This window comes from Ictidomys tridecemlineatus, chromosome X (genome assembly GCF_052094955.1).
Source record: "Ictidomys tridecemlineatus isolate mIctTri1 chromosome X, mIctTri1.hap1, whole genome shotgun sequence".
In the NCBI taxonomy this organism is placed as follows: Eukaryota; Metazoa; Chordata; class Mammalia; order Rodentia; family Sciuridae; genus Ictidomys; species Ictidomys tridecemlineatus.
The window spans coordinates 33,825,418-34,093,421 of record NC_135493.1 but is presented as its reverse complement, the minus strand read 5'-3'; the positions used below and the strand labels follow the sequence as shown (position 1 = coordinate 34,093,421).

Below are 268,004 nucleotides of genomic sequence, written 5' to 3'. Positions count from 1 at the left end.
GAGATATACACACACACCCACACCCACACACATATATATGTATATACTGGTTATATATTGGTTAAGTGATACACACACACACACACACACACACACACACACACACACACACACATACACACACACACACATATATATCACTTAACCAATATTTGAGGTGCAAAGAAGACCAGTTGTACTACAGTATTAAATAAGGACAATGTGGTTCCAAAAGTGCTGGTGCACAAAGTCATACAGAAGAAACCTTACGGTCACTAGGTCTTGCTGCTACACTCAAATCACCATGGACAGATTAGACTCGCCTATTTATGAACCTCTCTAGAGGAAAAGATTCCACAACTTTCCTCAAGAACCATTTCCAATATTTCGCAATCAAGATTCCTCTTCAAGTGTAACCAAAATCTTTCATGGCCCTTCTTAAGTCCATTTAATCATCTAAGAATAATGAAAATATTTATTGACCCTCTCTTGCATCTGAGTCATTGGTACATTTTAGGACAAGAATTAAAGTGTAACTCAGGCTTCTCTTCTGGGTCAATGAATACAGTTCCTTTACTGTTCCCCTCAGAAGGCATCTCTTATATTCTGTGTCTGTTTCTTTAGATAAATGTCTTACTTCAGGATTCTGGTGAGATCTGCCTGCATTTGATTTTCTCTTCCTGTGTTTTGTACTCTAAACTTGGTATTTATAATTTTGATGGAGTCTACAGTTTCTGCTCCTTCCTTAACATTATCTTTTAGAATAGTATAAAGAAATATTGCTCAGATTTATCCAAAATATAGTTCATTACCACAGTGTAAAAACAATACAAATTAAAAAGTCCTGGCTCCCACTCACAAAAGAAAACAAGGGCAATGCAGTTTTAGTTTGTGGTATCCTGTCTGGAGGCCAAGAAATTATTCAAGTGGTATTTCTCAGGAAACAAATGTTTAGACTCCTGGGAGGAAGCCAGAAAGCTGGAGTGGTGATGCGGTTCTTGGCTCTCCAAGTCTTATGTCACCAGAGAAATATTTTGGCTCAGCACTAGATCCTCGTCCTCATTTCCAATCCACTTCAGCTTGTAAAGTTAAGTTCTTTGGAGAATTGCTAGGACATTCCAAGGTGTATTTTTATGGCTTCCTTGTCATATGTTATAAATTTGAAATTTGAACTTTTGGAATTTATGAAGGTACAAAGACTGTCTTTATAACATACTGCTCACTAACACAAGATCTAATGACTCTCTAGGGCTTCTGTCTTCCATTGCTGAATGACATTCTCACAAGGAAAGGAAATGGTGCTGGCTGAATTTAATGCTGACATGGGGACTAACCATAACATGGACAGAATAGATATCACTATTGTAATGAGCTTGAAGAGTCTGTAAAAGATCAGTTTAGAGGCCAGTTTCAGTGGTACACACACCTGCAATCCCAGTGATTTGGGAAGGCTGAGGCAGGAGGATTTTAAGTTCAAGGCCAGCTTCAGCAAGTTAGTGAGACTGTCACAAAATAGGGTTGGGGATGTAGCTCAGTGTTACATAAAGCACTCCTGGGTTCAATCCCCAGTACAAAAAAAGAAAGAAAGAAGTTCATCTAAATCAGGATCTCACTTGCTCCTTTAGGTTCTCAATTATCTCTTCAAAAGATCTACCTTGTTGCCACTCTATTTAGAATTGCAATCTGTACCACCCTCATTCCCGGCAGTACACCTACTATTCTTTTTGATTGAGTGAGTGAGTGAGTGAATTTTTGTGTGTGGTGCTGGGGATTGAACCTAGGGCCTTGTGCATGTAAGGCAAGCACTCTACCAACTGAGCTATATCCCCAGCCCTGTATTTTTTATTTTTATATTTTGGTACTAGGGGTTGAACCCAGGGGCCTTTTACCACTGGGATACACCTCAGCCCTATTTATTTTTATTTTTAAAATTTTGAGACAGGGTCTTGCTCAGTTGCTTAGGGCCTCTCTACATTGCTAAGGCTGGCTTTGAACTTACGATATCCCTGCCTCGCTTCTTGAATCCCTGGAATTACAGACCTGCGTCATGGTGCCTGGCTATTCTTTTTAATTTAATTTAACCAATAAAATGGTAAGATTTTTGGCAGGGAGAGTTCCAGGTATTGAATTCAGGGGCACTCGACCACTGAGCCACATCCCCAGCCCTACTTTCTATTTTATTTAGAGACAGGGTCTCATTGAGTTGCTTAGCACCCTACCTTTGCCGAGGTTGGCTTTGAACTCATGATCCTGCTCTCTCAGCCTCCCAAGCTGCTGGGATTACAGACATGCACCACTGAGCCTAGCAAAATGGTAAATATTTATTGTGTATAAATTATTGCATATTTATATACTCTTCTGAATGCATATGCATTATGTATTGGTTAAATTGAGCTAATTAGCATGTACTATCTCACGTACTTATCAATTTTCTAACTGAAAATTTGTATACTCTGGCCAACATCTCACTACCTTCTGATAACCACCATTTTACTCTGCTTCTAAGAGTTCAAGTTTTTAAAATTTCACATATAAGTGAGAACATGTAGTACTCTTCTTTCTATGCCTGGCTTATTTCACTCAGCATGATATCCTCTAGTTCTACGCGTGTTGTTGCAAATGACAGATGTTCCTTTTTTTTAATATTGAGCAGTTTTCCATTGTGTATTATGTACCACATTCTCTTTATACATTCATCAGTTGATGGACACTTACTTAGGTTGTTTTATTTCTTCACTACTGTGAATAGTGCTGCAGTAAACATGGACATGCAGATGCCTCTTCAAAATACTGATTTAATTTCCTTTAAATATATGACCATTAGTGATATAGCTGGATCAAATGGAAGTTCTAGATCAAATGGTAGTTTTCCATAATGGCTGTCCTAATTTACTTTTCTACCCTTTTCTCCACATCCTCACCAGCAATTGTTATCTTTCATCTTTTTGTTACTAGCCATTTAAAAAAAACATGTACTATTTCTATTTTTTCAAAGCACATGTTTCCTTCTAATATCCAATATTAATTTATTTGCTTGTTTATCATTTATTACCTCACTCTTCTAGATTTTAAGCTCTATGAGGCTGATATTTGGGGTTATTTTGTTCACTGGTGAATCTTAAGTACCTAAAACAGTGCCATAGATATAAGTGTTCAATAAATATGTTCTAAATGAATGAATGAATTGAATAATCACTATGAAAGAATACTTGTTTTTTTGTGTGTTTTTTTTTTTTTTTGTACTAGAGATTGAACCAATGGGCATTTTGCCACTGAGCCATATCCCCAGGCCTTTTGATTATTTTTTAAATTTATTTTTTAGTTCTAATCAGTCATACATGACAGCAAAAAGCTTTTTGATTTATTGTACACAAATGGAACACAACTTTTCATTTCTCTGGTTGTACACAATGTAGAGTCACACAATATGTGCAGTCATACATAAGGTAATGATGTCCATCTCATTCCACCATCTTTCCTACCCTCATTTCCCCTTCCCCACCCCTTCCCTACCCTTTGTCCAATCAAATTTCCTCCATTCTCCCCACTTCCCCCATCCCAATTATGGATCAGCATCCACTTATCAGACAGAACATTTGGCCTTTGTTTTTTGAGACTGGCTACTTTGTTTAATGTAATATTCTCCAACTCATCCATTTACCTGCAAATGCTATGATTTTATTCTCTTTTAATGCTGAGTAATCTTTCATTGTGTATATATACCACATTTTTTTATCCATTCATCCACTGAAGGGCATCTAGGTTGCTTCCACAGTTTAGCTATTGTGAATTGTGCAGCTATAAACATTGATGTGACCAGCCCTTTTTATTTTGAGACAGGGTATCACTAAGTTGCTTAGGATCTGGCTAAATTGCTGAGACTGGCCTTAAACTTGTGATCCTCCTGTATCAGCCTCGAAAGTCACTGGGATTAAGGTGTGCACCACCCTGTCTGGTTCTTTTTTTTTTTATTAGTACATAAAAATTACACAGAATAGTGAGTTTCATTGGACATGTTCTATTTTGATAAACTAGTGAAGCCAGCAATCATCAATTAAATCATTAAGTGGAAAACAGAAATAGCAAGTATAATTAATTTAATTACAAGTTCTTATCAGATGTAGCTTTCATTTATTCAGAAATGTTGCCCAGCCGGGCACGGTGGCACATGCCTATAATCCCAGCAGCTCTGGAGGCTGAAGCAGGAGGATCATAAATTCAAAGCCAGGCTCAGCAACTCAGTGAGGACCTAAGCAATTCAGTGAGACCCTGTCTCTAAATAAAAAATAAAAAGGGCTGGGAATGTGGCTTAGTGGTTAAGCACACCTGGGTTCAATTTCCTGTAACAAAAAAAAAAAAAAAGTTGCCAAAACATCGATTCAGTGCTTATGAGCTATACTTGATTATCATTTACATGGATTTGTATATATTGATATAGATGTCTACATATGTATTTATAAACACTTAAACAAGGGTACACATGCAAGAAGCACAGGAGGGGAGCTGGGGTTGTGGCTCAGTGGTAGAGCTCTTGCCTAGCATGTGTGAGGCACTGGGTTCAATCCTCAGCACCACATAAAAATAAGTAAATAAAAATAAAGATCCACCAAAGTCTGAAAAAATATACATATTTTTTTTTTAAAAAAAGCAATAGAGGGTGAAAAAAGAGTATAGTAGAAAGAAAGTGAGAATAAAATGGGCTGTTTTGTGAAGTGGTAGGAGAGCAGGTGGTTCATGGAGAACTGAAGGGACAATACAAAAATGTTCAGGAAAAGAAATGAGAGGTTAATATTAGGGCATAATCAGAAAATATCTCACCTGGGTCTCTCATGAACCTTAAATTTGATCAGGTAGGCTAGGTCAGCCTCTCTTCACATAAACCTCATTCCTGTTCTTAAGATTCTCCATCTACTAAAACCTGAAGTTTGAATACCAATCCCCTTCCCCCCTCAGCACCACATCTTTCTGGCTTTGTTTGGCTTGATTAAACTGCTAGAGTGCATTCCTGAAACTAAAAGGAAAAACAGGTAGTCATTTACTTTACTTAAAATAGAAATGAAGTATTAGATTTGAACTGCCCTGTGACCATATGCTTCCACATTTTCAGGAAATGAGGTCTCACACAGAACAGAGTAGCTGCCCCTCTGATTTCCCCTTTGTGTTTTCCACTTTAATTCTTATCTCTAAATGAGTTCTTTTAAAGTAGAATGCACTAAAACAAGAACAAAGAGAATGCTGACACCACTTGAACTCACAGAGGCATTTGGAAATTTCTACATCTCCCTTTAAAAAAAAAAAATTCTGTGACCTTTATGGTATATTCATTCTAACAATTTATTTGCTCAAACAATTGGAGGAAAGTGTCAGCAATTCTAAAGGTAACCATGCCAAAAGACATTTATTTTAATGTCCAGTTCTTATCACTGTCTTTTTTTTTTCTTCGTTTTTCATGATATTAAGTTTCAAGAGTAGTTTACATTTGAAAAATAATACAAATGAATCAGAGCTATACATGGCTTTAAATTTTATATTTATATTTATTTTTTTACGCAAGAAGCCACTGGATTAACTAGAGCAGGAACTGTTTACCGCTTTTTCTAGATGAGAAAAATAAAAGTGCATTTTTCAAGAACATATAACCCAAAATTGTCCCCTTTGTAATAGAATTCAGGATATCTTATTTCTTGCTGACTTGAATTTGTATTTTCACTTAGCATATATTAACTGAGTAACAACCACTACAAACCCCAAAGCTATGTTCTTTAGGTACAAACATAAGGGCAGTTTCTCTGCCCTCAAGGAAATTAGTGTCTACTACAGAGGAGGGACATATAAATAAATATATATTATAATATTGTAGGATAAAGGGTTATGTTAAGATAGTGGTCTCCAAAGTTTATCATTGATACACCCCACTGGGTTTTCTTATTTTGAACATTTCCCCTCAATAGATGTATGTTGATTTAGAAATTACATACATGCAGGCTCATAATGAGCTAATATCTTAAGGCATAAAATATCTAGGTTGAAGCTTACTGTTATTATACAGGATACAAATTTTATATGTGACGATCTTCTTGTTAATTTTTAAATTAAAAAAAAATTGGTTTTAGTTATACATGGACACAAAATATTTATTTTGTTTATTTTATTTTCATATGGTGCTGAAGTTTGAACCCAGTGCCTCACATGTGCGAGGCATACACTCTGCCACTGAGCCACAACCTCTGCCCTTAATTTTTAAATTTGAAGATGTTTTTATAAGAATAATTGGATCATCATGGTTTGGATTTGTTTTGTATTTATCCTAATGATGTGTCTGACCAAGAATGCTGTCAATTTGTTGTCCACTTGTGCTTACTACTAGTAGTACCTTCAGTATTTTTTGCATGAATTTTTTAGAACCATTTTTTTTTTTTAAAAGAGAGAGTGAGAGAGAGAGGGGGACAGAGAGAGAGAGAGAGAGAGAGAGAGAGAGAGAGAATTAACATTTATTTATTTTTTCTTAGTTCTTGGCGGACACAACATCTTTGTTGGTATGTGGTGCTACTGAGGATCGAACCCAGGCCGCACGCATGCTAGGCGAGCGCGCTACCGCTTGAGCCACATCCCCAGCCCCCTAGAACCATTTTCTGATTGTTAGTTTATTTGTAACTAGATAATGCGACAGGGAAATCTAACTGGGAACATGTAAACTGCAATATCTTGCAATAAGGTGAACATAAACTAATAAATGTGTCCTTGTACTTTCCTCTAGATTTTGGGGAGAGGTTTACCACTGAGCCATATCCTCAACCCTTTTTATTTTATTTTATTTTTTTTAAATTTTGAGGCAAAGTCTTGCTAAGTTGCTTAGGTCCTCACTAAATTGCTGAGGCTGACCTCAAACTTGTGATCCTCCCAGCCTAAGCCTCCAGAATCTCTGAGATTACAGTCTGTAGTGTACAGTTTCCTCTAGACTTTTGCCCTAAGATACTCCAGAAAAATTATATGACTTTCCAGGTGACCCTGTACCATCAAACAGGTCATGTGATGGTAACTTTGTTTATATATAATATAAATGTGTTTGTGCCTGTGTAGTTGTTTATATAATTTTTGTTATTATGTGTAGTAAAACATAGATACATTATTTTTATAAAAGTAATATAAATAGGCATTCTTATATTTCTACTCACAACCTCAACGCCAATCTAAAACAACCCCTAGAGTACATATTTCTAGTTTTGAATATCACTACACCAGTCTCTTCTTTTGTCAGAATATAAATTTCTAAATTTCGAAAGATTTCCCTAAAAAGTAAGGACTGGACTGAGAGTGTAGCTTAGTGGTAGAGTATCTGCTTAGCAGGTGTAAGGCCCTGGGTTCCATCCCTAGCACCAAAACAAACAAGAAAAAGAAGAACAAGAAGAGGAGGAGGAGAAGTGGAGGAGAGGAAGAAAGAGGAATGGAAGGAAAGGAGGAAGGAAGGTAGGGAGGGAGAAAAGAAGGGAGGGAAAGAAAAAAAAGTACAAAACTTGTTTCCATTGCTTTCTCATCCCTAACCGGAACATCATCTAATATGATGTCTCAAATTCAATCCCCAAGACTTCTAGCTAAGCTTTACTCTATTTACTCATTTTTAGAGATGACTTAGAGTATAAGAGAAGGTCATAAGTTGATGATTAGACAAATGAAATGCTTCTAATAGTTGACTAAGGTTACATAGCTTATGTGTGACTTTACTGGGGGATTTACTGAGTTCCAAGTAATTACACTTCACTATGAATCACAAAAGATTACAAATGTAAACAAGCATGATATGTTAAATCAAATATATCTTAAAAGAGGCATTCTGGGGGGGCTGGGGTTGTGGCTCAGTGGTACAATGCTCTCCTAGCATGCATGAGGCACTGAGTTCAATACTCAACACCACATAAAAATAAAACAAAGATATTGTGTCCACCTACAAATAAAAAATAAATATTAAGAAAAAAGGCATTCTGTATCAGAAAATGTTAAAGTTGGGGCTGGTGTTGTGGCTCAGTGGTAGAGCGCTTGCCTCGCATGCATGAGGCACTGGGTTCAATCCCCGGCATCACATAAAAAAACTAAATGAACAAAATAACGGAATTGTGAGCATCTACAACAAAAAAATAAAAGAAGGTGTTAAGGGGCTGGGATTGTGGCTTAGTGGTTGAATGTTTGCCTTGCATGCATGAGGCACTGGGTTCGATTCTCAGCACCACATAAAAATAAAATAAAGGGCTGGTGTTGTGGCTCAGTGGTAGAGCGCTTGCCTTGCATGCATGAGGCACTGGGTTCGATTCTCAGCACCATATGAAAATAAATAAAATAAAGTCCATCAACAACTAAAAAAATATTTAAAAAATAAAATAAAAATATTGTGTCCACCTATAACTAAAAAATAAATATTAAAAAAAGAAAGCGTCAAAGTCAGACAGGCTTGAATTTGAATCCTATTTGAATTTGAATCCTGATCCAGCTATTTAGAAACTGTGTGGTCTTAGGAAGGTGGCTTAACTCTCTGAGCTTCAGTTTCTCTTATGTGTTAACTGGAAGTAATATAATCTACCTTATCAGAATTTATTTTTGTAAAAACACGGCAGTCTAGATGTTTGGTACATGAATATTAATTAAAATTTTAAATGAAGCAGAGCATGGTGGCTTTCACCTGTAATCCCAGTTACCCAGGAGCCTGAGGCAGGAGGATTATAACTTTGAGGTCAGCCTCCTCAACTCAGCAAGACCCTGTCTCAAAATTTTAAAAATAAAATAAAAAGGGCTGGGATGTAGCTCAGTGGTAGAGGACTCCTGGGTTCATACCACACAAAAAAGTAAATGAATAAAAATATGTGTAAATAGAGACATTCTATAGTTTAGCATTCCACAGAAATTTTACGTTCTAGGAGCTCTTCCATGAATGAGAAAGTGGAATGGCTCATTAATTAACTATTTTTGAGCACCTATTCTATGCTAAGCATTTTGCTAAATATTATGGGGGGTATAGTGCTTTCAAGGAATGTGGTAGTATAGACTAAACTTCCTTAACTCATAAACCTCAACATGTAGTGGTTCAGATAAAACAGAAGGTTAGTTCTATTAGCAGTCCACATGAGTATTGTGATCATTGATAACCATTATGGTTTTGAGTTTTTTTTAAAAAAAATTTGTAGTTGCAAATGAACAGCATGCTTTTATTTTATTTGCTTATTTTTGTATGAAGTGCTTAGGATGGAACCCAATGCCTCACATGTGCTAGACAAATGCTCTGCCCTTTAGACCCAGCCCTAGCCCTGCTATTCTGTTGGGGTTTTTTGTTTGTTTGTTTGCTTGCTTGCCTGCTTGCTTGCTTGGGTTTTGTTTTTTTTATTTTTATTTATTTATTTATTTTTAGTTGTAGTGAACACAATACCTTTATTTTATTTTTATATGATACTGAGAATCGAACCCTGCACCTCACACGTGCTAGGCAAACACTCTACCAGTGAGCCACAACCTCAGCCCCCACTATTCTGTTTTTATTTTATTTTTTAATATTTATTTTTAGTTATAGGTGGACACAATATCTTTATTTTATTTATGTGGTGCTGAGGATCGAACCCAGTGCCTCACGCATGATAGGCAAGTGCTCTACCTCTGAGCCACCGCCATAGCCACAGCACCCCCACCATTCTATTTTTAACATGTAGTTTCCAACCTTGCTTTGGTTGTCAGCACTCCTTCCCATGGGGCAGCAAATGAAGTCTGGAAGTGTATGTGTAGAGGTTCTATGGGCACGTCCTGGAATTAACACATGTAACTTCTGGTATCACATCATTGGAAGGAACTTAGTCAAATGGCCTAACCTAAATACAAGGGAACTGGGAAATGTAGTCTAACTGTATGCCAAGGAAAAGGGGAGAACAGAGATTGGTAGGTAGTCATCAGTCTGCACTTGATTTTTGGAAAAGAAACACAGAGAGCCCACTATGTCTGTGTGTGTACTGAACCGATTTATAAAAAGGCTGGGGGATATACTCATACTTCTGCTATTGGAGAGAAGTCTCACAACACAAATCATTGTGCTTGCATATCTTCCAATTTATTATAGACACATCTGCATTTTCATTCATTCAAATTGTTCTTTTCCAAAGGGATCACAGAATAACCTCATGCTAAAGCAGATGATTTTCTCATGGTCTGAAAAGGTCTGTACTTATCTCTAAGACTCTCCCTTTTCTCCAGAACATCTTTAAGATGAGGGTGTCCTTAAAAAGAATTAAGCCTCTATGTGTTCTCCTCCCATATTTTCCAAAGGCATCTTGGCGGCTTCTTGTAATTCTTTAAAGCAATAAAGCAGAAGTATCTGCCCCTGAAATAAACACTGTTCCCTTGCAATAGCAGAGAAAAGCCAATTCAAAGGGAATATACGTAGAGTAAGATAAAGACGTTCGCTGAACAGTCAGTTTTTGCGTAACTAAAAAAGCTAATTTTCAAGCCTGTATCACATATCTGATAATCATATTTCACTGGAAAAGAATCTGGGAATAAGCTAGCAATTAGGTGATCATGGATACAAAAAGAATTTCCTTAAATAGACTAAAATCCTCCTTTCCTGAATGCAGTGGTAAAGCAGCTGTCCCTTCTAAGAAGGGTTTTATGTTGTTTGTATTGATTGGAAGTCTTCATTCCTCTGAGATTGAAATTATAGTTCTCAAAAAATTTTGCACACCTATCCCTGAATCTGTACATGTGTGGGTGTACACTTAGATATTACACCTCTCCCCATATGTCCACCACACTTCACTTTGACTATCCTGCTGAAAGTGCTAATATCTTCTGAGAAACGACCATCAACAAAGTCAGGTCAGACTGGGGTAGCTGGCAGAGGAGGTTTGGAAGGAAGGCAGACATAAAAATAAGAAGTATTAAGTGGGGCACAAAGAACGCCCTTGTAGAAATGATGATGCAAATTCCATTAAGCCATTAGGAATTCATTCTTTGGGCCTACAAAGCTTGCAGTAAAATACAAATGCCTGTGGACCCAGGCTGATAGTACATGCCAGTAATCCAAGCAGCTTGGGAGGCTGAGGCAGAAGGATTGTGAATTCAAAGCCAGCCTCAGCATGTTGGTGAGGCCCTGAGCAACTTAGTGAGACCCTGTCTCAAAATAAAAAATTAAAAGGGCTGGGAATGTGACTCTGTGGTTTAGTATCCCTGGATTCAATCCCCAGTACAAACAAACAAAAACCATCGAAGGGCAAGGTCCTATAAGAAGAAAGATCAGGCTGGCATAAAGGGGAGGAAAGAGCAATGGTAGGATGGTGGAGATGGAAATAGGCTCAACAAGAATATAAGGTATAAATAGAAAAATTTGTTTGCTGAAATTTGATTGGATCATCTCCAGGTCTTCTGGTTCCCTATTGGTTTTTCTTTTTCTGCATCTTCCTATGCTATTCTTGCTATTTGGGTGATCTCTGTTCTATTACTCCTAATCCAGATCCAGGGTTGATCCAGCAGATTGAAGGATCTATCACACTAAAAGACATAGACCCAGCGTGACATTTCTCAGCACAAACAGAAGAAGGAAACCAGCACAGAAAACCAAGTTATAAGGAAGGGAAATATGAAGAATAGGCACATAGCTATTATGTCTATCTTTTTCCCATTAGAGTGCTTCAATCTCAGTTTGTTTTCTCATTTTAAGTAATATTCAGAATCAAAATTACACTAGTCAAGCTCTAGAATAGGAGAAATCAAGCTGAGTACAGTGGCACATGCCTGTAATCAGAGCGGTATAGGAGGCTGAGGCAGGAGGATCTCAAATTCGAAGCCAGCCTCAGCAATTTAGCAAGGCCCTGAGCAACTTAGCTAGACCCTGCCTCTAAATAAAATACAAAGTAGGGCTGGAGATGTGACTCAGTGGTTAAGCACCCCTGATTTTAATCTCTGGTACCCTCTCCTCCTGGAGGGGGGGGTGAAGAATAAGAGAAACCAGGGGATAGTTCAGGGAGAGAATCTTTTAAAAAAGAATAGCATCTAGGAAGACTGATTATAAACCCTTCCCTTGATATAAACAAAGAAATTGACAGTGGAGTTTCTAAAAGAAGGAACTTGTTTTGGATTGTGGGGTGGGGAATACCCGTGCCTTGAAACTGGCAAAAATACCCTAGAACTCTGAAAGTTTTATTTCATAAATCCAAAAACTTTTTTCAAATTTATAAAAAATAATCAACACTTTGTAGCTTCAAGATTTCTTATCCCACTTTCCTAGGAACATTTAAGATACACATCATTGTTTACAAGTCATGACTTAAAAAACTCTGATGAAAATAGAGATCTTGTTACAAATATCTTCTCTACTGTTGTTGAAATACTGCATATACTATATTATTCTTGGAAGGCACAGATCATGACTATAATTAAGGAAATGTTCTTAAGAACCCAGAGTTTTCTTGGGTGTTATTAGTATATAGCCAGCTGTGCAGTGCGTGCTGCTCAATGTCATATCATAGGCTTATTTTCTCCCTTTGTTCATTATTTTTCCTTCTCTAGGGGATTTATTTTTAGAATCCATTGAAATTAAAGAGTTCAGTGGAATTTGGTATAATAAATAAAAACAGCTTTGACATAAAAAACTAAGAAATTTGAGAAAAAAGAAAATAATTGATTTGTCTTTGCTGGGACTAATATAACAAACCCAAGGCTTCCAAGGAAAGAGAAACATTTTATCTAATTAACCCTTCAAATCCTTAACATTTAAGAGTCTGTGCTTGAGTATTCTTATTTGACTGAGAAATTAAAGGCTCAAGTCAGTTCCTAAAAAATATCAAAGAGTAGGTGCACAAATCCATCAGGAACAGGTCTTCCCTGGAATTTTAATTCATGTCTGCTCATCAATGTGTAGCCCTGGAAATGAGTGAATACTGGTTATCACTAGGTTAAAATAGTTTGCTGTCATGCTCTTCTGGAACTTGTGTATTGTTTATATCCATATTCTAGTAGGAATATATGATAAAATGGGACCTCATGGAAAATGGGGGGAAATATCAAATGAAACTGTGGTGCACACCTGTAATCCCAGAGATTCAGGAGACTGAGGGAGAAGGATTGAAACTTCAAGGCCAGTTTCCAAAATTCAGTGAGACCCCTGTCTCAAATGAAAAATAAAAAGGACTAGGGATTAAGCTCACTGGTGGAGTGCTACTAGGTTTGATTCCTAGCACACAGACCCCGACCCACATACAAAAATTAAATTAAATTACAATACACAATTGTACTCTTTAGGCAATGCAAATTCACTTTCAAATCTGAATCTACTACTAATTTCCTTATATAATTAATGGCATCACCGTCAATATGGTTCAAGTCAAAAAAGCCCAGAATATTCTTGACTTCTCTTCCAATGCCAACATATAGCCAGCCATTCATCAAGTTCTGTTGGTTTCACCTGTGAAGAAGTCTCTCACCTCCACCCCTTCCTCTCCTGCCCCAGGGCCAAACTTCTTACTCTCCCAGATTTCCTCTTTGCCTCTTTCCTCTTAACCTATCTGCCACACTGCCATCTGCCCATCTCTCTAAAAAATTCAATCTAAGAGAACCAAGATGGCAGGCCAGTCAGAGTAGGTCTCCCAACTACTCGCCCACACAAGACTACCGGGTATCCAAGTGAGACCATCGGTGAGGGCAGCAGCACCCACAAAGAACTTTTGGCTACCCACCTGAGAAGAAATCAGGGATGCTGCTCCCATGGAGGATACCCAGCAGCTTCCCATGAATAGGAAATCTGGCCGCCACCATCTACCAATGTAGGGCTCCCCTGGCTGCCGCCATCTTGGGACTCTGGAGCAGTGGACTTAGCCCCCTACGCAGGAGCTGAGGGAACTTCACACAGGCTCTGGTAGCACTCCACCAGAGCCGACACTTCACCATTGAAAGCAGGAGCCTCCATCTTGCACCACCTTCATCACCATCTTCCAGGAGTTTCTAACTCCCCACTCTCCCCAGCAGCCGCTAACCCAGCACAGTGACACCCTGGTTATCTTCACCATCCTGAAGGCACAGATACCAACCAACAACAGACGACCCCACCTATTGGATGAGAAGGGAGGCAGGAAAGATACTAATATCCAACCAAAATAAGCCCTGTGTCTTCCTTCAAGATGTTGTTGTTGTTGTTGTTGTTGTTGTTCTTCTTCTTCTTCTTCTTCTCTCTCTCTCTCTTTCTCTCTTCTCTCCCTCTCCTTTCTTTTTCTTTTTTTTCAACCAATTTCTACTATTTAAACATTTTTAAAAATTTTTTTCTTGATGTGTGTGTGTATGTGTGTTTTATGTACTCTACTGTCTTCCCACTTACTTGTCTACCCAAATTTACTTCCTCTCCTTTCTCCTGCTACTAATCTTTCTCTTTGGATTTCTCTTTCACACTTCCCAAGATATAATAACTCTATATCCTCACCTCTTACCTCCTCAGCATATCATTCTACTCCTCACCCCTGGTTCTTTGTCCACCATCAAAAACTGTAAACCCTTTTACAAACCTGCTGAGTATATTGTAGATAATAATTGATTTCACCATCTCTGAACATTGTGACCAAACTATAAATGTCTTATTAGCAAACATTTGATTTTAGGGTGTATATTGTTTATGCTGGGATCTGATAACATTGTCCTTCACCTCAAAGGAGAGGTATTGGAACCCTACAGGGGCACTAAAAGCCTATAGGGTAAAAATAGTAAAGCCTAGGATCCACAGCTCTAGAAAGGAAGACACATGAGCAACATGAAAGACAAGGGAAGAAAGTGCCCCAAACAAATCAAGATACCACATTATTAGAATCCATGGCTAGCACAGCAGATGAAATGTCAGAGAAGGAGTTCAGGATGTAAATAATTAAAATGTTTTGTGAATTTAGGGATAATATGAGAGCAAATATAGGTAGCAAAAGATCATTTTGACAAAGAGCTACATAAACAAATACAGGAAGTAAAGATTACTTCAATAGGAAGATAGAAGTTAAAAAAAATAAAATAAAAACCAAACAGAACTCCTTGAAATGAAATAAAGAATAAACCAAATTAAAAGTTCAATTGAAAGCATCACCAACAGATTAGACCACTTGGAAGACAGGACCTTAGACAATGAAGACAAAATATATAATCTTAAAAAGAATGTAGACAACACAGTGAAAATGGTAAGAAACCATGAGCAGAACATTCAAGTAATATGGGATAGCATTAAACAAAACAAATTTAAGAGTTATTGGGATAGAGGAAGGAATAGAGTTCCAAACCAAGGAATGAGCAATCTAGTCAATGAAATAATATCAAAAAATTTTCCAAATTCAAGATGCCAAATATACAAAATCACAATAGAACCACACCAAGGCACATTATAATAAAAATGCCTAACATATAGAATAAGTAGTGAATATTAAAAGCCACAAGAGAAAGGAATCAGATTAATATAGGGGGAAACCGATTAGAATATGTGCAAAGTTTTCAACCCAGGCCCTGAAAGCTAGAAGGTCCTGGAACAACATATATCAAGCTCTGAAAGAAAATGGATTCCAGCAAAATTAAGCTTTAGATTTGATGATGTAATTAAAACCTTCCATAATAAACAGAAGCTAAAAGATACAACTCAAGAGCCTGCACTATAGAAAAGGAGGTATTACACTAAGTGAAAAATGAATCAAAGGAGAAACCAAGTCAAGTTAAATACCAAAAAATAAACAAAAATGGCTGGAAATACAAATCATGTCTCAATAATAACCCTGAATAGTCTAAACTCACCAATCAAAAGACATAGACTGGCAGATTGGATTTAAAAAAAGACCCAACAATATGCTGCCTCCAACAGACTCATCTCATAGGATGAGTGACAGGTTGGGAAAAATCATACCACTCACATGGACTGTAGAAGCAAGCAGGGGTTTCCATCTTCATATCAAATAAAGTAGACTTCAAGCTAAAGTTAATCAAAGGGATAAAGAAGGATATTTCATAGCGCTTAAGGGAACAATTCATCAACAAAACATAGCAATTATAAATTTGTATGCCCTGAACAATGGAGTGTCTATGTTCATCAAACACACCCTTCTCAAGTTCAGGAGTCAAAAAGGTCACAACACAATAATTCTGGATGACTTTAACACACCTCTTTCACTACTGGATAGATCATTCAAACAAAAGTTGAACAAAGAAACTATGGATCTCAATAATACAATCAATAAATTAGACTTAACTGACATCTATTGAATATTTCATCCTTCAATGAACAAATACACTTTCTTCTCAGCAACACATTGATCCTTCTCTAAAATAGACCATATATTATGCCACAAAGCAACTCTTAGCAAATACAAAAAAGTAGAGATACTACCCTGCATTCTATAAGATCATAATGGAATGAAAGTAGAAATAAATGATAAAATAAAATATAAAAGCTACTATAACACCTGGAGACTAAATAATATGGTACTGAATGAACAATGGGTTGCAAAAAACACCAAGGAGGAGAATAAAAAATTCTTAGAGGTAAATGAGAACACTGATACAAGGTATTGAAATCTCTGGGACACAATGAAGGAAGTATTAAGAGAAAAGTTCATTACATGGAGTTCATTCCTTAAAAGAAGAAAATGTTGGACTGAGGTTGTGGCTCAGAAGTAGAGTGCTTACTTGGCACGTGCAAGGCCCTGGGTTCTATCCTCAGCACCACATAAAAATAAATAAATAAAATAAAGGTATTGTGTCCAACTACAACTAAAAAATAAATATTTTTAAAAAGAAAAAGAAAAAGTCAACAAATAAATGACTTAACATTACATCTCAAAGTCCTAGAAAAAGAAAAACAAATCAACACCAAAAACAGTAGAAGTCAGGAAATAATTAAAATCAGAGCTGAAACCAATGAAATTGAAACAAAAGAAACAATTGAAAAAAAATTGACAAAACAAAAAGTTGGTTCTTTGAAAAAATAAATAACATTGACAGACCCTTAGCCACGCTAACAAATAGAAGGAGAGAGAAAACTCAAATTACTAAGATACATGACAAAAAAGGAAATATCACAACAGACACTACAGAAATACAGAAGATAATTAGAAATTATTTTGAAAACTTATACTTCAATAAAATAGAAAATATTGAAGGCATTGTCAAATTTCTAGAGTCATATGATTTGCCCAAGTTGAATCAGGATAATATACACAATTTAAATAGATCAATTTCAAGTGATAAAATAAAAGATGCCATCAGAAGCCTATCAACCAAGAAAAGCCCAGGACCAGATGGATACACAGCCAAATTCTATAAGACCTTTAAAGAAGAACTAATACTAATACTCTTCAATTTATTTCACAAAATAGTAAAAGAGGGAGCATTCCCAAACTCATTCTATGAGGCCAATGTCACCCTGATTCCAAAGGAGGCAAAGACACATCAAAGAAAGAAAACTTCAGACCAATATCTGTAATGAACATAGATGCAAAAATTCTCAATAAAATTTTGGTAAATTGAATACAAAAACATATCAAAAAGATAGTGTGCCATGATTAAGTGGAGTTCATTCCAGGGATGCAATGTTAGTTCAATATTCAGAAATCAATAAATGTAATTCATCACATCAATAGACTTAAATATAAGAACCATATGATCATCTCAGTAGATGCAGAAAAAGCATTAAACAAAATACATGTTCAAAACACTAGAAAAACTAGGGATAATTGGAACATATCTCAACATTGTAAAACCTATCTATGCTAAGGTCTAGGCCAACATCATCCTAAATGGAGAAAAATTGAAAGGATTCCCTCTAAAAAACTGGAACAAGACAGGGTTGCCCTCTTTCACCACTTCTATTTAACATAGTTATTGAGACACTGGCCAGAGCACTTACATGAAAGAAATTAAAGGGATACAGATAGGAAAAGAAGAATTCAAATTAGCACTAATTGCCAATGATATGATTCTATACACAGAAGACCAAAAAAACTCCACCAGAAAATTTCTAGAACTAGTAAATGAATTCAGCAAAGTAGCAGCATACAAAATCAATACCCATAAATCAAAGGAATTTCTGTATATCAGTGACAAATCCTCTGAGAGGGAAACAAAACAAGGAAAACTACCCCATTTACAATAGCCTCAAAAAAAAAAATTGGGAATCAATCTAACAAAAGAGGTCAAAGACCTCTATAATGAAAACTACAGAACACTAAAGAAAGAAATTAAAAGATGGAAAGATCTCCCTAGTTCTTGGATAGGCAGACTGAATATTGTCAAAATGACCATACATACTACCAAAAGCACTATACAGATTTATTGAAATTCTAACCAAAATCCCAAAGACATTTCTCATAGAAATAGAAAAAGCAGTCATGAAATTCATCTGGAAAAATAAGAGACCCAAAATAACTAAAGCTATCCTTAGTAAGAAGAGTGAAGCAGGTGGCATCACTATACCAGACCTTAAACTATACTATAGAGCAATAGTGTCAAAAACAGCATGATGTTAGCACCAAAACAGACTGGTAAACCAATGGTACAGGATAGAGGACACAGAGACAAACCCACATAATTACAGTTATCTTATATAAGACAAAGGCTCCAAAAACATACATTGGAGAAAAGATAGCCTACTCAGCAAATGGTGCTGGGAAAACTTGAAATCCATGTGCAACAAAATGAAAACCCCTATCACTCACCATGCACAAAACTCAACTCAAAGTGGATCAAGGACCTAAGAATTAAACCAGAGACTCTGCCTCTAATAGAAGAAAAAGTAGGCCCTAATCTTCATCATGTGGGATTAGGCCCCAACTTCCTTAATAAGACTCCTATAGCACAAAAATTAAAACCAAGAATCAATAAATGGGATGGACTCAAACTAAAAAGCTTCTCATCAGCAAAATAAACAATCTGTGAGGTGAATAGAGAGCCTACATCTTGGGAGCAAATTTTTACCCCTCACACATCAGATACAGCACTAATCTCTAGGGTACATAAAGAACTCAAAAAGCTAAATACCAAAATAACAAATAACCCAATCAATAAATGAGCCAAGGAACTGAACAGACACTTCTCAGAAGGTGATATACACTCAATCAACAAATATATGAAAAAATGTTCAATATCACTAGCTATTAGAGAAATGCAAATCAAAACTACTCTTAAGATTTCATCTCACTCCAGTCAGAATGGCAGCTATCAAGAATACAAACCACAATAAGTGAGAATGTGGGGGAAAAGGCACACTCATACACTGCTGGTGGGACTGCAAAATGGTGCAGCCAATATGGAAAGCAGTATGGAGATTCCTTGGAAAACTTGGAATGGAATCACCATTTGACTCAGCTATCCCACTCCTTAGTCTCTACGCAAAGGACTTAAAAACAGCATACTACAGGACACAGCCATATCAATGTTCATTGCAGCACAATTCACAATATATAAACTGTGGAACCAACCTATATGCCCTTCAGTGGATGAATGGATAAAGAAACTGTGAGATATATATATATATATATATATATATATATATATATATATATATACACACACACACACACACACAAAGGTATTGTTGGCCATTTTGTCTTTTCTGTTCATTTGCCCATTTATTGAAGGTGTTACTCATTGTTTTGGAGTTTTGTTGTTGTTGTTGTTTTGTGATATAGGTTATCAAACCCAGGAGGGCTCTACCACTGAGCTACATCCCCAGCCCTTTTTATTTTTTTATTTTGAGTTAGGGTCTCACTGAATCCTCCTGCCTTGGCTTCTAGAGTTGCTAGGATTGCAGATGTGCACCACCACACCTGGCTGGTGTTGAGTATTTTTTGAGTTCTTTATGTATTCTGGATATTTATCCTCTTTCAGAAGACTAGCGGTTACTTAACTCTATTTCACACAATTGAAAAGTCAATAAACACATGAGAATTTTACAGAATTTAATGAAGAACATTTGATCTGTGAATTTATAAATTGGAGCCATCTGTGATTCATGATTAATGATCTAAATATAGTTCCCAGGGTTTAATATTTCTACACAGTCTTTATTATCATACTATCTTAAAAACTGGAATAGGCAGGAATGATTTTATGGCTAGCATTTCTAAGAAACTTGATATAGTTCTAGACTTTTTATATACCATTCAGTGATTGAATAAATTCATACTAGGTAAGTAATTTTATTTATTTATTTATTTGTTGAGGGGTGGGTACCAGGGATTGAACTCAGAGGCAGTCAACCACCGACCACATTGCCAGACTCATTTTATATTTTATAGAGACAGAGTCTCACTGAGTTGCTTAGTTTCTCAATTTTGCTGAGGCTGGGTTTGAACTTGAGATCCTCCTGCCTCAGCCCCGCAAGCTGCTGGGATTATAGACATGTACCACCATGCCTGACTGTAGGTAAGTCATTTTAAAACCAGTGCAGGACTTCATGTATGTATAATTTGTTGAAATACATTCTACTGTCAAGTATAACTAAAAAGAACAAATAAAAAAATAAATATAAATAAATAAAATAAAACCAGTGCACAAGAATGTGTTAAAGGGAGCTCACATTAGTTTGTATTATGGCAGGGCGTAAGGAGGTGGGGAGAAGGGTCTTGGCAAAGGATGCCCTGAGAAACCTTCTGCATGAATGATGAATTTGTATTTGCCAAGCAGGGAGAAGAGATTTTGGGAATCATTTCTTTTTGAGATCTGGGAATATTAATTAAATGTACTTACTCAAAGCTCAAATTTCTATTGAGCTTTAACTAGGTACTAGACACTGTGTTACTTGCTAAAAACATAATAATATAAACTGCTGTGTTACAGAATACTAGGGGAGAATTTTAGAGGACACTTTACAGCCAAATCATAAAAAAGCTATCCATGGGAGATTTGCATTTCAGGCATTGTACAAAAGTTCTGATACATTGATGAGGCTACTGAAAAGAAATGAGGCCCACATGGTTAGAGCATGGTTAATTGAGAGAAGAAAGAGAGTAAAGTTGACATTGGAAAAGTAAGTCAGCATTTATTAAAAGTGAGATGTTCTAAGCAAGGGGATGACATGATAATTTGTCTTCAATACACTACTTGAATTTTCCATTTGGAGTATGAATTGGAGAAACAGATGTGGAAGTGAGGTCAGTTAGGAGGCTTTGTAGCCATTATAACGATGGAGATGTAGAAAACAAGATATAAATTCAGATAAATTCTAGAAATAAAACTGACAAGTCTTACTAATGACTAGAGTATGGAAAATTAGGTTAGAACAAAAGATGACTCTCTGTTTCCTGTCATGGGCCATTTACTTCTATGGGTCTGAATGTGTTCAAGGACAGGGTACAGAATCAATAGTTCTTTACCAGTTATTTTAGGTTTGAGATGTCTGAGATACTGCAAGGAGATAACAAGTAGGAAATTGGATACAGAGATTTAAAACTATGAAGAAAAGGTTGAGCTGAAGATAAAAGTTATAAGGATATAGTTCAGTCGTTCTCACCCCTGACTGAAAATGGGAATAGTCTGAGAAGCTTTTAAAAAATACTAAAGTTCTTCTTCAATCCCTAGTGTTTGTGATTTAATTGGTCTGAAATGGGCATTAACATTTTTCCAAAGCTCCCTAGATGATTCTATATGTAGTCAGGGTTGAGAAACATTGACATAGATAGCAATGGATGGGACTACCAAAGGAAAAGGTATAGATAGAGGAGATGCACAGGAATGAAGCTTAAAGATGAAAGTTACTCAAAAGTGAAATTCATGAGCAGCTACAGCACAATCTTTTTTCGTCCCCCAGTACCACCCAGATGTGCTCTCTACCACTGAGTTAAGTCCCCAGCCCTTTTAATTTTTATTTTTTATTTTGAGACAGGGTCTCACTAAATTGCCTGTACTGGCCTCAAACTTGCATAACTCCTATCTCAGCCTCCCAAGTCACTGGGATTATAGGTGTGTATCACCATGGCCAGCACAAACCATAATCTTTTGGAGTACTGATTAAATATACAGATTGCTAGGCTTCATCCAGAGCTATTACATTAGAACATCTGAAAATGTAGGCCTACAAATCTGCATTTTAACAAGTTGTACAGTAATTTTAATGTGCAGTAATGTTTGAGAAGTACTCATTTAGAAGCAGAGTAAGAGTAGCCAGGGGGATAAGGAGACAAACTAGAAGACCATTGTATCTCAAAAAAAAAAAAAAAAAAAAAAAAAAAACAGAGAGGAGAATGTTTCAAACAGTGACGGGTTAACCATGATGAAACTGCTGAGAGATCAAAAGTGTTGAAAACGAACAAATGGTTATCTGGCAATATGGAGGTCATGGTGGTTTTGATAAGTAAAGCAATAATGTAGGAAACTAAAATAGAGTGCTTTTACAAGAGAAAGGGATGATGGGCATGGTGGCACACACCTGTGATCCCAGTGACCCGGGAGGCTGAGGCAAGAGGATCACAAATTCAAAGCTGGCCTCAGCAACTTAATGAGGCCCTAAAAATTTAGTTGAGACCCTGTCTCAGTCTCAAAAATAAAAGAGCCAGGTATGTGGCTCATTGGTTAGGTGACCCTGGGTTCAATCCATGATATCAAAATAAATACAAAAAAAAAAAAGGGTGGGGGACGGGGAGTCAGGCATGGTGGAACGCATCTGTAGTCCCAGAAACTTGGAAGGTTGATGGGGTAGATGGGGTAGAGAGAGAAGATGGGAGGGAAGGGGAGGGGGGATAGTAGGGGATGGAAAGGTAGCAGAATACAACAATTACTAATTGGGCATTATGTAAAATTGTGGATGTGTAACCGACGTGATTCTGCAATCTGCATTTGGGGTAAAATTGGGAGTTCATAACCCACTTCAATCTAATGTATGAAATATGATATGTCAAGAGCTTTGTAATGTTGTGAACGACCAATAAAAAAATAAAATGGAAAAAAAAAACGAGAGAAATAAGACATTATAAAAAAAAAAAAGAAACTTGGAAGGTTGAGGCAAAAGTATCATAAAACTGCAGCCAGCCACAGAAATATAACAAGACTCTGTCTTAGGAAAAAAAAATGAATGAGTGGTATTATGGTTTGGATGTGTGGTGTCCCCCAAAAGCTTGTGTGTGAAACAACATAAGAACATTCAGAGGTAAAATGTGGTTTAGATTATGAGAGCTTTTACCCAATCAGTGAATTAATTCTCTGGTAGGGATTGAGTGGTAACTGAAGGCAGATTAGGTGTGGCTAAAAGAGGTATGCCATTGGGGGAATGCCTCTGGGGTATATATTGGTGAGCTGAACTTAGTCTCTCTCTGCTTCCCGATCACCATGTGACCCGTTTCCCTCTACCACACTCTTCCACCATGCTGTTCTGCCTCATTTCAAGCCCCAAGGAATGGAGTTGGCTGTCTGTGGAATGTGACCTCTGAAACCCTGAGCCCCTAAATAAAATTTTCCTCCTCTAAAATTGTGTTTGTCAGGACTTTTAGTCACAGCAGCAAAAAATCTGACTGAAACAGATGGTGATGGAGTACTCTTTTAAGAGATTTGGATCTGAGGGCAAGGAGAAAAATGAGCAAATTTCTTGGTGCCATGCAGGAATTTATGGTTCTTTCAAGGGGAAGTACTAGCATAAGCTTTTTTAATGCTGAAAGTATCAATCTAGGTAGAGAGGGAGAAATCAAAGATTTAGGAACAATAATTTTTAAAAGAGAGAAATACTTAGAGGTTATTTAGGCTTTTGATAAGTACATCTTCTATTAAATTAGTGTTGAACAATCCAATTTATGTAAGGATAGTTTTTGAGTGGAAAGATTAAAAAGTTCCCAGTTAATGATTCCTCAAAGAAGCATAAGGCAAATTTATCAACTGAGAGAATGGGGGATGAATTTGAAGGGTATAAATTCTTTTGGGGCTGGCATGGTGGCACCCACAAGTAATCCCAGCTATTGGGGAGGGTGAGGCAGAAGGATCATAAGTTTGAGGCCAGCCTCAACAATTTAGCAAGATCCTGTATCCAAATAAAATATAAAAAAGGGCTGAGGATGTGCTCAGTGGTATAGTGCCCCTGGGTACACTCCCCAGTGCCACACACACACACAAAAATTACTTCCTACCAGGTTAACATTCCCACTAAACCATCAAGTGTTCCATAGGAATTATGTTGAAGCTATTTTTTAAATTTATTTTTTGGTTGTAGATGGACACAATAACTTTATTTATTTTTACATGGTGCTGAGGATCAAACCCAGGGCCCTGGACATGCTAGGCAAGTGAGCACTTCACCCCTGAGCCACAACCCCAGCCCTTAAAGCTATTTTTTAAGGTGCATAATTAGTGCCTTCTGGCTTAAAGTCATCTCTTTTGCATTATAAGGAAAATCTGGAATTTCTACTGAGCAACAGTTGGACTTTTAAACAGATAACAATGTTCATAAAGAAATTTGGATACCTATATTCAAGTAGTCCTGTGGCTGGACAATATAAGGTTTCTATCTGAAATAGGACTTAATTTTCACAACAATTATCTCTGGTCACATATGTTTAATATATCCAAATGGAGAAAAACCTACTTTGCATGAGGTGGTAAGCTAGGCAATTTACACAATTTCCAATTCATCTACTCAATCCTGTGTGATATTAGTCATACATACAGCAAGTAAAGTTTGATAGATGGTAAGGAAATTAGGCTTTAAAGACTCCAATCTACTCAAAACCTGTGCTCTCTGCACAGTGTAAGAAGTTATTGTACTCAAGGCTCAACAGTGGGTTTTTTTGTTTGTTTGTTTTGTGTTTTTGGTACCAGAAATTGAGCCCAGCAAGGCTTAACCACTGAGCCACATTCCCAGCCCTTTTTATTTTGAGACAGTGTCTCACTAAATTGCTTAAGGCCTCACTAAATTACTGAGGCTGGCTTTGAACTTGTGATCCTCCTGCCTCAGCCTCCCAAGCAGCTGAGATTGCAGGATACACCCGGCTAAGTGCAACATTGAATTATCTTACAATCAACCATCAACCATCTTGGCTCATAATATGTGTACCTTCTCTGCAAGGAGGCTCAGGGATAACTTCTGTTGCAGTAATTCACTTGCAGGTCAGCATGAGAAAAGAAAGAAGAAGCAGAGCAAGCAAAGCAGTAGAAAAAAAAGTGCTTTATTGTGTACAAGCAATCTTTTTATAGTATTGTGAACAAAGAAGGCAGCCTTCCAACATCAATAAATCAGGTCTTTCAGCTAATTAAACATAGCACACAGAAGTTTTACTTTCTAATCAGGAGTGACCCCCTTCTCATGGCTAATCTACTCTCAGCCTGGAGTATGTTGAGCTCTGCTCTTTGTTAAGAACAGATAATAAAATTTTTCTCAGCGCCCTCCTAGCCCACTTGGCAGAACATCCCATTTGCACGCAAGTCCTCCCAAGGACAGCAGACACCTCGTTTTCAAGCATGTCCGTTGTTACCTATCTATACCTTGACAGAATATCCCGTTTGCAGGCAGACTCCATCAAGGACAGTAATAGTTATGCAGTCACATCTGATTCTCTACATCTCCCTCCTTTTGTTTTTGTAAATGAGCCATAGCAGAAGTGATAAGAGAGGTTTCATGTTTCAGTTGCCTTCGCTTTTTCCAGCGTTGGAAGACAATATACAAAACAAAACAAAAATTATTACAGTGTTCCCTAAAGAAGCTGACAACAAGGTAGAGAAATGACTTAAAGGATTTAAATTAGCAATACTTGAAGACAACTTTTGTAAAATGTCAGATCCTGTTAGTTCAGGTAATGTCTTACTAAAGGTGTCCATCATAGTTTTTTCCAAATTCATAATTTCTAAAGTTAAATTTTGATGTCCATTTAACCGTCTTTTAACAGTTTCCCAGGAATCACTGGTATTATATGGCACAGGAGTCACACAAATATGAGAAGAATTCCAGTCACACTTTAGAACACTTCTGGTAGCCAAGATAGTCTACTTGATTGCCAAGCCAGGAAACAGTATGTTGTAAATTGATCACATCTGTAGCCAATTGAGAGTCTAAGTCCTTTTGTTGTTGCCATAATAAATGAGCATCTTGATGCCATGTTCTCATGAAATCCACGGTTTGAATGCCTTGATGTAAAGCAACACCAGCTACTGCAGCAGTGGCAGTTACAGAAGCAATTGCAAGGATTGAAGCTATAACTATTCCTATTAATCGTCGAGAGTGATGTAACAAAACTTGAACAGCATTGTACAAATGAGTAACAGACAAAGAATCAGACCAAGGATGAGTCAAATTAACAGGCACCCACAATTCTGTACGAGCTTTAACAATAACTAAAGAATAATATTTAATTTCTATTAATTCCCAATTAGTTCTATTTACACATTGAGTAAGGTAACAGTCTATACAGGATATTGTTCCCCAAGTTACATTCCATTCCCAGTTTCCAATCGTAAGAGAATAAGAGAATTTAACACATGCGGAAGCAAAATAAGTCAGATTATTATGTAGATGTACTTCAAAAGGAGAGGAACGGGATACATCTAACATGAAATTTGCAGTCCATACTGTGAGTTTCCCAGATACTGCCCATAATTTCCATATATCCCCTTGAATATTGGAAAACTTTATATGCTGTAACATTGGAGGGACCAAAGCATAATGTTTCATTTTAATTGTCTCATTACCCCAAGCATTTATTGTCCAATTATGTCGATGCCATCTTAAAATACAATTTGGCCAACTTTCTATAAATTCAGAATTATCAGGACTCCAATCAACTATAGTGATATTTTGATATTTGACCACTGTTTTAGGGTGATGATCACGACATTTTTCCCACTATAAATGAGTTAAAAAGGTTTCAAAATATTCAGCTAAACATAAAGAAAGATGAGTTCTGACAAAACGTTCTTCAGATGATAGCGATGATTGATTAACATACATACTAGAGGTATTAAATCCTCGGGAAGATATCATGACAGTAAAAACAACAGTAGAATAACTACGATAATTAACTCCCCAAGTATTATAGGAATGAGAGTCATTATGTGCTATAAGAGGCAAACAGAAAGAATGAGCCCCTACACACAATGGGACTCCTTCAACAGCTACAGTTATATTAGAAATATTATACAGATTTTTATGGAATGGAATATCTTCAATTCCCCCACATACAGGAGGGGGGAAAAATTGATATTATTAGTACACACACGAACTTCAAGTTCTCCCCAGGAAACACTGGGTACCAAAGGAGGATTAGGAACATAGGCCCAGTAAGCAAAAGGATGAGCAGAAACTATACTTACCTGGCAATTAATAACTGCAAGCATAGCTAAAAAAAAGATTAACAGGATTTAAAGGCTGATTTGCCTTTTGAAGGGTTTTTTCAGCTTCTTGAGTCAACTTTTTCATCTGTCCCCATGTTGGGGGGTCCGATGTTCTCGTTGCCATCATAGAAGTTCTCTGCATTGCCAGCTACTGAAATTGTCTGACAAATGGGTTGCTCATTCTGCAATTTGATAAGTCTTGAAGGTACCCAGAAAGGTGTTTTACCTGTAGAAATAAGAGCAAACCCCCTTCCCATGTGGTGCAACAACCTAGAAATCCATTCTTAATTTTCATCCCTGTACCACATAGGTATTTCCAATTTTAGAAATAATGGCTGAGATTTAAATGTAGAGAAATGTTGCTGAGGTGCTGCAGGAACCTCGGAAGCTGACCAGACATTTAAAAAATGTAAAGTTTTATGAAGTATATTTTGAGGTGTATAAGCCATAGCCATATTCCCCCTTTTTATTTTTAGTATATATATATTCTCTTAACATATGATTTGCCCTTTCTATAATAGCTTGACCCTGACTATTATAAGGTATGCCAAATGTATGTGTAATGTCATATTTTTGTAAAAATGAATGTAATTTTTGTGAGGTATATGCAGGTGCATTGTCAGTTTTAAGTTTTCTAGGAATTCCCATGATAGCAAAATAAGATAATAAATGAGAAATGACTGCATTAGCTTTTTCTGAAGATAATGCTGTGGCCCATTGAAAATGAGTATGAATGTCAATAGTATGATGTACATATCTTAGTCTTCCAAATGACTGAATTATAACAACATCCATTTGCCAAAGGACATTAGGATGGAGTCCCCGTGGATTAACACCAGGAGGACAGTAAGGAATATTAAAAGGAGCACATAATAAACAGTTAGCTACAATTTCACGTGCTTGTTTTTGAGTTATTTTGTATTTTTTGTAAAGACCTTTAGTGTTTGTATGATGTAAAGCATGTTCTAGATGAGCCTTTTGTAAGAGGAATAATAGCTTATCAATATTTTGATTTCCTCTAGATAATGGTTCTGGCAGTGTAGAATTTGCTCTAATATGAGTAAAATATACTGAAATAGTTCTCTGTAACGATAATCTTTGTGTAAAAGCAAATAGTTTTTCAATAACAGTTTTTGGATTAATAGGAAGGCTAACTGAAGGTAAATGTGTGCACACCAAAACTGCATACTGAGAGTCAGAAACAATATTAAGAGGAACATTTGAAAAATCTAATAAAGCTAAGGTAATAGCCCATAATTCAGCAGGTTGAACAGAGGAAAAGTCATGAGGATATACTTTAGAAGCTATAGGAGTCCAATATCCTGCTGAAGTTTTGTTAGCATCAGTAAAAACAGCAACACTGGAAAGAGGAATCAAAGAAATAGGGTTTACTAATATCATAGAATGTTTTCTAAAAAATTCAAAAACTTTAGATTTAGGATATTGAGTAGTTAAAGCTCCAGAATAACCAGCTAGAGAAATTTGCCAATTATCATTTAATTGTAAATTGTAAGAAATTTGTTGCTGAGTTATTTGAGTAATTTGATTTGGCTACCACTCAATTGTTGTTGAGAGCCACAGCCGAAGGGGCCCCAGCAAACTTCCAGCTGCCAGCAAACTTCCAGCTGCCAGCTGATGATTGGCTTACAGCGGCCCCAGCAAACTTGTAGCTGCCAACTGATTGGCTCCTCTGCAGTGATGCTCATTGGGTTGTTTCCCTGCCCTTCCAGACCACGGAGCTGCTCATTGGGAGACTCTTTTGGCTCTGCCCACGAGACCCAGCCAATCAGCCTCAAGAGCAGGAGGAGTGGAGGAGGTTGAGAGGCTTGTGGGAAGCTGGTGGTGGCAGTTGGGTTCTGAAGGTTTTCCTGAAGAGCTGTGTCATTTGGCATGTGTCTTCTAAAAATAAATTTCATTTCTTTTGACAAGTGGCTCCTGAATTGTGCCCAGCCAGACTGCGGCATTTGATGGCCCGTACGGGGAACAAACCTGCGACCTTGGCGTTATCAGCAAAACTAGATATCAAAGGAGTAGAATACCGGGTATTTGCCCACAATGCCATAGCGGGAGACATTGGGCTAATGAATGCTGTTCTCAAACCACCCAAACCAGGGAAGAGTGGGAAAAGTTCAAAAGAAGGACAAGACACAGTAGAATCAGAGCTTTCCAGACTTTTTCTTAACAACAAATACAGGGGAATTCCAAAGTGATGTGGAATATTCAATATGTCCCTCCTGTAATTGTTCAGTAACTAATTGTTTTAATGCCTCCAGCTTTTCTTTTTTTTAAAGGCCACTGCTCAATCCATTTAGGAGTACTGGTTAACCAGATTAATGGCATAGCTCAAGGGGGCTGAACAGTGGCTACAAGTTTTTTGAAGAAATATTAATGTGTGCTCCAAGCTGAGATAAAATATCACGGCCCCAAATATTATTTGGAACATTGATTATGTAAAAGGCTGTTAAAAATCCAACATTTTCTAAGGTATGACATGATAAAGGGCCAGAACTGACCCACACATCTGTTATTGCCCATAATCCATTTAATATTATTTGACATTTTTGTTTAGGCCATTCTTGTGGCCATTGTCTTATAGAGATAACTGAGACATAAGCTCCAGTATCTATTAACCCTTCAAAATATTTTCCTTGAATAATTAGAGTTAAAGAGGGTCTCTGATCAGTAATTAAGGTTTCCCAAAATACATTTTTTTCTGTATTATTAAATCCTCCAGTCCTTGATTGATTTTTAGAAGGAAAGTGAAAAAAAAGGTAACAGCAAAATCTGCGCTATTTGTTCTCCACTGATCAAAGAAAGGGTTTGAGTAGAATATGCCATGATGAAAATTTCATCTGTAAAATCAGGATCACCAATGCCAGGAATAACATGAATGCTTCTTAAAGCAGAACTACTACATCCAACAATTAATCCAAAACTCTTAGAGGGAAGAGGTCCAAAAACACCAGTCTTTATTTTGTAAATTCCACCTCCAGGAGATATCAAGACATTGTCATTAATTGGTAAGTCAGCAGCAGCACTTTGTTGAGCAGCCACATAAAGATTATCAATAGCTAACTTAGTATTATCCTGGGGTTGTTTGGTGGGTGACCCAACTTGGGAGTCACAGATGCCCGAAACAAATGAGAAATGATCCCCAGTATTGTTTATGGGCCCCAGGGATGACGGCCCATTGAGTAGTTTCCCGATGGGGGCAAAGGGTTTCCATCTTTATCTGTCTTAAAATGACATTCATTTGTCTAATGTTTGCCTCATTTACATCATCCGCAAACTTCAATAGGTGTCCTTTTTGCACCGGGAGATAGACTATTGTTACTATTGTTACCTTTTTTCTTACAATCCTTTTTAAAATGACCTGCTTTTCCACAATTGAAACAAGTTCCTGATTTATTGGGTTTAAGGGCTCCAGCCATGGCTGCAGCAAAAACAGAAGTTTGATGTTCAATTCCTCCCACTCCAGCACAAGCTCTCACATATTCACTTAATGAGGCATTTTGCCCTTTTAATGGCCCCAAAATATGCTTACATTCAGGATTTGCATTTTCAAATGCTAATGTTTCCAATAATACCTTTGCTTTTTGATCTTGACCTACTGCCCTCATTACAGCAGTACGCAGTCTAGCAAGAAAATCAGTATAAGGTTCAGTAGCCCCTTGTACAGTTTTAGTAAAGGAAGGTTGTGCTTGCCCAGTGGGTATCACACATCTCCAAGCTCTTAAGAAAACCTGTGAAACTTATTGAAGATCTGGATCTGTATATTGAGCCTGCTCTCTAAAGATGCGGTAATTACCCTCCCCCATTAACTTGTCCTCCATAGGTCCCTGGGGATTTTGAGCCTCATTCTCTTGAGCTTGTTTTCGTGCCTCATCTTCCCACCAACTTCTCAGTTGTAACCACTGAGAACCCTCCAAAACTGTTTTGGCTAAAGCCTCCCAATCCAAAGGAATGAGTAGTTTAGAAGTTCCCAAATTTTCTAACATACCTAACACAAAAGGAGACTGAGGGCCATATTGAGAGACTGCAGCTTTTAAATCCTTAATAAACTTGTATTCCACTGCAGTATAGTGAACATCAATCATTGGGGGATTTTGAAGGTTTTGTTGTCTAGTTACAGGAAACAAATGTGGTGGATCAACAAAACCACCAGGGGGAGCTGCAAGATCATCATCATCATGTATCATAGTAAGAGGAAATGAAAAACGTTGTTGTTCTCTACCCACATCAACTCTATACTCTGTCGTTGGAAAGAGAGAAGCATTAGAAGGAGTAGTAGGTTTAAGAGAGGACCTTTGCTTTTTTAATTTCATTTTTTCCACAAAGGCCTCCATAATTTCTTTCATACTGGAGTCACTATCTGAACTTTCTGAATCTTCCTCATCACCCAGATCTGATTTAGGAGAGTCATCTATAGTATCACAAATATCTTCCTTGGGCTCCATTTTGTTAACCTTATTATCAGATTCTGATGTATTAACTTGGCTTTCACAAAGAGAGCCCTTTTCATTATTGCTTTCTAATAATTGTAATGCTTGAGTAATAGCATTACACAATGTCCAAATCTTCAAAGAAATAACATTTCCAGCCTGATGCTGCTTACGGAGTTCTTTCTGAACCAATTTCCATTCCCCTAAATTTAACTGAACCTTAGTTTGATACTGGAACCAGTGACAATGACATTCTATAATTTTAAATAACTCCTTGAGTCTCTTATGAGATGTTTTCACACCTATGGAATACAATAATCCTTGTAGTAACTCCACATATTGTTCCTTTAAAGACTGGGAGTTTCCCATGTTAGTTCTGAAAGTCCCCCTAAAGTTTCTTTCAACCCAGGGCGATACCCTTTCGATATTTTGTTAGTTCCGAAAGTCCCCCTTTCGTTTTCTTAACCCGGGGTGCTTACCCTTTCGGTGCTGGATCCTGCCAAATGTTGCAGTAATTCACTTGCAGGTCAGCATGAGAAAAGAAAGAAGAAGCAGAGCAAGCAAAGCAGCAGAAAAAAAGTCCTTTATTGTGTACAAGCAATCTTTTTATAGTATTGTGAACAAAGAAGGCAGCCTTCCAATATCAATAAATCAGGTCTTTCAGCTAATTAAACATAGCACACAGAAGTTTTACTTCCTAATCAGAAGTGACCCGCTTCTCATGGCTAATCTACTCTCGGCCTGGAGTATGTTGAGCTCTGCTCTTTGTTAAGAACAGATAATAAAATTTTTCTCAGCGCCCTCCTAGCCCACTTGGCAGAACATCCCATTTGCACGCAAGTCCTCCCAAGGACAGCAGACACCTCGTTTTCAAGCATGTCCACTGTTACCTATCTATACCTTGACAGAATATCCCGTTTGCAGGCAAACTCCATCAAGGACAGTAATAGTTATGCAGTCACATCTGATTCTCTACAACTTCTGATCAAAATTGTAGTAATTTACTTTAGTCTTTGTTTTCTGCTATTATTTTTCAATCCCATTCATTACTTAGCTCTTGTTTTTTTTTTTTTTTTTTTTTTACCAATTGGATATATAAAGCAGTGAGTTATTTGTTACTTTTAATGAAAACCATCATATTATGTACAAAAGTAGGTGATGCCAATAGCTGAATTATGGAATCAACCCAGGTGTCCATCAATAGATGGATGGACTAAGAAATTGTGGTATATATATAAAACCTATTATTTATACACACACACACACAAAAAAAATGGGTTTTACTCAGCCATAATAAGAGAATGAAATTATGGAACTTGCCAGAAAATGGATGAAAATAAAGAATATCAGGCTAAGTGAAATAAGCCAGACTCAGAAACTCAAAGGTTGAATGTTTTCTCTCATATGTAGAAGCCAGAGTAAAATAAAGGAAAGGAGGAAGGAAGGATAGGATAACATAAATGGAAGATCAGTAGTGTAGAAGAAGGAGATCAAGAGGCAGAGTGGAGGGCTGGGTTAGGGGAGGCAATGTGGAATGAATTCTTAAAAAAAAAAACTTTAAAAATCGTGTTATGTGCATATATAAATATACCACAGGGAATTTCATCTTTATGCATACATAAAAAGAATCAATCAAATATAAGTAAATAGAGGAGCCAAAGAAGTCTAGTGGAGTAGAGGAAGGAGAAGGAGAGAAGGAAAGAAAGATAGTAGGGAAAAAGAAGAAGGAAAAGTGGGGGTCGTGAACTGATATCAAATTCCATGTATGTTTGAGTTTGTTGAGATGAATCCAATTATTATGTATAATATAAAACTGATAAATAAAAATATGTGAAGTATAATTCAAATAATAACTATCAGTCTGTTTGGGCTGCTATAACAGAGCACCATAGACTGATGGCTTTAAAACAACAGAAATTTATTTCTCAAGGTTCTGGAGGGTGGAAAGTCCAAGATCAAGGTACTAGCAGAACTTAATGAATGGCGAGCCCACTTTCTGGTTCATAGACATTCATCTTCTCTGTGTCCTCACATGTCTGAAGGGAAAAAGGGAATTTTCTGAACTCTTTTTTGATATTAATCCTATTCATGAGGTTTCTGTCCTCATATCATAATAATCTCTCAAAAGCCTCACTTCTTTTTTTGTTGTTTAAATATGTTTTAGTTGTCAATGGACCTTTATTTTATTTATTTATATGTGGTGCTGAGAATTGAACCCAGTACCTCATACATGCTAGGAAAGCACTCTGCCACTGAGCCACAACCCCAGCCCTCATAAGCCTCACTTCTAAATAACAAAACAAATATGTAAATCAATGGAAGTGTAACTGATGTGATTCTGCAAGCTGTATACGGGGTAAAAATGGGAGTTCATAACCCACTTGAATCAAAGTGTGAAATATGATATATCAAGAACTATGTAATGTTTTGAACAACCAACAATAAAAAAAAATAAAAATTAAAAATAAATAAATAAATAACAAAACAATAAGGATTAGGATTTCAACAGATGAATTTGGGGAGGGGGACATAAATATTCAGTCTACAGCAATCTGCTCCTGACATACCCCTACCCCAATTCAAGTCCTTCTTATACCAAAATACATTAATTACATCCCAACAGTCCCCAAAGTCTTAACTCATTGAGAGAAGCCATTCATGAAATACATGAGGATCTTCTCTCATCATGGTAGCCAGGAAGAGATAGGCCTGGCATTGGGAACATTCCATGGCTCTCCCTTGGCAATAGATTGCCTAATGCACATGACCTTTCCCTCCACTCTGCTAGGAAGGTTCCTCATAGTAGCTTTCTAGAAAAATAGTTTCTCATAGTTTCTCTTCTAGGAACACCCTTACAGACACACATAGAAAGCTACTATGAGGGACTACTATGAGGAGATGGGAGTAACTGTTAGAAACTGAACAGCCCACTTTGACCCTTTTTGGAGAACATTCTATAGAAGGTCTTTGATGTCTCTAGATGTAAATAAAGCAGGCAGGAGTGCCATTTTGTCAGAAGCTTGAACTATTTGATCAGCTTAGCCATCCTGCCCCCAGTTTTGAAACTACTTTCTGTGTTCTGCAGTTTTTCTGCTGTTTTATTTCTCTTAGCTTTTATTTTTCAGCCAGCCCATTCCACCAAAGGGAACCCCATTTCCACCACCCATGCAGGATGTGGGTGGGGACTCATTCTAGCTAGCATCAATGTAAAAGTCTAAAGTCCAATGTCTCTAAATATCGTCTTAATTAGATAGGGGGTAAGACTAAAGGTATGATACTAAGAAAAATTCCCCACTAGTTGTGAACATGTGAAATCTAACACAAGAACAAATAGGATATGAGTGATTTATTTTGAGGGATTGGCTCACACAATTACAACAGCTGAGAAGTCCCATAATCTGCCATCTGCAAAGTGGAGGTCCAGGAAAGCTGGTGGTATACTTTAGTCCAAGCCCGAAGGCCTGACAACCAAGGGGACTAATAGTATAAGTCCCAATCCAAGTCCAAAGGTCCAAGAACAAGGGGTGTTGAGGGCAGGGGAAGACGGATATTCAAACTCAAGTAGAGATAGTGAATTTACCTTTACTCTATCAGTTTGTGTTCTCTGGGCCTATTACACATTGGATGGTGACCATTTGTATTAGCAAGGGTGAACTTCTTTGCTGAATCTACAGATTCAAATGCTAATTTCTTCTAGAAACACCCTTACAGACATACATAGAAATAACATGTTACCAGCTATCTGGGCATCCCCTAGTCTAGTCAAATTGCTACATAAAATTAAGAGTCACAGTAAGTAATAATCTCTGTAAAGTATTTACATTTTTAAGAGTCTGCTTAGAAAGTAGAATTCTTAAACAGGGAACTTTCTATGTAACAGTACAATAACTGGCAGTCCCTTGAACATAATAATATCTTATTAATCAGTACATACCTAGCCCTACACAGAGAGCTTGGTATGAAGTAGATACTTAGGTATTTTCTGAATGAATTATAAGTCAAGTGTTGAGACATGCAATGGTACATAATGTTTATTATTTCAAAGACATAATTTCACCAAATTTAGCAAGGTAAGAAAATTTTTAATATTAATAATGAAAATGAAAATATGTTTATGGGATGCTATCCTGTGGACATATACACAGAAAACAGATATATACATATGTCACAAAGCAAACATAGTTTAATTTACAAAAGTAAGCAACTATAACAATTCCTTAGAAGGAACACAGAACTTCATTTCTTATAGGTGATATAGTAGAATAAATATTCTTTGAAGTTTGAAAGACTTAGAATCCTAGATTTTCCCTGCTACAACATGGCTAAACTTGAATAGATTACATAACCTGTGGTCTAAGTTTTCTCATCTATAAAAGCAGGATGATGACAATACCCACCTCATAGGGTTATTCTGAGGATTTACATCAGATAATGCTTGAAAACATACAGCACAATGTTGCATACATATCTAAGAACTCAATAAATGTCTGGAATTATTTAGTAGTCCCACCTCATTCCTTTCTCAACAAAATATTATTTTATCAAGTCTGACTTAAAACACTTAAATTTAGGCCACAGTGCTAATAAAGATAATTTATGGTATTCCTGTTTTTCTTTAAGATGAATTATCAGGTTGAAAGTAGAGAAGCAATTTTAAAGAGACATATTGCTTTAATGAAAATATCTCAATGAAAGAAGAATGTTTCTCAGTTGCAGCTTTGCCATAGGAAGAAAGAAAAATAAACAACATATGTGTACCCAACATTAGAGCAACTAAATATATGAAGTGAATGTTAATTGAATTGAAAGGAGAAATAACAGCAACACAGAATATTAGGGGACTTCAATACCCCACTATCAACTATGAATATATCATCCTGACAGAAAATCAATAAGGAAACAGTGGGTTTGAACAACACTACAGACCAAATGGATTTCACAGACATACAAAGAACATTCCATCCATCTAACAGCAGCATAGTACATATTCATTTTAAGTGCACACAGAACATTGTGCAAAACAGGTCTTATGTTAGGACACAAAACAAGTCTTACCAAAACTGAGAAATTTGAAATCCCATCAAGTAGCTTTTTGGACCATATTGGTATGAAACTAGAAATCAATAACAAGAAGAAAACTGAAAATTTCACAAATATATGGATATTAAATACTACATTTTGAACCAATAGCTCAAAGAACAACCAACAAGATAAAACAAAAATTGAGAGAAACAAAAAGGAAAACACAACATACAAAACTTTGTATGAACAGCAAAAGCAGTTCTCAGAGAAGTTTAAATAAATAAGTGTTTACAGTTAGAAAAAGTAAGATCTCACACAAAGCACCTAACTTTACACCTCAAGGAGCTAGAAAGGGAACAAACTAAAATGAATGTTGGCAAAGAAAAACAAACAAACAAAAAGAAAATAATAAAGAGTAGAAATAAAGGATATAGAGACTAGGAAAACAATAGAAAATATCTATGAAACTAAGAAGTAATTTTTTTGAAAAAATAAAATTGACAAACCTTTAGTAAGATTAAGAATAAAAAGAGAAGACCCAAACAGATAAGTTATAATGAAAGAGGAGATATTACAATGGATATCACAGAAATACAAAGGATCACACTACTCTGAACAACTATACAACAACAAATTGGATCAACATGAAGAAATGGATAAACTCCTAAAAACATACTACCTTTCAAGAACGAATAATGAAGAAATAGAAAATCAAAACAGACCAATAACAAATAAAGAAACAGAATCAATAATCAAATAACTCTTCTTTTTATATATCAGGGATTGAACCCAGGGACACTTAACCACTGAGCCACATCTCTAGCCCTTTTTATATTTTTGTTAGAGACAGGGTCTCACTGAGTTTCTTAGGGGCCTTGCTAAGTTGCTGAGGCTGGCTTTGGGCTAAGATTCTCCTGTCTCAGCCTCCTGAACTTCTGGAATTACAGGTGTGTGCCACTCAAAGAACTCCAACAAAGAAAAATCCAGGGCCTGATGTTTTCACTGGCGAGTTCTACCAAATATTTAAGAAAGAATTACCACCAATCCTCTTCAAATTTTACAAAGTTCAAAAAGAAAGAAAACTTCAGTCTCATTTTATGAGAGGTCAGCATTACTCAGACACTAAAGTAAGACAAGAAGAGAATAAAAGAAAAAAATTACAGGTCAATACCCCTGATGAACATAGATTTTAAAATCCTTAATAAAATACTAGTGAAATAAATTCAATAGCACATTTAAAGATCATAAATCATGACCAAGTGTGGTTTATCCCTTAGATATAAGAATGGCTACTTACACAAATCAATAAATGTAATAACAAAAAATAAATAAAGGATAAAGATCATATGATTTTCCTTAAAGAGGCTGAGAAACCATTTGACAAAATTCAATACCATTTGTGGTAAGAACTGTGAACAAATTAGGTATATAAGAATTGTACCTCAATAAAATTAAGACCATATATGACAAGTCCACAATTAGCCTCATACTCCATAGTGAAAAGTTGAAAACTTTTCCTCTAAGGTCAGAAAGGGGAGTCTCTTCAATAACTGGTATTGGAAAAACTTGATATCATATGCAGAAATATGAAATTGCACCTTTATCTCACACTATATACAAAAATCAACTCAAAATGCATTAGAACTTAAAATCAAGACCTGGAATTTTAAAACCACTTGAAGAAAAAAATAGAGGAAAAGCTTTCCAACACTGCTCTGTGCAATGATTTCTTGGCTATGATCTCAAAGGCACAAGCAACAAAAGCAAAAAGGGACAAATAGAATTGATCAAACCAAAAAAAAAAAAAAGGAAATAAAAGCCTTCTGCACTCTGCACAACAAAGAAACAATTAACAGAGTAAAAAGATGATCTACATAATGACAGAAAATGCTTACAAGGTATACATTGGATAATTTGATAATATCAAAATATATCAAGTATTCAGAAAACTCAATAGCAAAAAATAAAAATAAATCCCCCAAATAGCTAAGTGTAGTGGCACTTGCCTATAATCTCAACAACTCAGGAAGCTAAAGCAGGAGGATTGCAAGTTTGAGGCCAGCCTTGATAATTTAGGAAGGCCCTCAGCAATTTAGCAAGATCCTGTCTCAAGAAATAAAAACGGCTGGGGACATAGCTTAGTGGTAGAGCGCCACTGGATTCAATTCCCAGTAACAAAACAACAAGAACAAAAAATCTGATTAAAAATGGGCATAGGATCTGAATAGATATTTCTCAAAAGAAGACATGAAAAAGGCCAGTAGATACATGAAAAATATTCAGCATTACTACTCATCAGAGATCAAAACCATAATGGTATATCATCTCACATGTGTTAGGACAGCTACCAAAAGATAAATGATTGTTGGTGAGGATGTGGAGAAAAGGGAACCAACCCTTGCACACTGTTGGTGAAAACATAAACTTACATAGTCATTTTGGAAAACAGTATGGAGGTTCATCAAAAAATTAAAAATAGGATTACATGGGATGTAGGAATTCCACTTCTGGATACATATTCCAGGCAAATGAAACTGTGTCTTTAAGAGATATCTGTACTCCCATGTTCACTGTATTGTTATTTATTACAGTCAAAAATGACATCAACCTAAATGTTCTTCAACAGACAAATGGATAAAGAAGAAAAGTGGTGTGTACACACACACACACACACACACACACACACACACACACACACACACACCCAGGGCAGGTGGAGGAGACTATTGGTCAAGAAAGACCGAGAGGCTAGGTTTGTAGCTCAGTGGTAGAGCACTTACCGAGCACATGTGAAGCCCTGGGTTCAATCCTCAGTACCACATAAAAATAAATAAAATAAAGGTATTGTGTAATCTATAACAAAATATTTTTTAAAAAAGATGGAAATTGTCATTTAGGACAATAGGGATGAACCTACAGAGCACTACACCAAGTGAAATAAACCAGGCATAGAAAGACAAATATACTAAGATTTTATTTGCAAATGGAAACTAAAACTATTGAACTAATATTAGAAGAGACTAGAATGACGATTGCTATATTCTGAATGTTCGTGTCTTCCCCACATCCATATGTTGAAACCTTATCCCCAGTGTGATGGTTTTAAGATGTGGGCCTTCTGGGAAATGATTGGGTTATGATGATGGAGCCCTCCTGAATGATATTAGTGCCTTACAAAAGAGGAGCAAACGAGCTTGTTACTTATGAATCAGAAAGTGGGCCATCAAAAGACATTGAATCTACCTCTTGATTTTGGACTTCCCAGCCTCCAGAATTATAAAAATTAAATTTCAAGTTTATGGCATTCTGCTATTGAACTAATATGGTTGTTACTAGGTTTGGGGGGTGGGAGAAATGTAGATATGTTGGTAAAGGGGTGCAAAGTTTTAGTTATGCAGGGTGAATAAATTCTAGAGATCTATGGTGACTATAGTTAATTGTATACTTGAAATATGGCAAGCTAAAGTAGATCTTAAATGTTGTCACCACAAAAAAAAGGTGCATCTGTGAGACAGTGGATATGTTAATTAGCTTGATAGTGGTTATCATTTCAAGATGTACATGTATGTTAAAACATTACCATGCCACCGGGCGCAGTGGTATGCACCTGTAATCCCAGAGACTTAGGAGGCTGAGACAGGAGGATCGTGAATTCAAAGCCAGCCTCAGCAAAAGCAAGGTGCTAGGCAACTCAAGGAGACCCTGTCTCTAAATAAAATACAAAATAGGGCTAGGATATGGCTCAGTGGTCGGGTGCTCCTGAGTTCAGTCCCTGGTATCCCTTCAGCCCTGCAAAACAACAAAACAAAACAAAACAAAACAAAACAAAAACCCACCATGTAGGAAGGAAGGAAGTCAAATTATCTGTTTGCAGACAACATGATTCTAAGAAAAACTTAAACACTCCACCAAAAGACTGTTAGAACTGATAAATGAATTTATTAAAGGTACAGGACAAACATCAGCATGCAAATATTGGTAGCATTTTACACACAAATAACGAATGGGTAACAAAGAAACTTCATTCATAATAGCTACCAAAAATATAAAATACATAGAAATAAAATGAAAACACAAAAAAACAGAAAGACTTCCCATATTTACTGATCGGAAGAATTAATACTGTTAAATACTCACACTACCCAAAGCAACTTACAAATTCAAAGCAATCTCCACCAAACTATCAATGGCTTTCCTCACATAAATTTTAAAAATAATAAAATTCGTATGATAGCACAAAAGACACAAAATAGCCAAAGCAATCTTGAGCATAAAGACAAATCTAGAGGTGTCACAATATCTGAACTCAAAACATACTACAGGATTTTATTAAACAAGACAGAATGGTACTGTCATAAAAACTAACCCATAGAAAAAAAACAGAACAGAAAACCCAGAAATAAATCCACATATCTATACCCAATTGATTCTTGACAAAGGCACCAAAACCTCGAAAAACAACAACCTTTACAATAAATGGTGCTAGGAAAACTGGATATCCATATTTGCATAGGAATCAAACTAGACCCCTTTTCCTCGCCATATAAAAAATAAACTCAAAATGTATCCAACTTAAATGTAAGCTCTGAAAATATGAAAGTAGTAGAAAAAAAACAAGAAATGCTTGAAGACATTGGTATAATCAATGATTGTTTGGGTGAGATCCTAAGCACAGGTAATAAAAGCAAAATTAGATAAATGGGATTATTAAAAAAAAAAAACTAAAAAGCCTTTGCACAGCAAAGGAAACAATCGATGGAGGAAAGCGACAACTTACAGAATGGGAGAAAATATTTGCAAACTATTCATCTGACAAAAGATTAATATCCAGAATATATAAAGAATTCAAAAACTAAATTCAAAACCTCCAGAATAATCTTACTAAAAATGAGCAAATAATCTGAATACACATTTCTCAAAAGAAGATATATAGGGCTGAGTATATAGCTCAGCTGGTAGAGTGCTTGCCTCGCATGCACTAGGCCCTAGGTTCAATCTCCAGCACCACAAAAAAAAAAAAAAAAAAAGATATACAAATTAACAATGCTCAATATCACTAGTCATCAGGGAAATGCAAATCAAAACCACAGTGAGAGATTGCCTCATTCGTAAGAAAAAAGAAAATAACAAATGCTGTGAACATACAAACATTCACTGTAAATGGCATAATACATTTATTATGGAGAACAGTAAGGAGGTTTGTCAAAACACTAAAAATAGATCTACCGTATGACCTAGCTATGCAGTGTCTGGATATCTATCCAAAGGAAATGAGATCAGTTTGTCAAAAAGACACCTGTATTCCCATGCTTATTGCAGCACTATTCACAAGAGCCAAGAGATGAAATTAACCAAAGTGTGTATCAACAGATAAATGGATAAAGAAAATGTGGTATACATACACAATGGAATATTATTTAGCCCTGTCATTCACACCAAAATTGATAAAACTGGAAGATATGACCTTAAGTGAAATAAACTGGATAAAGAAAGACAAATACCACCACATGTTCTCACTCATATGTGGAAACTGAAAAAGTTAATCTCAAAGAAGATTGGAATACTGGTTTCTGGCGACTAGGAAGGGTAGCATGTAGTGGGGACAGAGGCTGGTTGGATAAAGAATACCAAAATATAACTAAGATAAGAATGATAAGTCCTAGTGTTCTACAGCGTAGTAGGGCGACTACAGTTGAGAAGAAGCATATATTTTATGAAGAGCCTAAAGAGAAGAGTTCAAAGGCCCAAAATATAAAGAAATAATGAGATGGAAATGCTAATTACCCTGATTTGGCCATTCCACATTATATACATGTACTAAATTTCATACAGTATAATTATTCATGTGTCAAAAAGAAAAAAAGGAAAGAATAAATCATGTTGTTCACCTTAAATATCTAGAACATTCACTTTTCAACTATACTTCAATAAATCTAGGAAAAAGTGAAATGGGTGTATATATGTGTGTGTGTGTGTGTGTGTGTGTGTGTGTGTGTATGTGTGTGTATGATTGGTTTTAACTGTTGGAACCATCTAGCAGTAATGAATATTCAATTACAAAATTCATTACTGAGAAGTAAACAAAATTGCATGCAAAATATAAGAATGAAAACTAAATTTCAATGGTAGTATTTAATAGTATCAATGTTAATCATATATGTTTTAATACAACAGCCAAAACCCAGCAATCTTGTAAACCTCAAGACCTACAATACCAACAACTGGTATGATGTAAGTGCTCAAAAAGGTGTTTTAAATTAGCTAATTTATTTTTTTTTACCATATTGTGAATAAGTGGTCATAAAAGTTTTAAACTGAAGGACTTGGAAAAAACCAAAATCATATATCCAACCAAGTTTCAGTACAATGTGTAAACAATCCAGAGATTTGGCCAATTTGGTGCTTAAAAATTGTTCAAATCATAATTCTGAGCCTCAGCTTCTTAGCCTGAAAAAATGAAGAATGGTAATAACACAAATTATATATTTGGGATCTTTTGGGCTTCCATATGAATTTTATGATTTGTTATTGGTATTTTGTACAAATTGCTTTGAATAATATGGACATTTTAACAATAAAAAATTGTTTTATGGTGTTAAAAGTTTTTATGATTGGGGCTGGGGTTGTGGCTCAGTGGTAGGTAGAACACTTGCCTTGCACATGTGAGGCCCTGGGTTCTATCCTCAGCACCACGTAAAAATAAATAAGTGAAATAAAGGTGTCTCCTTCTACAATTAAAAAATTATTTAAAAAAAATTATGATTATACCTAGTAACATACCATGAATTCTTCTTTATCTAATCCACAGAAAAACTGGAAATTTTGATAATAAAAAGTACCAACAAATTATACTCATATTTTTTTAATATTTATTTTTTTTAGTTGTAGTTGGACATAATACCTTTATTTTTTTATGAATTTTTTAATATTTATTTTTCGGTGGACACAACATCTTAGTCTGTATGTGGTGCTGAGGATCGAACCCGGGCTGCACGCATGCCAGGTGAGCGCGCTACCGCTTGAGCCACATCCCCAGCCCTATTTATTTATTTTTATGTGGTGCTGAGGATTGAATCCAGGGCCCCGCATGTGCTAGGTGAGCACTCTATTGCAGAGCCACAATCCCATCCCATATACTCATATTTTAAAATATATATTTATGGGTATATTTAATTTACTAATCATCATCATCATCATATTCAAGTATGTGACATTTTATGAGTTACTGCATGACACAAATTTCTACTCAGGGGTTAATTTTACATGTTAAAGATTATGAATGAGAAGCTGGGCATGGTGGTACACGCCTGTAATCCCAGTAACTGGGAAGGCTGAGGCAGGAAGAGCGGGAGTTCAAAGCCAGCCTCAGAAGATTAGTGAGGCCCTAAGCGACTCAGCGAGACCCTGTCTCTAAAATAAAATATTAAAAAGGGGTGAGGATGTGGCTCAGTATTTAAGTACCCTGGGTTCAATCCCCAGTACCCCCCCCAAATAAAAAGATTATGAATGAGAGACAAACATAGGTACAGACATATAAATTGCATTATTTATAATTCAATTGAAAATCAAAGTAAATGAGAGCTGGAGTTGTGGCTCAGAGGTAGAGCACTCGTCTACCATGTGGGAAGCCCTGGGTTCAATCTGCTGCACCACATATAAATAAATAAAATAAAGATTTTTTAAAATCAAAGTAAATGAGTAGTATCTTGCCAAGAAAGACATTTGGCTGCTCTTGGTATTTCATACTGGCTTGAATTTTAATTTGTTTTTTAACTAGCAATTTATCAAGTACCTTTGTAAGGCTATTCAATTAAATAAAATGATTCCAAGTGTTTTAAATCAGAAAAATTATTTTACAAAAAAATACTCTTTCTCATTTGTTTTACAAGGGATAGAATATAATCTATATCAAAATTTAAGCTCTGATAATAGATCACAAATATTTAAAATTAAATATATTCATTTGTATACTTGTATATCATCTTCATATACAAAGTAACCTGAATAGATAATGTTGCTTTCAAATTAAAATTAAGGTAGATGTGCTGTCTAGCAAGAGAATGGAATGACTGACATTAAGATCATGAGAGAGGCTGGGGTTGTGGCTAAGTGGTAGAGCGCTTGCCTAGCATGTGTGAGGCCCTGGGTTCAATCCACAGCACCACATAAAAAATAAATAAAATAAAGGTATTGTGTCCAACTACATCTAAAAAAATAAATATTAAAAAAAGCTCATGAGAAATGAATGTAGTTTTCTAAGTATGACAAAAGAGGGAACTGTTATGCTTTAATATTGTTAATGTAACATGACATTAACTTGTCTAGATATATATGATCATTTTATAATTACATATTATTCAGGCAACTAACTTCCTTTACCCTGAAAATTCTATGGCCATGTATGTTTAAATTGTTTTTAGAGTCTGGTGTTTCAGCTCAGGGGTAGAGTGCTTGTGTAGCAAGTTCTAGTACCCGGGTTTCATTCCTAGAATCACACACACACACACACACATACACACAGACACACACACACACGAATGCGCATGCACGTTTTAAAAACAATATGAAACAGTACTAATCTCAACATAAAGTCTACCTTTTCCCATAAAGTCCTTAATACAGATCTATTAAAAATGTTAACTGTCTGTTGTAAAGATTCTAAAAGCATTAGTCAAAATACCAAACTACTATTGTATAGTAAATTGATATTACTATCACACTAGAAAATCTATGAGGCCTTATTACTATGGTTAGTCCCATTCTTGACCTGTTGAATCAATCTGTATTTGATTAACAAGATCTCCAGGTGATCCATACACACACACACACACACACACACACACACTAAAGTTTAAACATCACTGTCTTTTAAAGCATAATTTTCATTACTAGTTCATAAATTATACAATATTATTTTGTATTTATTTGCCTTAGAAATGACTTAGATCTGTCTGAATAAAGATTTAGAAAATTCAAATTGCTATTGAAAATTTATTTCTATTTATTTACATAAGTACAAAACCAATAAATTTCTCACCTCTTTTGGTAGATAATTGATACATCTCAATGGAACAGAGTAAAAATAATTTTTCCCTAACGTTATAAGGTGGAGTAATCAAAATAATTCATTTGAGAAACCAAGAAAATATTATATAAAAACTTAAATTTAAAAATAATCACATTTTAAAGCATTTTCCCTTTTCATTTTAGTAACTTTCAAATTGTTCAGTTAGTAGTTTTCTATCCTAAAACGCTTATGTCAGAATTCTGATGACTTATTTCTCATAGCTTATGTTTCATAAATTATGCTAAAATTCTCAAAATTACTTATGTCAGAGATAGTCATTCTAAACTTATTTTCTAATACAACAAGACTTTATTTTGCTAAAACAGAGACTTAATGTTAAACACACACACACACACACACACACACACACACACACCTGTGAAAATTCATGAGCATAAGAATGTTTTCATGTTTTATAACTCAGGAGTAGAAAATACCTTAAGAAACATATGGCTTTTGCTATTTTCAGTTCACCAATTCCAGAAGATATCTGGATACTTCCAAATTAATGTAATTTGCAACAATGCATCTTCTTTGGAGTGCTCTGGACATTGGGATAGATGCCTGAGGATTCTAGGACCATTTCATATAGAATATCAGAACTGTAGATTTACTAAAGCGGAAAACAAGCTTAGCTAAGGTGAATCAAAATTTTTGATAGAATAGTTTTCAAACATCTTCTGCTAAGTATTTACTCACTTTAGTTTTTCTTTAACTCTGAGAGTTTAGGGTGCAATATTATCTTTAATAACATTTACTTGAATGACTTTTTACTTCTGGAATCAATCATAATTACAAACAAATAATAGTTATTTAAGATATGTGAATTTTTTAAAAATTAGAACTACTTGAAAGTGGAAGATTATACTTCTTATCACAGGAGCTTATAAGCAATTCAGTCATATGACTAGCGCTTTGTGATAAAAAAAAAACACACACAATGTTTGACCTATTCTTTAATTTTATAGAGTTGTTGCTTAAATTTGTTATATAGAGTTTATCTTTTGGGTGGGCGGTTGTACTGGGGATTGAAATCAGGAGCACTCAACCACTGAGCCACATCCCCAGCCCTATTTAGTATTTTATTTAGAGACAGGGTCTCACTGAGTTGTAACCTCACTTTTGCTGAGGCTGGCTTTTAACTCGTAATCCTGGGATTACAGGCATGCACCACCGCACCCGGCAAGAGTATGTTATATAAAGATAACATTACTTTGTGAAAACATCCTAGAAAATTATTGCTTTTGAAGAAACTTTTATCTTCTGAAAATATAAATGATGTAAAGGGAATTTGGACTCTTAAAACAATCTATGTTATTTTGATATGGGGTATACCTATTTTGCCCAGGATGTCCTCGAATTTGTGGGCTCAAAATCATCCTGCCTCATCCTCCAAATTACAGATGTGTGCTATTGCACCCAACTGAAACAACCCACTTTGAATATCCTCTCAAAGTCTGATGGAATCCTTACAAAGTCTGTTTCTACACTTGGGAATAAACACTGGCTCTTTTGATTAAAAAAAAAAAAGGATGATGTGATGGGTAGAGAATTGATAATGAGAAAATAAACCCCATGCTAAATTTTTTTCATTCAACTTTATCCACAGTTTGCATCGGTAATATACATTTAGTGTTCCATTTACTTTTAAATGCATCAGAAAATCCATTATGATAGATCTGTGAGCAATACAAACTTTTCTGAATTCTTCAAAAAATTCAGTTATAAAAGTCATTAAACTAGCATTCTATAAAGATAATTATTAAACAAATGGCAATGCATTTTTACTCCTTATTTCAATTGTAACATATCCACCATCACTTCTTTCTTGTGCCATAGTCATAAAATTTAACAGAAAGAGCTATCTATTGAATTTTTAAGGGTCCAATAAAAATTTTAGTCTGATTAGTCAACCCTCATGAAATCACAACTCCATTCAAATAAAGATAATCATTCTTAATTCAATAACTGATGAAGTAAATATATAATAACAATAAAAACATTTAGGATAAATTTTATACATAAAACTACTAAAAGAAATACATCAGAACCTTGGTATACTGTTGTCCTCAGGGACTTGTGAAATTGCTTCAGAGGTGGTGTTGCCCTTTGACACAACACTAAATGAAATGTCATGGTATGAACCTCCGCTGGACCCATCTTAAGTGCAATTTGGATTTGCAAAAAGGATGCTACAATGAGGTTCTGGTGTATTTTCTCTTTAAAAGAATAATTAACTGACAAGGGAAATGCAATAAGGGAATGGCCTACGATTTCACTACTATTTTAATGATATGAAATAGGAAAATACTTGTAAAGTAACTAACACTACATTAATAATAAGAGGAAATCGATAGCATGATAACTATAAAAGAAGTGTGAATGATTGTTGCAGTTTTTAGTGATTACTTAACTTGTAACACTGTCAAACTTCTAAATTAGAAACTTATCAACTAAGGTACATACTGGCCATTTCTTGTATATTCCAAGTTTTCACTAGGGAGATCATGTCAATGAGGTTTGTTTTTTTGTGTTTTTTAAAAGACACAACTGAAAAGGAAAAATTAGCTCAAATATTTAAAGTAATAAATTACTAATAATTTAATTCTTATACCTTACAGTCATAAGAAGCTTTAATTCTTCAAAAGCTCCAATTTGACCCTTGGGGAGTGTAAAGAATATCTGTATTCTAAAGCCAAAATTTAATTATATGGCTTCATGCCAACTGATCAAAAATAGTAGAGTTGTTCCTAAGTCAACCCTTACTATACCATTTGGCACACTAGTTTTTACCTTTTATATATACCCTTCGAAATACCCAGGCCAACATTTTTAATAAGTTGCATCCATATTAAGAGGTAACAAGTGCAAATGATCACATACTTAAGATATGATGCTTGGCTACTACAAAAGTAATTAAGGTTCTTTTATAGGAAAATGAGTTATTCATTACAGTAATGTTTTTGAAAAATTCCTGCACTACTACCAACATAAATTTATCCATCTCTAAGTCAAACAAGAACTTTGTGTAACGTAATATCTCATGAAAATATTTTTGGAACAGTCTATGTTTAACTCAACATCAAGTTAATTGAGGAGCATCGGTGTACAAGATCCACAAATGGTCAGATTTTGAATAAAAACTTATTCCTCAATTGCTGCTCTCTGAATATAGCTAAAGGCAGCACTGATGTAATGTTCCTGAAAATCAAGATACAAATCCAAACTTTGGCAGTTTTATCAAAATGTCCTTCATAATTAGTACTTCACTAGTTCTCAAAAATCTTACTGCTTTGTGTAACATTTTCAATACAGAAATAAAATACTCTTCAAATAATACACTTTAAAAATGATTAAGTTTTGCAAAATTAAATAGCATAAATTAAGCATATTAACATTTTTGTTTTTGTTTTGTTTTGTTTTTTTACAACATGAAATAACCAATTTAAGGAAAACTGTAATGGACTAACTAAAAAACCACGATGTCACGATGTGAGGCACATTTAAATCCTCACATAGTATTGACCTTACAAAACCTACTAAAATAGTTTAAAGTTCTGTTGACTCTATTGATACAAAAAAGAAATTGCAAAAATGCTTAAGACTATATAAGATTCATCAATTACACAGGCACTTCACATGTAAACAATCTACAGTACAACTGAAAATAGTTTGGCACCAACCTATAATACTAAAAGAATTTAATAGAATGCCAGAGTTCGTTTTTTTCCTACTCATTTTTTTCTAGAAAACTAAGAACAAAGATGAAAGAAGTTGTGTATAAACTAGAATTAGAAGTGTATTAAATAACTCAAATATAGAATTGTTTTAAATGGCTAAAAAAAGATTACCATTTTCCAGATGTTTACTAGTATATTATGATGTAAAAAAATTAAACCTAATGTGATTATTAAATTGGATACATATTTTAAATTGAGTATCAATCTGCATTTTGAAAAATAACCAAGGTTATTAACTAATAGTAAAAAGAAAATTTGAATTCATCAAAAATTCTTATTAAATTAATCCAGTTTTCCCCCAAAAGAAGCTTGGGCAATTCAGTTTCAATTTGATGTTTTAATGTAATTTTTGTAAAAACCCTAAGGCTTGACCTAAGGCAAATGATTTTTGACTGGACATTTTTATTCATGAATTTGAGATATCTAAAATTGCTTCAAATAAATGAAACTACACACTTATAATTTTAAAAATGTTATCAAGCCATAGAAAGTTGAGATGCCTTGGTCGTAGGTAATTCAAGGAGGGCCTGAACCGTGACGCCAACTTTCACAAGACCTCGTTCTTCCAAAATATGATGAGGCAAACAGAGTCTTTCCTGGAAAAGAAAAAAAAAGATATTTGAACATTCAATATTTTGTGTGTGGTTAAACTTAAGTTGGAATCGGATTGTTTTTTCTTGTGTGTGTGTGTGTGCAGTGCTGGGGATGGAACCTGTGGCCTCACATATGTTGCCAAAGGCTCTACCACTGAGTTACATCCTCAACCCTCAGAATCAGATTTTTAAAGTATACTTTCTGTAAAACTTCAAGTAAAAAATGCACAATTCCGTTTTCTCTAGTAAATATTGTAATTTAATGTGTTTTGGTTCTTAACTTACACTAAGTAAAGGATTATAGAGGCTGGCCTTCTCTGAAATGCTATCACTTTACAACTAAACCTCTTTCTCTACACAGAAAATATCTGTAAAGGAAGAGGTCACCACTCCTGCATTTCCCATTCACTACTCAACCACTGCTATTTTACAGCTGCCTCTAAAGAATGTACCCACTAAAGTTACTCTAGTAAAAAAAAAAAAAAAAACAGCAATGTCTTCTTAAATGTTAAATGTTGCACATGGCTACTTGACTGCTATATCATTTTGAGCCTTTAATTAATGCCTTTCTTGAAACCTTACTTCTTCCTTATGTTGTATGACCTCATTCTTTTTATTTCTTCAACTTTTCTGACAGCAAATTGTGCAATAGCTTTCATTAGCTTTCATCGATCCTATTCTAATATCCTAAATGCTTCCAAGGATTCTGTTATCACTTTCTTCTCTTTTTACACGGTATCCATTCCTTGGTATTTTCATTTATTCTCTTAGTTTTAATTATCCCTCATAATGACTTCCAAATCTTCATTTCCTCCCCAAATCTCTCTATCAAGCAAATGCCAACTAAACAGCCAAACATGTGTCCAATAAACATATAAAAATCAATATGTCCACAAATAACTACTTCTACTAAATTAGTTTATCCTTCTGTATTTTATATCTTGGTCAGTAAAAAACTATTCAAATTCTACCAATATAAACATAGGAATCATAATAGCTTTCCCTGTCTTCCTTACTCCCTTAATCTATTCATCAAATACCACTGATGATATCTTTAAAGAGTTCTCAAAAACTATGCTGTGCACATAGGTACATGCCTGTAATCTCAGAGACTTGGAAGGCTGAGGCAGGAGAATTGCAAGTTCAAGGCCAGCTTCAGCATTGTAGCAAGACCCTATCTCAGAATAAAAAATAAAAAGCATTGGAGGTGGAGCTCAGTGGTAACATGCCCCTGGGTTCAATTCCCCTGTACTTCAAAACAAAAGAAATAAAAGAGTTCCCTAAAAACTATTTTCTCATCTCCATTTTTATTGCTCCATTTAGTGTTCTCATGGTATTTTACATACTTATTCAAATCACTATTGAAGAGTATAATGAGGAAAGGAGAAATGTTTCAAATCAGGGACTTTAGTACTTATCTTAGAAACTAGAAAAAGAGCAAATTAAATCAATGCCAAACAGAAAGAAGGAAACAATGAAGATGACAGAGAAAAATGCTAGAAAGAAAAAAAAAATCAATGAAACCACAATGTAGTTCATTGAGAAGAATTTAAAAAATTCATAAGCCTTTATTTAAGCCAATCAGGAAAAAGAGACTTAGCAATATCAGTAATAACAAAAGTGACATCACAAGATATTCTACAAATACAATGATAATAAGGAGATACTATAAACAATGTTATAAGATAAATTTGACAAATTAGAAGAAATGGATAAATTCTCTGAAAGATAAAATATACTGAAACTCACACAAGAATAGATAACCAGAATATATCTCTATCTGTAAAAGAAATTTAAACTGTAGTATAAAACATTTCCACAGGGGCTGGGAGTATAGCTCAGTTGGTAGAGTGCTTGCCTTGCATGCATAAGGCCCTGGCAGGGTTCAATGCCCAGCACCACAAAAAAAAAAAAAAAAAAAAAAAAAAAAAAAGTTCCACAAAGAAAATCCCTGGCCTAGACTAGACTATTCATAAATTTCATTAGATGAAAGAAATGATATCAATTCTGCCCAAATGTTTAAGAAAAATCAAGAGGAAAGGAATACACATTCCAGGAAGTTGGCACTACCTTAATACCAACAAAGACATTAAAAGAAAACTAAAAACCAGTATCCCTATAAACATACAAGCAAAAATCTAACAAAATTTTAACAAACTGATCCAATAATATAAAAAAGCAATAACAACATCAAGAACAAAACCAATCCCCTTACTATCCCCCCTCCCCTCCCCTCCCATCATCCCTCTCTACCTCATCTGCTGTTGTTCAATTAAAGGCAGCAGAATACAACAGTCACTAATATGCCATTATGTAAAAATGTAAGTGTGTAACCGATGTGATTCTGCAATTTGTATTTGGGGTAAAAATGGGAGTTCATAACTCAATTGAGTCAAATGTATGAAAGAAGATATATCATGAGCTTTGTAATGTTTTGAACAACCAATAAAAAAAAAAAACACCATGATCAAGTGGGGTTTAATCTAAGAACGCAGGATTGAACTAACATTTGAAAATCAACGAATGTGATTTATAATAGTAACAAACTAAAATGAAAATAACATGCTCACATCAGTTGATGAAGAAAAAGCATTTGATGAATTCATTTATTCAGGGACGGGGTAGGGAGTTAGCAATGCTGGTAGAATGTGATGGACATCATTATCCAAAGTACATGTATGAAGACACAAATTGGTGTAAACATGCTTTATATACAACCAGAGGTATGAAAAATTGTGCTCTTTATGTGTAATATGAATTGTAATGCATTCCTCTGACACTTATTTAAAAATAAAAGATAAAATAAAATAAAAAGCATTTGATGAAATCCAAGATCCATTTGGTAAGAACTTTAGGAAACTAGGAATGTAAGAGTACTTCCTAAACCTCATACAGATCATCTGTGAAAATCTCACAGCTAACATTGTACTTAAGGGTGAAAGACTGAAATTGTCCTAAAAGAATCAGAAGACAAGGATGTCCATGTTTGCCATTTGTATTCAACATTGTGCTAGGATATCTGGCCAGAGTAATCAGACAAGACAAGAAAAGACATTCAGATCAGAAAGAAAGAAGAAAAGCTGTTTCTATTCATAGAAAATATGAACAACCATATACAAAATTCTGTGAAATCTACAAAAAGCTACTAAAACTGATAGGTACGTTTAGCAAGATTGTAAGATATAGATTAATATATAAAGACTGATTATATTTGTATATATTAGAAACAAAGAGTGAGATATTAAATTACAACTGAACAATCACATACAACAGCATGTAAAATACGAAAGTATAAAATCCTTCAGGACAAATACACAAGATCTATACAGTAAAAACTACAAAACATGTTGAGGGAATTAAATAATACCTTAGTAAGGATATACTTGGTGTATGGAAAGACTCAATATTGTTATCATTCCGCCTATGTTGTTCTATATGTTAAACACAACTTCTATAATAATCTAATTTTTAAAAAATTTTTGTGTAGAAGTTGGCAAAATATTCTAGATTTATATGGAAATACAAAAGACCACAAATAGCCAAAATAGCTATAAAAATGAAGAAGAAAGTTAGAGTGCTAATACTATTTGATTTTAAAATGTGTAGTAAGCAAGATGTTGTTTTACCAATGTACATATAGGGAAAAAAATGTCAATGGAACAAAATAAAGAATCCAGAAACAGATTCACAGATAAGTGGACAAATGGTTTTTGATACAGAGGCAAATAATAGATTTTTAAACAAAAAGAGAAAAAATAGATTTTTAAACAAATTTTGCAGGAAAAACTGAATGCAGGGAAACTCCTCAAACTCATGAAAGGGCATCTACAAAAAAAAAGCACAGTTGATATCATACTAAAAGATGAGAGAGGGCTGGGGATGTGGCTCAAGCAATAGAGCTCTCGCCTGGCATGCGTGCGGCCCGGGTTCGATCCTCAGCACCACATACAAACAAAGATATTGTGTCCGCCGAAAACTAAAAAATAAATATTGAAAAGTTAAAAAAAAAAAAAAAAGATGAGAGATTAAATGCTTACAATCAAGAACAAAGTGGTGCATACCTGTAATCCCAGTGGCTCAAGAGGCTGAGGCAGGAGGATCACAAGTTCAAAGTCAGCCTCAGCAACTTACTGAGGGACTAAGCAACCTAGCGATCCCCTATGTCTAAATAAAATAGAAAAAAGGGCTGGGGATGTGGCTCAGTAGTTAAGTGCCTCTGGGTTAAATCCCTGGTACCAAATAAAAAAAAAAAAAAAAAAAAAAGAATGTCGATAGGAAATAAACAATTGAGAGTCCATACATTTATGGTCAACTAACTTCTGACAAGGGTACCAAGACAATTCAATGAGAGGAAGAAGAGTCTTATCAAAAAATGGTGCTAGGAAAATAAACATCTGCATCTAAAAGAATGAATTTGGAACACTACCTCACACCATGCACAATACTGTACTAAGAAAAGGATCATAAACCTAAATGTTAAGCACAAAACTATAAAACTTTTAGAAGAAAATATAGATACAAATCTTCATGACCTTAAATTAAGTAATGTCTTCTTAGCTATACTATCAAAATCACAAGAAACAGAAGAAAAATGAATAAACTGTATCTCAAAAAATAAAAAAACTTTTGTGCTGCAAATGATAACATTAAGAAAGTAAAAAGACAACCCACAGCATAGGAGAAAATAAATGCAAATCCTGTACCTCATAAGTGATTTGTATTTGGAATATATAAAGAATACCCATGACTCAATAACTATAAGATGAATAATCCAATTAATAAATGGATGCAGGTTTTGAATACAAATTTCTTTAATGAATATGCACAAATTATCAATAAGCATATGAAAAGATGTTCAACATCATTTACTATTAGAAAAATGCAAATTGAAAATATAATGAGCTATTACTTTGTACCTGCTACAATAGCTAGGTAGACAGTAACTATTGTTGGTAAGGATGAAGAGAAATTAGAACCCTAACTCATTGCTGGTGGGTATGTAAAATGGTGCAGCCACTTTGGAAAACATTTTGGCAGTTCTTCAAAAAGACGAACATAGTTACCTTGACCTAGTAATTCCACTCCTAGGTTTATAACCAGAACTGAAAAATAAGTGTCCAAATGAAAACTTGTTCTTAGATGTTCACAGCAACATTATTTATAATAAATGATGAGTGGTAACAACCCAAATGTCCACCAACTGACAAATGGACAAACAAAATGTGGTATCTGCATACAATGGAATACTACTCGGCATTAATAAGAAATGAAGTACTGTTTTATGCCACAACACAGAAACCCTGAAAACATTATACTAAGTGAAAAAAGTCATACACAAAAGGCTCCATAATGTATGATTTCATTATATGTAATGTTCAGAATAAGCAAATACAAGGAGGCAGAACAGGAAGGGATAGTCAATGCGTAAGGGGTTTCTCTCTAGGGTAACAAAAATATTCTACACTTAGATTATTATGAATGTTGCCCAATTCTGTGACTATACTAAAAACCATTTAATTGTATGTTTTAAATCAACGAATGCTATGTATGTTAATTATATTTCAGGAAAGATGTTAAAAGAACAATCAATGCATGAGCCCAATCCCAGGCTGAAAAAAGAACTTTAGCTTTGACAATATGCAAGAATTAACTCAAAATTGATCATATACACAAAACGTAAAACCTAAGATTATAAAACTTCTAGAAGTAAACAGGAGGAAATATTTGTTACTGTGGGTTATGCAAAGATTTCTTAGGTTTGAGAAAAAAAAGATAATCCACTAAAAAAAGAAAAAAAAAAAGACAAACTGTACTTCAAAACTTTAAAATGTCTGCTCTTTGAAAGACACAGACAATCCAAAAACTAGGATACAGCATCTGCGAGTCACAGGTCTTATGAAGAACTTGGTCCATAATTTATGAAGAACAACCCAATTTTAAAAATAGATAATTATTGGGCTGGGACGTAGCTCAGTGGCAAAGCACCTGCCTTGCATTCACAAAGCCCTGGGTTTGACCCCCCAGTTAAAAAAAAAAAAGACAAAAAAAAAGAGAGAGAAAAATACATAAAATATTTTAAAAATCTATATTAAAAGGCAAGTTATAGTAAGTAATAATAATAGATAAAAGGTTAGAAAATACACTTCCAAAAAGAAGATACACAGATGGCAACTAAGTACTTGAAAAGATGATCAATACTGTTAGTCTTCAGGGAAGTGCAAATTAAAATTGTAATGGGAGGCCAATAAATACTTATTTACAATGACTAAAAACTTAAAAAGGTCAGTCATCCAGAAGTGGTGAGGATATGGAGAAAATGAAATTTCATATACTGCTGATAATACTGTGAAATGGTACAACTGGTTTAGAAGAGAATTTTGTACTTAAAATGTTAAGCACCTACCTACTAAAGGCTGCAGGTATTCCACTGCCAGGTATTTACTAAAAATTAAAGAATACAAATATCCACACAAAGACTTATACACAACTGTACACAGCAGCTTTATTTTTATAACCCCTAAAACTGGAAACAATCCCAATATCTACCAACAGGCCAATGGATCAACAAATTGTGAAATTCTACTCAGAAACAAAACAGAATGGCCTATTTAAATATGCAACAATACTGACATGTCTTAAAATAATCATGCCAAGTAAAAGAAAAAAAAAATCAACACATTTTATTAGTGCATTAATATAAAAACTCTAGAAAAATGCAAACTAATATATTATGTTATAAAGCCAATTAGTGGTTGCCTAGAGAAGGAAGGATTGCAGAAGGAGAGGAGGAAACTTTTGAGGATAATGGATATGTTCATTACTTTGATGGTGATGATGATTTCATGGTGTATGTATATATCAAAATTTATTAGGGCTGAGGATGATAGAGTGCTTGCCCAGCATGTGTGAGGCCTTGGGTACAACATCCCAGCACCACATATCCCCAAAATGGATAAAATCATATACCTTATTTACATGTCCTTTATTTTACACCTATTATATCACAATAAGGATGTTAAAAACTAGAAAATATCCTAGAACAAAAAGAATTAAGTGAAAAAGATTGTATGTTACCACTTATGTGTTCATGGAAACAAAAATTCTTTCTTTTTTCTTTTTTTTTATTGGTTGTTCAAAATATTACAAAGGAAACAAAAATTCTTAAAATGAAAATGCAAAATAAGAAAATAAATGTAATGTAATAATAGCTGGAAAAAAAAACTGTCCTAAGTTTTCTATTTTCTCATTAAGAGTAAGGACACAAAAAAGAATTAACCAAGATCTTTAAGAATTAAAAATTTAAGGGCCTGGGTATAGCTTAGTTAGTACAGTGCTTGCCTCACATGCACAAGGCCCTGGGTTCAATCCCCAGCACCACATCATACACACACATAAATAAATAAATAAATAAATAAATAAATAAATAAATAAATAAATATTTAAAACATCATATGTTAAGCATAGAAAAAAGGTAATAATAATTCCTGCATTACATATACACTACATTTGCTCCCTTGAAGAAAGAGGCTAAAATGGAATCTAAAGACTAGATTATGATAACACTGTTCAAAAGACCTAACAAGCACAATTGTGTTCTGTTTACAGTGTGATTTCCCTCACCAGTCAGTCATGTTAAGGTTGGGTTTGTAAAACTTTTTGTTTTAAATGCAACATTTTTATTAAACATTTTTGTAAATTAGGGTCTAATTTCCAATTTCCAACCTTAATTTCCAATATATATTTATAATACTGCTTTTGCAACAGACCAACACTCTGGAAAGACATTTCACAGAATTGCTTTCACCTTCCTTCCCTAATCTTTTAGGGAGCCATCTTTTTTTTTTTTTTTTTTTAAGTTGTAGATGGACACAATATGTTTGTTTTACTTATTTCTTTATTTTTTTTTACTGTGGTGCTGAGAATCAAACCCATGCCTCACACATGTGAGGCAAGCGCTCAACCCCTGAGCTATACAAACTTTTACATGGTAGTCTAAACTCCTGAAAGAGGCCTCTGAAATGTTCCCTCTCTCCTCAGCTTCTAGGAATTGACTTGCAGAAAGGCAATGCAGCTGTCTGAAAGGAAAATGGCAGGTTGAAGCCAGGATTCCTTTCAATGAGGAGGAAAACAGGAGCCCAGGAAAGAAAGACCTGCCCATTGTCTCATGTGGCCTCCTTTTCCCCCATAAAAACTCTTCAGGCGGGCTGGGGATGTGGCTCAAGTGGTAGCCCTGGCATGTACGGGGTGCTGGGTTCGATCCTCAGCACCACATAAAAGTAAAATAAAGATGTTGTGTCCACCAAAAACTAAAAAATAAATATTAAAAAATTCTCTCTCAAAAAAAAAAAAAAAAAAAAAAACTCTTTATGCCCTTGAGCCCTCTAAGAGAGATTTCAAGGAGGAAGGAATCCTCTCTGTCTTCTTCGGGGCTGACTTTGAATAAACCCGTTTCCTTCCACTAATTTTGGTCTCCCTAGTCTTTGGATGAGCATCGAACAATAGAACCTTAAATTCGGATAAAAATTTAATCATTAATTTTATAACACTGTAATTATTATGTGAAACACAAGCTAATTTCCACAAATTTCAAAGTTTGCCCTTGCAGATATTATCATACTAGGCACTAACATTTTCAATATCATTTTAAATAAAGCTTAAAATGCTGTTACATTAATGCCAATCTTCCAGTCAGAGGTCTATCCATTGATTAATAGAGGAATCTAAATGTTCCCCAACAGGAAAAAAAAAAAAATGATAGTAGCATTGCCATTACAACCAAACTGTAATATGGCTACTTCGCATGGTTAGTTAACTTTTCCATAAGATAGCTGTTTTATAAATTGTTTTAAAAACAACTTGAAAACATTTTTTACGCAACTTCTGCAATTATCTACAGCAACATAGTAAAAAGAAGGTACAGTAACAGCTGCTCCTTTCAAACTGAAAAACTTATAACAATAGCTGAGTCAGCTATTACCATGATAACCTGGTTAAGCTATTTCTCCATCTCAACCGCCCAGAGGCAATCACCTCATGCTGATTAGGGAAGCTAAACAGAAACTGCCCGCTGGCACCAGGATGCCAAAAGAACCTGAAAAAACAGATTTGTAACTCCACATAGTCCGGTGTATATGCATATCTCTGAGCTCCCTGCTTTTGTTCTTTTTTCCTATTCAATACTAAACTTCTATGTGTTCAGGGAAGGCAAATTAGCTGTGATCCCAGTTTATAAATGAATTCATTTTTTATATCATTTTTCTCTTAATTGCAATATAGGTGGGCAACCAAATCCAGCCCATGGAACCCCCAGAGCCAAGCCTCTGGGTTGGGGGGGTGGGGATTAACACCAAGAGACAGTATCATTGTTCATATATTTTTTAAAATTTATTTATTTATTTATTTTTTTAGTTCTCCGTGGACACAACATCTTTGTTGGTATGTGGTGCTGAGGATCGAACCCGGGTCGCACGCGTGCCAGGCGAGCGCGCTACCGCTTGAGCCACATCCCCAGCCCTCATTGTTCATATTTTGAAAACATTATTAAATGCTATTTTGACTACTCTAATTTGAATGCAACAAATTAATATTTAAATAATCATTCTGTTGGATAAATAATTACCTGTGAGACACCCAACTTTTTACAAGCATCAAGAAAATTTTCTACATTTCTTCGACATTTTGCCATGCTCAGCTTGGGCTGTAAAGTAAGGTTGGGGGAAGAAAGGTTTATTTTCAAGCATTTTTATACAGAACTTAACCAAAACTAAAATTTTAATTTATTGAGGTATAGTCTATTATTTAAAGACCGTTATAGGAAGCTATGTTTTCCTGTGATAAATAGAAAGCCCAGTGGTCCATTTTTAGAATATAGTATTTAGCCTTAATTGGATCCAATTGTAGCCATATTAATTTTAGCCCTTCCCTTTTCCCATCCCAATTTTAAAATTAGCTAATCATGTAGATTAGAAGCCCCAGCTCCTCCAATCAAAAGCAAAAGGCAGCACTGCATTAAGGATAAAAACTGCCTGCCCAGGTGTGTATACTAGACAGGTTCTGGTAGCATGCCCTTCTGGTAGGAATAAAAGCCTTGTCCACCCACTTTTAAGCACTGGTGTTTGATTTCTTGTGGCACCTCAGTATTTCTAACATTCCTTTGGAGAACTATAGACAAAACTTACCACTGCTGGTGATGGTACATGAATACTAGCTACAGAGCGTGGCCTTATATGATTGGCTAAATGGCAAAGAACAACCCCATCCATCAGTGCAGCTCCAATGTCATCAGGCAAAATAACTTTTAACCTGGATTCAAGATTCTATAAAGAAATGGATACAAATCAGATATTTTACCTAAGCATATATTAAATATTTATATTACTAATTGTTATTTAATCAAAAAATTTTCAAGAACATTGAAAATAAACCCATATACCTCACTAATTTTTCTAAGTTAAACCCATTTCTATAAAGCAAGTCTTTTTTTTTTTTTTGTCTTTTTTGGAACTGGGGGTCAAACCCAGGGCTTTGCAAGTGCAAGGCAGACGCTTTGCCACTGAGCTACATCCCAGCCCTAAAGCAAGGCTTAAAGGTCAATCTGACTTACATTGCGAAGTTGTCTTATTTGCTCTCGTTCTTCCCTTAAGTGTTCCATCTTTCTTCTCATTGTAAATCCTGGATCTGCAGCCCCATATTCCTGGCGAGATGAGCGGCTAAAAGCTTTATAAAAACAGAAATTTACCAACTTATTTCAAAGCTAATTAAAGGAAAAACCACTGATGGAGAAAGAAGCATGACAAAAAGAATCAGTACAAAATTACATAAATCACTATGACTTATTAATACATTCAAAATATTTTCCAAGTGTATCTTTGAATACCACATATATAACTGAAAGCAACAGAGAACAAAAGTATAATGATTTCTATCACCGACACATGTTCTTACTTAAACATGTTATTAGAAACTTATGATCCAGGTTAAATATGAGAACTGAACATATGTCAACCTTTATCTTTAAAGAAAAAAAGGAAATTATTTTTGAAGGTCAATATAGTTATTCAGGAATAAAAACTATAATTCAATACCTTGCCAAATAACATGGATCCATTTTCTTTTGGGTTTGCCAAATGTGAAAAGATCCCTTTTTAAAAAATTATAATATAATGGAGTGTTATAATTTCAAACAGTGTTTGGTCTGCTGGCAGAGGGGGTCATTCTAACAGCAGTCACAGCATAGTAGAAATAAGACTGCAGTATATCTAAGCCAAAGAGCTGAGGTTTCAGGAGCTTGAAGGTAAAGAGGAAGAAAGAAATGAGAATGGGAATTGGAAAGACAAGTTTAAGAGAAAATCACTTTTAGGAGAGGGGAAAGAATCTATGGTATAATTAAAACTATGGATATTACAAATGGATATTATATGGATATTACAAAGCTGGGATATTACAACTTGAAACATAACCCATTAATTTGATTTAAAGAATATATATTTACCTGATCTAGGCTTTAAGCCAAAGGGACCATGTGAAAAGCCATCAGTTCTGTCATATTCCTAAAAACAGAAAACAAATAAAACCCCTTTTCTTTCAAATAATCAAGATGCTTATTCATATCCATTCCAATTTGAAGAATTACATATTTTTTTCCATGACAAGTGGAAAAGAGAAAGGCAACTTGCATTTCAATTTAAGCTGATTTTACTTTTAAAAGGTCAATAAATACTTGCTAGCTGACCAGCCTACATATGCCTTTAAATACTGTCTCACAGTATGAGGAAAAAGAAATTATTAACCAAAGTATATAAATAGATATTATTTTTTGAAAAAAGGAACCAGATTAAAGTCTCCAAAATAGTGAAGTATGCTTCAATGAAGAGATATGTGAATTTACCAACTCAGTATCTATGTGTTTTTTGTTTGTTTGTTTGTTTTTGTGATACTGGGGAGAGAACCCAGGGGCCCTATGCCACTGAGCTGCATCCTTAGCCCTTTTATTTTATTTTACTTTTTTTTTTTTTTTTTTTTTTTGGTACTGGGGCTCAAACTCAGAGCTTTGTGTAGGCAAGGAAAGCACTCTACCAACTGAGCTATATCTCCAGCACCTTATTCCACATTTTTTACTGGTGCATTATAGTTATGCACAATGGTGGGATTTGTTGTTATATATTCATACATGCATACGATATAAAATATAATTTGGCCACTATCTCTTCCCTGCACTTTCCTCCTTCCTCCCCTTCTCTCACCCCCTAGTTCCTTTCTTTTATTCTACTGATTTTATTTTTTTGTTTTGGGACAGGCTCTTGCTAAGCTGTGGAGGCTGGTCTTGTGATCCTCCTCCTCAGTCCCTGGGACCAATCTTCATATTTACATTAACAGGAGCTGCAGAATGATTGAGGATGATAAATTATTATCTGCTCTATTTGAATGCATTATTTCAAAGTGCTTCTATATACTGTGGTATGCTGGGACAATATATGTGTTATATTAAACAAATCTGTACTTTGGGTCAGAAAGCTCAGGCTCTGTCTTAAACACACTTAATTTTTCTGTGATTGATTTTTTATCTTTCAAATGAAATTTCTATGAAGAATAAATAAGGTAACTGTTAGGTAGAACTTGACATAGGCAACACCATTTTGAAACATACTCCATCTTAGAACAAGAGTCACCTCACAGTCACTGTGGCATGACCTTAAACTCCAGACATACTCCATCATCAGGAAAAGAAACCACAAACACTCTGTCATCATACAAAAGAAAATTGTTAGCTGAAATCCTGAAAACACCTGGTCTGACAAGGAGCAGTGACCACCTCAAAGAATGGAGGTGTCCACCATAAGGACCCTTCCCTACCCTTCCCTGGCCAACCCCTATCAACAGCCTAATCCCTTCACTCCTTCCCCTATATCCACCCCAGGCTGTAAGTAGAAGAGGGGTGGCAGCCTCCACTGGGCCACCCTCTGCGGGTTTATCCCAAACAAACCTGTATTACTGTTGAGCCACCTCTCATCTCTTTATTTCCTTTATTCCTTTTTTCCTTACAGCAAATACATGAAAGTACTTTGTAAATTTTGAAGGGATAAAATAATGTAATCTTATTACATTATTAGTGGCAACTTATTTAATTTGTACAACTCTGGGAAGTAGGCAGGGCCTAGGCTCTAATCACTATTTGGCCATTTATTGATCATGCTTTTTAGGAAAATTATCTGTCTCTTCAGCTATAAAATGATGAAGATGACACCTAGTCATGGGACTAATTTTAGGTTCAAACATATTAGTAACACTTTGCTAAAACACTACACTACTTAGTTTTACCATTTCCTTCCTTCTTTTTTCTTCTTCTTCCCCCACCCTCCTCCTCTACTGAGGATTGAACCCATGGACATTCTACCACTGAGCCACATCTCCAGCCCTTTTATTTTTTTATTTTGAGAAAGGGCCTTGCTAAATTGCTGAGGGTGGCCTTGAACCTGTGGTTCTCCAGCTTAAGCTTCTTGAATCACTGGGATTACAGGTATTTGCCACTGGGCCTAGCCTGCCATTTTCTTTTCACATAAAATTGAAACAATTGGAATTCTGTAGATTATTTGAATCTTCTGTCAATTAACATGATATGCAATTCATGTTGAATGTTAGTTGATCTACAAAAACACATGCTTATCACTCTATCCATCCATACTTACTGTTTGTCTTCATTTTTTGGTTAAATTGTTATGAATACCTTGCAAAAAATTCACTTATCTAAGTGCAGCAAAAATATATTATAAAAGCAATATAACTTATCTGAGAAAATTGGCACTAATAGTCTTCCCTGTGAGCACCGACCTTAAAATCATAAAGCAGCTAGGCAACAAGGACTAATCACTTACTCCTTATAAATGAAAAGATTTACAAAAGTATGTGACCAAGATTAATTCTAGAATATCCTAATTTAAAGTATTTTCTAAACACACATAAACCATTTTACCTTCCATACAAATAATTTAGAATTGTGTTTATAAAACTCATGCCCAGCAAGTCTATATAAAAGTTTTGTAATGCAAATCACCCAAAACAATAGATAGAGAATCCTGGCTCTCTACAACAGTAATGCCACGTATATAGAATGAAATACTTATTCAGTTAATTCAGACCATCCAAACATTTAGATAATATCTGAACTCACCAAATGAATGCATATTTTTCTATTTAATACTGCCAATACACTTTAGAACACTAAGGTAATCTGAATAGAAGAGATACTGTTTAGAATGTTTTAAATTTAAATCTGTGGTAAAGCATGAAGTTAAACTAATTTAGAAGAATCGATCATTCAAACCTCCAGAATATTTAGTTGAGATTTTACAAACTGTGGTTTTCATAGATGGGCTCTCCTTGGGATCCCCTGCCCCTTAAGGAAATGTGTAACCTTTTGTCGATAGGAACAACCCACCTCAGGGATGTTTCTCGTGGAAAAAGGAAGTTTCTCTTGCATTGCTTTCAGACCAATTGATTACAAAGAAAACCAATGGCCATTGCACAATGCTGTAGTGCCTTTTTCAAAGTAAAATTTTAAAGTTATTAAAATATGGATGAATCAGAAAGCACACATTTCATAGAAGTGCCTTATTTTCTATGATCTACAGATATTTTCCACAGAAAATCACAGATAAGTGATATTTACCATGAATATTTATTTTTAAAATATATTATAGACTAGAAATTTGTACATACTGACCTATCATAGATTTTAAAATAGAGGTGAATACTTTACTTCATGAAAAAAGAAGAAAAAGATGAAATTAAAGAGAAAGAGGCAAGGAAGAACCCCATGTAAAACACAGAAAACATATAAAAAACACATACAAACATTTAAAACATATAAAAACAGAACTTGTACCTCAGATGATACTGGAGATTGTGGTGACATATTAGCATTATCACTGTCTTGCTAAAATATAAAAATAAAAAGATGAAAGATGAAATTAAAATATAAAACAATGATTTAAACATATAAAAGGAAACCTGAAAATTGTTTTGCTCAACTGCTAAAGGAAGAGTCTAGATTATACCATCTAACATCTTGCAACTCAAAATGTGTTCTGTGAACCAACAGCATAGGCATTCTCTGAGAGTTTGTTGGAAATGCAGAATCTGAGGCCCCATCCAATACCAAATCAGAATCTACATAAAACTCCCAAGTAATTCATTAATTATTTTAAAGTTTGAGAAGTACTATCTACACACAAGAGTAATGATATGTTACAATTTGAGACATGTAAATGATGACATGCAAAAGTTCCATCACACCAAATTATGTGTATCAATATATTCCTAGAAATACTTAATTGAATAAATCATGAAATGGTCCATAATTTTTGAATAACTATTCTACTGCCGATCACATACAAAATCTTGACATTCAACCTGTAATGTGCACAACACATTGAACATTTACTCATTCAACAAATGATTATGATTAGCTACTGTCAGACACTGGAAGACACTGGGAGTATTGATTTTTTTTTTCCTTTTGGTACTGAGGACTGAACAGGGCCACTTTACCAATAAACCACATCCCCAGCCCTTTTTATTTTTATTTTTTAATTTTGAGACAGGATCTTACTAATTTGCTGTGGGTCTTGGTACGTTGCTGAGGCTGACCTTGAACCTATGGTCCTCCTGCCTCAGCCTCCAGAGCCTCTGGGATTACAGGCATGCACCAGTGCACCCAGTTACAGGTTTAGTAAAATATTATCTTTGAAGAATCTCTCAATGTAGAAGGAAAATAGATTTATGTGTGCAGATAATAGAACATGCTTAACTCTATGCATGGGATATTATGAGGCACAGATAAAAGGACTTTGGGGAAGAGCAGGGATGAAAGAAGGCTTAACCACTGAGTCACATCCCCATCCTATTTTAGTATTTCATTTAGAGACAGAGTGTCACTGAATTGCTTAGGGCCTCACTAAGTTGCTGAGGCTGGCTTTGAACTTGCAATCCTCCTGCCTTAGCCTCCTGAGCCGCTAGGATTACAGGCATGCACCACTGCCCTGGCAAAGTTGAATATTTCTTAGCAAGGGAATGGCCCACTTGTATTTGTGGTCTTTGAAACAATCATTCTGGTTGCAGTGAGGAAAATAGACTGGAGAATGGAAGAAGAGTAAGGAAGCTACTGCAGTAGCTTTCTTAAGAAGTGATGAGGGCTGTGTCAGGGCAGCAACAGTGAAAAGGAAGGTGGAGAAAATGTATACAAAATATTTCAGTTCCAAAAAATAAATAAATGAACAAAACAGTAGGTCTTGGTGACAAATAGTAAGGCAGATAGGATAAAAATGGGTATGAGGAGACAGGAAGAGTGGCTAAACTCAACCTCTAGCTCAGGGTCCAGAAAATGTTTTCTGTAAAAGATTAGAGAGTAAATATTTTAAGTTCTGTGGACCATATGATGCCTATAGCAATGGTTCAAATCTGCAATTATAATGCAAAAGCAGTCATAGGAAAATGAAGGGCCACATTAGGCCCTGGGCCATAGTCTTTTAATTTCTGCTTTAACTGCTGGGTAAATAGTGGATTCCACTCACTCAGTAGATCTCAACCTTAGCTACCCATTAAACTCACATGGGAAACTTTAAACACATCATTGTCCAGGCTACTCCACATTGTACCACGGGTCAATTAAATCCAAGTGTCTTGGGGTGAGACCCAGGCATAGGTATTCTTTAACGCTCACCAGGTGATTTCGATGTGTAGCCAAGGTTGAAAAATGCACCACTGAAAAACTGTGCTATGAAGCAAAGATGAAAAACAAAAATAAAAATAAAACCATGCTGAGTCCTAAGTATGATGGATATAAGATTATAAGGACCTGAACTATGGGCATGTGGCACATACCTGTAATTGATAGGAGACAGACAGACATGAAAGGTGGGAACACTAGGTTAAGGGAATAATTCTATAAACATGCTTTCTTTTCCAAGAAGCAATTTACCTGCAGTACTGCCTGGCTTAAGCCCATAGGATATGCTACATTCTTCAGAAAACAACCTGTTATCTGCAGGAGAAATGTAGGCCAGAGTGTAAGTTACCCTGAAGAGGGAGACTTTTGTAATTCTTACACAGACCGGATCCCAGAATTCAGGGAGATAAGGATAATTCTTCCTTACCATAAAATCTCTAAGAATTTATGTTTAAGAATCTTAATTAGAACCAGTCAGTCCAGGCCAAAGTGACCTAGAGTTGTCATGGCAGTGGAGACTTGAAAGTCTGATGTCACTCTGTTGTCAGTCAAAAATCAAGAAGTGGATCTTGGTGGAATTCTCTGGAAACTTCTCAGGATCCCCAATAAAACTAGAGTGCAGGAGAGCCATGCTGTTCCTCTCCAAGAGGACCTACTCTCTCCCTTCAGAGTGTCACCTTTCCCATCCCTTTTAATAAACTAATTTCTGCTACTCTGAGTGACATGTCTGAAATCTTTCTGACTTGATGAAAAGAACTGGGGTATGAAGTGGGAGTCTTTCATGCTGCCTCCGTTTTCTGGAAGGCCCCACCCCTGTAACATAATCACAGCAATTCAGGAGGCTGAGGCAGGAGAATTGCAAGTTCAAGGGCAGCCTCAACAACTTAACAAGACCCTGTCTCAAATTTTTTTAAAAATTGAATAATAAAAAGGGCTGGGTACCATGTAGCTTGGTGATAATGTGTCCCTAGGTTCACTCCCCAGTACCACTAAATAAATAAATAAGATTACAAGGGCAGGAGGCTCATGGGAGAAGTGGAAACTATAGAGACAAACCTGAGAAACTTTGAGAGCTGATAAAAGTACTCTAGAGACCATATAGTGGACTACGATCTGGGGAACAATAATATTTAAGGGACACACTGTGATCTTGCAGAACTACTGTAATGGAAAGAAAGGGGGCAGATATATAGCTTTTGGCATTACTATCTTTTATTCATCTCAGTAAATTCTACTGGAAAGGACATGGAGAGACATTGGTATTTGGTCTAGGAAAAAATAAATCGTCTAGCTCTATTATTTTGCTGTGTGTGTGTGTGTGTGTGTGTGTGTGTGTGTGTGTGTGTGTATGATGTTGTTGTTTTTGACACAGAGTCTCACTAAGTTGCTTAAGGCCCTCGCTAATTGCTGAGGCTGGATTTGAAGTTGTGATTCTCCTGCCCCAGCCTCCTGAGTCACTGGGATTACAGTTGCTGCCATCATGCCTAGCTGCCCTGTGTGATTTTATTTGCTAAAATAAAGGTGTTTTCAGAAGCCCTGCCAAGTAACCAACATCAAAATAACTACCAATTTCTCCAACCCAAAACTACACAAAACTTAGATATTTATGGTAATAAAAATGTAATATTTCAACATTGTTAGGCTGCTGCATTAGAAAATTTTGTGGCAATGTATAAACTGAAATATCCAACTTAAAATTCTAAATAGTGAACACAGTTTGTAGAAAGAGTTCCTAAAAAAATTTCAATTCACTACAATGCTGATTTAGAAAGATAAAAGATGGGAACAGGTAACAAAATAAAAATTCATGGATTATAGGGTTCAAGACAAATGATAACAAAATGATAATAAAATTCAAAACTATTAGAAACTGTTTTCTAAGGGACATACAGACATTACACAATTAAACTGATAATTATATAATGATGCTCTGAAGATTTTAGTATTGGAGAAAATCCATGCATTAAACTAATAAGAAAGACACTGAAAGATGGATTACATTAAACTCTAATTGAGCCAACTAAATATGAAAAGTAAACATTTCAAATAAGTATATTACCCTCTTTTCCTCACCTCATCATTTTCATTGCCACTTGAGCTCTTCCTCGCTGATTTATACTGAAAAACATTTAAAATACATTATTTTTCTTGAACATGTGAATTCTCTACTAATAAATTATATGTGAGATTTATTCATATTTTGGTACTTTATTAAATTACCTAATATTAACCTTAAGCATATAACCAGCTTAAACCATTCTACTGTTAACATAGATAATGCTTTCTATATGTAAGGCACTGTTCTAAGTACTTTAAATATAGCAAGTAACATTCCTTCCTAAGCCAATTGCACTTCCTATTCATTCAGGTTTAAGATCTGAGTATTGTCTTAGAATCTTCCTCTTTCTTATTTCACTATATTCAACTCATCATCAACTCAATTCATTTTGTGATCTCCCACTTACCTCTTCTGAACGTTTACAACTACCACACTATCCCAGATCCTCATAATCTCTCACCTGATCCATAATCTCACTATTCTAAGATGCCATCTCTTGTCAATAAATCTACTAATTTCAAGTTTAAAAAGAGAACCGAATTAAATGTATATAATGATTATACAGTAATAGTAATAATGACAATAGCTAACATACTAGTGCTTATTATATAGCAGTGCCGACTGAAGTACCTTATAATCTTCCCAAAAGTGCTATTTAATCTTCATAACAATCCTATATATCCCAAGTACTATTCTCCCTGTTTGATAGTGAGAAACAGAGATAACGTGCTCAATATATATATAAAAAAATGGTAATTCAGGTATGTACAAATGTTTTGCGTGCCATTACTTACCGTCCCCTTTATTTATGCAGCATTATCTTCCATGAGCCTTCGAAAAATAGATAACCTACCTGTTATCAACCACAAACTGGGGAGTGAGTTGTATTAGGAATTACAAATACAAAACATGCATTTCTATCCTGTCTCCTTTGACAACTATGACTAATTACTCTTACCAGCTGATCCTAGACACAGACTCAAAATATACTTTCAACCCAGTGTTCCAAAGAGCCACTGGATAAAATTAGCAAGTGTGAAAAAACCTATTTGCCAACCCATGGCAAGATGCTTTGATGGAGTCAATTATTTTTAGTTCTATTTTACTTCAAAGAGACAGTGATGTTTAAGTGAATAACAGATAATATTTGTTAAGTGATTACTCTGTGGCAAGAGCTGTTCTTATTTAAAAAATAAGTTGTTATAACAGTCCTGTGAAGAAATGTACAATCAGACTCATTTGTAGATGAAAAATAATAAATAACAAGACTACAAAACTTCCAAATTCACACAGTTAGTAGGTTGATTCTAAAAGCTCAGTCACTATGCTATACCCCCATTTTCAAATCCTGAATGATTACTAGCAATTTGCCAGGAATAAAGAGCTAATGGGCATTGTCAAAAGAGGGAAAGCACAAAGAAGTAAAAAGCACAGTCTATGTACAAGACAACAAGTAATACAGTGAGGCTACTGGGGAGAGTGAATTGTGGCAGGTCACCAAATGTAAAAAAGCAGGTAAGAAATGCCCCACGAAGATTTTGAGAAGTCCAAATTTTATCTAATTATAACACGGAGCCAATAAACAAATATACAAAAAGGCTGGGGATGTGGCTCAAGCGGTAGTGCGCTCGCCTGGCATTCGTGTGGCCTGGGTTCGATCCTCAGCACCACATACCAACAAAGATGTTGTGTCTGCCGAAAACTAAAAAATAAATATTAAAAATTCTCCAAAACATTAGAAAAACTAGGGATAACAGGAACTTTCCTCGACATTGTAAAAGCTATCTATGCTAAGCCTCAGGCTAGCATCATTCTGAATGGAGAAAAATTGAAGGCATTCCCTCTAAAATCTGGAACAAGACAGGGATGCACTCTATCACCACTTCTGTTCAACATAGTTCTCAAAACACTGGCCAGAACAATTAGACAGACGAAAGAAATTAAAGGCATAAAAATAGGAAAAGAAGAACTTAAATTATCACTATTTGCGGATGATATGATCCTATACCTAGCAGACCCAAAAGGGTCTACAAAGAAACTACTAGAACTAATAAATGAATTCAGTAAAGTGGCAGGATATAAAATCAACACGCATAAATCAAAGGCATTTCTGTATATCAGTGACAAAACTTCTGAAACGGAAATGAGGAAAAATACTCCATTCACAATATCCTCAAAAAAAATAAAATACTTGGGAATCAACCTAACAAAAGAGGTGAAAGATTTATACAATGAAAACTACAAAACCCTAAAGAAAGAAGTAGAAGAAGATCTTAGAAGATGGAAAAATATACCCTGTTCATGGATAGGCAGAACGAACATCATCAAAATGGCAATATTACCAAAAGCTCTCTATAGGTTTAATGCAATGCCAATCAAAATCCCAACAGCATTTCTTGTAGAAATAGATAAAGCAATCATGAAATTCATATGGAAAAATAAAAGACCCAGAATAGCAAAAGCAACTCTAAGCAGGAAGTGTGAATCAGGCGGTATAGCAATACCAGATTTCAAACTATATTACAGAGCAATAGTAACAAAAACAGCATGGTACTGGTACCAAAACAAGTGGGTGGACCAATGGTACAGAATAGAGGACACAGAGACTAATCCACAAAGCTACAACTATCTTATATTTGATAAAGGAGCTAAAAGCATGCAATGGAGGAAGGATAGCATCTTCAACAAATGATGTTGGGAAAACTGGAAATCCATATGCAACAAAATGAAACTGAATCCCCTCCTCTCGCCATGCACAAAAGTTAACTCAAAGTGGATCAAGGAGCTAGATATCAAATCAGAGACTTTGCATCTGATAGAAGAAAAAGTTGGCTTCAATCTACATATTGTGGGGTCGGCCTCTAAATTCCTTAATAGGACACCCATAGCACAAGAGTTAATAACAAGAATCAACAAATGGGACTTACTCAAACTAAAAAGTTTTTTATCAGCAAGAGAAACAATAAGAGAGGTAAATAGGGAGCCTACATCCTGGGAACAAATTTTTACTCCTCACACTTCAGATAGAGCCCTAATATCCAGAGTATACAAAGAACTCAAAAAATTAGACAATAAGATAACAAATCACCCAATCAACAAATGGGCCAAGGACCTGAACAGACACTTCTCAGAGGAGGACATACAATCAATCAACAAGTACATGAAAAAATGCTCACCATCTCTAGCAGTCAGAGAAATGCAAATCAAAACCACCCTAAGATACCATCTCACTCCAGTAAGATTGGCAGCCACTATGAAGTCAAACAACAATAAGTGTTGGCGGGGATGTGGGGAAAAGGGTACTCTTGTACACTGCTGGTGGGACTGCAAATTGGTGCAGCCAATTTGGAAAGCAGTATGGAGATTCCTGGGAAAGCTGGGAATGGAACCACCATTTGACCCTGCTATTGCCCTTCTCGGACTATTCCCTGAAGACCTTAAAAGAGCATACTAGAGGGATACTGCCACATCGATGTTCATAGCAGCACAATTCATAATAGCTAGACTGTGGAACCAACCCAGATGCCCTTCAATAGATGAATGGATAAAAAAAAAATGTGGCATTTATACACCATGGAGTATTACGCAGCACTAAAAAAATGACAAAATCATGGAATTTGCAGGGAAATGGATGGCACTAGAGCAGATTATGCTTAGTGAAGCTAGCCAATCCCTAAAAAACAAATACCAAATGTCTTCTTTGATATAATGAGAGCAACTAAGAACAGAGCAGGGAGGAAGAGCAGGAAGAAAAGATTAACATTAAACAGAGACATGAGGTGGGAGGGAAAGGGAGAGAAAAGGGAAATTGCATGGAAATGGAGGGAGACCCTCATTGTTATACAAAATTACATATAAGAGGTTGTGAGGGGAATGGGAAAATAAACAAGGAGAGAAATGAATGACAGTAGATGGGGTAGAGAGAGAAGATGGGAGGGGAGGGGAGGGGGGATAGTAGGGGATAGGAAAGGTAGCAGAATACAACAGTTACTAATATGGCATTATGTAAAAATGTGGATGTGTAATTGATGTGATTCTGCAATCTGCATTTGGGGTAAAAATTGGGAGTTCATAACCTACTTCAATCTAATGTATGAAATATGATATGTCAAGAGCTTTGTAATGTTGTGAACAACCAATAAAAAAAAAAAAAAGAAAATTTCTGGCAAAGAGAAAAAAAAAAACCAGAAATCCCAGCAGCGGTGTCCCTTAATCAATGTTTTTGCTGCAAACTCTGATATATTTATCCACTAGTAGTTGGGGTAGATTGGTGACATAATTTGTCCCTTGTTCTTGGTGTCTTTGCCTATAGACCTGGTTCTCTGTCTTTGCCCCAGGAAACTATCTAATATCCATTCTGTGAACTTTCAACTTTCATTAATAAATTCGCTTTTTGCTTAACCAAAAAAAAAAAAAAAGCATTTGGAAATTCATGTGTTATTCTTACAAGAAATCAAAGCTACTAATTTACATTAAACATTATCAACAAAGGATTAGATTTTCATACTGTTACGCATCTTCTTAAGATAATATTAATGAACTTCTGTAAAAGATGTTTAATAAAGTAATGTATTTCTGGGAATGCTTTTACTTTGAAAAATGCAGTGGTTTTATTTTGGCTACAAAGACACTAAGTTATACCTGCAAGAATAGTAATCTATTCAACAGTGGCCTGGGAATCATCTAAAAAGTACTAATTCATCTTCTGTTCACATAACATGGCCAATATGTTAAAACATTTTTCCCTTAGTCTTAGAGGCTAACCCAAAAAACACATTACCCTAAACTAATCTTGGCAACTAAGAAAAAAATGGAGAGCTGAATTTCATACACACATGCATGCACACACCCAAACATGTACACTTGTGTATGTATATACAAACACTGTCAAAAAATATAATTAGTAACAGCATCATGAATGATTTACCATTGGACAGATAGAAATCCTGTGGATTAGTTGATAAAGTAGGTTCAAATTGACATACGCCATTTTTGCAATGTTCTCACACTGACATCTTCTGACAACTCAGGAGAACTACATATCTCTTTAAAACATTTTGCAGCAACTGAATCTTATCTTTGAACCTACTTTATCAAGTAAGAAAGAAATGAACATATATTCAATGATGGTTATGCAATGGGGACTTCAAATATTATCCTATTTGCTCTAGCAACTTCATAACATAACCAATATTGTAAGCCATAAAAAGAAAATATTTATCAGCAAATTATGCTATTAAGCCAAAGAATCATCTGTTAAAGGAACACTGAGGCCTCTGTTAAGACTTTATTGAGAAGAGAACTTTACTGTAAAATATTTTTAAAAGCAGGGAACTGTATTAATTTTTGAAGTGTTTGTTCATTTGATACTAGGCTATCCAAAGTAGATAAAGAAGCAGCGTAACATAAGCTCTAAGTTCAAGGTAAGTGACCTAAGGCACACTGCTTAGCCTCCCTGTGTCTTAATTTCCCCATCTGTAAAATAGGAATGATAATAACTGTGCTTAACACAGTTGTTTAGGGTTGTTCAGAAGACTAAATTAGTTAAAGCACTTAAAACAGTGCCTGGCATTCAGTATTTTCTATGCAAATGTTTTGAAAAATTCAGAGTTGGTATGACTTTACTATATTAGGATAAAGAAGATCAAATAAATATATCAAATCTCTTTCATTACTTAGAAATACTAAAATTTCTCCCACATAATCAATTATCCATCCAGTTTTATGCATAAACGAATTTTATTCAGTGCCTTGGTTCAAGGTTTCATAAATTATAAATGGGAACTTTAAAATAAATGCCAGGGACTTGGAATGCCACTCATCAGTAGAGCACTTGCCTGGCATATGTGAGGCCCTGGGTTCAATCCCCAGCATAGATAGATAGATAGATAGATGCCAGAATGTAAATATAAGTGCAAATCTATAAAGGGTTGGGATAAATAGCCTTTCACGATTACTGACCAGGGTTCTGTTTAGAATGTTCTTCTCTTTTTTTCTCGTGTTTTTTATTTCTTCATTATCTCTCATACTGGCCAATTCACACAAGGCTCATTAAAAGAACTCAGTAATTATTTATTGAAAGCTTAAACTTGTCACAGATTTTCTAAGACATAATATTTTGTTTTGGTCATATGATAGAACTTGCAAATATATGTTAGACTCCTACATATGAAAACAGATCAGTTTTTTTTTAGAGACCTATTTCTACCAAATAGAAATATACAAAATAAATCCTATGTAATAGTGATATACACTGAATTCCCTACAGCATAGCTAAGTACTATGCATTCAAATAAAACTATCATTAGACTTGAATTATGCTTTGGGAAATAGAAAAGGTGCAAAGATAGCAAAATTTGCTATTCATGAAGCAGGACCAAGTCTGTGCTGCTCATTCAAGTCAAATGTCAAAAATGAATTTTGCTTAGTATGCAATTTATTCCAAATTCTGATGGTTGGCCTCTGCAAATATAGCAGACTTTAAAAACAAATAGATAACATTACAATATTTACAAGGGTATCCACATTAAAATTTTATAAAACCCAACTGCCTAGAAATTTGGGATAATTCGGATACTCTGGGGTTTTACTTCTGCTAAGATGAAAGACCCTCTTAAGAAAACTACTAAGATAACAAGAAGAAAAGAAAATGGATGAAACTCTTCTCAAACATGTTTAAAGCCACATGAATAGCATTCATTTACATAGAAACAGTTATATATTAATTGTAAACATGTCAACTATTTATTGACAAATCCAATAAGTCCTTTCCTGAACAATTATTTTCTTTACTTATTTATTTTATGGTACCAGAGATTGAACCCAGAGGTACTTAACTACTGAAATACAACTCCAGTTCTTTTTTTTTTTTTTTTTTTTTTCATATTTTGAGAGAGAGTCTCGCTAAGTTGCTGAGGGCCTCAATATGGTGCTGAGGCTGGCTTTGAATTTGTAATCCTCCTGCCTCAGCCTCCTGACCTGCTGAGATTATAGGTGTGAGCCATTGCACCTGGCTTGAACAATTCTTTTAAAATGTATATAAATTTCTACACTTACCAAATATTCATCTGTCTTATAAAGTATTTGGAAAATTATAATTCATACTGACACACTCTTAATTACTTTGAACTATTGAAATTTTATGGCTATAATTAGATAGTACATCTGTATCACCTACATATGGGAAATTAAAATAAACACATTTACTACATTTAACTAGAACATTATACCTTATTAACTTAAAAATTATAAAATCAAAAGTAAATTTAAAATTTTAATAAAGTACCTTGAAATATTCTTTTCTAATCTGTTTGCTTCGTCTTCTTTCTTCACTTTGCCAAATTATAGGTTGAGATTCTGGCCACTGTTGTTCATCTATTTGATCCTTCTGATTTTCTAAGGGCTATAATGAGACAATTTCTTTTATTTTTTTTATTTATTTTTTTTTAATTTTTTATTTTTTTATTGGTCGTTCACAACATTACAAAGCTCTTGACATATCATATTTCATACATTAGATTGAAGTGGGTTATGAACTCCCATTTTTACCCCATATACAGATTGCAGAATCACATTGGTTACACATCCACAATTTTACATAATGCCATACTAGTAACTGTTGTATTCTGCTACCTTTCCTATCCTCTACTATCCCCCCTCCCCTTCCCTCACATCTTCTCTCTCTACCCCATCTACTGTAATTCATTTCTCTCCTTGTTTATTTTCCCATTCCCCTCACAACCTCTTATATGTAATTTTGTATAGCAATGAGGGAGACAATTTCTTTTAAATAAACAAATAAGCACAAAATAATGCATATGTACATATATTTGCAAATTAATTTCTTCTTACCTGCCATGTAAGGGGTGATAATGGTGAATTGACTTCATCTGTTGAGACACTAAAAAAATTAAAGATGCTTTAATATCTCTTAAAATATTTAGAAAAATCTTCATTATGAACATTATAAAGTTGTCTTTTTAAAACCAGAATGTCAAGGCTTTATCCATGTATATGCTTTGAACTAATAACATAAAACTTAAAGTTGACAAAACATATTGTTCCTAATAACAATTGCTCCTCAGGAAATATCAAAATGGGCTTATTTTATATGAATCTTATGCATAAAGCTACTCCAAGGACTTTTTAGAGGCTGTTATAGTTTGGATCTGAGATATCTCCCAAAATGCTCATGTTTTGAAGACATGATCCCCAGAGCAAAAAGGTTCATAGGTATGGCTTTTAAGCAATGATTAAGGCTCATCAGTGGATTGATCCATTTGATGATCCATTGATAGCTGAATGGATGACTGGGTGGCAACTACAGATAGGTGGGGTGTGGCTGGAGGAAGGAGGTCACTGGGGGCTTGGCCTTGGGGACGATATATGTACCTGGTCTCTTCTTGTTTCTTTCTCTGTTTCCCTGCTTCCATGAGCTGAGAAGCTTTCTTTTGCCACAATATTCTGCCTAAATTAAGCCCCAGAGCAATGGAGCTGACTGACTATGGACTGAATCTCTAAAACCATGAGCACAAAATTAACATTTCCTGCTCTAATTTGTTTTTGTCTGGTATTTTGGTCTCAGCAACAAAAGATGAACTAACAAAGAGGCCAAATATCCAGAGACAATCAATCAAAGGAAAGATAGGGTATTTATTATATCAAAATAAATTACCAAAGACTAAAAAAAAAGGAGTTACTCTTTTTTGCCTACTGAATTTCTGATTGTGAGTTTCAACCCCGTCATTCTGATACAACAGGAGCTATAAAGGAAATTTTTTTTTTCATCTAGTTTTTCTTTGTTGTTGGAATGAGGTAAATTGTACAGCTTGTTGTTAGATGGCAGATTTGTGCATGAATTCCACTGGAAAAAATGTAAACAAAATGTCCACTAGAGCACTTGGTTACTTCTGTACAGTACAGTAAGAAAAACATATATAAAAATTAGGAAGAATCAAATTTCTAAAAATTTATAGGGCACAAGATTATTCAAGAGGAAAAATATCTAGTCTTACAATGTAATATGAAACTACAATTAAAGAAAAACATACAAAAGTTAATAGCTTTCTTTCACATCAACTATTATGACTTACAAAGTATATTTTAAAAATCCCATTCATAAAAGAAAGAAAAAGTATAAAATACCTAGTAAGAATCTTACTTACATATGTACAAGACCTACATGATAAAACTGCAAATGTTTAGTAAAATTCTTTTTATGGTACCAGAAAATGAACTCATGGGCACTTGACCACTGAACCACATCCCCAGCCCTATTTTGTACTTTCTAAGAGACAGAGTCTCACTGAGTTGCTTAGCACCTCGCTAAATTGCTGAGGCTGGCTCTGAACTCAGGATCATCCTGCCTCCACCTCCAAAGCAGCTGGGAATACAGGTGTGCGCCACTGAGCCTGGCCTCTAGTAAGAGTCTTGAATAATTTAAATGTTCTTGAAGGGAAACACTAAACATTATAGTTAAACTTCTTTTTCAAACCAATTAAGAACTGAAATGAACTGTAATTATAGGGTCTTGATTTAACATCTAAGCAGCCATCTTACTGTTAACCGCCATCTCATAAGTTTCACTTTCCTGTCCTCTTACCTGACTGAACCTTCCCCGCCCCTGTTGAGTGACCTACCCCCTGGTACCATAACCCTAAGCCAATTCCAGGAGGACAGGACCCCTGGACTCTGGAGAGCCCCATGGTGTCACCAACCTAAGCCAATCCCATGCTATTCCCACCCACCTAGCTCTGCCGCAAGCACCCCTAGCCTATCCCACAGAGTCACAGCTACAACTCCAAACCCCTACCTCACAAAAGCTCAGAACCCAAACATGTGGGAGCCTCTCTCCACTCTATAGAGGGATGGCCTTTATTTGTCAGCTTTGACAAATAAACCTTTGTGTGGATCTCTGCCTGGTCTCCATCTGTCCTTCATTTCTCTCTCGCCCATCTCTCACTTTCTCACTTTCCTTTCAGTAATAATTTTTTTAAGACCTGAGAAGTATTTTTTACTTATTTTACAAATTTGACAAAATAATTTCAAAGTTAATTCAATGATTAAGAAAAGAATCAATGATTAAGAAGAGAAAAGTTATATAATAAAGGGGTTAGCCCTACTAGGTAATAAAATGTATTATACAAAATTATAGTAATAATGGAGCTAGGGGTTAGCTCAGTGGGAGAGCACTTGCTCACCACATGCCAGGTCCTGGACTTGATCCCAAGCATTGCTAAAAAAGAAGAAGGAGGAGGAGGAGGAGGAGGAGGAGGAGAAGGAGAAAGAAAATAATTAAAAATTGAAATTACAGTAGTAAAATTAGTGCTGGCTCCAGAATCTATAGTTTTTCAATGAAATAAGATCACAGGACTACAAGAACTACAAATTTAGCAAATTATGATATAAATCACTGAAGAAATGATGGATTATGTAATAAATAGTTCAGAAATAACTGGCTGACTACTTGTAAAACATGCAGAAAGAAAGGAAAAAAAAACAAAAGAATAGTACATAAGAAAAGGAGGAAGAAAAGAAGGGAGGGAAAAAACCTAAATTCCTTACTTCATATCCAAAATCACACTTAATGAATTAAAAGATTTAAATACAAATAAACATGAAACTACAAAAGTACTTGAAAAATATGGGCAGTAGCTGGACACAGTGGCACTCATCTGTTGTCCAAGCTACTTGGGAGGCTGAGGCAAGAGGACTGCTTGAACCTGGAAGTTTGAGGCAAGCCTAGGCAACATAGCAACACTTCCATCACAGTAAAAAAGAGCAGTAATTTTTCATATGTTGGTATGAAGAGAGCCTATGGTAGAAACCATGAAAACCAAACACTGAGAGAGGTAAGTATATAAAAATATAAAAATTATGGGGCTGGGACTGTGGCTCAGTGGTAGAGCACTTGCCTAGCATGTGTGAGGCCCTGGGTTTGATTCTTAGCACCACCATATAAATAAATAAAGTCCATTGACAACTAAAGAAATATAAATATATTAGACTACCAGACTGCATGTATAACTCAGTGGTAGAGTACTTTCCTAGCATATGCAAGGCCCTAGGTTTGATTCCCCAGCACCAAAAAAAGACTTTACTTCTGGCCAAGATATAATAAGAGTGACCAAAACTAAAAGAACAAACAAAATATGGGGCTGGGGATGTGGCTCAAGCAGTAGTGTGTTCGCCTGGCATGCGTGCGGCCCGGGTTGGATCTTCAGCACCACATACAAACAAAGATGTTGTGTCCGCCGAGAACTAAAAAATAAATATAAAAATTCTCTCTCTCTCTCCCTCTCCCTCTCTCCCTCTCTCTCTCTCTCTCTCTCTCTCTCTCTCTCTCTCTCTCTCTCTCTCTCTCTCTCCCCCCCTCTCTTTAAAAAAAAAAGAACGAACAAAATATATAAAATTATGCTTTCTGAGACACATTGAATACCAGGTTTAAAAAAAAAAAGACATTATCCCTTAAGAGATGGGTAATAAACAAAATGAAAGGCTTGTTAAAGTTGCTACTTGGAGAGTGTTTCTGAGGCCACAGCCAAGACAGGGTAAATGAAGGTGAAGGCAGAGCACCGACACTTCCTGAATTTAGGAGAAAGAACAATAAGACAGAGTTCACAGAACACAGTAACAAAGCAAAGGACAATGCAGAGAGAGAGAGAAAGAACTTCCTTCATATTTTCAGCCAGGTCCTAATCAGTGACATATGTGAGGAATATACCTTAGTCAAAAGAATGAGATCACACCAGAAGAATAGAAAGAATAATTCCCAGATTCACAGAGGACCAGGAGTACTACCAGTTCCCACCAACCAGATTGGAAAATCTTCTAATTCATGAGGTATCAGGTGGAATATTAAGAAAGGTCTTGCCTTAATGGGAGCAGGGGAGCAAATTTAGCCCTAGACTAAATGTTGCACTAGTCCCACATAATAAATAATAAAGCCAGATCCCCAAAATATCAAACTGTTTCTAAGTAATTACCATATCCCAGAACAAAAGTTAAGAATATTTATGGTAATACTATAATATCCAAACCTAAGAAGGCAAAGTTCACAATGTTTGGTATTCAATAAAAGTTTCAATCTAGTGAGAGGGCAGCAGAATGATCAAACACTGAGAGCATCCTAATGTCCTATGAGCATGTGAAACTTAAACTCAATGACATGAAGAATATGTCAGAGATCTTCAAAGAGAACAAGAAAGGCACTGTCTACCTTACCCCTTACAGGGTCAACTTTCTGTCCAAGGGGAAGGAGGCCATGCAGTCCTTCATGATACCATTTTATCTCATGAAGGACTGTGAGATCAAGTAGCCTGTGTTGGTGCAAACTGCCAAGGGAACAGCAAAGGCTAAAATTGGAGGTGGCTGGGAAGGCTCTGCTACAGATAATTTGACCTTCACAACAGGGGGCACCATCAAGTTTAGTCAATGGATTCTCCAGATGGCATTTCAAGCCCCAGAAGTGAAGCCCTCAATGGAGCCTATGGGTACCCTTAATGCCTAGTGGGGCCTGTTTTTCCCCCACCAGTTGCCAATGGAATATACCACTGCCTTCCTACCTAACCCATACACTGCCCCCATCTCATTTCTATTCAGGACACCCTCTGAAGGATGGGGCCATGGGATATGTGAAGCTTCCGCTTCCACCTTATCCTAGACCCATGAAACCACAGTCAGCAGCCCTGATGTCCCCTCCACTACTGCGGCCATGGCCAAGCCCATAGAAGTAGCTACCAGTGCCTATTATAACCTGGGCAACCCACATAATGCCTCCATGCCCACAAGCTAGCCTCTTCCACCTCCCTATTATCTTCTGGAAGTTAAGACCCAGTAGGTTCCACCCACCTCCCTGCCCTCACCCTCAGGGGCCTTCCCCCATCTTTCCTTGCAGGGCAACATCTGTCCTGGAGGATGCCAGGGAGGGCCTTGTCCTTCCCTATGTCTGAATATAAAAAGTTAATAGGAACTAGCCAGGGATGGTGGCACAGCCCTATAATCCTAGCAGTTTGGGAGGCTGAGACAGGAGGATTAAGAGTTCAAAGCCAGTCTCAGTAACAGCAAGGCACAAAGCACCTCAGTGAGACCCTATCTCTAAATAAAATAGAAAACAGGGCTGGGGATGTGGCTCAGTGGTTGAGTGCCCGAGTTCAATCCCGTGTACCAAAAAAATTAAACAGTTACTGGGAATTAGGGTAGTAGGAAGGTAGGCCCCCTGGCCTCTGCTGAGGTGTTCTTGGAAGCATGGGTTATTCCTCTTTTGCTCTAGTAGCCCCATCCCACAGAGAAACTCTCTGGCCATCTCCTCTGCTGCAGTCCAGTCCCTCAGTCTGGGGGTCATTCTGCACTCAGTCTTGTGAGCTCCATCAGACCAGCCACATGTCTTCCCAAAGGAACAACAAGCCTTGCCAGGCCCAACTCACATTCCTTCCATGGTCTGTTCTTGACCCTGGAAGGCCACTGTCCCACCTGACTGTCAGGTCACATTCCATTCAGCAAGGCCTGGCCCAGTCACACCCACACTGCCTCCCCTGCCTTTGGTCATTCTTTTGCTACTTCTGACTTCAGGAGCTTTATTACTATAGCTTCCAGGGTTCGGTGGCTTCAGAGGAAGCCCACTGCAGCTAGGTAGGAAACCCCCTCTGTTTGCTTGCTAGTGTTTCTGGAATTTGTTGGCCTCTAATCTGTCTTCCCTCTATAAGGAGTTTCTCAACTGGAGCTGTAGTGTGCATGTTCATCCCATCATGCCTGTCATTCAGGGAATACATGGTGGGCAGAGAATGAGGACTCCCAACCCTGCATGCTGATCATAGCCTGCTGCTGGCCCCTCAGCCTGCCCCCTCCCTTTTAAGCATCACGTGCCCTGGGTGCACAGAGATTTGCTCTTATTTGTTCCTGGGCCAACTATAAAGTAAGAAGAAATGGTTATTTAAAAAGAATTCTCTATTATTTTACAAAAAACTCCAGTTAATATATTAATGTGAAATAAACCCTGTATGTAAAAAAAAACAAATCTATTAATATTCAGGAAGCTAAAGAAAAAGAATGAAAATGGTAAGTATAGACATGATCAAAGTTCAAGAGATAAAAAGTACATCTGAAATTAAAAGTAAACTAGGTGGGATTAACTACAAATTAGGCATTTTATAAGAAATGATTAGTGAACATGAAGACATAATAGAATAAGTAGCCCAAGTCAGAAAGATAAATATTCAAGAAGAATGAATAGAACATCAGTAATCTGCAAGAAACTTCAGATGGACTAATAATATACACGTAACTGGAGTTTCATAATAGAAGAGACCAAGTGATAAAACATATTTGAAGAAATAAGGGCCCCAAATTTTCTCATCAAAACAATAAACTCACAAATTCATAAAGTTCAATAAACACCAAGCTAAAGAAACATTAAAAACTACATTGAAATACATTGTAATCAAATTACTGAAGTCAAGTGAGATATATATATATCAGCCAAATGAAAAGAGGACACATTAGGTTCACTAAAACAAAAGTAAGAATGGAGGCAGACTGCTCATGAGAAACAACGCAATCCAGAGGATGGTGGAGAAGCCTCTTTAAGATACTGAAAGAAAAATGAAAAATTCTGTATACCCAGATGAATTAGAAAATACACTTCATTTATATATCAGGTGTCAAAATGCATTCTGCTGTCATATATAACTAATTAGAACAAATAAGAAAAATGGAAACTTAGAATTTTGCATGAGCATTTTTTTTTTTTTTCAAAAATGAGGGCGATGGTGGATTCAGCGCTGTATATCTGCTAGCCCAATGACTCAGGAGGCTGAGGCAAGAAATCAGCAAGTTCCAGGCCAGTCTCAGCAACTTAGGAAGATCCTGTCCCAAAATAAAATAAAAAGGGCTGGATAATGCAGCTCAGTGATAGAGCTCCTCTGGGTTCAATTCTCAGAACTAGAAAGAAAAAGTGAAATAATGATGGTTTAGAGATGCGAAAACTAAGAGCATTCAATACCAGTAGAACAGAAGTAAAAGTAATGTTAAAGTATCTCTTTTAGGTTGAAGGAAAATAATACACATGGAAATATGGATCTATACAAGGAAATAAAGAGCACTGGGGATGGTAACTAAGAGGATACACACATGAAAGTGTGGACACAGTGGTGCTCATCTGTTGAAAAGCTTATAGTAGAAACCATAAAAACCAAACGCTGAGAAATATAAGATTTAATATAAAAATTAGATGTTAGTGTATCTTCTCATACATAAAATACATTATTCTGGTTATTCAGATTTCTTCAAAAGATAATTGGGGCTGGAGATGGAGCTCAGTGATAGAGCACTTACCAAGCAAGCACAAGGCCCTGGGTTCAATTCCCAGTACCTCAGAGGAAAAGAAAAGGAAAGAAGGAAGGAAGGAATTGACAAAGTAAAAATAACTACATGCTATTGGGTATATAACATAGAAGTAAAATGTACAGCAAAAAACAATATGCCAGGAAAGGAGAAATATAAATAAATATATACTTATGAGGTTATTACATGTGAAAAGATATAATAGCATTTGAAGATAGACTGTGATAAGTTAAATATACTTTAAACTCTAGGGGATGGGTATATAACTCAGTAGTAGAGCATATACTTAGAATGAGCAAGGCTCTGGATTCAAATCTATAGCATCAAAACAAAAAAAAATTGAAAATAACCGCTAATACAACAAAACCAAAAGGTGTAATTAATTTAAGTCCACAATGGAAATGAACAAGAATTTTTTTTTATTTCTAAATATTTTATTACTGAGATGAAGTCACTAGGGCCTTGAGTAATTTATAAGGTACACAGATTCCTAGTGGTTTGTAAAATGGCTGAGTAATATTGTGTGTATTATACCACAATTTCTTTATCCATTCACCTGTTGAAGGGCACCTAGGTTGGTTCCATAGCATAGCTATTGTGAATTGAGCTGCTATAAACATTGATGTGGCTGTATTGCTGTAGCATCCCGATTTTAAGTCCTTTAGGTGTAAACCAAGTAGTGGGATAGTTGGGTCAAATGATGGTCCCATTCCAAGTTTTCTAAGAAATCTCCATACTGCTTTCCATAATGGTTACACCAATTTGCAGTCCCACCAGCAATGTATAAGTACACCTTTTTCCCTACATCCTTACCAACATTTATTGTTTGTATTCTTCATAATTGCCATTCTATCTGGAGTGAGATTGAATCTTTGCTTTGTTTTGATAGTGGGGATTAAACCCAGGGGCGCTTAACCACTGAGCCACATCCCCAGCCTCCTTTCCCCCCACCCCATGGGAGCATTGTTTTAATATGGTCTGTGCCAAGCAATATCAAAAATGTCCATAATCTCCTAGTTTGTCCTATTTTTGATAGCAATATTAAATTGTTTTAAAAAATATGCACTGATAAGGAGGCTAGCCACACCTCTGAGGAGATTTAAAAATTAGAATCCACATAAATTATCTTCCTTAATAAACAGCCATTTCAAAAGATTTTCTTTTGAAATATTTTCATGGACAAGTGAGCTAGCAATCACACATGCACCAATGTGTCTTTAGCAAGTGTACACCCTCCCCCCACCCCCACCAAGAAGACATGAGATAGAAGGAAAAAAAATCAGTAAAAGAATGGAATAAAACTTTGTGCTTGGTAATTTTCCTACATCTCAACAAAACAAAAACATTTTGGTGCAAATAGTTAATTTTTCCTCTTTTCCATTTAAGTCTGGTGGAGAAAAAAATACTTTTCTATAATAAAATATGTATTTTTTTTTTTTTACTTTTTAAACATAACTCTTTTTTTTTCTTTTTTGCAGAAAATAATTTTGTAAACTGTTACTTCACGGGCAGGGAGGTTCAAGGCCGTGTGGTCCCTGCTTGCTCCATAGGAGGCTGAGAGCTGAAACCAAACCCGGGCAGGAGATGAGGATAGCGGAGGTGCAGGGCGGTGTGCACACGGCATAGAGGACAAGGGGGCCAGCGCGGGTTAGAGATCACTCTCGCCATACAGTGGAGAAGGACACGAAGTCCAGAGTACCCAGAACAGAGTCAGGGCCATTGTAGGGCCGTTGTAGGCCATTCGTGCGATACAGTACTCGAAGTGGTCGGGCGGCAGCTCTCGGTGCAGTTGGTCAACCGTGATGTAGCTCTTTCTTGTCTCTGGCCAGGATCTTGAAGGAAGCCATGACCTGGTCTGCGGTATCCGTGTCAGCCCTCAGCCTTCTCTCAGGACCTGAAGTCATTGAAGGCCTGGAATGTCACTACCCCCAGGCAGTTGGGGTTGCTCATGATGCGGGCGAATTCTGCCTCTCCTTGGGGGTCGTTGCCAATGTCGTAGCCCATGCTGATGAGGCAGGCTTTGAACTCCTCAGGACCCAGTGTGCAGAACTTCTTCATCTGCTCCTGGCTGATGCCCTTGGCATCCCGTGTCAGGATCCAATTTTCCACCTAGTTAATGGTCCTGGAGATGGTGGTGAGCAGCTGCTCCCAGCCCACACGGATATGCTCCATGGTGTAGTTGGTGTACTTGTTGTCAAAGATGAGAGCCTCCTGGATCAGCTGGTGGTCACCTTCCACTGGTCAATCTTGGCTTGTAGTTGACAATGCTCTTCTCCTATTGTCGAAGGCGGCTGAGCAGGTCCTCCAGGGTCCCATGCATCTCAATGAAGATCCTCCCGATTTCCTCCATCTTGGTCTGGATCCAAAGCACAATGATGTTGGCCTGGGCCCCAAAATGCTTGCGTAGTCTCTGCAAGGGGGCATGCTCCTCTGTCAGAGCTTGGTTGCTCCATGGCATGAGCTGCGGCACATGGTCCCATTTGCTGTTGATCTCCTGAGGCATGATGGTTGTTTAGGGGTTGGTGCCTGCCATGTTGACATGGTACGTCTGGATGATCTTGGACCTCATTGTGGATTGCCCAGGATGGCCAGGCACTCCTTGTCAGTATCAGGGAAGGTGGCCTTGAACTGCTGTGGGCTATGGGTTAGTCCCTGAATCTCCTCGATGGTGTGCACGATGAAGGTGTCGTGCAGGTCCTCCATGGCACCCTCCATCCACTTGTTAAAGAGCGCAACCTGCTTGGCGTACTCCAGGTACAGCTGATCAGTGTCTCTAGTAGCTTCTCCGTCTGCTCTAGAGCTTCCGTTCGCTTCTGAGTTAGAGCCCCCAGATTGTCCCACTGGTCACAGATTTTTTGGCAGAGAGCATTGACACTGGGTGAGTCATAATAGTCCAGCTCATTGAGTTCCTGTATGATGGCCACTATCTGCTCCAAGTGGTTCTGGTGGGCAGCCAGGTTGCTCTCAAAGGCCTCGAGCTTCTTGAGCAAGGAGGGCCTTGACCTCAGACAGGGTGCCCATCTCATAATCCTTCTGCGGCAACATGGCCTCTTTGCCATCCGTCCAGGTCTGGTGGATAGAGGCCTTCTTCAGGAATTTCTCCGCCAGGTGGTCCATCCGCTCCAGCCTCTGGATCTCATTCAGGAGCCACTCCTCACAGCCCTTCTCTGCCTGCTTCAGGCAGCCTCATGCATTGTTGATGTCCGAGACCATCCTGCCCTCAGAGGGCATGAAGGCAGGCCGGTTGCTGATGCGCAGCTTGGTCTGCAGCATGTTGAAGTTGATCTCCAGCTGGCACTTCTGCACCTTGGGCAGTTTGTGCAGGCGCCTGTAGTCGCAGAAGTCCTCTGCTGCATGGCATGCATGGTGTTCTCCCAGTTCTCCAGCCAGGGGATGGTGCGGCGGATCCATTCCAGCAGTTCGCTGGCCAGCTTCTCGTAGTCTTCCATTAGCTGCTCATTCTCCTGGTTGAGAGCCAGTATCTTGCAGATGCCACTGGCAGCTGTCTCCGCCTTCTGGGGTCCAGAGAAGGCGTGGTAGAAGCTGGACACATCATGATGGCTTTCTCATCAGGCCGAACAGTTCCAATGATGTCTTCAGCATCGAGCATCATGGGGATGTCCAGATACTTCTCTGCCACATCGAAGGCCGGTTTGTGAGTGGATCATCCTTCCGCAGCTTCCTGTAGTGAATCAGCTCAGGCCGGTGTCGGTGGATCAAGGCACAGAAGCCAAGGCCGTCCTTCCAGCTGATGTGGAAGTTTTGGATGTTGATATTTTTGTAAGGGACCATCTTCCTTTGACACAACAGGAGCAGCCCTTCCTTGGCTGAGATCTCTTTCACAGAAATGTCCTGGATGGCAAAGCAGAAAATGATGGTCCAGATCATGCCCAGGGTCATTTTCACATTCCCATCCACGATTTCCTCAGCGCAAATGGACACCAGTTTGACCCCTTTGCTTGCTATGAAATCGAGGGCCTTGTTGACATTGGAGATCTTGTGGACCCACATCTTGCCTCTCTCCAGCTTGGCCAAGCGTTCACCTGAGATAACCTCCAGCAGCAGCATGAGCTTCAGGCCATCTCGGAAGTCCTCCTGGATGTTCTCGATCTGTGTTCCCACCTTCCAGAGGTGGGAATTGCACTATGCTGTGAATGTCTTTCTCTGCTGCTTCTCCCAGGCCAGATCCAGAAGCAGATCCCGGTCCCAGTCCTCTTTGTGGAGCACGCAGACATTGGTTTGCTGTGAATCATAATAGTCATTTGTGTGCGCGTGCTAGGGGCTGAAATTCTTCCTCCACCTTCTCTACAGGCAATGTTGGCAGTGGCTGCCCAGGTGTGGGGAGGGAGTCAGGCGGCTGGGCTGGGCAGGGCTAGCTCCCCTGCACTGGTTCTGCTGCCAGCACTGCACACTTCCCCAGCCCTTTTTAAATATTTTATTTAGAGACAGGGTCTTGCTGAGTTGCTTAGGGCTTCAGTAAGTTGCTGGGGCTGGCTTTGAACTCATGATCCTCCTGCCTCAGCCTTCCAAGCTGCTGGGATTACAGGAGTGCTCCACTGCATCCAGCTTCAGTGTAGTTTTGATTTGCATTTCTCTAATTACTAGATATTTGAACATCTTTTCATATACTTGTTGATTGTATTTCTTCTTCTGTGAAGTGTATCTTGGGTTCCTTAGCCCATTTATTGATTGGGTTATTTGTTTCTTTGGTGATAAAGTGTTGGTAAAGATCGCCCCCAGAGTGCTTCTCTTCAGGGAGTTCAACTCCATGTACTGAATGGCGGGAATTTTGAATGGGCCCAAACCATCACCTCTAATCCCTGTGAACAGCTTGAACTTTGAATGGCACACCTCCAATCCCTGAAGTGGCTGAACTCTAGGCCAATAAATAAGTAACAACCGGTACCCCCCCTCCCCCATTGAGCCCATAAATATCAACACCTTGTTTGTGCTTTCTCTCGCTGGACCCCCTTCTCTTCTGAAACCGGCAGCTATGGTGCCGCTAATAAAATCTCGGACAGGTAAATGGTTGTTTTGGCTTGTTGAATTATTGGAGCTTTTCCGCTGCTCCTTGCATGAAGTTTTTTGAGTTATTTATATATCTTGGAGATTATCACATGCACCTCAGAGCATTAAAGAGTTTTTTTCTGATCTAGGGAATGTAACTCCCAAATGAACAAGTGAATTACAATCCCCCCTACACGGAACACCAGGAAGGGAGTTTTAGAAGAGCTTCTTTAAAAGTACACTCCCTCCCTTCTCCTTTGCTAGCATAAGCACTAAAACCTTCTTTTCCCTTTTTCTCAAAACCATGTCCTGGTTATTGAACTGGCATTGGGGACAAGGACCGAGCTTTTGGTAATAGTATTAGTTGATAGTAGGCAACTATCATTGTTCATTTAGAAAGCTTGTTTGAATTCTGTTTGGAAAAAAGGATTATAGCATGGGCTATGTTTAAAAGTGTGCTCTGATTTATTGCAATCATTTTATATGACAATTGATTTAAAAATCTAAACTATAATGGCTACAGTGACATATTTATCTGCACAAGACAAAATTCCATTTTCTCTGAACATGATTCTTGCTTTGGCCGTCAGATATCATAACAGTGGTCCACTTTATACTTTGAATATAACCCTTACTGCTCTGCCACTAGGACTCATTTTTAAAAGGACTTGTTTTTTTCTCTTCCTCTTCTCCCCTCCTCTTCCCTAATCTCTCCCCTCTCTAATATCAGGGGAAACAGATTACCTTTCTCCCCATCCTGGCCAGAGTTATCTGTCCTTGAGTACACACCCAGCACAGGAGCAGAAGTAATTCAAACTTTGGTGATCATACCAGAGGAACTCCCAAATTCACTAGCTTCCAAATTAACAAGTGAATTACAACTAGAACACATGAAATGCAGCCTTTGAATGACCTTTTTAAAACACCCCCTGTTTCCCTCTGAACCGGCAGAATCATAGCCTCTATGACAGGAATCCCCTGTGTGTCTCCTTTGCTAGCAAAGCAATACAACTTTTTCCCTTTTCTCAAAACTGTGTCCTTATTAGATTGGCAGGGGGACAAGGATTGAGATTTTGGAGGAAAAAAAAAAACACAAAAGGACAAAATTCATTTATCTGTGATCACTTTATTTTTAATTCATATTACCGACCCCCGTGAATTCATTTTTGATTCTACATGCTTATATATTTTTGTTTTGTCTGATTAAAAGCTTTTGCTTTTCTCTTCTTTATCTGAGGTTTTTGCTTGTTTGTTAATCTGGTAAGAAAAACTGATTATTTAAGTTTTGCTTGTTTGAGTCTTTAAGATACAAATTTTCTACCTGCCCTCAAATCAAAAATGCAAATTCCATATTTACAGACCACTTAGGGTAATATTAGATCAACAGTCTGTATTTTAAAACTAGCAAGTGACAAATGTAAGCATTCAAATATTATCATGCATGCCTATATGTTTATATATTTACATATTATTTATTTGCATGCTACCAAATTGGTTTGTAGATAAGCAAGTACATACCCTTTTAACATTTGTTAAGTTCACCCAAATGTCTTTGAAGCCACATGACTTTAGTAAATCTGTGACAAATAAATTAATTTAAACTTATTGGCAATAAGGATGTCTTTAAAATTTGGTAATACATCTTTTTTTCTGGCCTGCTAACCAACTGAGGAGATATTTGTCTTTAGATGTTTAAGATAGAAAGTTCATGGCTTTCTATGTGCAGTAACTTTTTAGAATTCCTGCAAAGAAAAAACTTAAGATGTTAATTATGCTTGTATTTTTTTAACTTATAAATGACAGCTGTTACAATGACTAAGTTAGATATGTAAGATGGGCATTTATAAATGTTCCACAAGTTTTTATAAAAACATTCTTTGTTTTGCTATACAAGCCCACTACTAAAGTCTTTTTCTAAATAGAATTGATGGTAACCAAATACATTTGTTTATGTGGCCTAATGTAAACAGGAGAGGCTTACCTGCTTCTTTGTACTAGATGAGCTACTGCTATGTTTATCCTTTGCTTAGATTGGTGCTGCGGTCAGGCTGCAGCAAAATAACAGTGGGGGGGGGACGACAACTTGTGTACATTGATACAGCAGGAGTGGGAGTCGTTTATTGTAGGACAGGAGTGGTATATATTGGTATATATACATTCCACACAGCTTATCTTAATTAACATAAACTAGATACAGCAGTCAACCAATAAGGAATCTCCACACTTAATGGCTCCTTGGCATTACTTCACAAACCACTCCCTCTGGCAAAATGCCAGGTGCCATCTTGACTTGTTTAGAGACCCTAACAGATTGGAGTCTTTAAAATGTAATTTTTAATTTATTTTTGTAAGAAAATTCTGATTCAGAGCTAGAAATCTGAGGGTTTTCACACCTCAAATGTTTGATAAATTCATAATGCTATCTCTATATATGACATGCATGATTTATCTAAAGTATTAATTGTTCAGTATATTTGAAATTTCACGTGAGTCTAAGTATTAAAATGTCTAGACTTGAGTTTGTTCTAAATTATAAAAGGATTATGATTATATGTTATTTAAAATATACCATCAGATTCTTAGACTCAAGAAATTTAACTTTATTTGGTATTTCTTTCTTTGTTCCAGTCTTAAGATGAACCAGAAGAAATAACAAATGATTTAAAATGCTTCTACGCTATGTATGGTTTGTTTCCGAATGGCACCATTTCATAATGAGCTAAAAATTGTGGGTTGGTTGTTATTGTTGTTATAAACTGATCATAAATCCTATTAGTACTTTCAGAAATTCTGTCTACCATATTTCACTGAATAATTTTTGCCACTATAGTAACATATATTCATGAATATTCCATGCATCCTAATCTTGCACCAGTTTAGTAATAAATAATATTTAAGTAATATTTATTTTTAAAAAGTTTCACATAATGTTCTCACCCCACTTTTTTGAAGAAAACCTCATATTGATTATGAAGTGAGATATACCTTCATTCAGCAATTAAATATGGGTAGTCCAGAATTTCAATTTTTACATACTTTGTATTAAATATTTTAAAATTTGATGTTTGATAAACTTTTATTAGATGTTTTAGACTTTGAACAAACCTATTTGCCTAGCTAATTTGTCTCCCAGGTTTTTGTGGAGTGTGATGGGTGGGGTAAAGCCTCTGCTCCAACCTGTTGCCAAGGTAACCTGTCCCAGGAATTTCCCCTCCCTACAGGGAGCTATAAGATTGTTAAAGTGTCTTGGGCTGCTCCTTCCTACCCTTCCCCCTTCAGCCCACCTGTTGGTCCTCTGAGCATTCCTGGGTCTAGTCACTTACACAGGAAGGAGAAAGACAAGGTGGGGGAAGGCTGGAGAAAAAGGAAGCATAAGACATATAAAAAGGGCAGAACACCTCGCTTCTGGGGATACCATCTATGGCCCCCTTCTCCCTGGAGGGAGAAGTCTGTTGCCCCTTTTAAAATAAACCCTGCTTCATATGCTTGCCTCAGCGTGCTTCTCTAATGTTCAAACTTCAACATGTGGGGAAGCAGGACTCCTCACTGGTAACCAGTGGTTTTGATTAATGTTTGCTGAATGAATGATTTTATCATCAAGACAAACTATAGATATAAGCAAAAACATCAAACCAGCTTTTTGGTTTTGTTTTATCAAAAGTAAACTTGATTCATGATGTGACACATTTCCTCTTTAAATTATCTAGTTATACTAAATCCATATCATTTATTCAATTAAAGCCTAGGGCTGGGGATGTGGCTCAGTGGTTAAGCACCCCTGCACTCAATCCCCAGTACCAAAAGCAAGAAAAAAAAAAAGATAAATTAAAGCCTATATTTGGAAACAGTACTGTCAAAAAATCAAGTCTCATAAAATATTAAATATAAGACCAAGATATTTTTATACCTCTTCTCACATTCCACAGTTTGTTTCAGCTTGTTTCTCATGACAGAAGTTGAATGATTAAGAATCCTAGAAGTAAATTGACACATTAATTCTGAAAGACATTAAAGAGAATATTATACCAAAAAAAAAATCACCAAAACAAACTGCTTCTAGTCCATGAAGATCTTTACTAGAAAACAATAAATGTTTTTAAGATCAGATGCCTATAAATAATTTATGAAAGAATGAGGGTCACCCAATTCTTTCATGCATCTTCTTTTCTAAACCCCTTCTCAAAGTCTGGATGCCTTCTAGCCATACTAGTATCCCTCTATGTATACCTGACTTTGGGCTGAGACAGAAGATAAAAAGATATGAATTTTTTAAGATACTATGTATATAACAGAGCCTCTTTGAACTTGCATACCCTAAAATATTTTTCCCCAACTTCCTGATATTCTTTTCTCCATCTCAATGGAAACTGAGAAACTGTCCCCAAAACCAGGCTAGCAAAGGGTTAGGGTTATGTAAGTTGATAGTTTATGTTTCACTCTGTAATTAAGTTAAAATAAACATCAATTTTATAGAAATATGTACTCTAGATTATTAACACACTTCCCTAATCTGGTTCCTAGAATTTATTTTTAAGTAAAAGACTACACAGTTCATCTTCATCAACCTGGCCCATTAATAACTGAAGGCTTCCACCAACTCTGAATACCTCGACTCCCACTCTGATGCTCTCTGGTACTCTGGAAGTTTATCACTGAATGATGGTTTATGAATGGTCTCCATCTGTGTTCACATTTCACATATGGAAGATGGAGATTTGAGAAAGAAAAAGGTTTCCTCTATCTTCCTCAAAGCTGGTTTCAAATAAAATCTGTTTCTTTGCCTTGCCAACATGTCTCCTGAGTTTTAGTGTAATGGCAAAACTCTCTCTAGTTTCACAAGAAGTCATTAGTAAGGAAGTAGAAAAGAAAAAAATGGCTAGATTACAAGAGTTGAGAGAACTAAGTAGTAATAACAAAGATGTTAACACAATACTCAAATTCAAATGTTCATATGATCAGACAAAAATCATAAGAAACTGGTAATATGCATAATTTCTACAGTTCTGAAACAAAATAAATTTCTTAAAATCAAACTTCTTCGTCAAATTCTTTTTTTAAAATATTTATTTTTTAGTTGTAGTTGGACACAATGCCTTTATTTCTTTTTATGTGGTGCTGAGGATTGAACCCAGGGCCTCACACTTGCTAGGTGAGCACTCTACCGCTTAGCCACAACCCCAGCCCCCCAAATTCTTAATTACACTTCAATTATGTTTTCATGATTGCTTATTTGTTATTTAGTCACATAGTACTCAGAATCACACCCCCACAATTAAAAATTTTTTTTAAAAAAAACCTCAAGACACACCTAAAAGCAAATAAAATAATTATTATAAGGAAAGATGTGGGCAACCCCTATTGGGTCCCCTTTGGCACTGTAGGAGCTCTGTCTCTCTTCTCACTTGAATAAAATCCTACTCCTTTTTTTTTTTTTTTTTTTTTTTTAATCTCACTAAGTTGCTTGAAGCCTTGTTAAATGGCTGAGACTGGCCTCAAATTTGCAGTCTTCCTGCAGCACCAGGATAACAGGCATGCACTATTGCACCCAGAACTAAATTCTACTCTTTTAATGCTCACCAAAAAAAAAAAGGAAAGATGTAACAAAAATACTATGGAGCTGTGGAGTAAGTGAACAGAAATAAACATACAATGGGAATCAGTCAACTGAAGCTGTTTATTGCTAAAGTTCCATATATTTTAATACTTCCTTTAGGATATCAACCAAATTTTAAGATGTCAGCTAAACATCTGCTTATTAAGCCACATAAAATATTGGTATAGAAAAGAGTAGTAGCCATTGAAGAAAAGGTTGAGAACTTGCTCAATAATTTAGAGCAAAATTATTTTGTTTTTCAACAGAATTCCTTTTCTTTATTCTCAAGTTAATATTATTTTCAATTCCCAGCACCACACAATAAATTCTGAAATGATCATTTATTAGTTCCTTCCTTGACTCCCTCCACCTCATTCTATAAAAGCCTACTCTTTTTTTTTCAATTTTATTTTGTTATCGTAAGAACATTAAGTCCACTCTCCTAACAAATTTTTAAGTGTACAATACAGTATTGTTAACTGTGGGCATAATGATGTTCAGCAGATCTCTAGTGTTTATTCATCTTGCAACACTAATAATTTTAATACAGTCTGTCTTTGATGCAGAGGGACTTCATATACTCAGACACAAGTAGAAATAATGATCTGACATTTTCAGAGAGCGGATAAAAATTCAATAATGCAAAGTAGCTTAACCTTTCTTTCTTTTTCTTTTTTGGAGACAGGGATACAAGGATCTCAGTTTGGCCCAGGCTGACTTCCAATTTCTGGGCTCCCACCTCAGCCTCCTAAGTAATTGGGACTACAGTTGCATGCCACTCCTCACAACTCATCTCAATCAGACCAAGAGGGGGCTGTCTTCTAAATAACCAGGCTTCAGACTGAACCCATATGAGTTAGCTACTTGATGGTTTGTTTGCTGATCTCTTCCCCCACTGACCCTTTTTTGGTTATTAATTCTAAACACCGATGTCTTTACTGGAACAGTGTCACCTACCAATTAATTGTGTGAATTTTCTTAAAGAATCAAAAAAATTTTTAAAAAGTATGAACTAAATAATTAGCCAAACGGCTGTAAGAAAATTATCACTGAACTCAACATAAGTGATTTTTTAATTGCCTCTTGTTTTGGAGTACATACGTGGCTTCTTTTAACCTACAACTAATATGATGTATAGTCAAAGTAGGAATTCTCAATGGTATTTCCTAATATTTAAGGGTAATCTTGTTCCAGATAAATCATTTTTTAATCAACACTAACAACAAACATAAATTATAATGATTATGTTAAAACTTAAGGATTTATGTTAAATTTCTGGCCTGAAATTTTAAATAGCATTTCAGAGCCTTCATTTAATAAACTTGGAATATAAAACATAACAGCACAGCGTGAAAAGGGAAATCTACAACTAGAGAAGACATAAATTAGGTCAAATGCACTGCAGGATAGGATTACTCTTAGATTTGTTTGGTTTCATTCAAATTCGGGTATTGTGGGGCTAGGGATGTAGCTTGGTGGTGGAGTATTTGTCTGGCAAGTGCAAGGCCTGGGGTTCCATCACCAGCACCTCAAATAAAAAAGGTTCAAGTATTATGACAATAACCAAAAAGAAACTTTAATTATTATCAACGTATTTTAAAAGGAGGACAGGATCATTTATTGAAAAGAAATAGTAGATTTAGCATTATAAAATTCTGAGATACAGTTAAAGTTCAGTCATTAATAGAACTGGCTAGGGAGGTAATATAAAATAAAATTTAAAATAAAATGTGCTCTTTATGGCCAGATTATTTTTTTAATGTTTATTCATCTTTTATTTTATTTATTCATTTATATGCAGTGCTGAGGATCAAACCCAGGGCCTCACACATGCTAGGCAAGTTCTCTACCACTCAGCCACAACTCCAACCCTATGACCAGATTATTGTAAACATTTTATTTATTTATTTATTTATTTATTTATTTATTTATTTATTTATTTATTTTAGAAAAAGGAAAAATAAATTTTATTGCTTTGCTAGCAAAAGAGAGACACAGGGAACTCCTACCCCAGAGGTAGTGGTTCTCCGGTCAGGAGGAATAGAGGGTTTTTAAAGAGGTGATTCAAAAGCTACATTCCAGGTATACCCAGTCAGATTGTAACAATCATTTCTTAGATCTTCTGGCACTCTCCCTAAAGTGTGAATTATTTTGGTCCAGTTGTAGGTATGTGCTCAAGGACAGATAATCTTGGCCCTACAGTAGAGAAGAAGGGTAATCCTGTTTCCCCGAGGTTAGAGAGGAGTAGAGGTAGAAGAGGAAAACAAGACAAAAGAAACAAACAAAAAAAATGTCCATTTTAAAATAAGCCTGAGCTGCAGAGCAGCAAGGGCTGTATTCAAAGGATGAGGTAGACCACTGTTATATTTCCCCACTGTCAATTTCTATCTTCCTTTTCTGTGGATACATGGGCAACAAAATCTCTAGGCTGCTTCCTGTTGAGAGGGCGAAGTTGGGGGGAAGTGACCCGAAGTTGGGGGGGAGTGATTGTTCTCTATCAGGTGGGGCATGGACAGATAAGGGTATTTAGCATCAGGGCAGTCTCTAGAAGTCCATGGTGGAAGTTGGCAGGTGACTGGACAAGGCATACATAGGGCAGGGATCATGCTAGGACAACAATAAACGACAGAAAAGTATTATTTTTTAAAAAAATTAGCACAAAAGCAATTAGTATCCCAGCCAGTCTCTGAAAACCATGAAGTCAGTAACTCAAGTAAAGCTTAAGATGGGATCCAACATGCCACTAATTTGTGAGTGGAGGCCATTTAAGGCTTTAGAAACATTAGCAGAGTTGTTAGAAACGTGCACAACATTTTAGTTTTTTTAATGGCACAGGTGTCCCCTTGAGCTGTAGTTAAAATATCTTTCTCATTAGCATTAACTCTATATTTAGTAGATGAATCCCATTAACTGCCATTTAGGGTTCTCTTAGTAAAGCTAGTTAGGGCTTTTGTGTGACACATTGCATCTTTTAGGTCAATATAAGGGATAAATATCAGGGCTAGATAATCATACCAGTGAAAAACATATCAAGAGATTATTGTAAACATTATAAGGCCTTCAAAAATTAGATATTATTACAATATTAAAGTTACTGCATATTAATATATAATCTAAAAAGTTCTTATATTCATGTGCTAACATCTAAAATGGATGATGAAAAAGAGAACCAGATCAGACAAAGATCACTTTTGCATACAGCTTGAAAATCACTATTGCATACAGAAGTTATTTAGGGACAACATAAAATTTGTAATTAAATTAAATTAATAGCTCCTCCTAGCTCTAAATCTGATTTAATTTTCAAGGAATTGGCTAATCATTAACAGTAAAACTGAGTACATACTATGTGCAAGGCACAATGCTACATGCTATTTTGTATTAGTTAACAAAACTATCACAAAAACAAAACATATGAAACATAGCTACTCAGTCAATGTTGGTACCTAAGCTAAAAAGAATAATTTAAAGCACATGGATAGATGAAAAACTAACATGATAATAGTAGAAATGAAAAATATAGAAATATTATATATGGCGATGTTAAAATCAGAACACTATGAGAAAATTAGATACTAGTGCGGGTTCTTAAAATATCAAGGGGCTGGAGATGTAGCTCAGTGCTAGAGTATTTGCCTATAGTCTGTGCAAGGCCCTAGTTCTAATCCTCAGCACCACCATCAAATCAATAAATGAGCAAATGAGCAATATTTTCTTCTCATAATGATAAATTCAATTTCTGCACCTGCTACGTAGAGGAGACAAAAACTCAACTAATTTTTAAGTTTTACAGAGCAGGTGGAGCAAGCCTCATCAAATCTCTTAAACCACTTGGGTAGCCAGGCTTGGTGGTGCACACCTGTAATCCCAGCAACTCAAGAGGCTAAGGCAGGAGTATCACAAGTGAAGGTCAGCCTAGACAACTTTGTAAGATCTTGTCTCAAAATCAAAATTTAAAAAGGGCTGGGAATATGGCTCAGTGGTAAAGTGTCCCTGGGTTCAACGCTCAGTTAAAAAAAAAAAAAAAAAAAAGAAAGTTATGGGGCAAGAAAAATATAAACTGGGAATGAGGATTCATTAGATATAGATAAGGTAAAGATCAATGATATTTTCTAGTATGATATTTTAAATCTATAACATGCAGTAGCTATACAAAAATGATACTTAACTTGGTTTAATGGCTATTTATCTTATTGGCCATTATTCAGATTTCCCCTAAAAACCACATATTTGTCATTTGATAACTTTTAATGGTATTTTTCAAAGCATATTTAAACAAATACCAGTATATTTAAATGTGAAACTTCGAAACCAGAGTTATATTATCCATAAATATTTATTGTCTTGAACAAGTTGCATAAAATACTTATTATTATACAGGCTAAATGTATCAAAATTATCTTAATTTACTCAAAACAAAACAAAAAACTCAGATCTTTATTATTTCAAAATTATAAATGCAAGCTGGTCATGGTGGTGCATGCCTGTAATACCAGTGACTTCGGAGGCTGAGTCAGGAGGATTGCAAGTATGAGGCCAACCTCAGCAACTTAGAGAGACCCTAAGCAACTTAGTGAGATTCTGTCTCAAAATAAAAAAAAAAAAAATTAAGCCAGGTTTGGTGTCATAGCCTGTAATTCCAGCAGCTCCATAGGCTGAGGCAGGAAGATCTTGAATTCAAAGCCAGCCTCAGAAACTTAGCAAGGCCCTAAGCAACTCAGTGAGACCCTGACTCTTAAATAAAATACAAAATAGGGTTGGGGGTGTGGCTCCGTGGTCAAGCACCCCCTGAGTTCAATCCCCAGTACCAAAACAAAATAAAAATAAAAAGGGTGGGGTTATGGCTCAGTGGTTAAGCACCCCTGGGTTCAATCCCCAGTACCAAACAATTTAAATAAACAAACAAACAAACAAACAAATGTAATACTCTGAATAAATGAAAATGGTAAAAATAGCTGACCCTTACCAGCACATGAAACTTTTCCTGTATTAAAAATAAACTTGGTTTGATTTTATACTCATTCATACAATGTCCTCCTCACTGCCAACAACATGCATTTAGAGAAGGCCTACGTAGAAGGGAAAATAGTTGCTGAGCAAGAAGCAGACAAAAGTGAATTTGTGGCACTCAAATCATCACAGTGATTTCCTCAACCACTATATGATTTGGTTCAATTCTAAGGAGTTTATACATATCCCCCCCCCAAAAAAAGTGGCTTTTTTTTAATAATCATTTAAGAAAAAATGTTTACAATGTAAAAGTTAATGTGAGCTAAAATAAGTATAAAAAATAAATCAGTCATGATTCAGCACACAAAAATAAAAAATATATAAGCAATTATTAAACACAGTGACCACATGAGTATATTCTGTTAGTTGTACTATAATTTTACATTTTTCTCCTTAAGTATTTCCTATTGTCTTTTAATAGTTAGTCTCAAGATCTTGGAATAGATCTTACAAGGGTGTTATTGTTTACTTGAAACTTAATTTACTGTATTTTTTAATCTTTAAATGATCTGATTTAAAGATTATAAAATTTGACTATTTAAATTTCATTACTGTAAGGAATACCTGTTCTTCTGCTCTTGCTTCAATAACTGAGCAGCTATTTTCCTCAAATCAGTTACTTCCTTCAAATCATCATCTTCTTCTTCTTCTCCAAGTAATTGTTCCTTCTCAACTCTAAAAGATAACACAAACATGGTTATCCACAAAGTAAAGCAGTCTGTATCTTAGGTCAACTTCTAAAAATTGATAACATTTTTATTTTTAATACCATGTTAAAGCTAAAATCTTTATATTCTTTATTTTTAAAATACTAAAATAAGAAATAAAAGAATATATAATATCTAAGGAAAACAAATCTATGTTCTGTACTCATTATGAAATGTGGCATACTAGCTGTATTAATATAATTAATGACCAACAAATAATGAAATCTACAACCATTTTTAAATTTCTGAAATGTGTAATGGCCACAGAAATTTAACAATGCATATTGCTCAGTTTTGAGTGTAGTAACTGCAAAGCTCTACATGGTCTGCCTTTATAAATAAATATAAACTGTCATGAAAATTTCTCATTTTATTAAACCAGACTGCTTCTCTCAGTTTATTTTGGTTTTAAAAAATCTCCATGTAAAATGTTTAAAGGAAATGCAAAACAAGTTCAAATAAGATTTGCAAATTTACCAGAAAAATGCTAATTAAGATATATCATTTTTATCATTTAAAGAAAACAAAAAAATTTTAAATAAAGTTTTCTCTAAACTCTAGTTACTTTTATCTTAAAAGCATTTAATTTGGGGCTGGGGTTGTGGCTCAGCAGTAGAGTGCTTCCCTAGCATGGGCAAGGCCCTGGGTTCGATCCTCAGCACCACATAAAAGTAAACTAATTAATTAAAGATATTTTTTAAAAAGCATTTAATTTACTAAATCCTATCAGACCATGAGTTTTCTTAATCTTTACCACATCTTACATGATATGACACTGGTGACTCTCAAATTTAGGCAACTGTCCTTATTAGATAATGTAAGAAAGTAAAAGAAGAATGAAATCTTAAGGAAAAAAAAAGAAAGCAATGTACCTCCTTACAGGGCATTTGAGGGGATTAATAGCTGCTTAAAAAATTACCAGTGAGGGGCTCGGAATGTAGCAATGGTAGAGTATGTGCTTAGTATGAGTGAGGCCCTGGTTCCATCCTAAGCACTATGCCCATACCCCCAAAAGAAATTACTAATGAGGTCACTCAAAGGAAAACACAATGTAGAGAAAAAAGTATGGGGATCAGAGAAAGCTCAGTTCATGCCCTAACTACTAGTGGACATAAGAACTTTTAGGCACAAAACAAGACGCCTCTGAACTTCACCTTCCTCATCTGTAAAAATGGGATCAATATCTACCCTGCAGGATTTTACTGAAGAGTAAGTGGAAAATGTGTGAAAGCATATATAGTACTCATTCTGGTACATGGTAGGCATTCAACAAACATTCCTTCCTTTCTTCTTTCTTAATGTATTTGTTACCATGTGAGTAACCTGAAATAATGACTGAAAAAATGTGGTAGGTCATATTTCATAATTTCATAAAATGAAAGATAAAGATACAAACCACAATTTTTTTTAAAGAGAGAGAGAGAGAGAGAGAGAGAGAGAGAGAGAGAGAGAGAGAGAATTTCTTAATATTTATTTTTTAGTTTTCAGTGGATACAACATCTTTATTTTATTTTTATGTGGTGCTGAAGATCGAACCCAGTGCCCCGCGCATGTCAGGCGAGTGTGCTACCACTTGAGCCACATCCCCAGCCCCCACAATTATTTTAATAAAATATGAACATAAGTATCCTTAAAATTGCTATAACCAGTGTGACAAAATAGAAAGTAGATTAGATCAAAAGACATCACACTGGAGTTCCAAACTCAGTTTCCTTATTGGCAAAATAATGCCAATACCATCTATCTTTAAAAGGTGGAGAAAGAATTCAAATGAAGCAATGTATGTGAAGGTACAATTCTCATTAATAAAACAGAAAACACTATTATTACCCTTCAGGGGAGAAATGTAGTGTATATCTTACTTTCACCCTAAAGTTTTAGTATAATTTTAAGGAATCCAGATAGATGATATATTTGCAAATTAACAATCTAAACATAACAGATAAATGGGCCAAAAATTATTTTGAATGCTCTTTCAAGTAGGAATATGTAATGAATAGTTCAAGTACTTATAAATAACATATCATTTTGAGAATTTGTGTCCTTACCTTTTTTCATTTCCCAATTCTTCATTTTTCTGAGATTTTTCAAAGCATTTTTCTTTTCCCTTATATGAAAGAAAATTATCACTTTAAATTGTATGGTCCACTTTTGTAAGATGAAGGAGAACATGTAATCTATTCACAGTCTTATTTACCTTAAGCAAAGAGACAAATGATCCAATATGTGTATCTCCTTGTTCAGGAACTGCTACATCTTCTGTGTTGGGGTCAATAAAATCATACACCTCCTGGTCTAAGTATAGATTGATATTTATTTTAAAATATATACTAAATGCTCTAACACTATAGTGCTTAAAATAAAGTTTATTTTCTTAGTATAAGAGTTAGCTAAAGACATGATAAATTTTCAAAGTCCATTTTTAATAAAAGGCTCACTTTTAATAAGAGATATACACATGACATAAAATAGCAGACACCACATGAATTACCTTTCTGAGAATCAGGCTTGCTTCCTATTGTGTGATTCTCATTTCTTGATGTCTGCTCTCTATTTGATTCTGAAACTTGAGAGTGAAGGCTGATTGTATCATCATCTGATGGCTGAAAAGAAATGAGCACAAAATATAAAATGAGGCATTTGAGGGACTGAGGCTGTAGCTCAGTGGTAGAGTGCTTGCCTAGCATGTGTGAGGCACTGGCTTGATCCTCAGCACCACATACAAACAATTAATAAACAAAGATATTGTGTGTCCATCTACAACTAAATATATATACACACATATATATGTGTGTGTGTGTGTATTTATATATAGGCAGCCAGGCATGGTGATGCATGCTTGTAATCCTAGTGGCTTAGAAGGCTGAGACAGGAGCATCATGAGTTCAAAGCCAGCCTCAGCAATTTAGTGAGGTGCTAAGCAACTCAGTGAGACCCTGTCTCTAAATAAAATACAGAATAGGGCTGGGGATGTGGCTCAGTGGTCAAGTGCTCCCGAGTTCAATTCCCAGTACCCAAAACAAAAAGAAAAAAAGAGGCATTTGAAACACACGACAAAGGTTATATTGCTTTAATCAAGCATGCAAATTATAAAATAACCACTTTACTTCTCCAGTTTTCAGATAAAAAATAAGCTAAAGTTGACGTCTGCTTTAATAATCAGTATGTACGTTTTTTCATTTGAAGGTATAAAATAAAATAATGATCATCTTTTCAAACAAAGTCAAATGTGTGCAAATATCTCCATCTCAGAGTTCTAATAAAACTGTAAAACAAAACAGATCAGCGATGGAAAAGACTCACTTCTGTTGTAGATAACCGTTTCTCTCCATTATCACTTCCAATTCCAGAGTCAGGGCCATGATTTTTATTTGGATAAAAATCTTCCATACTATGAAAATAGAAATACTAAAGACAGTTAGGATTTTGTTCTCAAATAGATAATTTACACTTGATCTAAAACTTCCTTAGATAATACAAAATATATAATGATTGCTTATCTTGTGGTAGGAACTGGGCTAAGTATATAATACCTTTAATATTTCTTGTGGGGGGGCTGGGGTTGTGGCTAAGCGGCAGAGCACTCGCCTAGCACGTGCGAGACCCTGGGTTCGATCCTCAGCACCACATAAAAATAAATAAATAAAATAAAGATATTGTATCCAACTAAAAAATAAATATTAAAAAATATATTTCTTGTGAAAACTCGAGCAGATTATGGGGTTTTCTAATCTTATAAGTGAGGAAACTAAGGCTGGGGTAAAAATGGGGTAATTTACCCAAGGACACACAACTTGCAAACCATGTGTAAATCTGATCCCCAGATTACTTAGCACTAAAGTCTCTGATCTCAACTGGTACGCTTAAACTCCTCCTTTAATTTCAGTTTCATGCTTACAAAAACAAAAGTTTGTTTTTGTCTTTTCAGAAGTATATCAATAAACTTAGGGAAGCATCTACAAAGTATCAGGCACTGTGCTTAAAGTTTGAGATAAAATGAGATGAACAAAAAGTTTGCCTTCAAAGGGCTCTCAGCCCAGAAGGGAAATGAGTCTGTTTATATGTTAATGAAGCCTATGACGGAGGTAAATTAAAGTGCCAGGAGAAAAAAGAGAGATCAACTAATTCTCCTTGGTAAGGTTAGGAAAGGCTTTACCCAAGAAAGAGGCATTGACTTAGAAGACAGGGCGTAATTGCTAGCTAGCATTTGCTGAATGTCTACACTGTGTTAGGAACTGGGCGAGCTATACCTCATATTTCATACATAGTCCATATTTTTAAAGTTGCTTCTTTGTACAAATGAGAATAATAAAGCTTATAAAATTTAACTTCTAAAGGGGAAAACTCTAACATTTACTGATAATCATTTGTGGAACTGGTTGCAAAGTACACATTTAATTCACATAACCACCTTATGAAGTGGGTATGGTTAACATTTTAGATAAGGAAACAGGCTCAGAGATTTTAAATAAACTATACAAAGCCAGAGAAGATTTAAGATGTTAAACCATTATTAGAGCTGACTCTACAATATTAAATCCACGTACAAACATATACATGCATTTGTAATAGATGACAATGACAATATTTGAGAAAATATTATAAATAATGCATTGTGCTAAATACTCCATATACATTATTTAATTTAATCCCAATAGCATTTGTGTGATTATTTTATTTTTACATATTAAAAAACTAAGGACCAGAGACATTAAGACATACAGTTGTTAAGAGTCAAAAAAGACCTTTAAAGCTATCTTTATGTCTGATCCCAAAAGCTAATACTGCATATGTAACTATTGTAATGCCTATTCATGTAGAGCAAAGAGTTTACAAAATAGATAAGGCATGGGAAGGCATTTTAAGTAGTGAGAACCATATAGCCAGGAACCTGTATATGAAGGCACATATAATAATTTTCCAAATAGTTCAATACAGGCTGTTAGTGGGAGATTAACACACCTGACTGCTGGAAGCCATCCATGAACTGTGCATGAAACAAATCAACATGGAAGCCAGGTGGTAGGAAAGTCTGGTATCTGGGAACTCCCAGCGGCACTCCTGCTGGTTTGAGATCACCCAGTACTTGTGATATCCTACGTAGCTCTGCTAGGATCAGCACTGCACTAGAGTTGGGGTGACCAGCTGGAGTCACACAGCCACACAGCCTCTCAGAGATGGATATAACTTGTCAAGATGCCAATCAACCTGTTTGCAGCAAGACTACTTCCACTAAAACCTTACCCCTGCCTTTGATGTACTCTCCCTTAAATAAAGAACCAGAGCCACTTTCTAGTTGTTCAGTTCTAGCTTCCACCAGGACTGAAGGATCTATCAGGAGCTCTGCTTTCTCTTTAAATCTAATTTCTAGCTCTCTCTCGCTCTCTCTCTCTCTCTCTCTCTCTCTCTCTCTCTCTCTCTCTTTTTAGTTGTTGATAGACCTTTATTTTATTTATTTATATGTGGTACTGAGAATCGAATCCAGTGCCTCACACATGCCAGGCAAGTGCGCTATCACTGAGCCACAGCCCCAGACCCCTGTCTCCTTATTTCTTTACTATCTATTTCAGACTTTCATTTTCTCAGGTGGTTCACAACCTTCTGATCAGGAAACTACCCTGGCGGGGTGCTAGCCGACCCATGAGACCTGACAATCAACTCTATAGATCTGCACTGTCCAATATAGTAAGTGACTCCTAACCACATATGGGTATTTAGCACTTGATGTGTGGCTAGTCCAAATTGAGACACATGATAAATGTATACACCACATTTCAAAGATTTCATATAAAAATAAGCATGTAAAATAAGCATGTAATATACACTAATTTTGTATATTAATTAAAGATTTAAATGGTAGTATTTGATACACTGGGTTAAATAGAATATATTATTAAAATTAATCAGAGCTGGGGGTTGTGGCTCAGTGGTAGAGCACTCACCTACCACATGCGAGGCCCTGGGTTTGATCCTTACCACTACATAAAAATAAATAAATAAAATAAAAGTATCATGTCTATCTACAACTAAAAAAAAAAAAAACTCTAACAAATAAAAATAAAAAGATCTCTTGATCTCTGGGCAGTATTGCAACAATATAAACTGATTTTTGTGCTTCCACTTCTGCTCACTTCCAATCTATTCTTCTAAAAGTCAAATTAGTTGAAACAAATCAGATCAATTCTTTATACTGTTCAATGACTTCCCATTGTATTTTAAATAAAATTCAAACTTCTTGCCACAGACTACAAAGCCCCCACATGACCTGAGCCTGGACTATCTCTCCGTAATCAATTTTTACCACTCTACCTTTCAGTTACTCTACTAATCATTCTGGCTTCCTCTGAATACACTAAGTTCCTTCCCAACCTAAGGGAAGACACAGGTCATTCTTTTCTGAGTTGCTTTCCCCGTTACTCTTCACATGGCTGGATTTCTTCATTAGGATCTTGACTTAAAACTTCATCTTCCCAAAGAGACATTCCCTGACCACACTCTTGAAATATGGCCCTTTCCTTCATAGCACTATGATTTGAAAATTTATACATATGTACAGATGCTCCTTGATTAATGTTGGTATTAAGTTCCAATAAACACATCATAAGTTAAAATTTTTAATTTGAAAATGTACTTAACACACCAAACCTACTGAACATCATAGTTTAGCAACACAGCCCATGATAGTATATTGGTTGTCCACCCTCACAGTGAAGTGTCTGGGAGCTGTCATGCCCTTAATACCTTCTATTAGGCCCTGCCCCCAAACACTGTTGTATTGGAGATTAAGTTTTTAACACATGAACTTTGGGAAACATATTCAAACCAGAGCATATGGCATGCACTTATACAAATGGTCCTTGATTTATTATGGTTCATCTTACCATTGTTCAACTTTATGATAGTGCTTAAGTGATAGAAACCATACTTTACATTTACTCACTGATTCATTCTCTACAAGATTGTAGGCTCCATGAGATGCAAGACCAACATACAATGGCACTCAATAAAACATACCCTGAAATCTACCAGTAGGCATTCAAAAGGTATTTGTAATATAAATGACTAAATCAGTGAATGCCACTACTAAATTCATTTTAAAATAGTGCATATTAATAGAGATTAGAATAGGTATTAACTTTAATTTTCACAGAATTGTTTGGTCTAATATTGTTCATAATATTAGAATAGGTATTAACTTAATTTTTATAGACTTTTTTGGTCTAATATTGTTCATAATATTAAGCAAAATGATCTTTAGGCACTAAAAATTTTTTTTTTTTTTTTTGGCGGTGCTGGGAATTGAACCCAGGGCCTTATGCATGCGAGGCAAGCACTCTACCAACTGAGCTATATCCCCAGCCCCCTAAATCTAATGTTTAGATATTTAACACTACACAAGCAAGAGAAATAGTCAAGAAAAAAGTCCTATTTGGAATTTAAAAACTTGTACTGTTACCAATAGTATTTTGGATACTGCCATTCCAAGCAATCTAAACTTTTTTTGGCGGGGGAACTGGAGGTCAAACACAGGGCTTTGTGAATGCAAGGCAAACACTTTGCCACTGAGCTACATCCCAGCCCGAATTATATTTTCATAAAATCTTTCAGACAAACCTGCATCTTGAAAGGATGGATTATAAACAAATATAATTTACTATTTCAAAATCTCATAAGGAAATCATCAAAATCATAAGGAATGTCAATGACATATCATCTTTGATCAGTCCTAAAGAATATAACTAAGGGCATGAGGATGTAGCCCAGTAGTAGAGCACTTGCCTAGTATGCACAAGACCCTGAGTTCCATCCCCAGCATCATACACACACACACACAAAAGAATATGACAAAAAGAAAAAACATCATGCTCTTCCACCAAACTCGGTTTGAAGTAAAATTCTATTTGCTATTACAAATGTAGAATACAGAAATCACAAAAGTAAATTAACAGTTGTTATAGCTGAGAAATTGGTGATTCTGCAATATAATGTCAAATGGTTTACATTTTCACTGCTAAAATAATAATAATTATCTGAGAAAATCTCAGATTTATTCTAGTATCTTAGAAGTTCATTCTCTGATGGTGATATTTAGCTTCAGAAATACTGATTTTACCACTGGGCCAATCAGCCTAAATATACTCAGTACACTTAAGATTAATAAATATCTTTTTAAAAAAGAGAAAACAAAAAGAGACTATAAAAACATTATATTACCTGTCCGTGAGAGGCTGAGAGGGCATTCTTTTACTCAATGATGGAAGATCCAGGGAATCTGGTTTCTTATCCATTCTACAACACGCTTGGATATTTAAGTACTTAAATATGTGTACTTTACCCTTTAAACATATCTGTTAACAAATGAGATGTATTTATAGCTCAAAATATAAATGGCAATTATCAAGTTATTTATTTTAATAATGTCAAATTATGTTATGATATAATAATCTTAATTGATACTTTGCATATTCAAAGAGTTTGTACATCTAACATTACATGGAAAAATTGAACAATACTGACACCAATTAAATGCTATTGATATCTCTGTTCTTATCAGAAAAAGTTAATCTTTCTATAATTTACTCAAGCTTTCTCGTTAAAAGTAGAATGTACAAATGATATAAAAATTTACAACACATGAAAGTTGCCCTTATTAGAAAAAGAAATAAACTATTCACTGATTTGGTGATAACAGGGCAAAAAATATATATAATTTTTAAGGTAATATCATCAGAACCACAAAGATGTTTGGTATGAACACTGAAAGAAAACCAAAATAAAAATAATGTAAATAAAGAGAAAGTGAATTTGTTGAAAGGTATAATGATAGATTGATTAGAATAAAATTTTAAAAAAACATTGGTCAGTTCAACTGAAAAATTATTTTTTATTAGTTATGAAGGAAAGAAATAACAAGGGGTAAAAAACTATGTGAAAGAAGGTATTTTGTGTAAAACTGATGGAAAATGAGAAGCAAAGAAATTATAAGTAATCTTTACAAAGATTATTTATTTACAGTCATTATGAGTGACATCAAATAAATATTTCCTAAAATTTTTAATAAAAATATCTTGTTTGATGGGTTCACATAACCTTACCTCACATGCAAAAATAATCAACAAAGTGGTACACATACACAATGGAATATTACTCAGCCATAAGGAAGAATAAAATCTCATTTGCCAGTAAATGGATGGAACTGGCGACTATCATGCTAAGGGAAATAAGCCAATCCCAAAAAACCAAAGGCTGAATGTTCTCTCTAATATGAGGATGGTGACTCATAATAGTCAGAGGGGAGAGAGGAGTGGAGGTTCACTGAATTGGACAGGGAGGAATGGGAGGAAGGAAGAGGGATGGGAAAAACAGTAGAATAAATTAAACATAAATCTCCTATGTTCATATATAAATATATGACCATTGTAATTCCACATCATATACAACCACAAGAATGGGAAGTTATATTCCATGTATGTATGATATGCCAAAATACATCGTACTACTAAAAATAACAAATAAAAAAGAAAGAAATCAACAAAGACAACTATATAGCTGGGAGCAGTGGCACATGCCTGTAATCCCAGTGTTTGGGGAGACTTATGCAGGAGAATCACGAGTCCCAAGCCAGCCTCAGCAATTTAGTAAGGCTCTAAGCAACTTAATGAGACCCTATCTCAAAAAAATTCAAAATAAAAAGGGCTAGTGATGTGGTCCAGTGGTTAAGCACCCCTGGGTTCAATACCTGGTAACCAAAAAAATAAAAATAAAAATTATGCCAGGCATGGTGGCACATGCCTATAATCCCAGCAACTCAGGAGGCTGAGGGAGGAGGATCATTGAAAGGTTGAAGCCAGTCTGGGCAATTTAGCAAGACCCTGTCGCCAAATAAAAACAAAAAAGAGTGGGGGTTGTGGCTCACTGATAAAGCATCCAAGTTCAATTTCCAGTATCAAAAAGAAAAAAAAAAGTGGAGCATGGTGGTGCAAGCCTATAATCCCATCTGCTTGGGAGGCTGATGCAGGAGAATCACAAGTTCAAAGCCAGCCTCAGCAAAAAGCAGGGCACTAAGCAACTCAGAGAGGCCCTGTCTCTTAATAAAATACAAAATAGGGCTGGGGATGTGGCTCAGTGGTCCAGTGCCCCTGAGTTCAATCCCTGGTACCCCCCCCAAAAAGAAAGAAAATTATAATTCCAAGTAAAAGATGTTTTAGGTAATTCTCATAGATACTAGGTCTGATTCATTACTGAAAAATTTCATTTGAAAGGAAAATAAAAATGAGTTATTAGGATATAAATACATTACCAATTAAAGTGTGCAAAATAGTATCCCACTATCTGTCCAAACTAATTAAACATTTATTTTCTGTAAATTCTATAAATTTTAACTATTGTTTTTATCATGATAATTCATGTAAATAGTTTCAAAAAATCAAGCAGAATCACAAGCTGTTTAAAAAGTAATCTCCCATTATACTTTCAATCTCTAAGACCCAATCCTCACTTTGAACTTTTTCAGTTGGTATTTTGCTAGTTACCCTCATGAATAACATGCTTCTACTACTTTTTATTTTTCAATCATAGATTTTATTTATTGGGGTATCACTAAAGAAGATGAGAACTTAAATTTCTTGCACTACCACTATGACCACTGTCACCCCCACCACCTCTACTATACCCCCTCCACTCACATAATCATATTCCCTCTCTCTTCAGAAGCCTAACAGTGGTTAAAGAGCATGGACTCTTTAGTCACACAGTCTTGCTTTGAAAAATGAAGACAATGTTTTCTATGATTATTATAGCTATGTCACAATTTTTCATTAAATCAAAATCCAGTTTTTACATTATTTATGTAAAAATTTATGACCAAGAAAATATCCACAGATGAGCCCCATAGAAAGGTAGGATTATATTTATTTTCTCCTACAATATTTTTGTTTTCCCTAAAATCATGATTCCATTTCTCTTTTGTATGTTTTCTATATGTCTATTAATAATTTGTTCTTGAATCTATGACCAAATTGTAAAACCTCCCTCGGTGTGGACACGTCAAGTCACCTATCACTCCCCCTACCCAACTTTTTGTTATTGCTTTTTTTTTTTTTTTTTTTTTTTTTTTTTTTACACTAGGGATTGGACCCAGGGGCACCACCAAATTACATCCTTGGTCCTTATTATTTTTTGTTTTGAAACAGGATCTTACTAAATTGTTGAGGCTGGCCTAGACCTTGCAATCTTCTTGCCTCAAATCACTGGGATTAGAGGCATGTGCCCGGCCTTTCTTCCCATTTTTGTGGTGGTCAATTCCCCTTCTTCAAACTGACTGGCTGCTCTCTAGGTCTAAGACTGATACCTGTCAATCTTAGATGTGAGAAATTCCTGTTTTAGGTTACTCCCTCATTTTGGCATAGCACATCCTGCTACTTCCTAAGAATGGTTGCATGGGAATTAAAATTTCTGAGACTTTGCATGTTTGAAATATTTTTCTACCTAACATCTGATTGACAGTTTGTATGTAGAAAGTTGGAGTTATTCTCTCAGTCTTTGAAAACATAATTTTAATATCTCCTAGTTTTCTGAGCTGCTGCTAAGAAATTATTCTGATCACCACACCCATAAATGTTGAGAGCCACAGCTGAAGGGGCCCCAGCAAACTTCCAGCTGTCAGCTGATGATTGGCTCACAGCAGCCCCAGCAAACTTCTAGCTGCCAGCTGATTGGCTCCTCTGCAGTGATGCTCATTGGGTTGTTTCCCCGCCCTTTCAGACCACGGAGCTGCTCGTTGGGGGACTCTTTTGGCTCTGCCCACGTGACCCAGCCAATCGGCCTTATCCAATTTATGTTTCCTAATAACTTTTGAAAGTCATTAAATGATTTGAGTTGATCTACTAGTATTTGAATTTTTGGTGGATGGACCATGGTTGAAGATAATAGAACTCCTAAATAATTAATTGGAAAATTTAATTGTACTTTATCTATTGCTATCTCTAGATTATAATTTTTTAATAAGTTTGAAAGTGTGGCATAACATTCTAGCAATGTGTTTTTATCTTTGTGTGCTAATAATACATCATCCATATAGTGAAATATTTGTAGTTCAGGATTTTGATTCCTAAGTGGCTGGATTACTTTGTTAACATAAATTTGACACATAGTTGGGCTGTTAGCCATCCCTTGAGGGAGTAATTTCCATTCATGTCTCTGATCAGGACCTTCATGATTCAGTGCAGGGATAGTAAATGCAAAACCTGGACTATCCTCAGGATGAATTGGAATTGAAAAAAAAACAATCTTTAATATCTATAACTAAAACATACCAGGTTTTTGGCAAAGCAGACAATTGGGGAATCCCCAATTGAGCAGGTCCCATAATAACCATCTCATTATTAATGGCTCTTAAATCTTGCAATAATCTCCATTTACCAGATTTCTTTTTGATGACAAAAATGGGAGTATTATGGGGAGATACAGACTGTGGCACATGAATGTGTTCCAAATTTCCCTTCTTTATTGCCCCCACCCTGGTTTTACTGAAGTATGAATGACAAATAAAAACTTAATATATCTTAGTGCATAATGTGATGTTTTGATTTATGTAAACATTGTGAACTTACTGCAACAAAACTAACATACCCAACACCACACATAATTTTTTTTGCATATGAGAACACTTGAGGGCTACTCTCTCAGCAAATTAAAAGTTTATAATACAGCATTAATCATCAGATTACACATTAGGCCTATAGTACTTATTCATTTTTTTAAAGAGAGAGTGAGAGAGAGAGAGAGAGAGAGAGAGAGAGAGAGAGAGAGAGAGAATTTTTAATATTTATTTATTTTTTTTAGTTCTCGGCGTACACAACATCTTTGTTGGTATGTGGTGCTGAGGATCGAACCCGGGCTGCACGCATGCCAGGCAAGCACACTACCGCTTGAGCCACATCCCCAGCCCAATACTTATTCATTTTTAATTACTGAAGAATAGTATCACTTGATTCTTATCTCCCCTTTTCTCCATCTCCCAGCCCTTTGTAATCATTTTACTCTCTGACACTTTAAGTTCAACTTTGCTTTTTGATGATTCCTTATATAAGAAGGGTATCCAGTATTTGTCAATGTTTGGCTTATTTCACTTAGCATAATGTCCTCAAAATTCATCCATGTGGTTGCAAATGGCAGGTTTTCCTTCTTTTTGAAGGCAGAATCATATCCCTATCTTATCCCTATCATATCCATATCTTCACTATTATGAATAATGCTTCAATGAATATGGGGATATAAATAACTATTTCTTTTGAATATTGTGATTTATGAGAAATAGTTAGCCTTATTCCTATTTTATTTCCTTTTTTTGAGGTGGGGGTACCAGGGATTGAACTCAGGGGCACTTGAACACTGAGCCACATCCCCAGCCATTTTTTATTGTTTTATTTTGAGACAGGGTCTCTGAGTTGATTAGAGCCTCACTAAGTTGCTGAGACTGGCTTTGAACTTGTGACCCTCCTGCCTCAGCCTCCCAAGTCTCTGGGATTACAGGTGTGGACCACAATGCCTGGCCTTATTCCTATTTTGTGGCACACAGTTCCTAAAACCTTTACAGAATTTCTTAAGTGTCCTGTCCTATGGCATGAGAGAACCTTGGAGAGAATCATAGAATAAGGGGTTGGTAGCCAGGGGAAACAACCATGTGATTAGAGAGTTGGAATTTCCAGCCCCACCCCATCACCACCCATCACCAGCAAGGGGAGAGGGAGAAAAGAGAGGGGATTAAGGATGAGTTGATCACCAATGGCCAATGACTTAACCAATCATGACTACACATTTAAGCTTCCATAACAAATACAGGGTTCAGAAAGCTTCCAGAATGTTGAATATGTGGAGATATCTGGAGGGTCATCCATTCGGAGAGAACATGGAAGCTTCACATATACCTTGCCCTATGCACTTCTTCTCTCTCACTGTTCATTTGTATCCTTTGAATTTTTTTTATAATAAACCAGCAATAATAAGTAAAGTCTTTCCCTGAGTTCTATGAACCACTTTAAAAAATCAATCAAATCTGAGAAGGGGGTCATGGAAAATGGACTTATAACAAGTGGGTCAGAAGTATAGGTGCACAGTCGAGTGGGATTGAGACCAATGGGATCTAAAGCTATCTCCAGATAGATAGTATCAGAATTGAATTGAATTGAATTATAGGACATCCAGTCAGTATCTGTGGTGAGAAACGCCCCCCCTCCCCGAAATTTTGGTAAGCAGAAGTTAAATACTCTGCATTGGGAATTTGAATAAGAAAAATACTTTTTTTCTATCACTTGAAATTATATACCTAGAAATGGGGTTGCAAAATCACATGGTAGTTCTATTTTTAACTTTTTGAGGAAGCTCCATACTATTTTCAATAATAGCTGTATCATTTTATAATCTTACAATACTGTATAAGGATGCCCTTTTCATTATATCCTCACCAACATTTGCTATCTTTGGACTTTCAGTAAAAGCCATCCTAACAGGTGTAAGGCAATATCTCATTGTGGTGGCATTTCCTTGATGATTAATGATACTGAGAATCTTTTCATATAGTTCTTGTCCATTTGCATGTCTCCTTTAGAAAAAAAAAATCTATTCACGCCCTTTGCCCATTTTTAAATTTTTTTCCTCCTACTGTTACTTAAATTCCTTATATAATTTAGATATTAACCCCTCACAGGATATCTGGTTAACAAATATTTCTGGATATCTACAATGCAAAAAAATTTAAAAAGTCCTCATTTGCTTCAGTGGAAGGCTTTCAGTGTTTTGGTCTATCTTTCATCTTTGAAATCATTCCTGAAACATTTAGTGATCTTTGGCTATCTGTTCATTTTCAAGAGCAAAGCATTAAAAAGCCAACTGGAAGCTCCAGGTACATGGGGGAAATTTACTTGTAAGCTTCCATCTATCTGGTAATCAAACGGGGACTGGTCATTTCATCAGGTAACATTAAAAGATCAGTGTATAGATAAGTCTTTTCTCCTGGTTTAATCAGTTTATTACAGAAGAAATGTTTCAGTCCTGACTGAAATATACAAGACAGGCTCTGGGCATTCCAGGATCCAAGTAGTTGAAGTCTACTGTAGGGTCCTGACATTTAGCATGCAAGCATTCACTGTTCTTAGTATAGGATCTCACTTCTGCCTATAGCTGTACCTGTATGACTGAGTCTCCATAAAAAAAATTAGTAACTTTTTTTTTCACTTATAGGATTCTACCCTCCTTGGATCAAATTTTAAAAAGCCAAGTGGAGCACACACTTTCTTTCCTCTGGTCAATCTGACCAGACCCCCTATTCCCATTCCTGTAACTATCAATTGCTAACTTTGTTATCTTTGCTACAGAGAATAAAGGAAGGACGTCATAGTCTGATTTACAAACTTGATTTGCAGAAACATAGGTTGCTCAATAATCCACCAGATGTCCACCAGATGATCCACCAAGAAGTCTAAAAATTTTGGGCTGTGATTGTGGTAAAGTGCTTGCCTAGCATGTGCAAGGCACTGGGTTTGAGTCTCAGCACCATATATAAATAAATAAAGATCCATCAATAACTAATAAAAATATTTTTAAAAGAAGTCTAAAATTCTTGATTTTATTAAAAACTTCTAAAACTATCAACTTCTTCCCTGGGCTCCACCTTCTGTGTCCTTCTCCCTTAAATATCCCATAATCATGCTTGCTAGGGAAAAGAGGAATTTGAGGTCCTGTTCACCAACCTTTGGGTTTGTACCTTCTTGATTAAACTTTCTCTATTCCAAGCACTAAAATTCAATATTTGCTGCATATCAGGCACATAAATATGATTTTCGGGGTTGGTAAAACTTGATGCCGCTGACTCTGGTTTTCTTAATAGTTGTGCTATCCAATATGGTAGCTACTAGCCACATGTGGCTATTCAAATTTAAATAAAACTGAAATAAAACTAAAAATTCAGTTTTCTGTCACTGTATATACTTGCAAGTACTCAAGTGTCACGGTGGCTATCATATTGGACAGTACAAATACAGAACATTTCAATTACCATGAAAAGCAATAATGGGCAGCATTTTTCTAAATATTATATAAATTTCAGGCTTCTGCTGAGGGAAGGAGTGAATCATTTGGCCTCTGCACTAAGGAAAAATATCTAAGGATCTACCTGCTCAAGGTAAATTCTAGACTTCTGCTGCGGCAAGTAAGGGGTAGTCTTGTAGTTATGGGACTAAGGGCAAGAAGCTGAGGGTGTAAATTTTAGACCTGTGGTGTACAATATAGTAGCCACTAGCCACATGTAGCTAATGAAATTTCAACCAAATAAATCAAAATGAAATAAGTACAAATTTGGTTCCTTAGTGACGTTAGTCATATTCCAATCATTCAGTGTCAGAGTACATGCTTAGCACGTGCAAGGGCCTAAATCTAATACCAGCACCAAAAACAAAACATTTTTTAAAAATCCACTTGTAGCAAGTGGTTACAGTACTGGATAGCACAGATTACAGAACATTTCCATCATTCAGAAAGTTCTATTGGAGATCACTGCCTTAGACATTCAGTCCCTCATCCTATATTCAGAGGTACATGTTATAATCAATACTTGTACAACTTCCAGGTTTGCCCCATAAATCAACCTGCTTCTTGCTGATTTCCCTGACAGATGACACAAGTCACAGTTTTCCCCCACTTGCTAAGACAGCTACTACCAGGACCCCAGCTATTTGAATTAGAAAACATACGCCCTTTGGAATAAATGGAATATACCTCTGTAGGAAGAAAATTGCAAACCCTGAGTCAGGGCACATAGCTTGAAGATAGTGTGGGCTGTTCTTTCACTGCTATCTGCTCTGCAGACAGATACTCATGCAGCATTAAGAGGCGCTAGGCACCACTGTTCCATCTATTTTTCATTTTCCAAAACTCTGTTGACATCTCTTCTCCACTGTTCCCTTTCACACTCTTCATCCTTCTGGATTTATGACTTAGCTTTTTCTTTATCATTTTAGTGGACTCTACATGGACTTAATTTTCATTAAACTAAAGGCCAGAATTAATTTTTTCACTTGTATCTTGTTCTTTCTGTAACAATTTCATCTCTTGGTGCCAAGAATGTGCTACAATTCATCCCACAATAAATCCCAAGTAGATACATACCTGAGTATGAAATAGGAAGAGAGATTTCGAGGTCTATTTTGCAAAACAACATTAACAAACAGAATTAACAGTTTATAAGCAGAAAGCTGATGTCTGAGTTTTCCAAATGCTATTCTACAGCCTACACTAAAACTTAGAGAAAAAAAGTAGAAAAAAATATCATCTCAGAAAATCTCCTTTAGATAATAGTATCTAAACAACAAAATTGGCTCATTTTGGTGTTTTTTAAACTTAATAAGCAGATAAAAATTATGAACAAAATGAGAAGAAAACAAAAATGAGAAGAAACAAGTATCATATTTTTATTACAGACCTGTGCTGGTGGTACTTGCAATGGATTGTTATCCAAAATTATTACTTGTAAATGATGCAGCTTCCTGTAACAAACTGGAATTTCGGTCACTTTATTACAAGAGAAATCCAGCTTGACTAAGGGAAGATCTCCTAATTCTGTTCAGAAATGAAAATAATTAAGTTAAATTCTACACAGTTGTTCTCTAATTCATGTGAGTAAAAATAGTGAACATCTTACCATCTGGCAATACATGAAGATTATTTCTTCTTATATTTAGCTCTCTAAGGGAATGTAATTTTCCCATTTGTTGGGGAAGGACCTGAATCTCATTGCAGCTAATATCCTAAGGAAAACAAGAAGAAAAAATCATAATAAACTAATAAATACAGATAAATTCCAATTTTAAATTAAAGCATATGATTAATAGCTAGGAGAAGTTACTTCCAATGTCATTTCTCTAAAAATTAATTTATCTGGGAGATTTCTATTTATATTACACCATGAAGTCAACCTAGCATAGTCAACAAAAATTTTCTGTGTAAAAAAATCTGGCGCACACCTGTAATCCCAGCAGCTCCAGAGGCTGAGGCAGGAGGATCGCAAGTTCAAAACCAGCCTCAGAAACTTGGTGAGGGCCAAAGCAATTTAGTGAGACCCTATCTATACTAAATAAAATACCAAAAAAAAAAAAAAAAAAAAGGCTGGGATGTGGCTCAGTGGTAAGTGCCCCTGAGTTCAATCCTTGGTACCATAAACAACAACAACAAATCTTATTAACTACATTAAGTAGACTTCTCAAAAAATCTCAGCTGAAGACCAACCTTTGCCCACTAAAACCAGAAGTAAGGATGATCCAAGTGTTCTTCAGTCATAGAGGTAAAATAAAATACTAATAACTATCTCTCATTGCCACAGTCTGTCAATTATTATAGTTGATTTGAGATAGTCATATAAGTAAAGCTAAGAAAGTTAACAATCCAAGTTGGAGAACCCAAGATTATGGTCAGGATCAATTTAGCTAAATTTAGTTTTTTCAAAGGAATACGAAATATGAGGGGTTACAAGCTCAAATGGTTCCCAATGCAACTCAAAGATACTCTAGGAGATCAGAAAACTTGAAATTTAAATCAGTGTTAAATAAAAATGTGAGCCCTGATTTAAAGAAAAACATACCAAGTTTACATAATAAGAGAATAAGGAACAGTTTAACTATGCTCTCCTCTCCTGACTCTTTCTTATAATCATATTGAGGTAGGATAGAAGACATAAGAATAGGGAGAAAAAAGGCATGCAGGACAAAAAAGAGTGCCCGTGATTTAAAGTCCAGATTTAAAGTTCACTTTCACACAGATTAAAAGACCAGATTTAAAGGTGCCTTTCATATACCTTGATCAAAAACAGCATTAATAAATCAATTATTAGGCCTTGTCTACAGGTATACCAGCATAGTACTGTTTAAATTCACAAAGTAAAACACATCAAAAAACAAAGGTAGGAAAAGCCTGTTTCATTAATGGTCAACATGTCAATAAATGACCACCATCCCAGTAATGGTTAACATGTCAAGTCACCAAGACAAAAGAAAACTAAAAACACTCTCTTAGATGATGTCCCTGTTCTATTGACCTTATGTGTGTAAATATACCTAGCTAAGACGTAGCTAGCATGTTCTTCTCTCATGCCCACGTTCCACCATGTCTCTCAGGGGGTCTACTGCTTTCTTCCAATAAATTCAATCTGTGCCTCACTTTGATCCTTAAATTCCTTTTTGCAATGATGTCAAGGACCCTCAGGGCCTGAGTTAAGGTCTGTCTCTCTTTTCAGAAACCTCCTTAGGAGCCCTGTCCCAGCAACAACATAAACAAAAAGGGAAATGTGCAACATGATCTTAGACAGAAGCCATTCCTGACATACTGCAGATGAAATTCAAGTTCTACTACAATTACTCCCAATTCCCAGCTTTCACTGAAAATTATTTTAGCTTGGCAGGAGATGGGTGGCGTATACACTCAGTTTTATCAACTTTAAAAAGTTCAGGAATGTCAATTCCAAAGAATATTAAAGCCACATAAGGAAGAACCCAATAAAGCTCCTAATAATTAGGAAAACATATCCTACATACATTTTTCAAAAGATATCTAAGGCATCTTCATTCAACAAGTCTTAATCAAATATTATTTGTTAGGCACTATTCTAGAGCTGGGAACACAGAAGAAAAAGAACAAATTCAGCCCTCACAGTTCCTTATGGAGTTTTCTTTCTAACAAGGGAAGTAGATTATTTCATATGCTAGAAGATGATAAGTGCTATTAAAAATTTTTTAAAGCAGGGAAAGGAAAATGGCAGTGCTACTAATAATGGGAAGGGACATTAACATTTAAGATCATCTCACGGAGAAGGTGATATCTGAGGAGTATTAATATATGAAAAAGGAAAATTCCAGGCAAAATGATAAATGTAAAGGTCCTTAGGAAGAACACATCTGACATGTACAAGTAACAGCTAGAATTCTGGGGTAACTTGGGAGAAGTGGGTAAGGGAGAGAGTAGGGTGTGGGTAGGGGATATACTTTTGACTTTTACTCTGAGATGGCAGAAACCAGAAACTTTTGAGCAGTGGAATGACATGATCTGACATGTTTTCATAGGATGGCCTTGGCTGCTATATTCAGAATAGACTATTATTCAAATGATGGACAATAAAGGGTTAGGAAAACACCCTTTAAAATAAATACTAATGCTTCTTTCCAAAGGTGTCTGATACTAAAGATTTCAATATAGAAATCTGACACATAGCTGCCATTTCCTAGAAGAAATAATCCCTAGCATAGGAAATTAACCTACTCCAAAGGATAATGCACAAAATACTCTGCTGGGGGATTGGAGAGAATATTTCCTAGATTTTTAATGACAGAATATAACCACATTCCTGTGGCTAAGTACCATGAGAATACCCACAAATTCATTATATGATTTACAAGTATCTGCCATTCATCCTAATGCCATTTACCCATCTGTTATTACTGATTCTCAGAGTTTAAAGCATAATAATTTATAGTAATTTTATGTTAGGGGCTGGGGATGCAGCTCAGTTGGTAGAGTGTTTGCTTCATATGCACATGGCCCTGGGTTCATCCCCAGAACCACACACACACAAAAAAAAAGAGTAATTTTATACTAAAGTAATAGTATTGAATATTTTAAATACTCTCCTTAAAATACTTGAATAAATCTAAAAATCTTAAATATTTTTCATGTTTCATTTATCTAAAAACTATCTCATGTAATATAATTTAAAACATAAGGCCAGAAACCGAATTAAGAAAAAAAGAAGAAAAATAAATTACAGAGCTCTAAAATCTTAAATTATTTATATAATCTTTACAAGACACTGACTGTACAGGTCAAAGAAAGTAATCATCTCTTTTAATATGAATTTGTTAGATCTCCATTCATTTTTTTAAAATATAAGATTAAGAGTCCATTAACAAAAGGGAGTATTTTCAGGGTAGAAACTGCTAAAAATAAAGTCATACAAAAGATTAAAAGTAATAAGGATGTTTATAATAAAGAAAAACAGGTCTTATAATTTAGAAAAATAGAAGGTAGGCACACACAGGTTATAAGTACCTGAGGGAAGACAGGTTGTCAGTATCTGTATCTCACCCCAGGACCAATGGGAAAAAAGTGATGAGGGAATGCAGTTTGGTTCAAAATAAGATTACTAACAAACAGTTTTGCAAAAGAAAACCAGGGGTGGTTCGGACACACACAAACAGAGCTGTTCACCACCAAAAATGTGTTAAATAGATCAAGGATTCCTGCATTAGGGAGTGATTACATCTGCTCACTTTTAAGATCTCTAATAAGCTTACAATTCTATGGTTCTAAAACACAAAGGTGAAATTCAAGGAAGTTCCCTTATGTTGTTATTGGACATGGAAGTATTTCTGAATAAATAAAAGGATTCCCAGCACTTCAGTTCATCGTAGTCTAACAATAAATTCCCGTTATAAAGTTGTAGATAAGTTCCTCAAGAAAACTTTTGGTTCACTAGACATAATAAAGTATGCTTAAGAACACTTTAAAATGCCTGTTTATTGGAAAAGTGTTATTCAAGATAAAACAAAAATAATCAGCATGGTAAACTGTGTGAAATGGGGGGAATCAAAAGATAGTAAGATAATAGAGCAATGTTTTGAGAATCCAATTATGTTTCTCTCTGAGTTGAATGCTCTTTAAGAACTAAAATATTTTATCCAAGGTAATTATTTTAAATTATTCTATATTTCTATAAACAACAGAATATAATGGCTTCTTTTCATTTATCTTGGTCCCCAAGGAGTTATAAAATCACATGAGCATAAAGTAAAGGAAAAGTTATTTTGTTAATTCTGTTTACAGAATTAAATTTACAGACATTGTACTCTCTTCTTTAATCACCATTCTCTATGGCTCTACAATAACCCTGTAAAAACTTAAAAACAGCAACAACAAAATACCTTATCTTTTCCCCAAGACTTTTACTGTCCACAAAATGAAAAAAACAAATACTTATTCATTTAAAAGCTATTTTTTAAAGCTCAGAAGCCTTCTAATCCCACTAGGGCTAGGAACAACTAGGCTTTTTTTTTTTTTTTTGTGGCTAGGCACTAAAATCAGACACAACACAGTATCTCATAATTTGACAAAAGTAAATTTAAACATATACCAATTTATTCATTTAAAAAATTACAGTGAAATTCCACACATAAATAACTTATCTTCTAAAATGTAACAGTATTTATTATGCATATTACATACATTTTTTTTTAACTATTTTACTCACCAATTCCATTAAATCTTTTAACTTTCCAATTTCTTCTGGAATGGATACCAGTTTATTATTACTGACGACCAAAACTTTAAGGGGAAGATCAAATAAGTATTTTGGCAATGTTGATAAAAGATTTCGACTGAAAAGAAAAGGAAGTCTCATTATGAGAAAATATGTCTGAAACTTGACTGTTATGTTGAAAAACAACAAACTTCCTGGAAAGTAAATTTCACTAAGTAACAACTACCATTTAATGAGTGCTTACTTTGTATCAGGCATATGTAAATTCCTTACATACATTGTCTTATTTAATCCCCACATTAACCCTACAAAATAAGTAGCATTATCTCTATTATACAAATAAGAAAATGAAGGTTAAAACTGGTTAAGTGACTTGCCCAGATGTAACAAAGACTCAAATGTAAGTCCTACTGCAAAGTTTGTGTAGCTATCTATGACAATGCCTTATTATATCATCAGTGCTCAAAAACTCAGAATGATTCTTCTGAGCTAGAGAATGCCAGAACTTTGCTCATCATTTCAGTATATTCAGTACTTCCATGCCTTTAACTGTGGAAAGGCTCCAAGGATAAATTTGCATGTACTATGTTCAAATTATGAAAGAATGAATAAGACTGTATCTTTAAAAACATGCTGCAATTCTAACTTACTCCCTTTGTTACAGTTTACAATAGAACAGGCTACTAGCACCTTTACCTCTGCTCAAAGTTGACACATTTCTATTTCTGGGACCCATTTATAATGTAACAACTAACATTTATTGAGTACTTACAATGTTCAGATAACCTCACATGAATTAATTCAACTAACACAATCACCTAATTTAGAAAGGTAGATACTATTATGATCCCCATTTTATAGACGACAAAAAAAAAAGTCACAAAGAGCTTAAGTAAACTGCTAAAAATCACACAACTGGTAATGGGGAGAGTCAGAATTCAGTCCCAGGCAGTCTGGCTCTAGGACCCTTGCTCTTCAACTACTAGAATCAAACTTAAGTGCTGATGCCTTGCACATGTGAGGCCTTGGGTTCAAGAGTATCTGCTTATGCAAAGAAGAAACTCAAATGACTGATGCCTACAGAAGTAAACTTCTCTCACACCTTTTTTTTCTTTTTTCTTTATTTGTTCTATTCTCTCACATTTTAAGTATAAAGTGGTTTCAGTTAAAACAGTGTGTACTGTCAGGAACACCAGCGGGGACCATATAAAAGAATTACTTTAAGCAATGGGCATGGTGGTCCACTGAAGGCTGACACAAAGAGAATCACAGGTTCAAGGCCAGCCTGGGCAACTTAATAGGACCCTGTCTCAAAATAAGAAATAAAAAGATCTGGGTTGTACCTCAGTGTTAGAGCATGGGAGGTTGTGGGAGGTTCTGGAACCAATCCCTCAGAGATACTGAGGGAATGATCATACATGAGACTTTGGGCAAGTAGCTTAACCCAATTTGCTCCTCTGTAGTGCAGGGATAATACTATTACCTACCTCAAAACAGTGTTAGAACATTAGATGAGATGATATGGGTAAAGTGTTTGGAATACTGCCTGGCACATGGTAAGCACTTATTAAGGATAAAAATTATCATCCACTTCCAAACTTTCCAATACTCCCATCCCAATCCATCCACCCTTGAAGAAGCAACAAATCACAAAAGTAATAAAAATAACTTAAGAACTGATTCTTTATAATGTTTCACTGTAACTATGGATTCATATAAGCAAATGTGTATCATGCTGCTATAATTTGAGAAAATATTTATGGTTTAAAGCCTTGCTACTCGTGAGGTCTAAAGACTAGCAGGCAGACATGGGCATTACCAGGAAACCTTTTAAAAATGCAGGCCCCACAGCAAATCTAAGGAATTAGAATATGTTTTTAATAAGATCCCCAGATGATTCCTGTGTATTTAAGTTTGAGAAGCACTGCTCTAAAAGGACAAGGCCAAAAGCCTACAAAATAAGGTGAACATATAAACAATACAAATAATGGGGCTGGGTTTGTGGCTCAGTGGTAGAGTTCTTGCCTTGAATGTGTGAGGCCCTGGGTTTGATTCTCAGCACCACATATAAATAAAAAATAAAGGTCCATCTACAACTAAAATTTAAAAATAAATAAAATTTTTTTAAAAATACAATAAGAGGGCTGGGGTTGTGGCTCAGTGGTAGAGTACTTGCCTAGCATGTGTGAGGCACTGGGTTCAATTCTCAGCACCACATATAAGCAAATAAAAATAATTTTAAAAAATTCAAATAAGATATTGTTGAGATAAATACAGGCTACACATTCAAACCAAACACACATCCCTTTGCTTATTATAAAGAATTAAAACCATAATAAAACCCAAAATTTATTTTAAAGAATAAATTCATTACCTAATGTTAAGGTATGTTAACATCTGCAGATTTTTAATGGCTTCAGGAATGGTTTTGATGCAATTATGATACAAATTTAATGTTTCAAGAGGTGCAAACAACCACACATCAGAAGGAATTTCTGTAAAACGATTTCTGGAAAGATCTGAAAAAAAAAAAAAAACACCAGTGATTTAGTGTTATAAATACACCAATATCTATAATAATAAACAGAACTATTTCAATATTTGTTCAATCATTCAGAACCTAAGCAACTACTTAAAATACAAATATTACTGGGTCATGGTGGCGCACATCTGTAATCCCTGTGGCTCAGGACGCTGAGGCAGGGGGATAGAGTTCAAAGCCAGCCTTAGCAAAAGAGTCGTGCTAAGCAATTCAGTGAGCCCCTGTCTCTAAATAAAATACAAAATAGGGCTGGGGATGTGGCTCAGTGGCTGAGTACCCCTAAATTCAATCCCTGGTAAACCCCCACCCAAAATATCAATGAGGAATTCTCTCTGATCTTTAAAAAATACAATAAAACCTCCCATGATCCCACATTCCCCTCCATTTCTGTCTTTATTCTTCACAACAAAATTTACACAATTCCACAACCCAACTAAATTTTGTACTTACCATGGACTTCTTGACCCAGTGTAATTTGGTTTCTATTCACTCTCACATTCACTAAATTTACAAAGAGCCTCCATATCAATAACCACTCCATTCATGTGTAAACATTCTCTTCCCTTGGCTTGGAAGACTACTCTTCCAGACTTTTCCTGTTATCTCTTTGGCTACTTCTTCGGTTAGATTTTTTTTCTACCCATATTATAAATGTTGGTGTTCCCGAGGGTTAATGACAAAATGTAAGGGACCGGCAAAGCGTCGGAGGAAGACACCACCAAGAGACCACTCGTGCAATTGGCAGAAGGGGATTTATTGATCCAGCTTGCTGGGGTTCTGTGCTCACTCAAGAAAGGAGAGCAGGCCAGAGCCCTGGGCAGGGGTTGAGCAGTGCTTAAGTACACTTTTTGGGGAGGGCGGGGGCTTTGCATACATCAGAACAAATCAGCATGAGGCATGGGAAAATTGAACAGCAACTCTTAGACATGATTAGTACATTCATTAACGGGAACAGGTTGGGCGGGGGTGATTGGTCACTCCTAAGCGGGGTACACATTCAAACTGATTGGTTTTGGGCCCTGGATGCCTACGTGCCAGGCTACACAGGGTCCTAGGTTATTAAACAACCAGAGGATCAGGAGGAATATTTACTGGGCAGTTCAGGTATTGTCCTAACAGCTACAGGAATTTCAGGTTTTGGGGATAGCAGAGGAACTTAACAATATCTGGTCCTTTACTTTTTAACTCAGGCCTTGCAGCTTAGAAACTTTACAATGCCCAGTCTTTTACACTTTAACTTCAATTTCTTTTACTCTTACAAAAAGGTACTCTTTCCTTCTAAAGATACACATCATACTGAGTGATTTCATCCAATCCCAAGGCCAAATTATAGGTATATATACTAACAAATTACAAATTAAGGTTATGTCTAAATACCCATGTTTTGATCTTCAGGACTTCCTCCTGATGTCTTTTAGGCACCTCAAAATTTATAAATGTAAAATATGAACTGAAGATCTTTGTCTACACACCTGTTTCTCTCATCTCAGACATGTCACCAACATCCTGCTGGTGAATTGTCCAAGGCAGAAACCAGGCATACATCCTTGATTCCTTCCTCTCCTAAATTATTCCACGCACACACAAATATGCTTCCATTCATTTAAGTTTTTACAAAGATAAAATCATGGAGTTATTATAACCATTATTCCTCCATTAAAGGTTTATTTGTTATATAAAATTTTGGAAAAAAAATGACATTATGTGATGGGTTGAAAAAATACTCTAAAAAAGTTTTTCAACTTCAGTACTACAAATCTTTTGGTTGGATAACTGTTGGTGAGGAGGCTATCCTGAGCACTGTAAGATCCACTGGATACCAGTAACCCTCTAGCCCTGAAAACCAAAAAGTATCCCCTGAGGGGCATCCCCATCCACCCATTGAGAATGAATAACTAAACAATTATCTAATTAGTTAACTAATCATAGAGATATGCTTTATTTATACTACTTATTATCCTTATTCAGTTAAAAACATAAGAATATTATGGACTCTGTCAGGGAAACACCTATAGTTCAGCCTAGCCTCAATTGTACCTCTTTTAGCATCAGCTTCGTCCTCACAAAAAGAATAAACTCCTGGAGCTGGGGTTGTGGCTTAGCAGTGGAATGCTCACCTAGCAGGTGTGAGGCCCTGGGTTCGATCCCTAGCACCACAGAAATATAAAGGTATTGTGTCCAATTAAACTAAAAAATAAATATATTAAAAAAGAATAAACTCCTCTCAGTAAAGTTCAACTTTCTCACTCTGAGGGATGAGACCTCTTTACTCAGCAATATATTAAATTCCCTATTTAGAATACTAATATACATGTATATAAACATATGTATACTGGTATATATGGATATAGAGAGAAGAGAGGAAAGGGGAAGGAAAGAGAAATTGATTGTCATTCTCATCTAATATAAAGTTTTATAACTGGAAAAAGAAAACATTAACTAGTATTATGTAATATGCAAATTAATTTGGATTCTTCTTCCTCCCACTTTAGGATGCTGAATAACTTAATACAATGATAGGGGGGCTGGGGATGTGGCTCAAGCAGTAGTACGCTCGCCTGGCATGCACAGGGCGCTGGGTTCGATCCTCAGCACCACATAAAAATAAAGATGTTATGTCCACTGAAAACTAAAAAATAAATATTAAAAAACTCTGTCTCTTTAAAATAAATAAATAAACAAATAAAATATAGGCATTGTGTCTAACTACACCAAAAAAAGCTAAAGTAAAATATATTTTTAAAAAATGATAGGGGCTGAGGATATGGCTCAAGTAGTAGCACGCTCGCCTGGCATGCATGAGGCACTGGGTTCAATCCTCAGCACCACATTAAAAAAATAAATAAATAAAGATATTGTATCCACCTAAAGCTAAAAAATAAATATTTTTTTAAAAAAAATAAAATAAAATAAAATGATAGAATTACTAGAAGATGATATAAAATTTCTCAGTATTCTGGTTTGCCTCCTCTGGATACTCAAAGCATCATATAGTTCTATTCAGGGGGAAAATGAGTCAATGTTTTTAGTTTAGAATATGCTTCAGTTTCTTTTATGCTTGAGGTTTTACCTCTTATTCTTATAACTTCAGAATCCTAGGAGTTGAAAATTACTGATTACAATTAATTTGAAATCCTAAAAACAAAATTATGCCGTTTGTTATTCTGTATAATAACTATTAAACACATAATTATTAGTATTAATTACTAATAAATAATAATATTAAATACTAATAAAATAAATTAGGACTTAATATTAGTGTTAAATTAGTACTTGATACTTAATATTAATACTAAATACTAATCAGTATAGTATTAAGTACTAATTTTTATTAATTAATGCAGTGTTCCCAAAGATAGATAATGGTAGTGTGATTAAGATTGCAAGAATAGAGAAAAGAAAAAGTAGCTAAATTTTGAAATGTATTTTAGAATTAGCATATAAGTGGGAAGTTCAAGAGATGGGCTATGTGGGATAAATAAGAGGTAAGAATCAAGGATGGTATGAGGATTCTGGTCTAGGCCCCTTAATGATGTTTTCCAATGAATGAATAGAGTTGGAACCAGATTTTTGTTGCTGCTACTGGTGGGATTTCTGTTTTGTTTTCTAAAGCAGACATGCAATCAAGGGCTCAATTGTATGTAAAAGAGATTCAAAGGAGATTGTTACATGGACATCAGACAGATGATTCTGGATCTCAGAAGTGAGGTCTGAGACAGACATAAAATCAGAAGCTGTGGGAATACAGTTAGTACTATAAAATCATAAAAATAGAAGAGCATCCATCCCCTAACATCAGTGTACTCAGTTGGAGAGATCAAGAATAGGCCATATGCTGAGCCCAGTGGCACACGCCTATAGTCCCAGAGACTCAAAAGGCTAAGGCAGGAAGATCACTTGAGTTTGGCAAGTGGGGCAGGGACACCCACAAAAGAAGAAGAATGGGACATCAAAAAGGTCAACAATAAGAAATTGAGTAGAGGGGGAAAAAAAACAGGAAAGATTGAAAATAATGGTCAAGAGAAAATACAGTAATCATGTAATAAAGACATCAAAGAAGTTCAACCGTGACAGGAGAAAAAGTTAAATGTCATTATTATGAATGATTTTGGACTGGGGACATACCTGAGTGGTACAGTGCTTGCCTAACATGTACAAAGCCCTAGGTTCAATCTCCAGTATGACCAAAAAAAAAAAAAAAGAATGATTTTAATGAGATAGTTTAAATAATATCAAGACATTATTTTAATAACTTCCATATTTTTGCATGATGCGTTATGTTCTTTTCCTTCCCCAAAAGGATTATTTAGTTAAATTACAGAGTAATAGTACATACTCCCTTAGGGAATTTAATTAAATTTACACTCATAAACTATTTTCTGGGTGACTTCATCTATTTATTTAGTAAACACCACTTAAAATTACAGGAATTATTATTCTAATTGAATGGAGTTAAATCAAATAAAGCATAATAAAGTTGAAATTAAAACTCAAGTTATTATAAAGCCTCTAATTAAAGAAATCTAGTTCTAGGGTGTTTCAGATTTTAAATCAGTATAAACATCCTTTCTAAGCATTTGGTAAACAGAATAACAGTGCCAACAGAAAAATACAACCATGGAAGGAGAGATGGGAAATAACACAAAATAATTTGTGTCATAATTTCATGAACAATCTCGCTATAACAACATCTCATATTTACCCTGAAAAAAGTGAAGATTGTGCTGGGGCTGTGGCTCAGCGGTAGAGCGCTCACCTAGCACGCGCGAGGCCCTGGGTTCCATCCTCAGCACCACATAAAAATAAAAGATATTGTGTCCAATTACAACTAAAAAATAAATATTTTTTTAAAAAAGTGAAGATTAACTTTCTTGTAGACATAATGGATAAAATTTAAACTGTGACTTAAATTTTTCATCTTTGATGTATACTTAATAAAGGAAATTTTATAAGATTCTAATTATTTAATAACCATGTATACTCAGGCAATAGAATATGACTAATAATAAACATATACTCAAGAAATACATGCATAATTGTTATTTTAATGGAGTTCTAGTTTAAAAAAAAGTTTCCTGGAACCTTTGACTGTTCCTTATAAGGTAATATTTTTGTAAATGTAATTAAGAATCTCAGGATGAGGAGATACCCTGTATCATATACAGCTGAACATTAAATGCCATAACATGTGGTCCTATAAGAGAAAGCCTTAGGAAAAATTGAGGGGAGGGTCACATGAAGACAGAGGCAGACATTGGTTTATTGTGGCCATGGAATGCCAGCAGCCACCAAAAGCCAGAATGGGCAAGGGATAGGTCATCCTCTAAAGCCTCTAGAGGGAAAGTGACCCTGCTGAAACTTTGAATTTAGCTCCATAAAACCCATCAGACTTCTGGTCTCCAGAACTGTGAGACTAAATTTCTGTTCTTTAAAACCATTAAGTTTGTGGTGACGTGTTACAGCAGCCACAGGAAACTAATGTACTCTGTAATTACTGTTTATCACAATTAATGAAAGAATGCCTGTAAATTTTTAACCTTAAATACCTTTGTATTATTTTTTTCTTGTGCAGTAAGGTGATACCTCAGTTAATTAATGTCCTTAAGGATAAGTAACTTTATAACCACTGAACTATTTTTCTTTTGTCTCATTTTTAATCATAAATCATATCAAGCAGTACTGGCAGTAAATCAACAGTAGACAGATTGCTGTGTACTGTTTCCTGCCTTCTTTCAAGATACTCCTTGTAAAACTGCTGGAAGCCTGTTAGAGATGTTAATAGATCATCTTAAATAATCTGATCTAAATTATGTTCTGTATCATTCTTGAGCTTCAAAGATTAAGGAAGCTAGAGAAGGGAGGAGATAAGTCAGATGGAATGGAAATCTGTATGCTGTCTCCCAAGCCGCAGCCACAAACACCACAGATGGGTCCATCTGTTGCCCAGTGTAATTTCTGGCCTATTAGCTAGCATTTCTGCCAAAGTATAGAAAATGACTTTCAGAAATAACACTATTATATTATACAAATTATACCAATTATGATTTTATCTTATTCAGTATATAAAAGATTGTGAAGCTTTAAAGTTTTTTTTGTAAAAATTGTCAAAACTTAAACTAAGATACAGGGATTGTCTTTACGTGATATTTAATAACACAGATTACCTTAGTCTCTCTTATTTTAAATAGTCCTACGTAATAGTTGAAAGCCTGATCATTTTTGCCTCTGATAAAATATCTAATGTTGAAATGTGTTGTTGGAACACATCCTCATCATTAATAGAGATAACACCACAGAATTTTCTGCTTTTCTAGGAGTTCAAGACCAGCCTGAGCAACATAGCAATACCCTATCTAAAATAAATAAATAAATGTATCTATATACATATATATGGAATGGAAATATAAATTTTATATATATATCACACACACAAACTCTATATGCTAGATCAGAATGCCATGGGTACATTTTGGTGTTTCTTGTTGTTTGTGGTGCTAGGATCAAACTGAGGGCCTTGTGCATGCTAGGCAAGCAATCTACCATATCCCCAGTCCTGCCATGAGCTTTGAATAGATTATTTCTAAAACTGAGAACAACCTTAAGAGGTAGCTACTGTTCCTCATTATACATATGAAGCGAAGATAGTTTGAATGACATGTTCAATGTCAAAAAAATACTAGTATTAACTAACAGTACTGGAGTTCTAAACTTATCTATGTGTGATTTTCCACTCCTCCACTGTTAAGACCTCTTGTCTCACATTTCAAATATTCTGACCTCTACTTAGCTCTACAAAACTGTAATTTTTATAAAGATTTTCTGACTGAACTAATACTGTATCATCATTGGGGTATATCCCAAAGTTCACAGATGTCTTACAGATTAAAAAAGAAGAGGAACATTTAAGCAGATGATCACTAAACTGGATTTAAATTGCGTTTCTGATTCCCCTGATTACCATCTATAAAACATTGCCAAAATTGTTTAATTTCTCACTATTTCATAGCTATTGGAAATGAGAATATTCCACAGCAACCTAAAATCCCTATAAGTAATAAGCAATAGAAATGAAGAGAAATGTATCAACCTGTACATAGTGAATAATAAATAACATTCATAAAAATCTGAAATAATCATTATAGTCATTTCTTATGAATGATCATCATATTCATTTCTCATGAATGGAATATGTACACAGAATTTTGCTTTAGCAGAATGCACAAAAATGAGACAACTTAGATACTTCAGTTTCCTAACATGAAAATAAAAATTTAAATTTCCTCTATTCTTTGGTAATTGCTATTACCCAAATATAATACAGTTATAATATATAAAACTTGGTTAGAATGATCTTCCATTTTAAGGCTTCCTTATCTATTTTTCTATCTAAAAGAACTGTCAAGACTAGAAACAAAAGCAACAAGAAAACAGGAGGCACCACAGCTGTCTGTCGAAGCAAGAATGGAAAGTGTCTTTGAAGTATTAGAGACTCTGATGTTGGAGAATGATGGGAAATGACAACCCCATGGCTCTGGCATCTGCTTTCAACAGATGCCCTCTGCAAAGACAGGTGATTTCTTGATTCAGTATTTTCTAGAAGGGTATTATGCTGTCATTTATGACAAGATAATGAACAGTCTATAACATTGAAATCTTGTTGAATGAGAAAGATATAATGAGTCACAGAATTTCTAAGATACTCTATGATGAATTAAAATATTAATTCATAATACAGTGGAGACACAAAATGAATTACAAAGTAGACACTGGAAAAAATGCTTTATTGTTTTTATAGTACTAGGGATTGAACCCAGGGCCTCATTGCATACTGGGCAAATGCTCTACCACTGAGCTACATCTCCAGTCCTGAAAAAAATGCTTTAAAACCAACAATTATGAGAAACAATAACAAGCAGATCTAGATCTCACCCACCTGCAGCAACCAATGATGGAAGGCTAATTTTGAGCACAGGACTTTGAGAAGCAAGGGTGCAAATAAAAACAGATGCTGCAAGGAGAAACCACAGCTGCTAACCAGAGGGCAGATTACATGCACACTCAGTGAGAAAAGGACTGTGAGTCATGCAACAATTAAGCCACGTGGAAGGACAAGACTTTATTAAAAAGGGGGGAGGGTGGGCCACTCTATGCAGAGTTGTCTGCAGGAGATTCTACAAAGGTTTTCAGTTTCACCAAGAAATAATGACTAATGAATCAGTGTAATGGCATTCAAAACATCAAAGTGACATTTAAAAATGGCACTGTACCTCAATACTTACATATTTTATATAGTATTTTGAATCAATGTAGTATTATTTATTAAATGGTTCCTGAATTAACTTTTATTTTCAAAAGACAAACATTATAACCTCATCACATAACTTCTAAATAAAATCCAGATGGAGGAAAAAGATAAACATGAACATGAACCATAAAAAAGAAAACTAAAAACACCATTTTATTGAATAGTCACCTAATATTACAATAGGGAAGGACTTTGAATGTAACAAACAAAAGAAGAATTCACACATAAAAGATTTCTAGATTCATATACTAAAAAATAAATAATAACTTCAGTCTATCAAAAGCTAAATGACACAGACAACTCATTGAGAAAGCCTGGGCCAAGGGCATAAACATTTAAAAATGAACATTATCAATAATCAACACCCACATGAAAATATATTCAATGTGAAGATTAAGATAAATTCAAGGGGTTTTAAAGTTACTACTTAGTGCTGACAGGCTATTTTGAATTGGGAACTTCCATATACTACTGGAGGGAATACAAATTGAGGTAACTTTTCTGGAAAGCAATTTAGCAATATGAATCAATGGCCATAAAAACGTTCATACCCACTGATCCAAAAATGTAATCTCTAGTCATTTTTTAAAATATTTTTTTAGTTGTAGATGAACACACAGTATCTTTATTTTTATGTGGTGCTGAGGATCCAACCCAGTGCCTCACACATGCAAGGCAAGCACTTTACCACTGAGCTACATCCCCAGCCCTCTAGTCATCTTTTAAACCAAACAGAGATAAATTTTTTAAAATTTTTTATTACCATCTTATTAATTAAAATGGTAAAAAATTAGAATCAACTGAAATGTTCAATAATAGGGTAAAATGTAAGTAAAATATAATTTTATAATGAAATATCTTATAGCCCTTAGAAATCACATTATAGATTCAATTCCTTCACATGGAAATATGTTACAGGGTAACACACACATATATACACACATACACTTTATACACTCCTATATAAACTTCTAAAAACTAGTTGTATAGCACAGGGGAGGAGTATGGGGTTATGAAAGAAATATACCAAAATATTAATATTTACTCAATGTTGGTAAAATGAGGAGTGATTCGTATTTTCTCCTCTATGCTTTTAGTTTGTAAATTTTCTATCATAAGCAAGCACTGCTTTCATTACAAAAAAAACACAACTATTTGTTGAGGGTGTAGTACTGTGGTAAAATATGTGAGGCCCTGGATTTAATCCCCAGTACCAATAAAGAAAAACATAATAATAGTTTACTATTTTAAAGGTATTTCACAAGGCAAATTAAATTCTAACCATATATATACCATTCATAAGAATGGTAAATGCCAACACCTATAAAATTATGAATTGGTATTATGTATAGTCAGTTAATTTTTATCCAGAAATAACTTAGTCTGCCACAAAACATCACCGTGCGATGTCATATTATATTGCCATTCTACTACATGTTATCATTTTAAAAATACAAATTAGGTTGGGGTTATGGCTCAGCGGTAGAGCACTCACCTAGCACATGTGAGGCACTGGGTTCATTCCTCAGCACCACATACAAATAAATAAAATAAAAATATTTTAAAATAAAAATAAAACAGAATAAAAGTATGTAACTGTTAATGTGAAAATTGTTCTTTCATGTAAATTACTTTCTTAATGCCAAAAAACCCTGTACCATCTGAATTGTTATAATTCATCCATTAATAAAGTAAGTGACATCCATCTCTAGGACACACGAATTGATTTATGATTAATCTGACTCTGGTGATCTTTCTGCCTATGTTAAGGCCAACTAGCCATTGAAAACCAAGTGAATCTGTTTATACATTATATTTTTTGTGTGCATTAAAATACCTTAGTACCTTTCTATTACATGAAAAAGGAAAAATCCAATGTAATATGAGAAAAGTCTGCGTCAAAATGACTTTCCAGGATAGCTCTAACTGGCTTTGGATTCTGAAACAAAAGTAAGGAAAGGAAGACAAAAACAAAACAAACAAAGAAAAAACCCAAATGCAAGCTGCTGTGCTAGACAAAACTACTTTATCATTGATTCATTCTGATTAAGACTACTCTTACAGCCAGCATACTGTGTCCATTAAAATAATACTATATTTAGAGAGCAAGGACTGCCCTTAATTGAGATGTTCAATAGCAAAACACTAAATATTGGATCCTGAAATTAAAAGCAATTTATAGTAAGTTGACTAATTACCAAGTAATGAAAAATTCTCCAAACCAGTCCAAAACCCCCTCTCATTTATGTTAAGTGGTCAAGCAGCCCCTGCACTTCAGTACAACAACACCTGCCAGCAAGACAAAATGGATTCAGACAATGTAATACCAACACAGAGAATGCACCATTAGCATGGTATCAGCTCCCGATGTCCCTTAGACCCACAAGTCAAACCCAACTAAGGGACCAAGTGAAAGATAACACACACTGTGTGCTGCTCTGTTGCTGAATCAACTTTACACAATTTCATCTTTGCAGCTGTATCTGAAGGAAAATCCCATGCCTCACCAGAATAAAGAAAGGAGTTAATAAACTGCCTGGGGGCACTCTCCCATATGATAGGGGGTGGGTAAGAAATGGCCTTGTGACAGCTCCTCCCCAATCAGTCTGTCTTGCCATAACCAGGGAGAATCACAGAGTATTCCCCTAAGACTTGAGTCAAACTATGATTGAGCCTCACTTATGTGGCCTTTGTGGAGACAGGTAAGATCACCAAGGCACCATGGGGGAACCATTCCCCTACAGTTTATGGTTACACATATAGTATTAAAAAGTTGGTACATGAAATTTCTAAGCTCCTTCTCATAATTTTAAGTTTAAAATTGATAAGTTGGGGCTGGGGATGTAGTTCAGTGGTAGAGGAAGCCTGGCATGCACAAGGCCCTGTGTTCAATTCCCAGCAAAACAATCACACAACCACACACACACACACACACACACATACACACAGACAATTGATAAGCATTAATGATTAACTGTTGAGAGAGATACAGCACTGAACCAAATACTGTAGGGAATTTATGTACAGAATGCATTATCTGCTCTAAAGAAATTTAAATTCCTCTAGGGGAAAGCAATGTAAAGCCAAGGGCACAACTGCATTTGGCTGTGTACTTATATTAAACAGTAACTTCAACACCTAGCCATAGAAGAACAGTTAAATAAATTAGGGTGCATCTAAACAATGTACTTTTAGTCAGTCAGTTATTTATTTAGGTACAGGATCAGGGGCACTTAACCACTGAGCCATATCCCCAGCCCCTTTTTTTATATTTTATCTAGAGACAAGAGTTTGACCGAATTGTCCAGTACCTTGCTGAATTGCTGAGGTTAGCTTTGAACTCGCAATCGTCCAGCCTCAGCCTCCCGAGTGGCTGGGATTACACGCATATATCACCATTCCTGTGCCCAGCTAGGCAGTCCTTTAAACTCATGTTGTGGTGGAGAATGTGCTTTGCATGAAAGAAGCCCTCAGTTCAATCCCCACCGCTAGCACCAAAAAAATCATGTTATAAAATATTTGTCTGCAGTTCAACAGTGGCATAGAAAAACATTTTCAGAAAGAACAACTTAGAAGGAGAGCATAAAACAGACTACAACAGAAAGACTTTTAAGGTACCAACAGTACACTGAAAAATTTGAGAAAATTCAGTGATGAGGCTTTATATAAGATGAAATGCAATGAACATGTAGAGCTGTTGTTTGTGAGAACCTTTAAACTCTGATCCAACTAAGGATGACAGAATTTTGCAACTTGAAGGTAGTTGATCCCTGATCTTCACTGCACCCACAGTTAATGGAGGACAGTAGACCAATCTAAGAGGAGAAAATTAGACCAACACAGACTGAAACACAACTGGCAAAAATCCCAAATCTCATTCACAAAATGTGCATTTATCTCCCAATTTTTCGAAGACTTCATTTATAAATATGACTTTCAGGACTAAATTTGTTAAAAGAACATATTAATCCTCAAAACATTTTATAATTTACTATTTTTAATACCAAACTTATTACATAATGTCATAAACATTATTTATTAATTAATTGAATAGTTAACTTAAATATTTATAAGTAGCCAACTACTCTAAAATAAAAATATATCCAATGGTGGAATATAGAAATATATAAAACTACAGCTAATTTCTAAATATTAAAGTTTAACAATCCATCTCTGCTTATGAAGCAGTAATGTGTTATTTCTTTTTAATACTTTTTTCTAATACTTTCTAATACTTTTTTTCATTTTTTCTAGTCTTTTTTTTTTGTGTGTGTGTGTGGTGCTAGGAATTGAACTCAGGGCCTTGTGCATTTGAGGCAAGCACTCAACCAACTGAGCTATATCCCCAGCCCTCTAGCTATTTTTATTAGAGTTTTATAGTTATACATAGTAGTTGGATTTTTTTTTTTAGTATTTATTTTTTAGTTGGACACAATCTTTATTTTATTTATTTATTTTTATGTGGTGCTGAGGATCAAACCCAGGGCCTCGCACAGGCTAGGCAAGCACCCTACCCCTGGATTATTTTTTTCATTTTTAAAAATAATAAAGCAAGGGGGCTGGGACTTTAGCTCAAGTGGTAGAGCACTTGCCCTGCACGTGTGAGGCACTGATTTCAATCCTCAGCACCACATAAAAATAAATCAGTAAACAAAGATATTGGGTCCATCTACAACTAAAAATATATTTTTAAAATAATAGTAATAAAACAAAATAAACCAGAAAGATGATGAAAGGTCCAATCTGACTAAAGAACAAAGTACATATATTAGAAGTAGTGGAAAACACAGATGAAAAGCAAAAAGGCACCTCAAAAAGGCACCAGGATAAAAAGCAGGCGTAATTGAACAAAATGTGTTAAATAACTACTGTGCATCACACACTATAGGAGATTTTGAAATGACAAAGTTTCTACATTCAACTCTGAAGCCAATAAAAAGAGAAATGCACATTTTCTTTTAATGATAACAGTTCTTAAACCCATATATGCATTTATTGTGGTAGTGTTTATTTTTTTTCAGGAAAATTATTAAACTGATGGTGCATGGTACAGTAGAAGAAAGATTAATTGCAATAAAAGATCAAGCTGCCATAATTTAAGTATAATCACTGTATGTGGAGGATGAGGGGAAGGGGAAAGATAAAGAAAGACCAAAGCACAAGTAACATAAAAAATAAAATAAAATAAAATAGACTATATCTAAAATTTTAAATTTTGGGCTGAGTATGTGGATCAGTGGTTAACTGCCCCCAGGTTTAGTCCCCAGGACAAAAAAAAAATTAATTTTATTTTTCAAAGTAGATAACCCACAGAATTGGAAAGGAGAGAAATATTTGCAAAGCATATGTTTGATAAGGCATCTATATACATCATTTTTAAAAGCCTCTTATATCTCAGTAATGAAAAGATAGCTCAACTAGAAAATGGACAGAGCCTGAACAAACCTTTCTCTTAGAAAGATATACAAATTGTCAATATGCAGATGCAACAATGCTTGACATCATTAGTCTTCAGGGCAACACATATCAAAATGACAATGAGATACCATTTCACACCCGTTAGGATGGTTATTTAAAAAAAAAGATAATAAGTGTTGTAGAAAAATTAGAATCCTATACACTCTTAATGGAAATATAAAATGGTGCAGCCGCTTTGGAAAACAATTTGGCATTTCTTCAAAATGTTAAATATAGAACCACCACAGGACCAATCCCACTCCTACATATATTCTCAAGAGAAATGATGACATACATCTACACAAAAACCCATACATAAATGTTTACAGCAGTACTGTTTATAATACCCAAAGAGTGGAAACAATCCAATTGTCCATTAATTGCTAAATAGATAAGTAAAATATATAGTGGAATATTATTCAGAAATAAAAAGGAATAAAGTACTGATAACACACTACAATATAAATGAACTTTGAAAACATTATAATAAATGATAGGAGCTAGTCACAAAAGGCCACAGATTGTATGAATCCATTTACATGAAATGTCAGTATAGGCACATTTATACAGAAAGAAAGTAGATTAGTGGTTGCCTAGGGTAAGATGGTGTAGAGTGGAGTCAGGGAGAACAGGGAGGGACAAAGGGTGTGGATTTCTTCTGGGATGATGAAAATATTCGAAAATTAGATTCTAGTGATGGTTCTACAACTAACAACCAACAATTTTTTTTTCTTTTTTTTTTGGTGCTGGGGATCAAACTCAGGGCCTTGTGCATGCAAGGCAAGCACTCTACCAACTGAGCTATATCCCCAGCCCAAACAATATATTTTAAATGGATGAATTTTTATTTTGTGAATTTTCTTTCAATAAAATGTTAAGAAGAAAAGAAGTAGGCAAGGGTGGATTGAGAAAAAGATGATCGATATGTTAAAACATGAAACTGAACCACTACTTTACAATGTAGTTAAAATCAATTCCATATTGACTTGAAACTTAAACACCGAAAATAAAACTTTAAGACTCTTTGTAAAAAAATGTAGATTAATGTATTTAATACATTCTTGTGGGCAGGTACCGACGACTGAACTCAGGGGCACTCGACCACTGAGCCACATCCCCAGCCCTATTTTGTATTTTCTTTAGAGACAGGGTCTCACTGAGTTGCTTAGCACCTCGCAGTTGCTGAGGCTGGCTTTGAACTCAAGACCCTCCTGCCTCAGCCTCTGGAGGGTCTGGGATTACAGACACCATGTGCCACAGTGCCCAGCATATTCAATACGTTCTTAAAGAAGACAAAAAATCATTAACAATAAAATTAAAGACTGAAAAATTTTGACTATTAAAATTTCAAAGATTTTTAAATCTTTTCAAAGATTTATTCTTCAAGGGCTGGGGATGTGGCTCAAGCGGTAGCGCGCTCACCTGGCATGCATGCAGCCCGGGTTCGATCCTCAGCACCACATACAAACAAAGATGTTGTGTCTGCCAAGAACTAAAAAATAAATATTAAAAATTTTCTCTCTCTCTCTCTCAAAAAAAAAAAAAAGATTTATTCTTCAAAACACACTTCCTTAAAAAGCAAAAAAGGTAAATTAAAAACTAGGCAATGGGGGTTGGAGTTGTGACCCAACCATAGAGCGCTTGCCTAGCACATTCGAGGTCCTGGGGTTGATCCTCAGCACCACATAAAAATAAATAGAATAAAGGTATTGTGTCCAACTACAACTAAAAATAAATATTAAAAAGAAAAACTAGGCAATGATTGGGGCTGGGGTTGTGGCTCAGTGGTAAAGTGCTTGCCTAACGTGTGAAGCACTGGGTTAGATCCTCAGCACCATATAAAAAAATAAAGTTATTATGTCCATTACAACTAAAAAAATTTAAAAAGAAACTAGACAATGATACCTACAACATACAAAACTGACAAATGATTAGCATAAGAAGAATTACAAAATTCTGGTACATATAGAGAGAGTAGTATACAGTATTATAAAATTATATAAGGAAAGGACATTCAATAGAAAATAGGCAAAAACAAAGAAAAGTTATTTTACAGTACAGGAAACACATATGGCCAACAGATATTTGAGGAAATATTAACATCATTGGTGATCTGAGAAATTTAAATTCTAAAAACCTTCACTGAAATACCATTTTAACTTCATTTGGCCATAATGTTTAAGCCTGACAATACTATATATTGAAAGAAATATAGTTTCATGGGATCTATTATACATGACCAAGGAAATGTAAACTGTTAACCAGTCTGAACAGTGATATTCAACATAACCTAGACTCCCAAATATACAAGAAGAAAAATGTTACACATATAAAACAAGAGACATACAATTTTATAGTGGCACTATTTACAAGAGAAAAAAGGAAAAGCAATGTAAATAGCAATCAGTGAGAAAGTAAATAAATAAAGTGTGCTACATTCAAAGAAAGATCATGCAGCCATCCAAAATAATGCACTACAACTTCACAGAATTTGAATGAATCTTAGCAACTTAACATTGATTAGTAAAATATAAAATTACCACAATTGAAGCACAGTGTGTATGTTTAAGCTCTTTTTTTACATTTAAAAATTTTGCAAAACTCAAAATCCAAGGAAATAAGATTATGAAATGCACTGTTAAGGAACTGGCTTGAAGGTGTTTTACAAAAAAATAACAATCAGACTTGCACAGTGAAGAGAATGGTCTAGCTAGTGTGGAGTTGAAGCAAACTTCAGGCAAAGAGAACAGAAACTGGGAAACTGTTGACAGATTCACTTGCAGTTGAGGAAGAGAAGAGAAGCTGAATAATAACAATGGCAGTGAGAACAGACAGGAAGGAAACAGATCTGAAAGCTATTCAAAGATCTCTGACCAACAGATCTTAGTTCTTAACTAGATTAGGTTGAGGAAAAGGGAGGAGTCAGAAATTGCTCTCAAATTTCTGATCTGGTTGATGAGGGGGCTTAGGATCAATAACAAGAATTGGCTACTTGATAATACTGAGTTTGAGGAGACTCTGGGATGTCAATATTCATGTAGCTTTCTCCCTCTGCGCATAACTATAAAATCTTTCAAAGCCAATTTCTCATCTTCTTTATATATCTTTTGATGTTCCAACAATCCAATCAAATGTCATCTTTCCCTCTTGAACATGTATTGCACTTCGTTTTCAGTTATGACATTTATCTTACTCTAACCTGGGGCTTCTGAACCTCGGAACCACTGACATTTTGGACTAGAAAAGTCTTTGTTGTGGTGGACTATGCTTTTCACTGAAGGATGCTCACCTCTACCCACTAGATGTCAGTAGCACCCCCCAAACTGTGACAATCAAAAATGCAGACACTTCCAAGTTTCCCTTGAAGGCAAATTCCCCCTTCCAATTGGAAACTGCTGTCTAATCTATATAATAGATATGTGTGGGAGTTCTTGTTTTATACCACTATGAAATCAAATTCCTTAAAAGTGGCAACTTTACAACCTTTATATAAAATCAACATTCAAATACATTCTTTACATTCATTAAGATAAGGTAAAGACACTGTTATCTATGTTCATTACTATTTTTAATTCATAAGTATTTTTAAATGTAATTGATTTCCCACTGACACAGACATCCCCAACCAACTAGCTCAGAGTGTTAAGAATTTACACATAATTTTAAGGGAAAAATTCTAGGCCACACATAATAGTTTCTTAGGGATATCATCAACATAGCCATTTTTGAGTGAAATCCAAATTAACATGTTTTGAATTGAATAATCTTCATAGGATTCAAATAAAAAGTTGTTGTCACTGTTACTTTATTTCTGTCTGTCACTTTGAGTAACATTGTACTCAAAGAGACTAACATAATTAATTTAAAAATAAAGCAAGATCAAAAGAGTACATAGAATAAAAAACGTCCTCAAATAGAAAAGGACTTACTTCCTATTTGGGGGGAAAAAAAAAACTTTTCCTTAAAAAAAAATCTGACATCAGGGGCTGGGGATATAGTTCAGTTGATAGAGTGCCTGCCTCATGTGAGGCCCTGGTTTTCAATCCCCCGCAGCCCCCCAAAAAACTCTGATATCAAAAAATACATTAGAAAATATGTGGGGCTGGGGTTGTAACTCAGTGGTTGAGCACTTGCCTGGCACGTGTGAGGCACTGGGTTCCATTCTCAGCACCACATAAAAAATAAATTAATAAAATAAAGGTATTGTGTCCACCTACAACTACAAACAAAATAAAAGAAAATATGTATTCTTTAATTATCTACTATAGTCCATTGACTGGTATTATATAAGTGGAATTTTATGAATTTAAATTTATTTGAAAAGAAGAAATAAATTTAAAGTTGAAGTTGGGGGTGGGTGGGGGTATAGGTCAATAGTAGAATACATGCTTATTAGCATGAGCAAGGCCCCTGGGTTCAATCCCCAGCATGAAAATAATAAATAAATCCAATTTTTAAGGTTCAAGTTTAACCTTCAGTAGATTGCACTAGTTGAAAGTGAGATTAAATACAAACTTAAACTGTTATAAAATTTTCTCATGGGGTTGGGAATGTGGCTCAAACGGTAGCTTGCTCCCCTCGCATGGGTGTGGCCCGGGTTCGATCCTCAGCACCACATACAAAGAAAGATGTTGTGTCTGCCAAAAACTAAAATGTAAATAAAATATTTAAAAAAAATTCTCATACCATTTTCATTTACTACATTAAATGGTTCCCTGAAGCATAAGGTATCTTTTTCCTATAAAAAAGAAACAGACAACTCTTTCTGAAACTTTTCAGAGAACTGACTTTATAAGAGTAATACAATGTTTCAAAAAATATCTGAATACTCCCCAAGTATAGAGAAAAAGAGAAAACTAAAAGATTTCCCTTTCTAAGGAAAATCCATCCTTTGTAGAATGAGGTTAGGCAGCATCTAGTTTAAGCATCACCCAGAGTGGGCTGCTGGGCTGGGCTGGGAGAATGATACCCCTTTTCAAAGTTTCACTGTGTGCCTTGGAACTTAAACAAATACCATCTGCCTAGTAAAACAATATGCTGTAAGTCTTGAATTACTGTTATTTGTGAAGTGTCCCTAGCATCACCTCTTATGTTATCAATGAGGTTCTGGATCTTGTCCACCTTTATGTTTTTGATGCCAAATAAATGCTTCAGAATTCATATTACAAATAATCTAAATTAATATTAAATTGTAAATCTTAAGCAAAGCTTTCCACTAATCCTAACTGTAAAACACCCTAATCAACTACTTTTGTTCTTATACTTGTAGTATTACAAATACCTAACTGAACTTTGCAGGGGGGTGGGTTGCTGGGGATCAACCCAAGGCCTTGCACATCCTAGGCAAGCCCATCTCCAGCCCCTAACCTAACTTTTTAGGAAGCTTTCTCAAACTAATTTAACCCCCAATAAAATTAAGCCTTATGTCACAATTCCATATCACTTATTTGTACAGTGTCCAGAGTCTACTATTTTGAATAATGTTATATTGTAATTCCTTTCTAATTGTAATATATATTTCTGTACACATTCAACCATTTTGTAAACCTACAAGAAGAAGAACCACATCTTTTCCTTTCTACTGGCCATATCATGTTTCCAAAGTTGGACTTCAATAAATCCTAGCTTAATCACTCTATTCTAAAACCATCAGACAAAAGGTATAAAAAGTCATGCAAGTAAATAAAACAAAACAGGACATACCACAAACAATGGTTATATAACCTATGAAGTTAAATAAGCATTTATTTTTCAGAATGAATTATTGGCATAGTGTTTATTTTAATAATAGTTTTGTTATAAAGAGAGAACCATTACAGTGCAAACAACATTGGGATAGTGTAAGAGCTGGAAAACCTAGACTCTAACCCACACTCTACCATACGCCTGCCAGCAAATCACTTAACCTTTCTCAACCACAAGGAGTAATTACTATGTACTCTGCCAAGCTCACAGCGCTATTTATTAGGATACAATAGAATAATATATATATATATAAAACTACTTGGAAACTTATAAAGAACTACATAAATGGTATTATTTTAATGATGACTGTACCCTCCAATTTAAACTAGCATTTTATTTTAAAATGTGAACTTGTTGCAAAAGAAAGAAATTAAGGGACAACTATTTATGCTATAGAATTCATTCCTAAATAAATCACTATAAAGTTCAGCAACTCAAATCTAATCTACAGCAATTAAAATGTGAGTCAAAAATATGCTTCATGTTCAATTTTTCAGGTAGACATTTATTACATAAAACAAGGCAGATATTTGAATCTTACCACAAAATTACAATCACAAGCTCATTACACTAAATGCACTAAACCATGTTATGTTTATGTGGCTCCATTTTGCAACCTGATACAATGCACCATGTCCCACAGTTGAAGAGGTGAATCAACACATGTAGGAAATATAAGAGTTGACTCTTGGTTTACAGGAAAGCACGTGATTACCCAGGACATAGCACAATCTGTTGTACGTAAGAATTCCTAAATCTATTTCACAGACCTACTGCTCTTAGACATAAAAAGGCACTGTGTGAGCTAGGGATCTAGCTCAGTGATAGAGCAGTAGCTTAGTGAGGCCCTGGGTTGCACCCCTAGCATGGGGAGATGGGTGTACTGTATGAAGAAGTGGAAGGACGGCTACAGTAGGCTGAAATGCATCCACTTATTTGTAGCACTAGGGACAGAATCAACTGTGATGAGTTTCAGGATTTGTTTGGCTAACCATTAAATTCATTTTGGAGTCAACAAATTACCATCACATCCAAAAAATTCTAACCTTTCATCTTGCCAAGTCTACCTGCAGTCCATTTCATAACAGCAAGAATCAGCTCCTTTCCTTATTTTATGTCCTTTTGTAGGGGAAGAATTTAAATCAAGGAGTATCTGGAAGGCAGATGTACTCAAAAAGGTCATGAGCACAAACCACCAACTGGTGGTTTACAAAAAAGTAAATTAGTGAATTCCCCTTTTAAATGTTAATCTCCTAGAAGGGTTAACAATCATTCAGCTTTGTGCTCCATCCCAGTAAAGGAAAGGAAGTGAGCCATGAGGAGGAAATAAGGAAGGCAGCAGGATGGGGAAGGCGGGAGTGAAGAAGAACAGACACCAGAAATGCAAAGGGAGAGGTAAAAAAACACCAAAGATCAATTTTGCCAACAGCTGCCTACTATCCCTTTTCCCTTATAGCAAAGCCCGTTCACAGAGAAAACAAGATTTTGTGATTTTTTGGGGGGGGGGCTCTATTTTCTTAATGCAAATTTAACAAATGGCATGAAATATAATCTAGGTTACATGTGAAAACTGAAGAAATTTTAGGTTCCTAATAAGTTTCTATTCAGTATATGATGGGGGAAAAAAACGAGTCTCAGCTTCACAAAAATCTATTGAAAAGAACAATGAACCAGAACTTGAATACTTAGTTCCTAGTTTTGGTTTTGACCCTCTTTAGGCTTTAGGTTAATCACTAAACTCTGTGTTCTCATCCACTCAACAAATATTTCTCAAGTGCTTAAAAAAAAAAAAAAGAGCTATTTTAGGATTTCCTCAACTCTGACTGCACATTAGGGTCACCTGAAAGGTTTTTTGAAAAAAAAAAAAAAAAACAGAAAAAAAGTCTTTTGGTCTCTGAAATTCTGTTTTAATTGGTCTGGGGTGGGACCCAGGCATAGACTGAAAAAGAAAACTCCCCTGCAATTTTAACATGTAGCCAGGGTGAAGAATCACTGGTCTAATTGTATATGTGAGGAACAGCAAAATACTAAAAGCCCTCCCCACTTTTGAAATGTATCAATTTCCCCTTATTCAATATTGTTCCAGCCCATATTTTCACCACCCCTCACCTAGATTAATTAGCATGATAGTGTCTTAGTTATTTTCCCTTCCTCCAGCCTCCTCCCAATCCACTAAACCTTCCATGTTTGTCTAATCAGTTTGGTTCTGAAATATTATCCTGCTGAAAGTCATTTTAAGTACAGTACAACAATATCACCAAACAGAGTTGTTTTCATCAAATAGAGGATATACTATGTGTATATTTGCATGTATATTTGTGTGTGTGTGTGTGTGTGTAAAATCTAACACAAAATTTTTCTTCAGTTCTGGTGTACCTACTTTCATTTATACATAATCAATATTGGTCTCTTTACATTGAAAATATTGCCTCTAAATATTCCATGGCTAAATTTTTGTCAAAAACAAATGGCAAATGAATCACCGACATTTATCCCATTTAAATGAAAAAAAAAAAAAAAGGTACAGCTAAAGATCTTTTTTTACTCTATCTGATCTTGAAGTGTTCCCACAAGGAACATACATTCAACTGAAAAAAATAAATAAATAAAAGGAAGTGGAATTATTTGTACAAGTCCTGTGTTACTAAAGACACTAATAAAGATTATGACAAAGGTGAGGGGTATAGCACAGTGGTACAACACTTGCTCAGCATGCACAAGACCCTGGGTTCAATCACTCTCCTAAAAAAATAACGGTGAATGTATGTTTACCAAGGACAAATATGGTTCTGGATTGTGTTGAAACTTGCCTCAGAAAATCAACTAAAGCCTTAAAAGCCAAAGGTTATAACTGAATAAGATGATCTTTGTATTCATGAGCAATATCAAACACAATAAAACAGATATAGAAAGAGAAGACTAAACAAGGATACCACCGATCCCCTGCCTTTAAGGGGCTCTCCATCTTCTTCAGGACAACAAGACACAAGCATAAAAAGAAAATAAAGCCAGCACTGCCAAGTAAGTGGTAAGGACAATAAGTATCATGGGAATTCAAAGAAACAGGAGACTGCCAGGAGACTGCTATGGACTAAGGGAGTTGGAGACAGCTTCTTGGAAAAGCTGGGAGCTCGAACAAAATTAAATAGGTAGAGAAAAGAAGGAAATCCCAAACATGCAAATAACCTTGTACAAAGATGAGGTCAAAATGCACATAGTTGAGGAAGGGGAGTTGACCTAGTTTGAATAGAGGGTTCTATATAGCAGTGTTTGCGGAGATAATGTTGCAATAATGAACTGGACCTGGACAGTGAAAGCCTTGAATGCCAAGCTGGGATGCTCAAACTTTGTCCTACAGATAGATGAATCCTTTATAGGTTATAAAGAACAATAAGCACACATGCACACACACACATACACACCCCTCTAATGATGCAATCTGAAGCCATTTTTTCTTGAAGCTTTTGAAGAACACATCAAGTAATATAATATCTTGCCAGTCGAGTTGTGAATATGTGAACATATTGTTTAGGAAATCCGTTCACAGTGAAAGAGTAAATACTCAAATATGCTTTCCAAAATACAAAATCAGGTATCGATTACGCATTCATAGTTCTTAGGATAATGCCTAAGAGAATCACAGGGTGGAAAGCTTCAAATTTAGGTTTTCCTCCAGTCTCCATTCTCCTCCAACACACATGCCCTGATTTAATATCAAGAAAGTGAATACACTGAAATTATCTTGCTGTGGAAATAAGGTCTTTTACTACTTCTCACTATGGGTGAATTCACTTACTATATTGTTTCCAAAATGACTACATCTACGAAAATAATTTTGTCTATGATTTATTTCAGCAAAGTACATGAAACACGCATAAATAACAAATTTAAAGATTATGAAAAGCAAAAAACCCTTTCATCAAACCAAAACATAGCTAAAATAAGCAGCACTGATTTAGACGACAGAGAGGAAAGAGTGTGTTCCTAACAAAAAATGCCAGCCACAACAAAGACTAACAGAGAGTACACGAAGAATATTACAATAGCCAATTTCTCAACAAAAATGAAAAGCCATTAATCCACAACTCCATAAAGAATGAAGTTATTTTTTTTCTCAAAAATGCCCTTAAAATCTTTGGCTCTTTCTACTATAAAAATTAAGACCGTAACATAACTCAAAACAAGGATTATCCTTCTCCCAGTAACCAGACATGTAAGTGATTGATGATTTAATTTGCTACTGCAGCAAATACTAATTTAACCACCACTACTTTCTCAACACCAGAAAAATGAGAAAATCTGTCTTTAAGGCGTCTGTGACAAGAAAGAAGCCAAAAATATGTAGAATGATTAAGCTGCATTGAAAGTAACACAAACCATAGCAATACTGCTACCGTCTGAAAAAGGCTATGCCATTCTTGCAGGCACGTATGCCTTTAAGGAATATGTAGAGATTATGATTTTATGCATTGTCTGTTCCCCACCCCCATCCTCCGGAAAAGATAGGAACATCCAGGAGAGTTGGAAGAAGTGAATTAAGAGAGATGTCAATACCTCCCTTCCACCCGTGCTGGAGAAACTCGCTTTAACAATAATGGTCTTTCACCCCCAACATCCCACCCAGTTTGCACACATCCTTCAGTCAGCATTCCCCACACCCGTATTACCAGCTCTGCCCTGACGCTCAGAACAGCCTGCTCCGACTTGGTTAGTCTGGTCGCCCCCGCGCACCCGCTTAGACCAGCAGAGTCCGACAAGGCAGCCACGCAGCCACCCACTACCCCCACCTCCTCCTTCGTAGCTCAGTTTCCCTTCCCCCGGTCTGTCACCTGCTTGGGTGGTGTCCGTCAGGTCGTAGCCGCTGCCCGGGAAGTCTCGGAGTTTCCTGCCACTGAGGCTCAGGATGCCGGAGTTGCCCGCCTCCTCCAGGGCCCGGTCCAGGCTCCTCACGGTGTGTTGAGGCTGCAGGCTCCCCGGGTTCCACTGCGGCCCATTGGAGAACGGCTGACCGAAGAGAGTCGGTACCGGGATGGGCACCACCAGGGTCCCGCCGCCACCGCCGCCGCCTCCCCCTCCAGCCCCGCCACCTCCTCCTCCGGCCGCGCCACCGCCACTGCTACTTCCACCTCCACCACAACCACCGCCCCCACTGTTACCACCACCTCCCTGACTCGCCGCCATGTTCCTGGGAGAGAGAATAGCCCCCGACAATACTCTCAGCCTGTGCCGCGAGTGTAGGGGGTTCTTAGGACGCATGCGCAGGCTGGGGTGGGGGGGCGAGGTAGAGGGTGGGAAGGAACCAGGGGGCGGGCTGCAAGGAGGTGTTGGATAGAGATGATGTTCCAAAGTGCAGAACGCTCGCTTTAAGAAATGTATGATCAGAAGAAAGATGCTAAATCCTGGTTCTGCTGCTTTGGGTACCAAAATCTGGAGAAACGACACCAGGCAAACTATAGGTCGTTTGTGCGATACGTCCCCAGATCTCTAAGTTGCTTCGCCTTTTTCTTTCTGCAAAACAAAAAGAAATATATGAGGCCGGCATGAAAAGGATTTGTTTCCGAATGTATAGAAACTGCTTCTCGAAGGAATATGAGGCAGCGTACTGAGAAGCTGACTGCCAACTCTCGGGAATCATTTATTAGTGGTAGCACAGACAGAAAATCTAGGTAGTCATCTGGAGAAGAAAATAAGTCAAGTACTGAGTTTTAGGCACACAGGAATTTTGCCACCGTTTAGAATTCCAAAGTAGGAAAAGATTTTAGATGTTTTCAAGGAACCTCTCGTTACAGTGTATGCGAGCTTCAGCCAAACTGCTGCCTTCCAAAACTTGGAAGAGTTCTCCACATTCTGTTCTATCACTCTCTGAAGTTGTGCCAAGATCTCGAAAATATCTCCAGTTCCTTCTCATCATGTCAGTATTGGATGATGAAAAACGCTTTGATCATTGAACAATCTTAAATGTTATTTTTGAACTAGAGGTTTCTGTTTAAATGGGATTCTGAAGATTTAATGCTGGATATATGAGGCCAATCACTGTTGGACTTCAGGAGTTCCTTTTTAGAACCTAAGGACATTTCTAATGTAGCCAATAAAGAGAAGAAAATTCAAACTTTTTCAGCTAGTGCAGGCCTCAGTAAATCCAACTCCGATCTACCTAGGCAGTTTTCATTCAGCTCTTTTTAATATTTTTTAGTTGTTGATGGACCTTTATTTTATTCATTTATTTGTATGCAGTGCTGAGAATCAAACCTAGTGCCTCACACATGTGAGGCAAGCACTCCACCACTGAGCAGTGACCCCAGCCCTCATTCAACTCTTTAGGCTTCCACTTCTCTACCAAACCACCAGCTCCACTCAAGAGACAGAGTCATTTAAATCTGTTGCACTAATATTCAATCAAATTATTGAAGAAAACTACCCAAAGGCTTGAACACTCAGTTAACATTAATTTAAATAACAAGTGCATCCCTTTTTGCATTTGAACAGTGTGTCAACAACCTTTTCAGACAGTCATTGCTGCTATGCATATTTCCCCTAGGCTATCCTTTGTAAAAGAATACAGGAAAGAATTACAACTTGTCTAAATTGTGGCCATATTAGTTAATCTAAATGATTATGTTGTGAGAAATATGCTTGTACCACAAAAAAAAAAAAAGCCAATAGAACTGAGATCAGACTCTATACAGTGAATTAGCAAGTGAAAAATAATTATTAAAACTCCCTGGTGTCAGAAAGGAACATTGTACTTTATACTTCACCTCCCATATTTCAAATCAAGTCAAGTTTTAATTGAGAACTTCGAGAATTATGAGAGGGTGAGAAAGGAAATTAAATCCATTAGTTAGAGAGGATCAGGAATGGAAATACCTTCCTAATTAGCCAAGGACTGGGAATGTAATACAGTGGTAGAGCTCTGACCTTGCAATTATTTAAAACCTTGTATTGCACTCCAGGAAAAAGATGTCCTGAGGATCAGGATACTTGTCAAGTGTAAGAGGTCATGCACAACCAAATTTTAAAAGGAAAAGAATATTTCAAAGAATTGAAAGATGCAAACTCCAAGATCACAGAAAAAGAAAGAAAGTCTAAGTAAGAAAAGTGAAAATCCTACGAAGTAACTTAGGCTTACATGAAAATAAGGCAAAATAACATTTTATAGTGTTCTTTGACAAAAACACCAAGGCCAAAAGGAGGTAAAAGATTTAGAAGAGGGGGCTGGGGTTGGAGCTTGGTGGTAAAGCATTTGCCTTCTACATATGAGACACTGGGTTCAATCCTCAGCACCACATAAAAATAAATAAATAAATAAATAAAGGTATTGTGTTCATCTACAACTAAAAAAATATTTAGAAGAAGGCATTAAGTTTAGAAATTTTTCCAATTCCTTGGAAGAAAATAACTTAAAAATCTATGTACTTCAGTGTCTATATTGGAAAATAACAATAATGCTCAATAATGTTTACATAAAACTTATTGTTTGCCCCAATCTAGTTTAATTATAAATGTTAAGTCATTTGATCTTCCTAATAGTTCTTATTATTATTTTTATGTTTTATACATGAAGAAAAATAGTACATACCTCACATAGGTCTGTTGCAATAATAACTAAGGTTGCTTATATAAAGTGACAAGCACAATACCTGGCACTCATTCATTCATTTAATAAGTATCTACTGAGCAATTACTACATGCAAGGAACGAGTCTCCAGGCAAGTAATATTATAGCATAATGTGCTTAATAAACATTAATCACTTTATTAATAAATGTTAATTACTTTACTATACCCCTGCTCCCTCAAAAATATAAAATAACCAGGAACATATAAAGGTAAGAAGCCAAGGGAAAAATCAGTGAATTTCTTTTGTTTTCTTTCTTTCTTTCTTTCTTTCTTTCTTTTTTTTTTTTTTTGGTACCAGCGATTGAACTCAGAGCCACTCAACCTTTGAGCCACATCCCCAGACCTTTTGTATGTTTTATTTAGAGACAGGGTCTCACTGAAGAGCTTAAGGCCTCACTAAGTTGCTGAGGCTGGTTTTGAACTCATGATCCTCCTGCCTCAGCCTCCTAAACCACTGGGATTACAGTCATGCGCCACTGCACCCAGCTGAATTCATTGATAATGGTGGGTAAAGAAATATCTGTTATATTGCATACACTTTTTGCTTTGTTCTGTAGGTCTTTATCAGAGGGCATTTTATGGTGATTACTACTTTGATATTACCTCTGAAATACACATTGGACATTGATTAAATTAGGACCAACACTCAGAATTATTCATGCCAAATTTACAAATGGGATGTTGACAAATCACTACAACTAAATGATATTTTTCAAATATTATAGAAAGAAAACAAGGAGAAAGTAGGGAATTTTAAAACAAAACATGTACTCTCTAAGTACTGGCAGGTTACTAATGTAATTTCTGTATAAAAAAAGCCATAGAGGGGGCTGGAGATATAGCTCATTTGTTAGAGTGCTTGCCTTGCATGCACAAGGCCTGGGTTGGATCCCAGCACTAAAAAAAAAAAAAAAAAAAAAAAGCCATAGAGTGGACTTCTGAAATTCCAGGCCAGTAGTTACCACTACTTCAAACAAACTGGTAGTTACTCAACAGTTATAAATAACATAGAAGAAGAAAGGCACAGTCAAATTTCTGAAGCTACAATTCTATTAAAGTTTAAGATTAGTGGGGTAGAGAACAGGATGTTCTTATCAATCTGTAAATAAGACACGTTTTGACTTAAGATCTAGAACAAGGCAATGAACTAATAGATCAAGGTATAATATGACTTGTTAAAAATCCTGATCAGGATCCAGGAAAAAGTCAGGGATCTCTGGGCTGTTTCCCTAAAACATCAGTTCAATTAAATCTTAAATGCAGGGTAAAGGGCTAGTGGTAAAGCTCTTGCCAGGCATGTGTGAGACCCTGGGTTCCATCCATAGCAACTTAAAAAAAATAATAAATTCAGGGAAAAAATTAACAAACAATGAAATGTTGAGGACCATCAAAACATGTATCAGAAACCCTAAAAAACATTGATTTACCCATGCTGAACTCTTTTGCAGCTCCAACGGGAATGAGATGTGCACTTCTGCCCACTCCAATCTCAACACCAGTCCTGAATTAGAGAAAACTCTTTGAGAAGTATGTGTAAAATGATTAGAGAAGTAGGAGAATGAGAAACTCATTTGAACCTCCACTGTCTAGTGACTTGATCTGCAGTCTCTTCCAAAGAGCCCTGCTCCTAAAAAATGACCAAGAAGCTCTAGAATATGCCCAAGGTGTCATTTAAAGAAAGCAAAGGAAACTCAACATGGCAGATGAAAGATGTGACTTGATGATGTAGGTTTGCACACCCCCTTCTCCACCCTGGATATTATGGGGATTTGAGCAGGCCCAGGAAATTATATTTTAAACATGACAATCAAGGAAATGTAAATATTAGATATTTGATATCATTAAGGAGCTATTGTTCCTAGATGTATTATTGTTTTTACTTTTTCTCTTTTGGCAATGCTGAAGTTTGAACTCAGGACCTTGTGCCTGCTAGGCAAGCACTCTACTGCTCAGCTACACTCCCAGTCCTTATTGTTTGTTGTTGTTGTTCTAATTAGTTATACATGACAGTAGAATGCATTTTGACACATTATACATATATGGAATATAACTTTTCATTCTTCTGGTTGTACATGATGTAGTCCTTTAAAATATTCATAGATCCGGAGGACTCTCTTCCTGCATGGGGCCTTCACAGGACAACACATTAACTTATTGTAGCATACATACAGAATACTACATGTAATATTGGAAAACCAGCTTCTACCTCAGAGCAAAGCCTGTCCAAGGAAGGGACATGCCTTTGTCCTTGGAAAAACCCACAGAGCACTCTTAGGCACATTCCCACCCTGCTAAGTTGTTTATCTACAGGAGAGATCTGCTGCACCAGGTGTTCCTGACTCAGTCAGGCTAGGTGGGGATCCATAGCAGCCCCCTAGCAGCCACCAATCAGCATGAGACAGGGAAATACCTGGGATGCCAGATGACCCTCCCAGTATTTTATGATGGTTGATAACGTGTTGGGAAACCATGTAGTTGTTCAGCAGTACACCCCTCATAGCTTAAACCAATCAGTTCAAAGAATACCCCTTTTGTACTGACCAATCACCCCTACCCAACTTGTTCCCACCAGTAAATGTGCTAATCATGTTTTAGAGTTGTTATTTGATTTTCCCGCGGTGTGTGATGATTTGCTATGATGTATGTGAAGTCCCTGCCTTCTCCAAAGAACGTATAAAACTGCTGCAAACCCTGGGCTTGGGGCCTCTCAGCGTCACCAGTTGCTGTGTGTGTGCCTGCGGAGGACCGAGCTAGCTCGCAATAAACACCTCTTTGCTGCTTACATCGATCTTGGGTCTCTGGTGGTCTTTGGGGGTCCCGAATTCGAGCATAACAATATCACTAATCCTCTTTTGCCTATGGTTCCTTGGTTCTGCCCTTATGCACTACTTTAATGAACCCTAAAAAACTCATTAATTTCATAGTTAATATTCATTAACTCAAAAGAGATTTGAAAAAATGAACAGTGATTACTTAAAAGAAAATTTGGGGTGGGGGGATAACTGGGATTGAACCCAGGGGTGCTTAACCACTGAGCACATCCCCAGTCCATTTTTATTGTTTTATTTTGAGACAGGATCTCATTAAATTGCTTAGAGCCTCACTAAGTTGTTCAGGCTGTCCTCTAACTTGTGATCCTCCTATCTCAGCCTCCCGAGTGGCTGGGATTACAAACCTGCCCAGCTCAAGTCTGAATTTTCTTAAACAGAACAAGATAGAAATATTTGGACCAAAATCTATGTATAAAATGTAGATTGGAATGAAATGATGCAAAAACAAATTGGTCATTCACCAAAGTCTAAATATATTTGCTTATTTTAAATTTTGTTTCAAATCTTCACTATTCTATATAGCATTTATTTCATGTAAAATGTAGTTGGTTTACAAGTTTCTGTTTTTTAACTTATCTCCCTCAAGTAAATAAACCTGACATGAATCTCCATGGAACTGTGACTTGAGTTATCATCTGAAGGCAGTCTACCCAAATTATAAGGAACTTTTTCATTTGTTTTGTTTTATTTTGATAGATGGCAAATTTTCTTTTAAAGACTCAGTCTGTAAACTTAATACTGTAAACCTAATAGGGTCACATATGACCTCAAAACCCAACATTTTTTTTCATTTGGCAACAAGACTTGCTTCTTGAATTTGGGAGTTGAGTGCTAGGGACCAAGCCCTTGTGCATGCTAGGCAAGTGCTTTACCACTGAGCTATGTCCCCACCCCCTAGCTTGCTTCTTCTTGACCATGAACTGCATCATGACTCAGTCTATTATTACATTATCAGAGGGAAAGATCAAAACTGTCCTTTAAATAAGGAGTTGTGAGCAAATATTATAGAATATTTTAGATATGTTTTGTCGAATAGTTGGAAATGTCAACTTTCACTTACACTGTAGGTTTAGATTGGCAATGATAACCCTCAAGAGGATATTTATTTCTGTCTTGGTATCTTTCTCTACATTATAGTATGATTCTGCAAAGTGAGGGGAAATATATTTGTTGTGATGACCTCCTGTTTCACACTGTCAGGCTTTAACAGATAAAATTATTGTAGAACATTCCCCTTGTCTTGTGGTCTTTAAAAGTCTCTTTATTAAAATATATAATACTAGTTATTAAATGCCAGAATAGATAATTCCAAGATACTAAGTAAACAACTCAGTTCTCCTTGATGAACTCATTCATTGCTTTGTTTTGTGTCTTAAGCATTCCTTAATAAAACCTTCACCTTAAATGCCTCTACTTAGGTGAAAGCCTTTTGTTCCAGCATGCTTACATAAAGTTCCAGAGAAGTTTAATTTTTTCTTAGCTGTGATGGCTTTTTTTTTCTTTTTTGTATTGGGGATTTAACCAAGGACCACTTTACCACTGAGCTACATCCCCAGTCATTTTTACTTTATATTTTGAGACAGAATTTCACTAACTTGTTGGATCTGGCCTTAAACTTGCTATCCTCTAGTCTCACCCTCCCAAATCACTGGGATTACAGGCATGCACCACCATGGACACCTACTTTGATGGCTTCTATTGGTCATGAGCAATAACCTTTTGATAGATTGGCAAAAATGAAGATGTGAATACTTAATACTGTTTAAATACTAACATCATCTCCCCTGCCTTCATTCACATAATATTCTCTGAACTGCTATAGCAGCCTTCTAACTTAGGCCCTGTTGCTTTTACTCTTCTCTCAATTCATTACAATGTGGCCTCAGGCAAGTTACATATCCTTTCTGTGCTTCTTTTACTTCATCTGAAAAATAGGAATATGCTAGGGGTATAGTTAAGTGATAGAGCACTCCAAGGACCTGGATCAAGCCCCAGAAATATCAAAAATATTGATTTTTTAAAATAAAAAATAAAGTACTGGGGGAAGAACTGTCAATATAGAATGCCATACCCACTGAGAGTACTCTTCAAAAATGAAGGTTAAGGTCTGAGGTATAGCTCGGTGATAGAGTACTTATAGCATGAAGTCCTGGGTTCAATATCCATTACCCCCCCCCACACACACACACAATTTTAAAAAGTAAAGAAAAATGTTCTTTTATAATTAATTAGTTAGTTAAAATTAGGTATATATGACAGCAGAATGCATTTTAATTAATTAATTATAATTAGGTATATATGACAGCAGAATGCATTTTGATTCATTGTACACAATTGCAGCACAACTTTTCATTTCTCTGGTTGTACAGATGCAGTGTCACACCATGTATGTAGTCATATATGTACCTAGGGTAATGATGTCCATCTCATTCCACCATCTTTCCTGCCCCCATACCCTCTCCCTTCCCCTCCTTTCATTTTGCCCAATCAAAGTTCCTTCATTTTTCCCATGCCCTCCCCCAAAAGATGTTCTTTAACACGCAAAAAAGTTGAAAGAATTCATCTCCAGCAGACTCACACTATAAGCAATGTTAAATAAAAAGTCCTTCAAGCAGGAGGAAAATCATACCAAGCATAAACATGGATCCACACACATAACACTAGAAATAGTAACTTGGTGGATACATGTTTATTTGTTTGTTTGTTTTGTGTTGTGTATACGTGTGTGTGTGTGTGTGTGTGTGTGTGTGTTTGTACCAGAGATGGAACCCAGGAGCACTTAACAACTGAGCCACATCCCCAGCCCTTTTTTATATTTCATTTAAAGATAGGGTCTAGGGACTGGGGACATAGCTCAGTTGGTAGAGTGCTTGCTCAGTATGCACAAGGCCCTGGGTTCAATCCCCAGCATCATCTAATAATAATAATAATAAGTACAGATAAGGTCTCTTTTTCTTTTTTGGTGGTGCTGGGGATAGAACCCAGGACCTTATGCAAGCAAGGCAAGTACTGTATCAACTGAGCTTTATCCCCAGCCCACAGACAGGGTCTCACTGAGGTGCTTAGGACCTCGCTAAATTGCTAAGGCTGGTTTTGAACTTGAGGATCCTCCTGCCTCAGCCTCCCCAGCCTGTGCCACCATGCTCAGCTGGATAAATGTATTTTTTAAAATTCTTATTATTTAAGCTGGGCACAGTGCCTGTAAACCCAGTGGCTCAGGAGGCTGAGGCAAGAGGGTCACCAGTTCAAAGCCAGCCTCAACAAAAGCGAGGCACTAAGCAATTCAGTGAGACCCTGTCTCTAAATAAAATACAAAACAGGGCTAGGGATGTGGCTCAGTGGTCGAGACGTGCCCCTGAGTTCAATCCCTAGTACCCCTCCAAAAAAATCTTATTTTTTAAATCCTTTAAGAGATAAATAACTGTTCCAAAAACTATTAATAATGTAACATAGATTTGTAATATATGTAACAGTGAAGCATATAAAAACAACAGCATAAAGTAAGGGTCAGTAAACTTTGTCTTTGGCCCTAAAGCAGTTTACCACCTATTTGTAAACAAAGTTACTGGAACACAGTTATGCCCATTCATTTACAAATTGACTGATTTTATGCTACAATAGCTGAGTTGAGTAGCCAGTAACAAAGACTGGCTCACAAAGCTAAAAAAAATTGCTGATTGGCCCTTCAGAGAAAAAGTTTGCTGACCCCAGTTTAAAGTCTGTGAGGAGAGAAATGGAAATACACTAAAGTTCTTATAAGTGAAGTGATATAATGTCACTCTGAATAGTACTGTGATAAGTTAAAGATGTATGCTATAAACCCCAAAGCAAGTATTAAAATAACAAAGCAATGAATTACAGTTAATAAGCCAGTAAAGATGACAAAAGATATCGTAAAAACACACATTTAATCCAAAAGAAAGCATCAAAAGAGGACAAGAGAGCAAAGGACACATGGGAGAAATAGAAAGCAAATAGCAAGATGACAGAAATAAGCAAAACCATACTAATAATTATTAATCGTTAATGTAAATAAGTGTAAAACATCCCATTTAAAAGAGAGAAATATGGGGCTGGGGTTGTGGCTCAGCAGTAGAATGCTGGCCTAGCACGTGAGAGGCTCAGGGTTCAATCCTCAGCACCACATAAAAATAAGTAAAATAAAGGTATTGTGTCCAATCACAACTAAAAAAAATTCTAAAAAATAAAATAAATAAATAAAAGGCAGAAATAACCAAAGTGGACAAAAAAGCAAGATGTAATTATATTTTGCTTACAAAAGTTCATTTTGCCAGGCTCAGTGGCTCACGCCTATAATCCCAGTGGCTCAGGAGGCTCAGGCAAGAGGACCAAGAGCTCAAAGCCAGCCTTAGCAATGGCAAGGTGCTAAGCAACTCAGTGAGACTCTGTCTCTAAATAAAATACAAAATAGGACTGGGGATGTGGCTGAGTAGTCAAGTGCCCCTGAGTTCAACCCCTGGTAACAACAACAACAACAAAAAAGTGCATTTTAATGTGAAAGCATAAGTAGATTGCAAGTAAAAAAAAAAAAAGAAAGAAAGAAAAGATATGCCATGATAATATTAATAAAAAAGAAATCCAGCTAAGCTTGGAGGTGAACACCTCTAGTTCTAGCAACTTAGAAGGCTGAGGCAGGAGAATCTCAAGTTTGAGGCCAGCATCAGTAACTTAGACTCTGTCTCAAAATAAAAAAAGACTGGGCATATAGCTCAGTGGTAGACTGCCCCTTTGTTCAATCCCCAGTATTTCCAGTACTGCCAATAAATAAATATATAAATAAATAGATAATAGAAGGCTAAAAAAGAAAAATAAATCTATATTAATATCAGATGAAACAGTTCAAAGCAAAGAACATATCTGGGAATAAAGGAGTTCATTTTACAAGCTCAATCTAGTAAGAAGATTTGACAATATTTTTGTGAATAATAGAGCTTCCAAATATAAGAAGAAATAATAGATAGTACTACAAGGAGAAATAGAAAAATCCAAAATTCTAGTCAGAGATATCAATAAACTTTCCACAGCAACTGATGGAACAAATAAAAAAAAAAACTAATAAGAATATAAAAGTCTTGAAGAACACAATTATCAACTTGACCTAATTGGCACCTACAGAATATTTCACACAACACCAAAATATACATTCTTTTCAAGTGCACACAGACTATTTAGCAAGAGAGACTATATGCTAGGCTATAAAATATGTCGCAAAAGGACAGAAAATTCAAGAGGACAGAAAATTATACAAAGTATGCTTTCTGACCAAAATAACAAAAAGAAATTTGGGATATTCACAAATATGTGGAAAATAAATAATATACTTGACACAGCCCAAAGGTCAAAGAACAAATATAAAATTAGAAAATACTTTGAAGTGAAGGGTAATAAAAACAATATATTGTTTTGTGGGATGTTTCTAAAGCAGATATTAGGAGAAAATTTATAGCACTAAACACCTACATTATAAAATTAAAATGTCTCAAACCAATGCTCTCTGTTTCTACATATGAAACTAGAAAAAGAACATATTAAACCCAAAGTGAACAGGAAAAAAATAAGAAAAATAAGAGTAGAAATCACTGTAATAGAAAACAGAAGAATGATTGAGAAAAATCAATTAAATTAAAAGCTGTTCCTTTGAGACCAATCAAAATTGATACATCTCTAAAATAGACAAATTAAGGTAAAGAAAAGACTCAAATTACCAATATCAAGAACGAAAGCCAGCCTCAGCAATGGTGAGACACTAAGCAACTCAATGAGACCCTGTCTCTAAATAAAATACAAAATTGGGCTGGGATGTGGCTTAGTGGTTGAGTGCCCCTGAGTTCATTCCCCAGTATGGGAAAAAAGAAAGAAAGAAAGAAAGAAAGAAAGAAAGAAAGAAAGAAAGAAAGAAAGAAAGAAAGAAAGGAAGGAAGGAAGGAAGGAAGGAAGGAGGGAGGGAGGGAGGGAGGGAGGGAGGGAGGGAGGGAGGGAGGGAGGGAGGGAGGGGAAAAAGGAATGAAAGAGAACATCACCACAGAATCTACAATTAAAGTAATAATAAGGGAAATTTATGAATAATTTCATGGTAATAAATTCAGTACCATATTAAATGAACAAATTCCTTTTACAGACACAAAGCCCACTCAAGAAAAACATGAACCCAAGAACACTGTATCTATTAAAGGAATTGAATTTGTATTAAAAACTTCTCATAAAAAAAAAAAAAAAACTCGAGATCTTGATGGCTTCACTGGGGAAGGCTCCGAAGTATTTAAGGACAAAAAAGTACCAAATCTACACTAATCCTTCCGGAGAATATTTGATAGGAGAGAGATTACTGTATTTACTTATTATACGAAGTCACCAATATTGTTTTTTTGGTTGTTTTGTTGTTATCATTGTTTGATTGTTTTTTGGATCAGACATTTAACCATTGAGCCACACCTCCCAGGCCTTTTTAGGTTCTTTTTTGAGACAGGGTCTTGCTAAGTTGCTGAGAGCCTCCATAAGTTGCTGAGGCTGGCTTTGAACTTGTGATCCTCCTGCCTGCGCCTCCCCAGTTGCTGAGATTCCAAAATTGCTAAAGGAGCGGGAGGGGTGGGGGGAAGAGCTGAGGACAAAAAAGACATTCTGAGAAAATAAAACAGATCTTGGACTGGGTGGTATAGTGCTTGCCTAGCAACCTCAGTCCTTGGGTTAGATCCTCAGCCCAATCAAAAGTGGAAAAACCAGGGAGGGGCTGGGGCTGGGGCTGGGGCTCAGTGGTAGTGCACTTGCCTGGCATGTGTGAGGCACTGGGATCAGTTCTTAGCACCACATATAAATAAATAAAATGAAGGTCTATCAACAACTAAAAAAAAAAAAAAAAGAAAAAGAAAAAAAAAGAAAAAAGAAAAACCAGAACAATATCCTTCATGAATATGCATACAAAATAAGCTAAAATTAAAATCTACCAAACTGAATCAATAATATATTAAAAAGATAACACACTAAGATCCAGCAGAGGGCTGCACAAGGCCATGGGTTCAATTCCCAGCATCACACACACACACACAAAGACTCAGCAGATTTTAAGATTAAAAACCCAGTGTAATTTACTATGTAAATAAATCAGAAGAGGAAATCCCATATAAGCAATTCAATTAATACAGTAAGGGGCTTTGGAAACAGCAACATTGATTTCTGATAAACACTCTCTGTAAACTAGGAATAGAAATAAACTCCCTCAACCAGAAAAAGGATCTGTGAAACACCTAACAATAAATTTAATAGTGGAAGATTGAATGTCTTCTAAGATAAGGAACAAGAAAAAGATGTCCACTTTTACCAACTCATTGAACACTGCATTGAAACTTCTAGACAGAGTAAGTAGGTGAAAAGACAAATAAGAAGGGAGGGGGCTGGGCATGGTGGTGCAGGCCTGTAATCCCAGCTGCTCCATGGGGAGGCTCAAGCAGGAAGATGGTGAGTTGAAAGCCAACCTCAGCAATAGTGAGACCAATTCAGTGAGACCCTGTCTCTAAATAAAATACAAAATAGGGCTGGGGATGTGGTTCAGTGGTTGAGTGCTCCTGAGTTCAATCCCCAGTACTGGGGGGGGGGGTGCGGAAGAGCAGGGAAGAGAGGAAGGGGATTGGAAAGAAGTAAAATTGTTGTTTATTCACAGATCATCTAGTGAGAAATCCTGTGGAACATACAAAAACAGCCATGAGAAAAACATCAGTAAATTTAGCGAAGTTTCAGAATAGAAAGGCAAAGTACAAAAATCAATTATGTATTATTTAGTAGCAAAGAACAAATAAAAAATTCAAATGAGAATTAAAACACTTTACCATAGGATCCAGAAATATGAAGTACTTGGGGACAAATCTTGCAGATATGAAAGACATATACACTGAAAACCACAAACAAATGTTTAAAAAAATTAAATAAGACTTAAATAAATGAGACCTATCAGTTTCAGGGAATGGAAGAATCAATATTGTTACCATGTCACATCTCCCTGAAGACTTATTAGGAGACTTTTTTTTTTTTTTTTTTTTTGGTGCTGGGGATTGAACCCAGGGCCATAAGCATGCAAAGCAAGGACTCCTCCAACTGAGCTATATCCCCAGCCCCTCCCCTGTCTTTTTTTAAACAAGTTGTCAAGCTAAATTTTCAAATTATGAAAACGGAAAGAGTGCTAGGGTTTTGGCTCAGTGGTAGAGTGCTTGCCTAGCATGTGTGAGAAACTGGGTTTAATTCTCAGCACCTCATAAAAATCAATAAATAAAATAAAGGTCTATCAATAACTAAAAAAAAAATTTAAAAGAAAACGGAAAGAATCTAGAATAGAAAAAACAATTTGGTTAAAAATAAATAAAGAACAGGGCTGCGATTGTAGCTCAGTGGTAGAGCACTTGCCTTGCATGTGTGACGCCCTGGGTTCGGTCCCCAGCACCACATAAAAATAAACAAATAAAAATAAAGATATTATGTCCATCTACAACTAAAAAATTTTTAAAAAGAACCAAGTTGGGAGAATTCAAAACTTACTAAGAAACTAAACTAATCAAGACAGTGTGGTACTGTTGTGAAGAGATAATAGAAAAATGGCACAAAATAGAAAATCCAGAGATAAACTCAAACATATGGATAAATAGTTTTTTTACAAAAGTTGATGAGTTAAAGGCTCATCAGTGAAAAAAAGACAATAGTTTCAGCAAATGATGTTAGTACAATTGAATATTCATGTGCAAAAAAATAAGCTTAGATCCATATCTCACACTTTATATAAAAATTAATCTGCAATCTAATAAAGATGTAAGTCAAAAATCTAAAACAGAACATAGAAATATTTGTGGCCTTAATTTAGGCAAAGATTTTTATTTTTGTTCTTTTTTTGGTACTAGGGATTGAACCCAGGGGTGCTTAACCACTGACCACATCCCCAGCCCTTTTTATGTTTTGTTTAGAGACAGAGTCTCAACTGAGTTGCTTAGTGCCTAGCTTTTGCTGAGGCTGGCTTTGAACTCGGGATCCTCCTACCTCAGCCTCCCCAGCTGGTGGGATTATAGGCATGCACCACCACACCTGGCAAGATTTTTTGACTAAGACAATAACACCACAATTCATAAAAGAAAAAAAGTTTAAATTGGACTACATCAGAATTAAAAATCTCCACCAGGCACAGTGGCACACACATGTAATCCCAGTGGCTCAGGAGGCCCAGGCAAAAGGATTGCAAATTCAAAGCCACCCCCAGAAACTTAGGGAGTCCCTCATCAACTCAACGAGACTCTGTCTATAAATAAAATTTAAAAAAGGGATGTGACTTAATGATTGAGTGCTCCTTGGGTTGTATCCTCTGTTCTAAAAATAAAAATAAAAAGAATTATACATCTCCACTCTTGGAAAGTAACTCTTTAAGATGTAAAGATGGCCTTAGGCCTTAGCCTAAGCAAGTCCATTTGAAAACTTCAGTTTGAAACCTGCAGTCTCACTAGGCACACCTAACAGAGCCCTCCAGTATGGCCCTCAGACACAAACAAGTCACTTCTCCCCACACTGACAAGCTCAGAGTGAAGTCTCTATAATGTCGTCCTCCAGAGATGGGGGGGGGGAGAAAATCAGGGTGAGGACCACCCGACCAGATGCTTTAACCCCAGGGCAAGTGTATCACTGAGAAATCCAGTGGCAATGATGTTAGAGTCTGTAAACAAGTCAGGATGGCGCCTGGCATATTGCCTGAGGGAGTGGTTTATGAAGTAATGCCAGAGAGCCATTAAGTGTGGAGATTCCTTATTGGTTGACTGATGTATCTAGTTTATGCTAATTAAGATAAGCTGTGTGGAATGTATAAATACCCCTCCTGTCCTATAATAAACGGCTCCCACTCGTCACCCCCCCCCCAGGTTATTTTGCTGCAGCCGGACTGCGGCACACTGATAGGGATTGAAAATGTGGTCAGATGCCCCCAAATTTAGTATAAATGATGGAGCAAGTGAACACACATTCAGTTAGCTGACACTGATGCCCTCAGACTGAAGAGCCTGATGAGGACCTAGACTGACATCCCAATGATCCTCACCACTCTCAAACTCTGCAGCCACATTTTTTTCTTGGTTGTTGATAGATCTTTATTTTATTTGCTTATAAGAGGTGCTGAAAATTGAACCCAGTGCCTCACACATGCAGACAAGTGCGCTACTGCTGAGCCACATCTCGACCCTGGTGAGAGCAGAGACTTCTTCCCACAACCCTCTCCTCAACAAGCCATCAGCTCCACCCCAGGAGAAGCATGCCTTGGTTCCAGATCTAATATACTTAGAACCTAAGGCTTCAGACTTTTGATCTGACACTTGAACTTATCATGCAGAGGGAATGTCTGTCATGAGCCTGTCATGATTAAGTGTGTTTGCAGTGCTTAGAATTAATCTAGAATTGTTAGCTGTGAATTGATTGTCCATTGCAGTGCCCATTTTCTTGATTAAGAACCTATAGAGTGAAATTGTATTGAGTGATTTGAGTGAATAAAGCATTGAAAATGGCAGAAGCGCACCGACATTCTTTATTTCTCCCCTTGGAATGCATAAGTCACTCCTTTTGACCATTGCTGCATAAGAGAATAAAAACAGCTAGGAGGGGTGGTTCAGGCCTGTAGTCCTAGCTATTTGGGAGGCTACGATAGGAGGATCTCAAATTTGAGGTCAGCCTCAGAAACTTAGAGGGCTGGGGAGGAAACCACAGAAACTTACTAGCTCCGTGGTAAAGCACCCCTGGATTTAATCCCCAGTACCACAAAAAAAAAAAAAAAAAAGAAAAAAAGAAAAGAAAAGAAAACCAAAAAAAGCTGAGATAAGAATACATACATAATGTATGATTCCATTAATATAAGACTTCAAATAATGCAAAATGTAAAAATCTATCCTGATGGAAAGGTAATTAGTGATTTCCTGGGAGGGATATATGGATGGGAAGGTGAAGAGAGAAATTATAAAGATGTACAAGAAAATTTCTGGAAGTAATGGGTATATTCACTATCATAATTGTGGTAATGGTTGTGTCAATTTATACACATGCCAAAACTTATCAAATTATACACTTTCAATCTGTGTAGTCTTTTTGTTTCAATGATAATTTCCATAAAAATGTTGAAGTTGATAAATATTCATTGTAAAATTAACATGAAAGAGATGAAGATTTTAGTAAATAACTTATTTTAATAGCACTTGGTAGAAAGTTAATCAAATAATTCAATTGGGTGAACTATGTTCACTCTTTTTCTTAAATTTATTTGTATTTTTTACACAAATGGAGCACAATGTCTCATATACATTCATTCTTTTTTTTTTTTTTTTTTTTTGTACTGGGGATTGAACTCAGGACCTTGTGCAAGGCAAGCACTCTACCAACTGAGCTATATCACCAGCCCCTATATGTTCACTCTTAACATGCTCTCTCAACAAAAATAGTCAGTCATATATAAGTCTGAATCAAATGTTTGTATGCAGAAGCAAGAAGTCAAAATGTTGCTGGGTGGAGTGGCACACACCTGTAATCCCAGTGACTCAGGAGGCTAATGCAGGAGGATGGCAAGTGGGAGAACAGCCTTGAAAATTTAGTGTTCCCTGTCTCAAAATAAAAATTTAAAAGGATCAGGTGCAGTGATGCATGCCTGTCATCCCAGTGACTCAGGAAGCTGAAGCAGGAGTACCACAAGTTTAGACCCAGCCTCAAGAACTTAGTGAGGCCCTAAGCAATTTAGCAAGACCCTACCTCTAAATAAAAAGGGTTGGGGATGTGGCTTAGTTGTTAAGTGCCCCCTGGGTGCAATCCCTGGTACAAAAACAAAGAAGGAAAGGAAGAAAGGAAGGAGGAAAGAAAGAAAGGGAGGAGGAAAGAAAAAAAGAGGGCTGGTGGGCTGGGGATGTGGCTCAAGCGGTAGAGCACTCGCCTGGCATGCGTGCGGCCCAGGTTCCATCCTCAGCACCACATACAAACAAAGATGTTGTGTCTGCCGATAACAACAACAACAAATATTAAAATTATCTCTCTCTCTCTCTCTCTCTGTCTCTCTCTTTGAAAAAATAAAAAAGAGGGCTGGGGGTATAGTTGACCGATAGAGCATCCTGGGTTAAATTCCTAATACACACACACACACACACACACACAGAGTCAAAATGCCCTGGGCTGGAGATATACCTCAGTGCTAGAGCATTTAACTATCATATGTGAGACTCTGGGTTTAACCTCCAGCACTGGAAAAAAAAAATCAGTATGTTCTGAGTCCAAAGGTCATAGTCCACACTATTCACTGTATCAAAATTGTCAAATGGTATAATAAGAATAGCCTAAGTCTAATTGAGATGATTGAGGTAATATTGAATTATATCCCCTTTATGAGTTGACAAAGTAATTGAAGAAGTAAGATTTTCATATATTAAATAATTTATCTATAGACCATGTGATCGCATCTAAAATTGTATTGGAAACTCAGAGAAGTAAGAGACTTAAGGAAATCTTTGTGGAGGGATTGGAACTTGAATTGACTTCAAAGGATGATGGGGCACACAGAAAAGAAAGGATAAGACACTTTAGGAAGGAACAAAGACAGAAATAGTGTGTAGTATTTTAGGGACAGTATTCAGTGTGACTTGACGAGACCAAAGGGAACATATTGGGGAAAATGCGAGGATGGAACCGAGCTATGGAAGGCCATCAAGCCAGAAAAAGAAGATTGAATTGGATTCATTAAGCAAATTTCTTGAGAAGGATCTGGCACCATTATGCTCAATGGGTTTAGTCAGAGGGAGAGGGGAGTAGGGAAGATTAACTTTGTGGTAGACTAAGGTGGTAGTATAAAAAATGTTGAGATGTGACATTTATACACAATGGAGTACTATGCAGCACTAAAATATGACAAAATCATGGGATTTGCAGGGAAATGGATGGCATTAGAGCAGATTATGCTAAGTGAAGCTAGCCAATCCCTAAAAAACAAATGCCAAATGTCATCTTTGATATAAGGAGAGCAACTAAGAACAGAATAGGGCGGAAGAGCATGAGAAGAAGATCACCATTAAACAGGGACAAGAGGGGGGAGGGAAAGAGAGAGAGAAGGGAAATTGCATGGTAAAGGAAGGAGACCCTCATTGTTATACAAAATTACATATAAGAGGAAGTGAGGGGAAAAGGGAAAAAATACAAGGGGGAGAAATGAATTACAGTAGAGGGGGTAGAGAGAGAAGATGGGAGGGGAGGGGAGGGGAGGGGGATAGTAGAGGATAGGAAGGGTAGCAGAATACAACAGTCACTAGTATGGCAGTATGTAAAAAAGTGGATGTGGAACCGATGTGAATCTGCAATATGTATACGGGGTAAAAATGGGAGTTCATAATCTGCTTGAATCAAATATATGAAATATGATATGTCAAGAGCTTTGTAATGTTTTGAACAACTAATAAAAAAATTTAAAAAAAAGAAATGTTGAAATGAACTTAAAAAATACTTTATAGAAGGCCTGAACAAGAGTTGAAGATATTAGAGACTTGCTTCATATACTTAGTTATTTTTAGGGCTGGTGTTGTGGCTCAGTGGTAGAGTGCTTGCCTAGCATGCATGAGGCACTGGGTTCGATCCTCAGCACCACATTAAGATAAAATAAAGGTATTGTGGCCACCTATAACTAAAAAATTATAAATAAATATTTTTTAAAAATTAGTTATTTTAAAATTTTTTTATTGGTTCATAATAGTATACATAACATTAGAATTTATTTTGACCATATAGTTAGTACTATCCCTTGATTCCTTGACCTTGTGATTAGGATTAGTTTAATATTTAGATATACTTTCATATCCATATTTGAGAGTAACCACATACCCACAGTTTTTTAATCTAAATCTAGGATTTTTTTACATAAATATATTTAACATCATAAAGTGTCATTTTTTTCAGTAATCAATATGAGAAAGAGAAACATCAAAAGACTATATGAAAGAATGAAAATCAGGAATCCAGTAATAAGTGATTTTGACAAAAAAACACAGGATATTTAGAAGTCTCAAAAAGAGAAAAAAAAACGGACATAAAAGAAAAGCAATTGAACGAAAATAGAAAAACATTTAGAAAACTATTGTGACATACTATTTAATTTTTCTTTTTTATTCTTATTCAAGCATAATGTATCATCTGATTCTTCCTGATTGATTTATTCAGTATTAAGTATTCTGCATTGTTTCATTAATGTCCTTTGTAAAATTGTGCTCAATTGTCACCTGACTTTATAATTTGATACATTGTTTATTCTGATTTTCTTTTTACACAGGATTCAACCTGTAATTATAAAAATTTTTTGTGTTTTAAACAATTATCTGTGATTCTATGTCATGTCTTTCTAATTTAATATTTATTCTAGATATTTCTCTTTAGTAATTTTGTACATCATTCTGAACTGAATAGCATTGTCAATTACATTCTATATGGTCCTGTGGACTCTTCCTTTGAAAAATAAAGAGATTTCTGGCACAGAGAGCTTTTCTTTTTTTTTTTTTATGAGATTGCTTAGAGGGTTTTTTTTTATGCTTTTGAAGGGAGGAAAAGAGACAGCTGGCAGAGCCTTTCTTTCTTGTTCTGACCTTAACTTGCTTTATTCCCACTGCACAATTTCCTAGAGCAGGCTAAACCATGTAAGTTATAAACCTTTGACAGCCTAAGCAACCAATCTTTGGCAAATGGTTCTACTTGCAAGCTAAGCAAAAGAGCATTTTTCTTTAAAAAAAAAAAAAGTGCTTTCAGAATTAATTTTTTTTTTACAAATATCTTATCCAAATAAACTTTTATGATATTCCATCACACCATACCATTACCCTCTTTTTGCTGTCCCTACATCAACCACTTAGAACTCCAGGTCAAAGTAAGCCTTGAGTTAAAACAATGTGAAATAAAGTCAACAGCTAAAGTCTTTCTCTGTTATCTCAAACTCATCCCCTTTTTGCCATCCTCCATTTACTGCCTGTGTTGAGATCCCAGTAATCTGGCTCCTGCCTACTCCAATAGCTCTTAACTATTATCTCCTTGCTTCTGGTTGTGCCTCTCTAGTCCTTTTCATTTTCTATGGTGCCACAGAGTGATTTATCAAAAATAGTCAATTGAGGGCTAGGGCTGTAGCTCATTGGCAGAGCACTTGCCTAGCATGTGTGAGGTACTGGGTTCAATTCTCAGCACCACATATAAATAAATGAATAAAATAAAATAAAGGTCCATCAACATCTAAAAAAATTTTTAAAAAGTAGTCATTTGGCAGATTCTCTTTTGCCTGCAGAAGAAAGTCCAGTTGCCTTAGCATAGTATATGGGGCTTTCATGATTTGGCTCCTGCCTGTTTCTCCAGTATTATCTCTCAACACTCATCTGCTTTGTACTTTTTGCTCTGGTTGCACCATTCTGAATTACTTACATGTCCCACCATGATGTTAAACTTGACCTTAATGACCTCCCCAAATTTTCCTCTAAGTGACTCCTATTCATCCTTCAGGATTCAGGTCAGGCATCACTTTTCCAAAAAGCCTTTCTTCAACTTCTCATCCATTGGCTTCCTTCCAGTTCATGATGTTCCTCTCTTTCTTTCTCTCTCTTTTCCAATTTCCTTTCCCTCTCTCTCCCCCTCTCTTCCTTCCTTCCTTTCTTTCATTTTTGTGATGTTGGGGATTGAATTGAACCCAGGGCTTTGCACATGCTAGGCAAGTGCTCTGCCATGAGCTACCCCTAGCCCCAGTTCACTATGTTCTCAAAATATCCTGTTCTTATCTCTCTCAGGTTAGTATTATAGTATACTATCACATTTTTATTTGTTTTATTTCTTTTCACTTGGATATAAATGTCTAGAGGGGCTGAGATCCTGGCTCAACAGTAGAGCACTTGCCTCACACATGTGAGGCAGCAGGTTCAATCCTCAGCATCACATAAAAGTAAATAAAATAAAGGTATAGTGTACAACAATACAAAAATTAAATAAAATAAAGGTATTATCTACAACAATAAAAAAAATTAATAAATGAATAAATAAATAAATACTTAGAAAGCAGGGAATGTGTAAATTCATATTTTTGTTCTAGGACATACTAGTTACCTGCTCCATGAATGGATAAATGCAAAGGTGGTATCATATAAGCCTCAGAATTGCCGCCTTATATTTGGCTTCTGGGTACCACTAGAAAGAATCTGATGCCAACTCCTTTTGAAGCACACATGAATGCATGTGACAATTGAAGTCACTTAATCCTAACATCTACAATAGCATCATCCAGTTTTTTTCAGTACCACATTCTAGCATTCTAACCTCTCTGTATTACACTTGGGAATATCTCTCTATCCTTTCATTCAGTATAAAGCCGTTATGTTTCAACAGTTTTGTTATTTCTAACCCTGACTCCCTTCTCAGACTTCCATTTGAAGACAATAACAACTAATTTCATTCACTGTGTTTTCACTCAATGTGACTGCTCCCACCCCATTTCCCAATAGCCTCAGACTCCAGCCTTATGACTAACTAAATTCCACTCCTGACTCCTCTAAGGCCAAATCCAAGAGAGATTTTCTGGCTCATAAATTTTTCCTGCTGTTTGGAGTATATGGCACAGAACTTGGGTGTCATAACAGAAAGTGTTAATCTGTACACCGGGTGTATTGAGGCATGTAAAGCCAATTCATAACATTCTGTGACACTTTTATGAGCTTAAAAGCATCTTTCCAGACCTATTCAAATTGTATGCATGTGGGAGAATTGTGCTCATAACTATTTTTAGAATTTGAGATCATCCTCCACAGATATGCCAAGGTACCCTCAGTAATCTGATAGAGATCAAAAATATTTCCAAAGAAGTATGCCAAGGTCCAACTCTTTCTGATGTGGCAGGAGTTGGAGTGGGAAGGGCTGATTATGGAATGCTGATTCTTATAGTTGGTTAAAAGGATAGACAGAAGATTTATCAGCTTTCTAATAAAGGGCAAAGCACACTGTTAATCTGCTGATTTGAGAGAGAATCAGTAGGTGACAGTGAATGCTAGCTCTTGCAAATGGCTGACAATGAGAAAGTCCTCTGGACTGTGGCAAGGGGGAGTAAGCTCTTGAGAAGTTTTGGTATTGTACTGTGCCATCTTTGGTGGGAATACCACATATTGCTACCCCTCTTCAAGATATGCCTTCATTTACTGCCATCTCTTTGCTCTTTCTTGCCTGCTTATCTGTGAACTTGAGGGTTATACACTCCATGTAATCCATTCCTACCCTAACAGGTCTTAGTTAACAACACAATCACAGGGGTTGGGGATATAGTTCAGTGGTAGAACACATCTTTAACAAGTACAAGGCCCTGGGTTCAATCCTCAACACACATATATGCGCATGCACACACAGACAAGCATATTTACTCACACACACAATCACAGAATGAATATTGCAATGTGCCTACTAAAAATCACTGGGACAATTGTGGACAGTGTCATAAAACAGGCTAAAAGAGATAATATACTAACTCCATTCTGTATTAGTTAAATACACCTGAAGCTGGGCATGGTGGTGCATGCCTATAACCCCAGCAGCTCAGGAGGCCAAGGCAGGAGGACGGAGAGTTCAAACTCAGCCTCAGCAACTTAGTGAAACCCTAAGAAACTCAGTGAGACATTGTCACTAAACAAAATATAAGCAGGGTCTGGGGATGTGGCTCAGTGGTCAAGCATCCCTGGTTTCAATGCCTAGTATAAAACAAAAAACACCTGAATATCGGTTCCAATGTGAGGGCTACATTGAAGAGGAGAACAGAAAGAAATGTCCAACTTTGGAGATTAAATTTTATAAATACCATTTATTAGGAGAATTTAAAATATTTTTGCCTGGGCAGTAGTCTATGGACTATGTACATCAAAATTATCTGGGGTGCTTGTTAAAATTTCAGGCCTATAGGATACACCCAATATCTATTGAACCAAATTCTCAAGGGATGGGACCAGGAAATCTACATGTTAATCTGATCCTTAGGCAATTCTGTTGCTCATTGAAGTGTGAGAACTAATGATTTAGGAAGTACACAATAACATCCTTCAAAATTTGCAAGTGTTCTTATATAGAAAAAGAAAACAATAGTTTTGTGTTGTTCAGAAAGGCAGAACTTGGATGAAAGAAAGAGGGAAAGAATGAATAAAAGTTATAGGAAGAAAGTGTGTAAATACGAGGAAGACAAAAAACTATTAGGAACTAGGGGTGTAACTCAGTGCAGGGCAGATTTAGCTTGTGCAAGGCCTTCCATTCAAACTCACATCAATAAAATATAACAAAAAAACTCTAATTATATATATAGCCATTCATAAGATCAACTATCTTGCAGAATAATGCATCCCTGAAAATGCTCATAAAGAGAGGATAGAGAGCTGGGGATGTGGCTCAAGCGATAGCGTGCTCGTCTGGCATGCGTGCGGCCCGGGTTCGATTCTCAGCACCACATACAAACAAAGATGTTGTGTCCGCTGAAAACTAAAAAATAAATATTAAAAAATTCTCTCTAAAAAAGAGAGAGAGAGAGAGAGAGAGAGAGAGAGGATAGAGGTCTCCATTTAAGGGATGATGTAAAGCCAGGTGTGGTGGTACACACCTGCAATCCCAGCTACTCAAGAAACTAAAACAGGAGGATCATAAGTTCAAGGCCAGACTGGGCAACATGATGAGACCCCCATATTAAAAATTAAAAAGGGGGCCAGTTGTGGTGGCACATACCTGTAATCCTAGCAGCTCCAGAGGCTGAGGCAGGAGGATGGAAAGTTCTAAACCAATAGTAACAAAAACACCATGGTTTTGGCACCAAAACAGACATGAACACCAATGGTACAGCATAGAAGACACAGAGAAAAGTCCACATAAACACAGTTATCTGATACTAGACGGTCACCATAAACATACATTGGAGAAAAGATAGCCTCTTCAACAAATGGTGCTGGGGAAACTGGAAATCCATATGTAGCAAAAAGAAATTAGACTCCTATCTCTCACCCTGCACAAAACTCAACTCAAAGTGGATCAGGACCTAGGCATTGGACCAGAGACTCTGAGCCTACTAGAAGAAAAAGTAGGCCCAAGTCTACATCATGTTAGCTTAAAAACCGACATCTCAACAAGACCCCTAAAGTGCAAGAAGTAAAATCAAGAATCAATAAATAGGATGGTATCAAACTAAAGAGCTTCTTCACAGAAAAGGAAATAATCAAGAACATGAAGAGAGAGAGACTACAGATTGGAAGAAAATCTTTACCACATGTATCTCAGCTAGAGCATTAATCTCCAGGATATAACAGCTCAAAAAACACCAAACACACACACACACACACACACACACACAAAGAGAGAGAGACACACAGAGAGAGAGAGAGAGAGAGAGAAACAAATAATTCAATCAATAAGAGGTAAAGGAACTGAACAGACATTTCACAGAAGAAGAAATACAAATGGTCAACAAGTATATGAAAAAATGATCAACATCTATAGCAATTAGAGAAATACAAATCAAAAATACACTGAGATTTCATTTCACTCCAGTCAGAATGGCAATTATCAAGAATACAAGCTGTTGGCAAGGATGTAGGGAAAAAGGTACACTCATACATTGCTGGTGGGACTGCAAATTAGTGCAACCATTCTGAAAAGAAGTATGGAGATTCCTCAGAAAACTGGGAAAGGAACCACTATTTGACCCAGTTATCCCACTCCTCAGTTTATATCCAGAGGACTCAAAATCATCATGCTACAGTGACACAGCCACATCAATGTTTACAGCAGCTCAATTCACAGTAGTTAAACTGTGGAATCAACTTAGATGTTCTTCAACAAATGAATGGATAAAGAAAATGTGATATATATATATATATATATATATATATATATACATACATACATATATATACACACAATGGAATATTAATATTACTCAGCCATAAAGAATAAAATTATGGCATTTGCCAGTAAATGGATGGAACTGGAGAATATCATGCTAAGTGAAATAAACCAATCCCCCCAAAATAAAAGGCTGAATGTTCTCTCTTATATGCAGATGCTAACTCACAATAAATGGGAGTGGTGGGGTGGGGATAGATAGAGGTTCACTGGATTAGACAAAGGGGAATGAAGGGAAGGAAACAGGGGTGGGAGTAGGAATAAATGACAGTAGAGTGAACTGAACATAACTTTCCTATGTTCTTATATGAATACACCACCAGTGTAACTCCACATCATGTACAACCACAAGAATGGGAAGTTATACTCCATGTATGAAAGATATGTCAGAATACATTCTACTGTCATGTATAATTAAAAAGAACAAATAAAGAGTTAAAAAATTTAAGCTTTTATTATCATTTAGTTCAAACCTCTTTTTATTTGCTTTTCTTGTGTTTTCTTCCTTGACCTCTGACATATTTATAAGTGTGCCATTTAATTTTGAAATAGTTGACATGCAGAGATGGGATTCTATATATCTTAAGGTGGTTTATTTATTTATTCATTTATTTATTTATTTATTTTTGCATTACAATTCTTAATACACCTTAATACCACAATTTATCATATCTCTGATTGTATATAAGGTATGTTGACGCCAAATTCACATCTTCATACATGTATTTTGTATGATGATAAGGTGATTGATTTATAATGTAATAAATCAAGCAGGAGATAAAGTCTGCATGATTTCAAAATTAAAAAACATAAATGGGAAAAAATAAAGGTCTAAAACTCTGGAATGAAAAATAAATAAATAAATTCAAAGCCAGCCTCAGCAACTTAACAAGTCCCTAAGCAATTGAGTGAGACCCTTTCTCTGAATAAAATATAAAAAGGGCTGGGCATGTGACTCAGTGGTTAAGAGCCTCTGGGTTCAATTTCTGGTACTAAAAACCACATAAATACATGAATAAAATGAAAAATAAAGAAGGGGGGAAAGATGATGTAGAAGAGATTCTAACATTGGGTGGCAAGTTGAAGCAATTAATTTCTTGACATCCTTCTCATGCATTTGATGAGTTTCTACAGAAAGCTTCACATTTGTAAAATGATGCTGTGGCCTTCCAAGTTGATAACCCTGATATTTTTTATCTTTCCTTTATTTAACACACATATGTAAGCAATTGCTATGTGCTGAACACTGTGCTAGGTTGGAGAGCTATAAAGGTCAGATGGCAAGGGTGTTTACAGAATTTTTAGCATAGTGGGGGCAAAAGGGGAAAATACATTTACAGAGTACTAGGAGCTGTGGTAGAGGAAATAAAAGATGCTAAGGGAACACAAAGCAGGGGTGCCTAAGGGGACTTGGATTCAGGCAAAGCTTCCTGGAGAATGGAATATCTAAATGGAGAACTAAGGATTAGCTTGAGTTAGAAAGACAAAAAGAAGGAGGAGCTTATGCAAAGTCCAGGAGAGAGGCAAGGGCCCCACACTTGTTCAAGCACAAAAAAAACTGGTTCATAGTGGCTAGAACAAAAACATTAGACCAAAATTATCTACAGAGTCAAAATTTTCCAGGGCTACGGATATCATAATAAAGAGTGTGGATTTCATCCCAAATACAATGTGGAGCAATTGAAGGTTTTGTCGTTATTATTTTGGTTTGGATTTTTGTTGTTGTTGTTGTTGTTGGGGGGTGCATTTTGGTAGTGTAGGGATTGAACACCAGGCACATGCTCTACCACCAAGCTACATCCTTGTACCCATTGAAGGTTTTCTTTTTTCTTTTCTTTCTTTTCTTTTTTTTTTTTTTTTTTTTTTTGGTGCCAGGGATTGAACCCAGGGTCCCTTAACCACCGAGCCACATCCTCAGCCCTTTTTTGTTTTATTTAGAAACAGGGTCTTGCTAAGTTGCTGAGGGTCTCAATAAGTTGCTGAGGCTGGCTTTGAATTTGAGATCCTCCTGTCTCATTCTCCTGAGCCGCTGGGATTATAGGCATGCACCACCATGCCAGGCCCCATTGATGGTATTCAAGAAAGGAAATATAATCATCAGTATAAAAAAAACACTGTTCAGTAAGGAGGAAGTATTGGAGAGAAGGGAAGATTAGAAGGCTGGAGACAGGTACAAAAGGCTTTTTTCAACAGTCCAGGAGAAAGACAATAATGTATTTCTCAGATGAATGAGAGGGGTATTAGACACGGAGAGGAGTAAATTATTTGATAAATGTTGATAGAATTTGGTAATAGAAAGAGAGGCAGGAGTCAAGAATGAGTCTCAGGTTCAGGGTTTGAGCAGTTGGCTGAATGGTAGCATTAGTTAGAGAGGGGTACAGGAGAAGAAGGCTTTATCAGGGAAGATGAATTTAATTTTGAACATGGAGAATTTGAGCAGCCTGTAGACATACAAATGCTTCCTAGTGTTGTAGGGACAAATGAGGCAAGGTACCGAAGATAGCAGGAAACAGTTTTATTTGGCTGCAGCCAGGTTCAGAGGGCACACAGCTTTTGCTGTCATCAATCAACCCCCTGAACCCCAAATTCAGGTAGTTTCAGAGTTTTATACCCAGTAGGGGAAGGGCTCAGAAGTTCACAGTCTGCAGAAGTTTACATAAAAGCAGCTTTTTCTTTCACTGTTCTGGGCAAGTTAACCCTTCAAGGACAACACCTAAGAAGGGGAGAGCTTCTCCTCTCTTTTCTTTCCTCCCCCTGCCAGCTGTTACCATGGAACCCAGTTGGTAACTTATCTTAAAAATGTAGACATCTCTGTGTAGCCCCAGCTCAACGCCAGAGGCCTTGTTTACACATTTCTACAAACTACTATACTGGATATGTTTGTGAAAAACTAGTAAGGGGGTGTCCAGCACCTGGAGGGCTGGTATCTTCTCGGCCAGTGGCCAAGTAAAACAGGGCGACACGAAAATAGGAAGTTTATCTACATTGGACTCTTTTGCAGAGACTCTTTTGCTGACAGTCCTTAAATCAGCCATGGTAAAGATTTCTGGAGAAGCCCAGTTAAGACTTTTCTGTGGAGAAAGGGGGTGCCACTTCAGTAGGAAATAGGAAACTGGATGATGTAAAGCAGGAGAAGAGTCTGAGGCAGAGACAGAAGTTTGTGAGTCATCAGCTTTTAAAATTGTGTTAGTGGATAAGCTCTCCCAGCGAGAAAATTTAAGTGAGAAGTGGTTCTAGGACAAATCCTTTGAAAATTAACAATTAAGCCACTGGATAAGAAGAGCCTACAAAGAACACGGAGAGTTGTAGAGTGCTTCCCTAGCATGTTCAATCCCCAGTAACAAAACAAACAAACTGCTGAGAATGTTCAGACTTCTGATTCACTTGTTTATATTGCTTTCATCTCTTTTTGTCAGTCACTGAACCCTAATAATGATAGAGTGTGCATTAAAATACACTCATTGAACCGGGCACAGTGGCACACACCTATAATCCCAGCTACTTGGGAGGAGGAGGATCAAAAGTTCCAGGCCAGCTTGGGCAACTCATGAGATACCATTCCAAAATAAAATTAAAGGCTGGGGTTATAGTTCAATTGGTAAAATGCTTGCCTCGAATGCACAAGGCCCTGGGTTCAATCTCCAGCACAATAAATAAATAAATAAATAAATAAATAAATAAATAAATAAATAGATAGATAGATAGATAGATAAATAAATAAATAAATAAATAAATAAATAAATAAGAATTAAAAGGGCTGGGGTTATAGCTCAGTGGTAGAGGACCCCCGGAGTTCAATCTCCAGTAACACACACACAGACACACACACACACACAAATCACTTATGGTTACTTTTGACTGCTAAATTTTCTGATCATTTCTTGTTTCTTGTTCTGACTTTCAGCAGCAATGTTTTGGAATCCTACCTGCTTAGTGCCTGAATATTGTGCCTAGAACATAGAGAGGAGAGAGGGTCCACAAATAGTCACTGTCTTTATATCCTGATGCTTTGTGCTCTTGGTTCTACAGTATCACCTTATCTCCCAACTCAAATGTACTTTCTACTCCTGGATAGAACCACTAATCCTGTTTTTTTCCTCCTTTGCATAATGAAATTGCCAGTTGCCTTAACACCTTGGTAATTGTTTCAACATTTCTAGTGTTTCTATACCTGTGACTCTGAATTCCTCTAAACCAAGAAGAATAATAGAAGAACCATTTTAAAAAAATTCTAAAATTATATTGAAATTTCATACCAAAAATGTATAACTCAGCATATTAGATAATATATTATTTACAACCTTCATATCAACAGTCTTTGTATATGGTGTTGTAAGATGTAATTAAAAATAAAAGGAAGATGAGCCAATCAAAAAGAAAATATTTTAGTGAGGTTTAAGTGTTCTCACCACAAAAAAAGATAAGTATGTGAGGAAATGGACATATTAATGAGCTTGATTTATATGTTTCAAAATGTATACATTTATCAAAACATCATGGTATACACCATAAATGTATACAATTTTATTTGTTAATTATAATTTTTAATTCAACGATTAAAAATAATAAGAAAACACGCTACAGAACTTAGTAGAAGAAAACCCTGTTGACTAATGTCAAAATGATGAAGAACAAGTTTAGCTTCACGTTCTTTTATACATTAGATATGCTGCAATTCTTAGAAAGCAAAAACACAAAATTCGGAAATTATGATGAGGTGAAATGAACTAGAGAAAGATGGATTTGGCAAATTGCTTTGTAAGCCCTGAGGCAGAGAAATGAGTGTGTTTACCAGCTGTCTCCCTATTTTCCTAATATATCTGTTGGGTATTTGCTGTGGGGATGAAAACAAATAACGGTCTTGCCAATATAGGTGAAATTCTGAACCAGTAGTATAAATAAAGGTAATTAATGTGAAAAGAGAATGAATAATATTATACAACACTTTTCTGAATTACGTCTAATTTAATGGTTTACTCTCTAAAAAGAACAGTTCATGGAAAGGGGACTTAAATTTGTGTAGGCCTAATATTGATTAATTTTTTATTTTGTTTAAGGGTGAAGATAATTAAATGACTAGAATGAGAAAAAGAGATAATTTTTTTACTGTACTTTGGTTAGTCAATGTCATAGATCAACCCTAAAATTCTATTACATATGCAAAATTGTAATACAGATATATAAATTTATTTAAAAACTTGAGAAATATTTTTTAACATGAAAATATCTACCATATGATCGGTAAAGAGCAAATCCTAATTTTGCCCTCTGCTTAGAACTAAATTCATTCCATAACCTTTAATTAAAACAATTCGAGAAGACAAAATATATGTTACGGTAAAACAATAGCATAATTATATTCCCCAATATATCAGACCTCTTCATAGAAGAATAGATTTCCTAAGTCTATCAACTCTGTTGCATAATGAATCCCTATCAAAGAAGATCCTCACAGGAACATAAATTGATTTAAAATTCATTATTTGAGAGTATGTTTAGCAACAACCATAAAATATAAGAAGAACACATGCAGGATTATACTTACCAAGTGAAAGAGTAGAAGCAGAAATAAGTCTTTCTTCCCAAGGATTAATGGGTCTTGTTGAGGAAGAGACACTAAGCAAATCTCTTCTTATCTGCCAGTCCCATCAGTCCAATACAGGCCTGGTTGTCACGGCTAACCTTTAGGAAATGATCACGGTGATCTGCACTGTAAGGTCTTTCACAGAGATGAAAAACAGACTGAGGCAGAGTGCAGAAGAGAATGAAACAAGAATGTGTAGCTGAAATGCTGTCAGAAAAGCTCTGACAAATTAGGGCTAAGTCCCATTTATTTGTGACAGAACCAGTTCTGGAAGTCTGCAGATACCTGAAATATATTAAAAGAACTATGTTTTTCTATCCATCTGATTTGGCAGTGGAGTGCCTCTTAGTGTCCATGGTAACTCCCATAGAGTGGTTTGGAGATTCATCATTAAAAGGCTTACACATTAAAATATAATGGTGGGCCAGCCACAATGCTTAGATAATGTTCAGTTTCTAAACTTCAGAACAAGTTTAAATCATTCTATGCTTTTAGTAACATATTATCAGAGGAATTTATATATAAAAACTAACCAAATTTTTGTGATCCACAGTGATATAATTTTTCAGATATTACAAAGTATAGCTAGAGGTTATAGCACAGAGGAGGAAAACACATGAAAGCATTTGGAAATCTAAAATGATCTCACAAAATATGAGTATATATGATGTTGTAATCACAAAAAAATGTAAAGAAAGAAAAAAGGGAAAGAAGTACCGATGTCCTCAAACAACCAGCTTGAGGTTTTGTCCTTTATTTTAAAGGGATGTAATGTGGTTAAATTTTTGACTTGAAACCTTGAAACATTTTTTGATTATCCTTTCAGCATTAAGAAGATAACTAAATCAAGGTAAGAAAAGATTTAATTTAGTACGTCAAAACTAAAAAAATCTGTCCTGGTTCCTGCTTATAATCCTTGCTTGGCAGGTTTCATATTACAATTTGAGAAATTGGTTAAATGCATGGAAATACCTCTTTCCTTGCTTGAAAGCAATTGACCTTTACTCTCCTGTTAATCAGTGAGCAAAGTCAGTGAGATGTGACTAATCCCAGAGGAACAGCTTTTGAACATACCTTAGTGTGGGTGAGACCTGGCAGAAACTCAGGATGCATTTAGCTAAAATCAAGAATATGAAAGTCTTAATCCTTTAGTGGTTTAAATTGCATTTTTGTATACATTTTAAAGAATGGATGTCTTCATGTGAATTGTACTCAATCAACAGAACCACATGCTCAAAATACAATACATCCTCAGAGTTTTTAAAAATGAAGTCAGGAAATGTTACGGTCTAAACTGGAAAATTAGAAGAATCAAAACCAAATGGGTAAAATTTACCACCTGGGCAAACATTTTTAGGGAAATAGTCCATGTAAGAAGTAATTTCTGTGCATTTTGTTTGAAGCATCTCCTTGGAAAGAGGGTGTTGGCTTTAAATTTTAAATATAGCTATAACCAACGTCTATCATGAGAAAGAATTGCAATGGGAAAAAAAAGTTTTGATGACTGACAAAGAGATACATTAAAGTAAGGGACTCAGAGTATAACAATTTGTTTATTTCTCCAGTGCCATGTAAGAGAGGATTCCATTCTTGGCAGATCTAACCCTATAGAGGCAATGAATATAACTGATTATTATAGTTGCATTACACTACCCATTAAGATAATTCAGTTCTTTGTCTATCTCTATACTAAAGGAGATTTTTATCTGGCAGTAATGTTTTTCATTATGAACATTGCCTCCCAAGTATCTTTTTCTTTTCCTAAAATGTTTTTATTGGTGCATTACAGTTGTACAAAATGGGGGATTTGTTGCTACATGCACACAATATAATAATTTGACCAATATCACTTCACAGCACTCTCCCCTCCCTGCCCTCCTCTCACCCCAGTTTCCTTTCCTCTACTGACCTCCTTTTGCTTTTCATGAGACGCCCCCACCCACACCTTTGTTTTTCTTTTTCCTCTCTAGCTTCCACATATGAGAGAAAACTCTTGACCTTCTGAGTTTAGCTTATTTCACTTAATATAATGGTCTCTAGTTCCATCCTTTTCCTGCAAATGTCATAATTTCATTTTTCTTTATGGTTTAATAAAACTCTGTTGTGTATATGTGCCATATTGTCTTTATCCATTCATCTATTGATGGACATCTAGGCTGTTTCCTTAGTTCAGCTATTGTGAATTGTGCTGCTATAAACCGGGTATGCAGGTATCACTGTAGTATGATGACTTTAGTTCTTTAGGATAAATACTGAGGAGTGGTATAGCTTGCCTCCTGTCTCTGGTAAGTAGACTGTATTGTGCCTCTCTCTCCACAACATGTAGATACCTTATAAGGTATAGCCTAAGCAGCCAGCTAGGCTTTTTCTGTGCCATCTTATGTAAAGCACAAGTCACTCATCAGGGTCTTTCCTGACCAGTTTATTCAATATTAAAACCTCGCCCACACACAACTTATTATCATCCTTAATTTATTATCTAATATACTATTTATTTTATTTATCTTGTTTATGGTCCGCTTCCCCTTTCTGGAATGTAAGTTCCATGAACAACAGAGATTTTTTTGAAAATATTTTTTAGTTGTCAATAAACCTTTATTTTACTTATTTATATGAGGTGCTGAGAATCGAACTCAGTGTCTTACACATGCTAGGAAAGCACTCTACCACTGAGCTAGCACCCCAGCCTCACAACAGGGATTTTTGAGTTCTTTAGAGTTCTTTAATCACTTGATCTACACTATCTGGTGGTTGACTGAATGAATAAAGCACACAGGTTGATGCTTCTTCCATTAGAGAGCACTCCTTTTCTATGTGTTTTATAAATACATACATATATACACACTAAACATTTCACTACATGTTAATATGAGCATAATAATCTCTGGGTTCTTTTTTTCTTTCCCCTTCCTCTACCACTAAAGGTATTATTCATTCATTCTCTCTCTCTCTCTCTTTCTCTCCCCCTCCCTCCCTCCCTTCTTCTTCCCCCACCCTCTCACTTTCTCTCTCATTTCAAATCCAGGGTCTCACTAAGCATGTGCTCTGCTACTGAGCTGAAACACTAGACATTATTCTTAAACATACCCCTGAAAATGATCCAAAAGTTTCCAACAATACCAGACATAGCAACCTGACTGCTATTAGACGTTGTCTATATGGAACGTTTAATAACCACAAACTACAGTGTACTGAGTATATATATTTCTTCCAATGATAATCCAGTGTGCTTCTATTTATGGAGAACTAAGGAATCCTCTAGTTTACCTTCCTATGCTAATAACAAATTAAATAAAATGTGTAATTGTATCTTTGCAACTGTACCTTCCAGAAGAATTTGGGCCAGTGCTTTTTTCTCATCCTTAAGTGTCCACACCCAGAGAACCTGCTCTCTATTGCCTCCAGATCAAGGAGCAGAAGTGAGGGCTGACAGCCCAATTCCAGTTCCTAGTGTGCAGTTCTAACTCTGACTAATCCTTTTTAATTTTCACTGCAAAAACCAGATATACACATAGTGATCATGTAGTTGTATACAGGGTGGAGGCTTTTCATTTGAATACAAAATGTTTAAATCAACACTTACAGTAATATCTATTTCAAATTGAAACAAGGTTCACAAAGAGGAGTCAAACTCTTGTAGAGTTAAATATATTCCCCATCTCCTGCCCTAACACAACTAAGGCAGCTATAAACAATTCACCAGTTTTTCAGGGGAAAGGGAAGCCTCCAGGAAGTCTTGCCAGGTGAAGGGAATTAGTAACAGTTTGCTATATCCCAGGGTTAGTATGCTCATTTACTAGCTGGGTAGTGTCAACACTAAAGTACATGTCCAAATAACATTACACATGCTGCTGCAAAATTATTTAGTCACAAAAATAAAGCAATAAAAAACATCTGAAAAACAAGCATTCACTCTTATTAAAACCAAAAAATAAACTCGAGAAGTGCAAACCAAATTAAAAATCTAAAGGCAAAGACATTTATTTGCTATTTTTCAAAGGTGTTTTAGTTCATTTATTTTTACTTATTTCTGTATTCTGAAATATGAACATCAGCAGATGCTGAATCTATTTTAAAATCTCAATTCAATAAGTAAGGCTGCAATTATGGCAAACCCTTTTTGTATTAAAAATCAGAACAAATGGTGAATGTTACTTAACAAAAGCACTTGAGAATGAATGGATTTTCAGTGGGATGCTTAATGAAAGAAAGAAGATAATTGTTATTATTATTATGTAGTACTTTGTATAATAGCAGAGAAACCACAAAATGTTCCCTCCTATTCTTTTGTAGAAGGTTCTTAACATTGAGCTCATATATTCTTCAGAAAAATCTCAGAGTTGCTGAATATATATGCTTAACTATACAGCTGGTAATGCTTCACTGAGCTTGTGAAAATAGATAATTTTTGAATATCTGAATGAAGAAAAGAAAGATAGGATTCAACCCAGAAAATGAAATGATCACATTAATGAGGGGTATAGCTCTCTTATTGAATGTATTTTTTTTACCCAATAAACATAGGATATTTGATATCACAAGGGAAAAATATAATGAAACTGAAAAAAATCGTATTTTAAAAACATATGCTTCTTTGAATTTACTTGGAATAAAATTGTTTAAATACCAAATCTGTGATGGGGCTTTAGGGATAGGTGATATGTAACAAAACCTGGGCAAAATGCTTAGGGAATAAGATGTCTTGACTGAATAGATTCACTGATTAAGTGTAGGCTGAGCTAAATTTACTTTTGCTAAAATTTTTGTAAAATAAAAATATTCTAGGGGGTGTAGCTCAGAGGTAGAGTACTTGTTTAGCCTGAGCAAGGTCCTGGGTCTCATCCCAGCACTGCCAAAAAATAAATAATTAAAAATATTCTAAAAAATATTGTCTTTCATGCTGGGCATGGTGCTGCACACCTGTAACCCGAACAACTTGGGAGACTGAGGCAGGAGGATCACAAATTCAAGGCCAGCCTTGACAATTTAGTAAGACCCTGCCTCAAAAATAAGACAGAAAGGGCTGGGGATGTAGCTCAGAGGCAGAACATCTTTGGGTTTGAGCTGCAGTATTAAAAAAATAAAAATAAAAAATAAAAAATAAATCCGGGCATGGTGATGCACACCTGTAATCCCAGTGGCTCCAGAAGCTGAGACAGGAGAATCCTGATTTCAAAGCCAGCCTCAGCAAAAGTGAGGTGCTAAGCAACTCAGTGAGACCTTGTCTCTAAATAAAATACAAAATAATAGGGCTAAGGATGTGGCTCAGTGATCAAGTGCCCCTGAGTTCAATTCCCAGTAACAACAACAACAACAAAAAAGACATATATTGCTTTTCTTGGTTGAATATGCGCACAAAAATTTAAGCTTTTTAAAATCTTTTTTGATGGTTAAACATGTGATACATTTTTGGATTATCATGTTGAAAAATATCAGTCTCCAGCAATCTACATAGAGGTGAAAGAACATGTTCAGGGCTGGGGTTGTGGCTCAGTGGCAAGGCACTCGCCTAGCATGTGTGAGGCCCTGGGTTCGATCCTCAGCACCACATAAAAATAAATAAGTAAAATAAAGGTATTGTATCCAACTATAACTAATTTTTTTTTTAAAAAAAGAACATGTTTGTTTGTTTGTTTGTTTTTGGCTTGGGTTGTCAACAAATAGAAAAAAAAAATCTATGTCTCCCAAAACAAGTTAATTGTGATATTTCACTTTCTCTTCCAAGTAGAGGACAACAAAATACTCTGATTAATTAATCAGAAGTTGTAGTTAAGTGGATAATTGTACTGTAACCTTTTCCATACAGAAAGAAAGTGAGTATATAGAAAAGAATTAGCATATTTCATACTCAAGCATTTTTATCATTTTTCTCCCTCTCAATACTTGGTTGTGGGAGTTTCTGCACACAGCTATGACAGAAGCTATATGCTGGGCTTCAGTTCTGGGTGGTGGTGCAGGTCAGACTACATGCCGAGGGCTAAGCAATTCGCCAGCTGTGTACCAGAGGGTATGAGCACACGGGGACCTGTCACAAACTGTTTCTATTCATGAGAAAGATGAGGGGGGGGAAAAGAGAGAAAGAAGGGGGGGAAGACATGCATATTTTTCTGGGCTCTAATCTTTAGGAAGGACCTCAATTATGTCTGTTCTTTCTATGTGAGCTTATATAATGGAACCCATGAACCTGGCAACCCTAATAAGGGGGAAAAAGAAAAAAAGAAAGGCCGGGAGTGGGAGGATGAAGGAGCAGAGGCACTGTGTCCAATGTAGTGGAAAGAAAAAAGAAGCAAAGACAATAGCTATTAATAGACAGCACTTGAAGCATGTTGCTCATGAAAGCCTTGCCATGACTCTGTGAAGGTTTGTGGATTGATTTAATAAATATAAAAATGCATATTTTGATATCCATAATTAAATACAATGGATAAGAAAAGGAGCAAGCATAGATGATTACTTGCTCAATTCCCCGCTTCTAATGTGTTTATTGTCACCTCCCATTTATTCAAGGGTAGGTAATTCAAAATGGCAGCAAAATTCTCACCCTAAAGTCAATCTTCTTAGCTAAGTTTTCTAAATTTTAAGATGCTTTAGCTATGTTTTAACAGCTAAGAAGTTAAAATAGCCGGACATGCCCTTTCACCACTCCTATACAACATAGTCCTCAAAACCCTCCCCAAACCAATCAGACAAAAGAAAGAAATTAAAGGGATATGAATAGGAAAAGAAGAGCTCAAACTATCCCTATTTGCCAACAACATGAATCTATATTTAGAAGGACCCAAAAACTCTACTAGAAAGTTCCTAGAACTCATAAACGAATTCAGCAAAGTAGCAGGCTTTAAAGTCAATACCAATAAATCAATTGCATTTCAATACACCAGAGATATATCAGCTGAAAGAAAAATCAGGAAAACTATCTCCTTTACAATAGCCTCAAAAAAAATATTTTGAAAGCAACCTAACAAAAGAGGTGAAAGACTCTATAATGAAAACTACAGAATACTAAAGAAAGAAATTGAAGAAGACCTTAGAAAATGGAAAGATCTCCTATGTTCCTGGATAGGAAGAATCAATATTATCAAAATGGTCATCCTATCAAAAGCATTGTACAGACTTAATGCAATTCCTGTAAAGATACCTATGACTTTCTTCATAGAAACAGAAAAAGCAATCATGAAATTCATTTGGATACATAAGGCACCCACAATAGCCAAAGCAATCCTGAGCATGAAAAGCAATAAAGGAGGCCTCACAATACCAGACTTTATACTACAAAGTGATAGTAACAAAAACAGCATGGTATTGGCACCAAAACAGACATGAAGACCGATGGGAGAGAATAGAAGACAAAGAGACACATCCACATAAATACAGTTATCTCATACTAGACAAAGGCACCAGAAACATACATCGGAGAAAAGATAGCCTACTCAACAAATGGTGCTGGGAAAACTGGAAATCCTTATGTAATAGAATGAAATTGAACCCCTATATCTCACCCTGTATGAAACTCAACTCTAAATGTACCAAAGACCAAGGCATTAGATCAGAAACCATGCACTTACTAGGAAAAAAAGTAGGCCCAATTCTCCAACATGTTAGCTTGGAAACTGAATTCCTCAACAAGACTCCTAAAGTGCAATAAGTAAAATCAAGAATCAATAAATGGGAGTTAGGTATATACCACACTTAGTAGAGTGCTTGCCTCGCGTGCATAAGGCCCTAGGCTCAATCCCCCGCACCAAACACACACACACACACACACACACACACACACACACACAAGAATTAATGAATAGGATGGTATCAAACTAAAAAGCTTCTTCACAGCAAAGGAAACAATCAAGAACATGAGCAGACATCCTACAGAATGGAGGAAAATCTTCACCAGCAGTACTCAGATAAGGCATTAATTTTCAAGATATACAAAGAACTCAAAAAACTTAACACCAGAAAAATAAAAACCCCAATCAATAGATGGGCAAAGGAACTGAACAGACACTTCTCAGAAGAAAAAATACAAATGGTCAAAAAATATATGAAAAAATGTTCAACATCTCTAGCAATTAGATAAATGCAAATTAAAACTACACCGAGATTCCATCTCACTGTAGTAAGAATGGCAGTTATAGAGAACACAAGTAACAGTAAATGTTGGCGAGGATGTGGGAAGAAAGGTATTCTTATACATTGTTGGTGAGACAGCAACCACTCTGGAAAGCAGTACGGAAATTCCTTAGAATACCTGGAATAGAGCCACCATTTGAACTAGTTATCTCACTTCTTGGTCTATACCCAAAGGAATTAAAAGCAGCATACTACAGTGATGCAGCCACATCCATGTTTATAATGGCTCAACTCACAATAGGCAAGCTATGGAAACAAGCTAGATGTCCTACAAAAGATGAATGCATAAAGAAAATGTGATATATATACATATATATATCACATTTTATATATATTATTTATATTATATATATTTATATATATTTGATATATATCACATTTTATAAATATATTTGATATGTATTTATTTATATATTATATATATATATATATATGTATATATATATTTACACACACACATACACACATAATGGAATACTACTCAGTCATAAAGAAGAATGAAATGGCATTTGCAGGTAAATGGATGGAACTGGATAATATTTTTTTAAAAAAATTTTAAAATTATTTCTTTAGTCATGGGTGGACACAATATCTTTATTTTTTTAATCCTTATGTGGTGCTGAGGATTAAACCCAGTGCCTTACACATGTGAGTCGAGTGCTCTCCCTCTTAGCCACAATCCCAGCCCTGGAACTGGAGAATATTATGCTAAGTGAAATAAACCAATTCCAAAACAGCAAAGGACTAATGTTCTCTCTGATTTGGGGATGCTAACCCAAAACAAGGGAGGATGAGGAAGGGAATAATAGAAATAGACTGAACTGGACAAAGGGTAATGAAGGGAAAGTGAGGAGGGGAATAGGAAAAACAATAGAATTAATTGGTCATAACTTTTTTAGCCTTGTATTTGTATAGACAACAAGGATAACTTCACATCATGTGCAACCACAAGAGTGGGAAACTAAGAGAATAAGTTATACTTTATGTATGTGTATTCTGCCAAACAAAACACATTCTACTGTCATGTATAACTAAAAAAAAAAAAAAAAAAAAAAAAAAAGTCAGATGCCAGGTCTCTGTTTCGCTTTTTCAACTAAAAGGCTCAGGGGTCACTCCAGGTGAACTGGGCTGACTGGGCTGCGCAAAATAACCACACAAGAGACACAAATACCTTTTTCTTTGGGGTCACTGTGACGGCTCCTCTGACCTTAAGGGTCCTCAGGAAGAGACCGAGCACGCACTGACCCCTGACCCCTTTTATTGAGGAGAAGCTATTCAAATGAGGCAAGGGGTCAGGTTTCGGGGGGCTGAGTATCTTCATGATGTCCACTGTCAGCAGGTTGACTGACACCTGGGTAGGCCACACCCAAGGGCACAGTAAGAGAAGGGGACACACACAAGGCACTTCCATGGAACATGCTGTCCTAAACAGGGCAAGGGGTTATATTACAAAGGAACAGGTGAGTGTAGCTCCACCCTTGGGAATGTAGGAAGCCACACCCAGGCACAAAGACAGTCACTTAAATTCTAGAAGAGTGGGGCAGTCAAGCACCATGAGTGCCTGACGCCACATCGCCCAGCAGGAGAGTTAACTCAGTCACGCAAGTTTGGTCTCCCACAGCCAGGAACAATGGTACACATCTGTAATCCCAGCAGCTCAGGAGGCTGAGGCAGGAAGATTGCAAGCTCAAAGCCAGCCTCAGCAACTTAGTGAGGTCCTAAACAAGTTAGCCAGAATACCTGTCTCAAAATGAAAAATAAAAAGACCTAGGGGATGTGGCTCAGGGATTGAGCGCTCCTGGATTCAATCCCTCATCCCCGGCCCCCCAAAAAGCTAAAATACCTCAGCACCACCTTTCTTTCCCAAGGTTAATATAATGAGACTAGTAAACCAGTGTTGAGTCCTCCTCTATCAATTCTTAACTGGGTGTTGTGGCGCAAATAGCTACCTTCTTTCCTTCTCTGGAGCTGTTTCTTTGGTTTTTGTTTTCATTTTTCCCTTATGCTAAAACATGTATTCTATATTAACTTAGACATACAAACTGTTAAATAAAAAGCATAAGGAATATTGAAGTACCCAATACTTAGCCCAAGAAATGAAATGTTACCAATACAATAAAAAGTCCCTGTGAATCCCTTTGTCATTACACCCTTTCCTTTCCCCTTAGGAGTGAACAGTATTATAACTTAGGTGTTTATCATTCTTATGCATTTCTTGGATTATACATGATTTGTATCTCTTCTTTTCATGCCTACATCTTTTTGAAATGTCCTACCATGAGCGTACTCCTTTCAAGGAAAGAAAAAACAGTGAAAATTATTTTTTAAAACCAAACAGAAAATGCACAAAGTAAAGTCCCTTCAAGAACTTGCAGACAAAGGCATGGGTAGGTAGCTCAGTTAGTAAAGTGCTTGCCTCGCACGCACAAGACCCTGGGTTTGATCCCCAGCACCAAGAAGAACTTGTAGACAATGACCTTCCTTTACCCTAATGGATTTGTCACAGAAAAGCAGGCAGATGAAACACCAAACCCCAGTTCTTGTGTTCCCACAAAAGAAAATTTAAAGTCAGACACTAAAAGCCATGCAAGAGAATTTTATTATAAGTGAGAGTAGAGTGAAAGTGAAGTAAAGATAAGGTAAAAGCAAAGTGAGGCTCAAGCAGAGAGCACTCTCATGAGAGTGGACCATCTCCAAGCAGAGAATGACAAAGGAGATAAGGCTGTCTCCAAATTTATTACTATTTGATGTTTACCAGGAGAACTGGGGTCCACTTCTGTTGAGAGCCACAGCCGAAGGGGCCCCAGCAAACTTCCAGCTGCCAGCAAACTTCCAGCTGCCAGTTGATGATTGGATCCCAACAGCCCCAGCAAACTTCTAGCTGCCAACTGATTGGCTCCTCTGCGGTGATGCTCAATGGGCTGTTTCCCCGCCCTTTCAGACCACGGAGCTGCTCATTGGGGGACTTTTTTGGCTCCGCCCACACGACCCAGCCAATCGGCCTCAAGAGCAGGAGGAGTGGGGGAGGTTGAGAGGCTTGTGGGAAGCCCATGGTGGCAGTTGGGCTCTGAGGGAATTCCTGAAGAGCTGTGTGGTGCCGTGTGTGGTTCTAAAAATAAAGTTCGTTTCTTTTGACAAGTGGCTCCTGAATTGTGCCCAGCCAGACTGCAGCATTCTTCTATATTCTTTGCTAATCAGGTGTTCAACTCCTCCTTCACATCAGGCGGTGAAGTTTTTGACCTTAGTTGCTCCTCTCCAGGACTGTCATGGTGGCCATCCTATTCAGGGGGGCTTCATCTACAAGTCAATCCCATGTTAATGTAGGCACTGGGGTCAATAGCTGGGCAGAAGTTATCTTAGTGTGTCTGTGCCACTAAAGAATATCCCCTTCTGAGCTAATGAGAGACACTCGGCATCATAACTCCTAGTTTTATTTTGACCTTTATGGGTCCAGGAAGAAAAGATTGACATTAAACAGAGTCCTGTCAGGTTAGTCCCATAAATCCTTCTCTCTTGAGGCATTCTCTCCTCCCCCATTATCTCTTTTACTTTTGTCTTTTTAATCTCAAGGTTTTTGTATTGATGTTGTTCTACAAAGGTTATCTGCAACAAACTGTTTACTCATCTGCTTTGGCAGTAACTTAAAAGAAAACTTTAAGAGTAACTTAAGGTAGATAGCTACTTGCTACCACAACACTCACAAGTTTAAAGTAAACCTGTGATCTTGCCATACATTCACTGTTGTTCATTACTAGCTACTACCTAACAGGTGCTCTGACCGCAACTGTCTCAGGTGTCCCTCCTGATCTCTCTACCAAGATCTAGATGACCTTTGGTGAGAAAGGATTTGCTTTCATGTCAGAGCTGGGTTTTGTTGTTGTTGTTGTTGTTGTTGTTCCTAAAATGACAGGGATGGATTAGACAATCCTAAGGGCTTTTTTTCCACTGAAAAATTCTGTACCACATTAGAGTTGTTATTTCTATTTTTAAGTTGGGCCTACTTGTTACAGAACAAAAGAGAAAAATTTGAAAAAAAAAAAATGACTTAGAAAACCAAAGTAAATTTAAGCCAGGAAAAAAAATTGTGGATTTTTGGACTTGAATTATATAAACGTATAAAAATTAAGAAACATGATTTCTTAAACTTCACTTCGTAGTATATAATTGTATTATTTTGTAATGCTATTAATAATATTCACAACGTCTCCATTTGGAGGAAGATTAAAATATTTTACTAAAAGTTTGCTTCTTTTCTAATATTTATTTTTTAGTTGTAGTTGGGCATAATACCTTTATTTTATTGATTTATTTTAACAGGATGCTGAGGATCGAACACAGGGCCTTGCACGAGGTAGGCTCTACTGCTGAGCCACAATCCCAGCCCAAGTTCACTTCTTTTAAAAGCACAAAACACTACTAGAAACACTTAGAGGCTGAGGTTGCTCCTTAGTGGTAAAGCACAGCACACACTTAACATGTGCTAGGCCCTGGGTTTGATTCTCAGCACTGCATTAAGAAAAAAAAAAAAAAACACCAAAAGGCAAAAGTTATGTTAATTTGTAGCATCATTCAAGGCAGAATTGTCCTTCCAGGTTCCTAGCAAGGGTATTTTCAAAATCACAGAAGCCTAGAATGTTGTGATATTTAGGTATTTTCATGGGATACATTTTCCAGTGTCTCAGTGTAAAAAACCATGACATCGAAAGGCAAGTTGATGCTTTTTTTTTTCTTTTTATTTTTTTAAGTCAATGATCCATGTAACTTGAATTCTAGGGTTAAAAAGTATGTGTTTCTGGGCTGGGATATAGCTCAGTTGGTGCAGTGCTTGCCTTGTATGCAAAAGGCCCGGGGTTCAAGCCCTAGCACCACACACACACACACACACACACACACACACACACATACACACACACACACACACAGTAAGTGTTTCTGGGCTGGGGTTGTAACTCAGTGGTAGAGCACTTGCCTGGCATGTGTGAGACACTGGGTTCGACCCTCAGCACACATAAAAATAGATAGTTAAAATAAAAGTATTGTGTCCATCTACAAGTAAAAAGGAAAAAAAATTAAGTGTTCCTGCTGGGTGTGGTGGTACACTCATATAATTTCAGTGGCTCATGAGGCTGAGGCAGGAGGACTGCATGTTTAAAGTCAGTCTCAGCAACTTAGGGAGGCCCTAAGAAATTTAGTGAGACCTGTCTTTAAATAAAAATATAAAAAGGGCTGGGGATGTGGCTTAGTGGTTAATGTCTCTTGGGTTCAATCCCCGGTACCATAAAATAAAATAAAATAAAATAAAAATAAAAGTAAATATTCCTTTGCAATCATGAAAATGGTAAATGTCAAAAGGAATAAATTGAATACTCTTTTTCTGACATCAAATTTAAGATTTTATAAAAGTAACATATTTCATTGAAACAATAGTAAGCCAAGTTTTCTTCAAGTCTTTAATAAACTTTTTGTCTTTTTATAAATAGAGAAAAAATGACTTATAAGAATTTCCTTAGGGCGTGTTAGCCAAAAATTAAACTTTAAAGTCTACAGTTTTGAACTCAAATTGGATTAAACAAAGTGAAATAAAACTATACTCTTAAATCTTACCTTTGCTACTCAGCATACAGGAGAGGTCATTGTGTCAATTTTTATTTTTAAAAATTTTTATTCTTTAAAATTTTCATTCATTTATGTATTTATTTTGGTACCAAGGATTGAAGCCAGGGTGCTTAACCACTGATCCACATCCTTAGTTTTATTTTTAATTTTGAAACAGTCTCAGGTCAGTTGCTTAGGGCCTCATTAAGTTGCTGAGGCTGGCTTTGAACTTGTGATGCCCCGGCCTCAGCCTCCTGAGCTGCTGGGATTTCAAGCATGTGCCACCACGCTTGGCTCATTGTGTCAATTTTTAAAAATTATGCTAGCAAGGCAAAAATGGTATTTTACATGTTGTCCAAGAAAAGGATATTTCAGAAATAGTACCAATATTAAATTTGTTATACCTGTGTCATAACTCATATACAAATATGCTACTTTGTAAACTTATATTTGTAAATAAATATTTATAGCTTCATTTTCTTCAATAACATCTTAATGCCTTATGTATTTTTTTGTGACAAGAATCTATATTTTTCTAGCCCTGTTTGAAATTTTAAACCACGGAAATATCCATGTGGAAAATTAAACATATTTGATAAAAATTCCCTTAGAACAAATGAAATTGTTAGGTAGTATGTACTAGGTAAATGATATTTACTATATTTTTATATGCTAGTATAGGAGCAGAAAGGTGCAATACCTTTCCTCATCCACCATACTGGTCACAGTTGACACTTCTATAATAAAAGTGGTTAAAAAAAAGGCATAACAAATTTATTTAATCAGTTTTATCTGAAACAAGAGTCTTCAGAAATGAAGACGTAAAGTTCCCGGAAAAAAATAAACTGTCTATTTTCATACTTAAGTGGGATAAAGAATGAACAGCCATGTAGAAATGCTACTGGACAAAAAACTATGATCTAATGGTTATAGACTGAGGTGAGAAATCCAGCAAGTCCTTTCCAGATTCTTCTTAAGCGCTCTGGGTTTCATTCTGTACCTTACCTCCAACCCAGACTTCTCATTCCCTCTCCTGGTGTAATATAAAACCTGTCTAGAATGAGGTTATTATGACATATGTTCAGGAAAGATAGGTCATAGGATTTCTTTATGGCTTGCTCTCAAGCAAAAAGGTAGGAGAAGGTCAGAGTGATCTTCTTGATTCTGAAGTACTCCCAATCTCCTTCTGTTTAAAGTACTCTTGGGTAGTATTTTCTGAGCCCTGACACTAGGTACTGTGTTATATATTTTACATAAATTTTCTGATGTAAAAGATGGTTTATTTTCAAAGGATTTATATCAGAGGGCTTATATCAGATACAACAGAAATTTTAAAATTTAAATAATATAAAATTTAAAACTAGACATGCAAAAAATTCCTTCTGGAAATTACTGAAATCTGTATACCAGTACCAAAAAACAAACAAACAAACAAACAAAAACCCTTGCTTTTTTTTTTAAAGAGAGAGAGAGAGAGAGAGAGAGAGAGAGAGAGAGAGAGAATTTAAAAAAAAAATTTTTTTTTTTAAGTTCTCGGCAGACACAACATTTTTGTTTGTATGTGGTGCTGAGGATCAAATCCCAAAGTGCACCTCCGCTTGAGCCACATCCCCAGCCCAACCCTTGCTTTTCTACTGTCTTTTAAGTTGGAAAATGGTTTATTAAATATAAAAGGGCTGGGTTGGGGTTGTGGCTCAGTGGTAAAGCATTTACCTAGCATGTATATGGCACTGGGTTCGATCCTCAGCACCACATAATAATAAATAAAAATAAAGGTGTTGTATCCATTTACAACTAAAAAAAATTATATGTATGTATGTATGTATGTGTGTGTATGTGTGTGTATGTGTGTGTGTGTATGTATATATATATATATATATATATATATATATAAAAGGGTTGATATACAAAACTCCATCAACCACATAAAAAGATGCTCAACACCACCAATCATCAGAGAATATAAATCAAAATCACAATATTACCTCACACTTAGTAAAATAGCTACTATTTTAAAAAGAAAATGCCAAGTGTTAGCATGGATGCAAAGAAATTGGAAAATTTATACACTGTTGGTAGGATTGTAAATTGGTATACACATACTACAGTCTTTTATTTTTCCTTTTTTCTTCTTGGTAATAGAGATTCAACCCCATGGTTCTCTACCACCGAGTTCCATCCCCAGCCCTTTTTATCTTTTATTTTGAAATAGGGTCTTGCTATGTTGCCCAGGTTGGCCTGGAACTTGCAATTCTCCAGCCTCAGCCTCCCAAACCACTGGGATTGCAGATGTGTAGCATCACATCTATCTCACATTATAGTCCTAATAAATGTGAGCCATTATTATTGTCATCAGAGTATGAGATGCTGGTTATTATTACTATCACCAAACTATGAGGTGAACAAAAGAAAAATAATGCTTGACTTTTAGGGATTTTGGTCCAGTGAAGGAGATGTACAAATAATAAATAAACTAAAATGGAATACAAATGGTGATGTGTACAATGAAGATAGACACATGAGCAATTCACATACAATATAGGATATACTCTGGTATAAATGAGCTGGGTGCGGTAGTGTACACCTGTAATCCTAGCAAATCAGGAGGCTGAGGCAGGAGAATCTTGAGTTCAAAGCCAGCCTCAGTAAAAGTGAGGCACTAAGCAACTCAGTGAGTCACTATCTCTAAATAAAATACAAAAAAGGGCTGGGGATGTATTCAGTGGTTGAGTGCCCCTGAATTCAATCCCTGATACCCAATAAATAAATAGATTAATAAATAAAAGCCTATTTCAAATGAAATTACAGGTGTGCCATGAAATTACAGGTGCAGTGGTGCACACCTGTAATTTCAGCAGCGTGGGAGGCTGAGGCTAGAGGATTCCGATTTCAAAGCCAGTCTCATCAATTTAGCGAGGCCCTGAGCAACAGAGCGAGACCCTGTCTCTAAACAAAACACAAAAAAGGGCTGAGGATGTGGCTCAGTAGTTAAGCACCCCTAGGTTTAAACCTCACTACAAGAAAGAAAGAAAGAGGAGAGAGAGAGAGAGAGAGAGAGAGAGAGAGAGAGAGAGAGAGAGAGAGAGAGAGAGAGAGAGAGAGAAAGAGAGGAAGGAAGGAAAGAAAGGGTTAGTAATATCAGCGTTACAGGATCATTGAAAGGAATAAATTTGACAATGTGTGTAAATGCCTGGTACATACTAGTGTTCAATAAATGAGTTATTATCATATATATTGGGGTTTAAAAAATTTCTTTAGTAGTTGTATATGGACAGCATGCCTTCATTTTATTTACTTCATTTTTATGTGGTGCTGAGGATGGAACCCAGTGCCTCACACATGCTAGGCAAGCACTCTGCCTCTGAGCTACAGCCCCAGCCCCTATAGTGTGGGGTTTTGTTTGTTTGTTTGTTCGTTTTTGGGGCTTCTGTAACAATGTACCACAAAGTGCATGACTTAAAATAATTGAAATTCATTCCCTCACAATTCTGACTGCTTGAAGTCCAAAATTAAGGTGTTGTAAAAATTAAGCTCCCTTTAAAGCCTCTAGGGAATTATGTTTCCTTGCCTCTTCCTAGCTTCTATGGTTGTCAGCAATCATTGGTGCTCCTTGGTTTATAGCTGCATCACTCCAATTTCTCCCTTCACCATCTCATGGCCTGCTTCCCTGTGTGGCTGTGTCTCTCATGTAGCCTTCTGATAAAGACAGAAGTAATTGGAGGTCGAACCACCTATTCCAATAGGACCTCATGCTAACTAATATGATACCACTACTAGGGCTGGGATTGTGGCTCAGTGGAGCACTCACCTCGCACATGCAAGGCACTGGGTTTGATCCTCGGAACCATATAAAAATAAATAAGTAAAGTAAAGGTATTGTGTCCAACTACAACTAAAATTAAAAAAAATGATAGCACAGCATATCTACTAGAATAGATAAACAAGAGAAGGGAAAAAAATGACTGCTAATACCAACTGTTGGGAAAGATATGGGAAAACTTGCCATACATTCGATGTTGGAGTGCAGTTTGGTACAATTATTTTGGAAAACTGATCATATCTACTGATGCTAAACATATGTATAACCAATGATTTGGATCTATCTCCTCTCTCTGTCTCTCTCTCTCTCTTTTTAGGATATGCCCCAATTGAAGTCTTGTTCCAGTGCAGAAACTACATCTGGAGGCTAATCCTTAGAAATATCAATGAGCACCATCAAGGCCTATTTCAAATGTAAAATGTAGGAGGCTGGAAGTTAAACTCAGTTCTTCTTAGTCCCTATTCATTCCAGCATACCACACTCAATTTGAAGAACCTGATATAATTATGAAAGATTATTTACTTTTTAAATAATGCTTATTTTATTTGTTTGTCTCATATAAGCATTTAAAGTATAAAAGGTGGCACTGGGGGTATATATCTCAATGGCAGAACATGTGCTTAGCATGCATGGGGCCAGATTTGATCCTAGCTCCACAAAAATAAACAAATAAATTAACTAACTAACTAAAATGAAAAAGTCAGGAAAAAAAACAGAAAATGGAAGCAAAAGTAATAACCTTTTGTTATCATTCTATATATTCATTTCTAAGTCAATTTTTCTATTAATATTTGCAGATAATTATAAATAATTAGATCATATATTTTGTATTCAGCTTTCCTCACTTAAAATTAGGATGTAGACATTTTCACTATTATTGCAAACCCTTCGTAAGCATCATTTTATTTTATTTTATTTTATTTTTAAAGAAAGAGTGAGAGAGAGGGAGAGAATTTTTTTTAATATTTATTTTTTAGTTCTCGGAGGACACAACATCTTTGTTGGTATGTGGTGCTGAGGATCGAACCCGAGCCGCACGCATGCCAGGCGAGCACGCTACCGCTTGAGCCACATCCCCAGCCCTGTAAGCATCATTTTAAATGAATCATTTTGCAAAGAAGCCAAAAGTCGTGCTATTGTACAGTATTTTGAAATTTATTTAAAAATATGAGGCTTGTGCCCAAACTGGAGTTATTCAGCTATGGATTAAGCCAATCACATTGTTGTGGCATTGGGGTTGGCTAAAATATTTCTAATCTAGTAATAACCTTTCATAAAATAGTTTTTAAAATTCTGGGTAAAATTTTGCCCAAAACAATGTCAACTGCTAGTGCTGTGGTATAATTGTTAAATTATGGAAGGATACCTTAGACTGGGTATCAACAATATTAGGCAAGTATTTAAGCAATGTATTAAAGAGTTTTTAAAGTTATATAAACAAAAACTTATAAATCTTAGGCAGAAATTCAAGGAATAGAAGTATATATATCTTTATATGTAATACATTATTATACATAATATATATTTACCATACAAGTGTTACATAAAAAGTTTTACACAAAAAGTACGACCAGACTGGGCAGGGATATAGCTCAGATGGTAGAGTACTTGCCTTGCATGTAGAAGGCCCTGGGTTCAATTCCCAGCACCACACACACACAAAAAAAAAAGACCAGAAGGAAAACATAAAATGTTTGTAGTGAATATTTTGTCATTTTTCTTTTCTGTCGTTTTCCAGATTGCTAGAAAAAAAATGTGTGACATTGATAATCTAAATTTATAATTTAAAAAGTTTATTTTTATAAAGGAAGCAATAAGAGCTTATCCTAAACATTTTGTTGGAACATATATTTAAGCTCTTTTTCAAAAAAGTTTTAGTTGTACACAATATCTTTATTTTTTATTTATTTATATGTGATGCTGAGAATCGAACGCAGGGCTTCACACGTGCTAGGCAGGCATTCTACTGCTGAGCCACAACCCCAGCCCCTATATTTAAGTTCTTAAGGGACCAATAATTATCAACCAAACAATAAATAATGATGATGATGATGATGATGATAATGATGATGGTGGTGATGATTTTGATATTGCAGATTGGACCCAGGGGTGCTTAACCACTGAGCCGCATCTGCAGCCCCTTTTTATATTTTATTTAGTGATAGGATCTCACTGAGTTGCTTAGGGCCTCGATAAGTTACTGAGGCTGGCTTTGAACTTGAGATCCTTTTGCCTCAGTCTCCTGGGCTGCTGGCATTATGGGCATGTGCCACCTGCCTGGCAATTGTGCTTATCTTAAAGACATAACCAGAAGTAGTGATAAAGTTCAGTGTCAGAGAGCTTGACTAGCATGTACTAGGTTTTGGGTTCCATTCCCAGAACAGCAAAATCAATCAATCAATCAATCAATCAATAAGACATAACCTAACAAGAGGAATTATTTTATTCCTAAAAGTGTCTGATAAAAACAATTTAACTGAGCTCTTTATTTAGAGAACTTTAAATCAAGGTGATTTGTTATTGTACTCAGCAAGGAAAATCTGCCTAAGAGACGATAGCTAACCATTATATAAACTATACATAATTTTTTACTGAAGTATCACATTGCTTAGTCTCCATTTGAAGTACATAAAATCTACTTTGCCATCATCTCTCTAGGTGGCAATTTTAACTTATGTCTTCCTTTATTATATGTCTATTTAGTGTTTTAAAAACCTGAGAAGCCCAGAGTGGTGGCAAATGCCTGTAGTCCCAGCAGCTCAGGAGGCTGAGGCAAGAGGATCGAGAGTTCAAAGCCAGCTTCAGCAAAAAGCGAGGTGCTAAGCAACTCAGTGAGAACCTATCTCTAAATAAAATACAAAATAGGGCTGGGGATGTGGCTCAGTGGTCGAGTGCCCCTGAGTTCAATCCTCAGTAGCTGCCCTCTCAAAAAAAAAAAAAAAAAAAAAAAAAAAAAAAAAACTTGAGAAATTGTATGTGGTCTCTTAGTCCTGAAATGATTTGTCAGAGAAGTCACCATGTGTTTGCTTTTCCTATAGTATCAGATTTAGAAGAAACCTCAGAAGTCACTGAGTATAACTCATTAAATAAGTCGGTAATCCAGCTTCTCCTTAATTACTTCTAGTGTCAAATTCCTCAATTCAAAGCAGCTTATGCCATTGTTACAGTTCTGTTCCATAACTGTAATTTTAATTACTAGAAAGTTTGTCTCCACATAGTGCAAAAATCTGTTTTCTTATAACTTCCATCCTCTTGAGCTAGTGCTGCCCTCTCCTGCTAGACTGAATAGTAAATTTGTTCTCTCTTGCACAGGATTATTTGAAGACATTTATTTATTTACTTTTGTACCAGGGATTGAACTCAGGGGCAGGTGACCATGAGCCACATTCCCAGCCCTATTTTGCATTTTATTTAGAGACAGGGTCTCCTGAATTGCTTAAGGCCTCACTAAATTGTTGAGGCTGGCTTTGAACTCATCATCCTCCTGCCTCAGCCTCCCAAACCACTGGGATTACAGGCATGAGCCACTGCGCCTGGCTGAAGGCAGTTATTTCTGTGCCCTGAAATTTCTCTTCTACAAGCTAAACATCCATTATTTCTTCAATCAATATTTTATGTGACATGATTTTAATCTCCTCACAAACCTGAGCAATTTTTCCCTGGTTTCCATCTGGGTCACCAGTTAACAGATGAAGCCAAAAGTAAAGCCAAAATCATTGCATTATGCCCATTATACTAGATATTTTTATTAAAACTTTCTTTTTTTTTAGAGAGAGAGAGAGAATTTTTTAATATTTTTATTTTTTATTTTTTGGCAGACATAACATCTTTGTTTGTATGTGGTGCTGAGGATCGAACCCGGGTCACATGCATGCCAGGTGAGCGCGCTACCGCTTGAGCCACATCCCCAGCCCTAGATATTTTTATTGACGCCAATAGGAAAAGGGTTCTTGGGGGTATGTAACAAACTCTAGTTGCTTCAAGCACAGACAGAATTTATTGGAAGTCTATTAATTGCTCAAGAAATAGCCAGAAAGCCTAGAAAATCAAGCTCAGGAAAAAGTGCAGGAACCAAGAAAGGCTAAAAACAGAATTGAAGCTAAAATCATACTTCAAAACCAATTCAATGAGGCCAACACTGCTAACCACTGGATACTGTTATTTTTCACCACTGCCATTGCTGCTCCTAGAGACTGGCTCTAGTCTCTGCTACTGCTGTAGCTAGAATGAATTTGACCTTGTCCTTTCTTCTTTGTTTTACTAATGGCACGTTCTATATTGGGTGAATGCACCTGATTGACCAAGCATAAGTCATATGGTTCTGTTCTAGTTTCCTGGGAATTACCTTGATATGTAATGGGAGACAGACTTTGCATCCCAGTAAGACTCTAGTGATAGGATTTTCACAAAAATGAGAAGGAATTTCATTTGCTGATGAGCCAAAGTAAAGGCAAAAGTCCTCCACAAAAACTGAAATGTCAATTTAATTTTTTGAACAATCACATCCTACTTTTGACTCCTATGAAGATCATGAGTTTTTTTTTTTTTACATGTTCTGTTTTTAAGCCAAGTTATCAATGCAGTTGTTACTTCCTGAGACACTTTGAAATCCACAAACTTCTCTGAAAAGTGCCTTCTTCACACAAAAAGACAGGAAAGACAGAAACACATCTACATACAAATGGGTAATTGAAACTATGCTTTTTAATGTATGATACTGGCTACTATTAATTTGCCAAAAACTGGACATCCCCATCTGAGCTGAGACAATCAGATTCTGGGCCACTCAGTTGTCAGTGTTTGAACTAAGATAACATACAGTGGAAGAATGGCCACATTTAGTTTCTATATACAAATAAGCAAAGAAAACTGATATCCAGAGAAAGAAAAGGTATTCAGAAAGTGAGAGATAAATGCCCAATGGTATTACATTCATTCATTCATTAATTTATTAAAAATATTTAATGAACACTTCTTTTATGCAAGGTTCAGTTTTATATCATAGGGATTCATCAGTGAAGAAATCTCCACCCTTGTGGAGCTTGCATTCTAGTGGGGAAAAAAGGAAAGGCGAGTGTTTTCATCAGCTTTTTTGCCACTGTGACTAAAAAACCTGACAAGAACAATTTTAGAGGAGGAAAAGTTTACTTTGGGCTCACAGTTTCAAAGGTCTCCATCCATAGACAGCCAGGTCCAGCCAGGTCCATTCCTTGGGTTTTGGAAGTGTGGAGGAGGAAAGTAGCTCAAAACCTGGCCAGGAATCAGAAAGAAATTCCAGGTCCTGGATACAAAATATATACCCCAAAGCCACACACCCAATGATCTACCCCCTCCAGCCACACCCTACATACCTTCAGTTACCATTCAATCCCCATCAAGGTATTAGTTCATTGATTAGGTTAAGGCTTTCACAGGGGTCCTCAAAGCCATCTTGTCTTTGGGTAAAGTCTTTAGCATTTTATTTATTTATTTATTATTTTTATTTATATATAACATGGAATGCATTACAATTCTTATTACATATATAAAGCTCAATTTTTCATATCTCTGGTATACATAGTATACTCACACCAATTTGTGTCTTCATACATATACTTTAGATAATAATAATCATCAAATTCAATCATCATTAATTACACCATGTCCCCTCCCTTCCCATCCCACCCCCTGCCCTATCTAGAGTTGTCTATTCCTCCCATGCTCCCTCTCCCTATCCCACTATGAATCAGCCTCCTTATATCAAAGAAAACATTCGGCATTTGTTTTTTGGGGGATTGGCTAACTTCACCTAGCATTACATTCTCCAACTCCATCCATTTACCTGCAAATGCCATGATTTTATTCTCTTTTATTGCTGAGTAATATTCCATTGTGTATATATGCCACATTTTTTTTATCCATTCATCCACTGAGGGGCATCTAAGTTGGTTCCACAATATAGCTATTGTGAATTGTCTTTAGCATTTCTTTAGTGGCAGTAATGTCTTTAACAATTCCTTTGCCTTAGTTTTACTCCTGCCTTTCAAGTTCAAGTTTTTAAAATCTTTCTACTCTGCTTTCTGCTCCTGAATATAATAACGAACTTGGATAAAAGCCACCAGCAATATCCATGTCACTGTCTGAATGCTATGCTGCCTAGAAATTTCTTCCACCAGATTAAGAAGTCCATCACTTTTAAAATCAGCCTCACAGAAAGTCTTAGGATACAGGCAAAATGCAGATAACTTCTCAGAACATGAATGGTGTCTAGTCTAATTACCAATAGTGTTCCCCTTTTCCTCTGAAACCTCGAGAGCCTGGACTTTACAGTGCACAGTCCTATTGGCATTCTGGTCTTTGGAACGCCCACCAGAATCACCTATTAAGCTCTATTTACAACAATTTAAGGCTTTTCTGGCTTGCATCTCTAAAGTTTCCAGAATTTCCTCCCATGAATTTCAAGAAGTTTTAAAAGCTTTTGAACCACATTGTCAGGTTAATCACAGCAACAACCCCACTTCTTGGTACCAATTTACGTTTAGTTTAGTTTTTTTTTTTTTTTTTTGGCTGCTGTGATTAAAAGACTAACAAGAACAATTTTAGAGAGGAAAAGTTTATTTGGAGCTCACTTTTAGAGATCTACATCTATAGACTGCCAGGTCCATTCCTTGGGGCTCAGGGTGAGGCAGAACACCATGGCAGAAGAGTGTAGTGGAGGAAAATGGCTCAAAACACGGCCAGGAAGCAGACAGAGAGACTCCATTGGCTAGATGCAAAATATATATCCCAAAGGCACACCTTCAACACCCACCTCCTCCAGCCATATCCTACCCTCCTTCAATTACTATTCAGTTACTCTCCATCAGGAGATTAGTTCACTAATTAGGTTAAGGGTCTCATAACCCAATCATTTCATCACTCAATGTTCTTGCATTATCTCTCACATGAGCTTTTGGGGGATACCTAATATCTAAACCATAACAATGAGTATAAAATTTAAATAAATAAATAAATATAAGTACACACACAACAAACATATACACACAGAATATCAGGTGGTTATTAATACAATGGAGAAAAATATACTAGGGAAGGAGGACTGCAAGTACCAGGGGTGAGAATTTAATTTAAAATACAGTGGATATATTGATCTTCGCAGAGAAAGTAATATTTGATCAAAAACCTAAAATAGTAAACCATGGAAATATTCAAAAAAGAGCATATCAATGCCAGGCAGAAGAAACAAAAAGTGCAAAGGTCCTGAGACAGAGAACATGGCTAGAGTGTTCAAGGGCCAGCAAAGACTTTTACAACTGGAGCAGAACAAGCAAATGGGCTAATTATGTAGGACGGTTTGGGTCTTAATGTGAGATGGACAACCATTGGAAGATTTTGAGCAGAATGACATGGTTTGACTGATGCTTTAAAAGGCTCGCTTTGGGGACTGAGGATATTAGTTTACTTGGCAGAGTATTTGCCTAGCACACAAAAGGCCCTGGGTTCTATACATAGCACCAAAAATAAATAAGTAAATAAAGGCTCACTTTGGCTTCTATATGGTGAATAGATGTAGTGGATATTGTGATTTGGATCTAGACTGTCCCTCAAAAGCTTATGTTTTGAGAGCATGATCCCCAATGAAGCAAGGTTCAGAGGTAGGGATTTTAGGCAATGATTAGGACTCTTACCTCATCAGTGGATTAATCCATTTGCAGGATTGATAGATGAATGGAATATTGGGTGATAACTATAGGCAGGTGGGCATGGCTGGAAGAAGCAGATCACTGGGGGGTGTGACCTTGGGGTGTGGCCTTGGACTATATCTGGTCCTGGCATGACTCTCTCTCTCTCTCTCTCTCCCCTTCCCCCTCCCCCCTCCCCCCTCTCCCCCTCTCCCCCTCTCCCCCCCCACCCCCTTTTCTTCTCCTTCCCCACTCTCATGTTCTGAGAAGCTTTCTTCCACAATGGCCTTCTACTGAGGTGGTTCTGTCTTGGAACTGGCCAATCATGGAACTTCTGAAACCATGAGCCAAAATAAACTTTTCCTCTTTGTTATGGTGTGAATATTAGATGTCCCTCTGTTATGGCTTGTCTTCAAGATGTCCCCAAAAGCTCATGTATGAGACAATGCAAAAGGTTTAGAGGAGAAATTATTTGGTTATGAGAGTCTTAACCCAATCAGTGAATTAATCTCCTTATGGGATTAACTGAGTGGTAACTGAAGGCTGGTAGGGTGTGGCTGGAGGAGGTGGGCATTGGGGGTATGCTTTTGGGATACATATTTTGTCTTTTTAAAATATTTATTTGTTTATTTTTGTGGTTGGACACAATACCTTTATTTTATTTATTTATCTTTATGTGGTGCTGAGGATCGAACCTAGGGCCTCCCACATGAGAGGTGAGCACTCTACCACTGAGCCACAACCCCAGCCCATATATTTTGTCTTTGATAAGCAGAACTCTCTCTGCTGCCTGATCACCATGTGAGCTGCTTCCCTCTGCCACACTCTTCCACCATGATGTCCTGCCTCACCTTGGGCCTGAGAATGGAGCCTGCTTTCTATGGACTGAGACTTCTAAAATCATGAGCCCTCAAACAAACTTGTCCTCCTCTATAGTTGTTCTGGTTGGGTCCTTAGTCACAGCAGCGGAAAAAGCTGACTAAAATAAAATTGATGCCAAGAGTGGGGTTGTTGCTGTGGCTAACTTGACCATGTGGCTCAGAGGTTTTTGAGCTTTTTTTGAAATTTGTGGGAAGAATTTTCAAATGCTTAACAGCACAAGCTGTAAATGCTTTAGATTGTTGTAAGTGGAGCTTAATGAGTGATTCTAGTGGGAGCTCAGAAGACCAGAATGCCAATAGGACTGTGCACAGTGAAGACAGGGCTCGAGGGTTTAGAGGAAAAGGAGGATACTATTGGTCACCAGGACAGAACAACACCAGCCCTTTGGACTGATCATCACCATGCCATGTGTCCCAGATACTGGATGTGGTGCTATGGTACTTGTTTGTCCAGCTGGATTTCAGTCTTGCTTTGGCCCTATCCCTTCTTTCAATTCCTCTATTTTTCTAAATGGAAATGTTCATTCTGTATCTTTATATATTGGATACTTGTAAATAATTGGACTAGAAGCCATTCATGTTATGTTCTGGCTGAGAAGTTGTCTGCATCTTCCCTGTGTCCTTCTTAATCTGGTGGAAGAAATTTCTATGCAGCATAGCATTCAGACAGTGGCATGGCTTTTAGCCAACTTTATTGCGATAATCAGGAGCAGAGTAGAAAGATTTGAAAAACTTGAACTCAAAAGGTAGGAGTAAAACTGGGGCTAAGGAAGTTGCAGTTATTAAAGACATTACCACCACTAAAGACATGCTAAAAATGACCAAAGACAATAAGAAAGACAGCTTGAGGATAACTCAGGAATTGGCAATATCATGTCCATCTTGGACTCAAGGAAGTAAAAATAAAAATTCCCTTGAGAATAGACTAGTGGGGTACCCTTCTTGCACAAGAGGGCCTAGAAAGTTGCTTCAACATGCTTGTCTACCCAGGCACTCAGAGGCTACTGCAGCTATGGTCCTTGGAGGCTTGGGTACTGCTGGATATGGTGGTAGACCTTGGTATTAACCACATTGTACTGGTTCTCCAGGAATACAGGATGCTGGAATTAGTTATGGAGTCATGGAGGCTTCCACCAATATTTCAAAGGAAGGCCTTGGAGGCTAAGCAAAGTGCAGTAGATTTGAGTCCCTGTGGGCACCCCCTGAGAAAGCAAAATGTGAAGATATGAGGACAAAGCTGAAGCTGCAGTGGAGACACCCAAGATTTAAAAATGCCAGTACTATGGAACGTACTGAGGAAGGCTGTAGGAATAGAGTTGAGACAAGCCAACAGGAAGGCCCCTTGGGCTGCAACCAACAAGGCCACCAGGACAGAGCTATACGAGCTCTTTGGACAGAATATCACCATGCCATGTGTCCCAGATGCTAGATGTGGTGCTATGGGACTTTTTTGTCTTGCTTTGGTCCTACCCCTTCTTTCAATGACCTACTTTTCTAAATAGAAATGTTTATTCTGTGCCTTTATATATATTAGATATTTGTAAATCACTTTTGATTTTTTAAAAATATATATTTACTTTAGTTGTAAATGGACCTTTATTTTATTTATATGCAGTACTGAGACCCGAACCCAGGGCCTCACACATGCTCGGCAAGTGCTCTACCACTGAGCCACAACCTCAGCCCCAACTTTTGATTTTTATAGGAGCTTACAATGCAATCTTGCCCTGAGTCTCAGAGGAGACTTTCTGTGTAATCTTGGAACTGTTGAGACTATGAGGACTCTTGGAAAGGAACAAAATGTATTTTGCATTGTGAGATGGTTATGAACTTTTGGGGGCCAGGGGAGGAATGTTATGCTTGGATGTGAGGTTTCCTCCAAAAGCTCATGTGGGAGATAATACAAAAGATTTAGAGGAGAAATGATTCGTATATAAGAGTCTTAACCCAATCAGTGAATTAATCCCCTTCTGGGATTAACTGAGTGGTAATTGAAGGCTGGTAGGGTGTGGCTGAAAATTTATATGACAAATATTTACTCAACATCTCTACTCAGATATTTTACTTTTCTGAAACAAATCCTTATAAATCCTTTTTACCTCACAAAATCTGCTCCATTCACATTCTGCTGCATTTCAATAAATGGCAGCTTCGCTCTTCGATTTGCTCAGGCCAGAAATTTTCAGTGTAGAGGTCTGAGCTAGAGATTCAAATTTGGTAGACATTTTTTTTTTTTGTACCAGGGATTGAACCCAGGGCCACTTAACCACTGATACACACCCCCTGCCATTTTTATATTTTACTTAGAGACAGGGTCTCGCTAAATTGCTTAGGTCCTCAGTTAAGTTGCTGAGGCTGGCTTTGAACTAGTGACCTCCTGCTTCAGGCTCCCAAGCCACTGGGATTATAGGCATGTGACACCACACTTGGTTGTACCTCTGCTTTTGAAAACTGTCAAACTGGACAAGATCATTGAGATAGTGAGTGTAAATAGAGAAATTGTATAAAGACTGGGTTCTGTCTCCAGTGTTTGAAGCCAAGTTCTCAAAATGTGGTCCTTAGACCAGCAGCATCAATATCACTTCGGAACTTGTTAGGAATGTGCATTTTTGTTCCTTCTCCCAAGACTGAGAAACTGAGAGTTTAATAAGTCCAACAGGTGATTTTAATATGGCTCCATGATTTAATCTCTGCTGATTTATACACACACACACACACACACACACATATGGTTGTAGTTGGATGCTTGTGCTAGGTGAGCGCTCTACTGCTGAGCCACAATCCCAGCCCTCTCTGCTGATTTCTTTTTCTTTTAAGAGAGAGAGAGAGAGAATTTTTTTAATATTTATTTTTTAGTTCTCGGCGGACACAACATCTTTGTTTGTATGTGGTGCTGAGGATTGAACCCGGGCTGCACGCATGCCAGGCGAGCGCGCTACCGCTTGAGCCACATCCCCAGCCCTCTGCTGATTTCTTTATACTCATTTCTTAGTACTCTACCACAGAGAATTTCTAGAACTTTCCAGAGTGTGTTGGTAGCACTGCTTTCCCTGTCAAGAAATATCATTCCTGTCTGAGCATAGTGGCGCAAGCCTGTCATTCCAGCGGCTCTGGAGGCTGAGGTACTCCTACCCTAAGAAGGCCTTAAGAAACTCAGGGAGACGCTGTCTCCAAAAAAATATATATAAAAGAGCTGGGGATATGGCTTACTAGTTAAGCATCTCTGGGTTCAATTCCCTTTACCCTTCTTCCAAAAATGAAATATCATTCCTGCCCTCCTCAAGTTTTGCCTAATCTTTCAAGATATAAATCAATTTTTCTTGATTCCTTAGGTGGATTTTCTTATTTAAGTTCTAAAAACCTTGTGTAGATACATGTATTCCCGGAGCCTAAATAGTAGGAACTCAATATTTAATTACAGAGTAAAGTACCTAAATTAATATTTTGCATGTATATATTATCTTCAGGCAACTGTACATGCCTTGAGAAATAACTTATTAATCTTTAGGTCTTAGCTGCTAAGCATTTACTTAAATACAATAGTTAAATGAGTTCCATTTTAAAATTTCTTTAGACTTTTTTTTTTCTCTTTTGAGACAGATTCTTACTACATTGCCCAGGCTGACATGGAACTACTGTTCTAAAGCAGTCCTCGAACCTCAGATTCCTGGGGTCTAGAGATGCATGCCACGGGCCAGGGTTGTGGCTCAGTGGTAGATGCTTGCCTCACATGTGTGGGGCACTGGGTTCCATACCCAGCACCACATAAAAAATAAAATAAAATGAAGGTATTGTGTCCATCTACAACTAAAAAAATAAATTAAAAAAGAGAGAGAGAGAGATGCGTGGCACCACACTCCTCTTCCTCGGACATTTTTGTTGTGACTTCTGTTAACAGCTCAAGTTGTTCAGCTTTCAAATTTTTTTAATTTGACCGGGCGCGGGATGAACACCTGTAATCCCAGTGGTTAGTGAGGCTGAAGCAGGAGGATCAGGAGTTCAAAGCCAAGTTCAACAACGTTGAGGCACTAAGCAACTCAGTGAGACCCTATCTCTAAATAAAGTACAAATAGGGCTGGGGATATGGCTCAGTGGTTGAATGCCCCTGAGTTCAATGCCCGCTACCCTCCCTGCCAAAATTTATTAATTTGATTTTTATATCCGCTGAAGAACCAGTGACATATAACATTCCTCTAAAGTGGGGAAAGTGTTTATCGAACAGAATTTAGGCAATAACAACATTTGCACTTTTTCTTAAAAAAATCATGGACACACCCTTAAGGAGGTCATCCAAAAGCTAGTGGCATTGAAGCCTGTGGATAGATTTGAGCCACTAAGATTTGTGGTAGCTCTTCCAATTTGAGAGAAGCAGAAAACCAGCCCATTGTGTGGAGACAGAGTTTTATTTGCCAGCAATGCCAATAGCAAAGTGGAGACATGGGGTTAAGAGCAAGAGAAGCAGATAAGGTAGTGACCTAAAAATCACAGAGGTCCCGGGAAGTCTAAAGGATACATCTCAAGTAACTGAAGGTGAGGCGTTCTCCCTAGAGACCGCTTTTGAAAAAGTGGGGGATGATGGGATGATGGGTGGACCTTTTATTTTTCTAGATGAGCCACGTTCCTGATTGGTGGCCCAGTGTTGCGTGTGCACCAAACTCCACCCCTTGAGCCTTAGCAACGGGAAAGGGAAAGACTGTGATTGGCAGATCCAGTTAGGAGCTCCGTGGAGCCAGGAGGGGGTGCTATTTATGTTGGTCCTAGGAGTTTGGTGCAGTCTCAAGGAGATGGCTACGCTTTCAAACCTAACACTTTCTGGGAAAGTGCTAACAAACCCCAACAATGGGGGAAAGCTGGCTTTTCTGGATATGTCTCTAGGTATGTAGAGGCCAGAACCCATCCCCCAGAGTCAGGGCTAGATGTGTTTGAGTGGGAGACCTCCTTCTGTCTAGCACAGGCTGGCGATGGCGTTGCCGCCCTCTCTCAAGAGAGGCTTCCACCTCATGTTACCAAACTCGCCCCATCCCAAAAATACACTCCGTGCTGTCCCTGGTCTCTGCTCCCTAACCGTGCCTCTATCCTTTAGTAGGGGAACCCTGACAGAAATTGCATGGGGTGTGCTGGAAGTTGCTGGTGGGGACACCTGAGGGAAATTTTAAAAGGCAATCTTTTGGATGTGTTTGATTTTCCTGAGAGATGACTCCAATCCGCGTTCTTCTTTCAGGCCTGCGAGGTCACATGAACTCCTCATATTGAAGTGTGTCATAAATGACTAACTGCCAGGGACCGGTTGCTAGGGACTCCCTGGAAGTGCGTAGAAGGAGTGGGAGAAGGGGCGATTGGTTGGCCGGTTGGTCGGTTTTTATGTGGTGCTAGGGAGTGGACTCAGGTCTTCGTAGATGCTGGCGAGTGGTTTCTGTAGATGTTGGCAGGTGGTTTTGTCGCTATTCGCCCACTGCTCCTACCCTGGCGCCTCCTAGTCTCTTATTTCAGACCTTTAAATGGACAGTGAAGCCCTTAAAGTTTTAATTCCTTTCCCAAGACTCGTAATTCCCATGGGGGACAGATTTTATTTTATTTAGATTTTTAAAGATGGATACAATATTTTTATTTTTACTTATCTATGTTTTTATGTGGTGCTGAGGATTGAACCCAGGTCTCACAGCGAGGCAAGTGCTCTACCACTGAGCCACAACCCCAGCCCAGGGATCTCATTATTCACTTGCTATCATACACCTTAGAAAAGGAAGGTTTGGGGTAGGGGTGGGGTAGACTTTGTAAATGAGCCAGCCAGAGAGCCTAACTGGGCTGGTAGTTATGGAAACAGATGGGGCGCAGTAGCAGAGGAGGGAAAGAAACAACTGAGGGAAGGAAAGACCTGACCCGTCAGGGTCACGTAGGAAATGAGGGGGAAAGGCATCGCTTTGAGGACGGACCTAAATCGCACAAAGGAGTGGAGAGGGTGCACCATAGAAATGGGACGAGCAATGAAAAGGAGGCGGGGTTCAAATTAGAGATGAGGGTCGGGGATCAGTGAGGGGTAGAACTTGGAAAGAGGTGGGGTTGTGGATGGAGAGTGTACCATAGAAATGAGAAAAAAGTTGATACGGATAGAGAGAAAAGATCACGGAAATAGAGTGGAGCCCCTTGGGGCGAGGAGTAGAGCAGTGACATCCAGCCCGCGGAACTTGGAAGTGGGAAGAGCAGAGCATATAGCGGGAATTTAGAAAAGAGTAATAGCCTTTGCGAGCAAAGTCCCAGTTCTTCTGGAAGCTGAGGCAGGAAGATTACTTGAGTCCAGGAGTTCAAGGCCAGCTTTGGCAAATGTAAGGAAACCTCCTGTCAAAACAATAGAAATAAGCTGGATGCAGTAGCCTACACTTGGAATCCCAGCGACTGGAGAAGCTGAGGTAGGAGGATCATAAATTCGAGGCCAGTCTGGGCAACTTTAGAGACTCTGTCTCAAAATAAAAATAAAAAGGGCTGGGGTGGGGTGGGGTTGTGGCTCAGTGTTAAAACGCTTGCCTAGCATGTGTGAGGCACTGGGTTCTATCCTTGGCACCACATTAAATAAATAAATAAACAAACAAACAAACAAACAAATAATAATAATAATAATAATAATAATAATAAGTATTGTGTCAAACTGCAACTAAAAATGGGAGACGCTGGGGAATTGGTTCAGTGGTAAAGCGCCCCTGGGTTCAATCTCCAGTATCTCCTCTTAATAGAAATGAAGAATAGAGTGGGGGAAAAACAAGGACATCTTTAAAATGAGGAGAGGATGGGGTAGACTCAGCGGTAGGGTGCAAGAGCTAGCCCATGGTTTCAGTCCCCTGGGGTGGGAGTGGGGGAAATATGGAGGGAAAGCAGAGCAATGAAAGCTGATGGAGCAAGGAAACCATAGGAGCAGGAGGAGCCAGGGCTAAAACCTTGGAAAGAGAAGAAGTAAAGCAGGAATGGAGAACCTTAGAAATAGGTAAGGGCTAGTGTTAGGGCCCAATGGTAGAGTACTTGCCAAGAGCATAGGGTCCTGGCTTCAACCCCCAGAACAGCAAAAAGAAGAAGAAACGAAGGAGAGGGAGCCACCAAGGGTGGAACTTAAAAATAAAAGACCTAGGAGGGTTGCCCTTATAAGTGGGGAGTCCATTTTGAGTTAATTCTTCTGAATGATGTGAAGTAGGATCTAACCTCATCTTTTTGCATGTGGATATCTAGTTGTCCCAACACCATTTGTTCCCAGCAATGGTGCACCCCTGTAATCTAGCTACTTGGGAGGCTGAGCTGGAGGATCACAAGTTCCAGGCCAGCTTCAGCAATTTAGCAAGATCCTGTCTCAAGATAAAAAAAAAATAAATACAACTGGGAGTAGTGGTGCAAGCCTGTAATCCCACCTGCTCAGGAGGCTGAGGCAGGAGGATGGCAAGTTCAATGTTAGCTTCAGCAATTTAACAAGGCCCAAAGCAATGTAGCAAGACCCCAACTCAAAATAAAAAATAAAAAGGGTTGGAGATGTGGATCGTTGATTAAGTACCCCTGGGTTCAATCCCTGCTGCCAAAATAAATAAATAAATAATAAAAATTAAAATGGACTGGAGATGTAGCTCAGTGGTAAAGCACTTTTGGGTTCAATCCTCAGTACAAAAAAAAAAAAAAAGACTATTCTCTCTCCTTATTGAGAGATCTTGGTGGAATTGTTTTCTTAATTTTGTTTTTTATTATTCATTGCTAGTATAGGTTGGGTATCCCTTATTTGAAATGCTTAGGACCAGAAATGCTTCATATTTTGGAGTTTTTCAGATTTGGGGATGTTTGCATGGACTACCAGTTGAGCATCCCTAATCCAAAAATCCAAAATATAAAATACTCTGAAACCTGAAGCTCTAAAAATATCAGCAAGTTGTGGGGGATTTTAGAGCACCTCAGATTTTCAGATTAGGGATACTCAAACTGTGTATAGAAATGTAATTTATTATTATTTATAAATCTTATATCCTAAACTTCATGAATTTATTAACTGTAGTATGTGTATGTATCCTTAAGAAATTCTATATACAATATATACAAGATCATTGTATCTGAAAATAGATTTAACCTTATTTTGTGTGTGTGTGTGGTAGCAACAGGCTTTCTTGTAAGACAAAGACCCTTGTGGATTCCATACTGCTGCTTGGTCACCACTTCTAACTCCATCATGAGTTCTGAAATATTTTGTGGCATTAAGATGACTTTTAAAAAATATTATCTATGGGAGTAAAGGTGTAGCTCAGTAACTGGTAGAGCACTTGGCTAATATGTGTGAGGCCCTAGGTTCAACCCTTAGCACTGCAAAAAAATAATTGGGTCACTGTCCAGGGCTGGGATTATGGGGAAGAAGGAAAAAAAAATTTGAATGGTAACACCAAGAACTTTATAGGAATTACACTTCTTGTTCACCACTTGATCTAAAAGGAGATGAAGGCAAATTTAGGATGGTTAGAAAGAAAGGAACCCTTTCTGTCTGACAGATGTATTGGATCATACATGCACAAATATAGTATCTTCTCTGTATTAGGCACTTAGTACATTAATCAGTAAACAATGGCCTCTTCTTAAATACCTCAATCTAGTTGAGGACGCTATTAAGTAATATATGCAGTTTGCATTGTTTAAAGTGTTCTGAATTACGTATAATCAGAATCTTTTAGAAAGTGAGAGAAACCTGCTGTCATTTTGTCAAATTTTTTTCCTCCTACAGGCTGTATCCTTTAGCTAATTGTCACTTTTTTTTTCTTTTTTCTTTTTGGTACTGGGGACTAAACCCAGGGGCACTTAACCACTGAACCACATCCTCAGCCCTTTTTTGTGTTTTATTTAGAGACAGGGTCTCATTGGGTTGCTGAAGCTGGCTTTGAACTCATGATCCTCCTGTCGTAGCCTCTGGAGACACTGGGATTAAGGAGTACGCCACTATTGTCACATATTTTGAGGATCCTAGTGTTCTGAACTTCTAAATGTTGTTTACAAAAATTGTGCTTTAAATGTTTATAAATATAAAATAGAGCTTTTGACCCACTGGAAAACATAATACAATATGATTATGCTTTTTACAAGAAATTTTTTTAAAAAAATATTTATTTTTTAGTTGTATATGGACACAATAATATCTTTATTTTATTTTATGTGTTGCTGAGGATCAAATCCAGAGCTAGGTGAGCACTCTACCGCTGAGCAACAACCCCAGCCCTTTCACAAGAAAATTAATTACATAATTTATATAAAATCTAATTATTCAGGATCTAATACTCCCACACTTAGGTGCATAATAAATTTTGCATGTTTGTTTTCCCATTTAAAAACAAATTGGGACTTGGGGGTGTAGCTCAGTGGTAGAGGGCATATTTAGCATACGTAAGGTCCTGGGTTCAATCCCCCAGCACCACACACACACACACACACACATTTAAAAGAAAATTATTCATGCAGTATCTCAAGTAGTGTGAACAATTTTAAAAATGTTTACAGAATGTTACCTTTCTTTAATCCTGAGACTAACTTACTCAGGCCAAAATTTCAAATAGCCTTTTTTTTTTTTTTTTTGGTGATACCTAGATAAGAATAGTTCTTGAGAGATGGCTTCCTTGAGATGTCTTTTTTTTCAGGTGGTTACAGTGGTGACATCATTACAGAAAGTAGCATAAGCAAAACCTCATATCTCTGTAAGGATACATCTTGAAAACTAAGGGAAAGGACACAAGAACCTGGAAAAGGGTTGATTCTTATATTAAGGACACCTCCTTCATAACCTCATAGCTTACATGGGAAGGGTCCTTAGACATTTTACCCAGGTTTGAAGCATTTGTTTTCCCTTCCCTATGGAAAGGCTGAGAAGGAAGTAGGTTTTATCTCTAAATCACAGCTGACAAGATCTCTGATTTTTAGCACTGTATATATTGTTTTACAATTCCTTTACAGTGCACCAAATCGGATGGTAGTCTGGGATTTCAAAGTCCAGGAATTAAAATTATGTATGATTTCAGTAAAAAAACAAATCCAACCAACCAAACTCCAAAACTCATGTCAAGGGTGTGAATAATTAGGAGACATTTAAAAAACTAATTAAGGGTTTATTTTTAAACTATTAAGGGTTTGTTTTTGTGTGTGTGTGGTGCTGGGGATTGAACCAAGGGCCTTGTGCATGCAAGGCAAGCACTCCACCAACTGAGCTATATCCCCAGCCCTAACTAATTAATTTTTTAAAAGAATGTTATGTTTGAAAAATCAAAGAGCTTGTTTTTTTTTGAAGATTTTTTTCTTTTTTCTGCTATGAAACCATCTGTTATTTCTGATCCACTTGACATACACCTATATATCCAGAGAGGGGAAAAAAAGCAAAATAGAAAACATTAAGTGCTTTATACAGGCCACATAGGTACACTTGAGCAAACCTTTTAGTGTCACTATTATTGAATGCCAATTAAATTGAATTAAGATATTTATTGAACATTTACTATGTACCTAAAAGAATTTCTATGAAACAGAATTTTTAAATTTTATTTTTTATTTATATATGAAGCAGAATGTATTCCAATTCTTATTACACATATAGAGCACAATTTTTCATATCTCTGGTTGTATACACAATATATTCACACCAATTCGTGACTTCATACCTGTACTTTGGATAATAATGATCATCACATTCCACCCAGAAATATTTTTATACTACTTTTTTCCCTTCAATTTTCTAATCTTGTTATAGAATTTTAGATCTAGAGGGGACGATGGAAACTCAAATAAGGAAACATTTATAAAAAGAATTAAAGGAATGTCATTGTAAATTCATTGATACTCTTACTTAGGCTATATACACAAACGCCTTTTTTTCTGTCTCATGGCATATTTCTAAGTTGGGGGCACAGACATCTTTTCCTAATGCACTTTTTCAATTACATTTCAATTTGAACACTTGTGAATTTAATATGAAATATTTATGAACACTCAAATGCTAGATTTATTTTCAGAAAATGCAGCATAAAATGGATGGGCTGGGGATTTAGCTCAGTGGCAGAGAATGTGCTTGGCGGGCATGAGACCCTGGATTCAATCCTAGTACCACACACACACACATACACACACACACACACACACACACACACACACACAAAAGGATTACATAACTGAAGTATATTATTTTTCTCCATTTGAATCTGAAGCGCCTTCTAAATTAAAATTTCCTATTTACTTGATTTTCATCACTGTTGGCATTTTGAATACTTATGTCTAGATTCTGCATTAGTTTAGAGAAGCACTATGCCCTACAGGCTTGTCTCAGTGTGACCATATCAGTGTTCTAAGTGCAAAGAGAAATAGAATATTTAGTATTCCAAGAAGTGAGATAAAAGATCTGTATTATACAAAGCTTTTCCATTTTATTGGGAAGCAAGCACAAGTTAACTTGGAAAATAATATAAATATATATATATATATATATATATATATATATATATATATATATATATATATATATGTCTTTGGAGGCAGTGTACTAGGGATTGAACCCAGAGGCACTTAACCACTAAACCATATCCCCAACCCTTTTTTTATATTTTAGAGACAGGGTCTTACAGAGTTACTTAGGGCCTTGCTAAGTTGCTGAGGCTGGTTTTGAACACGTGATCCTCCTGCCTCAACCTCCCAAGCTGCTGGATCTAGGCAGTTTTATAGTTTTCACTAAAATAAGTTTCCTTTAAAATGTGAACTTAGTTTACAAAGAGAGTCAGTGGGGGTGGAGCTCTAGCTCAATGATAGAATACTCTCTGCTGATCTTTCAGGGCCAGGGCACAGTACTTGGAAAGTAAATGTTTGTTTATTTATTTATATATACTAGGTAATGTATAAGAGCTTTTATATAGAAATGCTTTGTATACTTTAAAGTACTATTCAATTGAAGGGTGTTATTTTTAAGACGGATAACTATCCATTCCACCATCCCAATCAAAAGTATCTGGTAAATGTTTCTCAACTGTAGTGTAGGTCTGCATGAACCCCAAGAAATTTTGTGTGATATTTAAGACAATGTTAGCCATTAGAAGTTATCTTCAGTGACTCTGAGGAATGGAAAAATTAAGTCATTGAGAATTGTATATGAGGGCTACAAAACAGTCTGATCCCAGAGCATGTTCTCATGTCACTGTGAAAAGTACTGACCCAGGAAGGAGCTTGCTCTTCACTTTTTCCTCTCCACAATTTTGTGATCCTATTTTAGAATTCACCATCTTTGGTTCCCTGTAAGCTAGGTAATGATTGTTTCAGGAATATTAGGGAGGTTAAAGATTTAAATATCTGGGGCTGGGGTTGTGGCTCAGTGGTAGAGTGCTCGCCTAGCATGTTTGAAGCACTGAGATTTGATCCTCAGCACCGCATAAATGTAAAATAAAGATATCATGTCCACTTAAAACTAAAAAAAAAAATAAAAAAATTTAAATATCTTCCTATGTGTCTGTAAGATATCCTATTTGTATATTCCCTTATAATTGTAATATGAAAAAAATCTGGGGCTAGGGGTGTAGGTCAGTGATAGAGCACTTACTTACCTTGCATGCTGTCCTGGGTTTGATCTCCAGTACTACCAAAACAAAAAAATCTGTACCAGAGATTTCCACAGATTTTTTTTTTTTTTTTGGAGCGGAGAGCGCAGTGCTGAGGATTGAACCCAGGGCCTCACACACATCCTAGACAAGTTTGTCACTCCATCAAAAAAGGAAAAGAAATGCACTCAATTGACTGTTGAGCTTCACCTTTGAAGATACCAGCATCTCAAAGAAAATCAGGATCAGATCTTTAGAGACTTAAGGCAAGACTAGCACTGAACAAAACAGTAAAGGAATGGTTAATCTTTGGCATCTATCTGACTCTTTCATGCTGTTTTCACCTACTCCTCCTCTTTCTTTTAATATCTGTAGCTCCTTCCAAATGCTTAGTTTGTGTTTATTTCTGAAGATGCGTTGACATAAGTAAGCTATTATCTACCAATACAACATTCTACCTGTAGAGCTTTCCTTTCCATTCCAGATGTTAGGAAGGTATCAGGTTGTCTCCCATCATTCAAATCATGCCATGTAAGTGCTTTCTACCTGAATACCTAAGAACTTTCCTTATAATAAAGGCTTCCTGATACATAGTAATACAAGTAATACAAGCTCCTCACTTCTGTGGTATCACTTATGAGCTTCCATTTTAATTTCTTAGTTTTCTTATCTTCTTTTTTATTATCACTGTGTTGCTTTTTAAATTTCAAAATCTTTAAAATGTTTTTCTTTAGTTGTAGATGGACACAATACATTTATTTATTTATTTATTTATACCGGGGATTGAACTCCTCAGGGGTATTCGATCACTGAGCCACATCCCCAGGCCTATTTTTCATATTTTATTAGAGACAGGATCTCACTGAGTTGTTTAGTGCCTTGCAGTTGCTGAGACTGGCTTTGAATCACAATTCTCCTGTCTCAGCCTCCCAAGCTACTGGAATTACAGGCATGAGCCACTGTGCCCAGCTTATTTATTTGTTTTTATGTGGTGCAGAGGCTTGAACCCAGTGCCTCACACATGCTAGGTAAGCACTCTACCATTGAGCCACAACCCCAGCACTTACCTTCTTACTTTTTAAGAAAATATATGTAGGTAATTGTCTGTCACTTACATTTATTCCAAAATGATACTATTGCTTTATATTTCTCTGGAACTGAAATAACATTTATTTAAATGGTCCTCCCTTGAGCTATTGTAATCTTGAAGCTTTTTTTTATTTTTGTAAGTGCAGTTACCACAGATCTGTTTGACAGGAATGTTTTTCTTATTTCCAAAAACTAACTGTAAAATCTCTGTATTGTTTGATATTTGTTATGGTTTTTCAGTTTGATTATTATTATAGTAAAATCGTTTTTCAGGTGTACTAAATTTTTAAATGTTCTGAAATATGATGACTGCTGACTTGAGATACAGTGTTGTTATTTGGCTTTTTCTATTTTTTAATCTGTACTTTCCAATACAGATGACATTATAATCCTTAAAAAGATAGAAACTACCTGTGTGGAAGACATCAAGAATAAAAAACAGAACAATAAAAAACCTACAGCTTCAAAACGGCGATCAAATGCTCATAGACAACGCAGGCAGAAAGGTAAAGTATACTAAAAATTACACACGGTAAAGAGTCTGAAATATCTGTAACTGACAAGGTAAGCAAATTCAAGAGCTTGCCATGCTGTTGTAAAGTTACATTATTTTACTTATTTTTTTCTAGTCAAGGACTCATATAGGGTTGGTAAGACTCTATGCCATGTCAAATGAAATAATTTTTTAAATTTATCTAAGTTATTTCACTAAAGAAGGGCAAGATGAGATAAGTAACCATATGGGCTAAGAAATGTTTTGTACATTTCTGGTTGGTTGGTCCTTCCACATTTAGGAAGCAATGCAGGAAGGTTAAGAGCATGGTCAATAATCTGGGTACTGCAGCATCCACATTTTGTAAAAAAGAATGTTGTTGGGCAAAGACAGTTGGGGTAGAGTATGAAGAATATCCTCTGTAACACTAACCACATTGGTTGGTTCAGAGAGTGTATTTTCATATGAATATACTGCAGATTGCCATAGTAGAAAATTCTTTTTAATAATTAAGATTCTATGTGATCTAGTGAAAAGGTTGAGACCATCTAAACATTGCGCATATTCTCCGAGTTGCCTACCCAGCTTCAGTATAATTCTCCTGTGAATCTTTTAAGTGGCTTAACATATTCTGAAAAAAGGAGGAATGGTTGTTATTATAAGGGCAAAGCAGCCAAGATTGGTGAGATGGTCCATTCTCATGTTCCTAGCCAAATATAAAATTTATTTTTTGAGGCTTTTGAAAATCTATATTCTTTGATTGTTTCTTAAGCTGTCTTTGTACCCAAAGCAAAGCAGATAGGTGAAGCAAATAGCCATACAATGAATACAAGACAGCCAGTTTCTCTCTATCTCTTCTTTTTCTATTGGAGTATTCCTTCAATTAATTTCAGATACTATGTCCCAACATAGTATATGAAATAAAATTTGAGGTATTATATACAAAGAAGATTACCCTATTAGGGTAGGCAAATGGAAACAGTATGGCAAAGATTGTTCTAGAATTCAGTGAGACTCCTAGATGATATTAGAGTAATGAAATATCAAAAGTTTTACAAAACCCAGTGCATAGCTTTAAAATGAGGTCATGCACAATATTTCTGAAAGACATGTTGAATTTGCTGACTAAAAATACAGAAAATAATTATTTTTCAAAGGGTGCACGTTTTACAAAACCCAGTGCATAGCTTTAAAATGAGGTCATGCACAATATTTCTGAAAGACATGTTGAATTTGCTGACTAAAAATACAGAAAATAATTATTTTTCAAAGGGTGCACAAAATTCCAAAACAAGCTTGACAAAAAAGTTGATGATCAAAAATCACACGAAGAACCTTCTGGAGCAAAGTCTGGACAAAGCCCTTTAAGTAAGCAGCCTTCAATTGAGCAGGTAAATAAATACCAAGAATTAACTGATACAAAAATTCCTAAGTTTGATTATATATCTTAATATTAAGAGTTATTTTAAATTCCATTGAGAGCTGGGATTGTTTCTTAGTATTGTTCCATGGTGACTTGAATACAATCTAAATTAGATTTTTGTTAGTTGAAGTTTTGCCCCTGTGTCTCTTTGTGATAAACATTTGGGTTGTTTTGCTATTTTTGGTCAATAGAAATTTATTTTAATATTTATTTTTAATTGTAGTTGAACACAATATCTTTATTTTATTTATTTATTTTTATGTGGTGCTAAGGATTGAACCCAGGGACTCACACGTGCGAGGCGAGCGCCCTACTGCTAGGCAGTCCCTGGTCAATAGAAACTCTGAATTTATAAAATGCTAAAATAGATTATTGTTAGTTATCCTATATACTCATTCTAATTTTTCTCCTCTTACAGAGTGTTTGATTTTAAGTTATAGTATAAAAAATTTTAGTAGCCTTGTAAATTAATTATAAAAACCAGAAGTGAGATGAAATAGAATATGAAATACACTCTGGAACTAACAAGTGGGACAGACTATGGTTGTATAATCCTTTACCTCAGCTTCTATAGGTAGACTGGTCACTGGACAAGAATTTGAGAGGTGCTCCTCCAGATTTATAAGCTAACATTGGTGTTAATGTTTCAGCTTGGCCTATAAACTGATTCTTTTTATGGCGTTATGTGATCATTTAGTAAAAAATGGTGGTTCTGGCAGCTTAAACCATTTTTGTAAAATTATGTAAATGCAAATTATTTACTTATTTTGGAGAGGAGCATATTGCATTTTCAAATATTTGAACGATTAATTTAAGTTGATCAAATACCTATTAGGTGTCTACTCTATGCAGCCCCCGAATGGTACTAAAGCAGCCTGCTTCAAATACCATATGTGATAGTAGGAGAGAAACAGAAGAAAGAAATGTAATGCCAGGCAGGATGAAATACATGTTCTAATAGGGTATATGTTCTACATTATAGAGATGCAGTAATGCATTCTGACTGGGGAGAATTCAGAAAGTCTGATGGAAGAGATGACATTTGATTTATATCTTGTAGGATGAGGAGGTTTGGGATAAAATTTGGAAAGAAGAATGAAAGCTTGGACTGGGGTTGTGGTTCAGTGGTAGAGTGCTCACCTAGCATGTATGAGGCACTGGGTTCGATCCTCAGCACCACATAAAAATAAAATAAGGATATTGTGTCCACCTAAAACTAAAAAAAAATAATTTTTTTAAAAGAGAAGAATGAGAGCTTTTTTGATACAGTCCATGATGCAGAAATAAACTGAATATTGTAAAACTGTTTTCAAATTGATAGTATCTTTATGTAACTCATATTTTTGAAATTAAAAAAAATTATAGACAAAATACCTTTATTTCATTTATTTATTTTTATGTGGTGCTGAGGATGGAACCCAGTGCCTCACACATGCTAGGCAAACGCTCTACCACTGAGCTACAACCCCAGCCCCAATTGGGTACTGGGGATTGAACTCAGGGACACTGGATCACTGAGCCACACCCCCAGCCCTGCTTTGTATTTATTTAGAGACAGGGTCTCACTGATTTGGTTAGTGCCTTGCTTTTGCTGAGGCTGGCTTTGAACTCAAGATCCTCCTGCCTTAGACTCCCAAGCTGCTGGGATTACAGGAGTATGCTACCATGCCTAGCTTCCAGTTCCATTTTTGAAACTTTTGAGACTGCCAGTATAGCAAAACTCATCACAAAAATACAGTAAAGAAATATAAGAAAGTTAACCATAATTATTTTACTAATAAATAGAATAATTAGTGTCTGATGGTGTGTTGCAATTCTTTCTCCTTTCCTTTTTTCTTTCTTTCTTTCTTTTTTTTTTTAATATTTATTTTTTAGTTTTCCGCGGACACAACATCTTTGTTTGTATGTGGTGCTGAGGATCAAACCCGGCCGCGCACATGCCAGACAGGCGCGCTACCGCTTGAGCCACATCCCCAGCCCTCTTTCTTTTTTTTTTTTTTTTTTTGATCCTGGAGATTGAACCCAGGTCCTAACACAAGCTTGCTGAGTGCACTACCACATTTCCAGTTATTTCAAGACAGGGTCTCAAGTTGGCCAGGCTGTTCTCAAACTTGTGAGCCTGCTGCCTCACCCTTCCTTGTAGATGGGATTACAGGTGTGCATCACTGCACCCAACAATGCCTTGCAACTCTAATAAGCAAGTTATATACGTTGAAAGATTTAATCAACTAAGAATAGGATAAATAATCTACTAAATAGGATAAAATTGTATTTATTCAACATAATTCTTTTTGATAGGAAGTTTCTGCTTGCATATAAGGAAGGATAACTAATGTGTATTTCATTTTCTAAAGGTGAAACATTTATTTTCGGGGGAGTATTGGAGATTAAACCCAGGGATTCATTCATGCTTAGCATGTACTCTACCACTAAGCTATATCTTAATCCTGAAACTCTATCTATCTATTTATCTATCTATATTTTTTTAGTTGTAGATGGACATAATAGCTTTATTTATTTTTATGTGGTTCTGAGGATGGAACCCAGTGCCTCACACATGCTAGAAATGTACTCTATGGCCCCTGAAACTATTTCGTATTGTAAACATTTATGAAAGGACCACAACTCCTTTGAGAAGAGTTTTCAGGAGTTAGGCCTCAATCCTATTTTTTCTGCTGAGCCACCGTGCTCCCAATACTATTCACTTAGAAGAGATACATGTGTATTTCACCCAGTCTACTTTTCAGTAGAAATGCTGGGGAGTGTCTATGGCCTTAGGCTCCAGTAAATATTTTTTTTTTCATATTTTTTATGTTATTGACGCTTTCTATTCAGAATATTCTTTGTGTTGGTGCCTTCCCTGCTATTTAGCAGTTGCTTTCACCTCTGGCAGTGTAATACAAGAAAGGCATAATGCCAAATCTAGGGCATGTTTTCTTTGCCAGGCAACATTTGCTAGTGGAAAGCTTGATTTCTCAGCACAGTTCATATAACTTTATCCACTTATTTTATGTAATATCATAGAGATTTGTCAAACTTTCATTATTTCCATTAGGCTGATTCACACTATTGCCTTTTGGTTTAGAAGTTGAAAAGATAGAAAGACTGAGTAATTAACAGGTCAATTTACTTGAACAGTATTAAGCCAACCTTCTGCTTCCTTTATAGATTTCTTTCCTGCACTTAGTTTTTCTCTCTAGAATTATGTGTTTTTATATTGAATTTATAGATTATTTTCTTAAATGATCATCAAGCTGGCAAAAACAGTATTTGATCCTAAGGATGTATACTATGAAATGTTATTAAATATTGCCTCTCCTAAACTATAAAGTCATATAATCTTTGTTTCTTTAACAAAATATAGATCCAGAAAATGGTAGGTAGAACATGATCTTGGAATATATTAAAATTCATAAAGCGACTAATTTTCCATATTTTCATTTTATTAAAGTCTTATTTGCATAATATTCTTTGTGCCAATGACAAGGGACAACAGAGCTATTCTACAAGATAGTTCTAAAAACTAGTATATAAAAAGTAATCACAGTAGAATTTCATGAGAAATAATTGCCCATAGAAATGGTCTTAAGAAATATCATTGTGACTTAATCAAATTGTGGAGCATGTTTTATTTTTTTGTATAATTGGGGTCCTTTACAGGAGAAGTGCAATGACAATAAGAAGACCCAGTCAGAGAGGAATCAAGGCCAATCGGAAGAAAAACAGCATCAATCAGAAGGAAATCGAGGCCACTTAGAGAGATCTCATAGCCGATCAGTGAGATCTCCTGACAAATCCAAGAGATCTCATGGTCAATCAGAGAGATCTCGTGGCCAATCAGAAAGATCTCATGAGCAATCAGAGATATCTCATGGTTGCTCAGAGGGATCTCGTGGTCGCTCAGAGGAATCTCATGGTCGCTTGGAGAGATCCCGTGGTCATTTGGAGAGATCTAATGGTCATTCAGAGAGATATCATGATTATTCAGAGAGATATCATGGTCAATCAGGGCGATCTTATGGCCAATCAGAGAGATATCGAAGATACTCACCAGGAGGAAGATTCAAATCATCACCAGAAACTGAGTCTGAATTTGACAGGTAAAAATACAAAGAATACTTAAGCATTAGTACATGTTAAGTGATATGGAAATGTAAAGACATGCTTTCTATTTCTATATTTTAATGGCTAAATGTGTGTTTGTTTTAACAGACATGTATTGGGACAAAGATATTAATGAAATAGAGAATATATATATATATATAATATATATATATAATATGTAAAGATATATAATATGTAAAGATATATATATAATCAATGTTCTTTCAATTTACTGATATACTGTAGCTATCATCCAGTTTCCTAGGTTGTCTCATTAAGTTGTTTTATCTAGGTCTGTTTTTCTTTGCAGAGCTCTATGTACTCAGCCTTTTCTACTGAGCCTACCCCACAATCAGAATTCAGAATATATTGACTTAGTCAGTATTCTATTCTCTTTGAATCTTCCAACCTGTGAGGCAAACTGGTTTAAAAATAACTACTCTGAATTTATATAAAATCTATGCCAATAAATTTGTATCCTTCCTTTATCTTCTTCCTAAAAAGTCCTCAGAGAGTCTTCTGAGACAAATAATAGATGTGTCTTTGGACAGCTGAACTTTTCTGCTTTTCCTAAAATCAGACCATAAAAGAGGATGCCTATTTTGTACATAAATTCAATACTAACCTTCTAAGTATATTTTGAATATATTACATATATTCACTGTTGCCTTCTAAAACTATTCGCATAGGTTTGTCTATACTAACAAAAGAATCAGAGAAATATAAATAGTTCTATGAATTTAGTTTTCAAAAACAGAAGATCTTTTTATTGCAATTTATTAGGTTATTGAATAAAAATTTAGTTTTCAAATTTCTCAGTGATTGCCTTCAGCTTGCATTGTCTACAAATGTCTAGTTAAATATTAAGCATTGCACAGAATATTATATTAAATATTATATTAAGCATTGCACAGAATTGATGATTTCAACAAAAAATTTCTAAAATGTGTGTGAGTTATTATGTATACATAGAATGTCTGATGCAGACATCACTTTAATGCAAAAGGTTCCATCCCACATTAGCAGTATAAACATAATTTGTGGAGCTGGAGTTGTGGCTCAGTGGTAGAATACTTGCCTAGCATGTGTGAGGCACTGGGTTCGATCCCCAGCACCACATAAAAATAAAAAACAAATAAAGGTATTGTGTCCATCCACAACTAAAAAATATCTTTAAAAAATAAAAATATAAACATAATTTGTTACACAAAATTAAAATGTGATTAATAGCAATGATAAGCAATCCATGTGTCTGCATTTATTAGGGATTTTCCATGTTTTATTTAACTTTACATATTCATTTTTGTTAAGTGCTATAATACTTTCATTAAGACACTGAAAATTCCCTTTACATTATCGTCCAGTGATATATTTCTATCATTTTGCAAATACATTTTATGAGCAAAGTCCTGGGTTTGATCCTCAGCATCACAAAAGAAAAAAATTTAAATACAATGAATAGGTATGTTTAATTTTTTCCTTTATCTTCTGTCATTATAATTTTTATACCCTCAAAACAAATAAATAGTCCTTGAATAGTTAAGGTTAAAGTTATCAAATTTGGAACTATTATTAAGGAATGAACACATAGAGAAAAATTAATATATATTTATAATTGGTCTTCTAAAGATTAATTCTCCTCTATAACTTTCCACTTAATATGCATATATAAGTTGACTAGATAGGTTTAATAATATATTTCAGAACTAGTTTGCTTCTGTGCTAAGTATAAAATGAAGACTTCAGTAATTTCATGTGCCATATAAAATTTCCCCTTCAAGCCAGCTTCACCAGAAAATAAAGACATGCCACAGATGCTAAATAAATTTCTGCATTAAACAATTAAGTCAATCTAGAAGCCCAATGTAGTCTTAATAAAAAGTGAGGTAGCTGGGCAAACATCTCAAATAAAATATGATTGTATACAGAATATCACTTATTTGTGAAGATTTACAAGAAATATTTCCAGTATTAAAAAACTGTTAAGACACTGAATAACAACCCTTAATAGGATTTATTGTGAACAAGGTATAAATCTGGGTTTTTCCATTTTCTTTCTTTTCTGCAGAGCTGGGGATTGAACCCAGGGCCTCATATATGCTAGGCAAACACTCTACCACTGAACCACATCCCCAGCCTCCTTTTTCTTTTATTACTTATTTCTTTTGGTGGTACTGGGGATTGCACCCAGGGTTGCTTTACCACAGAGCTACGTCCTCAGACCTTTTTTTTAAAAATTTTTATTTATTTATTTATTTTAGTTTTCGGTGGACCTTTATTTTTATTTATTTATATGTGGTGCTGAGAATCAACTCACACATGCTAGGCAAGCACTCTACCACTGAGCCACAACCCCAGCCTCAACCTTTTTATTTTGAGATAGGGTTTTACCAAGTTGCCCAGGCTACCTCAAATTTGTGAACCTCCCGCTTTGGCCTCCCAAGTCTCTGGGATTACAGGCGTGTTCCACTGTGCCAGGCTATTTATTTTTTTGAGACAGATTTTCACTATTTTTGTCAAGGATGGCCTGGCCTGGCCTCAAACACAATCCTACTGCCTCAGCCTCCCTAGTAGCTGGGATTACAGGCTATCACTTCCATGCCCAGCTTTAAATTTGGATGTTTAAATCCCCTAAAATACCTGATAACAATTTCAGATTTTCCCCCCTCTTTTCTGACATGGTGACTGCATTCTCAATCAATGACTTATTTGGCTGAATTGATGGGTAAATAGAGAGAAATAGCAGAACACAGCCTATCTTTTGTGCCTGTACTAAGTAAACTTACATAAAATGAATGGCAAACTCTGTATATCATTAAATTAGCTTGACCATCCTTCTGATGAAAGCTTTTCTAAGCATAGACAAGACCTTCAGAAGGAATGGGCTATTCAGTTTTGGAGTGCTTGCTATTTAAACTTCAGTAATAGGGGCTGGGAATATAACTCAGTGAGTCAGATAAGTACTTAGCATGGGCAAAGTCCTGAATTCAATCCCTAATACCAACAAAACAAAAAAACAAAACAAAACATCCCTCCCCATCTCTAATTATAGAGTGATAACTAATATCTCCTTACCATTCAGCATCTCTTTGGATATTAATACTAGATAGCATTCCAAGTAATTCCTCAAATAGTTTCAGGTCTGATTATAATTGACAAATGAAACTTTTAATTCTCTGATCTTTAATATACTAAAAATACTGTATTTCACTCTGAAGGTAAAAGTTTTTATATTTTATTTTCCTCTTTTTTGTTCTCAAATTCGTCACTTTCACCTAGCCTCATTTGTTGCCTAATTGCCACTATTTTTCTCATTTCTTAAAAAAAGATGCCAGTGAGAATCTGGTCTGTTTTTCTAAGGAATTGGCCTTTAAGGGGCTATAAGTAGCATGAGTGAATGGAAGCAACTTAGGAAGTCATGACTCCATGTCCCAAATCTGTCTCAAAATATGACATTAGACAAATTAGTTAATATTACTGGGTCTCAATTTCCTAATATAGGAAAGGAAAAACTTGAACCATATGAATTTAAAGACATATACCAACTAAAAACATTAGTTTATTAAAAATGGGGTTTTTGTTCATTTTTTCATTTTTAAAAATTGTGGTTAAAAATATAAAATGTATCATCTTAACCTGTTTTTTTTTTTTCCTTTTTGGTGCTAAAGGCTCAAACTCAGGGCCTCGCACATGCTAAGCACATATTCTGCTATTGAGCAACACCACTATCCCTAATCTTAACCATTTTTAAAAGTGCAGTTCAGAAGTGTTAAGTACATTCACATGGTTTTGCAAACAGATCTCTAGAACATTTCCATCTTGGAAATCTGGAACTCTAAACACATAAAGCGATAGTTTCCTCTTGTCTCTCTTTCCCTAGTCCCATTCTACTTTCTTTTTGTATGACTTTGACAACTTTAGATATCTCATATAAGTGGACTCATACAACATGTGATGGGTTTATTTCACTTAGCATAATATTCTCAAGGTTCATTCATTCATGTTGTAACATAACAGGATAATAAATCATATGTTAGTTCTATTTAGAATTTTTCATATGTTTCTTGGCCATTTGTATATGAAAAGATTATCAGCATCATTAATCACAATGAAATGCAGATTAGAAGTACAATGAGATATTGTCACTTTATACCACTGGATATGTATATATGAAGAAAGATGACCTGAAAGTAGAAGAGGGACTATTAGGGACAGGGAAGGGGGCTGGGGAAGAGGAGAAAGGGGAGGAAGAAAAGGGTAAAGGAAGGTTATGGACATGATCAAAGCATGATATATGCATGTATGGAAATATCAGTGTATCCCATTAATTTATACAATCAATATGTGTTAATTATAAATTGAAAATAAAAAAACTTAGGCTTTTGAGTCAGATAAAAAATAAAATGAGACTCTTGGAGATAGCATATAACTAGATCTTTGTTCTTTGAATCCATTTAATCAATCTATACATGTTTTAATTGGGAAATTTAATCAATATACATTTAAAGTAATTATTGATAGGGAAGGACTTACTATTGACATTTGTTACTTGTTTTGTGTGTGTCAGAGCTTTTTGTCCCTCCTTTCTTTTCTTATTGCTTTCCTTTATGTTTATGTTTTATTGATTTTTTTTGTATTGCTAGTCTTTTGTTCTTTTCTAATTTTCTTTTGTGTGTATTCTAAAGAGATTTTCTTAGTGGTTACCATTGCAATCACATAAAACATCTTTAAGCTATGACATTCTATTTTAAACTGATAGCAACTTAACTTTTTACATAGAAAGTATACTCCTTTACAGCTCTACCCATTCCCACTTTATGTTATCAATGCCACAAATTGCATCTTTGCATATTGTATACTCATTAACATAACTTTATACTTTTTTTTGTTTTGGCTGTAAATCGTATGCACCAAAAGTGTAGAAGTATGGGTTACTATATTTTTTTCTTATATTGTCCTTTACCAGAGAATATTTTATTTTTTATAGCTTCATATTGCTGTCTACTATCCTTTCATTTCAACTTGGACTTCCTTTTGTATTTCCTTTTTTTTAAAATATTTTTTTTTTTTTAGGTGTAGATGGACACAACACAATGACTTTATTTTTATGTGGTGCTGAGGATCAAACCTGGGTCCCGCCAGTGCTAGGCGAGCGCTCTACCGCTGAGCCACAATCCCAGCCCCCTTTTGTATTTCTTGTAGAATGAGTTTAGTGGTAATAAACTTACCATTGGTGGGTGGGTGTCAGGGATTGACCACAGGGCCTCATGCAGGCTAAACCACATGCTCTACCATTGAAATATATCCCCAGCTTCTTTCCTTCATTTTGTGTGTGTGTGTGTGTGTGTGTGTGTGTGTGTGTGTGTGTGGTGCTGGGGATTGAACCCAGGGCCTTGTGCATGCGAGGCAAGCACTCTACCAACTGAGCTATATTCCCAACACTTTCCTTCGTTTTTTTGAAGGACCATTTTGTAAGATACAATATTCCTGGTTGGCAGTTTTATTTTTCTTTCATTGCTTTAAATATTACCTTTCCACACTCTTCTGGCCTGCAAAGTTTCTTCTAAGCAATCTACTGATGATCTTATGGAAGTTTCCTTGAATGTGATGAATCACTTTTCTCTTGCTGGTTTCAATAGTCTATATCTTTCCCTTTAGACATTTTGGGGTGGCTCTCTTGTATTAAGAGTTAATTTCGGAGGCTGGAGTTGTGGCTCAGCAGTACAGTGCTTGCCTAGCATGTGCAAGGTCCTGGGTTCGATCCTCAGCACCACATAAAAACATTAAAAATAATAATAATAAAAAATAAAGAATTTTTAAAAAAGAGTTAATCAAATTATCTCATCTTAAAAATGTTAATTTGCCAATATATAATAAGAAAAGAATATTGCTTGAAAACATTTATTCTGAATAATTTCCTTCAAAGTAAAAGATTACTTTTAAAAAAAATTTTCATCCTTTATGATTGATGTCAGGTCTTTTGCAATGAAAAAAAGGAATGAATACTTCCATAGGCAGATACAACAAAGAAATAACCTACTGAATGTGAACCGAGCAGTAAGTGTCAGCACTTTCAACTTGATAGCTTAGAATCTATATGGTTTTATATATCATTTTCATCTGACTAGGCTTTCCCTTTGCAGCTTTTTGTTTTTATGAGTTTTGACATCTACTTATATTGATGGTTGTTTTCATAAGTTTTAAACTTATTTACCAACATCAATATATGAAGAAACCACATATCGTTATATATCTATACAAATAGCCAAGTGTTTCTAGCCTTAAAGGCAATTACTTACCAAAGTTTCCCTCATTCTTTCTATTACCCCTCATCCCAATATAATCCATTACATCATTTAGCTTCTAAATAGGCATTATATAAAAGCAAGAAAAGATGATACAACTAATACATACTAGTAGCATGTATTATTTTAAACAATATGTTTAACAACTATCGTATCCTTAGGACATTGACTTTACTTTATTAATTATTTACTGAATGTCTGTGAACAAACAATGGCAAGAAATGATATAAATAGTATGTTCATTAAGCTAATCAAGTATTTTGCTGGAAATTTCCATCTTTAATATAAAACGTGTGTTTGACATAAGTATTTATGTCAAATACTTTATTGAGAAGATGTAACTCCCATATGAAACACTTAGTACTTATTTCTGCCCATGATACACTGGTATATTTTCCAGTACTTCTCTACCTAGCATAAATGGCAATATGATATAGTATAAAAGTACTAGTCTGGATCTCAAGAGACTTGGCTTCCATTCCCAGCTATTGCACTGACTGGCTGCATTTATTGCCTTGATTAAGTCAACTTGATTTACTCAACTGTAAAATGGAAATTATATTTATATCATAGGTTGTTGTGATGATTAATTGAAAAATATATAGACATTTTAAGATAAAGACTGGATTATGGTAAGCATTCTCTAAGTTGAAGTTATTATTTTTTCATTTACTATGATTATGATTACATCAGATTATTAATTATAATAACCAAATGTTCACATTGGTATGATTAATTTTAAAATATTTTTCAGTCAGTACAATATGGGGTATGCATCCAGGAAGCCCTGTTTAACTTATGGAGACATTGCCATTAGACACACATCTATCCTGAATTTGAGATTGCTTACAGTAGCATATTTACTTGAAAGTACTAATATATGCTTCCAACCTAAACATGAACATTCCAATAAGAGAATAGTTGATCTGTAACATTAACCCTTAAGAATAGCTCCATGTGTTATTTTGCTTGTACAATCTTCTTGCTCTATAAACTTATATTATTTGTAGAATTTTTAATAACAAATTTACCTGAAAAGTATATCTATGGTTAAGACTTTATATAAAAATAGCAGTACCATCCTAAACACCATCTACATATAATTGGATGCGCTGCAACCAGTTCAGTTAGAGGGATCTGGGCCAACTAACATTTGAATCAAAAGCTTTGATATGTTTATTTGGTCTGTTTCATTGACCAAATATAGATGTAACATATGTTGTCACTTGAACAGTAATTATAGGAATCAGAGATATCAGTTAATTATTTTAAAAAATTTAACTTGCACTTGAAATGTCTAATTGACATAAATGACACTTTCTAAAATTAAGTTATTGGGACAATACAGTTTCCCCCCCATGAATATAGTCAAAGTGTCAAAGGTTTGTTATAAATATTTTTATATACAATTTTATATTATATATCATTTAAAATAATATATATTTTGTATAAAATTATATATATACACATATATACATATATGCATATATATGTATATATTATATACATATATTATATATACATATGTGTGTATATGTGTGTGTGTGTGTGTGTGTATGGAAATGTTGAGGTCACCCTTTTCATTTCCCTAGCTCCAGATAATCAGTGTTTGGATCCATGCCACTTTAAGATCCTAAAGATTTTTCCTGCAGGTCACTACTAGCTGTAAGGCTTTGGGGAAATCATTAGACTCTTCTGAATTACAGCTTCTTCATATGTAATGAGAGGGAGTTGAATGGCTTGATCTCTAAATGTCCACTGGGCTTTGACATTCTTATAGCTGTAATTTGGGGCAAAAAGTCAAAAATTGAATGTTAGACTAAGGATAAAGTAAAGAGAATATTATCACTGAAAATACTGATTCAATTTCAAATACAGACAATAAACATCCTGTGCTAAGTTAGGCTTTTGCATTATTTGTTTCAACTTTTTCCATTTAGGTAACACCAGAAAGTGAGTGCAACTCCAATGAAAATAAAAGAACTTATGAGAGGTAATTGCAGACAGACATCTATACAAGTAATTTAATTATTCTTAGGGGGAAATATGAAAAAATGAGATTAAATATAAATTCCAGCAGGGGGCCTTAGAGTCTGAACAATCCTTAACAATTTTTGTAAACAATCCTAATACAAAACCAGAAAATTCTTGAAACTGCCTGGCTTGCTTTTATTTTTCACTTTTGAGATTTCCATGTATCACTTTCCTATGGTGTGTATAAATGTGTTGATGTTGTATTTTGCTTAAAACATGCAGGAATTGTCACCCTAAAGAATTTAGTGCTGTGTAATTTTTTCTCGTTTTCAATATTAAGATTTAAAACACTTAGCAGGGTGTGGTGGTACATACCTGTTATCCCAGCAACTCAGAAGGCTGAGATAAGAGAATCACATGTTCGAGGCCAGCCTCCAGTGATTTGGAGAGGCCCTAAGCAGCTTTGGGAAACCCTGTCTCAAAATAAAAAAATAAATAAATAAATTTTAAAAGGACTGGGGATGTAGCACCCTGGATTAAATCCCAGTATGAAGAAGGAGGAGGAGGAGGAGGAGGAGGGGGAGGGGGAGGGGGAGGAGGAGGAGGAGGGGGAGGGGGAGGGGAGGGGGAGGGGAAGAAGGAGGGGAAGGAGAAGAAGGAGAAGAAGGAGATTTAAAATTCTTTGCCGCTCATTCTTCTCTGAGGCAAAATGAGAAATATCCTTACAAATGGAGAGTTCTTTTAAAGGTGTAAATTTCTCATATGAAAGGTAACATCTACTCTGTTTTCAAAGTTTTTCCTATATTTCCTATTGCTCAAACTAATTAGCTCTGAGTAATCTTTATGGCACATTTGGGGCAGCATATTCTGGTCTACTACAGTAATATTTTGGGATGGTTTGTCCTAAAATACCACCAATGATTCAGGAGCATCTATGCAGCCAGAAAGGAAAGAATGATGTTACCCTCCCTTGGAAGGCACCTGTGAAAGGAATGAAAGTACACTAGACCTAGAAGCAGATGAATAAGAATAGCTAGCATTTACTGAAATGCTTATCATGTGCTAAGCACTGCACCAAGTAAACATCTTTACATTTGTGACTTAATTTATTAGCCCAGCAGTCCTGTACAGAGTATTAATATTTCCATGTCACAGATGAATAAACTAAGGCTCAAGAGGGACTTGTTATTTTTCTTGCAGTACTAGGGATCAAATGCAGAGCCTCCCGAATGCTAGACAAATGCTTTACCACTGAGATATAGCCCTAGCTCAAAAAGGTATTTTATTTTCTTGAAGTCATACAACTAATGGGAGCTAGAAACTATATTCAAATTTAATTTGTGTCTACAAAACCAGTTGGCTTTCTACTCTCTCATATTGTCTCTCCACAACTACAAGTAAAGAAGAGGTCCAAATGCCTAAAAGCCTACCTAGCATATTCATTTTCTGTTGTTTAAACAAATTTCTATAACTGGTCACAATGGATTTACATCATGTTGAGTACAAAGCCAAAGAGCACAACCAGGAGATAAAAGAGAGGAGAGAGGTTTATTACAGGCAACAAGGAGAGTACTGGTGATTATTTTTAAACCATTGTTCTCCTCAAAGAAAGCAAGGGCTTTTATTGGGAAAGCTTACACATATTCATGTAGGAAAGACTCATCATCACATGTAGAGGTGGGCACATTCTTGAGCATGCTCAGTTAGAGGATCATGTTCAAATAATTGCAGACAGGAATGCCTTTGGGCAGAGAATTTATTATTATAATGAGCAAAGTTTACTGTAGGTCACCTAAAAAGAAATCAAATCAACCAGACTGACTTGGTGATTTGGGCTGGTTCCTTGTAAGTTTCTACAAAGGATCTTTTTAAATTTTTTTTAAAAAAATTGTTCTAATTAGTTATACATGACAATAGAATGCATTTTGACACATCATACATAAATGAAGTGTAATTTCTCATTCTTTTGGTTGTATATGATGTAGAGTTACACTGGTAGTATGATCATATATGTACATAGGATAATAATGTCTGATTCATTCTACTGTCCTTCCTACCCATATCCCCCCCCTTCACTCCTCTCTGTCTAATCCAAAGTACTTCTATTCTTCCTCCCCCATCCTTATTTTGAATCAGCATCTATGTATCAAAGAAAACATTTGGCCTTTGGTTCTTTTGGGATTGGTTTATTTCGCTTAGCATAATATTCTCCAGTTCCATCCATTCACCAGAAAATGACATGATTTCTTTCTTCTTAGTGGATGAGTAATATTCCATTGTGTGTGTGTGTGTGCATATATCACAATTTCTTTATCCATTCCAGATGAATATCTGTTGAAGGGTACCTAAGTTAGTTCCATAGTTTAGCTATTGTGAATTGAGCTGCTATAAACATCAATGTGGTTGTGTCATTGTAGCATGCTGATTTTAAGTCCTTTGGGTATCAAGCTAGGAGTAGGATAACTGGTTCAAATGGTGGCTCCCTTCCAAGTTTTCTGATGTATTTCCATGCTGCTTTCCAAAGTGGTCGCATCAATTTGCAGTCCCACCAGCAACATATGAATATACCTTTTCCCCCACATCCTTGCCAAATTTTTTTGTTACTTGTATTTAAAAAAAAAAAAACATTTGTTTTTTAGGTGTAGATGGACACAACACAATGCCTTTATTTTTATATGGTGCTGAGGATTGAACCTAGCTCCCACCTGTGCTAAGCAAGCACTCTACCCCGCTGAGCCACAATCCCAGCCCCTAACCACAATCTCAGCCCCCTGTTGCTTGTATTCTTGATGATTGCCATTCTGACTGGAGTAAGATGGAATTTCAGTGTAGTTTTGATTTGCATTTTTCTAATTGCTAGAGATGTTGAACATTTTTTAATATATTTGTTGATCTGTGAAATGTCTGTTCAGTTCCTTAGCCCATTTACTGACTGGGTTATTTGTTTTTTTTGGTGTGAAGCTTTTTGAGTTTTTTATATATTTTGGAGATTAATGTTCTGAGGTGCATGTAGTAAAGATTTTCTCCAATTTTTTAGACACTTTCTTCACATTATGGATTATTTCCTTTGCTGTGAAAAAGCTTTTTAGTTTGATGCCATCCCATTTATTGATTCTTGATTTTAGTTCTTGTGCTTTAGGGGTCTTGTTAAGGAAGTCAGATTCTAAGCTAACATGGTGAATATTTGGGCCTACTTTCTCTTCTACTAGGCACAGGGTCTCTGGTCTAGTGCCTAAGTCCTTGATCCACTTTGAATTGAGTTTTGTGCATGGTGACAGATAGAGGTTTCATTTCATTTTGCTGCATTTTAATTTCCAGTTTTCCCAGTACCATTTGTTAAAGAGGGTATCTTTTCCCCAATGTATGTTTATGGTGACTTTGTGAGATAACTGTATTTATGTGGGTTTGTCTCTGTGTCTTCTATTCTGTAACATGTTTCTACATGTCTATTTTGATGCCAATACCATGCTATTTTTGGTACTATAGCTCTGTAGTATCATTTAAGGTCTGTTATTGTGATGCCTCCTGCTTCACTTTTCTTGCTAAAGATTGCTTTGGCTATTGTGGGTGCCTTATTTTTCCAAATGAATTTAATGATTGCTTTTCCTATTTCTATGAACAATGTCATTGAGATTTTAATAGGAATTTCATTAAATCTGTATAACAGTTTTGACAATGTTAACTCTGCCTATCCAAAAGCATGGGAGATCTTTCCATCTTCTAAGGTCTTCTTCAGTGTCTTTCTTTAGTGTTCTGTTGTTTTCATTGTCGAGGTCTTTCACCACTTTTGTTAGATCGATTCCCAAGTTCTCTAGTCACTGGGATTATAAGCATGCACTACTGCACCCGGCTAAAAGGAATCTTTTAAAAAAATTTTTAATTGTAGATGGACACAATACTTTTATTTTATTTGTTTGTTTGTTTTTTTTTTTTTTCAATGTGGTCCGAGGATCAAACTCAGTGCTTCACACATGCTAGGCAAGTGCTCTACCACTGAGCCACAACTCCGGCCTCTAAAAGGAATCTTAAGATTCTTGAATATACTTTGTTTTGTATTTTTGTTCTTTTTAGTTATATGTGACAGTAGAGTATAATTTGAGTTACTTATATAAACATGGAGTATATCTTATTCTAATTAGGATCCACAGCTGGTACAAATGAGATCTAGAAGGTTAAGTTGAAAGGCTCATTAGTTACTCATCTAATTAGTGGCTGTCATGTATATATTTTTAAATATTATGCTTAATTGACAGATATGTGAGTCGTGGAGTTGAAGCTTTTCAAATGAGAACTAAATATACTACAACCAAGAGTTCCTCATACCAGCCCAAAGGAGTATTCCTGAATTTCAGCTTTCGAGCACTGGGGAATCAGGTAAACAGAATTGTACAATAAATGTGTTCAACAGATGTTAAGGAATTCATGTCTATTTTAGGCCTACTTGATATATAAATGGTATCTTTTATGTATAGAAAAAATGTGGTAAACCAGAGCTTATCTGGAGCCCTTAATACACTAGAAATCTTTTCCCTGTATACTACCTTTGTGAAAGGCATAAAGGTCAAGAAAATAATCCAACTTGATTAGTTATTTTTTATTTGAACTTAAAGTCTGAAAGGAAAGTGAGGAACTGGGAGATGGGCGAGCGAGAAACGAAAGACAGAGACCAGGCAGAGATACACACGAAAGTTTATTTTTTAGAGCTAACAAAATAAAGGACATCTCTCCATAGACAGAGAGAGGCAAAACAAGCTTGAGTTCTGGAACTTTTATGGGGGAGGCTCAGGGATTAGAGCAGGGGTGGGGGATCCTAATGCAGCAGTTAAGGATTGGGTTGGTATGAGGGAGTTGTTAGTCTCTTTTGGAAACGCCCTTGGGCAGGAAAGTGAAATTTTTCTTAAAATGGTGGCTGTCACTTTAGATGGCTGTCCAGATGCTGAGCAAGGACCTTACAAAGTCAAACATGGATTTAGCCCAAATTAGTATACATTTACAACTGTGGCTGCCTTAAGGCTCAACATGATTCTCACTTGTCAGGGAGACAGCTACATTTACCGGACCATGTACTAAAGCAAGAAACTGTACTAATGTAGTTTTAATGATTTTCATAGCAGGGATTGAAATTGAAAGAATTTTCTGTCAGTCTTCAGTTAGTAACAGACTAAATTAATCAGAGAACACTGCTCCATTCATATTCTGATTGTGTTGTGCATAGAAGTATATAACTCATAAGAGGAAAATAGGCAATATATTCTAATAAATTCAAACTACCGGTGCCTCAGAGCAGTACCAATCTGGTTTCTAATTAAGGTTTTGGGACGAGAAAGGTATTTTTGGAAGATAGGGAAAGAAATTTGGGCTCAGTGGCAGTCCATATAAAGATGAAACTGGAAGTTCAGTCTTGGACAATCTTAGAAGTATTGTAAGCAGTTGTAAACTAATAATACCAATTGGAAGTCACTTGACCCTAGGGTTGTCTTCACAAAGCAGATCACAAATCCCCTGGGCATAGTCAAGGTATTTTATCTCCACTCTATAAACGTAAGTCTGACCCTCATTCCTCTGTGGAACTTATGCACTTACTCTGTGTTGTACAATAGTATGCATTTTTCACTGTTCTTCCATTAAAGCCCTTTTATTCCACTGTTTAGCCTATGAGAACTAAGATGTGGCCTCTGTCGTACTGAAGATCAGGCAAACTACTTATGCTCCTAAAGTCACAGAGAAGCACTCTACACAGTTTCTTCAAACTCAAGAGGCTTCAGTATCTCCCTCAAGAGTCTTCTCCAGCCATTCCTTGTGTATTTTTAGTAGCCACATTTCATTAGTATTTTGTAAGGTTGCTAACCTCCAAATTCAAAGCTTTTCTCTCCTTCACAGACTAAACTTTCACTCAACGAGAGATTCTCTAAGCTGAAAATTATGAGAAAACCAGAATCTTTCATCAACTGAAGACCAAAATGTCCTTTCTTCTTAAACATCCACTGTTAACAGGACAACTGTAGTGAATTATATTCAGGAACCTATATACATTCATTAAACACTTAAATTTGTACTGTTTTATTAAAGTATTCCACCTTACATAAGTTTTTAAAAAAAAATTTGTAGTTGTAGATGGACAAAATGCTTTATTTTTATTGGTTTATTTGTGTGTGATGCTAAGGATCGAACCCGGTGTCTCAGGCAAATGCCTCAGTTCCAGGCAGTGCTCTGCCACTGAGCTATAGCCCAAGCCCACCTTATGTAAGTTTTAATGGAATAATATTTCGAGACTAAGAGTAAAAGAAAGAAAAAACGTTTAACTTTGTTTGCATAAAAGAACAGGAAAGTGAGCAAGAAGGAGGTGATTTCAAATGACAGCTTTTTAGGAAAATAGCTTTTTCCCAAATTTTTGGCATTAGAGAATTTGTTTCTGTGTTTTAATCTTATCCCTTAAGCTTTAGAACCTACATGAGTCCTAAGCAGACTCCATTTCATTAGTATAGCACTTCATCAGTATAGGTAATTGATAAGGTTCTGTTATAATTCAATGATCTATGCCACAAAAGTTGTAAGATTGAATTCTATTCTGATTATTAAAATGCTCAACTTGTATCTTACATTTTACATTTTTATAAGATTTTTTTATAGTTTTATTTTTGACATGGATTTATTATAAGAACTTTTTAAGTCTTCTACTGTCATTTTTGTGACTATATTAAATAAATAAAGCTTAAAAATTAATGTGACTTTTTCTGTCCACTGATATTTGGGGTTCAAGTAATGGTGATTCTGATATGAATTGTCAAAATGTAATTTGAACCTTAACTCCTCTGTTCAGTTAAGTCTGTTAGAGTAAACTGGTAATGATGAGTTTATAATTATGTGATACTTCCATGTAAGGCTGGTATTTTTTATTGTAAAAAAATTCTGTCCTCACATTTAATATTTGCTTATACAAGGAAAATGTAGTACAGTATAAAGATATAAGAAAAGATGGAGTCTAATCTGGCACTGCTTTATGAACCAAATTAACAGCTAGTAAGACTCTCTTTACCTATAACATTGTGTCAAGAAGAAAAAGGATCATGAGTTTGATTTAAGGACTGTATAGACTGCTACAGCTGTGTGTGTGTGTGTGTGTGTGTGTGTGTGTGTGTGTGTGTTACTGGAGATTGAACCCAGGGCCTCATGCATGCTAGGCAAGTATTCTACCACTTGAACTATACCTATGGCCCTTTGCTGTAGATAGTTGCCAAGTACTAATCTTGAATATAGAGAATGACAGTGTGCATGATGCTTCCTAATGTCAAGTGATTTGGAGAGTGAATGTTTCTTCTGATCACAAAAATAATACATGGCCATTGCAGAAATTTTAGAAAATATAAAATAAAATAACAAAAATAAAAAATCACTCACATAGATGGGCATGGTGACAAATGCCTGTAATTCCAGCTACTCGGGAAGCTGAGGCAGGAGGATCACAAGTTCAAGCCCAGCCTCAGCAAATTATCAATACCTTTCTCAAAATAAAAAGGACTGGGGATGTAGTACAGTAGTAGAATGCTGGCCTAGAATGCATGGGCCCTGGGTTTAATCTCCAGTACAAACACACACACACACACACACACACACACACACACACACACACACAAATGCTGTATTATCTACCTCCATATTTATTTTCCTGTCACTAAGAGTTCTTCCACAGCAAAGCTCTCCACAATATATATCCAATTTCTCATTGCTGGACAGGCTATTTCCAGCATTTTTTTTTTTAATTTTTAAAAACTACTTTTAATTGTAGATGGACACAATACCTTTATTTTGTTTATTTAGTTTTATGTGGTGCTGGGGATCAAACCCAGTGCCTCACACGTGCTAGGCAAGCACTCTGGCACTGAGCTACAATCCCAGGCCATCCAGCAAGTTTTTATAAGCTATGCTTTATGATGAGACTCATTTCATTAGTATAGCATTTCATCTTTGTAGTGTACCTCTCATGCATTCCATATGATAATTTTATAGAATTAGAATTGCAAGTTCAAATAGTACATATTTAGAATGTAACATGTATTGATAAATTGCTGCTCAGAAAGGTAATATTTTCTCATATCCTCATTGACAGAGAATACTGGTTAGAAATATTGTTTTCAGTGTCTTGCTTGCTGATAGGTAAAGGGAAACAGAATAAGTCAATAAACCTAGCAATATTGTCCAAACTCCAAATGGTGTCTTTATTAAACAGCAGGGGTATAACATAACTCTGTCACCCTCTACTTTGAATAACATTAGACATACAGGAGCACAAACTGTCAACTTGGACAATGCCAAGAGTTTAGCACTCTGTCATTTGACAGTGTGTAAACAAAGAAACAGGCTGACTAGATTTTCCATTTTTGCTTCATTTGGCGTCAGTCATAGCATTTATGCCCCCAATATAATCTTCAGACCAACTTTATCAGCCCTTTGCTGTAGATAATTGGGAACTTACATGTTCTCAGGCCTTACCTCAACCTCTTGAATCAGAAACTCTGGATGTGAACCCCAGCAATCTGCATTTTAACAAACCCTTCAGAGGACCCGGATGCATACTAAAGTCTGACATTATACACTATCCCACTCCTAAGTGGTAAATAAATTCCTACTTAGGATCTTGTGAAATTATAGCACCTACCTGCTATCTCCCTTTCTCCAGCTGTCTATCTCTGTGCCTCTTAGTTTTTAATATGCCAGACACCCTCCTCTCCCCTCTAGTACATTCCTCCTTTTTTGTGAGTGTGCTGAGGGTTGAACTCAGCCCTACCACTGAGCTAGACTCCCAGCCCTGCATTCTTGTGTGTACTGCTCATCCTTCAGGCTGCAACTCTTGTTAAAGTTAAATGGATTGATGGGGTAATGCGCTACCAAGGGCCTTGTATATGGATTGGCCCTTTTTAAATACTTAATTTTTACTTGTAATATCTTTAATTAATTAATTTATTTTTATATAATGCTGAGGATTGAACCCAGTGCTAGATGAGCGCTCTACTGCTGAGCCACAACTCCAGCACCGGCTTGGTCCTTTTTTGATTTGATCCTTGCTCATGCTCTTTTATCTTATTCTGGTTTTCATCTATCACACACCTTTCCTACCACACAAGCTTCCTTTCAAGCTTCTTTCTTTTTTTTTTTTTAAAGAGAGTGAGAGAGGAGAGAGAGAGAGAGAGAGAGAGAGAGAATTTTTAATGTTTTTATTGTTTAGTTCTCGGCGGACACAACATCTTTGTTGGTATGTGGTGCTGAGGATCGAACCCGGGCCGCACGCATGTCAGGCGAGCGCGCTACCGCTTGAGCCACATCCCCAGCCCCCCTTTCAAGCTTCTAACACAGCATGTTCTTGCCCTCAAGGCATTTGCACTTGCCTTTCCATAAGCCTAGAGCACTTTTCCACTTAGGAGGCTCTTCACCCACAAGTTTGTGTGGCTCCCCTCCCTTGTCATTCAGACTGCCGCTCAAATGTGACTTCTTCCACAAAGAAGCACTACAATCACATTTTATCCCCTTGTCATGCTTCACAGCATTTATCATGCTCTAACATTCCATTATATCTTTATTTGTTTATTGTCCCTTCACTCCTCTTGGAGGAAAACTCTGTGAGGGCAGGCACTTTCTAAATTTTATGCGCACGTGTGTGTGTGTGTGTGTGTGTGTGTGTGTGTGTTGCTGGGGATCAAACCCAGGGTCCCTACATAAGCTAGGCAGGCACTCTGAACATCTCCAGCTCTTCACCAAAGCCTGATATATAAAAGGTTCCCATTGAAAATTTGTGGAATGGAAAATTTGAATTTTGAATGAAAGAATATTGTAAGAAATGTAAAACACAGGCTGGGGAGTGTAGCTCAGTGAAAAAGTGCTTGCCTAGCATGCTTGAGGACCTAGGTTCAATCCCCAGCACTGAAAAAGTATGTAATAAACAAAGATTGGAAAAAATACACTAACATATTAGAATCTGAGGGCTTATAGCTTATAGTTTGTGTTTTTCCATATACATTTTTCCATATTTTACAAATTTCTGAAATAACCATATTTTATTTATATCAATAAAATACAATTGTGGTAAAATAAGAAGCCATAAAAATATGGAAGTTAATTTTTAGTTTGTATATCTGATGGCATTCCTTTAGCTGTGTGGAGTTTTTTGTTTTTTGTTGTCTGGTAGATTTCCCTATTCCAGCTGAGTGCTGCCCATCAGTCAGCAGATGGCAGCATTCAACTTCTAAAAACTAGCTTTTCTCTGCCTCCCCCCCCCCCCCCCCCCCCCCCCCGCAAACTGCAATAGAAGAAAAAAAAGAACTCTTTAAACAAGTTGTGGAATGTTTGAATACTTCAGAAAATGAACATTTGTATGAAGATGGAACACATTTTATTCTTACAGCAGTTTCCCATTTTAATTTGGACAGATGATCTTCAGGCTAAACAACCCATCTTGAAAGTCCACTAATAAAGAGGACTAGTGGCATAATTTTACATTTCTCAGAGCCACAGTTGGCAGTTGTTGTAGGCAAGACCAGCCTTCTGTGGAGATGTTCTGGCAGCTGCTTGCTAAGTGTGACTTAAGGACCTCTCAACAATTCCTCTCCCACCCCCATAGCTCTAACTAATGCTCCCCAAAACCACTTTCCTTTGCCAGATAACTGGGGGACATTAAACATTTGTTCCCTTTTAAAATTCAAATATCCCAGGAGGAATTTGAATAGTCATGGAATTTTAATGTTGTAAAGTAATAAAATCTAGTTTGTTCCTTTTTTTTTTTTTTTTAGGAAAGAAGTCTGAGACTAAGTACTTAAATTCTCCATGATCATACAGCTAGTTAGTGTCAGAGCTAAGTAAAACATGGCCTACATCTCATACCTTCAGCTCCATATAGGCTTGTGTTTCCCTGCAATGATATGCTGTCTGGAACTTGCTTTAAAATACTCCATCCATCCATCAATCAATAAATTACCCATTCAATAAATTATATATGTAATTATACATAAAATAGATAAGCATATGTAAATATATAAATAAAATGTATAAATATATACAAAAATTCTACAATAATTTTTTAAAAAAAATACATGTTACTATATCTTAGTTTAAATAAGTGTACTAGATTTTTAAAATTAATTAATTTATTTTTAAATTTGCTCCAATTAGTTATATATGACAGTAGAATGCATTTTGACACATTGTATGCAAATAGAGCGCAACTTCTTCCTCTGGCTGAACATGGTGCAGAGTTACACCAGTAGTGTAATCATACATGTATATAGGGTAATAATGTCCATCTCATTCCACCATCCTTCCCATGCCCACACATACTGCTATGAATATTCCTATATATTTTGGGGGGTGTGATTGTATTTAATTTTCTGGGGGTACACATGTAAGAGTAGAATCGCTGGGTGTTACGGTAACTCCATGTTTCCAGAGTTAGCAAAGAAATGCCTATAGTCAGCAATGAAGAGCCAGTTGAAAATAAGACATGAAAAGATACTTGACAACATTAGCCATCAGGGAAATGCAAACCCAATCTGCAATGAGATACCACTTCACATCTACATTGATGGTTGTGGTCAAAAAGGCACACCAGAACAAGTAGTGATCAGGATATGGAGAAATTGGAACTCTTGAACATTGCTGGCCAGATTGTAAAATAGTGCAGCTGCTTTAGAAAATAGCCTGGGATTTTCTTAAACAATTAAACATAAAGTCCCTGCATTTGTGGATGTTTTCTGGGAAGGAGGGGAAGTGGTGATCAGGGTTTGAACAAAATAGCTAGAGAGCCTCCTCCACCCTTCCCTCCGATGTGGATTGTCATTAAACACATGCCTATTCAGATAGACAGATATATATGTGGCTGTACTATTCCTCTCTTTGGTGTCACTTCACATCTTATTCGCATCCCATCGCCACTCTCACCTCCTTAATATAGTAGAAATAGGAATTCTTTCCAAAACAATGGGTGCAGAAGAGGCTGCTCATAGTTTCCTTTGTTGTTATAGCTGATATTTTGGTAGTGGTGGCAGGAATGTGAGCAGAGGTTTAGTATGTAACTCATATATGCAATTCATATTTTGAAAGATGTGGGCTTTTTTTCCTTTAAATGTGATCTGGCTATGTTGCCCAGACTGGCCTCTAACTCCAGGGCTCAAAGGATCCTGCCTCCGCCTCCCAAGTGCTAGGACTACAGGCATAAAACACCAAGACGGGCTTGTACTTCACATTGTGTATTTTCCTGCCTCATGATCTTTTTTAAAAATATTTTTGTAATTGGACACAATACCTTTATTTTATTTATTTATTTTTATGTAGTGCTGAGGATCAAACCCAGGGCCTTGCACGTGTGAGGCGAGCGCTCTACAGCTGAGCCACAACCCCAGCTCCTGCCCTATAATCTTATTTTCACCCTTGTGCCTCTGGAAATGTTTCCCTCATTCCTTTCATCTTGTCTAGATCCCTCCTATCCTGTGAAATCCAGGTCAAATCCTACCCTTTCTGTAAAGTTTTCCTTCATTCAAACCCAGAGTAGAAGTGTTCCATTACCCCAGTAGTATAGTGCCTGAATATCCTAGTATTTGAGGGGTGGGGGCAGTGGTACCTGAGGGTTGAACCCGGGCCTCATGCATGGTAAGCAGGCTCCTCCCACTTTTTTTTTTTTTTAGGTAGGGTTTTGCTAAGTTGTAGATTGGCCTTCAACTTGAGATTCTCCTGCCTCAGCCTCCCAAGCAGCTGGGATTAAAGGCATACATCACCATACCCAGCTATCCTAGTAATTTAAACACCAGAAAATGCTGCTTTACTTAAATTCATATAGTAAAACATGTGATATTTCATTCACATGTTCTACCTTATGCTAGAGAAACAGTGGCAGGTGCAAAAAAAATTTAAGAAATAGATAAGGGAGATAAATTTAAAATGCAGCAAATGTGAATGAAAATTTGGGTGTAATGCATTGGTACAAGACTTGAGTTGTTTGGTTTTACTTGGAACATTCATACTTTATGGCTGTATTGTATGATTTCCCTTGGTTGGTAAATAATTGGGATGAGAACCAATAGGTTTGGGTTTGTGTCCTAGCTTAGCTGCTAACTAGGTATGTAATCTTTGAGCTCCCTTAACTCTCCCTATAAATCAATTGGAAAATTAAAACCAAATGGAAATCAAATGGACACCTTTAGTGTCTATGGCACTATGTCTCAACAAACAATTCTTATACAGCCTACCTTTTCTCTGCTACTCCTTTTCTCCAGTGTCACTTCCCTAGCTCAGGCTCTCCTCTTCCTGAACCCAGTCTCTTGATACTCCAAATGTAGTCTTCAGCCAAGCAGCAGCTTGTTAGAAGCACAATCTCTGGCTCCACTCCAGACCTACCAAATCAGAATCTGCATTTTAATAAGATGTGTAGGTGATTCATATGTACATTAAAATTTGAGAACGACTGGCCTAGACTAATTACAGCCTTTCAGCTGGTTTTTCTGTCTCCACTCTGGCCCTTTTCAATCTACTTTCTATATTGCAACTAAGAAGATCTTTTTACCAGGCCAAGATTATATTATTTCCCTATTTATAATCTCTCAGGGACTCCCTATCATAAAATAACAATATGGAAAAAGCATAGGCTCTAGAACCAAACATACTAGGTTCACATCTTGCCTGAACCAACTACTAGTTTTGTGGCTTTGATGTCAGTTTCTTTATTAGTAAAATAGCAATATAAATGCACCCTCGTAGAGATAGGGTGATGATTAAATGAGTCTGTATATGCAGAAAGTTTTGCAGATGAGAAGCAATGTACAGGATTTATTTTTGAATAGCTCATAGAAGTGGGGAGGGTATGCAAGGAGGTATAGATGACACAAGATTGGTGTGGCAGACTGTATTTTCCAAATATGGCTAAGATAATATCTCCCATCCTATATGCTGTTCTACAAGGTAATTTTGCCACCCACCCCTCTTTAAGAGGCTGAATCTAATTCTGCTCCCCTTGAATCTTAGCAAGCCTAAGGATAAGGATAACTTGCTTAGAACCAAAACAGTAGAAGTGATACTGTGTGACTTTGGAGATGAGGCCAGAAAAAGCAATGAAGCATCCCTAGTGCTCTTGGGACACTTGCTTATGGAGAAGACAGTAAGAACTCTGACTACCTTGAGAACACCACGCCAGAGAAGATATATTTAGGTACTCTATCCCCATCAAGACACCAGGTTGGTGGTGAAGCTGTATTGGCCCTCCAGGCCAGCCCACCCATCAGCTGAGTACTACTGACTGGCCTCAGTTGGTGCACAAGGAGCAGAATTGCCTAGGTAAGCCCTGCCTAATTCCTGACTCCCAGAATTGTACAATATAATAAAATACTTGTTTTATGTCACTAAATTTGGAAGGTAATTTTTAAAAAACAATAGATTACCAGATGTTATGGTTTGAATAGGGGTTATTCCCTCTGAAATTCATGTTGAAATTTAATCCCTATTATGAGATATTAAGAAGTGGTACCTTTAAGAGGTGCTTGGGCCTTGCACTAATAAATGGATTAATCCATTCAAGAAATTAGTGGATTATCTGGAGAGTGGATCTGCTGTAAAAGCCAGTTTAGTTACATTTCGTATAAATTCCCTATCTGTAGCTATGTGATATTCTGCACTACCTTGGGACTGCTAGCTATTACCAGATGCAGTCCCTCAACCTTGAACCAGAACCATAAGCCAAAATAAATTTTTCTTTACCTCACCCAATCTCAGACATTGTGTTAATTAGCAGTAGAAAATGGGGCCATGGGAGCTGGGGCTGTGGCTCAGCAGTAGCGCACTTGCCTGGCATGTGTGAGGCACTGGGTTCGATTCTCAGCACCACATATAAATAAATAAAAAGGTCTATCAACAACTAAAAAATTTTTTAAAAAAAGAAAATGGGGTTATGGATGTAGCTGAGTGGTACAACATTTGTCTAGCATGCATGAGACCCTGGGTTCAATGCCAAGTACTAAAAAAAAATAGCAACAAGAAATGGATTAAGACACCAGAACAATTGGCATGAGTTGGTAATTAAACTGAGTGAGTTATGGGTATATGGAAGTTCATTATACCATTCTTTCCACTTCTACATATGTGTAAAATTTTCTATAATAAAATTTTTAAAACGTATATAAAATACTCAGCTCAAAGTTATTAGTCAATAAATGGTAGCTATTGGTATTGTGAATGGGGGAATAGTCAATAAATGGTAGCTAGAATTATCATGAATGGAATGAAATTCAAATTGGGTGTTACAGCACTCAAAATCCTCTTCCTAATCTGGCTCCTGCTTCTTCAAGCTCATCTCTCACTAATTCACACCCTTCACTATTACAAGCTTCAGAAATTACCAAAGTACTTACAGTTCCTAGAATATGGCATGCTATTTTGTGCCTCCATGATGCTGTCTGTGTGCTTTCTCTTCTGGAAAGTACCATCTTTGACCTCGTATAATCTTTCAAGATCCAGCTTTTTTCTGACACATAGCAATAGAATTTGTCCTTCCTGTTGTTAGGTTCCCACTCTAAACAGACCTCTTCCAAAGCATTGAGACTAGTTTATTGTGCTTCTGGGTGTACTTGTCTGTTTCCCTTTACCAGACTGAGATCTTCCCCAGTGTGGAGAACATGACAAAGTCTTAATGCTCTTGAAGCTCACAATGCAAGTATGGAAGGCAGACAATAAATAAATACACACATACATAATTAAATAGTCCTAGGATGAGCCCTATGATGGATATAAGAAGGACATGGGTTGGAGGAGTCCTGTCTGAAAAAATGACATTCATGTTGAGCTGGGAGTATGAATAGGAGTTGACCCTATTCAGATGCTTTAGCCAGGGTCTAGCACAAGGCCTGGCACATAGTAGGATATATTAAATACTTAATGAACTACTTCTTCCTCGCTCACAAATTCATTGTGAGGATCACATGTGATAACATCTGTAAAGGTTCTTTGAAGAATATAAAGTGTAATGCAAATGCAACTTTATTACAGACTATATCCTGAGAGGAAAGGATAGGAAGCAGAATTCCCTCTTTCATCTAAGTGAACTTCTGCAGACAGGCAAATTCTGCCCCAGCCAAGTGTATCCAGGCATACAGTCTTCTCCCCAAACATAATTTTCCCATTCTGTTTGGATCATCAACATGGCCTTTAATGAGATACAGGAGGGAGTAGACACATGGCTTGTGTGGGTGTAGGTTTGGATGGAGTCCTATGGTAGGAAGGCAGCCAGCTCTGGTGCATTGACTCGAAGATCAAACTGGATGATTTTCTGGGGGATGGGGGAGATGAGGGAGAGTGGGAAGCAGGGAAGGTGATTAAGAATAGGAATATTAACTCCATGTTTATTTCTTGATCTGTTCTAAAGTAAAATGTTTTGGTTTCCTCTCTCCCTTTCCTTTACCTCCCTGACTTATGGTTGTCCAGATATTTTCTGTTTCAGTAAGACCAGAAGAGGATTAACATATTTAACATCGACTATGTGGAAGACACTATGGTATGTGCTTCAAAAAAACATCAAGAGCAGCTGGGCGTGGTGGCATATGCCTGTAATCCCTGCAGCTCAGGAGGCTGAGGGAGGGAGGATAATGAGTTCAAAGTCAGCCTCAGCAACTTAGTGAGGGTCTGGGAAACTCAGCAAGACCCTGTCTCTAAATAAAATATTAAAAAGGGCAGGGATGTGGCTCAGAAGTTAAGCGCCCCTGGGTTCAATCCCCAGTATTCCTCCTCAAAAAAAGGAAAATAAAACCCAAACAACAAAAACAACAAAACCCAAAACCATAAAGAGCCTAGGTTCTAGAGCCAGATTATCTAGATTTAAAACCCTCACTCCAAAATATCTGAACCAAAACAGTCTATTTAAAGTATACTTATGGGCCTGGGGTTGTGGCTTAGTGGTAGAGTGCTTGCCTTGCACACATGAGGCCCTGGGTTCAAGCCTCAGCACCGCATAAAAATAAATAATTTAAAATAAAGATATTGTGTCCATCTACAACTAAAAATCATTTTAAAAAATAACAAAGTATATTTACTCCAATTCAACACTCCACGTCCAATATAATATTCTTGCCTGTGTCTTCATTGAAATGACCATTACACAAGAATAATCCATGGCCATATTATGTGTGAGTTGTGTGCTTTCTAATTCCAGCTTTTCTCCTATGAAGTGGATGGTGCAAGGAAAGACTATTTCCTTCTCTGGGACTCAGGTTCATCTGTCTCTGAGGATGTGTATTATATAAATGATTTTCAACTGTGTTTGTATAGGAACCTAGGGTTCTGAACAGTGGACCAGGGGACTCTATGAGGGTAAAAGGCAGAATTGGCAGAGACTTGATCACACCCTCCTTTGCTTCAATGAGAGCAGCTAAATACTGTTCCTATCTTGTGAGTGTGTGTATGTGTGTTGCTGGGGATTGAACCCAGAATCCCATGCATGCTAGGCAAGCAACACTATCACTGAGGCTATCCTTTTATTTATTACTCTTTCTAATAAGATTTCTATTGAAATAGGGTTTTATTTATAACATTTTTCTAACCACTGAAGAAGATATCAAAGACCTATTTATTTCCATGCTAATATTCTATGATTATAAAGGAATTCTGTAAGAAGTCAAACATGGAATACAATAATATATTTTGAAAGGAAAATATCACTTAAAAAGCATCTTGAGGGGGCTGGGGTTGTAGCTTAGCGGTAGAGTTCTCGCCTTGTACATGTGCGACCCTGAGTTTGATCCTCAGCACCACATAAAAATGAAAAAAATAAAATAAAAATATTGTGTCCATGTATAACTAATATATTAGTTATACATGGACACAATATTTTAATTATATATAATTAAAATTATATATAATATAATTATATATAATATATATATATATATATAAATAAAAGCATCTTGAGGGGTTGAGAGTGTGGCTCAGTGGCTGAGAGGTTGTCTAGCTAGCATACACAAGGCCCTGGGGTCAATCCTCTGCTCTGGAAAAAAAAAAAAAAAAAACAGAAAAAAGCATTTTGACACCATTATCTCATTTGATATTGAAAACAACTCTATGAGAATGAGAAAACAAGGGGAGCTCCTTGCCTAAGCTCCCACAGCAAGGGAATGGGAGAACCCTAACCACAACCCAGGCCTTCTGATGTTGATTACTTCTCAAAAATATGTTGTGGTGCAAAACAAGGAGGAGAATGTTTCCTCAGAAATGATGTTGCCCAGTATAGATACCGAGGCCAAAGTGCCTTAGCTCCCTGGGAATTTTAGTTACAGAAGCAGAATCAACCAACTCTATCTTCAATATGCTCAATTCCCACAGGGCCACCCTTGAAATGTACTCAGTCAGAGCTCTGAACTGTTCCTCCCCTATTTATGCAAGAGAGTACTTGTCAAGGCAAATAATATAACTGGTCATCTCATGAAATCACTCCACATGAAGGAATGACTGGAATATACACAAATGTCTCACTGCCCTCTTGAACATGGACTTTAACTTAGACATTGATATGGCTGGAGAGGAACTCAGAGATCACTGAGATCAACAATACAAAATTAGGAACCCCAACAATTTAATAAATGGACATAGGACTAGCTTAGCCACAAATTTAGGAAAAGACCTCTGGAGGTAGCTGCATTTAGTGAAATGAATGTAACTCTCTGAGACAGTTCTGGCCTTGAATTCCAACTCTTGCTTCTCTAGAAGCCTGAGCAGTTGGGGCATTTTAATCTCTGAGCCTCAGCTTCTTTATGAGAAGGGATAATACCTCACAAAGGGCATTTAAAAGGGGTAAATGAGATAATTTTGCATAAAGCTCTATCACTGGTCATAGGTTTACTTAATTGTGCAAAGCCTTTCTTTGAAATGTTGGCCAAAAGAACTACTTTGTAGGATTAATACCTATCTTGTAGGCTTGGAGTGATTTTAAATGCTATTTCAAGCATTTAACAACTGGGCCCTAACCAATCAGAGCAGTACTGCTAAAAAACAATTTGTTTAACCATACTAGTGCACAATTGCTGTAGAGCCAAATCTAAGTCTTCATGTGGAAATTGAATTAAATGACATGGAGCATAATAATATGTAATGAATTATATTTATGTCTCTTTTCCTTCCCGCTCTTACTTTTAGCCCTCTTTCCATCACATCAGGCTATTTAAGTAGAGGAATCTAGCTCTTCCTTTATACAACTTACACAAATTATGTTTGTCTTTTTGATTTCATAAAATTATTAGAGTTCCTTATTCAATAATGCTGTTGTAAAGTCTTGACATTTCAATGTAATACATTTTTCTAATGTGATTTGAAATTCATATTTCTATAATATTGAGATGTTCATAATATCTACTCTAAGAATGCTGGGAAAGTAAGTGACACATCTTGAGAAGTTGTAATAGAGTACAAATAAACTCTCTCAAATCATTTTTTTTGGAAAAGGTCTGTGACATAAAAAGAGTAATGTCTCTTGGAAAAGAGCCAAAAGAGCCCAGTTCAGAGTGTGCACTGATTTTAGAAAGCAACACACAGGTCGGAAATAGTAAGAAAAAAGATACTACAAACAAACCTCAGAGTCACAAATTGGTACCTGGGACAGTACTAATACTATGATACTACTACGGCACTATTGTCAATAAATACCTGAGGAAAAAAGGGGTGGTGAGAAGAAAGAAGTGGCTAGTAATGTTTGCTTGAGCTGATTGACTGGTTCACCAAAAGTCAAAGAAAGACCAGTTGCATACCAGCACTGAGATGGGCTAGACACTTCCAGCTCCCTTGCATAAAGCTATTGCTCTCTCACAAGTTCTAACCATCGCTTTTATCTTTGCCTACTTCTCAAGTTGAGGCAAAAAATAAATTTCTCTTTGTTCAGAAGGAATAGGACTTTTCAGGCCTTATCATCGAAGAATCTGGTGGCAGCAGGGAGCTCTTCCTAAAGGTTAAGGTCAGCCCTTATCCTGATTAGGGCATCTGAAAAACAAGAGACTCTTTAAACATTTAAAAGGGAATTTTTAAAAAGAATTTAGGATGGGGCTGGGATTGGGGCTCAGCAGTAGAGCGCTGGGTAGAGCACTCGCCTAGCACGCAGGGGACCGGGTTGGATCCTCAGCACCACATAAAAATAAACACATTGTGTTGTGTCCATCTACACCTAAAAAATAAATATTAAAAAAAAGAATTTAGGAGCTAGGGGTGTAGCTCAGGGGTAGAGGCCCTTGGTTCCATCCCTCATGACACCTCCCACACACGTTTTTTTTTTTAATCACTTATTCAGCCTCACATGGTGGCACACACCTGTAATCCCAGCAGCTTGGGAGGTTGCAGCAGGAGAATTGTGAGTTCAAAGCCAGCCTCAGCAATGGTGAGGTGCTAAGCAACTCAGTGAGACCCTGCCTCTAAATAAAATACAAAATAGGGCTGGGGATGTGGCTCAGTGGTTGAGTGCCCCTGAGTTCAATCCCAAGTATCCAAAAAAAAAAAATTGCTTACTCAAAAAGACTTGATGAGTCATTCTGGGGGACATTAGAGCTTTGTTAGATGTTCCGTAGACTTTTTCCTAAAATCAACATTGCCATCCATGTTGCAAATATGGTTAATATAGACCTGTTCACATTAAGTGTCTCCACCACTTCCCAGGGAGAGAATGCTCTGACTTCAAGTATATGGGCGCAGGAGTGGCAAGAAATATTTAGTCAGTAGAGGTGGTTCCATTAGGCAGATCAAGGAATCTCTTTGAGCTACCTTAGTTCCTTTATTCAGATTATATGTCATTAAGTTATACCACAACATAAAATCTAATAGGAAGTAGTTTCTATGAATGAACTGCCTGATCAAGAAGATCATCCGGTCAGAAAACAGGCACTCCACATACTTGGATTTTGATACAGTTCATATTTAGAATGGTATAAGCCATTCTTATACCATTCTGGGGCTGAATCATCCTTGGGGTAAATTGAATGTGGAGATTTTGAACCCACACAGCTGAAAGAGAAGACACTTTACCTTTGAGATATAATCACCTTGTCTTCTCCCACTCCATGTGGACAAAGTGTAACCATCCATGAAACTTCTGCAGATATATCATGCTCTTCTTTACGACACTGCTAACAGGACTTGCATATGCTCTTTCTACCGTAGCCCAGCTTTACTTGCCTTGGTTTTCAAAATGGACTCAGAAATCTCTGCCAGAGGAATCTGTTTTGCCCAATAAACAACAATTAAGAATTATAGTCAAGTGGGCTGTTGTTTGCAGTGACTATTAATTGTTCACTGCTTTTTGCTGTTAAAATGTCGAGAATCTACTTTATAGTATCTTACATACTTATCATATATATTTGTTCCTTTTCCTTTTTTTTTTTTGGTACTGGGAATTGAACCCAGTGGTGCTCTACCCCTGAGCTACATCCTCAGTCTTTTTATTTTTTATTTTGAGACAGAGTTTCACTAAGTTGTTGAGGGGCTCACTAAATTGTCAAGGCTGGCCTCAAACTGGTGATTCTCCTCCCTCAGCCTCCTGAGTCACTGGGATTACAGACATGTACCATGGTACCTGTTGTTATACAGGTGGGGTTTTGAAGGCCAGGAACTTCTCTTCCTTGCTACCCCTTCCACCCAGGTTTTCATCATGCAAGAGGAATAAAGAATAAATTGAATACTATTGAGTGGGCCCAAAGCCTGACAACCAATAAAACATTTTTATAAAGAGACTGGTAATTTCCACTTTACCCTAGTTTTACTTCCAATTGGTTCTGTTTTCAGTTAACTGGCCCAATTGACTATTGACTATTTAGCATCTAAAGGTTGAGGAAAGAGGAGTTCCATTTTCCAACTCCTGCCCTGTTGGTTAACTCTGCTTCTTCCTGAGCAAGGAGTTATTGAAGACAACACCACACTTTTTTTTTTTTGGAAATGGAGAGAAATAGTAGTCTTGGATATAAGGATCTTTTAATGGAGGTCAAATCTTTAAAATATTATACAGTAAAATAGAGCCAAGAAAAATAAAACAGATATGGAGTTTCTAATGTCACAGAGTAAGACATATTATTCATTATCAATTATTGAGCACTTACTCTGGGCCAGCTACCACACTAATCATTTTACATAGTTTATCACATACTTTATTAATCTTCACAAAACCCCTCTGAAGTAGGCACATTTTTATCCCCATTTTACAGGTGGGGATACTGAGGCTTACAGAAAATCAGTAACTTAAGTTCAAAATGTTAGTAAGTGGTGGAACTGGGATTCAAACCCAAGGCCACATTATAAAAAAAAGTTGTGTGGTCAATCACTCTGCTATGTGATACATGAGAGGGTTTGGCTAGAATACCTTCAGGGACATAATAATGATAATAGTTAATATCATTATTGAAGGCTTATCATATGCTAGGCCTCATATGAAATGTTGTACTTGTAACAACTCCTATATCCTCTAAATCTCACAACCCCACAGAGGAGCTATTACTATGGGCTCCATTTTATAATAAGAAAAGTGAAGCACAGAGAAGTCACCACATTCCTTAAGTTTACAGAACTAATAAGTAAGTGGTGGAGCTGGCAGTCTGACTCCAAAGACCATCTTCTAAACCATCAAGCTATGTTAAGGATTATATGCTCATTTCTGGATGAGGAAGCCCACTTCCAGAGTGAGCTTTCTTTGTTAGAAAGTGATGCCTGTAGCTGTAAAGGACATGTCAAAAGCACACAGTTAAGTTCAAGTGTCCAATCTAAGCTAAGGCTCTTGCTCAATTCCTTCCCCAAATGCTCATCTCCATTGCCCTTTAACCTGCATCTTTGAACAAACTGATATATGGGGAGCTCGGCAATGGCCCATCTCGGCAGTGCCTTTAATGTCTGATGAGCCTGCTAGCACACTATGTTTTTCATTTGATCTAAAGGAGATCTAGTGAGAGATCATTTCCTGATAACACACTGTCTGCTTTCAACATCACTAGGAAAGCACTTTGCTGCAAACAATTCCTATTTTGGTTTAATTGCCTTTGAAAAGGGGGCACAAGAGGCAGCATAAACTCCTCAGAGTTTGGGTCTGATTTCCTGAGGTGTTCCATTTCAGAAGAGGCCCCTGACAACAGGCAGAGAATAAAAACAAGTGTGGTCGGGGGCAGACAGTGTTTTTCAAACAGTTGGCCAAATCTCTCCTGGCAGCCAGGAAGCAGCTGAATCATCAAACGCGAGGCCTCTAACGAGATGGAGGCTGGGCTGTATTGAAGTGCATTCCAGACTGACTGTGGAGCCCGGAGCTGCTGTGGCTTCCCCAGCGCTGGCTCTCTTCCAAGGGCTGGCCTGGCTGAACTGCTCGTCAAAGCTTCCTTTTGTCTCTTCTCTGTTTCCTCCTCTTTGTGACTTCCCAGGCAGCACTTGCTTGCCTTGGGTGGAGTATTTGTGTGAATTTGGAGGTCACCTCGGCTATAGCCTTTGCTCTACAAGCTAAAATTCATGAAATGTGTTTCCCGAGTGGAAAATCAAAATGGCAGAACAGAAAGTCAGTGGGATGGAGCATTCGGGGAATGGACAAGAATAGGCAGACTTTCTTTTTCCAGAAGACTGAAGTGACTGAGGCGCTCAGAAATTGAAAGCCAGATGTTTGGACAAAACCTGAAATCCAATTTGAATCTTAGAAGTGTTGACAGGTTTTATGAAATCCTCTGACTAAAACTTGGGAGAGGGGAGGGTAATGAAGGGGGCCTAAATAGAGTAATGTATCTTAAAAATAAATGGATCCCCCATTTTTATCAGAAACAAATGTTTGGACTCCTTAGGTGTTGTGGTCTGAATGTTTGTGTCCCCTCCAAATTCAGATGTTGAAACCTAATCCCTAAAGTGATGATATTAAGAGGTGGGGCCTTTGGGTGGAGATTAGGTCATTAGGATCATGAATGGGATGGTGTTCTCATAAAAGAGGCCTGAGGGAGCTTGTTTGCCCCTTTCGTTGTCTGTGAGGATGCAGGAACAAGGCACTATCTATGAAGCTGAGAGCAGCCCTCACCAGACACTGAGTCTTCTAGTGCCTTAGTCTTAGACTCCCCAGCCTCCAGAACTGCAAGGAATAAATTTCTATTATTTCTCAATCATCCAGTCTAAGGTATTTTGATATAGCAGCCTGAATAAACCAAGACTTTCAGTGTAAAGAAAGAATAATATTTTCTGTGCCTATTAAGATTACTGCCTGTAGGGAGGATCACAGGATCTAAAGCCAGCGGTGTCAATTTAGCAAGACCCTGTCTATAATAAAAAATAAACTGGGCGCAACAGCACAGGCCTATAATCCCAGTGGGTCAGGAGGCTGAGGCATGAGGATTGTGAGTTCAAGGCCAGCCTCAGAATTTAGTTATGACCTCAGCAACTTAGCGAGACCCTGTAAAAAAAGAAATAAAAAAGACTGGGGATTCAGCTCAGTACTAAAGCACCCCTGAGTTCAGTCACTAGCACCAAAAAAGTAAATAGATAGATAGATAGAACAACCCACAAAAAACACTAATAAATGGAAAGGGTCGGAGATGTAGCTCAGTGATAGAGCATCCCTAGGTTCAATTCCCAGTACTGAAAAATAATTACTGGCCATGGTATGTAACATCCCTATGCCTGATTATGAAGGGATACAAAAAGTATCTGTTGTTTTCCCATCACTGCTAATATGCAGATGACTATTGGTGACTTAACATTTGCTCCTAATAAGTCAAGGGAAAGATTCAATGTCTAATGGATTGACAGTGTCATGTTGGACACCAATCAGAACCTGGAGCTGACCTCAAGCTGCTCAGACAGGTTTTTCACCTAAAGGAACATTGTGGAAGAGAGGAAACTTCTTCACTGCTAACAATAAACTGCAAAAGCACAGAGATGGGGGAAGGAGGCTGGGACTTGGAAGGAACATTGACATTCCATAATACTGTAATCCATTGTCTGGACTCTGATGGGAAAGAGAAAGAAACTGGGAAACTGGATTACCCTCCCTCCATTCCTTGCCAACAGTATTCTTTTTCAGGCTATTGTCCCTCACCCCACCCATGATGATGATGATGATAATAACATGTGTGTTTAAAAAATCCTAAAGAACTTTCACACACATTTATATGTAAGTCATACAACTTTGAGAGGAAAGAAAGAAGACATTTCTTCCTTTCTTACAGATGAGAACACTGACGTCAATAGAAATTGATTCACCAAAGTCACATAGGAAATTAGTTTAGAGCCAGGTCCACTAGGCCATCAGTTCCAGGGACTATTACTCACTGGAGGGGTGCTTCTCATATTTTCAGGTGCATCATAATTAATTGGGAAGCATTTTGCAGATGCAGATTTATAGACTCTACCATCAGAGATACAGTAGGTCTGGCATAGATGTCTGCAATCTACATTTGTTTTGTTTTGGTAGTGTAGTAGGGATTGAACCCTGGAGAGCTCTACCACTAAGTTCCATCCCCAGCCCTTTGTAAAACATTTTTTATTTAGAGACAGGGTCTCATTAAGTTACTTAAGGGCTTTGCTAATTTGCTGAGGCTGGCTTTGAACTTATGATCCTCCTGTCTCAGCTTCCCAAATCACTGGGATTACAGGTGTGCATCACCATGCCTAGCTGGAATATACATTTTTAATAAGGTTCACAAATACTTCTTATGTAGATGGTCTTTGGGCCATACCTGAAATGAATGCAAATCCATAAATCCTGAACTGACCACTCATTTCATCTATATTGCTTGAGATAATCTGTTTATTTTAGAGTTCACATAGAAATACAAGAAAAATAACAAGCTATTCTTAGAAGGACCATGAGATGAGGAGGTGGAGAAGACATTCATTGGTAAAGGACACTTACTCCTCAACTCTCTCCCTCCAAAATCCCTTTTCCATATGAAGTTGGATTCAAATGAGCATCAAAGGAAGCCTTGAAAATAGTAATCTCTTGCAAACTGGCCCCTGAGACAGGCGGCCAATAACCAATGAATTTGCCATCATACCATAGGGGTGACTCTACATAAACAGGATCTATGTACTTGAGTCTTAGGCTTTTATTTAGCACAGCTGGTAAGGTCTTTTTTGCTCTGAAGCCAAAGTGCTTTGAATCCTCCCACTGCCAAATATTAGCTGTGTAACCTTGGGCAATCACTCAACTTTTCTACATCTCAGTTTTCTCATCTGTATGATTGGGATAATATTACTACATATTTTCTAGGATTGTTTTAAGGATTTTTAAAATTTAATTTTTTTTGGGGGGGGGACCAGGGATTGAACCCAAGGGCACCTAACCACATCCGTTGCCCCTTTATTTATTCAGAAGCAGGATCTTGCTAAATTACTTAGGGCCTCACTAAGTTGCTGAGGCAGGCCTTAAACCTGGGATTCTTTTGCCTCAGCCTCCCAGGCTGTTGATATTACAGGCATGCACCACTACACCTGGCTATTTTGAGAATTTAAATGCAATAATGCATGTAAAGCACTTAGAACAGCTATGAACATCTAGTAAGCAGAAGTGTTATTCTTAATTATGTTTTTCCTGAGTCATTGCTGAGCTATAATCAATAAAGGATAGCTTGGGTCTGGAATCAGTCATTTCAGTGTTTTTCCTGTCTGCCTCAGTAAACAGCCACAGTGCTCTGAAGAGCCAGAGATGACACTATTTTGGCAATCCACTAAATCTCTTTCTCAGACTAGAAGAAGAATCACCATAAGGCCCTGGGTTCCATCCACAGTGCCAAAGGAAAGAAAGGAAGGAAAGCAGGCAGGAAAAAGGGAAGGAGGAAGGAAGGAAGGAAGGAAGGAAGGAAGGAAGGAAGGAAGGAAGGAAGGAAGGAAGGAAGGAAGGAAGGAAGGAAGGAAGGAAGGAAGAAAAGAAAAATAAAAAAGATGAATCTTGATGAGATATGGGGCTTCTATAGAATTTAATAAAAATCTGGTCAGTGTTGGTAGATAGCAGAATATATGTTCAAAACACTGTGGTGCAAAACTATTGTTCCCCTTTTAACTTTTTCATCACAAGAACATTCCAAATCCAAAACCAAAACAACAACAACAAAATAAGCAGGGTAACTTGACTGGACCAAAGTGTGCATGAAAAATTTGTTGACAAAGTGCTTTAGCCAGGACTGCATAAGGAGCTAGTTTCCTTAACCCTGTAGATGCATATAAAGCCCTAGATAATAGCCACTTTCTGGTATTTTTCTCTCTTGGGTTTCCTTTCCTTTTGGAGCTCCACTTTCTATTGCTCTAATAAATTCTGGGTTTTTTTTTGCTTCAAAAACAAAAAGACCACTCCATAAATGACAAAGGATGACAATAATTGATACCATGGTATTGAGGCTTCTCCAAGAGTGTAAAGAAAGCCTATGGGGACACAGGCCCCAGTCAACTCCACAGCATGGCATGGTAGCTGGTTATAGAAGTTATGCCCAGGGACTGTCTCCTCAAAATTTGCTGATGAGTAATATTTTGGAACTTTGGAAGAGTTTCAAAGTTGGTAGACTTATGGGAAGCATATTCAGTCCTAGAGACTCTAGTGTGTGTGTAGGGGGGTATGAGAAAGAGAAAAAAGGAAGGAAGGAGGGACAGCAAAAGGGAAAGTGACAGACAGGGACAGAGCAATGATGTAAATGTATATTGGGTGGGAGTGGGGGTTGAGGATAGGAAACAGAGGAGATGTTTGAGAAGAGATGAAGAGAGGCAGGAAGGGGTCTAACATTGTGTCTAGAATCTCTTAGAAGTTTTTGGAGTACATCATGTCTCACAAGAAAGTTGAGTTTCATTCCAGCTTGAGTCAGCCCACCTACCAGCAGCTTTACTCCCTGCTGTCTGTACTGTCACTCATGCTCAGAGGCACATCTGTTTCAGTGCCCCAAGCCATTTCATGGTATATTCATCTGTATATTTGCTACTCCTGTGACCGACAGCCAGTCAGCGAGGCGTCAGAGTGCCAGCAAGTAGCCTAGGTTGAAGTGCAAAGGAAATACTGACAAATATAAAATACTTATATTCTTAAGTGTCTGGTGCCAATTACAGCCAGTTAGCACTTTAAAAAATATGAGAGGCTGGGAGCCATGGCATCAATATTGGAAACCAAAAGCCTTATGTCTTTGATTATATGCATATGTGCATCTAAAGAGCACACTTGCACATAGAAATCTTTCAGTAACTGGCAAGCTTCATGAAAATGATGTAAGAAGGATAAGTTCATTCCTGGTTTTTTCTTTCAACAGGTTCAGTTACATCGTGCAAAATGTTCACAGATCAGACTATTTATTCCCCGACGAGTGTCTGTTTGGCTAGGACCCAAGGCCTGTGAGGTTGGAGGGTGATGGCGGCTGCAGGAGAAGCTTTGGCTACTGTGCTTCTTGTGCACATGCAGCTCCCACATTTTACCCCTGGAACTGGATAGTCCCTCACAGAGTACATTGAACTTGGAAGACTTTTTTCCATGTACTTTGCAGCCTCCAAAATGCCCAAGGCTTTTCTTATACTCCCAGTTCAACTGAACTTTGACTAGCCTTTATATAGACATAGTTCAGTTTAATCACTTAAACAGAAGAACATCATGAAATGTGTTTTCATTCTGATGATTTTTGCACTTAACTAGGAGACAACCACCAAATAAAAAGCCTTTCAGGGTTTTTCTTCTACTAGAATATAAAACCTCTTTAATCTTTAGATAGAAGTACAGCTTAAATGAACCAAAGCAAGGGTTTATAGAAGGTCAGGATAGAAGGCTCGAATTAATGGCAATTAATGACTTTGCCTTTTGGGGATACACTAAATGGCAAAGAACTATTTATTCAGAGCTAGTTTCTTCAAAATACCTAGTGAACCAGAAGATAAAAATATGTCCTTTCACAATTAGAGTAATTGGCTTTTGTGATACCACTGTTAAGATAATCTGCAGCAAGTTACATGTACCATGGAAAAGTAAATCCTCTGTGCCTTAGTCCAGAATGGATGTTTCTGGTATACTGACTGCATACATTAGGCCAGCTATGAAAATACATGTTGTCCCTGGTCTGTAGACCTTGAAATAAATTCATGATGCTTGATCTTGGGAGAGCATTCCCTGAAGGCTTTCACCCAACTTGGGTGAGATGTCTGACAATACATTTCTAAGTACCTATGTATTAGATTTCTGTCATTCATAGTATATTGTAAGGTCCTTGAAGGTAGATCTATATTCAACTTGTATTTAAAACACCACTACCAAGGCAGGGAGTACAGTGTAGTGGTAGAACACTTGCCTAGCATGCATGAAACCCTGGTTTTGATCCCCTACACTACAAAAAAAAAAAAAAAAGAAAGAAAAAAAGTAAAAGAAAAAGAAAACACCACTACCAACACCACTGTATGATATAGAATAGGTGCTAAATGAAAATTAAGCAGGGGTTAGTCTAATGTGAACATTAAAATTATGGTCCACTTTTTAGTCTGCTTTCCATGACTTGGATGAAAATCTGTACTCCTGAATCTGAGCCCATCTGCATGACAGGGCCAGGTTTACAAAATATGATTTAAAAGCATGTCTTGTTAAATCTCTCTCTCCTGAACCTCATTACTTTAGTCTTTTATTTTATCTGAAATCTCAGGATAATGGAATCTCTTTTCTAAAGTTAGAGGATTCTTGAGGACCTTTCAAGTGATTTGTCTTTCCTATCTTAGTATGAAATTGTCGAATCAGATTGCTCTACTTTTGTGTGTGTGTGTATGGTGCTGGGGATGGAAGCCAGGGCCTTGTGCATGTGAGGCAAGCACTGTACCAACTGAGCTATGTCCCCAGCCCTTGCTCTACTTTCTTTTAATTGGTTCATAATAGTTATACATAACATTAGGATTCATTTTGACAGAATTATAAATGCATAGAATATAATTTGCTTCAATTAAATCTCCAGTACCTACCCATACTCCCCTTTCTACCTCTCCCTGTTCCCTTTCCTCTACTCTACTGATCTTTTTATTTATTTACAATTTTTGTAAAATTAATTCTTGTAGATATACATGAAGATGAGATTCACTATAGTATATTAATATACGTACACTGGCAAGTTAGATCAGATTCATTCTACTGTTTTTCCTTTATCCCATTCCTTCCCCCTCTCCTTCAATTCCCTTCTTCCATTCTACTGATCTTTCTTTTATTTTGATGGAATTCTCCCCTCATTTTTTTCTCTCTCTCTCTCCATATGTGTGTGTGTGTGTGTTTGTGCGTGCGTGCGTGTGTGTGTATGTATGTATATATATATATCTCTGTCTTTTGTACTAATTTTATTTTACTTTTTAAACTTTCATTTTATTTTTTCATATACTGTGCTGAAGAATGAACCCAGTGCCTCAGATGCTAGGCAAGCATTCTACCATTGAGCCACAACCCCAGCCCCCTTTTCCACTAATTATAGACTAGCATATCAGAGAAAACATTTACCAACAAATACCATAATGTCATTCTTTATGACTGAGTAATACTCCATTGTGTATGTATACCACATTTTCTTTATCCATTCATCTAATTTTAAAAAATATTGATTTTGTTTTAATTAGTTATACATGACAATAGAATGCATTTTGATACATCATATATAATGGAGTATGATTTCTCATTCTTTTGGTTATACATGATGTAGAATCCCCCCAGTTGTATAGTTATATATGTACATAGTGTAATAATGTCTGATTCATTCTACTATACTTCCTACCCCCATATCCTGCTATCTAACCTAAAGTAACTCTATTCTTCCTTAGCCCCCTTCCATTATGAATTTGCATCCATTGTATCAGAGAAAACATTTTGCCCTTGGTTTTTTGGGTTTGGCTTATTTAACTTAGCATGATGGGAGAAAATCTTTACCACATGCACCTCAGATATAGTATTAATCTCCAGGATATGTAAAGAACTCAAAAAGCTTAACACCAAAAAAAAAACCACCATCAATAAATGAGCTAAGGAACTGAACAGACACTTCATAGAAGAAGAAATACAATTGATCAACAAATATGAAAAAATGTTCAAAATCTTTAGCAATTGGAGAAATGCAAATCAAAACTACTCTAAGATTTCATCTACTTTTAAAACTTAGCTGACGTTAGCACTGATAAAAAAAAAAGAGTTGAACTGAAGAGGTGGGATGAAGAAAGATGTTGTGAAATAAGAGAGAGGAGAGTGTCGGAGCATGGCAAGACATTGTGATCATAGGGAAAATCCAGTCTAGGCAACTCACTACAGATCCAGGTCCTGAGTAGGGGCTGGAAGTGAAGTTTGCCTACAGAAAAGGATTTGGTGAGTGTCAAAGTCAAACTTAGAATCATCTATTCAGGGCCTAGGAGAGTTGGAAGAATTATTTCAGGTCCTCAGTGCCAATAGGATATGGAGATATGGAAAGGTTAAGTAACTTTCCAAAGGTTATTTCTTGGTAGAGCCAGAAGTAAAACTTTAATCTTTGCACCACACCAACAACTACATTTGGTTCTAGCGCTTGTTAAGCACCTACTATGAGTTTGGCACTGTGCTATGTACTGTTGGGAGTTTAAGTTCCATTTATGACCTTAGAGTGCTCCATTTTGCCGTTAAGAAATCCTCCAATTACCTTTATTTATAATGACTTTCTAATGTGAAGGCCAAAATACATGAATAATACTGCCTAATTTATTCTAGGATATTGCCAATCTAAAGATAATATATGAAAGTTTCTGCATTGCAGCAGATCCAAACCAGCCAGGGAAACAAATATAATAAAGTCAATCACAAAGAGCTAACTTTTCTATTTGCAGTCAATTGTTTTTAGTTGTAGATGGACACAATATCTTTATTTTGTTTATTTATTTTTTATTTCTATGTTGTGCCAGGGATCAAACCCAGTGCCTTACACATGCTAGGCAAGCGCTCCACCATTGAGCCACAGCCCCGGCCCTGCAGTCAATTTTAACATCTCTTCTGTAAATCCATTTAGTCATCAAGTCATAAATTGTGACCTTACAATGTCTCTGAGATCTTCTTTACTTACATAGCCTTCATTCTCATCTTAGTCCTCATCCGAAATACCTCTCATATGGATTATTGCAAAACAGTTTCCAAATTGGTCTTCCTATACATATTTCATCTTTCAATCAATGCATACCTATATCAGATTAATATTTGTAAAACACCACTTTATATACATTCATCATAACTGTTCAAAAGCATTTAAGGACCCCACTAACCAAGGATAAAGGCCAAATTCTAATGTTTACTTCACAGTCACTCTCATTGTTTTCTTTGTAGACATCTGTTTATAGACATGTCTCATTTCTGACACGACACTGTAAATTTGCATGGATAGGGACTCTATGTTCTTGTCTTCCAGTTCCCATATTCTACTATAAATTAGTCACCTAGTCCATGTTTCTTACTGATGATTGCTTCCTATAATATAATGCTAAAATGTTTTGATTTAATGTTCCTTAATCAAGCTCACAAAAGGTATTTCTTAATTTGCTGAAAGCTTGTTATAAATTATATGATTTGATCTTTATAACCATTAATTTTCAGAATGACATTTCATCTTATGCTTAATTTTACACCCAGTACATATTCACATAGAGTTAAGTCAAGTCTTGGCAGAGGTTGGCTTAATTCCTTAATATATATCCCAGTCACCTAAACTATTACAATTTGACTTGCCTCTTAGCATTTAAGCTTAAATCTGTCTTATCATTACTAAATATATAACCCGTTCTGGCCAAGAATACTAAGAGGGAACAAATAATTCTTTTTTCTTTGTGCCTTATGTTTGTTCTTTATACTGGTTCCCACAAAGGGTATATTCCCAATGGATCCATAGGAAGTCAACAAGAGTTTTAACTGAAGGCAAATGATGGATTATGCTAGCTCAGAGAAATTCCATACCCATTTTTAATGAGCTGGGAAACAAGATGTGGAAAAATCATTGGCTTAACAATCAGAATAACAGGGTTCTACACTTGGTTTTATCAGGAGCTAGCATTATGATCTTAGAGTCATATAAATACTTGCAAATCCATTTCCACATCTGTTGGAACTAAGAGTAGTGGATTTGATTCATTCATTTCACAAATCTTTGATGTTTACTGAATACGTGACAGACAT

At 36.4% G+C, this 268,004-nt stretch overlaps 2 protein-coding genes, 3 non-coding genes and 2 pseudogenes across 14 annotated transcripts; 3 read left to right on the top strand and 4 right to left on the bottom strand.

Annotated features, from left to right (window-relative positions):
* The first annotated feature begins 7,987 nt into the window (after positions 1–7,987).
* Trnaa-cgc (transfer RNA alanine (anticodon CGC)) lies at positions 7,988–8,059 on the top strand. Its single transcript has one exon. It is a non-coding gene; the product is annotated as a tRNA-Ala (tRNA).
* Positions 8,060–47,365: 39,306 nt separating this feature from the next.
* On the bottom strand, positions 47,366–181,051 carry Lrch2 (leucine rich repeats and calponin homology domain containing 2). 10 transcript variants are annotated; one of them, XM_078034342.1, is made up of 24 exons: positions 150,678–150,696; positions 150,504–150,574; positions 149,730–150,408; positions 125,226–125,370; positions 122,843–122,969; positions 118,253–118,358; positions 118,034–118,170; positions 108,772–108,905; positions 103,861–103,948; positions 103,049–103,160; positions 102,755–102,852; positions 102,606–102,664; positions 100,415–100,525; positions 93,155–93,220; positions 76,753–76,801; positions 76,187–76,303; positions 68,916–68,960; positions 67,095–67,157; positions 65,001–65,051; positions 61,611–61,668; positions 60,723–60,835; positions 60,298–60,435; positions 59,739–59,816; positions 47,366–50,122 (listed from the first exon to the last, which is right to left on the bottom strand). In XM_078034342.1, exons 3-24 carry the CDS (start codon positions 150,154–150,156, stop codon positions 50,003–50,005), a joined length of 2,442 nt encoding a protein of 813 aa, XP_077890468.1. In that variant the 5' UTR covers positions 150,157–150,408; positions 150,504–150,574; positions 150,678–150,696; the 3' UTR covers positions 47,366–50,002. The 10 variants fall into 10 exon arrangements, with proteins under 10 accessions (XP_077890468.1, XP_077890467.1, XP_077890469.1 ...); XM_078034341.1 differs by lacking the exons at positions 150,504–150,574; positions 150,678–150,696 and adding an exon at positions 180,825–181,051; XM_078034343.1 differs by lacking the exons at positions 150,504–150,574; positions 150,678–150,696 and adding an exon at positions 153,947–153,965.
* LOC120891153 (small nucleolar RNA SNORA35) lies at positions 64,521–64,648 on the bottom strand. Its single transcript, XR_005735569.1, has one exon. It is a non-coding gene; the product is annotated as a small nucleolar RNA SNORA35 (small nucleolar RNA).
* LOC101974374 (WW domain-binding protein 2 pseudogene) lies at positions 81,017–81,739 on the top strand (annotated as a pseudogene).
* Positions 82,161–93,143, bottom strand: LOC144371703 (alpha-actinin-1 pseudogene; annotated as a pseudogene).
* Trnaa-cgc (transfer RNA alanine (anticodon CGC)) lies at positions 107,842–107,914 on the bottom strand. The gene has a single exon. It is a non-coding gene; the product is annotated as a tRNA-Ala (tRNA).
* Positions 181,052–212,771: 31,720 nt separating the features above from the next.
* Positions 212,772–226,641, top strand: Luzp4 (leucine zipper protein 4). Its single transcript, XM_078033926.1, is given in 4 exon segments — positions 212,772–212,966; positions 221,007–221,108; positions 226,179–226,459; positions 226,461–226,641. Coding segments are annotated over 4 exon segments (759 nt in total).
* The last annotated feature ends 41,363 nt before the right edge of the window (positions 226,642–268,004 follow it).

Coding starts and splice junctions, on each gene's coding strand:
- Lrch2 (XM_078034341.1), bottom strand. CDS start 150,156: ATGCGTCCTAAGAACCCCCTACACTCGCGGCACAGGCTGAGAGTATTG. Junction 125,371..149,729: donor GACGGACACCACCCAAGCAG/GTGACAGACCGG, acceptor TTTTTTTTTCAG/ATCTTTCCAGAAATCGTTTT. Junction 76,802..93,154: donor ACTGTGGAATGTGAGAAGAG/GTATAAAAATAT, acceptor TAATTTTTTTAG/TGTCTCAACAGATGAAGTCA.